The sequence below is a fragment of the Delphinapterus leucas genome, unplaced genomic scaffold, assembly GCF_059928025.1.
Source record: "Delphinapterus leucas isolate spDelLeu-1000000601 "Yukka" unplaced genomic scaffold, BTC_Dleu_Yukka2 spDelLeu_asBTCV2_sq25, whole genome shotgun sequence".
Taxonomy (NCBI): domain Eukaryota; kingdom Metazoa; phylum Chordata; class Mammalia; order Artiodactyla; family Monodontidae; genus Delphinapterus; species Delphinapterus leucas.
In genome coordinates, this window is record NW_028322234.1 from 18,070,629 (window position 1) to 18,290,918 (window position 220,290).

The following is a 220,290-nucleotide window of genomic DNA, read 5'->3' on the forward strand; positions in this document are numbered from 1 at the left end:
GGGTGTTTTGGCGTGCATTATGATTTAAACTATCACATTAAAAAAAATTTACCTCGGGAATTCCCTGGCGGTTCAGTGGTTAGGACTCTGTGCTTTCACTGCTGAGGGCCCAGGTTCAATCCCTGGTCAGGGAACTAAGATCCCACCAGCCACATGGCTCAGCCAAAAAAAGAAAAGGAAAAAATATATTTATCTCATTCTGGATTAGTGGTGATGATTGCACAAACTTGTGACTCTACAGAAACCCACTGAACTAGATCCTCTAAAAGAGTGGATTTGGGACTTCCCTGTTGGCACAGTGGTTGGGAGTCCGCCTGCCAATGCAGGGGACATGGGTTCAAGCCCTCGTCCAGGAGGATCCCGTGTGCCGCAGAGCAACTGGGCCTGTGTGCCACAACGACTGAGCCTGCGCTCTAGAGCCTGCAAGCCACAGCTACTGAGCCCGCATGCCACAACTACTGAGGCCTGCGCACCTGGAGCTGGTGCTCTGCAACGGGGGAGGCCATTGCAGTGAGAGGCCCGCGCACCGCGGCTAAGAGTGGCCCCTGCTCACCACAACTGGAGAGCATCTGCGCGCGGCGACAAGGGCCCAATGCGGCCATAAATAAATAAATATATATATTTTTAAAAAGGTGGATTTTATGGTATGTGATTTCTAGCTTGATAAAAAATGAGAGAAGGGCTTCCCTGGTGGCGCAGTGGTGGAGAGTCCACCTGCCGATGCAGGGGGCACGGGTTCGTGCCCCGGTCCGGGAAGATCCCACGTGCCGCGGAGCGGCTGGGCCCGTGAGCCATGGCCGCTGAGCCTGCGTGTCCAGAGCCTGTGCTCCGTGGCGGGAGAGGCCACAGCAGTGAGAGTCCCGCGTACCGCAAAACGAAAGAAAAAAAAAAAATGAGAGAAAAAGATTATCTTGATGAGCAAGGTTTTGGTGCCCCTTTAAATTTTGCAACCCCCAATTTCCCTCTCTTTCCCTCTAGACTCCAAACATCCCGTCCTAACCCCTGCCTTTTGGAATAGCTGGAGTATTTTGGAATATCCTTGGACAACTCTGAGCTCCATGCCTTTGGATGAACAGCACCATCTTCCTGAGTCTCTATTCCACCCCCTATAAACTTGCAACCATCACACAAGTGCTGCTTCATGGGCATCAAAGGAGAAACTGCTTACAAAAGGCTAAGCACATAGTAAATGCTCAAGAAAAGTTTGCTGTTATGCGTATCTTGAATGCAATGCAAAATTAAATTTTAAAGCGCTTAGGTTTATCAATTCTAAAGACAAGGGTGCAACGCGGGTGCAGATATGCCCGGTTTCCTGGCTGGGGAAGTTGCCAACTCACATGTTCTCCATGAGGGTGGTGAGGGTTCCCCGGTAAACAGGGTCACCTCTCTCTCCTAGGAGCAGACAGGGACATTCTCAGGGCTGCACTCACCTTAGGAGCAAAATTTAAGGGGGTGCCCAGAACTCAATCCTCAAGATAAATATTTTAATGCAATATTTTCAAAAGTCAAAATCAATACAAAAAAATCCATGATGAATAAAAGATCAAAACTGCAAATAAAGACAGGATCCGACCTTGCATGTGCACAACTCACCTCCCTGCCCTCCACGCCCGACGCTGTCAGATGGTGTCTGTATATAAAACCTTGATTTTTGCTCATCATGGGTGGGGCTATTTTGGCATAAATTTTTAAAATAAAAAATATCTTTTTATTTTTTTGGCCACACCATGCAGCTTGTGGTATCTTAGTTCCCCGACCAGGGATCAAACCCGTGCCCCCTGCAGTGGAAGCTCAGAGCCCTAACCATTGGACCACCAGGGAAGTCCCTATAATACTGTTTATCTTGATGACTGAGTTTTGTGGCATTCCCTTAAAATGTGTGTCAGAGGTGAATACCTCACTCCCCTCACCCTACACCCTGCCCTTCGCTCCAATAAAACTTTGTTGACAAAAACGGCGTCCACAACAGCCAAATGGTGGAAACAACCTATGTGTCCATCAACGGATGAATGGATAAACTAAATGTGGCCCCTCCCTACAGTCTAATATTATTCAGCCTCAGAAAGAAGGCAATGCAGAGACACACATGGATGAACAACATGGATGAACCTTGAGGACATTATGTTCAGTAAAATAACACGCCAAAGGATGAATACAGTATGATTTCATTTACAGGAGGTCTCTAAAGGATCAAATTTATAGAGACAGAAAGTAGAATGGTGGGTGTCAGGAGTTGGGGGCAATTCATGTCTAATTCCCAAGAGTTTACTCTGGGGATGCTAGAAAAGGTTTGGGTCAGGATCACGATGATTGTTACCCAGCATCGTGAATGTATTTAATTCCACTGACCGGTATACTTACAAGTGATCGAAATGATGAATATTTTACCATTAAAAAAAAAACCAGGGGACTTCCCTGGTGGCACAGTGGCTGGGTCTCCACGCTCTCAATGCAGGGGGCCCGGATTCAATCCCTGGTCAGGGAACTGGATCCCACGTGCATGCTGCAGCTAAGAGTTCGCATGCAGCAACTGGGGAGACCACGTGCGGCAACTAGGGAGCCCTGGAGCCGCAACTAAGTAGCCCTTGAGCTGCAACTAAGACCCAGCACAACCAAATTAAAAAAACAAAAGCAGGCGCCCCTGGGCAGTAGTTTAGTTGATTTTTAAAAAATATTGCAACTATAAAGTTATTAAATACATGTTTCACATATAAAATATTGCGTATTTAAAATATTGCAATTGCCACCCCAGTCCCAGTCCTCCTCCTCCTCACCCCGCCCCCGCCGGTCTGTCCCTTCCGGCGCTGCGGGCGCAGGGACCTCGCGCGGCCACCAGGTGGCGCCGCTGCGCCCCGCAGCCCCCGGGACATTTCGCGCCCCCACGGTGGGCGGCGCGGAGGCGGCGCGATGCGTCAGCGGGACAGCGAGCCCGGGAGCTGGAGGAACTGAGCCGCGGGGCGGAGGCCAGACCCCAGGCTGGCGGGGGAGGGGGCGCAGCTGTGAGTCATCGGGAGCCCCCGTTCGGCCGTGGTAGTCAGTCCCACGCGGGCCTGCCCGCCTGGCTCGTGAACTGCTTACCAGGGGAGATGGCGAGGCTGGCGGCCGTCCCAGCGTACGGCCGTGGCTGGCGCACACGTGTGGCTCCAGCACGAAATAACCGGGGGCTTGAGAGAGTGGAGGCCTCACCAAGCCTCAGTTTCCCCTTTTGCATCCTGCAGATGAGAGTAGCCCCTGCTTCCCGCATCCTTGGGGGTTAAATGAACCGTGATAACGGGGAGCCTGGTGCCCAGTGGGCGCTAGGTACGTTCGGCGCCCGCTCCGGAGGGAGGAAATAAAGGCGGCGACCACCATTACAAGCGCGCCCAGGTGGCAGCGCGCGACGCACGCAGGAACCGGTTCCCCTCGCTTCTCCCGGGCCTCGATTTCCCCCCACGGTCAGGTGCGAGGCGGACGTGCGGTCAGAACCTTGCAACGCGAGGCGCCTGCAGGGGGCGCGGAGCCCACGAGGCCGAGCCACCTGCGCCTCCCACGCGCGCCCCACCCTGAAACTCGCGGCGGGTGGGGAGGGGCGACCGGTCCCGGCCCTAGGCTTTGCAGCCCCCGTTTCTGGGTACCTCGAGGCGGCCTCCAGCGACCACCACCTCTTGTTAAACGCTTACCGTGCACCCCTCATTTTATTTAGGACTCACTGCAATCCAAAGAGGCCAGCGCTGCATTCCCATTGGACAGATAGGGACACAGAGGCCCAGAAAGTAAAGCCACCCAGGGTCTGGGGTCCCTGAAGCCTGGGGAGACTCCCGCCACCACCACCTAGAAAGGATCAGGCTGCAAACCGTACTCCCTATCCGTGCAAAACCCCAGCAGAACCTGGAAAGGCGCGGGCCGGGGACTCTCCGGGGTTTCCAGGCCCCCCCGAAAATCCGGGCCGCCTCGCGCGCTGGAAATCCCGCGCGCGCCCCGAAACGCGGTGCGGCTGCCGGGAAATCAGGAGAAAACTTCTGCTTTTTTTTTTCTTTTCTGGCACTCAAGCTCCCCCGGCTCCCTCCCCCCGCCCCGCGCCCTCCTCCCGGCTCTCGCCCCCACGTGGGGCGCCTCCTCGCGGCGCCCCGCCCCCTCCCCGCCGCCGGCCAACTGCAGCGCGGGTTTCTCTCGCCTTTGTTTTTTCTCCAATAGGAGGGGCGGATGAACCACCGGGGCCACGCCCCTGTTTGTACAAGTCTATAAATGGCGGCGCCGGCAGCCGCGCGCTAAGATCGCTGAAGCCGAGGACGTCAGACTTTTCTTTGCAGCTCCCTGGATTATCCTTGAAGAGGCACTTGCAATTTTTTTCCGCCTTATTTGGGGAGGATTTCGCTACCTTCCGAAGGTCTTGAGGAACGATTGGGTTCCGTAGGAAGGCTTTGGGCTCTCCGGCCTCGGACCTTGCATTTTCTTCCTTGGAACTGTTGTGGGGCTGTTTTCCACTGTGGATTATAACTGCAACATGACACTGGAAGAGCTCGTGGCGTGCGACAACGCGGCGCAGAAGTAAGTAGCGGGGCCCCCGCCGCCTGAGGTCGGCCGGGCCGGGCGGGGACCGGAGCGCCCCTTGGCCGGCCCAGCGTGACCCCCGTCTCTCTTGGCTCCAGGATGCAGACGGTGAGCGCCGCGGTGGAGGAGCTGCTGGTGGCTGCGCAGCGCCAGGACCGCCTCACCGTGGGGGTGTACGAGTCGGCCAAGCTGATGAATGTGTGAGTGAGACCCCGGCACCGGGCTGGGCGCGAGTGGGGATCTCCGCTCTGCACGCTCCTTGCTGCATCCCTCTCTTGCATGGGGCTGGGACACCCCCAAGTGTCCCTACTGTGGGTCGAGGGTCTTTCTGCCTTATTTTTTTTGAGGGGTGGAGGCTGCAGTATCCCGGTGCGGCGTCATTTGCAGGCAGTCACTGCGTCTATGCCCCTGCCTTACCCCGCCATCCTTTGAACCGAATGTCTTCTCCCCCACCATTTATCTGCATGCAGACGCGATCCCTTGCGCACCTGCGGTTTCTCTTTGCTTTTGCAAACTCCCCGCCGTAACGATGGCCCCTCCCCAGTCCCCAGCTGACCCACCATCACACTCTGGCTCCTCAGGGACCCTGACAGCGTGGTCCTGTGCCTCCTGGCTATTGACGAGGAGGAGGAGGACGACATCGCTCTGCAGATCCACTTCACGCTCATCCAGTCTTTTTGCTGTGACAACGACATTGACATCGTGCGGGTGTCAGGAATGCAGCGCCTGGCACAGCTGCTGGGCGAGCCGGCCGAGACCCAGGGCACCACCGAGGCCCGGGACCTGCACTGCCTCCTGGTCACGGTGAGCTGGGCCTCGGCCCCGCCCCGCCCCCTCCCTACCCCGGCACCTGGGCCCGTGTTTGTCAACAAAGTCGAGCTGGCCGGTCTGCACCAGCTCAGCGCTCAGCCATGCTCGGCATGTCCCCGTGGGCAGCCGGCCGGGTCTCGGGGCCTTAGTCACCCAGCGAGCTATTTTGAGCCAGCCTGCTTTCCCCAAAGGGGCCCTGGGAGAGGGGGGCTCCCCAGCCACTCCTGGGGCTCCCACTGAACCCCGTCTCCTCGCCTTCCCACAGAACCCTCACACAGACGCCTGGAAAAGCCACGGCCTGGTGGAGGTTGCCAGTTACTGCGAAGAGAGCAGGGAGAACAACCAGTGGGTCCCCTACATCCCCCTCCAGGAGCGCTGAGACCCTGCCCGGCGTCAGAACCTGTTGCTGCCAAAAAACACGATAAAATAAATATTTGATTCCCCCTCCCTCCCAGAACCCCCCCAAACAACCCAACCTATGAGACCGTCGGGGGCAGGATCGTTGGAGGCTGAAGACAGGAGAGGGAGTGCGCGGCCACCCCAGGGCGCCGGGGCTGGAGCAGCGCCAGCAGCGGCCACTGTGTGAGGAGAAGATGGGACCCAGGCCAGCAAGAGAGGGGACCCTGGAGCTCAGGCCTGGCAACAGAGCAGAAGCTGGAGTGGGGGAGCTGTGCCCCCCCCCACAGGAGGGCCAAGACTCCACACTTCAGGGGTGGGGTGGGACTGATAGTACCCGCCCCCCTCCTTGAGACCAGAGCTGACATGTGCAAACGGGCCTTGGTGGGCCGAGGGTCCGCACCCTGGCCAGGACAGTACTTTGGGACTTGGGAGCCAGGGCTATGTTGCTCTCTACCGGCGAACTCCCAGTCTGCAAACTAAATAGACAATCTATTTTGTTACTTGCACTTGTTACTTGAATCGGTGAAAGAAAGATGGGAAGCTTACAGATACATATATTTTTACTTCTACTATGATGGCCTTGTAATAAATTGTTAAAGCTTCTGGGTTCTTGTGTATTTACTGCCGGCCTCAGTGCGGGACCAGGACCTCCACCTCCCCTGCGCTCCAACAGCACTGGCGCCGCCCACGCCACCTCCTGCAGGCTCACCAGGAAGTGTTACTTAAGTCCGAGTTAGCTGCTCCAGGCTCCTTGCAAAAACAGTGCCTCTTCTCTCTGCAACCGGCGCCACCCAAGTCCAACAAATCTTTGCCTCTTTTTTTTTTCTTCTCCCCTCCTCCTGCCCCCGAGCAATTAAAAGACCGGTTTATTACGAAACCTGGCCGCCGTGCCGCCGCTGTTACTCGCTGAGCCAACCCCAAACTCTGGGCACATATAGACGCACCCCTGGGGGCTGGCTGCAGCCCCTGCCCGCCCGGCTGCCACCGCAGCCCAGGTCCAGAGAGGTCAAGGGGCCACCTCGACCACACAGCGAGGTGGGCTTGGAGCTCAGAGCTGCCCCTGGGCTTGGGTGTTGCAGGAAGAGCTTTGGGGATCCCCCAGAGAGCACCCCCCCCACCCAGGCCTTCTCCCTCCCAGGGTGGGCCTCTGCACTGTAAAGAAAAAAAGAATTTTTTTTTCTTTCCCCAAACTAAAATCAACAAGCAGAAAAATACCCCAGGAAGTCGTGCTCCCAGCCCAGCTGGGCTTGGCACGCTGCTGCATTTTGCCTCTAAACCGAAACTGTGAGGCCTGGCCGGCCACCTCCTTTTCCCCTGAACTCGCAGGCGCGGTGACTCCCCTGGCCCGGGGCAGGGAACTGGGAGCGCGGCCCAGCCCGAACTCCAGCCTCAGTCTTCCCGCGCCGAGTCTGCGGGGTGGGCTCGCGGAGCCGGTGCAACACCGCCTCACCTCTGCCCCGCACCCCGCGGCCTGGAAACCGGGTGGGGAGGTAACCCAGGGGCCAGACGTAGGCCGCGACCTTTCCACGGAACCCCACGTGGGCGAGTGAGGAAAACCCCGACGGCCCCGGGGAGTCACGGGGCTGGGGGGAGCCCCGCCGGGGGAGGATGGGGGAGGGAAGGAGAAAGGGGGAAATCCCAGAGGGAGACGGAGGGGAGGGCGGGAATCCCTTCAGAGGGGAGATCGGGAGTGGGGAGGGAGGAAAATGAGATGCAGCCCGGAGTAGGGACAACGCCCGCGCCAGCCCCGGGGAGCGGAATCCCTCTGGGGGTGGGGGAGGGGAGATGCTAAGAGGAGATACCCGAGCCCCGCGGGGTGGAGGGGGGAAAGGGGAGCTCAGCGGGTCTAAAGGGGGTTGGAAGGAATCTCTGCAGGGATTTGGGGGAAGGGAGATTCTAAGTGGAGAGACCCAAGCCCTGAGGGGTGGAGGTGGGAGTTTGAAGAGGAGGGGTTTAGGGATGGGGGTGGGGCGAGGGGGAATCCAGAGCAGGAGGGGGAGAAGGGCCGAAGGAATCCCTGTAGGGGTGGGGGGAAAGGGAGTGAGGAGACTTGAGCTCCAGGAGAGGAGGAAGGAGTCTGAGGGGAGAGAGGGGATCCTACTGGAGTTGGGAGGTGAGGGGCCTGAAGCCCCGAGGGGTGGAGAAGGGACTGCGAGGGGGTAGGGGGGAGATGGGGAGGATCCCTGAGATGGGGCCCAGAGAGGGGAAGGGGAGCAGAGGCTGAGGGACCTCAGTGGGGGGCATCAATGGGGAAGGACTGAGGTGGACAGGGCTGGGCTCATTGTTCCAACGGCGACCTGGACTTCCCCCTGTCGAGGCAGGCGGGGCACCCAGGAGAAGCTCCCGGCCGGCTCCGCCCGCGGGTGTGGGCTGCTCTGTCCCCATCCTGACCTTGGCCAGACAAAAGGGCCGCATGACCTCTGACTCTCTCCTCCCTAAGTCCCCGGTGCAGTGGGAGCAAGACCCCAGGCCCCTGGGGTCCAAGGAGATACAGGGCATGGGTGGGACCCCAGCTGTGTGACCCTGAGCTGGTACCTTAACCTTTCTGTGCCTTCAGTTGCTCCTTCTGAAAAATAGTGATAATAATGCTACCTACCTCCTAGATTGTTGAGGTCAAATGAAACATATATTCCTTAGGTTAGCTCCTCTGACTCAGAATGTATAAAAAGGATTAGCCATTATTACGACTACGACTATTATCAGCACACTTACTGTCCCCTGCATTTCCAGAAGCATCTCCTTTAATCCTCTCACAGCCACCCTGCGAATTAGCAGAGCCGAGACTAGGGTGAGGCGAGCGGCACACGCCTTCCGTGCAAAATTTAAGACAGCAGGAGACCAAAAACTCGGTGGGCAAGATAAAGAATATTTTCAAGCAATATATTTCTAACTCGAATGCAAACAAAAAAAAAAAAACGAGAGAGAGAGAGAGAGAGAGAGAGAGAGACAGAGAGAGAGAATACCCCTTGGGGACCAAAACTGTAAATCAAGATAGGATTAGCCGATTTGTCCCTTTGCCTCTCTGCGGGCACCGTTCCTGACCCTGTCTTGATTTCAACTTCGATATTTGGCTCATTTACTTTGCAGGTTAGGGTTAGGGGTTAACTGACGACGCAGAGAGGGCGTGGCTTCTCAGAGGGGGCGTGGCTTCCCAGGAGAGGTGAACCCCAGCTCTCTCCGCTGCCACCGCGCGAACGTGAGAACTTGCAGGGTCATGGCTCTTACGTTCTGATACCAGTTCTCCCATTATTCTCATTAATGTTATTACTACTCTTGCTGTTGTTCTTGCTGTTGTTAATAAAAGCATTGAGTCTTCCTGACCGAACCCAGAATCCAACGGCTGTTCGGAGGAGGTATTAACAGCAGCTCGGCTGATTCGGTCGTCTCTGGGTGCAGACACCCTTAACTTGACCACTGTCCACTGAGGACGATGCCGTTGTCCCATTTTCCAGAAGAGGAGCCTGAGGTCCAGACTGGAGGAGCCACGGCTTGGTCAGGAGTCTTGAAAACCCAGGGGGACAGGGAGAGGGGGCAGGCTGCACCCCAATACGCTCCCCCCCCCTGCCAGAGTTCAGGGAGGAGTGGCCACAGGTCACAAAGGCTCGGTCACTGTTGCAGGTGCCGCCTCCCCGGGGCTGCCACTGCTGCGGGCTGGGTGCCAGGAGCAGGACAGTGCAGGAAGACGCTATTCCCCAGCTGGGTGTGCATGGCTCTCCTCTCAGGGCACCCACGCTCACCTCCATCCACACCTGCACCCTCGGGCCTGAGACACACACACACACACGCAGGCACATCTGGAGACACACACACAGCTCCCCAGACCTTATACACACTGGTGCCCACATGGGTCCCCCCAGCACTTCTGGGTGGAGGGCTCAGACTCCAGCTTCACTCCATCCCCTTAGGCACGTGGCTTCTCTGAGCTCCATTTCCAAGTCTGTCCCCTAAACACGCCGGCTCCGTCAAGCGTCTGTCCCCACGTGCGCCTGTGCACACACACGCCACAGTGGACACGACCACAGAATCACACACGTGTCGACATGTGTAAATACAGATGTGCTCCCTGTCCCGAGGCCTCAATGGTGTGTACGCTTCCCGCTATTTCCGTGAACCCTCCCTGCCCGGGAAAGGGGACTGGCCTTGTGAGCACGTCATGAAGCCCATAATGTCCCCCTGGACTTGGGGACCGGGCTGGGGGGCCAGGAGTGAGACAGTCACATAGGGCAGCGATACTGGGAGAGGTGATATGATAGTAGCTGACGTTGCACTGGGCCAGCCCCTCAGCCCTGCCATCACTTATCCTTCTGAAAGCAACGCCACGATAGGTGCTGTTATTCTCTGCTTCTTACAGGTAGTAATTCACAGTTAGAACTTTATATATATATATGTGTGTATATATATATACATATGTGCATATATATGAGATATAATTCACATGTCATAAAATTCACCCCCTTTAAAGTATAATTCAGTGGTTTTTGGTATATTCACACAGTTGTGCAATCATCACCATGATCTAGTTCCAGAACATTCCATCACCCCAAAAAGAAGCCCCGTCCCCATGAGCCCATGAGAAGTCACCCCCATCCTCTCCCAGCCTCTGACGACCACGAATCCACTCTCTATCTCTGTGGATTTCCCTGGAAATAAAACTTTCTGGACGTTTCATACAGGTGGAAGCACACACTCTGTGGCCTTCTGTGTCTGGCTTTTCTCACCTGCATGACATCTGGGGGCTCATCCACTTTGCAGGGTGTGTCACTACCAAAGTTTGGACTCGTAGTGCCTGCCCTGCATCTGTGGGCCCCAGCACTAGCACTTCCCCGTAGCCCAGGATCTGGGAAGGCACCGCACCCTCATCCCACCCCACCCCTGGCATGCGGCGTGGCACACACACCCTGGGCCTAGACGCTGCTTGCACACCTGGCCCTCTAACCTCTGCCCAGAACCCTTCGTCCCTCCCTTTCCGCAAGCTAACACCCAGCACCCTCTTGTCCTCACCTGAGATGTCCTCCTCAGGGAACCCTCCAGATAAGACCCCTGAGAGCCTGCCTCCTGGCTCTGCCCACTTCCCCTGCCCCGCCGTGTTTGGAACGACAACTTCATCCTGTCATCCTTTGCTCCTTATCCGTCTCCTGTGTTAGGCTGCAGATTCAAGAGGGTTGGGAGAAATGTGTTTTTCTCAGCCTCCAGGCCCCTCGTGGCCAAGCCCCTCGTGGGATCCACTTGGCACTTCCTCAATGCTGTGGCCCGAAGATTCAAGCCCGGATCCGGAGTTACATATAACCAGAGATTGACCCATCAGTCACCTCTTTCCGTGGAACAGACTGTTTTGTCCCTAAGGGACACACTGACCAGCCAAGTGCTGGGTCCTGGCCAGACGCAGTGATACCACCTCTCCGGGGAAGCTGGAACCTGGCGTGGAGGCTGCCGGCCCTGCGCTCTTAGGCAGATTGCTTCACCTCTTTGGGCTCAGTTTCCTTATCTGTACAATGGGCATACTAATCGGAGTGCCCATCTCTCAGGCGTCCCGAGCATTAACTGAGTGAAGATATGTAAGGCACTTAGAGCAGAAGGGAGAGCCTTCCAGAAGGGTTGGTTGGTATGTGACTATTTGATTCCTTCTACCTGTGCATGGCGGCATTGGCCTCTCTGCCTGTGTCCCTGTGAGTAGGGCTTGGTCTCTGAAACTGTGTGGCTACGTGTTTGGGTGGTTGTATCTGTGTCTGGCCAGGACCCAGCACTTGGCTGGTCAGTGTGTCCCTTAGGGACAAAACAGTCTGTTCCACAGAAAGAGGTGACTGTTGGGGTCACCAACTGGGGTGCCATGATTATTGCATGATTTATTGGCTCCCAGTTCCTGAGGCCAGAAATCTGAGAAAAGGTGTCAGCCGGGCTGGTTCCTTCTGGGGCTGTGGGGCGGATCTCTCCAGGCTTCCCTTTCTTCTGGTGGCCTCAGGTGTTCCTTGCCTCTTAGATGTTTTTCTCCTGTATCTTCACATCTCTTCCTTCTATGTGTTTCTCTGTGTCCAGATGTCCCCTTCTTTTTAAATTTTATTTTTTTTAAATTTTTGGCCGTGCCACGTGGCTTGCGAGATCTTAGTTCCCTGACCAGGGATCGAACCCGCGCCCTCGGCAGTGAAAGCACAAAGTCCTAACCACTGGACTGCCAGGGAATTCCCCAAAAATGTCCCCTTCTTATAAGGAAACCAGTCACGATGGATGAGGGCCACGCTGAGGACTTCATCTTAACCTGATCATCTGTGACGATCCTATTTTCAGATTAGTTCCCATTCCCGGGTACCGGGGGTCGGGACTTGCGCATCTTTCGAGGGGACACAATTCAACCCATAACCCCCCAATATTACCCAAACCTGAATTCCCAGTCACACATCTGGACACGTGAGACCCCTAGGCTCACATGCAACTGACACCTCTCTGTGTCTTTTCTACTTTGGTTTCCCAACTTAGCCCCAGCGGCGGCCCAAGTAACCCTGAACGAACGAAAACACACACCTGGGCCACTGCCCTTAGACACACAGATAAAGAACCATGCAGCCTCCAGCGTGCACACACAGGCCAGAGAGGAAGTGGTGGGCGGGATTTATTTATCCACCAACCTCACCTTTCCTGTTCCAGGCTGTTCCTGCGGGCTTCGACTCCCTGGTACTTCCTGCCTGCCCACAGTGGGTCCAGGAAAGGCCCCAGGACAGCTGTGTGGTGTTGGGGCTTGTCCCCTCGGGTGGCTAAGGAGACGTGGGTAGCTAGCATCTCGGAAGAGTGGCTCTCAGACCTCAGGGTGCACGGGAGCCCCCGCCTCAGCTTCACACCTCTGGCTCCTCCCATTCAGTAGGTAAGATGGCGCCCCTGGGGGTATCCATGTCTGCCGGAGCGGGGGCTCCCCCTTTCTAGGAAGCTGCAGAAGGAAACCATGTGCTTTCTGGGAAGAGCGTTGGGCCGGGCTTCTACATAATGCTTCCCTGCTTACTCCCCGGGGTCGGGGTGGGACCTCTGGCCCTGTCCCTCTTGTCCTCAGCTCTCCCCTTCCCTCTGCAAACCAGCCCGTGGTCCCTTCGCCGGCGGTGCCCCACCGCCCCGTTCCCCCATTGCTTCACCTGCTCTTTTTTTTCTCTCCCTGACCACAGGGGCCGGGCAGAGGCCGTGGCCTCCCGGCTAGATCTTCAGGGTCGAAGTGGTGCCCTGGGCATAGGCGGCTGGGGAGTGCTGGAGGAGCATGTCTTTGCTGGAAGGGAAAAGTCTGCGAATGACGCCCCCTGGAGTTGTGCACGAAAGATTCTGGGAGGCCTGCCTGCCACCGCCCCCGAGCCCACACCCCAGTGTGGAGAGGGAGCACCAGATGGACAAGTTCGCCAGTCACCCACAGCCTTGCACACAGATACCCACGGGCCCACGGCGACCACCTCCAGAGACCCAGAGTGACACACAACCCGAGTGACACCCCCGCCGAGGATGCCCGGGGAGTAGCGGGCGCATGCAAACACACACACACACACACACACACACACAGCTGCATCTGTGTGTGGGGGGGGTCCCTTCGCAGCACCTCCCCATTCTTTCCTGCCCTGTTGTTCCTCCTGGTTCCCACCCACCCCCTGCTCCCGGGCGCCGGGTTCCCAAGGTCCGGGGCTGTGCTGGGCTGGGGTGGGTGAGGCGCATCGCAGGGCAGCCGAAGACCCTTTTGCACACGTGCGCGCGCCCGCCCCAGACGTGAACGCGCAATCGCCGGCGTGCAGGCGCGGAGCGGCGTTTGTGCCGCTGCGCCATAAATGCCTCCGGGATGGCTGGCAGGGTGGCGGAGGGGGCAGCCGCGGAGCTTTGGATTCGAATCTAGTTTCAACGGTTAACTGGCTACCGGCGCGTGCAAGCTTGACTCAGTTTCCCTCTCCGCAAAAGGGAAAATCTTACTGCCCTCCCACGTGGCGAGGCGAAAACATAATGCACCAAAGCACTTCGCAAAACGCTGGGCCTGGGTGACCCTTATTACCCCTTCCCTCCACCTCACCCTCCCACCAGCCACTCGGGGTGGGGTGGGGGGCGCCGACCCAGGCCCCAGACGCCCCTCCCTCCCCAGCAGGCAGGAGTCCCGGCTTCCTCGTTCCTTAAATTGGGTAACTGGAGACAGAGGCGGGTGTGTGAGAGACAGAAATCCCCGAGTGGGCGAAATGCAGGGGCCTATCCCCCTCGTTTCCCCACGTCCCGACCCCCACCGGCGCCCCCGAGGGTGCGCCCTGGGCGCGCAGCCCGTGCGCGATCGGAGCTCCCATCGCCGGCCGCCGAACCCCTCCCGTGCCCCGCGGTGCCAGCCTCCCTGCGGTGCCCGCCAGGCGCGCTGTCTGCGGCCGCCCCGGCATGGAGGGGTGGTGTCCAGGCCGGCGGCGGCCCCGGCGGCGTCTCCCTCCTCCCAGCCCCTGGCGGCGGGCGGCCGGGCCGAGGGCGGGGCGTCTGCACAGACCCTCCTTTTGTGAGAGGCGCCTTCCCCGGGCGGCCTGGCGCTCAGGGCCCGGGCGCCGCGCCAGCGCCCGGAATAGCCTCCCCGCCCCGCCGGCCGCCCCACGCCCCGCCGGAGCCGCCTGACCTGCCCGGCCAGGCGCGGGGGATGGGGGGAGCCGGCCGCAGCGGCGCGGGTCTGCGCGCACGAGGCCTACGGTGGGGAGCTCCTCTCCGGCTGCAGACGCCCACTGGGTCAGCCCGGGTCTGATCTGCGTGCAGGGCCGACCCCTCTCCTCCCTGCAAAGGCTACTGTGGGCCGACCCCTGTCTGCGCGCCAAGGCCTACTGTGTGCAGACACTCACCTGCCTACAAACACCTGCAGAGAGCGGATCCCTTCGTGCGTGCCAGCGCGCAGGGCACGCAGACGCTGACATTAAACACCCGTGTGTGGTACCTGAGCGTGTGCCCGCATCGTTCTGTACAGAGGTACATGCACGCTCACCGATGCCCGTTAGTGGAGACGTCTGTACCCTCAGATACCCGCGTCTGTGCAGGTACCACGAGCAGATAAAAACCCTCAGACCAGCACACCTGCATTGGCCAGCACCATGTGTGGTCACCAGGACTGCAAACTCTTTCCAAGTTCAAATGCTTGCTGTGCAGACCCCTGACGCCAGCAGATTTGGGGTGGGAGCAGCGTGGAGGGCACCCACTGAGAGCCGGGACCCTCTGCAAGGAGCCTTTGTGTGTGCCTCAGTTTCCCCTCCTGGAGAGGGACCCTCCTCTGCTTGAGTCTCTTCTGCTCGTCCCAGCTGTGAGGGGCTCTGGAGGTTCGAGAGAAAGCGGGTTGCACACCCCCTCCACCAGGTGGGTCTGGGCCGTGGACTCAGGCATGCAAGGCTGGGGGCAGGGCCTCCCCCCCCCCAGCCTTCCTGGAAGCCCAGGGGGCAGGTGCAAAGGCAGGTGGGCTCTGTGGGCAGCTCGCTGGCAGCGGGTGGCTTCCCTGAAACTGAGCACAGCAGCTGCGAGAGGTTTCCGGGCCTGCCGGGCCCCACCCGGCCCCGGGGCACTCTCGGCAGAGGGGTGAGGCCGGGGGGCAGTGCCAAGGAGGAGCCGGGCCCAGCCTGCACATGCCCACATGGGAGCCACTGGGGACGCGCACACACCCCGTGTGTCTGCGTGTGCGAACCCTGCAGCGCACACACCAGTGTGTGTGCCGTGCACACACACAGGCTTGCCCTTGTGGGCTGCGCGCTAACCATACAACACAGGCGATGGCCCCAGGGTCCATGTTCGCCCTTAGGCTCCTGGTGTGTCTCTAGCACCCAGGTGGGTGGTTCTTGCTAAGTATTTGTGGAGTGAACCAGTGAATAAGTGGACGCCTCAGTTTGCAACTACGTGCCCAGTGTTCACCACGTGTTGGGCACTTGCACATCCGGAAACAACAGATCCTTGGACAGACATTCTAGGCATGTGTGCAGGGGTGTGAACAAGCTCACACCAGCACACACCTGTGGGTACCATGCGCACTGACCAGGAAACACCTGAGGCCACCTCAATTCATTTACCTGCAGAAACCAGAGTAGGCATGTGTGCAGGGGCATGAACAAGCTCACACCTGCACACACCTGTGGGTACCATGAGCACTGCCCAGGAAACACCTGAGGCCACCTTAATTCATTTACCTGCAGAAACCAGAGTCAGGTGTGCACACACAGGCCTTGAGGATAAACACACATTCCTGTGCACACAATTTCCCCCCTTCTCTGCCTGGGCTCTCCACCCACCACCTGGCTCCTGGCCTCCCCTCCCAAGGCCACTGGGTGTCCACAGCTGGGTTTGGAGGGGCTCCTCAGGGTGCAATGAACTCCGCCCCCGACCCTCTGAACTTCTGTTACCAGGTGGCCCTGTGGCCTGGGATTTCCGTTTGAGCTTCTCCTCAGTCTTAGGCTATTTCTGCAGAAGCCTTCAGACTAACATGCAGCCAGAGTTGGCGGGGTCACAGCTGTGCAGGACGGGGGGCTTGGAGAGGCGGCTCCTAGATACCCCCAGAAACCATCGTTCCATTTTACAGCCTAGCAAACTGAGGCCCAGAAGGGAGAGGCACGGTGAGAAGCAGCCGCCCTGGCCGGGGCCCTCTTCTTTCTCATACTCTTGCAGCCCAAACAGTAGGTTCCCACGGCCTGCAGCCAGGGTGGGGACAGGAAGGTGGGGACCAGCCGGGAGGAGGAGGCCTGTGGGGGGAGGGGGCCTGTCTGTGTCCTGGAGACAGAGAGTGAGGCTGGCGGCCCAGAAACGCCCACCTCGGCAGACACACACACACAGCTCGCAGCGACCCAATCTGGAACACACAGACACACGTCCTGTTCCTGTCCTGTCCCAGAGGCTCCCAGCCCAGCTTCCAGATGGGGCTCCTGCCCTGCTGGAGTGTGTGTGTGTGTGTGTGTGTGTGTGTGCCTGTGTGTGTTTGGCCTGTGTGTATGTGTAGGTGACATGCATTTGTGTGGACGTTTTTGTGTGTATGAGTGTGCATGCGTGTTTGTTTTTTGTAATTGTGTGTACATGGGTATTTGTGTAGGTGTGTGTGAGTGTTTTTGTGGGTGCCTGTGTGTGCATGCACATGTATTTGTGTGTATGTAAACACGTGTGTATTTTATAAGTGTGTGTGCATGTGTTCGTGTGGATGTGTTTTGTGTGTGCTTCTATGCACATGCTTTCCCCCCCACCGCCCCCCAATGTGGAATCCTTGTTCCCTGACCAGGGATCGAACCTGTGCCCCCTGCAGCTGAAGCGCAGAGTCTTAACCACTGGACCGCCAGGGAAGTCCCTGTGCAATGTATTTTTGTATGTATGTGCTTTTGTGTTTGCGTGTTGTGTGTGTGCTCACAGATGTGTGTGTGTGTATGTGTTGGAGATGGGCTCCAGGTGTCCCCAGAATCCAAGTTTCATATTCGGGGATCTAGTTTCACGGGTTTGGGGCTACTTGCACGTGCGCACGCACACACACACACACACACACCACCACCACCACCAATGGCAATAATAGTAACAGGTAGCGTCTACTGTTGCTTTACTAAGTACTGGGCACTTTTCTAAACACCTTACTTTTTTTTTTGAAGCCAGATGTATAGTGGTCTAATTCGGTCTAATTCGCAAACAGCAAGTTCATACTTTCTAGGTGTACAATTTGGTGAGTCCTGACAAATGCATACCGTTGTGTAACCCTTAACAATCAAGACTGAGAGCAGGCCACCATCCAGGTGTCCCTTCCTGCCCCTTTGTGTAGTCAATCCCCTCCCCCGCTACCAGCCCCTGCCACCATGCATCTGCTCTGTCCCTACGGTTTGGCTTTTTTCAGGAAGTCGCATAAGTAGGATCACACAGTACCCGGCCTTCTGAGTCTGGTCCTTGATCTCAGCACAATGCAACTAAGACGCATAGACTTTATTGCATGTGTAAGCAGATTGTTCCTCAAAAAAACCAGATACAATTCACATACCATAAAATTCACTCCTTTGAAAGGTATAATTCAGTGGTTTTTAGTGTATTCAGACTTGTGCAATCAACATCTCTAATTCCAAAATATTTTTATCACCTCCCAAAACAAGCCCCGCCCTGTAAGCAGTCACTCCCCACCCCCTTCCCCAGCCCCTGACAACCAGCAACCCACTCTCTGTCTGTGGATCTGCCTGTTCTGGACGTTTCCCATCAATGGAATCACACCCTGTGTGGCCTTCTGTGTCTGGCTTCTCTCACCGAGTGTCAATATTTCAAAGTTAGTTGGTTCCTCTTTATTGCTGACTCCGTATTGCATGGTATGGCCTGACCTCAGTTTACCTGTTCACCTGGGGATGGATAGCTGGGTTGTTTGCAGTTTCTGGTGATTAGGAATAAAGCTGCTTCAAACATTCATGGCAGGGTCTGCGTGTGCACCTACGTTTTCATTTCTCTTGGGTAATACCTAGGAGTGGGGTTACTGGGCTCCACGGTGCATAAACACCTCACATCTATTAACTGATTTAGTCCTCATAATCAAGGAGGTGAGTACTATAATTAACGCATTTTATACATAAGGAGAGTAAACCCTTCCACAGATCTCTCTCTCTCACACACACACACACACACACAGCTCTTGCCTCTACCACCCACCCGAAGCCCGCCAGGACCCACGCACACGCCCAAGGCTCCCCACGGTGCACGCAGCAAGCAGCGCGGTTGTCACGCCCCACACCCCCGGAACAGACGCTGATGGGGCCTGCAGAACCAGACGTGCTGCAGACACACTGCGATTTGTTCATCTTTCCAGCCAAGCCGTCTCGACCTGACAGTAATTAGCTCCCAGACTGGCGGGGAGACGGTGAACAGGCCCAGAGTCATCGCCTCGGCCCCACGCCCACAGGCCACCGACACCCATTAGTGTGCGTGCGTGTGCGTGCATGCGCGCGCGTGTGTGTGTATATGCGTGTGTGTGTGTCCAGGCTGGGCATATCACAGACACGCACTCCCTAGAGCCAGCCGGGGCCCCGCACGCAGGCCCACGGTGCCTTCCCCGCGCGATCTCGTCCATGAACTTGTGCACGCCCGCACCCCCCAGGCGCGCAAGTGCGTGCCCCTGCGGGCGCCGGGGCACTCGGCGCTCGCGGAGCGTGCGCGCGCGCTCCCGGGGCCGGCGTTGGGCGTGGGGGGCCGCGGGAGCACGCCCCGCCCCGCCCTGCCGCCGCGGCCGGAAAACCGGCGACGGCGGGCGCTGGCGTCACGGGTTTCCACTGGGCCCCCCGCGCGGAGGCCGGGATTCCCTGGCGCAGGAACGCCTGTGACGGCGGCGCCGGCCTGAGTCGGCCGCGCGGGGAGGCAGGACCCGACTGGGATGACATCAGCCCCAGCGTTTCTGGAGCCGGCCTGGGCGGGGAGGGCCAGGGTGGGTGGGCGGGAGCGGGAAACCGGAGAAATGAAAGTGACTCAGGCTGCCGACACGTGCGCTGCGCTTTGTACCTGCTCGGCCCTGAGCCAGGCGCTGCCAGTGTCCCCAATTTCCAGATGCGGAAACTGAGGCCCGTGGGCCCTCATCTGTGAGGCTTGCATGCCTGGCGCATAGGCCGTTGCTCAGTCCTCATCTCGGGGTTCTCAGAGAGTCGTCACCGAGTCCCGAGTGAGGGGCCGGGGCCGGAAGCCCCCTTTGCCCAGCGCCTTCTGGGGTCCGGACCCCGCTACGTGATTGTCTCCCTCTCTCTTCCGCAGCAAGCGGGCTCAGAGAGGGCCTGGGTTGCCCTGGCGCCACCCAGCAAGTCGGGCACTCAAGCCAGATCTGTCTACCCTGTTGGTCTGTCTCCAGCCCTGGCCCCTGCGGTGGCCAGAGGCGGTGCCCGCGCCTGAGCCCGGGCTGCCCGGCGGGGTGTGCCCACCGGCTGGCTGCCTTAGTGCTGAGGCCAGGGCGAATGGACTTTAAAAATAGCCTGGGAGGAGGCGCTGGCTATTTTTAGCCCACGTGGCTCTGGCCCTCCCAGTTCCCGGGTCAGCAGCCCTCGGGCCAGGGCAGTTAGGAGAGGGAAGGGACTCCACTTTCCAAGGTCCCTTCCCCCTCCTGGTCGTCCCGACCCACCTGGGTGCCCGGATCACCCCGCTGCCCTTTTGCGCACAGCCAGCCCTGGGGTGGACGGTTGGGGAGAAAGGACCTGGGGGCGGAGAGGGGAGGGGTGGCCTGAGGCCACCTTTCCTGAAACCCCACCCCCTTCTCTAGCTGCCCGGGCCTTTTGTCGGGCGGGGAGGCTGGTTTCTATTTTGGGAAGGTGTTGGAATAAATTCCACCGCTATTTTTAGCCGGTTTGGGGATTCCTCCACCCAGGCTGGCCGTCCGCCTCTCCTCCTCCTGGCTGACCCAAGGCTTGCCTGGATCAAAAAGGGTAGACAAGGACACACAGCCCGCAGGAGTGGGGGTTTCCCTTGGGGCAGACCTGGAAGGGGGAGACCCCCATGTTTCCTGGTTGCGAGGGGAGGGGCCTCTCAAGGGCGTTCCCACGTCCCAGGTGAGCCAGACCTTCTGGCCTCTCGGAATCCTTGACCTACTACATCTGCATTCCACCTGCAGGACAGGGTGGGGCTCCCCAGACTCACCTTTCACCTCCTTTCAGGGTTGTGACACGTCTGCCCTGCGGAGAGTGGATCTTGAGTTCCACACTCTTTGGCTGGGGGCTCTCATGTCCCCAAGAGGAACATCTGCTTGGTGAGGGGAAACCGAGGCACACAGAACCCAGGGCAGGAGTGGGACCCATCTGAGGCTCATTCCCTGATGGTTTCATCTCCGTCCACACTTTACAGCTTAACAGCTGGGCTTAACCTTGGGGTAGTGACTCCACCTCTCCGTGCCTCAGCCACCTCCTTCAGGAAAATGGGGTAATAACCACAATAGAGTTGCTGTAAAAATGTGAGTGAGGGTCTTCCCTGGTGGCGCAGTGGTTGAGAGTCCGCCTGCCGATACAGGGGACGCGGGTTCGTGCCCCGGTCCGGGAGGATCCCACATGCCGCGGAGCGGCTGGGCCCGTGAGCCATGGCCGCCGAGCCTGCGCGTCCGGGGCCCGCGCTCCGCAACGGGAGAGGCCACAACAGTGAGAGGCCGGCGTACCGGAAAAAAAAAAAAGTGAGTGAAAGGATTAGAGATCTTAGAACAGGGTCCTGGGCAGGTGATGGAGCAGGTGGCCCCAGAAAGGCTGCTGTGATGGTTGCCTGGAGCCGAGGGGAACATTTTGGGTTCCCGCTCCACACTTCGCGACAATGCTCCAGCCACCTCCGTACTCCTTACAGTCCTTGGGGCTCACAGGAGTGACCCCGTGCTATAGATCAGGCCACCGAGGCCCTGGGATAACTTCACGGACCAAGGGTCTCATGACTGGTGACACACGGGAGGCCAGATGACTCCTCACGCTGCTGGCTCTGACCCGTGCCGTGTTCCAAAGCTGCCTTTTGCATTCTTTCCATCCGTTCCTTCACTCACTCAGCAAATATTTGTGGGGCATTGTATGAGTTTCCTATTGCTGCTGTAATAAGTCACCACAAAGAACACAGATTTATTATCTTACAGTTCTGGAGGTCAGGAGTTGGAAGTCCGTATTACTGGGCTAAAATCGAGGTTTCCGCAAGGCCATCCAAGCTCCTTCTGGAGGCTCTGAGGAAGAATCCATTTCCTTGCCTTTTCCAGTTTCTCAAGGCGCCCGCAGCCCTTGGTTCACGGCCCCACATCACGTGGCCTTTTCTATTGCTTCGGGCATCATATCATCTTCTCTTTCTGATGAGTCTCCAGTCTCTGTCTCTCTGTCTCTGTCTCTCTCTCAAGGACCTTGTGACGAATTGGGTTTGCCAGGGGGAATCCAGGATCATCCTCATCTCAAGATCTTTAATTTAGTCCCATCAGCAAAGTCTGGAAAATATTCACAGGTTCCAGGCATTAGGACGGACATCTTTGCGGGGCGGGGCGGGGCTTATTCAGCCTACCACAGGCACCTTCTCTGGCCAGACCGTGCTGAGCGCCCGACAAATGAGGCACAGAAGCTGACAGGTGCTTGCCCTCGTGGAGCACAGGGGTCCGTGGCCACGTCCACCAGGTGGTCACAATGATGAACACATGATTATAAATAAGGTTGCTAGATAAAATTCAAGACACCTGGTGAAATTTTTGAAAAACAACAAATACTTTTTTTAGTAGAATACTATTATATTTAATATACTTGGGACATATTTACAGTTAAAAAGAATTTTTAAAAATATTTTTTATTCACTTATTTATTTTATTGGCTGTGTTGGGTCTTCATTGCTGCGCCCGGGCTTTCTCTAGTTGCGGGGAGTGGGGGTTACTCTTCGTTGTAGTGCACGGGCTTCTCATTGCGGTGGCTTCTCTTGTTGCAGAGCACGGGCTCCAGGCGCACGGGATTCAGTAGTTGTGGCATGTGGAATCAGTAGTTGTGGCACATGGGCTTAGTTGCTCCGTGGCATGTGGGATCCTCCAGGACCAGGGCTCGAACCCGTGTCCCCTGCATTGGCAGGCAGATTCTTAACCATTGCGCCACCAGGGAAGTCCCTAAAAAATCCGTTTTTTTAAAACTATATAGGTATGTAATATTTGAGTCATACACTAAAAAAAAGGAGTAGATGTATAGTACTCCCATGCGTGACTAGACCACAAGTTATAATTTACCAGGGAAAGGTTTTTTTTTTTTAAACATCTTTATTGGAACAGGGAAGGGTTTTACTCAGAGGCAACAAATAAGCCAATACGTGTGTTAGGATGACACTGGCCTTGGTGTGGAGAACGGGCCCACGTACAAAGGCACGTTTTGCGCCTAGGAACCCACTTAGCGCTTTTCCAGAGGCTTCTCACCCTGTTTTACGCCTCGGAGTGGGCGGGCCCTGTGCTGAAGGCTCCGCCTCTCGTGCCTGCACAGGCGCATCCCTCCTTGGCTCGCTGAGACGGTCGACCAATCAGACGCCGAGCCTTAGGGTCAGGGTCTGAGGATGCGCGTTCCCCCGCTCTGGTGCCTTCTGCGCAGCCTCGCGGAGGCGGAGCCTGGTGGTGGGCGGGGCCTCGCGCTGGCTTCCCGGCGCGAAGGGCAAGGGCAGGGGCGGGGGCGGCGCAGAAGCGCTTGGAGCGGCGCAGGTGCTGCATGAGTTTGGGGTACAGCTTGTGGTAGCCCCCAGCGGCCCCTCTCAGGACTCGGGCCGGAGGCCTCGGCCCCGCAGGCCAGTCCCCGGTCCCCCAGGCCAGCACCAGGAAGCAGGGCGAAGGCGGGGCGCCCCTTCCGAGAAGCGGGCCGGCTCCTCCTCAGGGGCCTCCCATCTTCGGAGAAATGGGCAGGAAACGGAGAGGAAATGGCGGCCGGCCAAGGGGGAAGTCAGCCCGGCTGGCAGACCTCAGTGCCGGGATGGAAGGAGGAGCCGCCTAGGCTCGCCCTTCTGAGCATTGCCCTGGGTCACAGCAGCCATGACAGCGGGCGATGTCCTCTCTAAGTTTATTTTTTACCTTTCCCGTAGTGCAGGGTGATTTCTTGCAGGCCTCTTGAGTCTGTCCAAGAGAGGGCAGTTTGGCAGGGGAGATAAGGCCCAGGAACAGAGAGTAAACTCGGGCTCAACGTTTGGGTGGAAGCGCCCCGAGGGGAGTTGAAAGAGACAGTTGTCACTTATTTGTGATACCGACCTGGGATTCATTGATCAATAGAAATTGATAAGAGGCCAGAGGAGGCAAGGCTTTACTGGTACTTGTGCTGCAGCCTGAGGGAGGGAAAACAAGTAACAGCTTCCATTACTGGATCCCCGAAGAGGGGTGAGCTGGTCCCTGAAGTGGGGTGAGGATAGCAGTGGATACAGGGGTCAGGCCAGACAGGTGACTTAGATGGTCTGGCCACACCCTTGGTGGTGCTGTGTGCGGGGGTCATGCACAGGACCCTGCCTTTGCTCCGGCACCTCAGAAGTGGCAGTTGGGTTTTGCCCTTTTTGTATCTTATTGTTCCTAATTTGTCCCAACTGCGCATGCGTGCACTTATTTTTAGTCCCTTATAGTTTCTTCCTATTCTGTTGCTTGAGGAGATGTTTGTCCAGGTGCAAGCACTGCAGCAAAGCGTCCCAGGTCCCAGCCTGTCTGCTTTGTCCCTTAGGCCAGGGGAATGTCAAGGGCATTACAGCATCTTAAACCCTCAGCCAGTTTTACGTGTTGGATACTTCTTATGTACCTTACGCCCGTTAAATATCTTCGCAACAGCCTTGGTGCTACTAGTGAAACGAGGAAACTGAGACGCAGAGAGTTGAGTTGCTGAAGTCCCCCAGCTGAGCTGGTGGCGGAACCTGCCCTGCTCGTTCTTTTTTCATCTCACAGCGCTGCCTCTTGTTGGACTGCTCTCAGAGGCCGTGCAGACCCACTGTCCAGCCGTCCTCCTGTTCCCACCCTCCCGGACAGTCACAGGAAGACAGTGGGTTCCAGGATCCTGGGCCCTCCGGATCTGAGGTGCTTTCTGAAGTCAGAGGGCCTCCAGAGGGAATGTCTCAAAGTGTGCTGGCCAGGAAGGAGACCAGACGTGAAGGGCACTTCCTCTCTGCTCCAAAGGTGGTCAGGACGAGGCTGGCAGAGAGTCAAGAGCAGCAGGAATGTCGGCCGTAGGGCAGCTTCCACTACTTCCTCCCGGTGGGGGGACGTTGCTGGGAGAGCAGTTCCACGACCCAAGGGAACTGCTTTCTTTTACCCCTAAGCCTTTCACACGTGGGGGACCGTAGCTCTGACCCCATAGGTGTGCCCAGATTGTCCCATGAAACTTTGAGACCCTGGTGTGGAAATTCCTCCTCTCCACCTGGACAGCTCCACGTGGCTGTGAGGATGGGGACGTGAGTGTTTGCCAAACCCAAAATCATCTAGATTCTCCTGACACGTGGGGAGTGGGTTGGGGGCGATGCTAGCAGAGCTTTTCCTGAATGTTCTGTAGAGTAGAAACTCGCCTTTCTCCTGCTTAAAGCCGACCTCCTACCTAGGACTTGAGACTCTAGAAGGGGGTGTGTCACAAGTACATGTTCCAGAATCCTAATGCTGCCCTATCTGATTATTCATTTTCTCACTGATAGGAGGGGAGTTTGCAGACATTGCTGAGATTGACTGTGGAAACGGAAGGTATGAGAAGGATGTGACCCTGGCCACCTGCTGGCTGGTCCAGCCTCCAGCCCACCACTCTGCTTCGGGGCAGGACGCAGACTGGGCTCTGACTAGAGGGAAAATGCCTTTCTCAAGGCATTGGGCTTGGAGTTCTTCCCAGAGTGATAAATTCTGGTGAGAAAGAGCCCCGCGTTCTTAGCGCCGGCTCTCCAGTGAGGCCTTGCATCCCTCTTGCTACTGTAAACTCAGCGCTGGCTTCTCCAGATCAGCCGCACGTGGCCCGCAGAAAGGGCTGAGTCTCATGTGGCCACCCAGGGGGAACCCCCTCATCTAGGAGGCTTTGCCGCTGCCGCCAAAGCCTTCTCGTGTGGGATTCTTGTCCCTCATCTCTTTGGATCTTTGGGGGAGACTGAATCCTGAGCCCGCTTCATTGGCTGCCCGGGCTTCACAGCCCAGCCGCTGCTTGCGAAGGAATCTCACAGACCACTCAGCGGGTGGGAACCAGTGAGTGGGCGGGCTTCGGAGGAGGGACCATCGCAGGGGGCAGGGTTTGAGGCTGGCTGCGGGTCAAAGGCAGAAGTGCTGATAAACAGGATTCAAGTCATCGCTTAGATAAGCACTTTTGCTTCTGCACCACAGCCTCTTAAAAGTCTTGCTTACCCTTTCCTGAGTACAAAAACAAACTAATCGTAAATAAAATGTGTGCGACGTGAAGTTTGGCTGGTAGGACGCGTTATCCTTCTCTTGTTGATGTCAGCCAATTTCCAAAGGTTTCTCTTCATTAGAGTCTGTTGGTGCCAGACGTTTATGCATAGAAGGATGTTGGATATGAAAGCTCAGGATGGATGGGGCTGGTGGGCGTGGAGATACACCTGCCATGTCCCTTCACGGAGGGAGGGACGAGTTGCCCCGGCTTCTGGGGGTGTTGTCAGTGGACACCCTTCAGCTGTCAGCCCCTTCAGGAAATGCTTCGGCTGCAGACAGCTGCCCAGCCCCGGGTCCCAGCGTCCTGGAGGCAGCCCATCCAATGGCTGATCAACATGGAGGTAGAGAGTCCTGTCTCTGGGCCCAACAGGGGACAATTCTGCAAGGCTGGTCCAGCTCCAGAGCTCCCCTGGGGTAGCCTGAGGCCCCTTCCTCTCTCTTCCACATCTGGTGATCCCAGAAGTCCTTTCTAATAAGCAACCTGAACACAAGGCATTCTGCTTCCCCAAGAACCCAATGTGCCCGTCTAACACTGGGACGACTGTGCCTGTGTGTATGTGTGTGTGTGTGTATGTGTGTGCATGCGCTGCATCTCCTTCTGTAGGGCAACGAACCTGAAGTTACAGAAATGGTGAAAACAGACATTGAGAACGGACTTGGGGTTCCCAAGGGGCAGGGAGGTGGGGAGGGAAGGATCGGGAGTTTGGGATTAGCAGATGCAAACTGTTATGTATAGGATGGACAAACAACAAGGTCTTACTATACAGCACAGGGAACTATATTCAATATCCTGTGATAAACCAAGAATGGAAAAGAATATGAAAAAATATATATATGCATAACTGAATCCCTTTGCTGTACAGCAGAAATTAACACATTATAAATCAACTATACTTAAATCAAATTTTTAAAAAACTTACTTTCCTACTTGAAAAGACCAAAAAGAAAAAAATGGTGAAAGAATGCTAGGACTAGTCTTCCGGAACGATTGAAGTATCCTTACAGTTCTTACTTTTGATATTTTGACCTAGTGGTATCTGTGTGAATTTCATCTCGGTTGTGGGTTGTGTCTCTTATCAGCATGATGAACCCCTGAAGGTCTCATTTGGCGATTTGGCCTTGCTCTCAACTCTGAAACTAAGCGCCCGTGGGTTAGAGTGACTTGCCCAAGGTCCCAGGGAAGGCCGGTCAGGTTCCACTCGTTGAGGTCTTTAAATGTATTGAAAAGATGAAGAGGAAGAAATGTCAAAATAGGCTAAAGAAATTGCAGAAGAAAAAATATATAGATTGTGGTGGAGAAAATAGAATACAGGATTCGCAAAGCGACGACAGGATTTATAGACACGGGAATTCATTGCGCACTACGGGAGGTGTGGTCGGGTGACAGGCTGCAGATTTAAAATTGTGTGATGGGTCTGGTCTTTCAATACTGTCAGTCTATGCCTCTCAGCTCCTTTTGGAGACAGCATCAGAATCTAAAGAGGCTCTAAGGGCAGCTACGGAGGTGGATACAGATCTGGCGTGTTAATTCCCTGTTCTCGCCACCATATTCACGTCCCCATTCTGCACTGCTCAGCATTTTGTGTTGATAGATCAAAAGAGCGAATGAGCATGTCGTGCTTGAACGGCCCTTGTGCGACAGACCTGGCTACAGAGGCTGCTGTGATGTGATGGCTCTGTCTCTGAACATCCCAGTTAAAGATGAGCCTCTTCATTTCGTAAATAAGATGCTGTCATTTTGATTTGGAAGGGACATAGAGATTTTTTTTTTCTAATTTACGCCATCTCCTGAACAAAGTTTTTGTGAAGTAGAACTCGAGGTCAGTGAACACTTTGGCATCGAATTTCTTGAAAGGCTGGTTGCAGGGACTTCCCTGGCTTTCCAGTGGTTAAGACTCCGCGCTTTCCACTGCAGGGGGTGTGGGTTCAATCCCTGGTCCGGGAACTAAGATTCCGCATACCGCATGGCACGGGCAAAAAAAGAGAAATGTTGGCTGCAAATGCAAGAACGGTTACAGGTTCCTGTCTTCTGAACAAACCACCATGCAAGCTTCTCTGCTGAGAGGCAGGCGGGCTCTGTGGGCGTTGGCACCCAACCCCCTGCCCACGCACTCAGAAAATTAAATGCTCTGCTGTTACCATCTTGACATTTGTAATTTTTGAACAAGGGGCCCTCAAATTATGGAGCTGGTGCCACTGAGAAGCTTTGTGACTCAGAATTTGCCATTTCTCCCCTCTTGGTTTCAGTGAACTCCTGCGTGGAAGGGGCAGATTCTGAAAACGATACTGGTGTCTTGGGTTTGTGTAGTGACTGATGGTCATTCTCATTTCTTGTTTACCAGATGGCCCACTCCACTCAGGGGTCCCTGTGGCAGCCCTTTCTGGCTGGCTGTTGTCCTGTTTATTGGGTTCCCAGAGCTGCTTAGAAACATTCCAGACTCCTTAGCACAGCCCCTAAGGCCCTCCGTTTTCTGCCCTCTGCCGCTCCAGCCTCGGGTCCTGCCACTCCCCCTCCCCCGCTCCAGCACACCCAGCTCCTCCCAGTTTCCCGTGTCAGGTCCCCCTGCCTTGGCCAGGGCAGCTCTTTCCATCCGGAGCCTGAGCTGTCACTTCTTCCCATCTCCCAGCTCCAGGTAAACGCCCAGACGTTCCTGGCTATGTGACATTCCTAGTTTAAGATAGCAGGAAAAAAAAAAAAAAAAAAAAAGACAACAGAAATGTATTCTCTCTCAGTTCTGGAGGCCGGAAGTCTGAGATCAAGGTGTTGGGAGGGCTGATTTTTTCCTGGAGGCTCTGAGGGCAAAACCACGCCAGGCCTCTCCTCCAGCTTCTGGCGCTGCCAGCGATGCTTGGCTCGTGGCTGCATCACTGGATCCGTGCCTGACGCCACATGGTCTCCTTCCCGCTGTGTGTCTCCCTGTGTCTCTGTACCCAGATCTCCCTGTCCTTTCTCTTGTGCAGACACCAGTCATTGGATTTAGGGTCCACTCGTATCCAGTGTGACCTTGTTAACTTGATTTCAGCTGCACATCCCTTTTTGTACAAGGTCACACTCACAGGTACCGGGGTTAGGACTCAAACATAGATTTTGGGGAGGGACGCAACTCAACCCAATGCCTTAGGCCAGCTCTAAAGCCCTCTCCCCGTGTCTCAGAGGAGATCCTCTGGGAGTGATGACTGTAGAATCTGTTGATCTCACTCCGTGTCCCTGGACTGTATGCCACGGGATAGGCCCTTAGTAAATAAAAGCAGGAAGTGTGCTTGGTGAGAACACAGTGAGATGTTTCCTCAGCCAAACAAAAGAATTTGGAAGTATCTGTAGTACTGGGTTGATACATGTCTCCCCCAAATTCCTACCCACCTAGAAACTCACAATGTGACCTCACTTGGAAACAGGGTCTTGGGACTTCCCTGGCGGTCCAGTGGTTAGGACTCCGAGCTTCCACTGCAGGGGGCGTGGGTTCCATCCCTGGTTGGAGAATTAAGATCCCACATGCCTCATAGTGTGGCCCCCCAAAAAAGAAAAAAAATAGGAAACAGGGTCTTTGCAGATGTAATAGATCTGATGGGGTCATGCTGGAGTAGGGTGGGCCCTGAATCCAATGGTGGGTGTCCTTATAGGGACAGGAGTGACCACACAGACACAGAGAAGGCCTTGTGATGACAGAGGCAGAGACTGGGGAGATGCGGGACCAGCCGAGGACCAAGGATGGCCAGGAGCCACCAGAGCTGGAGAAGGCAGCAGGGACCCTGCCCTGAACCTCCAGAATGTCGGGAAGATATTTGCATGTAGGAGGGTAGGAAAGGAGTTCCACGACAATGGGGGGCCTTCCAGCCCTGGGGACAGTCTAGGGTGAAGGGTGAGCCGTGGTCTCCAGCCCTCCTTCCTCTTTGGTGGCACAATGCCCAATGGGCTTCTGTTGTTGTTGAATATTTATTTATTGGGCTGCACCGGATCTTTGCTGTGGCATGCATGAGGGATCTAGAGCCCCGACGAGGGATCGAACCCGGGCTCCCTGCATTGGGAGCGCAGAGTCTTACCCACTGGACCGCCAGGCAAGTCCCCAATGGGCCTCTTTGGATGCTGGAGGCCACAGGCGTCCCCCGGGCCTGGCCTCCCACCCAGCAGAGCCAGCTCCCCTCCTGCCATGGGGCCGGGGTCTGCATCTGCACTGTACCCTGCCCAGCCCAGGGGTGACCCTCAAGGTCACTCTTGGGGCACATTCTGTGGGTTTTGCCAAACGTATGTCATCCTGTGTCCAGCAGGACCTTGTCCTACAGAAGTGTCCCTGCCCTAAAAACCTCCCTTGACCCACCTGTTCATCCTGCTTTTCCCCGCTCCAACCCCTGCAGCCAGTGATCCTTTCACCAGCTCCATGGTCCTGCCTTTTTCAGAATGTCATCAAATTGGGATCATACAGCGTGTAGCCTTTGCAGACTGACTTCCTTCCCTTATTTCCCGCCTTTTCCAGCTTCTAGAGGCGCCGCCTCCCTGGCTCGCAGCCCCTCCTGCATCCTCACAGCCAGCAGCGCAGCATCTCCCGTCTCTCTCTGCCTCTGACCCTCCCGCCTCCCTCTCATAAGGACCTTGTGATGACACTGAGGCCCACGGGGAATCCAGGGGCCCTAACTTAATCCCACCTGCAAAGTCTCCTCTGCCCTGTGAGGGGACGTGAGCACAGGTTCTGGACGTTAGGATGTGGACATCCTTGGGGTCCTGTGCACAGGCTTGCCTGGTCCAGAGCCTCCTATAAACGCAATCATGCAGGCCATCCTTCTGTGTAAGGCTATTTGTTGACTGTGGACTTGTGAGCCACCCAGGCCGTCCCTGGTGGTGGGTGGTTTGTCCCTCACATGGCTGAGGGGCTTCCGGGGCAGGAGTGGCTTGATTCCCTGTTGCTGAATAGGGGACCAAGATGAGATGTTTTCGGTTTTGACTATGGGGAGAAGAGCTGCTCTGACATTCCTTCCAAGACTTTTTGTGGACATGTGTTTTGGTTTCTGTTAGGTAAACACTTAGGAGTGGAATCGCCGGTTCAGAGAGTAGGTGTGTGTTCAGTTTTATAGGGAAGTGCAGGACCTTTTCCCAAACTGGCTGTAGCCCTTCACACCCCACCAGTGAGCCCTGGGGGTTCTGGTTGCTTTGTGTCCTCGGCAACGCCCATCTGTTACATTTTAGCCATTCAGGTGGACGTTGGGTAAGGTTTTCTTTTTTCTTTTTGTGGTAAAATAGAACATGAAATGTACCATCTTAACCATTTTTAAGTGCACAGCTCGGTGGCATTGAGCACATTCACATTGTCGGGCAACCGTCCCCACCATCATCTCCAGAGCTTTCCCATCTCCCCAAACTGAAGCTCTGTCCCCATGAAACACTGATTCCCCACCCCCTCCCCCAGCCTCTGGCCCCCACCATCTGCTTCCTGTCTCTGTGGATGTGACTCCTCTGGGGACCTCATGTGAGTGGAATCAGACAGTATCTGTCCTTTTGTGTCTGGCTCCTCTACGTACAATGTCCTCAAGGTTCACCCATGTCATAGCATGTGTCAGAATTTACTTCTTTTTTATGGCTGAATAATATATTCCACTGTGTGGATGGACCATGTCTTGTTTATCCATCATCCATGGATGGACACGCTTCTCTTGTTGTGGACCACGGGCTCTAGGCATGCAGGCTTCAGCAGTTGTGGCTTGCGGGCTCTAGAACGCAGGCTCAGTAGTGTGGTGCACGGGCTTAGTTGCTCCGCGGCATGGGATCTTCCCGGACCAGGGCTCGAACCTGTGTCCCCTGCATTGGCAGGTGGATTCTTAATCACTGCGCCACCAGGGAAGCCCTAATCTTTTTTTTTTTTAAACTTTTTATTTTATATTGGAGTATAGTTGATTGGCAAAGTTGTGTTAGTTTCAGGGGTACAGCAGAACGGCTTTCTAATCTTATACTTATTTTTCCAGGAGAAAAAAAATTTTTTTCAGCTTCATATATATATATTTTCGGATTATTTTCCATTCTGATTTATTATAAGATATTGAATAGAGTTCCCTGTGCGATACAGTGAATCCTTGTTGCTTACCTATTTTATGTATAGTAGTTTGTATCTGTTAATCCCATACTCCTAATTTATCCCTCCCCCCTCCTTTCCCTAATCTTATACATTTGATACATAGGGGACAATTTTTAATGCAGCTGAATCTATAAACGTTTTATTATTAAAAAAAAAAATAAACAGTGATACATCCATGTCTCCCTCCCTCCCTCTCTTTCTTTCTGCGCAGCACGGCACGTAGGATCTTAGCTCATACAAAGAAAGTTCTCCGCTCAGGGGCCAGAATCCCCCACTTACAGATCCATTACTAAAGATTTAACTCTTCGTGGTGTGCTATGGGGCAGGGCCAAGATTCCCTCCACTTTTTCCTGGGAGTCTGGTCTCTGGGTGACGCAGAGCAGGAAGGGGCAAGATTAAGATCTTCACAGGCTCCAAGCTCTCGGAGGAGCGTGGCGCTTTCCCACGGCCCTCCAAACCGTGGGACCCGCGGCTTACACGCGTGGAGCTCCTCAGATAGCTTCCCCCGAAATTCTCCCACTGTAGATCAGAAGCTGAAGCTCCCTCGTCTGTGCTGCTGCCTGAAGCCCGGTTCTATCCACGCTGCCTCTTCCCGGGGCAGCTGGGTCAGTGGTGGGTGGAGGGGAAGCCGTCCCGCCGGAGCCAAGATCCTGCCCTGTCCCCCCCGAAAGCAGCGGCCAGGGAGCCAAGGAAGGGTCGGAGCCGGGAGGAAAGGAACAGTGAGACTTTTTATTGTGCATTAATTCACTTGGTATTAACAATTCCACACAATATTCAAACACTGCAGGAAAGTGGGTGTGGCACACCTGGAATTTTTTAAAAATCAGAAATAAAAAGCACTGGACATCCAAACACAGATGGGGTAGAACCCACTAGAACCACGGATTGCTTTCTGAGAACCGGGAACCGGTCTTTACAATGTTTGGCAATGGTCTCTGAGGACAGAGGAGGAAAGGGGGGGGGGGGGAAGGGGGGGAGGGGAGTGGGGGAGTGGTGTCGACATATGGCTTCTTTTCAAGGCGCCCCGCGGCAGGTTCTTGAAGGACGAGCGACCTGTGGTGGCCTCACCGTGGCCCGGAAACTGCCCCTGGTCACTCATGCTTGGGGCGGGGGTCCAATGGCCTTTTCCTGCCCGCCCCGGGCTCGAGATGGATGAGCTGCCTAGAGGCCCAGCGACGACAGGACAGGGTGGCCGGGACATCAAAGGAAGAAAGAGCACCTTCTGCATCCCCATCCGTCCAAGGGGGCTGGAGGTCACAACCGAGTCACTTAATTCTTGGCCTGGGGGGTGACCTTTAGGGAGGATGGGGGAGGGGCCGGGCCGGGCCAGGCCCACAGGAAACACTGCAGGCTGCAGACAGAAACCCCGAGTCGCCCAGGACTGCCTTTTTTGGGTGCCTGTGTCCTTAATTCCCCCGGGGATGTGGTTGAGAGGCGCCGGTTTCCCCGAGGCCCGCGCTGCCACTGCCGGCTCCCGGCCTCGCGGGGCACTTACAGTCCCCCAACGCCCTGAAAACCATGGTTTCACGCTGACACTTGCACCAGGAAAGCACAAGCTTGTGTGTGCCCTGATGCTTCAGGCCTATGCTGGGGATCCTGATGTCGAAGAAGAAAAAAAAAGGAAAAGAGCTCTTTTTCCTCCTCTGGAAAGAAACCCACGGTGGGGCTTTTGCCCACTGCCATCTCCCTGGGCTCCGAGGCTGCGGGCACCTGGGGAGGCAGCGGGGCAGGTGTGGCCATGGGGCGGGGCTGGGGAACGGTGGTCCTCCCCCTCTCTGGGCCTCAGTTTACCCAGACCGCTGGGTCCCTGGGGTCTTGACTCGGGGGCCTCTGGCCCGGTGCGATTTTGCTTCAGGGCTTGTGGGGGTGGGGTGGGGCGGCCATCGGCCGCCAGCGATGGGGCTGCCAAACTCGGGTCCCTCCACCCCATCGGCCAGGGGTCCTGGGCTTGGCTTCCCACTGGCTTCTCCGGGGTCAGTCGGCGGGGACACGCGGTGGGGATAGGCTTGGCACAGCTGGCAGGGCAGGGGCCCGAGAGAGAGGGCAGGCCTGGGCCCGGGGACCTGTGACCTCAGCACCAGGACCCCTTGTCCTCTTCGGGGCCTGGCAGCGGGAGGCCGGGACAGTAGGGGCGCAGGAGGACGGCTGGGTGTGCGCAGACCGAGCTCAGGCTGAAGGGATTAAGGCTTCTGTCCCGGACGGAGCAAAGGGTGACCAGTCGGCAGATGGCTGGTGGGCTGTCCTCGCCGGCAGACTCGCTCTACCAGCTGCCCCTCTGACCCTCGGGCCAACCCCGCTGTGCCCTGGCTTCCCCAACCCCCAGCCGTGGGGTGCGCCCGGGGTTTCTGGAACAGGCTTTGTTCTGTCCTGCTGTGCTGCCAGGCGTGGGCAGGCCAGGCGCCCCTGGGCCGCTGGCTGCCTGCGCAGTGTACGGGGGCAGCAGCGTGGGGTGGGGGCCTTTGTGGCTTCCCCCCTCCACCTGCATGGGTGGGGGAGCGGGCTCCCCGAAGCCCCAGGTGCTCCCGGACCGGCCGGAGAGAGCTGGGTGCTGGGGAGAAGCTTGGCCCTGGGTCTGCACCCCGCGGGAGCCGGCCATGGGGGTGCCGGGCATCCCGCCAGCCTTCGCAGCTGTGCACGGTCTGAGCCCCAGGGGCGCGAGGGGAGCAGAGGCGTCGGGAGAGGAGCTCAAGGCTCCGGGTTCCACCAGCCCGCATGCCTTGTGCCGGCTGCCCAGGGCCCTTCTGCTCGGGGGGGCCCTGGGATCCTGACTTGCCACCCCGCCCCCGCAGGGCCGCACGGGCAGGTGGGCCACCGGGGATCAGGCGGCCAAAAGCAGGTGTGCATCTGACCCGTCCTTCTGCCTCCACCTCTTTAAATGTTTTTGTTGTAACAGAGGAAACAGCAATTGTAAAAGAGCCCCCCAGCCCGCCCTCACCATCAACTACACGACACCTTACAAATGCTCCGGGCAGCTGGGTGTGAGCGCAGAGGGGAGTACTGCCGGTGCCTCTCCATTTCTGGGCAAAGGATCCCATCTCCAGGGCCTCTGCAGCTACTTCCAGACAATTTCACACCTATTTTTTTTTTTTTTTTTGGCCAGCCGCCCACCCGGCTTGTGGGATCTTAGTTCCCCGGGATCGAAACCGTGCCCCCTGCAGTGGAAGCGCGGAGTCCTAACTACTGGACCACCGGGGAATTCCCTCGCACCTTTTTATACCCCGAAGCACCAGGGGGCCCCAGGCTGGCCTCCCCAGGCTGCATTTCTGTCTGAAAAATGGCCATGGAGATGCAGAAAGTGGAAAAAAAACAGAACAAAACACGGAAGAGCCAAATATGACCATAGCCTCTAACTGCCCACGCTGATGTCTCGTGCTTAAAACTAAAGAAAACACAGCTGGCCGTTGCAGTGACCAGAGCCATGGGCTGAAAATCCGTTTCTGGGATGGGTGGGGTCCCCAGGAAAGGGAGGGGGCCTCAGCATGGCTGTCGGATGACACATGCCACACAAAAGCCACACAGTTGGGTGACCCTGGGTGACAGGGGTGCGTTTCACAGGCAAAGCCCCCCTCCCGGCCCCTGAAATCCAAGTCACACAACCCAGCTTAGCTACAAGTTCAGCCAATGACACCCGATTTTAGCGGTACGGAATTACAAGGTTTTAAATGAAAAGGAGAAAGATTTCTGAAAAAAGTTCGTTATGTCCCTCCTCCCAACTCCACCCAATTTTTGTCCACTTCACACACCCTGGCCAAAGGCATCACATCATCAACCTGGCTGAAGTCCTCACAAATGGCCAACTGTGTGAGACTCGCCACCCGGCCGGGTCAGCCACGCCAGCGGCTAATTCACTCACCTCCTTCCTGTCTCCCCGCCCAGCTCGGCTCTAGACCATGACTTAAATGGCAACGCCGTTTTCAAAAATCTTTACCGCGTTGCTTGGGCATTTCAGCTATTTCCCATGAGAAGTGGTGGTGGAGCCCGGCCCCCGACAGGGCTGCGATGTTGGGTCTGAAAATCCATCTGAACCCAGAGGATACATTTTACCCGACCTGGGTGACGGCAACTTTTTGCATTTCTTTTGGAATGAAGAGTTTTGCTTGACTGTGTACTGAATGATGCCTTGGCTGGGGTGGGGGGGGGGCGGGGGTCAGGGAGGAGCTGAGGGAAGATAGAGCTATAGGATAATACAAGGCTTCTTGTCCTTAAAGGGGTTCTCCGAGGCGGGGACTCCCACCAGCAGGGGGTCGTTCCGGGCGTGCTGCTCACAATAGCTCATGAGTTCGGAGGAGGCTTTGGAGACCTGTGTGTGGGCACAAGGACAAGAGAGGAAAGATAAGAAGGGGCCGAAGCGCCGTGTCCACAGCAGCACAAAGGTGGAGATAACCCCAGTGCCCGTCACCTGAAGACACACACCGTGTCCCTCCACACACGGGAGCATCACTCAGCCACAAAAAGGAGAGAAGCACGGACACTCGCTACCACGTGGATGGACCCCGAGAACACGATGCTCAGTGAGAGAAGCCAGATGCAGAAGGACCCACAGGATGTGATTCCACTGATGGGAAACGTCCAGAACAGGCAGATGCACAGACACCGAGGGCAGTTGTCAGGGGCTGGGGAGTGACTGCTCACGGGGATGAGCCTCCTTTTGGGGTGATGGAATATTCTGGAATTAGGTAGTGGTGCATTAGGTTGCACAACAATGTCAATGTACTAAGTATCACTAATGGTAAATTTTATGTTACGTATACGTATTTTACCGGAAATTTAAGATCAAGTAAGCAGAAGAACTGAACCTTCTCCAGAGGGGGCTGTGTGGAGTTTGAAGGGAAGGGTCAGGGGAGGAATCAGTCGAAGAAAGGACCTGACGGGGAGAGCCCTGCAGGTACATCGCCCGAGAGGCGGGACGAGGCCTTCGGCATTTGATTCTTGTGCTGTGTGAGCTGTTGCGGTGTCGGTGACCATGGTGAGGGGGCTGACACTTAGGACCCCCTGCGTCAGGGTCCCCAAAAGAGGAGGGAGGAGATGCAGGGAGGGCCCATCGCAGCCCTGGGGGAGCTGACGTGGGTAAAGTGGTGCCTAGTGTCGGGTGGCGGGGGGGGCCCACCCTGCTGGCAGCACCGCGGCTCCGCTGTGGGACCCGGGGGGGCCCCTCGAGTCCCGGGCGCATCTCCGCGGCCTTGACCCCTCAGCAGTCCCCTTCCCACCCGGAAGAGTGGCGGGCAGGGAAAGTTTGCGGAGGGTCTTCTGAGCCCCAGAGCTGCCGCCCCGGGCGCCAGGGCCCCGGGCTCAGATTCCACTGCTCTGCCTGGAAGACAAGCCCCCGGGGGCCCCTGGATGCTGTGCGCCCTCCGCCTCGCCTTGCCGGCCTCTCACTCAGGCCGGCCCTGCGCTCCCAGTCGCCGTCTTGGGGCCTCAAAACCTCAGGCGGGACGGGAGGGAGACCGGTCACGCCCGACTCTGCTCCTCCCCACGTTCAAAGGCCGCCCGCGGGGGGGCCCTCCCGACATCAAACGGGCGGGTGAGTCAGCGGCCTCCTGAGTCAGCGGCCTCCGCCAGGGCCGAGGCTGGCTCGGTGCTGAGAGGAAACCACTTCAACCGTGGCTGCTCTGCCTTCAGCCCCAAGGAATGCTTTGAATGCTCAGAGTCCTGGTACATTCAGACGCCTCGTGGGAGGCGCCCCCCACGACACCACCCGGGGGGTGCGGCAGCCTCCTTCCCACCTGGCTGGGCTGGAGGTGCAAGGCGACGACAGGGGTTGGCCCCATGGCCACATGGGGTCGCGTGTCCGCACTGCCGGACCATCCGTTCCTAACCCGCGACCAGCAGTGACTGGGGGATGACTGTGCTGAGGGAAGCAAGGCCTGAACAGATGCGTGGAGTAACGGCTGATTCTATGTGTCCGCTTAGCTAGGCCAGGTACCTGGCTGTGTGGCCAAATGCCAGCCTAGATGTCTCTACGAAGGTCTTTTTAAGGTGAGATTAACATTTAAATCGATGAGCTTTGAGGAAAACTGGTGACGCTCCATAATGTGGGTGGGCCGCATCTAATCAGTTGAAGGCCTTCAGAGAAAAGACTGAGGTCCCTCGAAGAGGAAGGAATTCTGCCTCCCGACGGCCTCCAGACTCAAGTTGCATCAGCTCTTCCCTGGGTCTCCAGCCTGTGGTTCAGCCCTGCCACCCTGAGACCTGCCAGCCCCACGACTGCGTGAGCCAATGCCTTAAACTACCTCTCATGCTCCCTCTCTGTCTCTAACATATAGTCATAGATCCCTGACTAATCCAGTGGGTAGCTAGAGCACGGCTAATGTGGAAGCATAAATGACCCGTGTCTTCCCTGGATGGAGACTCCCTGGTCCTCACCCAGCCACCCACCAGCTGGGGTCTGGGGCAGGAATCAGCTTCTCAGAGGTGGCTCACGGTCCTTTGCAAAGTGGACATGGGTTTGGTGAGAAGGTGATTTCGAAAAGTGTCAGACAGCTTTCTCGTGTAGGAGGCCATGACTGGCCCGTTGGTCTATATCCTTTGAAAGCCCTGGATGTCATTCTGATGTCCACTCGTGGACTTAAGATTCAGCTATATAAACAAATACGGTCCCTCCACACACGGGAGCATCAGTCAGCCATGCAAAGGAGTGAAGCCCTGACACTCACTACAACGTGGACGGACCTTGAGGATATGATGCTCAGTGAGAGAAGCCTGACACAGAAGGACCCACAGTGTGATTCCATTGATGGGAAACGTCCAGAACAGGCAAATCCACAGACAGACAGTCGGTTCCTGGTTGTCAGGGGCTGGGGAGGGGATGTGGGGTGATTGCTAATGGGGACGGGCTTCTTTTTGGGGGTGATGGAATGTGCTGGAATTAGTCATGATGGTTGCACATTTTGAGTTCACCAAATGCCACTGAATTGCGCACTTTAAAAACAGTTAACTTTATACAATTAAAAAAAAGAAAAAAAGCCCGCAGAGCTGGCTGCCCAATTACGCACTATCTTATTTTGCTTTGCATGTTCCTGGTCCCTGATGGGTTAAGCGCTTGCTAGGAGGCACTGCTTGTCCTTTGGGTTAAGCGCTTGCTAGGAGGCACTGCTTGTCCTTTTCCTTTTTTTAGCTAAAAATCAAACATGCTTATTTCAAAAAATGCAATCAACGCAGAAGTGGCGAAAGTAAACAGTGAAAGGCCCTGTGTCCTCTCTTCCCTGGGGCCGGGCCTCTGACTTCTCTTTGCATCTGTCACAACAGGGGAGCTGGACAGAGCTCTGAGGATGAGGGGACAGAAGAGAAAGTGACTGTCTCACGCTGACCCTTTTGGAGGGGCCTGATTTGGCCTTCTCTGGGGCCATCCAGGGACGGACCCCAAGGGCTGGGGCAGGCTCACAGCAGTACTCGAGGCCTGCCTCTGGTCCCACTCTGTTTATAAAGCATGCTGGCACGTCAATCGTCACAACAACCCATGAGGTAGGTTTACATCAGCTGTGTTTTTCTGCTAAGAAAACTGAGGCTCAGAGAGGTTGAGTGGCCCAAGGTCACACAGCGAGAGGCAGAGCCGAGTGCAAACCCCTACCGTCCTGCTAGCCTCCGTGCCCACCGTTTGCCGAGGGCGCGCCCGGGGGGTCTCTCTCCCCTGCTCACCTTGATGCGCTCAATCCCAGCTTCGATGCGGAGCTGTTCCACCAGCTTCCGAGCCTGGGCTATGTTGTTAGTGGCTGACATTGTCTGCCATCAGCTCTGGGCCCCTGTCGTCCAGAGAGCTGTGGGGAGAAGTAGACAGATGTGAGCTGGCTCATGACGCCCCAGGACTGCAGGTGGAGGACGTCGAGGAGGGATGCCCCATTTCCGGAAACCTCAGGGGGCCCTGAAGCCCCGCCACCCTGCAGCCATGACACCTGTGCCCCTGGGTCACAGTGAGAGGCCCGGCACATCTTCTCCTACAGTCATCTTCTCCTACAGTCCCCTCCTGTGGCTGGTCGGGGGTAAGTGCTCACTGGACATGACCACTGAGGGTCCAGGAGAGCTCACAAAACCATTGCATCGGCTCCTGGTTGGCTCAGAATGAGGGGAGTTTTCTCTGATTCCTGCTCCTGCATTGGGTCCCCTCCCCCCATACTGCTGGCACTGGGGCCGATCATTCTCTCTTGGGGGCTGTCCTGGGCCCTGTGGGGTGTCGAGCAGCCTCCCTGGCCCCCACCCACCTGAAACCAGGAGCACCCCCAGTGTGACAACCACAGATGTCCCCAGACATGACCCAGTACCCTCTGGGGGCAGAGTCGCCCAGGGGCGAGACCCCTGGCTCTGGACCAAGGCAGATCACGTGGGAAGCCTGTACCCGTGGGTCCTGGGTACCCCACCCCTTCTCTGCAGGGCCTGGGCCTGTTTCCTTCCTTCATCTGGTCAGTTGTCCAGCAAATTAAAATTTAATTAAATTTAAAATGTTGCGATGCCCATAGATTCACATGCATTTGTAGAAAACAGTAGAGACGGCCCGTGTACCCGCTGCCTGGTTTCCCCCAGCGGCAGCATCTTGCAAGGCTGTAGTGACGTCATAACCAGGATGCTGACCTTGACACAGGGGAGATGGGGGGCACTTCCACCCCTAGGGTCCTCATGCCTCCCTCCAGGGGCCACAGCCAGGTGGCCAGGCCATGGCTATTGTTCACCTTTTATACTTTAGTACCATGGCCTTGAGAATGCTGTTTATTTATTTATTTATTTAAGGTTGCAATAGGCTATAACTTAGTTTATTATGAATAAAACGTGTAGCGCATGATACGTTTCTACCCCACAAATTCAGTGTTAGAAGAATTCCAACACGACAGAGCTTAGACTTGGCAAGAACAATGCAATAGACAGAGTAAGGCCACTTAAACAGGAAATGGCTCGTGTAAGTAAAATTAACACAAACATCTTCTAGGTATGATTTGGTCTATAACTGGGCAGGATTAAGACAAATGCCATTCAACTTCGGTTAAAAAGTCAAAGTTTCACTGTCGTTCAAATAAAAAGTCAAAGCATGCAATGTAGGAAAAAAATGATAAAAAACCATCTTAACCTGACTTACATCCATATTCAATTAATGAGGAGAATGCTATTTATTTATTTATTTTTTCAATATTTATTTATTTGGCTGCGCCGGGTCTTAGTTGAGGCATGTGGGATCTAGTTCCCCGACCAGGGATCGAACCCGGGCCCTCTGCGTTGGGAGCGCAGAGTCTTAGCCACTGGACCACCAGGGAAGTCCGGAGAATGCTGTTTAAATGGAACCACTCGGTAAGGAGCCTTTCGGGATTGGCTGTTTTTTCCCACTCGACCTAATTATCTGGAGATCCACCCCTGTGGCTGTGCTTATCCACAGTTCATTCCTTTGCAGTAAAGGTCCACGGTGTGGAAGTGCCCCGTAACCCTCTGCCTGTCCGAGAACACCTGGGCCGGCTCCCGGTTCTGGCTGTGTCGGCAAGAAAGCTGCCACAGGCGTCCGTGTGCAGGCTTCTGCATGAATATAAGACTTTATTTCTCAGGGATAAATGCTGAGGAGTGCGACTGCTTAATTTTTTAAGAGAACACCGGCCTGTTTTCCAGAGTGGCTACACAATTTTACATTCCCACCAGCCATGTACGAGTGATGTAAATTTATTTTTTATAATTCAGTTATGCAAAATTTTTCTGTCCCTTAAGGTTGTGAAAATTCTTTTTCCATCCAATCTACATTTAGTGAGCCCTGGGACAGTGGTTCTCAACTGGGGCCATCCTGTCCTCAGGGGACACTGGGCGACACCTGTGGACGTCTGTGGTTGTCACGACAGGGAGAGGGGCTCCTGGCATTAGATGGGATCAGAGAACGACCTGGCCCCAGTGTGCGCGTGGCCCGGGTTGAAGACGCTCCCAGTGGGTCCATGCAGTGTTCGTTCGGGATGGTGGGGCGCAGAGCCCAAGTTCAGGAGTCCCGGGGAGCCGCCCGACTGGGCTGGCTTTTACGCAGGTCTTTCAGTAGCACCATGTGCTTCTGTCATCATACATTGTACCTCTGTCTGTTTCCCAGAGGGGCAGCTGCAGAAAAGTAAAGGCAGAGTTCAGGTTCTCAAAAAATTTCCCTTTCGGAAATAAACAGGAACGGACCGTGGACGTGCACGTCTCGGATGGCCCTCCAGGGGATCGCGTGGAGTGAGAAGGCCAGTCCTCAGAGCCACATGCTGTGCGGTTCCATGTAGAGAACATCCCTGAGACCACAGGGTCGTGGAGATGGACGAGAGGCTTGTGGTTGCAGGCGGGCGGTGGCCTGGGGAGGGGTCTGGGTGGACAGGTGGACACCGGGTCCTCGTGCTGTGTGAAGTGCTGGAGATCTAGACTGTGTGTGTGGGGTTCACGTGTCTGCACAGGGGATAAACTTGCAAAGATCCTAATATACACACACAAGTAAAACTGCAGGAATCTGTGTTCGGTAGGTGATGCAGGGACTTTCTCTCTGTGATCTGGTACGACTGCGTGTGAATCTACAGTGATCTCCATCCAAGTTCCATTAAAAAAAAAAAAATCCCTTCCACACTACTGGCTGCCTGCCTTCCCGCCAGACACCCAGGCCCCTTTCTGGGTCAGAAAAGGCCCGAATGTGTCTGCTCTGGGCATACAGGGCCCACGTGTGGGCTTCCAGAGGGCTCTGATTCAGCAGACAGCTTCAAAGTGGCCACAAAACATCCAATTCAGGGAAAACCGCCCTTGGTTCGACTTAAAAATACCTAAATTACTCAGCGCTAAATATAGATGCTGACAGAGAACAAATGGGGTGGCTTCACAGCATGTTTTCCTTGGAAGGCCGGGGAGTCCTGCTCAGCACCCACACTCAGAGTGTCCACCAGGACCCTAGGAGGCCCGGCTACCCCGTGGGACACCCCAAACCATGGCCTCCCTCGTCAGCTCTAAGCCCCTTGGTGCTGCTGGCTTTCTGTTCTGGGCACGATGCCCTGAGAGGCTCCCTCCAGGCTGGGTTATAACCTGGACCCCCCGGGACTGCCGGAGGGGGCTGCATTGGGGTGTGTGTGCTTGTGTGTGTGCATGCACGTGTGTGTGCATTTGTTTACATGTACGTGCATGTGTGAGCCTGCATGCGTGTGCATGCACGTGTGTCAGTTTATATCTATGTGTGTGCACGTGTGTGCATGAGCAGCTGAGACCAGACATAGGTGCATCACGGCAGCCCAGACAGCAGACCGACGTCCTGGTCCTGGCAGTGTCACAGCCAGTCACTGCCTCACCGCGTGCCCCCCGGGGTTAGGTCAACTCTCGCAGGACAGGCAGTGGCCGTGAGTCAGCCCGGGAACATTCCTCACCAGCTGCCTCCCTGCCAGAGACACGTGACGGCTCCAGGCACCTGACCTGGCCAGGCCTGCCTGGCCCATGGAGACTTGGAAGGCCCTGGAAGCCGGGCAGGGCCTTGGGAAGCAGGAGGGAGGGGTTAGGCGGTTGGGGCTGCAGGTAGCGGTCAGATTCCGCCTGGGGAGTGGCCGGTTCTAGCGTGGCAAGGCTGGGGGCATGACTTGGGGTGAGGTTTGCCTAAAAATAGAAACTTAACAGACGACAGCAGGCCCTGGCTGGCCTCCCAGTAAAGGGCTAGGAAGTCACCAGGGTCAGGCTGGATCCCACAGAAGCACCGCAGGTGCGTGGCTGCAAGGCAAGGACCATGAAGGCCCCGAGCGCGCCAGGATGCATTGTGAGGCTGCGCTGATTACAGAGGGAGGGTCGTCACCGGAGTGTTACAGACCTGAGCCCAGATGCCAGGCTCAAAGGCACAAGAGGATTAAACACAACTGGGGGAGGGTGGTGTTTCTCGATGGTGAGCTGGGGGATGGCAGGATGGGGGACACCGAGTTAGAACAGGGTCCCTCTCCCAAGGCCCTGCTGACACTGGGACCAGGTCACTCTCTGTGGGGGGCCGTCCTGGGCGCTGCGGGGTGCGGAGCATCCTCCCTGGACCCACCCACTCGATGCCAGGAGGCCCCCAGTCGTGACAGCCACAGACGTCCCCAGACATGGCTCCGTGTGGCCCAGGGGCAGAGCCACCCCCCCTCCCCGGCGTTGGAGGGGGGAAACCTCTGGATTATATTAGGCTTCATTTTCCCAACCAAAGAGATTCCATATAAAAAGTCATAGAGGGCTTCCCTGGTGGCACTGTGGTTGGGAGTCTGCCTGCCGATGAAGGGGACACGGGTTTGGGACACGGGTTTGTGCCCCGGTCCAGGAAGATCCCACACGCCGCGGAGCGGCTGGGCCCGTGAGCCATGGCCGCTGAGCCTGCGTGTCCGGAGCCTGTGCTCCACAACGGGAGAGGCCACAACAGTGAGAGGCCCCAGTACCGCAAAAAAAAAAAAAAAAAAAAAAAAAGTCATAGAATGGGTACTTCCCTGGTGGTCCAGCGGTTGAGACTCTGCGCTTCCACTGCAGGGGGCGCAGGTTCAATCCCTGGTTGGGGAACTAAGATCCCACATGCCGTGCGGCGTGGCCACAAAGTAAAAAACAAAACAAAACAAGTCATAGGATGAAAAAGAAGATATACACAGATTAGTGAAAATGTACAAAATGTTGATTTTCTGTTTCAGAGAAGTTACCCCCTAGCAACTGAAGCAACAGAACGAGTGGAGATCAACAGCTATAATTGTATACAACTATTCAGAACTTCTTCACGGCAAACCTATAAAACTAAAACCCAAGACCAGCGACCTAGGAAGAACCATGGCAACGATACACTGGAAAGCGACCTCTTTGTCATGTTAATAATACCTTAGCTGGGTATTTTATATCGGGACAGGACTCACTCAAGGAATTCATGTGAAAAGTAATTTAACCGGTAAAACACAAAGTGAACAAAGCGTGGCCTCATTAGCAATTGACGAAAGTAGGTTGGAGGGATCATGGGCTGCCAGCACTTCATTTACCCAGGACACCAGGAAGGCTGCAGGAAGAGCGACACCTGACGCAGGTAGGGATATGCTCGTCCCCGACTCTCTGGTATTGTTGGCCAATCTCAGCCTCGTAAACTGGACATCAGGAGCTTACAAGGCTGTCCTCTCAAATCCCTTGCTGGGGCATTTATCCCGAGGGAACAAAAATCAAGAGAAATAAAAAGCTATGTATAGAAATGTGTTTACAACGGTGTTATTTATAATAGTGAGAAATTGAATGAAACCATGTGTCCTGCAACGGGGGAATGGCTAATTCAGTGGGGTGTTTTCCTAGTGGAGCAACTGTTATAAATGGTACCCAAAGATGGGGAGCCCAGAGGAGGTGTTTCATGAAAAAACAGGGAGATGGATAAAGTGAGGATGTGTGGCTACTTAACACTGTATTAAAACATATGTGGATAAAGGCAGAAGGGGAACCTCAAATTGACAGTCTGGTTAATAATTGTTCTTATGATTTCCTTTAACGAAGTGGTTTCCATTAACGTACAACTTGCATCCAGTAAAATCCGTGCTTTGGGGCATGCAGTCGATGAGAACTTAGAAATGCATACAGCCCCGTAGCCAATACCAATTGTGAGTAAAGCCGTGGTGAACATTCATGTCCAGGTTTTTGTGGGAACCTAAGTTTCTGTTTCTCCTGGGGAAATACCTGGGCATGGGATTTCTGGCTCCTAGGACAGGTGTATGTTTAACTTTACAGGTTAAACATTTTCAAACAGTTTCCAAAGTCACTGCAGGGGATAAACTTGCAAAGATCCTAATATACACACACAAGTAAAAAAATGCGCTGTTTTGTATTTTGAAATAATCACAGACTGACAGGCAGTTGCAAAAATTGTACAAGGTGCGATGCACCCTTTTCCCCGATTCCCCCGATGGTGACATCTTATGTGACTGTGGGACAATATCAAACTGGGACACTGCTGCTGGCCCGATGCTCACCGGCCTCAGGTTCTACCAGCCCTCCCACGACTCATATGTGTGCAGACGGGACGTTTGTCACCACTCACCCCTCCAGGAAGGTCTGGTCTAAATGTCGCCTGTCCTGGCCGCTACCTCTGACTGAGATCCAAGTCCCTTTCTCCTGCATCCCTCACCCAGCCAGGACACCTGCCTGCAGACCTGCCCCCACGCCACCATGAGCACCCCCATTGACACTTGTGGCTGGATCATTCTCTGGGGCGCCGTCCTGAGCACTGTAGGGGTTTGAGCAGCATCCCTGGCCCCCACCCACTCAATGTCAGGAGCTCCCCCGGTTGTGACAGCCACAGATGTCCCCAGACATCGCCCAGTGTCCCCAGGGGGCAGAATCTAAGGCTTTTGTGGAACTCTCTTATCAGAAGAAACCCAGCAGCTAAAAGAGGTTCATTTAGGCAAAATGCAAAGTTTTTTGGAATTGAAATGGTCCAGTTTGAAGTGAAATGGTACTGAATGGAACAGAAGTTTGTTTCAAAGAGGGTTTAAATTTCTTAGCATCTGAGAATTCCCTGGCGGTCCAGTGGTTAGAACTCTGTGCTGTCACTACTGAGGGGGCGGGTTAAATCCCTGGTCAGGGAAACTAAGATCCCACAAGCTGCTTGGCCTGGCCAGAAGAAAAAAAAAAAAAATTTCTTAGCATCCAACAACCTCTGTGGCTGGAAGAAGTCACACGGGGCCAGAGTTTCCCTCAAACTCAACCAAGAACACATTTGAAGGAGGAAAGAGCACAGCCCTGGGGGGAGAGAGGGGGAGGCAGAGCCCCTGTGGAAAGTGGCAGACCTGCATTCTGTCCCAGGTCCCAAAGCTGTGTGGTTTGGGGAAAGTTACCTCCCCCCTCTGAGCTCCAGTGAGCTCTGCTCAATGCTCAGAGTGACACTCCCTCTCGGCGCAGGGCCTGGCCAACCTCCAGGTCCCCAAGTTCCTATGTTGGGGGACGGGGGCCCCAGAGGCTGGCAGCCACGGGGAGGGCCCTCCTTCAGGAACCTGTGGCAACTGCCACATATAAACACAGCTGCGGGGGAGGAGGGAGGAGAGACAAGGTGCCTGGACCTCCTCGGCACAGTGAGTGGGCACTGGCCGGTTTGCTGGAAGCTACTAGGAAATCTCCCTGCCCTCGGGCTTTGCTGGCCCCGCGGTGGCCACACCACTCATCTGCCCAGGGGCCGGGTGGGGCAGGGCGTCACAAAGCCCACCTGGCCTGGGGGAAAGCGGGGCAGAGTCTGAAGTGGACTGTATTAAAACTAGGAGTGGAGGGACTTCGCTAGTCGAGGGGTGGTTAAGAATCCGCCTGCCAATGCAGGGGACATGGGTTTGAGCCCTGGTCCGGGAAGATCCCACGTGCCAAGGAGCAACTAAGCCCGTGTGCCACAACTACTGAGCCTGTGCTCTAGAGCCCTCGAGCCACAACTACTGAGCCCACGTGCCACAACTACCGAGCCCGCAAGTCACAACTACTGAAGCCTGCACGCCTAGAGCCCATGCTCTTCAACAAGAGAAGCCACCGCAATGAGAAGCCCGCGCACCACAACGAAGAGTAGCCCCCGCTCACCACAACTAGAGAAAGCCCATGCACAGCAACAAAGACCCAACGCAGGCAAAAATACATAAATTAAAAAAAAAAAAAAAGCTAAGCATGGATTCCCTTCTGTCGTTCTGTGGCTTTAAGATCACGCTGATCTATTGATACATTCATGGCCTCCTCCTCAGCCACCTGGACTTTGGATTAAAACCTCTATCTGGGGCTTCCCAGGTGGCGCAGCGGTTGAGAATCCGCCTGCCAGTGCAGGGTACACGGGTTCGAGCCCTGGTCCGGAAGGATCCCACGTGCCACGGAGCAGCTGAGCCCGTGCGCCACGGCTGCTGAGCCCACGTGCCTGGAGCCTGTGCTCTGCAGCGGGAGGGGCCCCCGCAATGAGAAGTCCACGGACCCCAACGAGGAGTGGCCCCCGCTCGCCGCAGCTGGGGAGGGCCTGCACGCATCAACGAAGACCCAGCGCAGCCAAAAATAAATAAATAAATAAAAAACAAAACAACAACAAAAAAACCCTCTATCTGCAGATTTCACTCCAATGACGGTGGGCCAGCTCGTGTGGACGCTCTCCTGACGAGGGCAACTAGCACAGTTTCATGGAATAGAGAAGCTTGAAGGGACTGGCGAGCTATTAAGATAGTGAAGATTTCCATCCAGGATCTGGGGAGGATGGAAACCCAGGAGTCTGGCTTTGGGGCTGCTTTTTACTGGGGTGGAGGGTTTGCTAAGAGGCCAAGTGGCTATTGCCGTCACAAGGCTAGGGGCTCAGAGGTTGAGATCCAAGTCCTCCTAAGGGGAGAGAGATTGGGGAACTCCTCCTTGGTATGAGCTAGGACAAAAGAGTCCTGCCTTCTAAGAAAAGGGTCCACAGGAAGCAGACAGGCCCTCACAGTGACTGTAGCTGAGTTCTGAATAACCTCAGTCCCCGATACTGGATTGAGGTGAACTTAGATTGCTAGCAGCCCTAGATGCTGGACAGAAGTAAAAATGAATCCTTACTGGTGGAAAACAACATCATCTTAGGCTTCGAATTATTTCTACAAACAAGTCAGCAGTCACAATGTCTAGCACACAATCAGAAATGACCAGGCATAGAAGAAGACAGGACCACACGAACAAAAATTAGCAGAACAGACTATACAAACAGGCTCCCAGGGGTTCGATACACTGGAATTGACAGACTTTAAAATAACTATATTAATTATGTTAAATATGTGAGGTTGGAATTTTGGCAGCAAATTAGAAACTAAAGAAAAAGACTGAACGGATGTGTGGAAACTGACAATATCTGAAACGAACACAATGGAAGAAGCAGTATCATTAAAGATAATTAAAGAGAAAATTAGTGAACTAGAAGATAGAAAATATCCAGAATGAAGCATGGACCACATGAGACAAGGTATAAGACACAGAGGATGCAGTAAGTTCTGACACACATGTAATTGGAGCTCTGGAAGGAGGAGAGAGAGAAAGGGGCAGAAGCAGTCTTGGAAGAGATAGTGATGGATAATTTCCTAAAACTGATTAAAAAAAAAAAAAAAGGACTCTAAGCCACAGATTCAAGAAGCCCTAGAACCTCAGGCAGGAAAAACATTTTAGAAATTGACAGAGAAATGACCAATGAGCACCTGAAAAGGTGCTCAATGATTAGTCATCAGGGCAAGTATAAATGAAAACCATCGTGGGAGACTGCTTCACAGCCCTTAGAGTTGGCAAAAATCTAAAAGATCGACAATACCATGTATTGGGGAGGATGTACAAACATCAGAATTTTCACACGTTACTGATGGGAGCATAGGATAGTACAACCACCCTGGAAAGTGGGTTAGCAGACTCTTATAAGGCTAAACACATACTTAACCTATGACCCAGCAATTCCACTCTTAGGAATTTACCCAAGATACATAAAAAGATATTTCCACAAAAGGACTTGTACAAGATGTTCATACATCTGTATTTGTAACAGCAAAAATTGGAAGTAACCCAAATGCCTGTCAACAGGAGGATGGATAAACAAACTGCGGTAATTCATACCGTGGAATATTACTGCACAAGGGAAAGAAGAACCTACTGACAGATGAAGCCACATGTGGGACTCTCAAAGGGTGAAAGAAGACAGACATTAGAGGTGTTCTCTATCTCAACTGAGGTGCTAGTGTACACAGGTGTATAGACTTGTCAAAATTCATCAAACTACATATGTAAGCTCTGTTCATTTTATTGAAAAGGAATTATACCTTAATAAAATCACTTAATTACAAAACAAACAAACATAATCTGCCAGAGGAATAAGGACCAACAATTTCATGGATCCAGTGAAAATTCTAGACCTGGTGAAAATCAACTTCAAGAATTAGAGTAAAAATGAGACTTCCCTAGTGGCCCAGTGGTTGAGAATCCAATGCAGGGGATGCAGGTTTGATCCCTGGTCGTGGAGCTAAGATCCCACGTGCCGCGAGGCAACTAAGCCCAAGTGCCACAACTAAAGAGCCCGTGTGCCACAACTAAGACCTGATAGAGCCAAAAATAATTAATTAAAAAAAAAAAAGAATTAGGGTAAAATAAAGACATTTTCAGACAAACAGGAAGACTGTCTCCAGATGACCTGCCTTATTAAAGGTAAAATAAAAAGATATTAGAGAAAAATGACCCCAGATAGAAGGTGGGAAATGTAATAAGATGCAAAAAACAAAACAAAACCAAAATGTTGAAGAAGGGGAAGACCTTGATAAAATAATTCTAAAGTCCCCATGGAAAAATAAACAGGAAGTGAACAGCCCTGAAAACACACAAGAATCACAAGAGCCATTAATTCGATATTTACCTCCACCTAGTCCATCAACAGAAGATGCTCTAAGGTTCTGCCTTGAAAATTGTATGATGCTATTTTAAATTATGCTATTTTGGTTACTGGGTTTCAGGGATTGGAGTCCTCAGTACTAATTCAGGAGGTCACTCATTTGAATTGTGTGATTTTTACACACTGAAAAAACATGTGTACTTCTCCATCTGCTGCAACTGGTCCAAGGCCAGAGTGATGGGGGACCAGGCCAGCTGTCCCTGGAGACTTCTCCTTGGTCCAGCCCTCAGCAGCCCCAGGCAGACTCCCCATCCCCAGCCAGGGGCGTCCACCCACCTCCTCCATCCCTCCTCCTAAGAGCCAGAGTGACTTCTGAAAATGCACCTGAGTCTGTCCCTGCCCTACTCAGAAACCACCTGGGGCCCCTGCAGCCTCACAAACCAAGTACAAAGTCAAAGCTTGTCACTCACTTCCCTCTGCCAGGAATTCTTCCCCCACCCCCTATCCTGCCTGCTATGGATTGAATATTTTGTCCCCCACCCCCCAAAAATGCATGTTGAAGCCCTATTCGGTATCAAGAGGTGGGGCCTTTGGGAGGTGCCTAGGTCTTGAGGGTGGGGCCCCCGTGAATGGGATTGGTGCCCTCATAAGGGGCTGAAGGGACCAGAGTTCTCCTTTTCCACCATCTGACTCCATTCTCTGGGTGTGGGTGCTCCCAAGGTAATGCAACGTGCCATCCTGGGCCTCCCTGTGTGGGTTCACATCTTGTGTGGGGACCTGCGTTACATCCACGTGATTGGTACACCTGTCTGCCTGTCTCTCCCAAGGCCTGGCGGTTCCTTGGGGACTGGGTTGATGTCTTTCTCTCAGGATGTCTTTCTCAGAAATATCTTTTACCCTGGCCCCCTGGGTAAAAGTGTGACTTCTTTATCACAGTGTGACTTCTCTGCTTAAAACCATCCCAAGGTGAAATTTTAAAGAGAAACAAGACATTTCCCATCAATGGAATCACACCCTGTGTGTCCTTCTGTGTCTGGCTTCTCTCACTGAGCATCGTGTTCTCAAGGTCCATCCACGTTGTACTGAGTGTCAGTGCTTCGCTCCTTTTCACGAGTAATATTTCATCATGTGTATGGAATAACATTTTTAAGCAAACTATTTTTTTTTAAGCAAACATTTTTTAAAAGAAAAGCCCTCATCTTGCTGTTGTTGAAGGGTAGCCATATATTTTTCTAATCAGGAGGAAAGTGGAAAAATCAGTGGTTTGTTTGACTTGGACCAAGAAATATATAGGCTGTGTGTCTCTGGCTTGTGGACAAGAGCACTGGAGTGCCAAGCTTCATGTGTACTCTGCAGGTGACGGAGTGCATTCATAGTCTCTGTTACTGGGGAGGACCATGATGTCGGGCATCATGAAGAGACTTCTGTGCCCATTTTTTACAGATGAGGAGACTGAGGCTTGAAGACGTTCGTATGTTAATAACCTTCCCGAGACCACGCAGCAGGTGGAGGTCGGGCCAGGGTTTGAATCTAATTCCCAAACCAGGGCTTACTGGGAGACCAGATCTAGGGGCAGTTGGGTGGGTCCCAGCACATAGCTCTGTCCCCCCTGCACCCAGAGGCAAGCTTCAGAGGGTGAGGGGCACGGTCTCTGCATCCTCCATGGCCCAGTGCACTTGGCAAAGGGTTTAGATATACAGTGGTCCCAGGGCTGAGGGCCTCCACATACGAGGGATGGTGCCAGGACCCTCACACGGCTTCTTGCTTTGGAGAAGGACTGGGGCAGAACGCTGGGGACATCGACTACACTGGGGCAGGCCTGTGCGGCCACCAGGGTCAGAGAAAACCCCGAGTGAGATGAAACAGCAGACTCCCAGCGTTGCGCCTCCCGTCTGGTGGTTTGTGAGTGACTCTGGGGCTCTCGGAGTCCTGGACGCTTTTCCCCAAGGACTTGAGCAGACTGTCCTGCCAGCTTACGACAGGGCTGCACATGTGTGCCTGGGAGACCTTTGCATCATCACCTCTGCACCCCGCAGAGGACCCCCCGCCAGGCCTTCTCAAGACACGTTTCTGTCCCCTTGCTCCTGGTGACGTGGGCTTGGTGTTTCCTGGCGGCCAAGCCTGCTTCCTTCCGCCTGGGCGAGTCAGACGGAGTAACGGGCGCTCTCTAAGGCGGCAGGACGGGCCCGGATGCAGGACCTCTAAGATGTCTTTTGGCCTCTGTGTCTTGCCAAGATACCTGGCGTGACTGTGTGTCCAGATCGCTCACGGCTGCGGGGCGGGGGGGAATGTGTGGCAGATAGGTACCCGAGACCTCGTTGGGCGTGGGTGGGCTGAGCCTCGTGCCCTCATGGGCAAAGCCAAGAAGGAGACAGCAGGCCTGGGGGTGCCCAGCCCCTGCCGGAACCCTGGAGCTCCGAGCCCTGAGCAGCAGGGCTCAGGGGAAAGAGGATCAGGCACACACCCTGGGCGTCTAGGGAAGCCCCAACCTGCCAGGCGTGGCTCTGGCAGGCAGACTCAGAGGCCAGAGAGAGCAGACGTGCCCCCCTGCTCAGCCTGTGATGCCATCTCCACCCTCAGAGGTGTTTTCCAGCTGCACAGGAAGCAGTGACAGCAAGACACAAAAATGCCAGCGATCCCTGTGAATTCCACACATAGCTCTCATAGCTGGGAAGAGTGCCACTCCCAGCCCACTCGATAAACTGACACCCGAGCCGCCGAGGCTGCTTTCTTACCAGAAGAGAAAGAATGGGATGCCACAGAGGCTTCTGAGAAAGTTGGCTGGTTGGGCTGCGTAAAGGGAAAAGAATGTGAAAAATGCGGCTGGCGAGGTGAGCAGGGCTTTTGAGGAGCGGCTCCTGGTTCTGGTGGCCCAAGAGGCGGTGCAGCCAGGGGGCCACTGGGGACCCCTCCCTGGCTGAGGGGTCTGCCTGTGGCAGGCGGATACCCAGGCACAGTCCCGGCCCGGCTCTCAGTTCTGTGCAGTGAACGTGGACCCGCAGCCCTGGGGACTCAGTGTGAGACAACTGCTCCCCTGGGAGCTGCGGCCGCAACTTCCAGAAGCAGCACGAGCCCATAAGCCTGGGATGAGGCGGGTTGGGAGGCCCTGGCTCTCAGAGGCAGAGTGTCCCTCAAAGGCCACGTGATGTCCTGAGGAGGGCAGGCTAGTTCAGGGTCTGTCCCCCAGGCACTGCTGACACTGGCACCATCCTGAGCACTGAGGGGTTTGAGCAGCACTTCTGCCCCCACTCACTCGATGCCAGAAGCCCCCCAGTCATGACCACCACAGGTGTCCCCAGACATGGCCCCGTGTCCCCGGGGGGGGGGGCAGGACCGCCCCCTCAGTTGAGAAGTACTGGGTCAGAACCCCTCACAGCAATGCTTCTGCCCTGAATTTTACAGTTAAAGACAATAAGGAGAATCACAGGAAACAGGAATGAGGGTTTTCTTTTCGTTGTGTGGTGTTGGTTTCAGGGCCCATCCTGAGTCAGGGCTAACACGCTTGATCTCACCTGTGGCCTGGAGTGACCCCCTAGGCCATGCACAGGAGGGCCTACGTCCTCTGGGGGGCCCACTTGCAATGACAAGGCATTTGTCACACCCGACCTTCACCAGCAATCTAGCAAGGGATCCTTGGGGCTGTTCCCACATCTACGATGACCCCCAGTGACCTTGTACAATACCCTCCCCTAGAGTGTGGGCAGGACCCGAGGATAGGAAGGGATTTAGCTCTGGGCTGGGCCGTGTCGTGTGGCACAGGTGACAGAGAGGGGATACCCTTGGTGGGCCTGCTCTAATCAGGGGAGTGAGTGTGAAAGGGATTCCATGCAAGGGAGACCCTGTGTTGCTGGCTTTGAAGCTGGAGATGGCCGGGTGGCAAGAAATGGGGGTGGCTGCAAGAGTGGGGGGGACCCCGCTGCTATACCTGCAAGGAACCAAATTCTGGAACAATATGAATGAGCTCCAGATGAGGCATTTCGACTGCAGCCTGGTGAGACCCCGAGCAGAGAGGGCAGCCACACCATGGCCCGACTGCCGACCTCCAGAACTGAGAGCTGGAAGCTGCTGGGTCTGTGATAGCTTGTTACGCAGCACGGATAGCTGATACAATGGCCAGGGGAGGCCTGAGTGGGGTCTCCTGACTGTTGGGCTGGCTTCTTTCCAGCACTCTACATGCTAGACGCTGGCCATGGGGCCGGGGACAATTCCAGCTGGCACCCACTCCTTCCGCTGAGCGTGGTCAGGGCACTCATTCTCTTTGTTAACAGCCCTGAGACACAGGTAAAGCATTAAAGCCAGAGGAGTTTCTGGCAGCTTCTCCATTAGCGGCCAACCTGCTCCCCGTGGTTCCTGCTCCCTGGGACATGAGTGCCACATGCATTTCATCTCCTGACGGCACAGGAAGTTGGTCTCAGTGAATCTGAGCTCAGAGAAAGCCTGCTGCTTCCAGGCGGTTCTGAAACCCTCCTCTATAGCCTCCTCATCCAGGCGGATGGGGCTTGTGTGGCCGGCGAGCTGGGTGAGTCAGAGCCCCAAGAAGGTGGCCTTGCAGAGGGAGGGGGGCAGCTGGCAGTGGGAGCCTGCGTCCCTGGCCTCGTCCCCAGCCCACAGAGCTCTGCTCTCGGGAGGGGAGGGGAAGAGAGGGGAGGCAGGCGGAGGGCAGTAATTCCTTGTCCTCAGAGAGAACAGAAACAGCCTTCATTTTACTTTAAAACTTCCAGAACCGGTAGCTTTACAGCTCACCAAGCTTCTGAATTCTTTCCTCCCAGGGCCCGGCAGTCTGACCCCCATCCCCACCTGCCATTAAACATGAAGCTAACAAAACAACCCCCCGCCCCAAAACACAAACCTCCAGCCAGATTCGACAGGAGTACAAATGAGACGCAGGTGAGAAAGCAGGCTCTCCCCCACCCCGGGGATAACCGCCCCCCAGTACATGGTGTTCAGAAGAAAAGGAGGCGGGCTGCTGTGCTGAAAGAGGAAAAACAATCCCAAAGCAAAACAGAAAGGGATGAAGTTTGGGAGAACAGTCTCTGGGCTTCGCTGAACAAGCTGCCCTCCTGCAGGGCCCGGGGAGCTGGCTGACCGAGGGCTGTGCCCACGTGCATTTCTTACACACCTACTGTGTGCATGAGGCCTCGGACCTGCACGCCTCCAGGGGATACCCTTGCGTCACAGTCCATGGCATGGAAGCCCCTGGAACAGGGGGTCTCCATCAGGGGCGATGTCTAGGGCATCTGTGGTTGTCACGACTGGGGGACTCCTGGTATTGAGTGGGTGGGACCAGGGAGGCTGCTCCACACCCCACTGTGCCAGGGACGCCGCACCCCCCAGAGAATGACCCAGCTCCGACGTCAGCAGTGCCGAGGTGGAGAGACCTGCCCTAGACCCTACAGAAACGTGCACACGCCATTAGAAAGTCAGAGGGAGGGGCAGGTGCCTCGCGGTGTCCCCAGCATCCGGGATGCGGAGGCCTCCTGGCCTCGCCCCTGGCTCCAAGAGGGGTCACAGACAGAGGGGACCTGCGGAGGGCCACGGGTGCCACACTGGCATTTGGACTTTACTACGAGTGAGGAGACAAAACCTCTTTGAACCCCCCAACAACCAGGAGCCGAGCAGGCATCCCCGCCCCCCCCCCGCCCCAAGCCAGGGCTGGCTCTGGGCTCTGGGATCCGGGCCTCCCTGCTGGGCCCGAGATTCTCCAGGGTCGAGGTCACCCTGGCCTGGCGTGGGGAGGGCTGGCCACGTGATGGCTTCTGTGACCTTGGGCATCATGACCTTTGGTGGGACGTGGGGACCGCAAAAGACCAGCTGGGTCTTTGCCAGGCAGACGCTTCCCAGCAGGAGGCTTGCCCTGCACCCCACTCCAAGACCAGCGTCTTGTGACTCCCTGTCAGCCGGTCCTTTTATGCACAGGCTAAATCGGGTCCCTTGGCAGCTATATTTAGAAAAGGCTAGAAAAAGGGGAATGAATGAGGTGCCCACAAGCGAGGGAAAAACAGAGCTGCAGGGCAAACGGCCGCCCTCGGCCCGAGCCGGGAGGTGGGCGGACAATGACAGAGGGTGACGGTGTGGCTAATGCGGGAGCAGAAGAAAGGGCCCTCTCTGTGCACCCGGAGGATGACTGCAGTCATGTGAGGGTGTGCAAGCCAGGCACTGGGCTGGGCCAGCACGCCAAGCGCCCGTGGAGGGTGTCACCCCCATTCTCGGCTTCCCGGCACTGAGGAAATGCCATCACCCTGGCCCCGTGAGGGTGCAGCTTGGAGCCAAAGGGCAGGAGGCTGGGAGAGAGGGGAGGGCAGGTCCAGGCCTTCCCACCTGAGCCTGGACAAACTCCTACACATTCTGCAAAATCCCATGAAGTGTCACCCTCTCTGAGAAGCCCCTGGTCTGCTGTCCGCGCACAAGGCTGCACCAGAACCCCTTCTTGGGGTATACACAGCTCCCTGGACATTCCTTGGCATTGCATTTCCTGTGGCTGCTGTCACAAATTGCCACAAATTTGGTGGCTTAAAAACATACACATTGATTATCTCACGGTTCTGGAGGTCAGAAGTCTGACTAGGTCCTCTGGATCAAAATCTACACGTGGGCAGGGCTGGTTCCTACCAGAGGCTCCAGGGCAGCATCGGTTCCCGCCTTTTCCAGCTTCTAGAGGTGCCACATCCCTGGCTCGCGGACCCTCCTGCATCCTCACAGCCAGCAGTGCAGCATCTCCCGTCTCTCTCTGCCTCTGACCCTCCCGCCTCCCTCTTACAAGGACCCTGGGATGATGCTAGGCCCACCAGGGAATCCAGGGTCATCCCTGTCTCAGGGACCTTAACTTAACCCTGCCTGCAAAGTCCCCTCTGCCATGTGAAGTGACACATCCACAGGACAGGGACATCTTTGGGGTCCGTGGCTGAAGCTGGGCACCAAAGGGCCATCTGGATGGAAGGGACTGGTGGCTGCAGTGCAGGGCATTTACCAAGGAGGATCCTTCCAGGAACTCACTCTCTCCCCAGGGCCAATCTCTCTCCCAGGACAGGCCCCCAGGATCAGGCTGCCAGGGGCAGAGCACTGGCCGCACCTGAAGTCCGTAGTGGATGCCACTCGCGGGCATGTGCCCAGGACGGCCCACCCTGCAGAGTAGGGATGGCCTGCCCGGGGCACACGTGCTGCTGCGGACGGACCTTGGGCCTGGGTCATGGCCTCCAGCTCTTTGCTCTGGGTTCTGGGTTGACGGCCAACACCCAGGGCACTGAAGCCTCAACACCCCAGCATCAGAATGACCAGTGGTTACTGAGCAGGTTACTCCACCTCTGATGTGGTTAGAAAGTGCCGGAACCAAACAGACCCAGAGGCTCTCCCTAAGGGCTAGCTGTAGTTAGGGACATTTTTCATGTTTAAAAAAAAAAAAAAAAGGGCCAAGGGTGAGATTACTTGAACGGTTTCAGAGATGTGCCTGTGTGAGGCGCCAGACTCTAGAACAAGGGGTCTCACCGGGGTGCTCCTGCCCCCAGGGGACACTGGGGATGTCTAGAGACATCTCTGGTCTTCCCTCTGGGGGGTTCCTGGCATCGAGTGGGTGGGGTCAGGGATGCTGCTCCACACCCCGCAGCGGCCAGGACGGCCCCCCACGGAGAGCGGCTGGGCTATGGCAGCAGTGCTGGGTGGATTGGGGGTCAGGGGGAGACCCCTTTACGAATGGCCTAGGAGTGTGCCAGCCTGGGAGCCTCTTTCCTGTGAAATATATACATTATTTTGGTCCCACTGGGTTCACTTGAGAAGCCCAGGTGGGCTGAGGCCACCAACGTGGCTCCCGGGCACCTCCTCTGGGCCCGGCCATGCATCCTCAGTGTCCGAACTCCCGAGGGGACCCAGGTGCCCACGAGGTGCGGACACAGGGGCATGGGGTCAAAGCTCAGGCTGCCTGGCACTAAAACAAAGCATTAGGACATCTGGACGGAACCCCCTACTCGGGTGCTGACCCTTGTGTGTCTTGGCTGGAAGCTTGACCTTCAAACACAGCAGCGGGGGGGGGGGGCGGGCAGAGAAGCAGCAGTCTTGGTCTGGGATGCAAATTTCGACCCCAACGGAGGTGTTGCTGGGCTGTGTCCTCATCTGGGGACACGGCTGGGGAGCACCGCAGAACCTTCCAGAGAGGGCCAATCACAGCTACCCCACTGACAGCCCAGCGTCCAAGGAGCCCCAGTGAGCGGGAGGGAGGGAAGGAGGGATCTCGGGGCCCAGGTATCCACAGGAGGCAGCAGGGGTGCAGGGACCAGCACTGGGTCTGTAGAATGCGCCTGGCGGGAGGGAGTTAATCTCAGCTTCCCGGCGGTCTCTGCCCCAAGACGAGGTTTCGATGACCTGCGTGGAATTTCTAACAATGAGATGAAGTGTCTGGTTCTGTTCACATTGACATCCCGTTTCTCGCCTGTCCAAATTCCATGACGCCTTTTCTCGTTAGTGCAGAAATGCGGCCAAGTGCAGGGCTGCCCAGGAAGCACTGAGGTCTCCTGCGGCTCTCGCTGGAAAGGGGAACCGTGGCTGCCTTGGGGCTGGGTGCCCAGCTCTCAGGGTCTCTGCAGGACTTGGGAGAGGTGCCTCGGGCCGCACTGCACACAGGAAGTGGAGAAGGTGCACAGAAGGCATGGACGTAACCTCATGGGATCCTCAGGGACTGGTACAGGGCAGCCGGTGGGTGTGTTCTCAGAGAAGGCCAGGCAGAGCTGCTCGGACTTCTGCCCTCGCCCCTAGAGACCCTCCTTGCTGGCCTGATGAGGCAGGCGACTGTGTTTAAGAAGTGCACGTGGGGGGCTTCCCTGGTGGCTCAGTGGTTGGGAATCTGCCTGCCAAGGCAGGGGACACGGGTTCAAGCACTGGTCTGGGAAGATCCCACATGCTGTGGAGCAACTAGGCGCGAGCGCCACAACTACTGAGCCTGTGCTCTAGAGCCCGCAAGCCACAACTACTGAGACCGCGTGCCACAACTACTGAAGCCTGTGCCCCCAGAGCCTGTGTTCCGCAACAGGAGAAGGCACCGCAGTGAGAGGCCCACGCACCGCAGCGAAGTGTAGCCCCCACTCGCCGCAACTAGAGAAAGCCCGCGCGCAGCAATGAGGACCCAACGCAGCCAAAAATAAATAAATCTATTTAAAAAGAAAAAAGAAGTGCACGTGGGGACTTCCCTGGTGGTCCAGCGGGTAAGACTCTGCCCTCCCAAGGCCAGGGGCCCAGGTTCAATCCCTGGTCGGGGAACTAGATCCTGAATGCCGCAAGTGGGAGTCCACATGCTGCAACTAAAGGGTCCTGCATGCCGCAACGAGGATCCCACATGCTGCAACTAAGAGCTGGCACAGCCAAATAAATAAATAAAAATAAATCTTAAAAAAAAAAAAGTGCATGTGGCCAGGAGCGGTGGGTGACCCCTAGGAGCTGCCGACAGTCCTGCAGCTGCAGGCACCACAAATTCTGCCAACACCCCGAGGGACCCTGGAGCAGATTCTCCCCCAGTCAAGCCTCTGGGTAAGAAGTTGGCACCTGGATGGTGGCCTGGTGGGACCCTGAGCAGAGGACCCCGTTAGGCTGTGCCTGGACCCCTGACTCACCGTGAGTGATAAGTGGGTGGAGCTTGGGGGTATTTGTCATGCAGCATCGCTAACTAATACAGCAGAGAAGCACAACCTGCAGAGAGGACCCAGGTCCGGAGGAGATGGAAGGGGATGTGGCCTGATGTGGCCTGTCGACATTCCCTCATTTTTTCCTACGATGTCATGTCAGTTGGGCCTGCCACTCCTAAATTAATCTATGTGACTGTAAAAATGATACAAATAGAAAATACAAAACTAACATAAAAAAAATAATAACGTCTCCCTCCTGACCCCAAAGCCTTTGACTAAAATGACTGCCCTAGGAAGGTACCGCTGTGTGTCCTGCTTTGAGAAGCCAGCCCCAGGCCGTGGCCAACTGTGACTCCCAAGGTTGTGGCGGGGAAGGAACCACACCAGTGAAGAGAGAAGTTTGCTGATCCATCAATTCCAAGCCAAAGAGCCATGTTGAAAGAAAACCGTTCATCACTCCTTGCCGCCTTTTAAAACAAATCACCTGGAACCCTGCTGCAAAAGTCCAGGATTTCCCACCTGGGAAATCACAGCCCTGCCTCCTCCCTTGCTGTCTGTCCCGCCAGCACTCCCTGCAGATGTGCCCGGCGGGTCTCACTTGCACCCAGATGGGTACCGCACCAGGCACGGCAGGGATGGGGGCTCTGTCATGCCAAGCACCTGCAGGGACCGAGCCTGGCAGGACTAGAATTCTGTTCCTGTGTTTCACCGCTCACGCCTGCCCTGCGGAACATTTCCCAACGTCTGTCCCCATTACCCCGGCGTAGCCACGAGATGCTGGGAACACGGGAAAGAAAACAAATCACTGTGATTCAACAGCTCTCACAGTCCACCCCCGACCCCTCAGCATGCTCTGTGCTTCCTCCTCTTTTCCCTGTTGACAGCTTTGCTGAGACAGAAAGTCAGAAAACAAACAGTTCACCATTGAAAGTGTTCACTCACTCAATGGTTTTTTGGTATATTACATTATTAAAATTTAAAGACTGTAAAAATATATATATGTGACATAACATTTGCTATTTTAATCATTTTTAAGTGTACAATTCAGTGGCATTTAATGCATTCACATTACTGTGCAACCATCACCTCTTTCTGATTCCAGAACATTCCATGACCCCAAAAAGAAGCCCCATCCCCATCAGCAGTTACTCCCACCCCCTCCCCAGCCCCTGACAACCACTAACCACCAACTCTCTGTCTCTGCGGATCTGCCTGTTCTGGACATTTCCAATCAATGGAATCACACACTGTGTATCCTGTGTCTGGCTTCTCTCACTGAGCATCGTGTTCTCAGGGGCCGTCCACGTTGCAGTGAGTGCCAGGGCTGCACGCCCCCCCTTTTCGTGGCTGAGTGATGCTCCCGTGTGTGGAGGGACACGGTGGGTGTATCCATCATCTACTGACGGACAGTGTGTCCACCTTCGGCTGCTGTGAATCGTGCTGCTGTGCACATTTCTGTACAAATATCTGAGCTTGTAGCTTTTCACTGAACTCCCACCGCTGGCCCCATCCTGACTCTCAGGGAAAGTGGTGATGGCCCCCAAGGGCTCTGAGGGGTCCTATCCAGGTGGGCAAGGGGCCATGCAGCCTGGGACAGTATGTGACGGTTAATTTTACATGTCAGCTTGGCTGGGCCATAGGATGCCCAGGTATGTTTGGAGACTTCTTTACCATTTTTTCATTGCATTATACGACCAAGAAAATTCTGATAATTCTAGTCTCTGTTCAGCAGGAAACTGGTCAAATGACATCTTTTTTTTTTTTTTTTAAACTAAATTTGTTTATTTAATTATTTATTTTTTGGCTACACGCAGGCTTTCTCTACTTGCAGCGAGCGGGGGCTACTCTTCGTTGAGGTGTGAGGGCTTCTCATTGCGGTGGCTTCTCTTGTTGTGGAGCACGGGATCTAGGCACGCAGGCTTCAGTAGTTGAGGCACGTGGGCTCAGTAGTTGTAGCGCACGGGCTTAGTTGCTCTGCGGCATGTGGGATCTTCTGGGACCAGGGCTCGAACCCGCGTCCCCTGCATTGGCAGGCGGATTCTTAACCACTGCGCCACCAGGGAAGTCCCATCTTTTTGTTTCTAAGAGAAAAGTTGGCAAAATCACCACTGCTCAAATTCTCCCAAACCCAATAATTGGAAAAGAGATGAACTGTGCTGAGTTTATCTTTGAATTAAAGAATTCAAATAAGCAGAATTCCATTTCCTCAGAACACATCACCAATACAAACCTGGTGGGTGGATGGGTGGGAGGGAACTTGGGCTTGCGGTCAATAGACCTGGTGCCAAGTTGTGACTTTGTCATTAACAAATTTAAAAAAGAAAAAAGACTGGGACTTCCTTGGTGGTCCAGTGGTTAAGAATCCGTCTTCAGGGCTTCCCTGGTGGCGCAGTGGTTAAGAATCCGCCTGCCGATGCAGGGGACACGGGTTTGAGCCCTGGTCCGGGAAGATCCTACATGCCGCGGAGCAACTAAGCCCGTGCGCCACAACTACTGAGCCTGCGCGTTAGAGCCCGTGAGCCACGACTACTGAGCCTGTGAGCCACAGCTACTGAAGCCTGCATGCCTAGAGCCCATGCTCTGCAACAAGAGAAGCCCGCTGGCCGCAACTAGAGAAAAGCCCTCACGCTGCAATGAAGACCCAACGCAGCCAAAAATAAATAAATGAAATTAAAAAAAAAAAAGCGTCTTCCAATGCAGGGGACACTGGTTCAATCCCTGGTCAGGGAACTAAGATCCCACATGTCGCGGGGCAACTAAGCCTGCATGCCACAACTACCGAGCCCACTCGCCACAATTAGATTGAAGCCTGTGAGCCACAACGAAAGATCCTGAGTGCCGCAACTAAGACCCGATGCAGCCAATAAATAAATATTTAAGTAAATAAAATAAAAAATAGAACGTGGTCTATAAAAAAAAAGTAAAAAGGGGCTTCCCTGGTGGCGCAGTGGTTGAGAGTCTGCCTGTCAATGCAGGGGACACGGGTTCGTGCCCCGGTCCGGGAAGATCCCACATGCCGCGGAGCGGCTGGGCCCGTGAGCCATGGCCGCTGGGCCTGCGCATCCGGAGCCTGTGCTCCGCAACGGCAGAGGCCACAGCGGTGAGAGGCCCGCATACCGCAAAAAAAAAAAAAAAAAGTAAAAAGACTATGGGATGGTTAATTTTACGTGTCAATTTGGCTGGGCCACGAGATGCCCAGATATGTCTGTGGCCAGTTGTTCTTTTGGATACTTCTGTGCGGGTGTTTCTGGATGAGACTGCGGGGGATGTGGAGGTGGAGGGCCTCTCCTGAGCGGAAGGGAATTCTCCAGTGACTGCCTTTGGCGTCGGCTCTTGGGTCTCCACCCTGCAACCTCCATAATCAATTCCTTAAAATAACTCTCTGTGTACACACATCCTGTTGGTTCTGTTTCTCTGGAGAACCCTGACTAATACGGACTGCCAGGTGCCTTGTGGGTGGAGAGAAAGGAGCTGGAACCCTGGCCCCATGGTCCACCAGCCTGGGGCCTTGCTGAGTCTCTCTGCTGCTAAGCCTCAGTTTCCTCACCTATAAAATGGGGATGAGAAAACCCGCTCCCCAAGGCTTCTACCAGGACAAAATGAGACCAAGCAGCCGGGTCTGGCTCACAGGAGGCACCTGACAGACACCAGCCGGGCTGCCGAGTGGGGTCTGCAGCGGGGGATGAGGAAGTGGTAGGGGACGGTCAGCAGTGGGCCGGCCAGGTGCCTGGGAGTGGGCCGGGGCCCGGGTGGAGCCAGCCGAAGTCATGGGCTGGAGCTTTGTGTCCTCCCCGCTGGCAGGTGCTGTAGTGTGTGGGCCTAACCCTGCAGCACGAGGCCACGCGGCCGCTCTCCTGACACCTGAGCCTGGCGGGGGGTGGCTCTGCTGTGATCCCTGTACACGTGTGTGTGTCCCCGGGGACCAGAAGCAACTGAGCACTGGCCTCCCTATCAGGAAAAGGGGCTGCGGACCTGTGGTCCACTGATGGAGAGCGTGAAAAGACCAAGATGAGGGTATCTGGTGACCACTGGGGAGTACCTGCGTTTCAAGTCATCATCTTTGTCACCACCGTTCTCGCCAGCCGGGCTGGGGTGAGGATGGCAAGGCGCCCGCCCCAGGCACAGAATCTAAGGGGCACCGAAAAGTTGGTCACCGTGATCACATACTTTCATGCAATATGTTTTTTAAGAAGTCAAAATGAATGCAAAATATCCATGATGAATCACATGTCAAGGTTTTCATTAGGGACAGGATCTGATGGGGCTGGGGTTAGGGCAAAGCAATTCCCTCTTTATTATTATTATTTTTTTGATGGTACGCGGGCCTCTCACTGTTGTGGCCTCTCCCGTTGCGGAGCACAGGCTCCGGACGCGCAGGCTCAGCGGCCATGGCTCACGGGCCCAGCCGCTCTGCGGCATGTGGGATCTTCCCAGACCGGGGCACGTACCCATGTCCCCGGCATCGGCAGGCGGACTCTCAACCACTGCGCCACCAGGGAAGCCCAGCAATCCCCTCTTTAATTGAAATTCTAATCTTCGGAGTTCCCTGGCAGTCCAGTGGTTAGGACTCTGAGCTTCCACTGCAGGGGGCGAGGGTTCGATCCCTGGTCGGGGAGCCAAGATCCCACAAGCCGTGTGGCACAGCCAAAAAAATAAATTTTTAAAAATCTTGACCATGGATTTTTTGGGGGGCATTTATTTTGATTTTTAGGACATATTGCTATGTTAAGATACAGCATAGCGATGACTGCATTTTCAATGCCCCCTTAAGTTCTGCGCTCAGGGCGGGTGCCCGGCTTTCCTCACCCTGGGCCGGCTCTGCCTGGGCCGCTTGCAGGCCGCACAAAGCAGAGAGGTGTGGCATCCTCAGGGGCAAAATGGCCCGAGGAGTGCAGGCAGGAGGGAGGTGAGCCTCCACGTGTGAGCACTACAGTTAACGAGGAGCCCTGCGTGGGCCAGGCCTGCGTCAGCGTCTGCAGTCCTCCTTAGGCCCCCTGGGAGTTCTCATCCCCATCTCGCAGGTATGGGACGTGAAATGAGCGCTCCAAGCCACACCCTGGGCTGCAGCAGGGACCCGGGTCCCAGGGACTCAGCCGGGCCGCCACCCCGATCAGCGGCCACCGCTCAAAGCCCTTTGGGACTCAGGGAGTGAGCACCCCGTGCCTGGAAGCATGAAAGCCTGGGCTGAGGGTGCTGTCGGGGGTGGTTGCTGGAGACTCTGACCCTGCTCAGACGTGGCTGACACGGGGGCTCGGGGCTGAAGGGGGGGGCATTAGCTCTGCTCACGGAGCCATGTGGGGGCTCTAGATGAAAGCCTGTCTCCCCTCCCGGGGCCGCTGCCGGGGGTGGGGGGGCCCAGGGCGGCACTGGCCAAACCAGAGGCCTTGAGGGGAAGCCCCAAAGGAAGATCCTAGAGGGAGGGAGAGCACACAGTCCCTCAGAGATGGGGAGGGAGCCCCAGCACCCTCTGGCTTCTCTGTGGCCCAGAGCGCTGCCATCCCAGTGCCATGGGCACTGGGTACCCTCTGGGACCTCCTGGCTGCAAAGGGCACACAGTGCCAGGAGGGCTGTGGGCTAAAGTGTGTCCCCAAAGACACATTCAAGTCCTAAGTCCTGATACCTGGGGCCTCATTTGGAAATAGGGTCACTGCAGATGTAACTAGTTAAGATGAGATTGTACTGGGGTGGGGTGGGGCCCTAAACGCAGTGACTGGTGTCTACACGAGAATGGGACATGCGCACACGCGGGGGAGGCCATGTGAAGAGGAGGCAGCGGCTGGGAGGATGCAGCCACAAGCCAAGGCCTCCAGGGATGCTGGAAACCACCAGAGGCCAGAAGAGACAGGGTGGACCCTCCCCGGAGCCTGTAGTGGGGGGGGGGGGTCTGCCGCACCTGGATCTCGGACTTCCGGCCTCCGGAACCGCGTGAGGACGCGTTTCTGCGGTTGCAAGCCCCCCAGTCGGTGGTACTTTGTGATGGCGGCCCCAGCGAGCGACTTCAGGGGATTCTGTCTCAGCCTCTGCTCTAGCCACCTCCACCCCGGACCCCCAAACCTCACAGCCGATCAAGCCCCGTGTCCTCGGGCCTCACACCCCACCCCCCTCCAGCTGTATGAAGCAGGCGTTCAGAGAGGCTCAGGGACGAAGCAGTGAAGCCGGGGGTCCAGAGCGAAGTGCCCCCCGCCTCAAACCAGCCCTCCCTCCATGTTCTCAGCGAGCCCCACGAAGGGTCCCAAGAGAATCCCATTTCAGCCATACTCCCAACAACGTCCAGCCACCGAGAAAGGTGTCCCGATGCCCTTTCCTCCCCAGAGCGGTCACGGAACCCGTGGAAATTAAACCACACGCGCTCAGACGAGCAGTGGGGCTGAGGAGAAGGTGGAAAGCGCCTGGCCTGAGAACGCGACCTGCTGAAACCTGTGGGATGCGGGCGCTGGGGGCAGGGAGTGACAGCTGCAGAGGGCGCATCGGGGAAGGTCCCAGATCCACGACCCGACTTGACACCTGAAGGAACGAGGACAGGAAGGGCAAGCGAAACCCAAAGCCCACAGGAGGAAGGAAATGACAGAGCCGGAGATAAATGAAACAGACCAGAGAAACCAGAGGGCGGCCTGAGAAACTGAAACTGGTCCTTTGAGAAGAGGGGTGATCCTGGCCTTTAGCCAGGACCAGAGCCAAGCGTGACCACTGAGCTCCTGGAAGTGGGAAGGGCTGTAGGAGGGTGCTGGGGACCAAGGTTGCCAGCGGATTAGGTAATCTACACGAAATGGACCACTTCCTGGAAAGGCGCACATTTCCAACCTGCTGGACAGCCCCCTTCGCCAACGGCCGGCACCACGCTTGGGAAGTCACAGAGTGTTATTTCCTCTGCAGGGAGATGAAAGGAACCCGCCCAGACATGGCAGAGCCTCTCAGAGGTGGACCTGGGATTTGAACTCGGGTTTCCTGGCTGGGAGCCCGGAGCTCGTTTCACGGTGACACAATTCCCAGTGTGTCATGTGCGCACGAAACACTCTGGCTTGTTTGTTCCTTTGCTCAAAAACAAGGGATTCCAAGCTCGTGAAGTAAGAGAAAACGCTACATACCTTTTTCAGTTTTTCCAAGAAGCAGCACTGTTTGACCCTGTTTAGAGAGAGAGAGAGGAAAAAAAAAAAAAATCACGGTTAAATATTTTTAACCTAATTAGCTCCAGCTTTTCTCAGAGAGATACTTGGCTGTCACCGAAAATGTGGCATTTGGTTTGGAACCGGCCGTGTCCTCCAGAGAAGGAATGGGGGTGCCTCTGGAGATTTCACTTTATTCTTTACAACCGATCCATTCAGGAGAGACAACTGTGTTTCTCTGGGGAGGGGGGAGTTGAGTTTTTGTCTGGAACTTGTATTATTCCATTTCAGGACACGGGGACCCCAAGCCTTGAAATGGAACCGAGCCTTGATGTGTCACGCTTGGGGTTTTTCCACGTCTGGTTTTCGGTTTTGATGGAAGCCACTTGCCGGGGCCAAAAAGGGAGAGGTGGAAAAAGCGATCTCGGGGCAAAGCAATTAACCCCGGGTGGAAGAGGTGACAGGTATACGGGGCCAGGAAGGCGAGGGATCTGAGGCTGGCCGCCTGGGGCCAGGAGGTCACCGGGAAAGTATGGAAGTCCCCGTGATCGGACCCCGGGGGCGGGGTGGGCTCTGGTACTTTGGAGCCGCTGGCCTTCCAGGGGATGGGACCCACTGCTCCAAGCGGAACCCTGGACGGAGTCCAGTCTCTGTCTGATGATTGATGCACACAGCAATGAGGGGCCCTGGGGCCGCCACGTCCAGCTGTCAGGGTGACCCTGAGGCTGGACGCCAGCCTCCACCCCACTCTCCACACTGCGGCGCCCGGGGAGGCACCCACCAAGGCCAGGAGGGAGAGGTGAGCGGTAACCCCGTCCCCTCCAGGCGGCCAGCACCAGCCTCCCATTTGTGGCTACGGAGGCCTGTCCTCTGCTGCGGGGCTACACGTCCTGCTCGGCCATAAGGATGCCTCAGCCTGTGCTCTGGGGGCGGGGACCCCCGGCAGCTGCTGGGCCACTGACCACAGTTCACAAGCCAGCAGCTAGACCACCCTCGAGTTCTAGGCAGGCCCTTGCTTGGGGCCCATCCCACTGTGGGCTTGCTGTGGGGAGGTCAAGAGAAGCCCCTGCCCAGTGCAGGCCAGGCTTCCTGAGCTGCGGGGCCTGCCTCGGGCGAGGCTGTTTCCCTCCAGGTCCCCTTCGGTCTCGGAGAGCCGGCCCCTCTTCCTTCACAAACATTAGCTCCTTCCACAAACCTACAGGGTTTTTTTCCACCTACACAAAGGGACATGCTGCTGCTGCCACTCCAGGGCCAGCGCCGAGGGCCACCGAGCCTTTCTCACTGGCCCTGGGCCCCAGGGGGCTGGCATCAGATACCACGGGGCGGGGCGGGGGGGGGCAGTGGGGGAAGACCCAGCCGAGTCTCAGCCACAGGAAGGAGATGGCTGGGGCAGCTTTCACTATTTCTCTTGGCCACACCGCGTGGCACGCGGGATCTTAGTTCCCTGACGAGGGATCGAACCTTCACTCCCTGCAGTGGAAGCTCGGAGTCCTAACCACTGGACCTCCAGGGAAGTCCCTGGGGCAGCTTTCTCTAAAGCAGGGCTTCTGCCCCCCGGCACTGTTGACATCGGGGCGTCCTGGGCACCGTGGGGTGTGAAGCCGTGTCCCTGACCCCACCCCCTCGATGCCAGCAGCCCCCCAGTCCTGATAGCCACAGATGTCCCCAGACAGGGCTCAGTGTCCTCTGAAGGCAGAGTCACCCCCAGGTGAGGCCCCTGTCTTAAGGAAGTGCTGGGTGAGACACACAGACACAGAGTAAGGCATCTGGCAGGGGGCGCTCTTGCCCTGGTCCCTTGAGGCGGGGGAACCCCAGCTCCTGCTAAAGGTCAACACTGGGCTCCCGGGGGCTTGGAGGGGGAGACACACCTTTGCTGGGCTGAGTGTGCTGGGGCACCGGGGTGTCGGGGCGCAAAGGCGGCACCTCAGCACCAGCCCATGCTCCCGGCGAGGGCTGGGCCCGCCTGCTGTGTGGATGCCAACAGGCCTGCGTGGGAACGGGCCACGGAAAGTGTTCTATAGGGTCAAGCCTCGATACCTTCGGATTCTGTACTTGGGAATTCACCTACTGGCTAGATTGTATTTGTAACCCCCAGATTGATACTTGGGGGTGGGTGTGTGCAGTCATTAGAGGACATAGGCAGAGCAGTGAAACATTCGAGTCACCCACAACCATCTTCCCAACTGAAGTGGAACCGGGTGGTAACCAGGGTCCTTTTCACCATTTAGGGCTATGTTTTGGGCATTTTGGGGATTTTGGCGGTTGATTCTGCCTCTAAAATGGCCCCCCAGTGTAGAGTTGAAGTGCCGGCCAGCGTCCCAAGTGCAGGAGGGCGGTGTCGTACTCATGGGGACAGTACGTGTGTTAGATGAGCTTTGTTCAGGCCAGGGTTACAGCCCCGCCGTGAATGAATCAACAACTGCCATCAGACTAGGCGCCTTTAAACAGAAACGCACATCACACGAGTGTGAGTGGGAATCGGGCGTGACAATGGGGTGACGGAGGCTCATGAGATCCTGGCCCTGTGTGTCCCCAGGAGTGGTGGTGCGGTGTTCACTAATTCAGTGTTTGCGGCGACTTTATGGCCCAGAACCGCTGCCAATGACAAGAATCAACTCTATACATATTTTCTCTTCTTTATGACCATGAAAGGAACACAACTGCATTTTCCCAAATCTAGAAATCACATGAAATAACAAAAAATCATCCATAATCCCACCACCTGGATTTTTCACGGCACATACACATACCTGTCCATTTTTACAAATTCAGGTCCTACGTGCCATTTGATCACCTGCCTTTACAATTTTTCTTAATTTGCTTACTATCTATCACATTGTGAGGGGAACAACTATTTTCCCATGCCGTCACAAATTCTTCTAACTGATTTTGGAATGATTTTAGATGGACAGAAAAGTGACAAAAACAGCACAGAGGGTTTGCACGTGCCCTCAGCCAGCTCCTCTTAAGGTCGGCATCTCATCAAAATGAAGAAATGGACCCAGGCGCCTTACTCTGAATTCAACTCCAGGCTTTATGTGGGTTTCACCATTACTCCACCCCGCCAAACAATGTCTGTTCTGTTCCGGGGTCCCGTCCAGGATACTAATGCTGCATGGGCACCAAGCTATGGTTCTTGGATTCAGACACCTGTTATTGTCCCGCACTTTTTTTTTTTTTTTTTTGGCCACGCAGCACAGCTTGCAGGATCTTAGTTCCATGACCAGGGACTGAACCCGGGCCCTTGGCACTGAAAGCGCAGAGTCCTAACCACTGGACCACCAGGGAGTTCCTGCCACACTCTTTTATTAAAGTAGGACATGCCTACAGAAGAGTGTACAGTTTGCTCACATACAGACCATGCATTTAAAAAGTGTGTGCACCTGAGTCACCATGACCTGCATCAAGACGTAGAACATTTCCAAGACCCCCGAAGGCATCCCAGGGCCTCCTCCTGCAGTGAATCACTATTCCGATGGAATGATTTATTTTATTATCATCATTTTCATGATCATGGCCGTCCTGACTTTCACTCGTGAGGATGGGAAAGAGGGTACAGATTCCGATTGCAGGATGAGCTGTTTAGGTGAGAAGAACTTCCTAGAAGATTTTAGAACGTTCTAGAAGACAGCCAGCCAGCATCTGCTCAGAGGGGGTGAAGAGTTGGTCTTTCTGGCCCAGCTGAGGTGCAGGGAGGGGATTTTAAGCGAGCTCTGGCCCTGGCTCGGGGTGTTGATCTGGACGTCGGCCCACTGGCTCTCTGAACCCTGATGCCCTGTCTGTAACATGAGGACCCACGGCATCACTCTCGGGGTCACGGTGAGGATGAAACAAGACAAAGACGGTGCCTAGCACTGCAGGAGGTGCGAACTAAGGCAACGATGATAAAAATAACCCGACGGATATGACACGTGATACATGGGCACACCTCGTTTTATCGCGCTTCACGGATATTGCGTTCTTTACAAATTGCAGGTTTGGGGCAACACGTTCCCGCAAGGAATAAAGAGTGTGCTGAGTCCAAAGAAGCGGGTTTGGAGATGGAAGAATCTCCTCCTGGTGAGGATGCTGGGGAGACTGTTGAAATGACAACAAAGGACTGAGGATAGGACATAGACTTAGTTGACAAAGGGTTTTAGGGCATTGACTCCACCTGTGAAGGAAGTTCTGCGGATAAAATGCCATCAAACCGTATTGGACGCCATGGAGAAACCGTTCGTGAGAGGAAGAGGCCACCGATTCGGCAGACTTCATTCTTACCTTATTTTAAGAAATGGCCATGGCCGCCCCGTCCACAGCATGGGGACAGGACCTGCCACCAGCAAAAAGATTATGACTCGCTGAAGGCTCAGATGATGGTTAGCGGGGTTTTATTTAGCAATAAAATATTTCTTTAATGGTATTTTTTTATTTTTAAATTTTCTGGCCGCATCACACGGCAGGTGGGATCTTAGTTCCCCGACCAGGGATGGAACCTGGGCCCCCTGCACTGAAAGCACGGAGTCTTAACCACTGGACCGTCAGGGAAGTCCCCAAAGTATTTTTTAACTGAACGAAACCCGAATTATTAGATGTAGCAGCTGTGGCTCCAGGATCAAGGGCTGAGTGGCCTGGGTCAAGCGGAAAGGCCTTGGGTCCTGGGCTGACACGGGTACAGCTGAGGAGGCCTGGCTCACTAGGTCCCTTCTGATTTTATCCTCATTTCCTGGAGGGCGGAGCCTGGGTGGGGGGATGGGGCTGGGCTGGGGTCATCACACTCGCTGAGTGTTTATTACGGGTCAGAAGTTGAATTTCCCTTCTTTCTCCTGAGAAAGGTGTTAACGGCTGCTTTGCAGACCCGGCTGGCAGGGTCCCTGGTGCTTCTGGAGACACATGCAGCTCCATGGCTCACCCATGAGACAGAGGGAGGAAAATTCCGGAACCCCTGACTCTGTGCTTTTTCATTAGCAAGGCCCTGCTTTACATGCAGGACACGGGGGAGGTCTTCACGTGTGTGTGTGTGTGTGTGTGTGTGTGTGTGTGTGTGTGTAGCTGGGGGAGTGGGTCACTAGGGCAGGGGTCTCTCCTAGGGTAGTTCTGCCCCCAGGGGACACTGGGCGGTGCTTGGGGACATCTGTGGTTGGTACTCTGGGGAGCTCCTGGCATCAAGTGGATGGGGACAGGGATGCTGCTCCACACCCCGCAGCACCCAGGACGGCCCCCCCCCAGAGGATGCCCGGCTGATGTCAGCAGGGCTGGATGGGGGGGGGTCGGTGGGGGACCGGGTCCTGTTCTCTGCACAACCCTGTCCTTGCCCAGGACTCCCGGCTCCACCTCTGGGTGCCTTTGCCCAAGCTCTTGTCCTTGCTGGTCTCAGCTCAGCTGTTCAATTGCCAAGGGCTTCTCCGAGAAGGATTCAAAAATAGATCATCTACTTTTTTTTTTTTTTTTAAATCTCAGAGGTGCCTGAGAGCACAGCGCCCGGCAGAGGAAGCTGCCTAGGCAGTGAAAGAAACCAGAAGTGCTTCTTGTTGATTTTCACCAGCTCTTCTGGGGAGACTGTAGGGTAATCCCCTTCCTCAGGCACTTCTCTTAGAAGTTACTCTGCATTCTGCTTCTCAGAAGGAAACTGGGCTCCCGGGCGAGCACTCATGCCCTCCACCCACTCGGGGCTTTGAAGCAAAAATCCAACGGATTCGGAAGGTTCACATCAGACCAGGTACCCTGGGGGCCCACGATGCCCCAGAGCAGCTGCCATGGCCCCCTCGTGCCCTCAGCCTGTCCTCGGCTCAAAAGGGGGGGGCCCAACTTGTCACAGCTGCAGGGAGACACACCTACAGCTGATTTTTTAAAAATGACCAATAAACATTATATATATATTTTTTCAGTTGAAAGCTATCCTCACCTTCAGTATTTACGACAGGGATTCTCTCCATCGGCCCTGCTGACGTTGGGGCCCCGGGTCACTCTGTGGGGGGCCGTCCCGGGCACTGTGGGGGGCTCAGCAGCATCCCTGCTCCCACCCCCTCGATGCCAGGAGCCCCCCAGTCATGAAAACCACAGATGTCCCCAGACATGGCCCAGTGTCCCCTGGGGGGCAGAGCTCCACTGAGCAAAGTTCCTGCTCTAGGATTATTGAGTTAACGTCTTTAAATCCCTTCAGTGGATTCATTTCAAGTAAGAATTTTTATTTCATTTCATTTCATTTGCTGTGCCGCACAGCTTTTGGGATCTTAGCTCCCCGACCAGGGATCGAACCCGTGCCCCCTGCAGTGGAAGCTTGGAGTCCTAACCACTGGACCGCCAGGGAATTCCCTCAAGTAGGAATTTTTAATACAACTGTTTACTCTCAACTTACTTTTTTTTTTTTTGTGGTACGCGGGCCTCTTACTGTTGTGGCCTCTCCCGTTGCGGAGCACAGGCTCTGGACGCGCAGGCTCAGTGGCCATGGCCCACGGGCCCAGCCGCTCCACGGCATGTGGGATCTTCCTGGACCGGGGCACGAACCTGTGTCCCCTGCATCGGCAGGCGGACTCTCAACCACTGTGCCACCAGGGAAGCCCTCAACTTACTTTTTTTTTTTTTTTTTAACATCTTTATTGGGGTATAGTTGCTTTACAATGGTTCAACTTACTTTTTAAAAATGTATTTGTATTGAACGTAGGTGTACATATAGCTGATTCACTCTGTTATACAGCAGAAACTAACACAACATTGCAAAGCAATTATACTCCAATAAAGATGTTAAAAAAATGTATTTGTATTGAGACATAATTGACACACAACCCTGTGTGAGCTTCAGGTGTTCCTGTGTCAGTCTGATACATTTATTTATTGCAACATGATTACCACCTTAACTGTCCACTGAGTTAAACGTTTCTACCTACCCTCCCATCCTTCCCTGGACCAAGAAGGATTTGAGGCGCTTCCACAAGGGCAAACAACAAGTCATCAAGGCAATGACGGTGGTAGCTGGCGTGGGAGGGGAAATGGCAGGAAGAAATAAAAGGAAAGGTTGCAAAGTGGGGTGACCGTTCTCTGGAAAGATCGTCTGGTGTTCGTTTTTAGTTTGGGTACTTTTTGCCTAAACAAAAATAATGTTCACTGGTTATAGCGGGTCCGATACTGCCCCTCAAATATCCATGTCGTGCCCCCTGCGTCCCGTCCCCCCACCCCCCGCCAGAGCTTCCTGGATTCAGGGTGGGCCTTACACCCAATAGCTGGTGTCTTTATCGGAGAAAGTGGAGTGGGGGTGGGATTTGATACTCAGACACACAGGGAGAGGCCTCGTGAAGACGGACGCAGAGACTGGGGTGATGCGGCCACGAGCTGAGGACAATGCAGCCCCAGAAGCTGGAAGAGGCAGGAAGGGTCCCCCTCTGGAGCCTCTGGAGGGAGCACAGCCCTGTGACACCCTGAGCTTGGACTTCGGGCCTGCAGAATGTGTGAGAATAAATGTCTGGTTTGAGCCATGCAGTTTGCGGCCCTTTGTTACAGCAGTCTCAGGAAATTAAAAAAAAAAAAAAAAAGTCTCTAGATGCACGTCCCTGCAGCTGTGAGAGCTGGGACCTTGAGTGACAAGGGCTCCCCTCCCACCGCTGGACTGACTGGCTCTGGGCATTTGGGGGAGTACAGAGAAGGCACCCCAAACCCCCTTGAGATGCCTGCACCTTGCAGGGTTGATACATCCAGGGTATTTGCATGGGAGAAATGGTCTGTGGATTCCCTGCCTCTGGGACTATATCCATGGGAACACAGACATCTGGGATTAGGAACCAGTTACCCAGGGTTCCCAAGCTTTGGAACCCTCTGGAGGGGCCACTGCGGTCTGCCCGGGGCGGGGGGCGGGGAACTGTGGCAGCTGGCCTGGGTGTGGCCGGTTGCAGAGGCCCCTGGCGACTCCACCGGGCAGCCAGGGCGGGACCCCCGGGTGAGGCCGGCCCGCACCCACAGGAAAGGGAGGCCCAGGCTTTCCACGGGTTCAATGCTCCCGGAAGGCGAGGGTGGGGTAATGAGTCCACATGTTTAATGATGGTAGGAAACAGAAATAGAAGATCACATTCCCGCCAGTGGGGAACTTTCTGTTCCGCAGGAGGAAAGTAGAGGGAGGGGTTCTCAAGATGCATAAATAGACGATCACAGTGTGTCATTTAAGTGCTACATATCAACACACTTTTTTCTATAAAAGGCCAGATAGTAAATATTTCAGTCTCTGTGGCAAAGATTCAACTCAGTAGCCGCCGTAGACAACATGTCATGGGCGTGCTGTATGCCAGTAAAACTTTATTTGCAACAACAGGCAGAGGGCCAGATTCCACCCCCTTGGCTGTAGTTTGCAGAACCCTGAGCTGGAGGGATGAACAGCCTCTGAGGTTAAGGAATGGCAGCTCCTCCAAAGGTTAAAAGCATTACCCTCTGACCCTGCAGTTCCACTCCTACGTATGTACCCAAGGGACATGAAAACACACGTCCACACAGAAAAGTGTGCACTAATGTCCAAAGCAGCATCATCCATAATAGGCAAAAACTGGACATGACCCAAATGTCCATCACTGGGTGATGGATAAACAATGTGGTCCCACCACACGCGGGAGCATCACTCAGCCACGCAAGGGGGTGAAGCACTGACACTCGCTACAACATGGATGGACCCTGAGAACACAATGCTCAGTGAGAGAAGCCAGACACAGAAGGACCCACAGTGTGTGATTCCATTGATGGGAAACGTCCAGAACAGGCAGATTCGCAGACATAGAAAGTGAATTCATAGTTGCCTGGGGCTGGGGAAGACTGAATGGGGTATAGGGTTATTTGCGGGGGGGTGATGAAAATATTCTGGAATTAGGTAGTGGCCATAATTGTACAACCTTATGAATGTACCAAAAACACTGAATTGCATATTTTAAATAGGTGAATTTTATGGTATGTGAATTATAGCTCAATCTTTTTTTTTTTTTTTTAAAAATGGAGTTAAGTACAACAAGCTTCCTACAGTAGACAGTGTCCAGGCCCAGAGCTTAAGGTTGGGTAAACCCTGGTGGGAGGCCCCGGCTGGATGATACCCCGAGTTCAGGCCAGGATGTGGGAGGTCAGAGCAGAGTGGATGGGGGGCCAGTGGCCAGAGCCAGGCAGGTGTGGTCCAAAATGGACCCGCGTGCTGTGTGGAGAGTTTGGGCCTCTTCCTGGGGCCGAAGGAAGTTTCCACACAGGCAGTGATGGGTCCAGGGTGGAAGGAACAAAAGCAGGGCCTCACTATGACTTTCAAGGTCCCTCTCCATAAAAAAATATTGAACATACTTCACGACCACATTGGTGTAAAGATGGACACCATCCAGGCTGGATCAGTATATTCATGGTTTTCTTCTGATGTTAAACTAAAGCATTCTCGTGGGCTTCATGGATAAGCAGACCTGGAGACCAGGTGGAAACAGCCCGGATGAGAACCCTGAGGGGCGTGGACGGAGGATGTGATGGGGATGAAGAGGAATTTAAGTGGCTGGGAACGTGGGGGAGGAATCGAGGACGATCTGAGGTTCAGGGGGGCCCTCTGCACCCAAACTAAAGAGCGGGCTGTGGGGGAGGGAAGAGGCAGGCCTGAGACTGGGGAGATGGGGGTGCCTGCTCTCCAAGCAGCAGCAAGGCCAGCACCAGACACATCCATCTTTCCGAGAAGTCACTGAAGCCAGAGGAGCAGAGCCTGGCCTTCGAGCAGGACGCGTTCTCTGTGACCTGGCACTCGGCCCAGCCGGCCTCCGAGGCCCTCCGTCCAGCTTCTGAGAGCACGGGGGAGCCGCGGAGACAGGGGCTCCTGGTGAGGAGGAGATCGGCGCCAGCCCCTGCAGAATGTGTTTGGTTTGAGAGTGGGTGCTTTCCCGTGACCCTCTGCGGCCTTTCACTGTCCCCCTGCCCAGGCCCCACCGCCATCGCCCGACACTTGCTGAGCCCGGGCACTTCTCTCCAGATTCGGAGCAGACACTTGGAGGAAGCACACACCCTGGCATGGGGCACATCGTGTCTCCCCCAATTCAGATGTGGCAGCCCTAACCCCAGGCCTCAGAATGCGACCTGATTTGGAGAGAGGGTTGTTGCAGGGGTAATTAGTGAAGATGGGGTCACGCCAGAGCGGTGGCGCCTAATCCAACATGACTGGTGTCCTTATGAGAGGGGACGCTTAGACACAAATACGCACACAAGGCGAAGGCCACGTGAAGACAGAGGCAGAGAGTGGCTGAGGCGTGTACAGGCCGAGGGCGGCCGGCCACACCAGAAGCTGGGAGAGAGCCTAGGAGAGAGCCTGGGACAGACCCTCCCTCGCGTCCTGAGACGTAACCAGCCCTCCCGACACCTTGATCCTGGACTTTGGTCTCCAGGGCTGGGAGAGGATACACTTCTGTTGTGTGGAACTTTGTTACAGCCACCCTGGGAACTCACACACACCCCCGGCTGTTGGCTTCGTCTGACTCGGTGGGGAAGGGCCGGCGACAAGAGACCAGAATTTGGGGCTCGGCAACCCCTGCCCCTGCGGCGACCTCTCCCGAACCCTCGCCCGCCCACTGCTAAAGGTCTAAATGGAGGTTGTAAAGCAGAGCTGGCAACCCTTTCCTGTAAAGCCCCTGGAGTCAGTCCTGTCCCAGCTGCTCACTGCGCCCTGCAGCAGGAAAGCGGTCGGACAACGTGTAGATGGATGGACCTGCCCGCGTGCCAACACAATTTTATTTACAAAACACGCCATCACCCTGGGCTGTGGTTTGCGACCCCTGGTCTGGAAGCTCCATCTGTTCAAGTTACATGTTGATGGTGATCCTGTCTGTGGAGATTTTCCCTGAGACACAATTCGCCTTTTCCATCAGCTGATCCGTGTCTCCTCTGGGGTCTTCTGTTTCGCCTTGTTTACATGTCTTCGGTGGCTTCTGAGCTACAGTGGCCGCCGGTCCAGGGGGAGACCTTCCAAGCTCCAGGCAGAGGAGCAAGGGGCCCAGAGGGGAGACCACCAGGCAGCGCCGTGCGAGTGGAGCCCAGCATTGGCCCTGGGTGACGGGAGAGTCCCGCATCCTTTCCGGGACGCCGCTCAGATGCGCAGAGTGAAGGGAAGGACCTGGGGACCAGCATCCACAGAGCTGGTCTGGGAACCACCCTCATGACGCAGGGCAGGCGCGGATGGTGGGTTTACCCACGCAGACACCCACCCACATACACACACACATACACACAAACCCCGCATGCACATATACACACGCACACACACACAACCCCCACATACACACATGCACACACGCACATATGCACACATACAAATACACAGACACATACGCACAAACACATGCATACACATACAAATACACACCCACGCACATACACAACCCTCAAACACAGAAACACATACGCACATACACACACATACAAATACACACAAACACACATACAAATATACATATACACATACAAATACACATAAAAACACACAATAAAACACATATACACAAATACACAGAGATACACATACACAAAACACTCATATGTATATACAAATACACACACACAAACACAACTCATCAGTGGGAGAAACTGAAAAGCCTGGTAGAATCCAGTAAACACAGAATTAAGTCTAACTGTCTGACTAACTGGGGGATAATAATGGCTACAAAACAGATCGTAATTGTCCAAATTCTTGAAGAACAAGCACGTACGATGATGCATAGTTTTTTTGTGTGTGTTTTTTTAAAAAATATTTATTTATTTATTTTTGGCTGCGTTGGGTCTTCGTTGCTGCGCGTGGGCTTTCTCTAGTTGCGGCGAGCGGGGGCTACTCTTCGTTGCAGTGCACGGGTTTCTCATGGCGGTGGCTTCTCTTGTTGCAGAGCACAGGCTCTAGGCGCACGGGCTTCAGTAGCTGTGGCGCGTGGGCTCAGTAGTTGTGGCTCACAGGCTTTGTTGCTCCGCAGCACGTGGGATCTTCCCGGACCAGGGCTGGAACCCATGTCCCTTGCATTGGCAGGCGGATTCTTAACCACTGCACGACCAGGGAAGTCCCATAGTTTGTTGATATGATACTAGATCAGGGTCACCCCCTTGGCCCTGTTGACACTGGGCCGGGTCCTCTTCTCTGGGGGGCTGTCCTGGGCTCCGTGGGGTGTGGAGCAGCCTCCCCGGCCCCACCCCCTTGATGCCAGGGGCACCCTAGGCACGAATCCGTTTTCCGTCCGTGTGGATTTGCCAGTTGTGGTCATTTCTGCTGGAGATTTAAACCGGTACAGCTCCTGCCAATGACCCAATTTGGCAGTTAAATACAGAAAGCCTGTTCTTCTTGAGCCAGCATCATTCTGCAAAGCCTAAAACATGTGCTCCCTGCCTTTGCCAAGCAGCAGAATACTACATGGCTGTGAAAAAGAATGAGGCAGGTCTCCAGGTACTGATGTGGAGAGTTCCTGTAGAGGATTAAGTTGGGTCAAAAGGAGTGGACTTCCTCGATTGAATGGACACTGTGTGGGTCACAGCTCTGGGTGCCCCTCCGCCACGAGTTATGTGCTGATGGAGGCCAGGTGGGTCAGAGGGACATGACCCGAAGACACACACACCTTGTCTGGGCCCCGTGTCCTTGGTCACGCTGCTTCTCTGCTCTCTGCAGAGAAACATCTAAACACGGAATTGATCCTCACCTCCCATGGTGTTGTGTCTCGAAGAAGCTGGAAAAACACTGCATGAATGTGACAGACCTCGAGAGACAGAGACCAGAGACCGGCTGTTGAAAGAGGCTGAGGCCCCGAGTTCAGCCCCGAGGAGCCGGGACAGCCCGAGATTGAAGATGCCTCATCTCACCGCCACGCCTGGGTCTTCCGGGAGCCGTCACACCTATGTTGGGCAGAGTCCAGGTAAACCTACCTGGCTTCTCCCCACCCTGCCCCCACTGTGGTCTGCCCACCACCTGTCTTGGATGCTCAATGTACCTGCACCTGGTCATCCCACCCTAAGCTCAACAGCATGGTCCACCATGGACATATGTTGGTGTCTGCCAAGCCGGAGCCTGAGCGTTCCCTCCAGGAAAGCCTGCTTTCTGTTTAAATTTTAAAAATTAATTCTGCGAGGCCAGGGGCTCAAGCAAAGGCTCAGGGTTAGGAGTGTGCAGAGAGACGTGGGTGCTGGGGAGGAGAGCAGCCTCCCAGCGAGCGGGGGCTACAGCGAGCGGGGGCTACTTCTCGTGCGGTGCGCAGGCTTCTCATTGCGGTGGCTTCTCTTGCTGTGGGGCACGGGCTCTAGGCACGCAGGCCTCAGTAGTTGTGGCTTGTAGGCTCAGTAGTTGTGATGCACGGGCTCAGTAGTTGTGGCTCACGGGCTTAGTTGCTCCGTGGTATGTGGGATCTTCCCGGACCAGGGCTTGAACCCATGTCCCCTGAAGTGGCAGGCAGATTCTTAACCACTGCGCCAGCAGGGAAGTCCTATGCTTAATTCCTTTAAAAAATTTGTATTTACTTTATTTACTTTATTATTATTATTATTATTATTAATTTTGGCCACACTGTGAAGCATGCAGGATCTTAGTTCCTTGACCGGGGATGGAATCCGTGCCCCCTGCAGTGGCGGCGCGGAGTCTTAACCCCTGGACCACCGGGAAGTCCCTGTATGCTTAATTCTTTAAGGAACCACCAGACTGTTCTCCATAGCGGCTGCCCTATTCTCATTCCCATCAACAGTGAACGTTTCACTTTCTCCACATCAATACCTGTTCTAAGCCCCATTCTTATCTGAACCTCACTATCCCCATCTATTAAATGGGCTCATGGCTCCTCCCACAGGCCTGCTGGGTGACCCCATGAAAGACGCTATTTAGGGGACTTCCCTGGTGGTCCAGTGGTTAGGACTCTGTGTTTCCAATGCAGGGGGCTGGGGTTCGATCCCTGGTCAGGGAACTAGATCCTGCATGCTGCAAGTAAGATCTCGCATGCTGCAACTAAGAGCCTGTGTGCTGCAACTAAGAGCCTGCGTGCTGCAACCAAGACCCAGCACGGCCAAATAAATAAATATTTAAAAGAAAGAAAGAAAGAAAGAAAGACAGTGTTTGGATGTCATGCTTTGTTTTGCTTTGGGGGGGACAACGTTTGTCCCTGGGCTGTCGGGGAACCAGTGAAGAAACACTGGTTGGGTTGTTGTGCGTGTGTGCGCGCACACGCGCGTGTTTGCCACCCCTGGGAATTCGTCTGGAGAGCTGCTGGGAGATGAACAGCCCAGGAGAAGGGACGCCGCCCTCATGCACGCACGCACACGCAGACACTCAGATCCACGTCGCATGCACGCATGTTCCCAGAGCAGGGGTCGCGGGGCTGATGGCCACCAAGACTGAGTTTCCCAACCCACGGTGGGGCCGCCTCAGATGACGTGCAGATGTGCGGCCTGGGAGGGCCTGGGAGCCCGGCAATAAAAACAAACACACCGGGGCCGCGTCCAGCAGCGAGCTCCGTCCCGGCCTGCACGTGGGGTGCTGGGAGTCTGCACGGGGTGGGGTTGGCCCCTTCCTGCTAGGCCACCGTGGCTCCCAGACACGTGCAGAGCCCGGGGTGGGGGGGACAGGGTCAGCAGCATGGGAGGGGCAGGGGCTAAAAGCAGCTGCCAGCCAGCCTCAGACATCTGGAAATCAGGCAGCCTGGGCACTCCTTTTGTTCTGAGCTCACTGACTCTGCATACAGTCACCCGGGCCCCCCGTCACATGTGCAAAGCTCTGTAGGCTCTGTGTTTCCTCTGCAGGCTCGCAGGCTGGGGCACCAGGGCAGCAGATTTGTTTTCTATGCTGAGCAACAAATCACCACCATCTAGTATCTCAGGGTTTGGGGGGTCAGGACTCAGGGCACAGCTAAGCTGGGACTGGGCCCCTGAGGCTGTAATCCAGGTAGGGCTGGGGCTGCCATCTCATCAGAACCTCGACTGGGGAAGGGCCCACCTCCGAGCTCCCTCAGGCTGTTGCTACACTGGCCTCCCCATAGCTGCAGGACTGGGGTCCCTGCTTTCGGCGCTCGGCTCCCACAGGCTGCCCTTTGGTCCTGGCCACGTGGGCCCCCTCCACACACCCTCTCATATGTGGCAACTGACCTCTTCGAGGCTGGCCAGGGAGGGTATCGAGGAGAGCCTGCTGAATGGGAGTCTTACAGGACATAACCCACCCATGTCCGTGACGTCTGTCACCTCTGCCACCTTCTCCTGGTTAGAAGCAGTCACAGGTCTCACGCACACTCAGGGAGAGGGGATTATGCAAGACCTGGTACCAGAAGGAGAGGGTGGAGATCACTGAATAAAGTCAGCACGTGCCTGAGACCATCCCCCTGGGCCCCGGAGCTGAGAAAAGACAGAGAACGTTCAAGGTTGCCTGAGGCAGCTGTGCTGGGGCTCCGAGACGGAGATGCCTGCCGGGTGCGCCCTAAAGCGGGGAGGGGCCTTCCAGCAGCGGATCTGGCTGTTACACGTATTATATGTAACACACGTATACACACACACGCATACACATATACACGTATGTAATATACTGTCTGCATGTGTTATATATTTATATGTATATATTATATACTTATGCATGCATATTATATATATATATATATATATATATATTTTTTTTTTTTTTTTTTTGCGGTACGCCGGCCTCTCACTGCTGTGGCCTCTCCCGTTGTGGAGCACACGCTCCGGACGCGCAGGCTCAGCGGCCATGGCTCACGGGCCCAGCCGCTCCGCGGCACGTGGGATCTTCCCGGACTGGGGCACGAACCCGTGTCCCCAGCATCAGCAGGCGGACTCTCAACCACTGCACCACCAGGGAAGCCCTATATACTTATATTTATCAACAAATCAAAAAGGAGAAGTAGAGCGTTCTCACACAAAGTGTATGGTGTTCATAAGCAGCACTACCACAGCACAGAGAAGATTTTTAGAGATGAGGCTCTGAGACTAACTGAGATTCAGCTGGGCCCAAGCCCCTCCGTAGCCCGGGACCCTCGGAGAAGCCGGTGCCAGAACTGGAGCGCCGAGGGCGGCCCCGTGGGGACTCGCCCCCTACTCGATTTCATAAAGAGGTTTGTGTTTTTCTATTGGATTGGACGGTCACCTCAATTCTTTGTGGAACGAGGCAGAATATGAATAACTCAAGAAACTGTGCTCCGGGCGCGGGTAACAGACGCCCATCCTGCAGGCTGAGGACTGCTCACTTGGTGAAGGGCAGCCTTGGCTACCGTGCTCCAGGATCCGGGGGACCTGGATGCAGAAGCACCTGCTTGCTGTGCCTTCGGACCCCTTGGCGCTGCTGAGCCGGGCCGGGTCCTTCTCTGTTGGGGACCCGTCCTGGGTTAGGGTGCCACGGGTAAGGGTCAGCATCCCTGTCCCCACCCCACCCCCCCAGGAATCATCCGGCCCCCGTGTCCACGGTGTTAGGTGTAGAAAGGGGTACAGCAAGGCCTGGAACCCCTGTCTGCTGCCTCCCGGGTCAGGGGTGTGGACCCAGCCTGACCTGACCCCTCTGCATGGAAAACCACCAGCCCTGGCCGGCCGCCAGCACTGCTTGTCTGCGAAGGGCCAGGAAATGGCTGGGAGGGACGGTGAAATGGACAAACATCCCGAGGTTGCAAACTGCTCCTCTTCCCCAACCCTGGCCCGCACAGCCTGCCTACTCTGGAGGGACCCCTACTCCTGGGGTCCTGCCCCTTCCTGGACAGGTCCAGAGGCAGGGGCCCGGGAGGTGGCTGCCCGGATGCACCTGACACGTGTCACGTTAACCAGAGCAAAAGAGGCAGCTCCCAGGCCTCCCGCCCTCCCGGGCCTTGGGTCACGATCCTGCAGAGGGGTGGCCAGGTGGGCACCCAGAGCTCTGGCTGGTGACTCACCCGGGACACCGCGGGGGCTGGTTCTGGGAGCCGGGCGCCCAGGGAGAAGGGAAAGTGGGAAAGTCACAGCGTGGACATGGGGCAGGAACCGGACAGTGGGGCTCAGGGCTGGGACCTGAGCACACAAGTGGTTCCACTGGGGGTGTTGGAAGCGTTTGCCCGCAGGTCTGGAAGTGTCTGTGGTGACAAGAGGGGAGACGGGCATCTGGTCACCTCCTCAGTGACACGCAAGGACAGGCCACCCATCTGAGGGGCCTCGCAGAACCAAGGAGAGAGGGCAAAGCATGCTTTTCTAGTCACCAAACAAGCAAAGGACAGTCATAAGTCCCAACTCCTCAGTAACCGTGTGTGTGAGTTTCCTGGGGCGGCCATAACAAATACCACCTGTTAGTGGCTTAAAGCCGCACATGCTGATTTTCTCATGGTTCTGGAGGTCAGAAGTCCTAAAATCCAGACATGGGCAGGGCTGGTCCTTCCGGAGGCTCCAGGGGAGCATCGGTTCCCGCCTTTTCCAGCTTCCAGAGGCGCCGCATCCCTGGCTCGCGGCCCCTCCTGCATCCTCACAGCCAGCAGCGCAGCATCTCCCATCTCTCTGCCTCTGACCCTCCCGCCTCCCTCTTATAAGGACCCTGCGATGACGCTGGGCCCACCGGGAATCCAGGGTCATCCCCATCTCAGGGGCCTTAACCACACCTGCAAAGTCCCCTCTGCCCTGTGAGGTGATACGTCCACAGGTTCTGGTGATAAGGACATGGATGTCTCTGGGGACCATTATTCTGCTGGCCACACACACTGTTCTAAAAGAATTCTTAAAAAACGATCACCCATGATTAAATCAAGCTGTTTTAATAACTGGTGTGGTTTGCAGGGAGGCTGGGTGGTGGTGGTGTGCTCCTCAGACCTCCGGGCAGCCTGGGGTCCCAGGATGTGCTAACACCGACTGGCCCTGTGGGCTCAGGCCCTGGAGTCCATCACTACCTGTCCTGGCTTGCTGAGCTGTAATGCTCCTGCTCCTTATATGCTCTCATGGGTGAGGATGGGGTTACGGGTTGAACTGAGTCCCCCCACAAATTCCTATGTTGAATCCTAACCCCCAATGTGATGGTATCAGGAGGTGGGGCCTTTGGGAGGTGCCTAGGTCATGAGGGTGGGGTCCTCATGAATGAGATTAGTGCCCTTATAAAGGGACTCTGGAGAGTGCCCTGCCCTTCTGCTACATGAGGACACAGCGAGAAGCCGGATGACTGTGAACCAGGAATCAGCTCTCAAGAGATGTGGAATCTGCCGGTACTTTGATCTTGGACTTTCTAGCCTCCAGTACCGTGAGGAATAAACGCTGCTGTGCATAAGCCCCCAGTCTCTGGCGCTCGGTTACAGCAGCCTGATTGGACTAAGACACTTGGAAGTAGGGTCACTGCAGGTGTAATTATTCAGGGTGAAGTCACACTGGAGTAGGGTGGGCCTAATCCAATACGAATGGTGTCCTATAAAAGGGGACACCTGGGCACAAACTCGCACACAGGGAGAGGCCATGTGACAACGGTGGCAGAGATGGGGTGACGCTTCTATAAACCAACAGACGCCATGGACTGCCAGCACCCCCAGAAGCTGGGAGAGCACAGAACAGTCCCTCCCTCAGAAGGAGCCACCCTGCCGACACCCTGACCTTGGACGCTCAGCCTCCAGCACTGCGGGGGACAAATTCCTGCAGTTTAAGCCCCCAGGTTTCTGGTGCAGCGCTAGGTGGCCCCAGGAAGCTCAGCAAGTATTGTCCTCAGAGCTGGCGAGGACCATGAGGCAGGAGAGAGAACACGATTTTGATTCTATAAACGAGGAATCTCAAACAGAGAGAACTTTCCAAGTTGCTCATCCCCACGGCACTTGGAGGGTGGGGGGCATGCTCCCGGCTTAGGTGACTTCACCTTCTCTTGAACTCCCCTTCCCCGTCCCACCCGCAGGCCAGCTGATGGCCTCTAGGCTGCCCTTCTTTCAAACTCAGTTCAGCTGCCTCCTCCGGGAAGCCTTCCTGGCCTTGCTCTCCCCTGGGCACTCTGCCTGAGGGCCATTTCCTCTTCAGCCACGCTGCTAGGCTACATCAGGACTTTAAGCGATCTTTGCATCCCCAGCACCTGGTCCCAAGCAGACACCCAATAAATGTCTGACAAGCTATGTAGGGAGCCGTGGGAGGGACATGTCGGGGTGATCAGGGCCCAAGCACCGAAGCTGATGTTACCCACCCCGCCCCGCCCTGCCCCGCCCCCAGCCCAGGTCCTCATGACCTCTGCCCCGTCTGCACAGCAGAGCCCTCGCTGGCCCACATGTCCCTCCCCAGTTCTTTTTTTTTTATTGGCTGCACCGCGCGGAGCACATGGGATCCTAGTTCCCCGACCAGGAATCGAACCCGTGCCCCCTGCAGTGGAAGCACGGAGTCCTAACCACTGGACCACCAGGGAAGTCCCCTCCCCAGTTCTTGAGGGCCCATCTTTCTTCTCCCCTCTTTAGCCCCATATCAGGCCGTGAGGAAGATTTGACATGAAACTTGCAGAACACTCTCTGCGGTCCCGCGTCAGAAGTACTTTCTTGAGCAATCCCAGCCTGACAAGTCATTAATCTGTGGTTTGGCCCCTCCCTGCCCCCAGAGGAGTTTGTCCTAAGGACAGAAAGTCCCCAATAATGAGACTAGAGGAAAAACAACAACAAAAAAAAGGATGGTGTAGGTGACAGAATGATGGGGATGGGGCGGCCTGGATGCCAGGTGTCAATTTCCTCACTTGCAAATTGCCCAGGAGGGCTCCCAGGAGGGATCAGCAGAGTTCCCAAACAGCAGGAGGGTGAGAACTGGCCCTGTGCTCATCTTTCTCTGGCGTGTTCATCCCTGGCATCCTGAATAGGCAGCAGTGTCACACCTGCAGTCAAATCCCTGAGCAGTTTGACTGCAGCCTGGATGCCGGCTGCACCGAGGGCTTTGTGCCCTGCCTTGCAGGGATGGAGTTTCCTGCTCCGCATTTTCCGGGGAACCGTCCTTTCTCCTTCAGGGGGGAGACCAGAAGACACCCCACCCCCACCCCCAAGTGCCTGGTGAGGTCCCACTCATTCCTCCTCACTCAACAGATGTTGGCTCAGATGGATGACGTTGGCTCACGGCCAGCACAACTTTGTGGGGTAAAATCCTGAGGTTTTTCACACGATCATGTGTGGCTGTTTGTTCAACACATGCTAGGGGAACAGCGAATGTTTAGGGGGGATGGGAAGGTGTGGGAACAGTTTGTGGAGGGCCTGGCGTGTGGCCTGTGCCCTGCTGGGTGTCTGATGTTTGTTCCCATAACGCTCTCCTTAACGCAGGACGTGGCATGTTCCTATGAGACCTGCCCCCCGTCTCTGGCTGGAATTAGGACTTTGGTCTATGGGATTCCTAATTCCCCACAACAAAATGAAAAGGCAAAATGGGATATATTTTGTCACAGGTATGATGTCCTTAATATATAAAGATTTCCAACAAATCAATGAGAGATGAACAAAGCAACTTAATGAATGTGGGATAGTGGATAGGATGGACAATGGGAAAAGTTCATTCATGGAAAAACCGCTGAAATTCGAATCAGTTCCATGCTTTAGTCAGTAGGACTGCAGCAAGACTGATTTCTCAGCTTTGATCAATGTTCTGTGATTATGAAAGAGACACGGACCAAGGGAAGCTGGGTGAAGGGTATTAGGGAATTCTGTACTGTTTCTGCACCTCTTCTCTAAGTTGCAAATGACCTTAAAACCTTCCAAATGAACTGTTAACAATGCACACAGACAATCCGCAAAAAGCATTACTATTACGATGACCATCATGAAACAGTTAAAACCGTCATCATCAAAAAATTATAGGTAATACAATGAACTGTTATTTTTGGCCTTTGATCCAAGGAGGCGGACAAGCCGGGGCACCTGGATGCAATGAGGGGTCTGCAATGGGATGGCTGTGAAAGATGACGTGGGGACAGTGACAGAATTTGACCGTGGCTTAGCCCATGTCAATGTGAAATTTCCAGATTTTGATAACAGTCCTGTAGTTCCATAAGAGAATATCCTTGTTTTTAGTACAGATACCCTGAGGGATTTAAGGGTTAAGGGGCATGATGTCTCCAACTTAGCCCCAAATGGCTCAGAAAAATTGATTTGCATACATGTACAACTAAATATATATACCATTGTATGTGTATGGATAACCATATAACTATACGTACTACAGTTTACATCCTATAACTGTGTATGTACATATATGCACACACACACTTATCTACGTATGATGTATACATACACACGTCTACGTACACGTACACACACAGGGAGAGAAGGAGAATTATAAATAGAATAATAAAGCAAACGTACGCAGTCAGCAAACGTGGATATCAAGGGTACAAGGAGTTCCTTGTCCTATTCTTACAATTTCTTGGTAAATTTGAAACTATATTGAAAACAAACTGTTAGAAAAAGACAGCCTGGAGGGTATTTTAACAGTGGTGAACTTCTGCTAATTTTAAATTAGCAAATTTCAAATTCAATTGGAGTATGTTCACGCACATACCCTCTTAAAGTGTACAGTTCAGTGACTCTCAGTATCTCTCTTTTTCTGTAAACCTTTGTGTGTTTTCTGAAGAAATTTTAAACAATGAACAAGTATCATTTTCATAGATAGTGGGGGAAAAGCTACTTAAAAATACCCGACCTTTCACCACTTTACAAACTGTGGACCACGTGTTGGTTGGGCCTGGTGTCCTGGGACACGGTGACGGCATGAGAAGGAGCTGGGGGGCGCAGCCTGCACCCTGTGCCACCCCCGTTGGTGCAGAAGCCATGGCTTCACGCTTCCCACAGTCCAGAGCACCTTGCCAGCTCCCTGCCGAGCCTCCCATCTGCTCAGCAGGCCCCTAAATTCAGAGCAAGGGCCTCACGGGGAGGTGGCTGGGGTGACGTGTGTGGCCGGGAAGCTGTGAGCTGGGGCGCTAGGTCCGTGAGCCAAGACAGAGGACGGGGCAGGCGGGAAGGACACACAGACCCTGGAGCCGGGTTTTTGCTGAGCCAAGATTCCCTCAAGTGAAAAAAGAGAGAACGGATGCACAACCACCATCCCCCCAGTGGGAAAGCAGAATAAATATTACAAGTGGGTCCAAACAAACATGACCTCAAGTCCTCACCACGGCGGAGAAGGCGGACACGGCCTGGCCGGGGTCACCAACAGCGCTAAGTCACACGGCAGCGCAAGCCTGGATGTGCTGGTGAGAGGGCCCTTCACCTCCGCAGTCTCTCTGCCCAAAGCCATTGCCCCAGCCTGAGCATGAGAAAGACACCAGACAGACCCTAAGAGAGGGACTTTCTACAAAACTCCCAGCCAGTCCTCAAAACTGTCCCAATCATCAAAAACAAGGGAAGTCCGAGAAGGTCACAGCCCCAAGGAGCCTGTCATCACGTGGGTCCTGGGGCAGACAGGGGACACTAATGGAAGGTGACAACCGAATAAACACTGGGGTCCCATTAAGGCTGATGCACACGGATGGCCGGGAGGAGTCAGGTGCCAACACGGGGGTGGGTGGGTGACGGGCACACTCTGTCCTGTCTGTGGCTCGTCTGTGAATCTAAAACTATCCAAGAAGGAGAAGGTTTATTTAAAAGGTGATCAGAGCCGGCAAAGTGCTTCCTGGTGGGTCGATAACCCCGCCCCAGTTTCCTGCAACAAGGTCTGATAGCCAGAGCGCGTTTGTTCGATAACACGGTCCTGGGCGGCTGTGTGGCAGCTCCAGCCACGTGCGGCGGGACGCGGGGGGAGGCTGGGTCTTTGCCGAGGGTCCTTCCCCGCTGTAGTCGATAGATCGTCTTTTGGTAACCCTCCTGTGCCCCTACACATTCCCCCAGTGGTGTCAGCACCTGTGCGGGTTGAACTGTGTCCCCCCAAAAAGGCATGTTCATGCCTGGACCCCCCAGATCTGTGAGCGAGACCTTATTCGGAAATAAGGTCATTGAGGACGTGATCAAGTTACCAAGAGGTCGTACTGGAGTGGGGTGGCCCTGGTGTCCTGAGAAGATGAGGGAACTTGGGACACGGAGACACACGGGGAGACGGCCATGTGATGATGGGGGCAGAGTCTGGAGTGATACGGCCACAAGCCCAGGGATGTGAGGATTGTCAGGGACCCCAGAGCTGGGAGAGGTAGCAAGAACCCTGCCCTGGAGCCTCCGCAGGGAGTGCGACTGTGCCACACCTTGATTTCTGACTTCTGGCCTCCAGAACTGAGAGAACATAAATCTCTGGTGTAAGGTGCCCGTGTGTGGTGACTGTCACGCGGTCACGGAGCTCACACAGCGTGTGATGATGCCGAGCTTTGCCATCACAGTTCTCTGTCGGGGCTGGGAAAGGTGTTTTCTGAGCCCTTCCTTCCTTCTGCCTTTGTTACAGAGGGGCAGCTTCCGCCCTCTCCTTTTTTTTTTTTTTTTTTTGCGGTACGCGGGCCTCTCACTGTTGTGGCCTCTCCCGTTGCGGAGCACAGGCTCCGGAGGCGCAGGCTCAGCGGCCATGGCTCACGGGTCCAGCCGCTCCGTGGCATGTGGGATCTTCCCGGACCGGGGCACGAACCTGTGTCCCCTACCTCGGCAGGCGGACTCTCAACCACTGCGCCACCAGGGAAGCCCCGCCTTCTCCTTCTTTTACGGGAGGAATAGGAGATCCAGAAGGTGGGACGTTCCATAAGATTCTCGGGCTCTAGAAAAGGGGTCACTTTCATGGGAAAGAAAGACTCCATTCCCTGATGGACGGAGGCCAGGGTGGTCACCAGAGGCAGCGTGGGATCGCGGCAGGGCTCTGGAGCCCAGAGAACAGCAGCCACCAGCCCCAAAAACACGCTCGAGGGGCGATGTGGAAAATTCTGTTGGTCTGGATAGCAGGTGCTATAAGGTTCTGGTTTTGTGCTGATGTGTGAGGGTGTCACAGCAGGTGCTCGCTGAGACATGCAGGGTCACGGACATGGTGCCTGCAAATCACTGCCCAGTGGTCCCCTGAGAAACGTGTTGTGCAGAGAGATGACAGGTAGTTTACGCATCAACAGATGACAGATCAATAGACAGATTTTATACAGACGAGAAAGAGATGATAGACATGTGACATCAATCAATACGTGGATGATCTATAGATAGATGACAAATAAATACATGATAAATACATGATAGATAAGATACATAGATGGGGACACGGGGAGGGGGAAGGGTAAGCTGGGACGAAGTGAGAGAGTGGCATGGACATATATACACTACCAGACGTAAAATAGATAGCTAGTGGGAAGCAGCCGCATAGCACAGGGAGATCAGCTCGGTGCTTTGTGACCACCTAGAGGGGTGGGATAGGGAGGGTGGGAGGGAGGGAGACGCAAGAGGGAGGGGATATGGGGATATATGTATATGTATAGCTGATTCACTCTGTTATAAAGCAGAAACTAACACACCATTGTAAAGCAATTATACTCCAATAAAGATGTTAACAAAAATAGATTAAAAAAAAGATACAGAGATGATAGGTAAAGGATAGATAAGATAGATAAACAGATAAGACGGATTGTGATAGATATTTACAGATTTCCCGCCACACCTTTATGCACGTACACACATATATTCCACACAAATGCACAGGTCTCCTCCGTGTATTTGTTTCCAAGAACTTTCCCTCCTTTCTGCGTGCCCCCCACCCCTGGCCGCTGGTCTCTGTCCACAGCAGACCAGTTGCCGTGTCCTGCCAGCCCCCACCGGCTGCTGTCCTGCAACACCCGTAGGCTCTCCAGGGCCGTTCCCCACCTCTGGTCTGGCCGCTCTGCGTCCTCCCCACATGCTGCCATCCTTCTGAGACCAAAGCCTGACCCCATAAATCTCTGTTGTGTTCTTGTCTGTCTCCCCCTCGGCCCTGCGGACATTCGGGGCGGGTCCTTCTCTGTGGGGCGCTGTGGGCTGTGGAGCAGCATGCCTGGCCCCCACCTACTGGATGCCAGGAGCCCCCCAGTCGTGATAAGCAAAGCTGTCTCAGCCACCTCGGGATCACCAGGTGAGGCCCGCATGGGGCTGGGGGCTTCACCACGGCTGACTCACAGACCTAGGAAGAAATCGGGGAGGTGCTGCAGTCAGACCCTTCCTGGGCTTCTGGATGTGGACCAAACCCCTTCTTGATGGGATCCAGGGTCTCTCCTGCCCCCTAGATCTCATCTGCACCCCCCTGTGCTACATTGTCTACCTGGGGAGGGTTCTGACGGCCGACATGCTGCCCAGGTCCTCGGCAGACAGATGGATGGACGCTCCTTGGTCGGTGATTTCTGTGATGAGAATCCCAGCTGCAGCGGAGCCAAGGCTGAGGTCTGGGAGAGTCCCGGGGACGTGGGGGAGCTGTTGGATCTAGCACCTGGGCCTGGGAACGCCAGGGGCTTTGGTCGTTATGACAACAGGGCGCCAGGCCTGTGGGGAATGGGTTGCGCAGGCTATGATCACTGACCAGCCAGGGGCTGGAGGGGAGCACAGCTGGGCTGCTGAGTCATTTGGGGGCTTGTACATTTCAAAAGAAGGTTATTAACTTGAGGAGCATCGTGCCAACCACTGTAGCATGAAAGGAATATGATGCTGTCTCAGCCTCCAGGAGCTCTCAGGAGGAGCACCTGCCAACACTCATGAAACAGAATTCAGAGATACTAGGAAAGCCCCATGACTGGTCTCCCGGGGGAAGGGGATTCATCTTAGCCAGGGTCCCCCCCACCCCCAGCCCTGCTGACCAGCGGGCTCCTTCTCTGTGGGGGCCCATCCTGGGTGCTGTGGGGTGTGCAGCAGCATCCCTGGCCCCCACCCCTTCAATGCCGGGAGCCCCCCAGTTGTGATGACCACAGATGTCCCCAGACATGGCCCAGTGTCCCCTGCGGGGCGCAGAGTCACCTGGAGCAAGACCCCTGCTAGGTGATGGCCAGCCTCCCCCTACCCTTCCCCACCCCACCAGGGTCAGAGGGAGGAAGGAGGAGGCCTGATGCTGGGCTCTGGGCTCAGAAGGAAACAAGGTCATGAAGACACAATGAGTCAGAGAGAGTGGCTGGCAGGGGCGGTGCACTCTGCCCACAGGCTCCGGTTGGCTTCTCTCTGCAGGAAGCTGGCTGCTGAGTTTTCCTTCCCAGAAAACTCAGAGGTGCAGATCCACCCCCAGCTAAGGACGGGGTCCCTCACTGCAGGATTTCGTGGAAGGGAAGCTTGGTTAGATCTGCGTCTTCTCCTTCTCGGTGCCCGCGCCACACGGCTCTCAGCATCAAGCCCTGTGGCAGCACCCCACTCGGCAGACACTTATCAACGCCCACACTCCCCCACTCTCCTCTGCAACTTCACTCTGTTTCCTGAGCGTATGTTTAGGAAGCACAAACAGTCTAGGCCATGCCCTGCATCTTTGCTTCCTGGCTTGGCGGGACAGGTGGCGGGGTCCCCCATCTAGCAGAGAAGGGGGTGGGGAGCCACGCTGGCACCCAGGGCACCGAGCTGGCAGGGTGCTTCCTGGGACCACGGGGCAGGGCAGGGGTGCTGGGCAGTGGGGGCCGACAAGGGGGGCAGAGACTGGTGAGATCCTGAAGGTGGTGTCCTTGAGCAAAAAAGGAAACACACTGGGGATGCTCAGAGACTTGTTTCTTGTGCTTCGAGAAAGCATGTGCAAACATGCAAAGGGGCAGGCGACAAGGAACGTGGAGGGATGGGCTTGGAATTGGGATCTCAGTGTGAACCCATGGCTTCTCTAGTAGGTAGGTAGGTAGCTAGCTAGCTAGATGATAGATGATAGAAAAAATATACATACACAGATTCTTAGATAGATGACACATGGATGAATAGACAGATAGACAGACAGGTAGATAGATAGCTAGATAGAGATGACAGAAACATACATACAATCATAGATTCTTAGATGACAGATGGGTAGATAGATAGGAAAGTAGACAGGTAGGTAGATACAACCAGCAACGTAGAAGCCATGACACCCCAAAGGCACACGAGGAAGCTGGGCCCGTCCCCAAACGGGTTGATGGTCCCTGTGAGACGTATTTCACTTCACAGCACAGGTCCTAAGGCAATCTCTGCGGCCGTGGAGCAGCAGGCCTCTGCCATTCTCTGCATCCAGTTAACGGTCCCTGGACACGTGCCCGCGATCTTGAACTTAAGGAAGCAGAAGCTCTTGCTGCTTATTCACCAACTTCTGGCAAAAGGGGAGTCTACGGTGACTCTCATCAAGGTGCTCATGCCCAGATTCAGCCGGGGGGTGGGCAAAGCATGGCCCAGGCCCCATCTGGTCCACTGCTTGCTTTTGTCAATAAAGTTTTATTGGAACACAGCCGCCCACATTCCTTTACGAGTAGCTTCTGGAGGCTGCGTGGCAGAGTTGGATAGCTGCAACATAGACCTACTCATCTCCAAAGCTAAAATCAGTTGCTACCTGGCCTTTTATGGGAAAAGTCTGTTGACCTCAGGGTGGCTGGCAATTCTTGGTGGCGTTAAAAGCATCACCAGTCCTCTTCTGCTCGAAGGCTTCCGGCACTTCTACTGCTCCATTTTCACAAGGGGACTGCCAAGCTTGTGCTGCCTCTCTGAGCTCAGAGAGAGGACGTGCTGGAGGCCCTGCCCTGCACTGTCCTGGGTGGAAGCTTCCACACACACGGTCCCTTTCTGGGCCCAGGGCCACCCTCGGGGGCTGCTTGGCCTGTGTGGGTTTAGCCACCCTCTTCCACTCAGTGTCTTTTTTGTTTTTAATTTCTGCTTTAAAAAGTAAATTTTAAAGCTTTTTTAGTCATTGCAGATTCACAGGAAGTTGCAAAAACCATGTGCAGGAAATACTGTGGACCCTTCCCCCGGCCTCCCCCAGTTGTAACATCTTGCATAGCTATAGTTAGTATCATAACCAGTGTCTTCGTCCTCTTGGACTGTAGGAACAATAGCACCGGTTGGGGGGCTTAAAGCACAGACATTCATTTCTCTGGTTCTGGAGGCTGGAGTCTGAGATCAGGGTGCCGGCGTGGCAGGTTCCTGGTGAGGGTACACGTCCTGACCTGCAGTCGGCTGCCTTCCTGCTGTGACCTCACATGGCAGAGAGAGCTCTGGTCCCTCTTCCTTTCCTTACAAGGACACGAACCCTACCATGGGGGCCCCACCCTCATGACCTCACCTAACCCTAATCCTCTCCCAAAGGCCCCGCCTCCAAGTACCATCCCATGGGGGTTAGGGCTTCAGCATATGGATTTTGGGGACACAGACATTCAGTCCATTACAACCAGGAAACTGATACTGACACAACCCACAGAGCTTAGTCAGATGTCCCCGGTGTCCTGTGCATGCATGTGTGTGCGTCATTCTATGTAACTTCAGTGCATGTGTAGATTCATGCCCCCCACCACAGTCAAGACACAGGACAGTTCCAAGAGCAACCCCCCCTCATGCTACACCTTTCAGCCACACCTCCTCTTCCTCCTCCGTAATCCCTTCTTCAGTGCATCGATCAAATGTCCATGGTCCTCCACAAAATACTAGCAAACCGAATCCAGCGACATATGAAGAGGATTCTACCCCACGGCCACGTGGCGGAATACACAGTCGGTTTAACATCTGACAGTCCACATAATACAGCCCATCGACAGAATAAAGGACAGAACCCACAAGACCATCTCAATATGATGCAGATGAAGACGTGACATCTTTCTACACTCCTCTGTCATAAAAACACTCACCAAACCAGGAATAGAAGGGAACTTCCATGCAAGCCACAACGAAGGAGCCCGCCGGCTGCAACTAAGACCCGGCACAACCAAATAAATAAAGAAATAAAGAAGGGAATTTCCTCAACCTGATCCAGGGTATCCCAGAAACCCCACAGCCACCAGGATGCTCCCAGTAAAAGACTGCACGCCTTTCCACCGTCACCAGGGGGTACACAAGGATGTGCACTCTTGCTGCTTCTACTCAATGTGTACTGGAAGTTCCAGTCAGGGCAGTTGGGCAAGAAAATGAAATAAAAGGCATCCAGATTGGAGAGGAAGAAGGAAGACCGTGTCTCTGCGTGCAGATGACAGATCTGGGTATAAACTGCACGGCAGCAGTGCAGCGCACAACAGGCCACTGAGAGACCAAGCTAGTCTTGGAGCCACGAGTCTCTCCTGAGCTTGGTGGGGACGGGGCAAGGGCTCGGAGGGGCGGGGCACGGGGGTCCTGCTGAACTACGACTGGCCTTTACGGTCTCATTGACTCCCTTGGGACAACTAGAAGGGCATCAGATTAGAAAGTCCCACTGAGATAAGCCCATGACGGGCTCTCTGCAGAGGGACAGGTAGTAAACAGACCTCTTAAAACACGTCATGAGGTTTTCAGTTTTTGTTTTGAAAGTCAACAGCTGCCCAGAGCTCGGCAGGGCAGGTCAAAGGGCCGATTCCTTGGCCGGGAACAGGGTGGGGACAGAGGGCAGCTGGAGCCGGACGCCAGCCCCGTGGGAACGTTGTCCCGTCGGGGCCGTATTTCTTCTCCATCCTCCTCCCACCTTCGCTCCCAACTGTCTGCTGACGCATCTGTCCTTGGCTGCTTCGTGGGAACCCCAAACTCAGGGGGACCAACTTGTCTGGTTGAGTGTTCTAAGTCCTGCACCCTGGGAACCCCTCAGCCCCGGAAAACCAGGGTGGCCCAGATGGCTGGTCACCCCACGAACTCCTCCAGCTGGTCCCCTTTTCCTCCAGGCTCCCCTGCTGGGCCGCGTGGCACCATCGTTCTCCCTGGTGACTTAGGTGTGACACTGGGGCCCCCGTGCTGTCCCCCAGGCAGGCCTCTTCTCACACGGCTCCTCAAATCTCCCGCCTGCCTCTCGGCCTTCCTGCATCTTTCCCACCTCTACTGCCTTAATCTGGTCCCCTCCTCCCGTATCCAGGCCATGGGAGCAGGAAGGGTAATAAAACATTGATCTGGTGCCCCTGGGTCCTGAGCATGGAGGCCTGTACGATGTTTATGACCATTTAGCACAGGGAACTAGATTCAACATCTTGTGATAATGGGGACGGGGTCTCCTTTGGGGGTGATGAGAATGTTCTGGAAGTAGATGGTGGTGATGGTTGTAAATATACTAAAAACTGTTGAATTGTACACTTAAAATGGTAAAGTTTATAGTATATAAAAATTTTTCAATGTCCATTTTATTTTTTTTCAATTTCTTTCTTTTTGTTTTTTTTTTTTTTTTGGCCATGCGCCTTGTGGGATCTTAGTTCTGTGACCAGGGATTGAACCCATGCCCCCTGCAGTAGAGGCAAGGAGACCTAACCACTGGACCACCAGGGAATTCCCTATAGTATATAAATTTTAACTCCATAAAGCTGTTAGAAAATAAATGATAAGTAACAACATTATCAAGAGGTCGGGCCCTTTATCCAAGTGAATTCTTCGGACTCATTGGTTTTTAAGAGTATCATTTAAAAAAAAAGATTAGGGCTTCCCTGGTGGCGCAGTGGTTGAGTGTCCACCTGCCGATGCAGGGAACACGGGTTCGTGCCCCGGTCCGGGAAGATCCCACATGCCGCGGGGCAGCTGGGCCTGTGAGCCATGGCTGCTGGGTCTGCGCGTCTGGAGCCTGTGCTCCGCAATGGGAGAGGCCACAGCAGTGAGAGGCCCGCGTACCGAAAAAAAAAAAAAAAATTAGAGGTGCTATGGGAGAAACAGAACAGGTGAGGGAGAACAGGAGGGTGGTTTTCAATTTTACTCTATTGAGTGCATAATCATTTTCACATATTTTATAGATGAGAAAACTGAGGCTTAGAAATGGTAGAATTATGTGAACTAGTCAATAAAACTGTCACTCTCTCTCTCTCCATCCATCTATCCGTCCATCCATCCATCTGTTCATCCATCCATTTATTCATGCATTCATCTATTCATCCATGCATCCAACCATGCATCCATCCATCTATCCATCCATCTATCCATCCATCTATTCATCCATCCATCTATCCATCATCCATCCATCTATTCATCCATCCATCCATCTATCCATCCATCCATCTGTCCATCCCTCCATACACACACACACACACACTTGAAACAGTAGAACTGCAACTAGAATTCAGGAGCTGCAAACCATGATCCAATACTATTCTTATCCTTTAAAAATGTCAATACCTATTTTATTTTTCAAAGTTAAACATGATTCTTTTTTTTTTTTGTGGTACGCGGGCCTCTCACTGTTGTGGCCCCTCCCGCTGCGGAGCACAGGCTCCGGACGTGCAGGCTCAGCGGCCATGGCTCACGGGCCCAGCCGCTCCGCAGCACGTGGGATCTTCCCGTGTCCCCTGCATCGGCAGGCGGACTCTCAACCACTGTGCCACCAGGGAAACCCCTAAACATGATTCTTATTAGTACACGGTTCCCTGGATTCCTGATGTTCTTGATAACCTAGCAACACAACATCTCTCAGAGGACAAGGCAGAAAATTCTCCCGCAGCATGTTCTACTCACAAACAAGTGCTCCTCGCTCAGAAGGCTCTGTGAACCGATGATGTGGAGGGTAAAAATAATCAGCCCTCCTTGCCACCTCTTACAAGATTTGTAAGGAATACTCCTATGTGCCCATGCTATTTGCCAAAATTCTACGCTGTCTCCACTCTGCCCCGCTCTCTCTCGTAAGATGCCAGAGATGCACGTGGGATCCAACCTTGGCGTTCCACAGATCCCACAGACCGCCCTGGAATAAGGGGCTGCTGCCCATCACCTGTGTCTCCAAGGACTGACCAGGCCTGCAGAGCTTCAGGGCAAACCCTGCTTTTCTGAAGCCACACTGAAAAGCAGTGATGGCATTTAAGAGGAAAAATATAATATCATTTGTGCTTCTTCTTTATGCCTTTTTGTTATTTCCTGGATTTTTCAGTGTGTTGTCATTTGAAAAAAAAAAAAGTTAATTGATTTTTTTTTTAAGGGAGAGATTATGGGGGACTGAGCATGAGACCCGGAGTTCCTCTCACTCCCAACTCCTGGACAAGGCTATTCACCTAAAGAACCAACGTAGAGGAAAAGTTTTTCCCAGGGCTAATGACTAAAGGAAACTCTCTTCTACACTTAGGAGCTTCAGGATGGGTGAGAGCCATAAAGCCAATAAAAAGACAGATAACAAACTGGAAAAATCACTCACAGCATATGCAATAGACAAAGTGTTAGTGCCCATCACATGTAAAGAGCACCTACAAATCAATAAGAAGAAAATCTCAGGAAAAATAAAGGTACTGGAAGAGATACAAACAGCTGAAAGAAAGAAAGAACGAAAGAAAGAACGAAAGAAAGAAAGAGAAAGAAAGAAAGAAAGAAAGAAAGAGAAAGAAAGAAAGGAAGGAGGGAAGGAAGAAAGAAAGAAAGAAAAAAGAGAAAGAAAGAAAGAGGGAAAAGGTGATCAATCTCTCTAATGATCAAATAAATGAAGATTAATACATCAAAGAGACATCATTTTTCACACAACTGACTGGCAAAACTTTTACATTTAATTACTAACCATTATGGTAAGGCTGTGGGGGCAATGGTGCCGTTGAAGGGAGTTTAAATTGGTATAAGTTTTGTGGAAGGTCATTTGTCAATGACTAAATTTTAAATGTGTCGGGGGGTGGCATATGCGGAATCTCTGCACCTTCCCCTCAATTTTGCTATGAACCTACAGGTGTTGTAAAACTAAAATTTAGGGACGTTAAATACAGCATACTTATTGTACTGACAAAAAGTGATAGCCAAAATACACTGTTCAGTTTTTGCTAAAGGCAGAAAAGTATAGTTGTTATGTTTTTGTTTTGTTTTGAAAAAGATCTCCTTCTGTCACAGGACTTGTTTCTAGCAACAAGGCAGACTGTAAAGCCCAAGCAATACCAGATTAAAGAAAACTAACACTGGGCTCACAAAAAGGAAGAAAACTAGCAGAGAATCAAGACGCCAGAGGGCTGCACACCCGCATGGTGGGAGGGGCGCATCGGCTGCCAGGCTGAGAGACTGGCTGCTGGGCTCAGCCACCTTGGTGTTGCTATTGTGTTTATAATGTCTTTCTCTTTCTAATTTATAGTTTTCGGTTTACAGAAAAACTGTGAAGATAGTACAGAGTTTCCATGCACCCCACACCGAGTTTCCTCTATTGTTAATTTCTGGCATTATATGGCAATTTGTCTTAATTAATGAACCGATATCGATACATTATTACTAACTAAAGTCCACATTTATTCAGATTTCCTTAGCATTTCCCCAGTGTTCTTTCTCTGTCATAGGATCCCACCCAGGACCAGATGCTACATTTAGGCGTTGTATGGTTAATTTTATGTGTCAGCCTGAGCAGGCCACAGGTGCCCAGATACTTGGTGAAATAGTCCCGCTGCAAGGGATTGTCTGATGTTTTCCTCCTAGTTAGACTGGGGTGATGGATTCTGGGGAGAGAGGCTGCAGGGATAAGTGTCCTTTCCACCCCAGTATATGAAGGGTACATACTTGTTACATATGACACCAAAAGCACAGGTAACGACAACAAAAAATGGACCTCATCAAAATTAAAACCTTTGTGCATCAGAGGAGATTACCAATAGAGTAAAAGGCAAACCACAGAATGGAGGGAAATATCTGCAAATCATATATCCAATAAGGGGTTAATATCCAGAATACATAAAGAATTCCTCCTACTAAACCGACAACAACCTGGTTAAAAAATGGGCACCCAGGGCTTCCCTGGTGGCGCAGTGGTTGAGAGTCCGCCTGCCGATGCAGGGGACGCGGGTTCGTGCCCCGGTCTGGGAGGATCCCACATGCCGCAGAGCGGCTGGGCCAGTGAGCCATGGCTGCTGAGCCTATGTGTCCGGAGCCTGTGCTCCGCAACGGGAGAGGCCACAGCAGCGAGAGGACCGCGTACCGCATAAAAAAAAAAAAAAAAAAGAGCACCTGAATGGCCATCTCTCCCAAGAAGACACACAAATGGCCAATAAGCACGTGACAAGATGCTCAACAGCATTAACCATTAGAGAACTGCCAGTCAAAACCACAGGAAATACCCCTTTGCACCCATTAGGATGGCTGTTATAAAAATTAAAAAGCAATAATAGAAAAGAACAAGATTGGTGAGGACGTGGAGATACTGGAACCCTTGTGCATGGCTGGTGGGGAGATGTAGAATGGTGCAGCAACTATGGAAAACAGTATGAAGCTTCCTCGAAAAATTAAACATAGAATTACCTATGATCTAGCAATTCCACTTCTGGGTGTAGGCCTGAAAGTACTGACAGCAGGGACCCAAACATAGATTTGCACACCCATATTCATAGCAGCATTATTCACAATAGCCAAAAGGTGGAAACAACCCAAGTGTCCATCAACAGACGAATAGAAAAACAAAACGTGGTCCATCCAAACACTGGAATATTATTCAGCCTTAAAAAGGGAGGAAGGGCTTCCCTGGTGGGGCAGTGGTTAGGAATCTGCTTGCCAATGCAGGAGACACAGGTTCGAGCCCTGGTCCGGGAAGATCCCACATGCCCTGGAGCAACTAAGCCTGGGCGCCACAACTACTGAGCCCACGTGCCACAACTACTGAAGCCCATGTGCCTAGAGCCCATGCTCCACAACAAGAGAAGCCACCGGAATGAGAAGCCTGCACTCCACAACGAAGAGTAGCCCCTGCTCACCGCAACTAGAGAAAAGCCCGTGTGCAGCAACGAAGACCCAATGCAGCCAAAAATAAATAAATAAATTTTTTTTAAAAAAAGGGAGGAAATTCTGACACACACTACAATGTGGATGAAACTTGAGGACATGATGCTGAGTGAAATAAGCCAGACACAGAAGGACAAATACTGTCTGATTCTACTCACAAGAGGTCCCTAGAGGAGTCAAATCCATAGAGACAGGAAGTAGATGGTGGCGGCCAGGGGCTGGGGGAAGGGATGGAGAATCAGTGTTTAAAGGGGACAGAAAACCCACAGCCAATATAATACTCAACGGTGAAAAGCTGAAAGCCTTCCCACTAAAATCTGGAACAAGCAAAGGATGCCCTCTCTCACCACCTCTATTCAATATAGTATTGGAAGCCCTCCCTAGCAATCAGACACGAAAAATAAACAAGGTATCCACGCTGGAAGGGAAGAGGTAAAATTGTCATTATATGAGGATGACATGATACTATGTATAGAAAACCCTAAAGACTCCATACAAAAACTACTAGAGCTGATAAACGAATTCAGCAAGGTAGCAGGCAGGATACAAGATTAACATACAGCAACTGGTTGTATCAAAATTTCTTTACTCTAAAAATGAAATATCAGAAAGGGAACGTAAAAGGGACAGAGTTTCGGTTTGGGAACATGAGAAAGTTCTGGAGATGGATGGTGTGGATGGTTGCCCAACAGTGTAAATGAATTTGTTTTAAATTTTTATTTTATTTATTTTTGGCTGCACTGGGTCTTCGTTATTGTGCGTGGGCTTCAGTAGTTGTAGTGCGCAGGCTCAGTAGTTGTGGCTCGTGGGCTCTAGAGCGCAGGCTCAGTAGCTGTGGCTCGCGGGCTTAGTTGCTCTGCGGCATGTGGGATCTTCCTGGACCAGGGCTTGAACCCGTGTCCTCTGCATTGCAGGCGGATTCTTAACCACTGTGCCACCAGGGAAGCCCAGTGTGAATGAACTTAATGCCACTGAACTTTATACTTAAAATGGTTAAGATGATGTTATGTTATGTGTATTTTACCACAATATAAAATTTATTTATATTTATATATATATATTTAAAAGGCCAGGACCCCCATAGGGCTGCATCCTTAGGGGAAGAGAGACTAGACAGAAAGTCCACCTGGCAGTGCAGAAGTGCAGTAAGATGCCCACCTCCGTCTGAGCCTATGGGCTTCCCTGGGGATTGGCAGCCATAGTCCTGTTCTCACCCCACGTGGCTTAGAACCTGGAGTTAAGAAATCAACCTAAAATGTGGTCCCAAACATCTGAGGAACCTACCAGAACCCAGTCACTACAAAGGGACGTGCTCTCAGCCCAGGCCACCTGGGATCCTCCCAGCTAAGGCTTGGGCTGGCAAAAGTGCAATGCACTCAGCATCGTCACACATCCCCATTTCCATGGGTGCGTGCACAGGAAAAATCTAGAAAGAAAGGTCAGAGGTGAAACGGGAGCATTTAGTTAGCACATTACTCTCATCTGGCCTTGCACTTGGCTTTTTCTATAAATTATCCAATTTCATGCTCACAACGTTCCTGTGATGGTTTTTATTCCACCAAACAAATAAGGAAGCTGAAATGTAGGAAAACAAAGAAACTTGCCCACGACTCACAATTAAAATTTGTGGGCAAATCTAGACTGGACACTCGGCCTCCTGTCCCTGTGTCAATGACCATCCATTCCCATCTATCCCACACTCTCGACGGGGGGCTAATTCCAGGGAGCAGGGCTTGTGATTGGAGATTTCCACTTTCTCATGCCTGTGTTATTTATAAATACATTCTCGACAGGGGGTGAAGCTCGATTCCCCAGGAGGCGAGAAAAATCTAACTCTTTCTGTGCATGAAGCACAGCTGTACAGACAACACATAAACAGATACACAGTGTACCTGCGCTGTTAGTATTTTTTTTTAACTGTGGTGATCTTTATTACACCCCCAACATCTTTTTTAAAATTTTTTATTTATTTATTTATTTATTTATTTATTTATTTATGGCTGTGTTGGGTCTTCATTGCTGCATGCGGGCTTTCCCTAGTTTCGGGGAGCAGGGGCTACTCTTCATTGCGGTGCTTCTAATTGCAGTGGCTTCTCTTGTTGTGGATCATGGGCTCTAGGCAGGCAGGCTTCAGTAGTTGTGGCACGTGGGCTCAGTAGTTGTGGCCCGCGGGCTCTAGAGCACAGGCTCAGTAGTTGTGGCGCACGGGCTTAGTTGCTCCGCGGCATATGGGATCTTCCCAGACCAGAGCTCGAACCCGTGTTCCCTGCGTTGGCAGGTGGATTCTTAACCACTGTGCCACCAGGGAAGCCCCCATGCTGTTAGTATTTTATGGGTCTTCCATAGGAGAATTTTTTCTCATCAACTCTTTGATTACCAGAACTTGAATTTTTCCCAAAAATGAGCAACCTCCAAAGGTGGACAATTAAGGGTTATTTTAATTGAACTATAATTGATTTACAATATTGTGTTAGTTTCAGGCGTACAGCAAAGTGATTCAGCTATATATATGTATATATATTCTTTTTCAGATTCTCTTCCATTATAGGTTATTACCAGATATTGAATATAGTTCCCTGTGCTGTATAGTAAATCCTTGTTGTTTATCTATTTTATATTTATTGGTGTGTATCTATTAATCCCATACTCCTAATTTATCCCTCCCACCACTTCCCCTTTGGTAACCGTAAGTTTGTTTTCCATGTCTATGAGTCTGTTTCTGTTTTGTAAATAAGTTCACTTGTACTATTCTTTAGATTCCACATATAAGTGAAAGCATATGACATTTGTCTTTGTCTGACTTACTTCACTCAGTATGATAACCTCTAGGTCCATCCATGTTGCTGCAAATGGCGTTATTTCATTTCTTTTTATGGCTGAGTAACATTCATTGTATACAGGTACCACATCTTCTTTGTCCATTCATTTGTCAACGGACATTTAGGTTGCTTCCATGTCTTGGCTATTGTAAACAGTGCTGCAATGAACACTGGGGTGCATGTATCTTTTCAAATTAGAGTTTTCACCAGATATATGCCCAGGAGTGGGATTGCTGGATCATACGATAGCTGTATTTTTAGTTTTTTAAGGAACCTCCATACTGTTCTCCATAATGGCTGCACAACTTACATTCCCACACAGTGTAGGAGGGTTCAACAATTAAGAGGTTTTTAAAAGTATCATTATGAACTCATGGCGTTTAGATATATGGTATGTCTTCATCCACTGCCAGCATTATTCTTTTTGATAAGCAATTAGGACAAGAAAGTCTAAAAAGGATCATGAAAAAAAGAAAAAAGAAGATTGAGAGAATGCTGATTTCTACTGAGCCAGTATCACTTCTGTATTAATTTATTTTTACATGAAGGAAAAAAAAGATTGAAGCTGAGCTAAAAGGTCACTTCACTACAAGCTGGAAAGAAGTCTAGTTTCTAAGAAACATCTCCAAAAATGGGAAGTTGAGTTTCTAAGGAACAGTTCCACTGAGTTTTGGTGAGGAATTGGGGCTGAGAGCTGGGGAGCAGGACAAGGCAGGAAGCGGGGTGCCCCAAGTGTGGCTGGAAAAGCCAAATGCCACTGGGTCCTGCTCGCAGGAAGGGCGCCCTGCTCTTCGCTCCGCAAGCATAAATACCACATGGTGCTTTGCTGGCTGGCCTGCTGTCCTGGGCTCACCCCCGGGAGCACTGCACTTCTCCTCGCTGACTCGGGGATTATCTGCCTTTTTGAAAATCTACGCTGGGATCTGAGGTTTCAGTTTCACCAAAATAAATCCTGCACTGGCCCAGCCCTTCCTCAGCTCATCCAAACAAACCAGTCTGGTTTCTGAGAGCGTTTCAAGGGGTGCTGGCGGAGACAGCCCCGCCCTGCCGGCCTCCGGAAGGCAGGATGCAGAGCTTGAGGACGATCCCTCATCCCTTGGCAGCCCTGCATGCCAGGGGGTACCAAAATCCCCAAATTCGGGGAAGTCTGGGCATTTCTCTAAGGTTGTGAAGTAGGTTGTCAACCCAGGTTTGGTCTGGAACATCAAAGTTCAGAGGCAACACGGAAGCACTTGAATGAAGGGACGTGGTGGTCTCCCCTCTCCCTGCTCCCACCCCCCGGGGATCCTTGCCTCTTGCATTTTATTTATTTATTTATTTATTTTGCAGAAGGATTCACATTTATTGGTTCAAATACAGTACCTAACATTTGATCAACATGCATTTCACACTAATTGGTCACATTTCCGCAGGTAGTCAATTCACAGAAAAGGGCCCATCCCTTGCCAAATGAACTTCATTTGTTCACAGAGCCCATGGGGTAGGAACAGGGTTCTCCCCCTCAGCACCGTGGACATTCAGGGCCAGGTCATCCTCTGAGGGGCGTCCTGGGCACTGTGGGGTGTGGAGCAGCACCCCTGGCCCTGCCCACTCAGTGCCAGGAGCCCCCCCCAGTCATGAAAACCACAGATGCCCCAGACATCGCCCAGGGTCCCCTGGGGGCCAGTTCACCCAGATGAGAGCCCTGATCTAGAAGAACTCATGACACATGAACAAGCAACTGGCCTTTGTTGATTCAGCAAAAGGAATGTCCGTGGCGCATCTGCTAAAGGTTGGTCTGGGGACTCCTACTCCCCGGCTGCATGGCTCTGGGCAGGTCAGTCAACCCCTCCCACATCTCCTGGGGCTGTGCGGTCAGTGCCCCCACGGGGTGCTTGCTACTTGGAGCCGTGGGTGGGTGAAGGCACAGAGGAACAGAGCAGGAAGAAAGGCATGGCAATGCAGGGAAGTCCAGCTGACACCCACGGAAGTCATAAACTACATGCTTTTTCTCGATCTGTGTCTCCCTTGAAAAAGTTCCATCTGCAGCCTCCAAATGACTTGCAAAAACTTAAGCAAGAAGTTTAGAAAAACGAGTGATAAGTTAACCGAAATGTGGCCTCCAAAACCACAATAAGGTTGAAAACAGCGTTTTCTCCTTGGAATTCCAGGCCTTCCAAGGTCTCATCCAGCATTTTCATGGACTTCAGGTTGGGCTGACCCCTTAATGAATGTTCCTAATGCACTTATAACAGAGTGCAATTTGCAAAAATTCACATTATTGCAGTTGGGAGCGGCTTGTTGTGTTTGGCGGGGGGTGTTAAGGTAAGTCTCATTATCTGAGCATTTGGCATCATGAATTCAATGATTGTGAGCTGGACTGAAAATACAACATGAGGAAAGTTTTGTAAACCAAGCAGAAAGGAAGTCCACCCACCATTCTGCAAAGGCACCCACAGAGGACACACCCGGAGTGAGATGGGTGATGCCGAATTAAGCTCTCCCGTTCAGTCCCTGTTCCAGATGCTCTCAGGGTGAAAAGACTTGCGGTGTGTGATTACCGCTTCTCTTCCTATTATTTTTAATATCACGACCCCTAAGTGCAAGCCATCTGCTTCTGTATATAGGTGAAGGTACCCCAGATTTTTCTGACACTGGAGGGAAAACGGCCGTGTTGGACTCACTGAGTGATAGCCCCCCGGGATGTTCTGCCTTATCTCAACTTTAACCTTTTAAAAGATAATAATTAGAGGAACACTCATGGCAGCTAAAAACACCAACTCTGGAGGCGGAAGGGTTGGTTCCCACATCCAAGTTCTCCTGTCCAGAGGCTACGGGAGACACGGAAACTGAACTGGACGAGATGCGCCATAGCATCTGCCTTAAAGGCAAATGAGGTGGGCTTCCCTGGTGGTGCAGTGGTTGGGAATCCGCCTGCCAATGTAGGGGACATGGGTTCAAGCCCTGGTCCGGGAAGATCCCACATGCTGCAGAGCAACTAAGCCTGTGTGCCACAACTACTGAGCCTGCACTCTAGAGCCCGTGAGCCACAACTACTGAGCCCTCGTGTCACAACTACTGAGCCTGCAAGCCACAACTACTGAACCCGTGCAACACAACTGCTGAGCCCGTGAGCCACAGCTACTGAGCCTGCGTGCCACAACTACTGAGCTTGCATGCCACAACTACTGAACCCGTGAGACACAACTACTGAGCCCATGCACAATTACTGAACCCGCAAGCCACAACTACTGAGCCTGCACACCACAACTACTGAGCCCGTGTGCCACAACTACTGAGCCCGTGTGCCACAACTGTTGAAGCCTGTGCGCCTAGAGCCTGTGCTCCACAACAAGAGAAGCCACTGCAATGAGAAGCCTGCGCACCACAACAAAGGGTAGCCCCTGCTCGCCGCCACTAAGGAAAGCCCGTGCACAGCAACGAAGACCCAACGTAGCCAAAAACATTTTTTAATAAATAAATAAAATAAAATTACTTAAAAAAAGAGTACGCTTAGTTTAAACACAAATAAAAAGTACAAAAAAAGAAGTACGTACAGGTAAAACCTTCTTAGCTATGACACCAAAAACACAAGTGACACAAGAAAAAAATAGATAAATGGGGAAACGTCATCAAAGTTAAAAGCATTTGTGCTTCAAAGGACACCAGCAAGAAAGTGAACAGACAACCCACAGAATGGGAGAAAATATTTGCAAATCCTATCTCTGGATGAGGAACTCGTCCAAAAAACCACATATATGTACATCATTATGATGATAAAAAGGTATTGGGGAGAGTGTGCATGAGTGGTGGTGCAGGGGGTATTTGGGAACTCTGTACTTCCTCTCAATTTTGCTGTGAACCTAAAAATACTCTAAAAAATAGTCTATTAAAAAAATATTGAGGATCCCAAACAGCTTGTGTTAAAAAAAACCCAAAAAACCTATTTCTAAAATTTTAGCAGGACTACATTTTCAAATGACAAGTAGCAGCTTTTCAAAAAAGTTTTTTTTTTTAGGGAGAACAGTGCTGTTTGCTGCATTTTGCAAATCTGTTCCGTGTGTGTCTGAACAGAAGACGGCCGGATTCTCATGCCAGCTTCTGCGTTCAATCTGCTGTGACATGAGACCCACGTAACTGCTGGAAAACTGCACACATGTGTGAGAAAATGCGAGTGACAGAGGCCAGGAGTGCTTAGTCTTGGGACGCTACCAGGGAGAACCTGCTGCAGGGTCTCCTCTCCATTTCACAGCTGGGAAAACGAGCTCAAAGTCGGCACCAGACCTGCCCAAGTCCACCACATGCAGCTCAAGTCCCGGGATATACCTGGGACGCTGTGTCTCCAAAGACTCTGGCTGTGGGTAGGTAGCCCCAGACCCACCGTGCCTCAGTTCAATCCGACCAACCGCTGACTGCCCAGTGTTTCCAAGGTGATGAGATGGAGGGGTCCCGCTGAGGCCCATGCCGTTTTGCAGGTTCACGGCCGTCCATGCGGTATACGCCTCTGTCACCCCTGCCCTCCCGCCAGTGTCCCCACTGCTGGTCAGCAGGAAAAGAGAGGCACCTGCAGAAAGGGAGCGGATGTCACCTGCCCCCACAAGATGCCAGCCAGGAAAAGAAAAGGCGGTGGGAATCCCAGAGGGTCCTTCCCGCTCCTTCCAGAAGCTGTGAGGAGCGTGTTGGAGGCGTCCCCCGGAAGGAAGCCTGCTGGGCCCCAGACGTGATTCTCACCGAGGCTGAACCACCCACAGGCTCTGGCTTCGCTCTACTCCCTCTGGGCCTCGGGTAGAAGCAATCAGCAGAAAAGAACAGACTGTGTGAGGGCCCCAGGTCACACCAGCCCCCAACTCGGCGAGCAGATGAAGGGAGATTGTGGTTGGCGGGCGGACTGTGGGGACACCTGGGGCCAGGGCCCTGGAGCATCTGAGCACGAGACACTAACAGCATGAGCCACCACCGACGGTATTCTGGGAATCAAATGAGTCCCAGACACCAGGCTCGAAGCAGAAGCCGGTCTCAGCCCGGGCAGCAGGCCACGCCTCTCCTCTTTTCCACTTTTTCTTCCATCAGAATTGCCTTTTATAGCCAGGTTGATATTTAACAACCAGAAAAGGTCAGAGGGTGAGAGTAGCAACCACTGAAGTGTAAGGCCGGGGAGGACAGGCCAGATCAAGGCTGGAACCCAGACCCTGGGCTCTGGGGCAGGCGCTGGGCACAGAAGCGTCGAGAGGTCATAGGTCGGGGGCTGGCGAGGGTGAAAGGGTGGGGCAGGGCGGGCATCCTGCTACCAAGAGCCGACCTGCTGTGTTCTTTCCACCCCTCCAGGCTGCAGACGGGACGGTGGAAGCTCTCTGGAGAAGCCCAAGGAATCTAATCATCCCAGGCTGGGAAATGCAAACTCAGGCCTGTGTTAGCGGAGCCTGGACCCAAAACTGCCCAAAACTATGCAGGGCTCATGCTGACTGGGTGGCGGCTAAATATAGGAAACCCAACTATCTGGAGAATGCAGCTTCTGCATTTGGGAGGATAACGTTAAGCTTGTTTTTATTCATTGTTCACAGATTGTTTTTGTTTTTGTTTTTTTGTAGGGCATTAGAGCTGGGAGGAATTTCAGAGTTTGCCTCACGGAGATTCATTTCACGGACAGAGGACCTGAACACCTGAACTCAAGAGGGAGGGGCGTTTCTTTTTTTTTTTTTTTTTTTCTTTTTGGCCGCACTGCTCGGCTTGTGGGATCTTAGTTCCCCGACCAGGGACCGAACCTGCACCCTCGGCAGTGAAAGCACTGAGCTCTAACCACTGGACCGCCAAAAGATCACTGGAATTCCCAGGAGGGATGTTTCTTTTTTGAGGAACTGGACGTTTTCTGCTCCATGCCTCTGAACCACGGCAAGAAGACCTCTCCCCATGCTCTCCACTTCTCACCTCGAGAGTCTGCATCTCCCCCTCCCCACATTCAGGGATGGAGTGTGGTCTGTTGCAATGCTTTTCCCAGAGACAGATGTTGTGGAAAGGGCAAAATCCAGCTGGGGCTTCCCCCCACCTTAGAAATAGTCAGCCCAGGGGCTTCCCTGGTGGTGCACTGGTTAAGAATCCGCCTGCCAATGCAGGGGACACGGGTTCGAGCCCTGGTCCGGGAAGATCCCACATGCCATGGAGCAGCTAAGTCCGTGCGCCGCAACTACTGAACCTGTGCTCTAGGGACTGCGAGCCACAACTACTGAGCCCGCGTGTTGTAACTACTGAAGCCCGGGTGCCTAGAGCCTGTGCTTCGCAACAAGAGAAGCCACTGCAATGAGAAGCCCGCGCACCGCAACAAAGAGTAGCCCCCACTTGCCGCAACTAGAGAAAGCCCGCACGCAGCAACGAAGACCCAACGCAGCCAAAAATAAATAAATAAATAAAATTATTCTTTAAAAAAAGAAATAGTCGGCCCGGAGGGCCCAGGAAAGCAACTGAATTCGGGGGGTAGATTGGGTACCTTTGTGCGGTCTGTGTTAGTTTCCTGGGCCTGCTGCAACAAACCACACTGATTTGGTGGCTTAAGGCAGCAGAAATTTATTCTCTGCAGTTCTGGAGGCTGGAAGTCTGAAATTAGCATCACTGGGCTGTAATCCAGGTGCGGCAGGGATGTGCTCCCTCGCCTCCCCAGGAGGCTCCAGGGGAGGGTCCTTCCCACCTCCTGCAGCTCTGGAGGCCGCGGTGTCCTAAGCTTGTGGTCGTGGCCTTCCAGTCTCTGCCTCTGTCTTTCTGTGGCCTCTCCTCTGTGTCTGTGCAGAATCTCCTCCTGCCTCCTCCTTTTTTTTTTTTTTTTTACTTTTAAAATTCTTTGGCCGCACCGCGTGGCATGCAGGATCTTAGTTCCTGGACCAGGGATTAAACTCGCGACCCCTGCAGTGGAAGCTCAGAGTCCTAACCACTGGATCGCCAGGGAAGTCCCTCTGTCTCCTTCTTATGACTGCATTAAGGGCCCACCAGGATAATCTCCCCATCTCAAAAGGCTTCATTAAATCACACCTGCAAAATCTTCGCCTGCTCAGGTAACAGGTTCCTGGGACTTAGGACCTGATATCTTTGGTGGGGAGTCATTCTTCAGCCAACCCCAAAGTCTCTCTCCAGGGCCGACGTGCATGCTGACAGGAATGCCCCCATGCCCAGCACCAGGCGGCCTGCCCAGGAGAGAAGGCAGCTGAAGCAACGGGCGAGGCGGTGGTGTCTTCCTGGAGGATGCCTCCACACGGAGCTGGTAAGGCTCCCATGTGGGCCGACAAGAGAGTTCCAGGACCAGGCAGTGGTGCTGGTTGCACAACATTGTGGATGTGCTAAATGCCAATGAATTATCTGCTTCAAAAAGATTAAAATGGTGGAATTTTTTTTGAAAAATGAAGATGGGAGGGGACTTCTCTGGCGGTCCAGTGGTTAAGACTCCGCGCTTCCACTGTAGGGGGCGTAGGTTCCAACCCTGGTCGGGGAACTAAGATCCCACATGCTGCAGGGTATGGCCCAAAATATTTTTTTAAAAAAAGGGAAAAGAAAAATGAAGGGACTTCCCTGGTGGCGCAGTGGTTAAGAATCCACCTACCAATGCAGGGGACACAGGTTAGAGCCCTGGTCCAGGAAGATCCCACATGCCACGGAGCAACTAAGCCCGTGCGCCCCAACTACTGCAGCCTGCCTGCCTAGAGCCCGTGCTCCACAACAAGAGAAGCCATCACAATGAGAAGCCCGTGCATCGCAACAAAGAGTAGCCCCCGCTCGTCGCAACTAGAGAAAGCATGCACGTGGCAATGAAGACCCAACGCAGCCAAAAATGAATAAATAAGAAAAAACAAGAAAAATGAGGTTGGAAAATAAAATCCACCCCGGGGTCAGCTTTGCAGCCGGGGCTCAGCCTGGCACTGGGACCCACCCCGGCGGCATGCCCCGTCCATCCCCACTTAAGCTGCAGGGCTGCCGCCACCTGCTGCGGGAAACGGCGTGGTGGGTGTCAGGATTAACCCGTGGTCACCACTAAAAACAAGTGAGAGGCTTTCTAGGGAGCAGCCTGAGAGAGCCTGGCCTGCAGCTGCAGCCAACGGCAGCAAACAGGTTCCTGCCTGGCCAGCTGTCAGAAAGCACGCACGCGGGCCACAGCGGAGGAGATGCCGGGAAGGTCACGGGAGCTCACAGGCAGTCCCTTGAGGGGCTCCTGAGGTCAGATGGCATTTGAGAGAAAGGTGAGACAGAGCCTGCTGGCTGCTGGGCCACCGTGCAGCGCAAAACACGTTAGTTTCGACACCTCAAAGTCAGAACGGTTTGCAGGTGGCGAGTAGGTGGAGGGGAGGTGGGGCGGGGAAGGGACAGAGGAGGAGCGAAGCCTAAACGAGAGAGTAAGACCTGATTCAGCAAAGGTTCTGCCTACACAGGATCCGCCCGGTGAAAAATAGAAACCCGATGCCATGCAAGGGCAGACTTGCGAACAGAGATGACACACGAGACCTGGGAGGTTTTCTGTGCGCACGCACGCACGCACACACACACACACACACACACACCCGGCCGGGGGCGGGGCACATGGATATTCTGACAGAGGTGGCCGGCGCAGCCAGCACCGTGGGAGCCGAGGGTACAGCACACGAGCTCCCCGAGGGACGCAGGTTCGCGATGGGACACAGGCAGCTGGCTCACGTGGGCCCGATGCAGGCACATGTGTGCTGTCTGGGACTCAGCCCAGAGTCACGAGGCGGGGACTCTGGCAGAGCTTCCCTCGCTTCCGCCGGACATCCCGGGCCAAGGTGCTCAGGGCCCCCTCCTCCCCCTGCAAAGAGCTCGGAGGGAGGGTCCCCAAGTTCCCCCGTGCGGTGGACAGAAGCGCAGGACACCGTGGCCCCGGGGGCCTCCCAGGTCTGTGGTTTGCTGGCACCCTCTCGGCCAGCACCACGGCCTCCGTCAGATGCCTGCAGGCCTGTGAACGCAGCCCGGACCTGCTCTAAAGCCACACTTCCTTCTGCAAACTTTTTTAAGAATTGACATGAGGTTTTCATAAAATCAAAGTAAAGCATTTGAAAGTGAACATTCCACCAGCATCATGTGCAGTCACAGTGCTGTGCAGCCTCGACCTCTATCTGGTTCCAAAACATTCTCGAAGGAAGCCCCGTCCCCATCAGCAGTCACCCCATCCCATCCCCAGCCCCTGACAACCAGGAACCCACTCTCTGTGTCTGTGGATCTGCCTGTTCTGGACGTTTCCCATCAGTGGAATCACACCCTGTGTGTCCTTCTGTGTCGGGCTTCTCTCACAGAGCATCGTGTTCTCAGGGTCCATCTACGTTGCAGTGGCTGTCAGGGCTTCACCCTTTTTCATGGCTGAGTGATGCCCCCGTGTGTGGAGGGGCCACCTTGTGTTTGTCTATCATCTGCTGATGGACACTTGGGTTCCACATACACTTGGGTGTGTATGCTTGAGTATCTCTTTGATTCTCTTGGAGTGGACTCACTGGGTCACCTGACTCCCTTTTCACCTTTGCCATCCCTGAAATACCCCAGACCAGACCTCCCCATTCTGCAGCCTGCAGCTGGCTTTTGGGAAGTGTAACTCTTTACAACGGTAGGTGCACATCTATCCGATAGGCATCTACAAGCCCTGGGATGATGGGGAGTGAGGATCTTCAGAAGGGGACCCTCCAAAAACCCAACGATCAAGATAAATATCTTAATGCGCTGTTGTAAAAAGTCAAAACGGGGCTTCCCTGGTGGCGCAGTGGTTGAGAGTCCGCCTGCCGATGCAGGGGACACGGGTTCGTGCCCCGGTCTGGGAAGATCCCACATGCCGCGGAGCGGCTGGGCCCGTGAGCCATGGCCGCCGAGCCTGCGCGTCCAGAGCCTGTGCTCCGCAACGGGAGAGGCCACAGCAGTGAGAGGCCCGCGTACCGCAAAAAAAAAAAAAAAAAAAAAAAAAAGTCAAAACAAATGCACAAAATCCACCATAACCCGGATAGTGACATTTTAAAATCAAGACAGGATTGTGAACGGTGCCGTGAGGCCCATCTTGGAGTCCCAGTCAAGAGGAAAAATCAGAATGACTGGTCCTGTCTTGATTTAAAATTTTGAAACTCAGTTCATCATGGATTTTTGCTTTGCTTTTAGATTTTCAACAGAAATACTAATGTCACATCAAAACATTTTACTTTTAAATGAAATCTAATTAGATTAAATAAATAAGTTAAAATGAAGTTGAACTAGTTAATTTTCACTTTACATTCAATATTCTTTATCTTGATCACTGAGGTTTTTGGTGCCCCCTTAGATTTTTCTCCAATGCCTGGCTCTCTGCACCCTGGTCTCAGCCCTTTGATTTGGGACTGATGGATCCGAGTGAGTAACCCAGCGCAGCTGACTACTTGCTAGTGGTCCTCAGGTTCCCTTCTCTGAGCCGCATTTTGGACATTTCTAGAAGCCCAGTTGTGCAAAAAGAGCTGGAGGGTGGGAGTGACGCTTGCCCAGCATGTCCTGGTACCTGTCCAGGTACCCAGAGGGTCCTGCCTGTTAAAGGGTCCATCAGCCCGGCTGCCAGAACCTGGAAGGGGCCAGCACAACGCAGAATGACCTACCGGAAACGGGGTACAAGCTAGGGTTCATTTTTTGTTTTCTGTTGGTCTGGAGTGGCAGCTGGCGTTGTCTTCTAAGTCCCAGTTTCCTTGTCGACAGAATAAAGCCCCTATCACTGGCGTCGCTGGGGGATGAGAGTGCCAGCACTTGGCAGGTTCTCCATGAATGCCAGGCCCCTCTCCCTCTTGATTCCCCAGGACCCTTAGGACAAACTTCCCAAAGAAGGAGAAGAGGGCTCAGGGCAGGCGGCAAGGTGCGGGTCTGTGCCACCCCAAAGCACCTGCCGCGGATGTGCCACGCTGGTGAGGCCCTTCTGAAGGGCCTGAAGACGATCCTGGTGTGTGTGTGTGCTGGGGAGGGGGCGAGGAGGCCGCTGGCCTCTCCGCATGTCAGCAGAGCTTCCCTCGGGAAACTTTCCACCGCACTGCCACCTTATCAGGCTTCAAGGAAGCACGTCAGCACTTTCTTAGAAAAGTATTTGTTCTGTAGGTGGCACCAGCGGGCACTTCCCTCAGCCCTGCCTGGCCTGGAGCGTTGCTCAGTCTCCACCCCCAAACCTTCAGAGGCACATATTGTTGGATGAAGACATTTCAAGGGTCTCAGCCGCAGAGGGTGAGCTTGGGCAGCCCAAGGAGGGGTGACAAAGACCAGCTGTAACTTCTGCAAGATGCCGCCCCATTTCAAAAGGGGCTTGGAGCCGGGCCGGGTATGCTTCTCCCTGGCTGGCTGGGTTTCAGTGTGGCCTAGGGTGCGCACATCTGTCTTCTGATCACTTAGTTTGAGACTCTCAGTTCCCAAAAGGCAGCAAAGGGAAGAAACTCAAAGACAGACCCAGGGCAGGCTGAGGGCCAGGTGGGAGAAAGGCCATAGTCGTACACAGAAACTGTCACCCCCACCACCCCCAGCTCAGCCGGTCGCGCTGGCCCTGATGGCGGTCTGCAGTGAATCTGCTGTGGGGCCGGTTCCCTTCCCCACCCGCTTTCCGAGAAGTGGGGGGGCCCCTGGTGCTGTGCCGGGGCTGCCCCTGCCCAGATCATCATGAAGCCGCTCAGCCCAGTGATCTGGCCCCTGGCGAGACAGCCTGGAAATGCACCGTGGGAGATGATGACCGAACATCAGGATCGCGAAGGTCTCCGCAGGCTGACTTCAGGGGAGAGGAATCCCGCCAGCGGGCGTCTAGACTGCGGTGTTTCTGGGATGCTGGAACCGGGAGCCAGAAATGCCAGCCAGCGGGAGGGCTGTGCTGCCACCTGGTGGCCACTGCTGCACGGGAAGCACGACGTCCGCCCAGCAGTGTGGCAGGCGGACCCCAGGTGTTGGGTATCAGCGGTGAACAAGGAGGGGTTCCAGCCCTCGAGGAGCCTGAGAATGAAGGTGCAGGGCCTGCAAAACCTGCATTGATTTAGGGCAGGTGAGACCCCCGCTGGGTTAGGGATTCCACGGACCCTCAGGAGACTTCGTTCCATGACCATGTGACCTCTGAGGTCCTGGGATGCTGCACACACTTAAATACACACCTGAGGGGTAGGGAGAGGAGGTGACTCACAGACACTGGGGGTCGCCCTGGTTTATACCGTCTGACCGTTGGGGGTTTATTCTGGAGTCTAAGCTGTGCTATGGATCAAATTCAGTATTTTTCCAAATAATAAATGCAGGGGTCCCCCCCCTCGGCACTGCTGACATTGAGGCGGGGTCATTCTCTGTGGCGGCCCTCCCAGGCACTATGGGGTGTGCCTGTGGGGCGCGAGCCCGAGACAGGTTTGCCTTGGTAGGCCCCTGCCTCCAAACAGCAACCCGGAAAGTTATAGTTTATTAACTGCACAGCTGTGAAGATGAATACAAACCAGGCTGGGTTGTTATTATATATTCCTTAAGACATTCACTCTTGGTTGACTGATTTTAACGTAAGTGAAAGCACTTTGGTGGGCCCTGGGCACGGGCCTCCTGTGATGGACTGGGGCGAGCATGCTGCCCGGACCACCTTGGTTGAAACGTTGCTTCTCACGGGGGCCTCCCCTCCCCTCGCCCAGGCTGGGTCAGCCCCCTCTGCACAGGCCCAGCTCCTGGATGTTCACTTCGGATCCTGGGGCACTGCCCTAGACCCGTTCTCCATCCAGGCAGACCTGCCCCCTGGGCACTGCCATGTCTGGAGACTTCTGTGGTTGTCACACTGGGGGTGACCTACCCCACAAGCACAAAGGACGGGCACATACAACACAAAAGGTCCCCACGGAGCCATGCTCCCTGGGCCTGCCCCAGGGCTCCGAGGGACGTCGGGGAGCCTGACCCGTTCCTGCCAGAACCACGGGTCCCACAGCCCGAGAAGGCCACAGCGTCCTGAGGGGCCATGTCTGGGGCCCAAATCAGCTGGAGAGACAGATGGAGGGAGGGCGGGAGGACGGCTCCTACCTGGTGGCCTGAGCAGGTTCACGCAGTGAGGAGCTTCGTGAACACCATCCACTCCCTGCCTACCAGGTCTGTGCAGGGCCTCTGCACATCTGGGCCTGGGGGGCGGGGGTGAAAATGCACGTAACATAAAAGCTACCATTTAAATCACGTTACACTGTTCAGCTCATTGGCATTTGTACAGCCATCACCTCTATCTAATTCCAGGACATTCTCATCTCCCCCATATGAAACGCCGTCCCCATCAGCAGTCACTTCTCCTCCCCCAGGCCGTGACAACCAGGAACCCACTCTCTGTCTCTGTGGATCTGCCTGTTCTGAACGTTTCTGGAATTCGCAGCAGTGATTTCTGCAGTGACTCGAGGGTCTGCTGGGATCAAGGACACGGGGCGCCCTGCAATGTGCCTTGAGGGGTGGCCCTGAAGCAATGGGCACTTCTGTCCCCTCATGTCCTGACAGCCACCCCAGAATGTCGTTACAGGCTGGGCAGCAGCAAACCCCGCGTGCCTTCCAGGCGGCTGCTGCAGGGCGATCATGTCGCATCGTCTGTGGGTCGTTGTCTCCCTGCACCAGCAGGGGCAAGGGCCGGGCAGAAAGAGAACCCCATGGGGGGCTGCTGACGTTACTGCTGCAAGACCCACGGCACCAGCTCCCGGGCCGACCGGAGCGGACTCAGCGAAGCAGGAGTGCTCACAGGCCAAGCCCGGCGACCAGCGCCCCGTGAGGAAGACGAGAGCGCTGGACCAGCACGGGATGAGCCTCAGGACAAGCCCAGCCTGCCTCGCCGGTCACAAGTGTGACCGTAAGAAGGACGTGTGGTCACTTGGAAGGCTGCGGCAAGAGTGAGGCTCAGGGGTGGGCCACCCAATGTTTGTGCACCGTGGAAACTTCCAGAGGTCACAACCCAACGCGTGTGGGGTAGAGGCAGGGTCTCCCGGCGGCACTGCTGACACCCGGACCGGGTCATCCTCGGTGGGACGTTCCCCAAGACACGTTCCGTTCCGTGATCATCTGACACAAATTCTCCTAAACAAAGTTTTACTGGCACGCGGCACAACCGGTAATTTACAAGAGCAGAACTGAGTCGTCTTGACGGAGAGTGTCAGCCTGCAAAGCCGACAATATTCCCTCTCTGGCCCTTTCTGGAAAAAGTGTGCTGACCGCTGACCTCTGGGCAAGCCCGGTGAACCTAACATTCTAGATGGGGGAGAGAAACATGCATACAAATAACTACATGAAACAGAGACAGTTTTACTCGGAGGCGTCATGGAGAAAAGCGAGGCAGTTCAGAAGGACCGTGGGTGTCGGTGAGATTCAAGGACGGGCTGGAGAGGAGAGCCCTCGCTGGAAGGGGACACTGGAGCACACACCCTAAAGAGATGAGGGGCGGCCGTGTGGGTATTTGGAGGGAAGGTGGCGGCAGTGGGGGTGCAGCTCGTGCAAATGTCCTGGGGCGAGACGATGCCTTTTGGGGCAGCGGGCGGCGAGGTCAAAAGCTGACAGGCCCTGTGGCCACTAAGAGGTGAGCTGTAGCCCTTGGGAGATTGGGGAGGGGGTACTCCGAGCAGGGAGGTCACATGACCTGACAAAGCTTCTAAGGCTGCCTCTGCGGCTGCTGAGCTGGCGTTTCTTTCCTCCACGTGACGCAGCCCTGACTCAGCCTGGAGACGGTAGCCTGGCAGTGGGACCTGCAGCTCCATCTGGGTTGGGAGGGGGTTTGCAGGAGCTGCCTGGGCTGGGGCCTGACTCCCCGTCCACCTCCCTCGGCTCCCCGACACAGAGTTTGCTGGAAACAGGCGGGTCCCCGCAGCTCCTTCCCGGGAGCGGGTGTGAGCTTCTTGGAAGCCGCAGGCCAGCGGCCACGGAGCTGTCTGCTGACATCACTGTGCAAGGCTGCGGCCGTCAAGACCCTGGGCTGCTCTGAAAGGGCTTTGAGGAATCGGAGACAGGGCGTCAGGACGACGTCCCACCTCCCCGATTCCCGCGTCCCACAGAGGACAGCGCGCCGTGCGTGCGAGGGGTGCAGGAGCTTCAGACGGGGCGCGTTTCCTGCAGACCCATGACCCCCACCCATGACAGCGAGGGGGCTGCACCAGCGTCCTGGCATCATCCCGTGGACCCAAGACCAGAATCACGAGCTCCCAGGACTAGAAGGAGTCCGGAGACAACACTGGGCGGGTCATCCTCTGGGGGGCCGTCCCGGGCGCTGCAGGGTGTGCAGCAGCACCCCTGGCCCCCACCCCCTCGATGCCAGGAGCACCCCAGTCAAGATGACCACAGACGTCCCCAGACATGGCCCAGTGTCCCCTGGGGCAGGATCAGCCCCAATGAGACCCCCCCCCCGTCTGGGTCCAATAATAGAAATGACTTTGGAAGCAGCTGGTCAGCCCCTCTGCCCAGGGCCCCGTGTGGACACCGGACTTATTTGAGGAGCAGAGTGAGAAACCTATGGAGCTGCTGGTTGCTGGGCTGCTGTGTGTTGAAACGGAGAACACAGATGCTGAGATTTCTGGTTGCCCAATCCCTGGAAAGCACAGCTCCCAGCCCTTCTGCATCACAGCCAAGAAATCCAGCAGAGGCCGGGCTGTGTTCCTGGCATTGCGGCCGCGGCGGCTCTGCGTGACCCCAGGCTTGTTCCCGGCAGGTGCTGCGAAAGGGACCCAGCTGCCCCAGGAGGGCGGGACTCCTCGGCTTCTGCACCCTGCCTGCCCCTCAGAGGGCCTGGACTGGAGGTGGCTCTCACCCTGGGAACAGTCTGGGGACACCTGTGGTCGTCACGACGGGGGGTGCCCCTGGCATCCAGTGCGTGGGGACCAGGGAGGACGCTCCATATGCCGCGGTGCCCGGGACGGCCCCCCGCAGAGGAGGACCCGGCCCCACACCCACAGTGCTGAGGGGAAAGGCCCTGGGTTAATTACTTGGGAGAAAACTGAGCCTGCTCCCTGCTCACACTGGACACCAGCATAAACTGCTGACGGTCAGACAGCACAACCCGGGTGAGCCCAGTGTCTCTGAATGGCCTCCTCTCCTTCCCACACCACTCAGGTGGCGTGTCCCGTCTGCACATCAGCAACACGCGGGGGGAGAGAAGCCACAGCCCCCACGGCTGGGGTGGCAGGGGGGGGCGGCCTGGGCCCCATGCTGTCCCCGGGTCGGCAGCCATGGCCCTGGAGGCCGCCCCGTGAGCAGGACCGTCTTTCCCAGCCCCTTCCTGGTTAGCCCGGCCCAGCACACTGGGGCGGGTGAAGTAAACACAGCCCGGCGCCAAGGACAGACGCTCGGCCTCGCCCGTAGGCGGGGCACCCGGAGGGGATGAGGCAGGGGAAGGGGGAGGGACCTGGGGCCCAGAGCCTCCCCTCTCCCGGCCTGGACCTCAGAGCTGAGCCAGTGCCGGCCGGCCCAGGGCCCACCCTTGCTTTAATGCTCTGCTCTCACGGTCTGGAATCTCCTGGAAACTTCTGAGCAAGGGGCTCAGGTTTTCATCTCGTACCTGGCCCTGAAGATCCTCTCGCTGATCCCACAGCTGCAAGACAAAGGAGTTTCTGAGGCCTCGTCCCTCTGAGCGCCATGTGGGCCACCAGCGCCTGGGGGGACGCTCAGGATGGGGGTGCGGGAGGGTAGGGAAGCCCAGGGTCACAGGCATTTGAGTTTCCAAGCAGAGAGCGATTTGGAGTCCACCTGCGTGCAAGCCTGGCTCTAAACCCAAGTGCCCAGCGTGAGCAGGGATCGAACTCAATGCTTTTTCCAAATAGTTAACACAGGGTCCCCGCCCCCCCCGCCCCCCCCCGCGGTGCTGCTGACATCAGGGTGGGGTCGTCCTCTGTGGGGCAGCCGTCCTGGCCTCCCACCCACTTGATGCCAGACCCCGTCCCCCATCGTGACAACCACAGATCCCCCAGACATGGTGCAGTGTCCCTGGGGGCAGAATCGCCCCTGGTTGAGACCCACTGGCCTAGACGAGGGACTGGTCTCTTCTGGGGAGGCTGGGCTAAGCCACGTCGGGGCTGAGCCCGACTTGCCACTGCAGCTCTGACCCTGCCTCGGGGGCTGCGAGCCTTGGGCCCCCATCGGTTTGATCAAAAGCACGAGACCAGCCTGGACAGAGGGCCATTCTCCAGGACGCCTGGCCGTCACGCCTCATGACTGTCCATGCCCTGCCCACCACCTCCCACCTCCCATCCTGCAAGCCCCCGCCTCCAGGGAGCCCTTGGAGCTCCCTCACCCTCAGCGCCTGCCTTCTGCGTCAGATGCCCTCCCTAGCCCCCTAGCCAGCGTGGACGTAGACAAGACCTCCTCCGAGACCTCCCTGGACCCCGGGGCTCTCATCTCTCTGCTCGGCTCCCCCAGGCACATTTCCTGATTTCTTCCTCTTGCCCTTTTTTTTTCTTTGGTCGCACCGCGCGGCATGCAGGATCTTAGCTCCCCGATCAGGGATCGAACCCGCGTCTCCTGCATTGGAAGTGTGGAGTCTTAACCATTGGACTGGACCGCCAGGGAAGTCCTGTTTTGTCCTTCTTGTTTACTTGGGTGTCTGTGCCAGCGCTGTCCTTGGAGGGCAGGGCTTCATTCACCACCATGGCCAGCACCTACGACCACCCTCGGCCTGTGCTGCGCGCCGGGTCGGTATTCTGACTGACGGTCTGACCTGCCACTCACTCTCCAGCCACCATCACCCCCTCCCCGGCTTCTCCAGCCACTTTCCCCGACGCTATCCTCACCCTCCACTGACTGCGGTGGAGTGCTCACTCGACCACACAGTTGTTTTGTTCTGTCCTGTTTTTTTTCAACAAACGTGTACTTTGAAATAATCTGGGGTTTACAGAAAAGTTACAAAGACAGTAGAGAGAGTGCCGTCTGCCCTCACCCAACTACCCTTCCCCGGGGCGCGTTTGTCACAGCTGGGAAAGTGACATGGGGACACTTTATTCAGATTTCCCTAGTTTTCCCCCCAGTGTCCTGCCCCAGGATCCTGACACTCTGTTCTGTCGCCACTCACGTGTCCTCAGTCACCTCTGGGCAGTGAAAGCCTCTGGCTTTTCCTGGCCATCTTCTCACTAATTCTTTGTTTGTTTTGGAAAAAAAAAAAGTTACTTTCCATTTAAAAATGCCATTTAGGGCTTATTCTTGTTATTTGTAAATGAATTAATAAATACTTAAGATTTTTCTCAGTTTTAATTTTGAATCTAGTAACTTTTCATAAATATAACCCAAATTAAAAAAAAGCTCTTTGGAGCCTTCAAGACCAAAACGCTGGAGAACCTCTGTCCTAAAGAGTGGTTGGTGACCTCTGGCCCGAGGGCCACATCCGGCCCTCTGCACATTTTTTGTAAAGTTTTACTGGCACGTAGCCACACCCCCTCCCTCAGGTATTGTCTCTGGTGGCTTTCAAGATACAAGAGTTGAGTCGTTTCAGCAGAGACAGCCTGACCTGCAAATGAAAATATTTAAGGTCTGGCCCTTTACCAAAAAGTCTGCTACTGTCGATCTCCATTATAGCAAGTTTGTAGCAAGTGCTTGTTTAAAATCAGGCCAGGGACTTTCTTGGTGGTCCAGTAGTTAAGACTCCGCACTTCCACCGCAGGGGGCGAGGGTTCCATCCCTGGTCGGGGAACTAAGATTCTGTATGCCGTGAGCAGCCAAAAAAACTTTTTTAATAAAAAATAAAATAAATAAATAAAATCAGGCCAAAACCTACAGGGTGTGGGGTCCCAACAGACATCAGAATACCAGTACCATTGAAATGTCCATCGCATAACATCTTTCAAAAGCAAACACCACCGTGGACCATTACACAGCCATGAAGAGGGGGGAAGCCCCGACACTCGCTACCACGTGGCTGGACCCTGAGAACACGATGCTCAGTGAGAGAAGCCAGACACAGAAGGACACACAGTGTGTGATTCCACTGATGGGAAACGTCCAGAACAGGCAGATCCACAGACACAGAGAGTGGGTTCATGGTTGTCAGGGGCTGGGGAGGGGGATAGGGGGAGCGACTGCTGGTGGGGACGGGGCTTCTTTTGGGGTGATGGAATGTTCTAGAATTAGCTAGTGGTGGCTGTTGCACAACTAGGTGCTAAAATGCACTGAATTGAACACTTTAAAGGATGAACTGTGTGCTGTGTGAACTATATCTCAGTAAAAGAAAAAGAGCCCACAGCCCTGTGCTTTGGCTACAGGACACTGTCCTGTTCCATGTCCTACATGCGAGGTGTCCCAATCACTGCCCCACCTTGCAATCACCCCTCAGACATAGTAGCAGCCCTCACCCCGTCCCCCGACTGCACCCCAGGGCAGGGCCCATGGCACCCCCAGGGGGCACTCGTGCTGCAAGATCAGCATGTTATAAAGAAGGAAAAAGTCAAAGTGGTTTTCCCTCAAAGCAAACTGGAAAGATCTCGGGTAAGAATTCAACATGTTTAAGCAATTACAGGCAAAAGAGATTTCAAGGAAATGTCCCAGCGATTGGTGGGATTCTAGGGTCACGGTGCCAGCCTCACTGGGGGACCCTTGGGTGTCTCCACAGCATCGTTACCCCCGGCTGGACAGCTGGTAGTGTGCACAGAACGGACTTGCGGGGTGGAGATGCTGTCCAGTCAAGGCTGTGCTGTGACCTTGGGTGACCTCCTCCAGCCCTGGTTTCCACTCTCATTTACAAAGGCACGAAGGCTCCCTTCCTGGCATCGCGCTCTGGGTAGAGGTTACATTTTGGCTAAATGACTTGCTCTGGCCAGAGTGAGCCTGGTCCACTAGGCTTTTATCTGCTGCAGGCTCCCCTCCCCCTGTGACCCGCCCTCCTACCCTCCCTCCCCGCCCCCCCCCCGCCACAGTCCCTTACTGAGTTCCACCCAGCTCCCAAACGGTGGGTTGAGCAGTGTGCCCCCAAAATTCATGTCCACCCCAAACCTCAGATGGTGACTGATATGAACTGAATTCTGGTCCCCCAAATTCCTGTGTGGAAGCCCTGACCCCCAGGACCTCAGACTGTGACTGTATTTGGAGATGGGGTCTTTAAAGAGGAGATTAAGGTAAAATGAGGCCCTAAGGGTGGGCCCTGAGCCAATGGGACTGGGGTCCTTATAAGAAGACAGGTTAGAACACAGACATGCACAGAGGGGAGACCATGTGAGGACATGGGGAGAAGGCGGCCGTCCTCACACCAAGCAAAGAGGCCTCAGAGGGGACCAGCCCTGCCGACACCGCGATCTGGGACGTCCAGCCTCCAGCACGGCGAGAGAATAAGCGTCTGTTGTTTAAGGCCCCGGCCTGTGGTATTTGGTTGTGGCAGCTTGAGCAGACTAGTTTGGTGACCTTATTTGGAAATAGGGTCTTCGCAGATGTAATTAGTTGAAGTAAGATGAGGTCATGCTGGAATAGGATGGGCCCTAACCCAATGCTGGTGTCCTTATAAGAAGAGGAGAGACACACAGAGACAGAGGGAAGGTCACATGACAATGGGGGCAGAGACTGGGCTGATGTGTCCATAAGCCCAGAACTGCCTGGAGCCCCAGAGGCTGGAAGAGGCAGGAAGGACCCTCCCCTGAGCCTCTGTGACATCTTGACCTCGGACTTCTGGCCTCCAGGACTGTGGGAGAATAAGTCTCTGTTGTTCTAAGCTGCCCAGTCTGGGGTCATCTGCTACGGTGGTCTCAGGACGCTATCACCCCTCTGCAGTTTCCCTTCCCCACATTCTGACAGCCTATGGAAGAGTCCGTCCTCCAAACACCCCTCTGGTTAGCAGAGGGTCTCCTTCACCCACTCTTGTCCTCAAAAGCGTTCACAGTGCCTTGGGGGGACTGCTTCTACTTAAAATTTTATTTTTGACTGGATATATTAGGCCATTCAGGCTGTTATCACAGAACCCTGCAGACTGGGGGGCTTAAACCACAGACATGATTCCTTATTGTCCCAGAGGCTGGAGGCCCATGATCAGGCTGCTGGCATGGCGGGTTCCTGGTGAGGGCCTACTTCCTGGCCTGCAGACAGCCGTCTTCCTGCTGTGACTTCACATGGCCAGAGCTCTCTCCATCCCCTTATAAGAGACCAGAGCCCTCTCCATCCCCGTATAAGGACACTAATCTCATCCTAGAGGCTCCACCTGCATGACCTCACCGAACCCAATCAACTCCCAAGGGCCTCACCTCCAAACACCATCCCACTGAGGGTTAGGGCTTCAGCATATGAATGTGGGGGACATAAACATTCAGTCCATAACATGGGGGTAGGTTATGATTATTAAATATCCACTGTGGGACTTCCCTGGCGGTCCAGTGGTTACGACTCCCTGCCTCCACTGCAGGGGGTGCGGGTTTGATCCCCAGTTGGGGAACTAAGATCCCACATGCCGTACGGCATGGCCAAAAAAAAAAAAATCCACTGTGTACAGGCAGGGGGCCAGGCGAGGGATGGGTGGGGCCGCCGTGGCTCCATAGCGCCTTGCAGGGGAGCTCATCCAGAGCTGACACGCCCCACAGGCCTGCTGACCTAACAGCTCCCTCTGGCCCCCAGCCCCAGCCTCCCTCTGAACCACTCCTGTCAGTGGAGGCTTTTGAGGAACACACAGCTTTGCCCTGCAAAAGTTAATGGGCACAAAGGGTGCCTGGGATGCAGAGCATGTCTGGGGAAAGACCCGGAAACCAGTAATTCACTTGTTTACAGGAAGGGAGGCTGAGAGCTGGGAGCACAGGTGGGAGGGGAGACACCACTTTCACAGGACACAATTTGCACCTTTTGAATTCTTGTACCGTGGCATATTTATTTACGCAAAAACTTAATTTTTCTTCCTAGGGGTGTCTGGGCCCGAGTGAGGGTAGGTGAGGGAAAAGCCAAGTATTGGCCCAGCTCCCTGATTCTGCAGTTCAGACTGGGCTCCCCCTGTCCTGGGGGAGTGGACAGGTGACCTGCACGCTGGGGCCAAGGTGTCAAACCAGAACAAAAAAATGTTTCATACTCCAAAGAATTGAAAGCGGGGTCTCAAACAGATAACTGTACACCTGTGCTCACAGCAGCATGACTCCCAACAGCCAAAAGGTAGAAAGAACCCAAGTATCCATGGACGGATGATGGACAAACAAACGTGGTCCATCCACACAATGGAAAATGATTCAGCCCCGAAAAGGAAGGAGATTCTGACACTTGCTGTACTGTGGATGGACCCCAAGGACATGATGCTCAGTGAGAGAAGCCAAACACAGAAGGACAAGTACTGTCTGATTCCACTCACAGGAGGTCCCTAGAGGAGTCTCATCCACAGAGACAGGAAGTAGATGGTGGGGGCCAGGGGCTGGGGGAGGGGCTGGGGAGTCAGGGTTTCATGGGGACAGCTTCTATTTGGGAAGATGAGAAAGTTCTAGAGACGGATGGTGGGGATGGTTCCACGACAATGTGAATGTGTTTAATGCCACTTAACTGTGCACTTAAAAATGGTGAATTTAATGCCATTTGTATTTCAACACACACACACACACACACACACACACACACGAAGATGCTCCAAATGTTCACAAGAGCCTGGGTCTGTCCTGGGTGTGCGTGTGTGCAGCAACGCAGCCCATGCGTAAACAGGGCAACCCTGGTGGCCTCACAACACAGGTGACCGTCACCAGGCGGCATATCCACCACCCCACCCCACCCTCCAGGAGGTGGCTGAGCACATTAGAGTGCTAAGGGAAGGGTTCAGGGACCTGCTCCACTGAGCTTTCCTGATAATTCCCAAGGACGGAGGGGAGGGCAGGTGGGCAGGCATGGGGACCCGGCACCTCAGCTCCCACCCCCGGCTCCCTGGCTGTTTACTGAGCTTAGACGTGTCCACTCTGCTGGCCAAGCTGTTCCTGCCCCGAGATCAGGAAAACAAGGTCAGCTCAGGACATGGAAGCACTGCCCTGGCTGTTGTCCTTCCTGGTGGCTGCGGGGCCGGGACCCGCAGAGGGTGGACCCCTGCTGCTCACCTCCCAGGGGCGTGGGCTCTGGGCCAGGGGCATGTTCTGTCCCCATGGTTCCCCGACTTCTTTCTCCCCCTCAGTCAAGGGGAGGGGCCCTGGGATGGGGAGCAGGGGTCCAGGGCTCTCCAGCAACCTGCTGAAGGGCCTGGGGGTCCCTCACTCAGGCCCAGGTTTCCATGGATACCAGAGAAGCTGGAAGACCCCTGAAACCTTCAGGAAGAAGGAAGGTAGAGCCCAGAAAGGGGAAGGGCGTGGGGCTCGGGTGAGAGAACTCCAGTGACGGTGGGGTGACAGGACACGCTTCCCATCCGTCCAGAGCCCTCGCTGTGTCGCCCAGGGACACGGACTGCAGAGCTGATGACCTCATCTCCTCAGGCAGCAGCCCGGGGCGGCCGGGGCAGCTACCACCCCAGTTTTACCGAAGGGAAACTGAGGGCGGGAGCAGATGCCTGCCTGACCAGGGGTCTCGGAGCTGGGAGGTGCTGCTTCTTGGGCCTGGCTCCAGCGTGCCCAGCCCCACCCCCAAGCATTGTAGAAACGGCCCTGAAACCCCCTGGGCCTCTGCCCACCACTGTTGGGGGCGACTGGGGCACCCTCACCTTCTCTGTGCCTCAGTTTCCTAATCTGGAAAACAAGGTCAATTGATTGTTGCCATGGGTGGGGCTGGAACCCTCTATGGCTCCTCACTGCCCTGAGGATAAGGTGGTCTCTGCCCGAGGCCACCTCGCTCCCTCTGCCTCACCTTGCACCCCTGCCTGCCATCCTGGAACCAGCCTCTACTCCTAGGCACACACTGCTCCCGCCACCTGGAGGGTCCCTCCCACCCCAATCGGCTCCAGGGCATTGGCATGCTCAACTCAAGATGTCACTTCCTCCAAGAAGGCCTCCCTGAAGCCCCAGAGGGAGCACCTCAAGCAGTGCTGTCACCATCAACTCACTCAACCAGGGTTTCAACTGGGGTGATTCTACCCCCCAGGGGATGTTGGGTAATGTCTGGGGACATCTGTGATTGTCACGACTAGGGGGCTCCTGGTATCGAGTGGGTGGGGGCCAGGGATGCTGCTCCACACCCCACAGAGCCCAGGACGACCCCTCACAGAGAACAACCTGGCCTCAGTGTTCACAGTGTCGAGGAGGCCAGCGGGCCCTGCCCCTCGGCCCTGGGACGCGGGAGACCTGGTTGCTGGTTTGCCAGGGGCACGTGCGTGTGCGGCTGCCTCTCCTCCCACCTACTCTGCATGCCTGTCCTCACTCCGCAGCCCCGGCTCGAGCCAAGGACGCCCACAGCTGGCAGCCTGGCTCTCTGTGGCTCTGGGCTGCCTGGCTTTGTGAGTCCTGCAGTCAGAGGGCCCTGACTCCGAGCTCGCCCCTCATCCGCGCAGAGCTGTGAATCGGCTGGGATGTTAGTCAGGGACCCAGGGACGGCGCGTCCCATTCCAGGAGGCTCACGAGCTCAGACCTTGGCCCCGGCCGCTGACTCAGCCAGGGAGTCAGAGTGCGGTCATCACTCCTTCCGGTGCACGATGAGTACATTCTCCGCTGGCCCTACCATGCCACCGGTCCTGGTCACAGGCTCATCTCTCTGCTCAGGAGGTCAGGTGAGGATTCCTCCCTGAGCCTCATTCTTTCTTTCACTCGCTAAACATCCGGCCCGCAGTTGGGGAGAGATCCCTGACCCGAAGGAGCTTACGATCCGGCCTGGGTGACAGATGCAGCTAATTTGAATGTCACAGAACAGTTATCGTGTTAACACTCGGCTTCTCTCTGCTCCTAGTTTCTCTTCTGTGACATGGAGATGATTATCTCTAATTGGCAGAGCTGAGGTGAGTTTCAGAACGAGCGTGGGAAGTCAACAGGGTAGGTGTATCGATCAGCTACTGCCGCATGACAAATCACCACCAACGTAGGGTCTAAGACAACACCCTTTGTCATCCCCTGGTTTCTGTGTCAGGAAACGGGGGTGTGGCTTAACTGGGCCCTCAACTCGGGTTCTCAAAAGGCTGAAATCAAGGGATTGGCCGGGCTGAGCTCTCATCTAGGAACTTAGGGTCCCCTTCCAAGCTCATCTGACTGGTTGGCAGAGTCTACTTCCCTGCAGTTGTAGGACTGAGGCCCCATTTTCCTGCTGGCTGTTGGGAGGCGGCTGCTCTCAGCTCCCATGGCCTCCTCCACGGGCAGCGTGCGGCTGTTTGCTTTTTCCAAAGCCAGTAGGAGAGTGTCTGCTGTTGCTCTGGTCTCTCTCTCTCTCTCTCTCTCTTTCTTGTGGTAAAAAGCATATAACCATCCTAACCATTTTTAAGCACACAGCTCAGTGGCATTAAGCACACTCACACTGTTGGACAACCATCCCCAACATCATCTCCAGAACTTTCTCATCTTCCCAAACTGAAGCTCTGTCCCCATGAAACACTGACTCCCCAGCCCCTCCCCCAGCCCCTGGCCCCCACCATCTACTTCCTGTCTCTGTGGATGTGACCCCTCTAGATAGGCTTCTGGTCTCTTGTAAGGCCTCGTCTGATTAGGTCAGGCCCACCCAGACAATCGTTGTGATGAACGAACTCAAAAGTCCACTGATCAGGGGTCTTTGTTATAAAGTCCCTTGGGCCATATCACATCAGCCTAACCACAGAGTGGCATCCCGTCCATTCCAGGTTCTGCCCACACTGAGGAGCAGGGATAGGACAGTGTGTGGACACCAGGGGGGCGGGGGTCTTTGGTGCCATCTTGGAATTCCCCCTCCCACGGGAGGTGCAGTGACATGGGGTGCTGCCACTGTATGGGCTCCCGTGAGGAAGAAGCACACAACAAGCCCCCACCGCCTGGGGAGCGCCTACCATTCAGGGCGCAGAGAAGATGGCAGAGAACTCTGGGGAAGTTGAGGAAGCCTTGATTCCAACAACGGGATGTCTCAGCAGTCCTCGGAGCCTGGGCAGAATGGCCAGGGGAGGATGAGGGACGGTTCTCGCCCCCTAGAGAGAACTGGGGTACCTCACTATAACTCCCAGCCCTCCCCGTCACTCCTCCCTCTGGCGGCCCTCCTGTGGATGCCAGGACCGCGGTGGTGACAGTGGGCCCGCCCCCTGTGCTCAGAAAGGGCAAGTGAGTCGCCTGGGGTGCCCGTGTGAGTGAGGGGTGCATCTGGATTTGAACCTGAGCCTTCTGGTGCTGGGAGCCTCCACAGAATTGCAGACCCCCCCCCCCAAGAGAATAAACCCACTGGAAGGGCTGGCTGCCTAATAAGGCGGCAGACGAGATGCCCAGAATTGTGGGAAAAGAGAGGCACAGCCCTGCACGACGAGCATGGGGCACTGCGCCGCCCAAGGTTAGATGTTCGTATCTGTTTTTCCCAGCCCCCACAAACACAGCAGGAAGAGCTCTCTCCACTCTGCAGACATGTGACGGTCCTACACACCCACAAATTAAACAGAGCCGAATCCGTGCAAATGACAGAGGGCCCAGAACTCCGCACACACGCAGTCCCTACGCCAACTTCCTATTTTTGTGCAAAAGTTACACGAGATGCCGCCACTGAGGGGAGCTGGGGGAAGGGTGCATGAGATCGCTCTGCACGGTTTTTGCAACTTCCTATGAATCTGGAATTATTTCAAATTAAAGGTTTTTTTTTAAAAAACCAGGTGAGGGGACTTCCCTGGCGGTCCAATGGTTAAGACTCTGAGTTTCCACTGCAGGGGGCACGGGTTTGATCCCTGGTCGGGGAACTAAGATTCCACATGCCCCACACTGCGGCAAAAATAAATAAATAAATAAATAAATAAATAAAACCAGGTGAAGCTATGGGTTTGTTTAGCTGTGACGAGGACAAAGCATGCTTTCTCCAAGCACCGCCTTTCTACCCCAACCCTGACCCACCCGCGGTGCCTCCAGCAAGGAAGGCGAGGGTAAAGAGACCCCCTGCATGGTCCTGGTGGAGGCTCAGCGTGGCTGGGTCTGGAATGACCATGCCCCCTTCTCCCCCTTTGTGGCCATAAGGATTCTAAGTCCCCAAACCCCTGCCCCCTGTGGACCAACCCCAAAGTGTGGGCAGGACTGTGAACATGATACCATTTCCCATATTAGGTGATTTCGTACAGAAGAAGGGATTTGGAGGGTGTACTTAAAGCACCGAGTCAGTTGACTTTGAGTTGATCAAAAGGACAAATCACGTGGGTGGCCCTGACCCAGTCCAAGGGCAGGGCCCTTCCTGCAGTGAGAGACTGAGGGAAGAGGGAGCCCACAGAGGAGACCATGAGGCTGGGCCAGGACCCAGTGTCCTCCAAGAGCTAAGAGTCGTCCCTAGCATGCTGTTAGCAAGGCAATGGGCACTTGGGCCTGACGACTGAAAGGAACCAAATCCTGCCGACAGCCTGAGAGAACTTGAAAGTGGATCCTTCCCCAGTCAAGCCTCAGGTAAGAACTCAGCCCTGGCCAGGCCAAGTGAGACCCTGAGCAGAGGCCCCAGCCACACTATGTCCACACTTCTGCCCCGATAGACAGGGGAGGAGTAAGCTGCTGAGCCTGTGGTGGCTTGTTACACGGCAATGGCTAGCTAGTACACTCCTCATGGGATGGCAGAGCAGACTGCCTGGGGTTTTGCAATCACTGTCACATTTAGTCACACGCAGGGGATGCTCCTACAGCTCGGGAAATTCCAAGGGCTTTGGGAGCTGGGAGCCAGGACCCATGGCTGAAGTCCAAAATATGTATTTATGATAAGTCACAAGATCACACCCACCAAAGGCTCCATCTCCAACTATCACCACACTGGAGGGTAGGTTTTAACATCTGAATTTGGGGGGACACCAATGGCAATTAGAAACAAGCTCCCAACACCCCAGTTCCCTGTGACCCTGCATTTTGCAGCACCTGCTCAGGTCCCCAACCCACCCTCAGCCTCCTGGCCCCGCCCCCCGCCCCAACTCCCAGGCCCTCCCCAGGCCATGCCTCAGTCCTCTGTCACACACACCCACTGTATACACTGTACTGGGAGCTTCTGCACAGAGACACACGTGTTTTAGCCTGGTGGGGCCTGGCACGCGGGTATTGGCTGACTCAATGAATGAAGCAGGAAGGGAGGGAATAAGGAGAAAGAGGCACGTCCTCGGAGCCTACCGGCTCAGATGGAGTCAGGCCAGTGCATTGCAGGGTGGAGAACTGGCCCTGGGGTGTGGGGAGCTCCTTCTGCCCACCCCAAATGGGCCACTCTTCAGCCTCCTGCAGCTCCCTCTCCTCCCCTGCCCCCCACCTTCTTATTATATGTGACTGTCACCCTGTGCATGTTTGGAGTCAAACGAGGCCTTGAATCTGTGACTCCACCTACGACCCCATGTGTGTATCATCCCTGCCCTGAGGGAGGCTGACTGTTCAAGTGGTTGCCTAGCAACACGCCCGTGACTGGGGATACAGGGGTCTCTGTGCCTTGGCTGCCGCCTGGGCTGAGCCAGTTCTCGCTGCCCCACGGGAGGAAGCCCAGCTCTGCTGTTTCAGACATGAGCCTCTCTGGGCCTCGATGCTCAGACTGGTAGAATCAGGTGGCAGCACTAATCAGTCCATAAGGGGATTAGCCCACAGGGTCGGAAGAGTGGGGCCTGGGTGGGAACCACGGTAATAACTCAGAGTAGAGCATAAAGAGAGTGACCTCGATTGATCCTGGGAGCAAGAATCTTGTGGAGAAGGGGTCTCTCCTCCCACTCGCTGGCTGCTGCTGACATGGGGCTGGGATATCCTCTGGGGGGCCATCCTGGACACTGTGGGGTGTGGAACAGCCTCCCTGGCCCCCACACACTCACGCCAGGAACTCCCCAGTCATGACGACCACAGACGTCGCCAGACACGGCCAGGTGTCCCCTGGGGGCAGGATCACCAGGATGAGACCCTGCTGCTGTAGGGGGTCAAACTCATGTCTGAACTGCCCCCGCTGCCATGGGAAGCACCACGTGGCCTGCTCTCCAGAATCAGAGCTGCAGCCTGCAGGGAGAGGGTTCTGAGCCCTGTGGGCTGCAGCAGGGGCCCCCTTGGCCGGTTTCTGCGCGGGACCCCATAATTACATAGGTATCATATATGCTCTCTGTCAGGAAGGCAGGGACAGCAGAAGCCGTGACCTTCCGTGAGCAGAACGTTTTAAGGTTTTTAACTGTCTATCTTGGCAGTTCTTTCAGGAGAACAGCTTGTCCGTGGAGAGAACTGATAATAATGTGCATTTCAACACACCCGGGACAGATCAGAAGTGGGTAACCAACCAGGAGAAAGAAACACGCTCTGGCTCGCGCGTTGGGTTGGAGTTTGCTCCCCATACCAGGGCCACTCTCTCAAGATAAAGGGCTCCAATAGGCGCTTTCAGCAGAAATGTTCGCAAACTCCCGGGAGAACAGGGGCTATCAGAAAAACACCCCGCTGTTGGGAGGTCACGGAGTTCTGCATTCTCACCATCGGCGGGAGGGCTGGAGAAGTGCCTGAGAAATCGTTCTCAACCAAGAATCACCCCAGTCCGTGCAAAATCTTCTCATTTCCACCTTGGCCCCCTTTCAGGCAGGCGCTCAGTTGCCACCTGGGGCTCACAGCTACCATATTGGAAAGACCAGCTCTTGCTCAAAGAACGATGGCACCTCCATAAGGAAAGCCAGCACCACGATGGCCCACACCAGAGCCCTGGGACAGCTGCCACGCTGTAGGGACACTTGCTAAGCCTTTCCATGAGGCAGGAACCAACCGGCTGTGGTCGCGGCCACTCAGAGCTTCCAAACCAACAGGAAAATCCACCCAGTGGAGCCCTAAACACATCCAAAGACAGAGTGAGAGAGGGATCAGTGAGGCAGGGGTCTCACCCGGGTGACCCTGCCCCAATGGGACACTGGGTGATGCCTGGGGACATCTGTGGTTGTCACAACCGGGGGCTCAGGGAGGCTGCTCCACACCCCACAGCGTCCAGGCCCTGATGTCAGCACTCCTGAGAGGGAGAGACCCCAAATGGGTCCACGATTCTCACTGACACATCAGTCCTGTGAGAGCTGGGGATTTTGCCCGCCCTGCTCACTGGCGTCCCCCAGAGCCTGGCCTGGGCAGACAATGGGAAATCCTTGCTGAGGGGATGGAGGAAATCTTTGGGAGGGTCACCCCATGCCTGGCCAGGCCGGGCAGCCACTGCCCAGGTGACTGTACTGGGAGGTGACACACGCCCGAGGGTGCCGCAGGGGACACTGGGCAGATTCCAAACAAGGAGGCTTTGAGGGTGGCTGCCTGGGGAAGCCCCCCAGGGGCCAGAGCCGCTGGCCCGGCTCCAGGCACCAGGGGAGAGAGTCACAGAAGCAAGACCCAGTTGCCCACCCTCACCCTTTGGCCTTCATTCCCTGGTCCAGGCTCTGCTCCGGCCACTGGAGGGTGCTGGGGCCAGGGCGGGTTCGGGGGTGCAGGTGCCGTGAGCCCGCCAAGGTGACAGAGCCCGTGTCTTGTGCCTCCCTCTTACACCCAATGGACCCACAGAGGTCTGCAAGCAGGGGCAGGGGGGTGTGGTGTGTGTGCCCAGAACAGGGTGACCATGGGACCCTGGGGGCTGAACCAGAATGTCTCGGAGAACGTGGACGGGTGGTCACGGGTCTCCAGGGGGGCCGAGGGGTTGACTGAAGACAGCTGGGCGCCCCCTTGCACCCCCTGCACCCCCTCCATCAACATCCCTGCCTGGCTCAAGGCCGGCCCCGCCAGAGACCCCGTGGACTTTCACTGCCCCCTAGTGGCCGCCAGTGGGAACTGCAGCACTCTGGGGAATGTCTCCAGCCCTAGACCCCAAACTCCGGGTCCTCTTTTAGCCCTGGTGTCTGCAGAAATTGAGTGCAGCGGCTCAGCGTGCTGTCATCAGGATGGGTGGGTTGCTTGGTGACACCCTGGCCTCCCTGGAAAGGCGGCGGACCGCCCTGCCCGCCCCCAGTGCTGCGGGGAGCTGGAGGTGAGGACGCCTGCCGATGCTGAGCACAAGGCCTGGCAAACAGGATGTGCTCATAGTGACTATGAGACTAAAAAGCAATCAGGAGAAGCCCAGGTTCCCCCCTCCCAGGAGCACGTACAGGAGAGTAGGCTTCCTTGGAACAGAAAACCCCTGCAAGGCCGGCGATGGGCACCAGCTCAGGGTACAATTCTGTCTCCCCCAGCGGTCTGTCACTGGGCACTGTTGAAAGGGAGGCTGGCCCTCCTCTGTGGGGGGCGTCCTGGGCACTGCAGGGTGTGGACCAGCATCCCTGCCCCCACCCCCTCGATGCCAGGAGCCCCCCAGTCATGACAACCATAGATGTCCCCTGACATGGCCCAGTGTCCCCTGAGTGGGGAGCAGGGGGTCAGAATCATGCCTGCGTGAGACCCACTAGCACAGCTGAATTTCAAATGGTGCAAGGATTTAAGGGTAAAATACACGAGAAACAAAACGCAGGTGAATTGTTTTTATAATCTTGACATGTGGAGGAAGGCCACACAAAACACAAAGGAGAACGTGGGTGCGCAAGAGACGTTTCAGATGCCCGATGACAAAACCCACAAGGAGCAAAGTGCAAAGACACGCCCAGAAAAAAATTCGCAATGGACGGCATACAGACAGAGAAATAGAATTTAAACGCATCACTGGGACTTCCCTGGTGGTCCAGTGGTTAAGACTCTGCACTTCCAATGCAGGGGGGCAAGGGTTCGGTCCCTGGTCAGGGAACTGAGATCCCACATGCCGTGTGGCGGGGCCAAAAAAAAAAAAAAAAATCGCTGGGAGAGAAACCCCAACAGAAAGGACGCAGCTGGGCCATTCGCCTTAGAGAAACGGCTGCGCTCACGAAAAGGACGCCGGGACCCAAGAGCTGAAATCACCTGGGCTTGTCAGGTTGGCCAGGACCTAAAACTGAACTTGGGAGGATAGGGAGACGCACCCTGGGATGGGAAATGCTGTGTTTCTGGAGGTCTTTGCGGCTGAAGGTCAAAATGTAAATGAGGGCTTCCCTGGTGGCATAGTGGTTAAGAATCCACCTGCCAATGCAGGGGACACGGGTTCAAGCCCTGGCCCAGGAAGATCCTACATGCCGCAGAGCAGCTAGGCCCATGCGCCACAACTACTGAGCCTGCGCTCTAGAGACCGTGAGCCACAACTACTGAAGCCCGCGCGCCTAGAGCCTGTGCTCCACAACAAGAGAAGCCACCGCAATGAGAAGCCCGCGCACCACAATGAAGAGTAGCCCCCTTTCACAGCAACTAAAGAAAGCCCGTGTACAGCAACCAGGACCCAATGCAGCCAAAAATAAATAAATAAATAAATTTTTTAAAAAAAGAGAGTGAATTTCAAGTTGCATAGGAAATGTATAAAATATGATTTTAAAAAAATGTAGGGGGTTTCCCTGGTGGCGCAGTGGTTGAGAGTCTGCCTGCCGATGCAGGGGACACGGGTTCGTGCCCCGGTCCGGGAAGATCCCACATGCCGCGGAGCAGCTGGGCGCGTGAGCCACGGCTGCTGAACCTGTGTGTCCGGAGCCTGTGCTCTGCAACAGGAGAGGCTGCAACAGTGAGAGGCCCGCGTACCGCAAAAAAAAAATGTAAATGAGAACACTCAGACTTAAATTCACAGACAAGGCAAACCTACTTCCAGGAATTTACCCCAAAGGGCAACCAAGGATGTAGGAAGTCTGCACAAGGACATCCACCCCAGAACGTAGCAAAATTTAAAAAGAGAGAGAAAAAAAGAAAAACAGAAAAAGAAAATGAACACCCTCAAAAAAGCCTACTAATAAGACCAGTTAAATCAATTATAAATTTATTTTAAAAGAAATAAATTATAATTCAAACGACAATGTCCTACTGTATAGCACAGGGACTATCTTGTGATAAACCATAATGGAAAAAAATATGAAAAGAGAATATATATATACGTATAACTGAATCACTTTGCTGTACAGCAGAAATTAACACAACACTGTAAATCAACTACGCTTCAATAAATAAATTTTTTTAATGAAATAAATTATAATTCATCTGTAACATCCGGCTTCAGGAAAGAAGATGGAAATCTAGGTTTTATGGATGAGGGAAGATGCCCATCAAGGGAATGCGTACATCAAACAGAAAATCCTACTTCTCCAAAACCCCATGCGTGCGGGAGAAGTAATTCACAGAGAGATTCGGGAGGACACTCACTGAAGTGTCAGCAGTGGTCCTCGATGGGTGGGGGGTTTGGGGTGACTTACCTCTCCTTTGTCGTTGTCTAAATTCAGATGTTAACACTACAGAGAAGGGTTGAGCGGGGCTAGCTCGTCCCGCACGCTGCGCAGACACATCCCCCTGCGCGACCTCGCCTGGCTCCGGGCTATTCTCCAAATTCCCCTCCCACTTGGCGACTTTGTGAAACAGAGTTAACACTGTGAATCTGTTTGGGGCCTTGGCGGAGCATAACCCGGCCAGACGGACCCCAGGGTTCCAATCTCAGCTTCTGGTCTTTGTCTGCAGGCACAGCCTCCCTCCCAAGCTGAGCTAAAATATATACGTTTTAACTTTACTGAGGTTCACTTTACACAGCATAGAATTGGCCAGTTTGAAGGACACAACTCAAAGATTCTGTAGTCAGTTCACCAAGTCAGGAGACCACCCCGACCCCTACCCCGCGCAGTTCTGGACCCTCCCCTTCGCCCTGTAAGATGCCTGGTGCCCAAGCACAGTTCTTCCCCATTCCCGCCCCAGCCCCTGGCAACCCCGAGTCACCTTTCTGTCCTACAGATTTGCCTTTTCTGGAAATATCATCTGAATGGAATCATTTAGTGTCTGCCTTCTTGTCTAACATGTTTTCTTTTATACAAACACACACACACACACACACACACTGAATGAGAATATACGTTATAAAGATGTCAGATCTCCCTCAAATTTCTTGCTACATTGAACACAACCTGAATCAAAGATCCATCTGTATTTTTGTTAGAAACCGGAAGTTTATTCCAAAGACGGCCTGAAAGAGGAAACTCCACGGAAGTAGCAAAGACATTTGTGACAGAATCAGAGGAGCACGGAGTGTGGTCCCTGACAATTACAGTCAATGAACCAGGCAGGCCATGGGGCAACCTCATTCATTCTCAGGCTATTTCCTCTTCAAACGTCACAAAAGCTACTCAAAGTCCTCTTGGGAATAAGACCAGAAACAAACAAGCGAGCAAGAGTTAAAGGACCAGGACTGAGCTTTATTTTGCTCCTGACTTAATCTTCCGGAGGCCTTCGCCACATTTCCCAACCTGCTGTCCCACTGCAGTGGGTAACGGGGTTCAGATATCTGTCGCAGCCCACGACTTTGCTCTGGCCAATGGCCATCGATGGGTCACCCTCCACGCCAACGGGAAATGGAGTGAAGCACCGTAGACCCCAATTAAGCCTCTTGAGGAGGAAGCTAAGAGCTGGGAAGCAGGTGGCACTGACGGGCCCGCGCCGCTCTGCGCCCATCCTGGGTGCGCTAGGACCCACCCTGCCGGACCACCCTGCCAGTCTCCCTGCTCTGTGCCCCTGCTCCCAGAGCCAAGGGCAGAAGACGTTCCCTGTGGCTGCCGTGCCCTCTTGATGGATAAGACGAGCCCTCAGAAACAAGCAGAGCTGGGAAGATGCAGGCGTGCACGGCGAGGACGCCGCCTGGACAGCAAACCCCAACCTCTTAACTCATCCTGGCTCCGAACCGCCAATCAAAGGCCTGTGCAAACACTGAACGTGGAGAAAAGAAAAACCTCAGGACACTGACCTGTGCTGGAGGCCTGGCTGTCTTCAGCACCGAGGTTCAGGAACCCAATGTCCGCTCCCTGGAAGAAAAACGTACCACGTTAGCTGAGCACGATTGGCCCTGAAATGCTGGGTGGGTGTTAGCAGTGTCCGCATGGAAGAGTCGTGCGCTTGTGAATAGACATAAAAATTGCTCTGGGGGCTTCCCTGGTGGCGCAGCGGTTGAGAGTCCGCCTGCCGATGCAGGGGACACGGGTTCGTGCCCCGGTCCGGGAAGATCCCACATGCCGCGGAGCGGCTGGGCCCGTGAGCCATGGCCGCTGAGCCTGCGCGTCCGGAGCCTGTGCTCCGCAACGGGAGTAGGCCACAACAGTGAGAGGCCCACGTACCGCAAGAAACAAAAAAACAAAAACAAACAAAAAAATTGCTCTGGGAGCCTGGCCTTCTGGTTACTCTGCCAGACGTTGAGGACGGCACAGATAGGATGCTTCAAAATGCAGAGAGGGTAAATGTAACAAAGGCAATTTGCCAGAAAGATTTGCTAGTGATTTACAATGTTATCCCTGATGAGGTTTCCACATGTTCCAAAACTGAATTGGATGAAAGGGTTGGATGTTCACATGACCTTTGATAGTTTATAAAAGATGTTCACCTGTATCATTTGACCCCCAAGGTCCCCTGGGAGGAAGGGGAGGGGGCTGAGCCAACCCCCTGACCGAGGGTGCCCCAGAGTGCCCAGCTCACCGGGGGTTTGCCTAAGGCATATGACCAACTAAATGCAAGGTGGGATCCTGGAGGGGGTCCTGGGACAGAAAAAAGACATTAGGGAAAACTAGTGAAATCTGAATAAAGAGTAGATTGAGGTCGCAGAAATGTACCCACGTCCACCTCTTGGTTGTCACAAACGCACTGCTTATGAATGACGTGACCACTGGGAGAAACTAGGTGATGGGTAGACAGGAACTCTCATTGAAACACCTCTAAAATTCTAAAATTATTCTAAAACGCTTATTTAAAAAAAAACTCAGTTAAAAAATTTAGGGAGAGAGGGGCTTCCCTGGTAGTGCAGTGGTTGAGAGTCCGCCTGCCGATGCAGGGGACACGGGTTCGTGCCCCGGTCCGGGAAGATCCCACATGCCGCGGAGTGGCTGGGCCCGTGAGCCATGGCCGCTGAGCCTGCGCGTCCGGAGCCTGCGCTCCGCAAACGGGAGAGGCCACAACAGTGAGAGGCCCGCGTACCGCAAAAAAAAAAAAAAAAATTTAGGGAGAGAATTCCCTGGCAGTCTGGTGGTTAGGGCTCCACACTTCCAATGCAGGGGGCACGGGTTCAATCTCTGGTCGGGGAACTAAGATCCCACATTCTTCGTGGCATGGCCAAAAAATAAATAAATTTTTAAAAATATATAAAAATTTAGGGAACCCTCTTGCACTGTTGGTGGGAATGTAAATTGGTACAACCACTATGGAGAACAGTGTGGAGGTTCCTCAAACAATTAAAAATAGGGTTGTCATATGATCCAGGAATCCCACTCCTGGGCATTTATCCGAAGAAAACTCTAATTTGAAAAGATACGTGCACCCCAACATTCATAGCAGCACTATTTACATTAGCCAAGACATGGAAACAACCTACATGTCCATCGACAGATAAATGGATAAAGAAGATGTGGTACATATATGCAATGGAATACTACTCAGCCATAAAAAAGAACAAAATAATACCATCTGCAGCAACATGCATGGATCTAGAGATTATACTAAGTGAAGTAAGTCAGAAAGAGAAATATACCATATGATGTCACTTATATGTGGAATCTAAAATATGGCACAAATGAACTTATTTACAAAACAGAAAGAGACTCAGATTTCAAAAACAAACTTTTGGTTTGTTTAACAAAGGGGAAAGGTGGGGAGGAGGGATAAATTAGGAGGTTGGGATTAACATACACACACTACTATATATAAAATAGATAACCAACAAGGACTTACTGTATAGCACAAGGAACTCTACTTAATACTCTGTAATAACCTACATGGGAAAAGAATCTGAAAAAGAAGAGATATATGTGTATGTATAACTGAACCACTTTGCTGTACACCTGAAACTAACACAACATTGTAAATCAACTATACCCCAATATGAAAATTTAAAGTTAAAAATGATAAAAAAAAAAAAAAAGGGCTTCCCTGGTGGCACAGTGGATAAGAATCTGCCTGCCAATGCAAGGACACAGGTTCGATCCCTGGTCCAGAAGATCCCACATGCCGCAGAGCAGCTAAGCCCATGCACCACAAGTACTGAGCCTGCGCTCTAGAGACTGCGAGCCACAATTACTGAGCCCACATGCCACAACTACTGAAGCCTGCATGCCTAGAGCCTATGCTCCACAAGAGATGCCACCGCAATGAAGAGTAGCCCCCGCTCGCTGCAACTAGAGAAAGCCCGCGTGCAGCAACGAAGACCCAACACAGCCAAAATTAAATAAAATTTTAAAAATGATTTAAAAATAAAAATTTAAATGCTGGTTCTCTTTCTCTGAGTTGAGGCTAATTTGTTGCCAATCAAAGGCCAGGATGGAGAACCGACATCCCCACCGTCACCTGAAGGTGGCGGTGTGGCCTCAGGAACGCCCTCTGGGCTCTTGGAGCGGCTAGAATCTCCTCCAGCAGCAGGATCTGCTCTACCGGGCCCGCCGCCTAGGATTGGAACTGCTCTGGCCACTGAGGCCAGAGGGGCGCCCTGGAGAGCGCGGAGGGCCGGGCAGCAGTGGACCGCAGGGATGAGAGATGTGAGGGCCAGAGCAACATGCCCACAGACCTAGAGGCCGAGACTCGCCTCAACGTTGCAGGGACTGACTATGCCTCCGATCCTTCAACTTTTTGTTTTTTGAATCAATGAAAGACTCACGACAAGTTGGAAACTAGTACAGAGGGGTCCCGGGCACCCTTCACCCAGTCCCCCAATGGCAGCTCCTTATGCAACTAGGGGACATTAGCCAAACCTGGAGATGGTGACTGATAAACCAGGCACCTTTTTTTTTGGTCTTACTGAGATATAATTCTCATGCCACACAATTTGCATAAAGTGGACAATTCACTGGTCTTTCTGTACATTCACAAAGTTGTGTGACCATCACCGCAATCAATCTTTGAACATTCTCATCACCGCAAGAGGAGACCCCGTCCCCATGAGCAGTCACCACCCTCCCCCTCCCCAGCCCCTGACAAGTATGAATCCACTGTCTGTGTCTGTGGATTAGCCTGTTCTGGACGTTTCCCATCAGTGGAGTCACACCCTGTGTGTCCTTCTGTGTCTGGCTTCTCTCACTGAGCATCGTGTTCTCGGGGTCCATCCACGCGGTAGCGAGTGTCAGGGCTTCACCCCTTTTCACGGCTGAGTGATGCTCCCGTGTGTGGAGGGGCACAGTGGGTGTATCCATCATCCACTGATGGACGTTCGGGCTGTTTCCTCTTCTGGCTACTGTGAATCACACTGCTGTGAACATGGGCAGCTTATGAATCATTGTTGAGATGGTGTCTCTCTCTCTGCCCTCACATCTACCATCTGCAAATCTCCCCACGCCCCAGCCCTCTAACGCCCGCTGCCGGCTGTCCTCTAGTCCTTGGAGCTGGACTTGGGCAGTGAGGTGACCACCACAGAGCCTCCACGCCGGCTGTGCTCAGTCCAGACTGGCTTAGACCGGAGCAGAGAAGGGCGAGGATGAAACTTGTGCCCACAGGAACATGTCCCCGGGGCTCACAGACAGCAGGCTGCGAGGCGCACCAGCTGGCGCCAGGCTGTCCCTGTGATATTCATTGACAAAGATGCTAGGATTTCACTTTCCCATCAGGGTGAACCCCGAGCCCCCCGTGAGGGGCCAGCAGTGGATCGAGGCCATCAGGAGGACCTGCTATAGAATCCGCAGAGCTGGCGGCAAAATGAGAATGTGGGACCCCTTGTTCAAAAACTATCACAAATTTCAGGACGGTGACAGCAGAGCCCTGGGGTGCAGACAGAGTTGCATGAAGCCGGGGCCTGCTGACCCCCCACACACCCTGCCCTCAGAACTGCCGACGAGGCAGGGTTGGTGAATCTCAGACACAGACAACGAAAACGCCAGGTGCAAGGTGCCCAGCGCTGTGAGGGAGAAATAAATCACTGGAGGAAAGCAGACAGAACTTAGAAGGGTGGTGATCAGAGGCCTGCATGGATAGGACATTCGCCCACTCTTGTCATGGGCAGGACTATTTTTCTTTTTTTCTTTTGGCTGTGCTGCTCGGTTTGCAAAATCTTAGTTCCCCAACCATGGATCGAACCTGCGCCCCGGCAGTGGAAGTACAGAGTCCTAACCCCTGGACCGCCAGGGAAGCCCCTGGGCAGCACTTCTTATGACCTGTGAGCCCCACCTCATCCACACTCTTTCCTTTTCTTTTCCTTTTTTAAAAATTGAGACAGAATTCACCTACTATAAAATTCACCCTTTTAAAGTGCCCAGTTCGGGCTTCCGTGGTGGCGCAGTGGTTAAGAATCCGCCTGCCAATGCAGGGGACACGGGTTCGAGCCCTGGTCCGGGAAGATCCCACATGCTGCGGAGCAACTAAGCCCGTGCGCCACAGCTACTGAGCCTGCGCTCTAGAGCCTGCGAGTCACACTACCTAGAGCCCGTGCTCTGCAACGAGAAGCCACCGCAATGACAAGCCCGCCCACCGCAACGAAGGGTAGCCCCCGCTCGCCCCAACTAGAGAAAGCCTGTGCGCAGCAACGAAGACCCAATGCAGCCAAAAATAAATAAATAAATAAACTTATAAATAAAGTGTCCAGTTCAGTGTCCTTTAGGAGATTCACAGGGCTGTGCCATCATCACACTAATCCCGGGACACTGTCATGCCCCCTGAAGACACCTGGTGCCCACCAGCATCACATGGTTCAAAGCTGAGTCTCCCCCGAGAGAGGCGAGATCCCAGACTGCAGGAATAGCGTGTGCTCTGCTCACCACGGCAGCTCACACTGCTGTCACCGCCGGCCCACAGGAGGTGCTCGCTAGTTCTCAGGATTCTGCACAATCCAGTCGGTGCCAAGGGCATAGACCGGAGAGCCCTATGGATCTGGGGTGAGCGGGCCAGCCCCACGCAGCTGGGTGGTGTTAGGCGAGGCCCACTCCTGTCATCAAGTTCCATGAGGCTGTGACCTGCATTTTTTTGTAATTCTTTTTGCTTTAATTGAAGTATACTTGATTTACAATATCATGTTAGTTTCAGGTACACAGCGTAGTACATACATACTGTGATTCAGTTATACATACACACAGACATATATATATTCTTTTTCAGATTCTCTCCCCTTATAGGTTATTACAAAATATTGAGTTCCCTGTGCTATACAGTAGGTCCCTGTTGGTTATTTATTTTATGCATAGTAAGTAGTGTATGTATATGTCAATCCCAACCTCCTAATTTATCCTTTCCCCCACCCACCTTTCCTCTTTGGTAACCATAAGTTTTGGAAATAAGTTCATCTGCATCCTTTTTTTTTAGATTCCACACATAAGTGATATCACATGGTATTTGTCTTTGTCTGGCTTATTTCACTTAGTGTGATAATCTCTAGGTTCATCCATGTTGTTACATGTTGCATTATTTCACTGTTTTTCATGACGGAGTAATACTCCATTGTGTATATGTACCACATCCTCTTTCTCAATTCCTCTGTTCACGGATACTTAGGTTGCTTCCATGTCTTGGCTACTGTAAATAGTGCCGCTGTGAACACTGGGGTGCATCTGTCTTTTTGAATAATGGTTTTCTCTGGATATATGCCCAGAAGTGGGATTGCTGGATTGCTGGATCATATGGCAACTCTATTTTTAGTTGTTAAAGGAACTTCCATACTGTTCTCCATAGTGGCTGCACCAACTTACATTCCCACCAACAGTGTAGGAGGGTTCCCTTTTCTCCACGTCCCCTCCAGTATTTATTGTTTGCAGATTTTTTGATGATGGCCATTCTGACTGGTGTGAGGTGATTCCTCATTGTAGCCTTGATTTGCATTTCTCTAATAGTTAGCAACTCTGAGCATCTTTTCACGTGCCTTTTGGCCATCAACCTCCATCTTGCTAGCAGATTGTCATCTTCTCAGTGTGCATGCTCTGGTGAAGCCATCGGCTGTGTCGGAGAGGCCCACGTGGCAGGGGGCTGAGGGTGGCCTCCAGAACCAAGGCCCCACAGGAGCTGAACCCTGCCTACAATCGTATGAACTTGGAAGCAGCAACTTCTCCAGTTGAGCCTTTGTATGAGACCCCAGCCCCGGCTGACACCTTGACTGTAACCAGTGAGAGAGAGGCCCTGAACAGAGGACCCAGCTAAACCAAACCCAGATTCCTGACCCAAAGAAACTGTGAGATAATAGAAGTGTGTTGTCACTAAGTTTGTACTGATTTATTACACAGCACTAACTAATACAATAGGAGACTATTTAAATAAATCATACAGTAGAATAATAGTTTTTGAACACATACGTGCCAGTCTCTGTGCTGTTTTATATATATACACACACACATATATATATACCCACTCTCTCTCTCTCTCTCTATATATATATATATATATGCTCAGTTAATTATCCTAACAAATATTATAATTCACTTCTTATGAAGGAAGAAATGGAGTCACAGAGGAAGAAAGTAAGTTGCTCAAGGTCACGTGTGAGCACAGCCAGGCCTTAAAGGCAGGTCGGACAGACCCCAGGCATGAATCCCTAATCATTTCCCAATACTGGACAGGCAGATGAGAAATATTAGATAAAGGTGAAACGATAAACAAGAGCAGGGGTTGCCAAGCTCTGGCCCATGGGCCAAATCCAGCCCACTGCTTGCTTCTGTAAATAAAGTTTTATTGGCACACAGCCACTCCTCTTCATTTCTGGATCATCTGAGCCTGTTTCTACGCTACAACCGCAGAATTGGGTAGTTGCCACAGAGAGTACGAGGCCTGCAAAGCCAAATATACACACTCTGGACTTTACAGAATTAGTGTGACAATCCCTGAACCAGAGTTAGATTCCAGAGGGCTCTGCAGGCCAGGAACAGAGAAATCCTAAAGTTTCTGAGCAGAGAGAAACACTGCCAAAACCACGGTGGTGCATCTCATGTCCTGGAATCCTCCAGCGGGGAGGTCCCAAACGTGAAGCAGTGTCACACTACCTGATTAATCATCATCTCAAAGTTACAAAATAATAACGCTCGTAATAAAAAGAGAAACGAGGAGAAGGCACACGCAGCTTCAAGGCAAAGTCCTAGGTGGTTTTGAGTCACGACTCCGGCGTTTCACATCTTGCTCCAGAAGGACTTCCCTGCAACGAAGGAGCCTGCCTGCCGCAATTAAGACCTGGTGCAACCAAATAAATAAAAATATTTTTTTAAAAAAAGGACCTCCCTCATTCCCCAAATTTTCCTTTAAAAATCTTTCATTTTGGAATAATTGTGGATTTAGAGAAAAGTTGCGAAGCTAGTACAGAGCGTTCCCAAACACCCCCACTCGGCTTCCCTCATGTTAACACCTTAGAGCAGAGGTCGGCCAACCTTTCCACAAAGGACCAGATGTTCACTATTCAGGATCTGTCAGCTCCAGGCTCTCTGCTGCATATTCCTGTTTGTTCGTTTCAACCCTTTAAAAATGGAAAAGGGACTTAGCTCCTAAGCTGTATAAAAATAGGCCAAGGATAAACAGTATGCTGCATCCATACAGTGGAATATTATTCAGCCTTGTAAAGGAAGGAGATTCTGACACCTGCTACAACACGGATGAACCTTGACGACATGATGCTCAAGGAGAGAAGCCAGACACAGAAGGACAAATGCTGTCTGATTCCACTCACCTGAGGTCCCTAGAGTCACATCCATAGAGAAAGGAAGTAGATGGTGGGGACCAGGGGCTGGGGAGTCAGTGTTCCATGGGGACAGAGCTTCAGTCTGGGAAGATGAGAAAGTTCTGGAGATGATGGTGGGGATGGCTGCATGACAGTGTGAATGTGCTTAGTGCCGCTGAGCTGCACACTTAAAAACGGTGAAGATGGTAAATTTTATATTATGTATATTTTACAGAATAAAAATTAATTAATTATAATTTAAATAGCTAATTAATACAATTTTAAAAACAGGCCAATGTAGGCTGGATTTGACCCCCAGGCTCATTTGCCAACCTCTGATGTCCATCACCACGGTATGCGTCTGTCACCACCAAGAAGCCAACATTGGTACACTACTACCAACTCCACACTTTATCCAGATGTCACTGGTTTCTCCACAGAAGTCCTTCTCCGGTCCCAGAATCCCATCCAGATCCCACAGTGCATTTAGGCACCTCCCTTTTCTTGAACTGAGTTCTCTCTGGAGCCTCATTTTAGGAAAATCTAGAGCCTCCGGGCCACTCTGCAAGAAAGGTCAGGGGCTTCCCTGGTGGCGCAGTGGTTGAGAGTCTGCCTGCCGATGCAGGGGACGTGGGTTCGTGCCCCAGTCCGGGAAGATCCCACATGCCGTGGAGTGGCTGGGCCCGTGAGCCATGGCCGCTGAGCCTGCACGTCCGGAGCCTGTGCTCCGCAACAGGAGAGGCCACAACAGTGAGAGGCCCGCGTACCGCAAAAAAACAAAACAAAAACAAACAACAAAAAAAAGAAAGGTCAGGTGAAGGAGGGATGGCAATGAGGAAAGCTGGCGGTCGCCGCCCGGGGCCTGGTGTGCGCACACCGCCCTAGCGCTGTCGCGTTGGGTCACGGGAGCAGCACATCAGGTGCCAGGCGGGACCACCACCACCACCGGCCATGTGGCCGCCCCGGAGCTCGGGAGACCTCACAGCCAGGAAAGGGCCACTGCAGCACGTCTCTCCCGCTAATCTCTGTGCGGATGGACGCGAGCTTCCCGTTCTCCGGGCACAATCCCAGCAGTGGAACCTCGGCGTCATTTGGCAAGTCCACACTGGACTTTCTGAGGAACTGCTGGACTGTTCTCCAAAGTGGCTGCTCCATTTTTCCTTCTCGCCCCTTCTCGGCCAGGTACTCAGTACTCCAGGTACTCAGTATTGCTTTTATTTAATTATTACTTTGTGTAAAATCTTTATTATTTTATGTTTATGACTTATTTTTAATTCTTATCTCATTATTTTATTATTTAAAAATTATTTTTACCTTCTTTCATTATGTATTATTTTTATTATTTAAAAATGTTCATAGCAGCACTATACACAGTAGCCAAAACATGGAAACAACCTGAATGTCCATCAACAGATGAATGGATAAAGAAGATGTGGTGTATATATACAATGGAATACTATTCAGCCACAAAAAAGAATGAGGGACTTCCCTGGTGGTCCAGTGGTTAAGAATCTGCCTTCCAATGCAGGGGACGCAGGTTCGATCCCTTGTCTGGGAACTAAGATCCCACAGGCCATGGGGCAATTAAGCCCGTGTGCCGCAACTACAGAGCCCATGCGCTCTGGAGCCCGCACAGCACAACTAGAAAGAAGCCTGCACGCCACGACTAAGACCCGATGCAGGCAAAAATAAATACATAAATATTTAAAAAATAAGAAAGAAATAATGCCATTTGCAGCAACATGGATGCAACTAGAGATTATCATACTGAGTGAAGTAAGTCAGACAAAGACAAATATTATATGATATCACTTACATAAAATATGATACAAATGAACATATTTACAAAACAGAAACATACTCACAGACAGAAACAAACTTACGGTTACCAAAGGGGATGGGGGGTGGTGGAGGGATAACTTAGCAGTATGGAATTAGCAGATACTACTACATATAAAATAGATACACAAGGACCGACTGTATAGCACAGGGAACTATATTCAGTATCTTGTAATAAAGTACAGTGGAAAAGAATCTGAAGCTGTACACCTGAAACTAACACAATATTGTAAATCAACTATAGTTTAATAAGTAAAATTTAAAAAAAAAGAACAACAGTAGTATTTGGTATGTGTGAAGAACATATTTACAAAAGTGTGTGATTTCTGTTCACTGCACAGATTCCATGGTATAGCCTGGTGATTTTCTGTCTTTACAAACTGTTCACTGATCTGGCAAAGAAAATTGCCTCGACATGAATAAATAAGTATTCGTTCATTAGCTGTGCTTAATTAACACAAATAAAACTGATGAACCCCCCAAAATTATTTTTATCTTCTTTCATAATTATTCATTATTTTATTTTTTTCCTTATTCTATTCGTTTTACCGGAATAATCCATTATTATTTTATTATTACTACTTCATTTTCTAATTATTATTGTGTATATGGGTCTGGCCTGTCTAGTCTTGGAAGGTCAGGTAATGACCCATCGGGCAATTTTGACTGAGTGGAGGGTAGGAACCAGGAACCCTCTCTGTTTTCGTAGCAGACGGAGCTCTCTGATTTGAAGAGGTTTGCACCCGATGCGGGGTGGGTTCCTGCTTGAACACCCAGGAGGCCAACACTGACAGGGACCTCCACCCATCCAAGGTCATATGGGTGTGGCAGCCCCACCTCTCGTGTGGGGTGTTCCAGGAAAATGCTTTTTCTTTCCTTTTTTTAATTGTTGTTTTTCACTTCGCACCTAATGCAATAGGAGCTGGAGACCAACCACCTGCGGTTCTTAATTCCCGATTCGCTGAGCCCGGGGTGGGGTGGGGGGGAGCCCTCAAGCATCTCAGCAGGACCCGGATGGAAAAGCACAGGACCTTTTGCAATGCGGCCGCAGGGAGGTGCACTGGTGTGACCGCCTCAGAGGCCGGACATTCATCCCCATCTCAGGGGCCTTAACTTATCCCCATCTGCAGAGTCGCTTTCACCACATAAGGTGACACATTCACAGGTTCTGGGGATCGGGACACGGATGTCTTTGGGGGTCCATTATTCTGCCTACTGCACACTGTAACACCCGACAATGTGAGTGAATCTAGCCCTAGAACATTGCATTTAAAAAGCAGGTCCCCAGGACTTCCCTGGTGGCACGGTAGTTAAGAATCCATCTGCCAATGCAGTGGACAAGGGTTCGATCCCTGGCCCAGAAAGATCCCACATGCCGCGGAGCAACTAAGCCCGCGAGCCACAACTACTGAAGCGCGCCCGCCTAGAGCCCATGTTCCACAACAAGAGAAGCCACTCCATCAAGAAGCCCGTGCACTGCAACGAAGAGTAGCCCTGCTCACCGCAACTAGAGGAAGCCCACGTGCAGCAACGAAGACCCAACGCAGCCAAAAATTTTGAAAATAAATAAATTTATAAACAAAAAAATTTTTAAAAAAATAAAAGTACTCTAAAAAGCGGCCTATTAGAAGAGGGACGAATTAGGAGGGTTATACCGAGAACCAGGAACTCTGATGAGAGAAAGAAAGAAAAGGAGGGAGGGAGGAGGGAGCCCATCATAGCCCAGATGACGGCTCTGCGCTCCCACTTGACCAGCCCATTCATCAGGCTGTTGTGAACAGGACCCAGACACAAGCTGGGTCAATCCTGGCCAAATGGATTTTCTACGTTGCCCCCAAAGCCCCTGCCAGTATCATAACAAGATCATACCATCAGGATCAAGATTTTCTGGCCACTCCAGCCTGGATTAACCTACTCCACAGCCATCCCCAGGCCCGGGGACCATGGAGGCCCCACAAGCGGATCAGACAAGAGCCCTAATAGAATCACGTCCTGGGATTACTCCCAAATCTCACTCGGCCGATGGAAAGCATATTCTGGCCAGTGCTGAGCTGATTTCTACAAGATCGCGCCGGGCAGCAGGCAACCTCTTTCCTTCTCTCGTTGCGTGGGCCAGACTCCGCACATCAGCCTGACTCTCACCCGTTCCCATCACCACTCCCCGCCTGGGAGATTCAGTCCCTTCCACCTCCTGGCGTGACGCTTTCGGCGAGGCCCCTCTGCTCCACACTGCATGGAACGCAGAGATGGGACCATAGAAACTTGTCCTCCACCCACCCTGTTGCTGTCGTCAAAGCTTTGCGGGGAGGAGGGTGAAAGTGGCTAAAATAAGTGGACAAAAGGCATCCCAAGTAGGGTTCCAGGAATTGCAACTCCACCCAGATTGCCCTGGGAATGGACTGTGCCCCTAATTCCTGATAAAATCACAATCTCAGTCACTCCATAGAGCATCTCTCTGTGGTGGCAGGTGGTGTGCCCTTTCATTTCTTTTAGTTTTTTAGGGACATTGGACAACTAATGTTCCCATCCTGACTGATTTCCAGAGCTACGTTCACCTGCTGTGGCAGCGTCTCCAATGCTTCCAGCCTCCTGAGATTCACGGCCTTCCTACAGTCTCCTCCCGCTTGGTATCAGGGTCTTCGTGACCAATTCCACATGACAACCGTGATAGCAGGTCACTTCTGAGATCAGTCATAAAAGACGTGTGCTGGGGTAAGACGTGAATAAAGACACAGACCTACTAGAGGATGGATTTGAGGATACGGGGAGGGGGAAGGGTGACCTGTGACAAAGCGAGAGAGTGGCATGGACATATATACACTACCGAACGTAAAATAGATAGCTAGTGGGAAGCAGCCGCACAGCACAGGGAGATCAGCTCGGTGCTTTGTGACCACCTAGAGGGGTGGGATAGGGAGGGTGGGAGGCAGGGAGACGCAAGAGGGAAGAGATATGGGAACATATGTATATGTATAACTGATTCACTTTGTTATAAAGCAGAAACTAACACACCACTGTAAAGCAATTATACTCCAATAAAGATGTAAAAAAAAAAAAAAAAAGACGTGTGGCTTCTGTCTGCTCTCAGGGAGCCGGCCACCATGTAGTGAGGAGGCTCAAGCAGCACCATGGGGGCCCATGTGGACAGGAGCCATGTAAGGGGCCATCCTGGAAGCAGCTCCTCTGGCCCCATCGAGCCTTCAGATAAGGCAGCCCTGGCTGACGTGTGCTTTACAGACTCCCGAGGGACCCCGAGCCGCAACGACCAAGTTAAGCTGTTTCCAAGTTCCGGACCCATAAAAACTGTGAGAGAGTAAATGTTGGTTGTCTAAACTAAGTTTTTAGGGTAATTTGTTACACAGCAAGAGATGACTGATACACCTGCCATCTGGGCTGATTCACCAGACAGCTCCATGTATATTTTTTTCAACCAGTATGATTTTCTAACGGCAAGAAACTAACAGCATTGGATTTTTCATTTTCTTGTTTTCCCATCTATAGACCTAATCATCTGGGGGGGATACAAGAGACTAACGGGACACAGTAAATTCAACGAGGGGAGAGCAGTAGAACAACTGGGACAAGAAAAGGAAGCATTTGGGGTCTCACAGATCATCAAGAAATACCAGCAGCTGGTTCTGAGACTGAACAAATCCACTGCCTTGATCTGCTTCTCTCTAAAGCAGGGTCTTGCCCTCGGCCCTTCTGACATGGGGGCCTGTCATTCTGTGGGGGGCCGTCCTGGGCACTGTGGGGTGTGGAGGAGCAGCATCCCTGGTCCCCACGCACTCATGCCAGGAGCCCCTCCACCAGTTGTGATGAGCACAGACGTCCCCAGGCGTGACCCAGTGTCCCTTGGGAGGCAAGACTGCCCCCTGTGGAGATCCTCTGCTCTGGCATGCCCCTCACGGGCAGGAATGGCAGGGACCCAGTACCTGGCAATAGGCAGATCCCCCCCGGCCCAGGCCCCTTCTGGGAACCGAGTGGGTGGGCCCGGGAGGTCTGAGCCCCCTTCCCTTCCCACAGCGACATCCCACCAGCGTGTGGCAGGCGCACCTTGCCTCACTGGAGGCTCAATATAGACACGCACTGCAGTTATCACCCCAGCCTTCACTCATCACCACAGCAACCATCTAAATGTGTCACCCTGAGGAGCTCTGATTGCATGAAGTGGGAGGAGAAGCCTGGGGGGTGGGGGATGGCAGCCTGAGCCTCGCCACCTGAGCTCTGAGCCCCGGCAGAGACTCGTGGGGAGGCACCCGGGGCAGACACGCTGCTCCAAAGCCACGGGACTGAACAGATCAGGGGCCAGCACACCCCAATCAGACGGGACAAAAGGTCCTGGCATGCTTGACCCAGGGGCTAAAGGTCTCTGGGGGCTCAGCAGAAAGGGGAGAAGGAGGCTGCTGCCCTCAGCTCTGTGTCCTGGTGCCTTAGAGACTCCCAACCCTCCTCCATGTAACACAAGGTGGGGTCTCCTTGCTTTTTACCGTCTGACCCCTGGGGGTTGATTCTGCTTCTTGATGTGAGCAGGGAACAGACTCAATATTTTCCCAAATAATTAATACAGGGTCTCCCCCGTCAGCCCTGCTGACACTGGGCGGGTTCTCCTCTGTGGGGGGCCGTCCTGGGTGCTGTGGAGGTACAGCAGCATCCCTGCCCCCATCCACTCGAGGCCCGGGGCACCCCCAGTGTGACAACACAGACGTCCCCAGACCTCTGCCACTGTCCCCCTGGGGACGATCACCCCACTGTGCTAGGCAGCAATCATCAGACCCCCCCGCCACCTGGCGCTGTACCGTATGGGGGAACGGGCGACTGCTTTGGGAAGAGGACCAATTTCCGACAGAAAAAAAAAACAAAACCATGTACACACAGATTTCATTTTCCACTCAAAATTAAAATAGCTTCACTCAGTCCCCCGGAAGGGGGTGGGTGGGGACAGATATTCCTGCATCTGAGAGGCAGCATGGGTGGCGTTCAGACCCACCTTCATGACTGACTAAGGCCCGCCTGTGCCTCAATTTCCAAATCTGTGACATGGCAATGACATCAGCACCCCACACCTGAGCAGGTTGGTTTTTTCAGATTAAATAAGTGAACATCTATAAAATGCAGAAATCAGTGCCTGGCATATTGTTAATAGCGTATAACTTCTTTATTAGTAGGACTTCTTCATAACATTAGAACATCTATTAACTGCTTTGCTGACAAGGCCAGGGCTCAGCAAAGTGTTTCTGTGAAGGGCCAGTGGCAAATACTTTTGGCCACTGTCGCTACTACCGGACTTGGCCAGTCATCGACCAGTGGGTGAGGCTCTGTGCCGACAAACGTTTACAAACCCAGGTGGCTTGGATCCGGCCCAAAGGCTGTAGCTTGCGACCCCCAGACTGGACGATGGTCTATGAGGAGATGGCACCAGTGCTCACACGGAGGCACCGCTGCAGAGGGAAACTAGATCCCAGGTCCTAACCAGAAGGACCCCGCCTGCCCCTCACCATCACCCAGCAAGATCATCCCAGGCCATCTGCAACACGAAACCTCACCGCCACAGAGGCATCATTTCTCTTAGATTCAGAGAAGGGGCTGTTGCTTCCCCAACACCTTGAAAAACATTCATGGGCCGACTTCTGTTAGCAAATACCTCCTCTCTATCAACCTTGGCTGCAAAAGGCAACCAAAATAGCTCGACTTGGTGAGCAAAATATTTTCTTATCATTCTAGACAGGGCAGTTTACCGTCTGCAAAATCGCCACCGGTAACGGCCCCAAGTAATCCTTCCCTAGAGGGAGAAATGGTTCCTGGGGACAGAGAGTCTGAGAAAACCTCTAGAGGATGTGACAACTCAGTGTCCTGTGGATCCTGCATGTGTCCTGGGGCAGAAAAGGGGCATCAAGGGAAAATTAAAGAAATCCAAATGAAGTATGGACTTTAGTTAATAATGACATATCAGTATTGGTTTCTTAATTGGGACAAATGTACCAGGTTTGATGTAAGATGTTAAGAACCGGGTGGGGGGGGGACTGGTTGCGGGGGGGGGCGGGTACGTGGGAACTCTCTGTACTGTCTTCCCAGTTCTCCTGTGAATCTAGAACTAGTCTGAAATGAAAAGTTCATTTAAGAAGAAAAAGGAAAGAAGGGAGTGATGACAATTAGCTACTTATGTTCAAGAAGGCTTTGAAATGTGATTGAAGGAACATTAAGTCCCCGTGACAGCATGCAATAATGACACGGTTATATAAAGCCCAGAAAAGAAAAGACGCTAAGAACAGGATATGCCAATCAGCAGGGGAAGTTTGCTCCCAGGAAAGGAGTGAGGAGGGGGAGAAAAGACAGGTGACTGAGTGGCTCCTGCGACAGCCATGGTGGACCCTGGCACAGGGGCTGCTTCACATGAGGAATCTTCTGGAACATCCCAGGCAGATCCGGGCCACGTGGCGCCTCCACTCGGAAGGCCATGGCGCCCAGGCGGTGCTGGAGCGAGGCCTGCTGAGTATGCAGCCAGCGCCTGGGCCTGGGGGAGGGCAGCGGTTTTATGGATGGAGAGTTCTGGAACATGAGGGTGAAGCTGTAGTCCAAAGAAAGCCAGACAGACAGCTAATACGACTCGGCATCCTGGTCTTTGCAAGTTGACTTACTGGACACTTTTATCTACATCAGGGTTTCTTCCTCTTGGCCTTGCAGACATTCAAGGCCGGGTCATTCCCTGTCAGGGGTGTCCTGGGTGCTGCGGGGTGCGGAGCAGCCTCCCTGGCCCCCACCCCCTTGATGCCAGGATCACCCCGAGTCGTGACAACCACAGATGTCCCCAGACAGTGTCACTTGTGGCAGGACATCCCAGATGAGAACCACTGACCTACAACAGCTAACGATCTACACACGGGTCCATAGGAGCGTAATTATCCTCACTCTCCAGATGGGGAAACTGAGGCTCCGAGAGGCAATAAAGCCAGTCTTCGGCCACCAAGTTGGGAGGAAGCCTCGGAAGGAGATGGGCAGTGCTGATCTATCGGCGCGTGGGCCAAATCCTGCCCGCCCCTTGTGTTTGTAAATACAGTTTTGTTGAAACACGGCCACAACCATTCACTTTACACATCAGCTATGACATTCGCTCCTACAAAGGACCAGCTGGCCCGTAAAGCTGAAAATATTTACCCCCTGGCCCTTCATAGTGTTTACTGGCTCTGCACAAAGATCCTCTCTCACCGCCTCAAAGCCCCGCAGGGTTCTCTTCTCAGACTAAGTGTTCACTGAAGGCTCTGTTGGAGGCATGAAGACAGCAGAGGCAGCCTCCCTGGAAGTGAAAGGAGTTCGGGCTGGTTCTGCCTGGCTCTGGCCAAGGAGGCCTGCCCCACGATCTATCCCCTCCTCGGCCAGAAGGGGGTCTGCCCAATCCCCGACTGCCAACCCCGTCCCAGCCCGGCCCCAGGGAGCGCGTGTCATAGTAGGTGTGCGGGACTGTCGAGGTGATTAGCGGCTGGCAGCCCCCCAGCCTGTCTGCCTTTGAGGCTGTGGTCCGTGGGCTGCGCTGTCATCTCAACCTCGCTCTCACATGGGATGGAGCCAGGCTTCTGCTCTGTGCTCTGGTGTTGGCGGGAACCGCGTCTCCCTGACCCTGCAAGGTCAGCCCTGTAGCCTCTGGAGGGTAGAACGTGCTGAGCGAGGACGGGCACAGCTGCCCCAGCTCATCTTCCCGGAGCCCCAGCTGCCTCGGTGCAGCTCTGGTCCCGGTGCTGAGACCCACAGAACACGCTTTCATCTGAAGGTCACCTCTGGCCAGGCTTTCTCCTCATCAGCACTGCGGTCACTTTCTGGGGTGGGGCAGCATCTCTGACCCCACCCCGTCGGTGCCAGGAGCACCCCCAGTCGTGACCACCACAGACGTCCCCAGATGTCATCCAGTGTCCCCCGGGGGCAGAATCACCCTCAGTGAGACCCCCTGGGTTAGGGATCCCACGGACCCCCAGGAAGCTGTGCGTCCCGTGACCATCTGACGTCTGAGGTCTGGGATGCTGCACACATTTAAATACACACCTGAGTGGGAGGGAGAGGAGGTGACTCAAAGACAGTGGGGGTGACCCTGGCTTACACCATCTGACCATCGGGGATTTATTCTGGTGTCTAGTAAGAGCTAGGGACCTAACTCAATTGTTTTTCCAAATAACTAACACAGGATTTCTCCCCTTTGGCACTGTGGACATTTGGGGCCAGATCATTCTCTGTGGAGCCGTCCTGGGCACTGTGGGGTGTGGAGCAGTATTCCCGCCCCACCCACTCAATGCCAGGAGCCCCTGGTCGTGACAACCACCGATGTCCTCAGACATGGCCCAGTGGCAAATATGGAAACCACTTGCTCCGTGGAAAGTAACTCCTTGGCAGTAAGCGCTGGACTCTACCCGTCACTCAGAGGCCAAACTAGGGAGGCAGAGATGAGGTGAAACCAAAAGTCAGGCCGCAGCAATCCGGGCACCTCCGGATGTTCCATACCTGACAAGTTCCAAATATGTGGTTTGCTGAGGGGTTCTGTTTTGGTTTTCCAAACCTTGTTTACTTCATGACCTGACCCTCACCAACTGTATTCATCTCCTGGGGTTGGCCGCAACAAATGACCACAGGCGGGGCTGCTTCAAACCACAGAAATGTATCCTCTCCCAGTGCCAGAGGCCAGAAGCCCGAGATCAAGGTGTCCGCAGGGCTGGTTCCCTCGGAGGCTGTGAGGGAGGAAGTGCTTCCTGCTCTCTCCCGGCTTTCGGGGCCGCTGGTGATTCTTAAAGAATTCTTAAAGTTCTTGACCTGTAGATACATCAGCCCCATCTCTGCCTCTGTCATACACAGCCTTCTTCTCTGTGTGTCTGAGTCTTCACGTGGCCTTCTTGTAGGGACACCATCCTTTGGATGTAGGGCCCACTGAAATCTGTATAACTCTTTTTTTTTAGTACACTTTTTTTTCCTTTTTTTGGCTGCACCAGCCTATGGGGTCTTAGTTCCCCAACCAGGAATCAAACCCGTGCCCCCTGCATTGGAAGGCGAAGTCTTAACCACTGGACCACCAGGGAAGTCCCCCAGCATGACTCATTTTAACTAGTTACATCTGCAGAGACCCTAATTCCAAATAAGGCCTGATGCCCAGGTACCAGGGGTTAGGACTGGAACATATCTTTTTGGGGGGAACACAGTTCAACCCACAACACCACCTCTTTGGCCTTCCCTCCTGCTCTCCCAGCCTCACCCCATGCCCCAGCTCTCCTGACCCCCACGTATGCCGGCCCCCGAGCCGCATCCTTCGCGCCGATCAGAAAGTGCTCCCGGGTAACCGGTTCGGCATCCGCCACGCTTCCCTGACTCCCCAACGTCTCCTGGAGGGCTGTGTGCTGGGAAGCAGCTCGTCCGGGAACACCCCCCCTCGAGGCCCGAGGAGGCAGCGCGCTGAGCTCTGTGCCCGACCCACGGTCACGAGTTTGAGGCAGGCGGGCGGGTGATGGCGATGTGGGTACCTGGAGACACGACACCTGGCTTGTTGGCAGGGGGCGCTGCTCCCGGCCCAGCTGCCACCACGTGGGAAGTGGCCCGATGACCTCAGCTCCTCCAAGTGTCCTGAGAAGCTGGGAGGGCTGTTGTTGTTTTTAATCGTAAAAGTTCCCAATTTGGGCCGCGGCGCGCCCAGTATGCGGGATCTTAGTTCCCCAACCGGGGATCGAAGCGTGGAGTCTTCACCACTGGTCCGTCGGGGAAGCCCCCCAACTTGTACTTTAAAGACTGCTCTGTGGAGATGAAGTCCGTGTGGATTTCGGCTCCGGAAATCTAACTCCGAGAGGCGGCAGTGTTGTCATAGGCAGTCAATGCACGGGTAACCCCATCTACTGTCATTCACATTAGGAGCCTATGCGCCCCAAGACACAGGCACCATACAGAACATCTCCGCATATAATTTACTGGGCATTGGCCATGGCTTTCTAAAAAAGCAAACTTGAAACTTTCAGCTGAGCTTCTGGGCCCAGGAATTAGCTTTTAATTATAAGGAAAGCAACTAGGCACTTTTTCCTCTGCCATTTTTATTTAACATTCTATCACTGCATTTTCTCACATCACTAAGTATTCTTTGAAGACATAGTTTTTCATGGCCCATGATATATTAACATTGAGTTAATATATCATAATTGATGAACTAATTTCCTTACTATTGGCCACTTAGGCTGTTCCCACTTTTTGCTTTATAAATAATGCTGCTGCATTATTTATTTACTCTAATTACTTTAGAGTAATTATCTCTAATTACTGATGTATTTCTTAATATATATTTTTAGAGATGGCATTGAGGGATCAGAGACCGTTACATATTTTTAAGGTTCCCGGAAACACACTACTAAATTATTGTTGAGAAAGATTATGCCACCTTATACTATCCTTCTGTCCACACCCTCATCAACACGGGTATTACTTTTATTAATAGCCACCATTTTAGGGGAATTCCCTGGTGGTCCAGTGGTTAGGACCCCTGCTTCCATTGCAGGTGACATGGGTTCGATTCCCTGGTTGGGGAACTAAAATCCCGCATGCCGCCGGGTGCGACCAAAAAAAAAATAAAGAAAAAAAAATAGTCACCATTTTAAAGGTGAAAAGTAGAGTCTTCTTTTTTTTTTAATAAATTTTGTACTTTGGAATGATTTTAGATTTGCGGAACAGTTACAAAGATAATACAGATATCTCCTGTTTATCCTTCATCCAGCTTCCCCTAATGTTAACTCACATAACCAGGGTGCATTTGTCATACAACAACGTTGCTATGTTACTATTAACCAAGCTCCACGGTTTATTCAGATTTCACTAGTTTTCCCACTAATGGCTCTCTTCTATGTGTCACCCTTACATCTCCATTTTGCTGATGGGAAGATGGAGGTTCACAGAAGTTAAGTGACTTACCAAAGTCACAGAGCTGCTGAGTGGCACAGCCTGGATGCAACCCACACCTGAAGGACTCCAAATCCAGGAGTACTCCAAGCATGCCTCCCTCCCTCTCATCCCATCCTAAGTCACCCTTGAAACAAGCAAAGGCTGGTCTCTAATTCTCCATTAACACATGAGGTGATCCAAGGCAAGTAGCCGGGTGATTAACCACCATGAAAGAACTAAGTAGGCATCCTTCTCTTCAAACAGCCACTTTGAGAAACTATTTCCAAGCAATATGCCATCTCATGACATTTCTGGATGCATCCTCAGAAATCATTTTCAGAGACAAAGCAAAAACCTTATACCGAAGAAATACACTCCTGTGACTTGGCAATGATAGTATCTCCCATTCAAGCAAAATCAACCCTGTTCCTGTTGGGCCGTCCACCTTACTCACCACTGAGTGACCTTTGGCTGGGTGGAAGGCACCCTAAGATGGTCCCCCAGCGACCCCCAACTCCTGGTCCCCGTGCCTGTACCACTGACCCCCCCCCCCCCCGCTGAGTGTGAGCGGGGCCTGTGACTTGCTTCTAACCGCTAGAATACGGCATTGGCTGGGGACGTCATTTCCATGACTATGGTGTGTGAGAATGTAACTTCCACCCTGCTAGCAGACTCTCTCCTTTGCTGCCGTGATGAACAGGTTTCCATGCTGGGGAGGCCCACTGGCCAACAGCCAAAAAACCGAGAACAGCCTCCAGCCAACAGCCAACAAGAAACTAAGCCATGCCAACAGCCACAGGAGTGAGCTTGGAAGCAATCCTTCTCCAGTTGAGGTAAGACAGCAGCCCAGGCCGACAATCCGACTGCAGCCTGAGAGACCCTGAGCAGAAGACCCAGCTAAGCTGCACCTGGATTCCTGACCCATGGAAACGGAAACTGTGAGACAATAAACGTGTGCTGTTTCAAGCCGCTAAGTGTGTGGTGACTTGTTATGCAGCATTAGCAGGCTAATATGGACTGTTTCCAAATTCAAATCTACTCTCTGAAGATGAAAATCCGAAATGTATTTGAAACATACAAACTTGCATATTTGAAATGTACAAAAGCAGTGCAGCCTGCTCTTGAAGGCAATCACATCTATGCAATGTTCCAAGGACAAGGTCTCCCAAGGTGACTGTTTGAAGATGGAGAGGACAACCTGCTTCGATGTGAAATCTGGGGGTGCTGAATTATCCTTAGCTGATGATCATAACCAGATTTTCACACTCGATAGCAAATACTACATCGGGCAGTTTTTCTGCATTACCAGGTTTGAAAGCTGTGCTGTTGTGTGTCACCAAAAATAAAAACTGATTCAGAAAACAATGCTTTATGTTATATATATGTATATATATCGTACTACTTTTCTTAAAACAGAACTGCCAGAACGCCTCCCCCTCTGGCTGAGACCAGAATAGATAAAAGTCCAGATTTTTACACACTTGGGACTGCCAATGTTTTAACACATGGAACATTCTATGGGGTTGCAAACTGCTTTATATTCTTCAAATATGTCCTGACTGTGCCAACCACCCTGACAGTTGGTCATATTCATAAATGAATTGAAACAGATCACATTCTTGGAGACAGGTGCACGGTGGAACTAAAGGGTCTCTCCGCCACAGAGGGGGCCTCATTAAACCCCCGGACCATCACAGGAAACAGGAGTCTGGCTTTTATGAGACATCCAGGCTCAGGGAATAGTGGAAGGGAGAATGCCATGGCCAAGTTCAGTGTTATCCATTGAAAACCCATGACTGCAAAGACCAGGAAATGCTGGCCAGCAAGGAGAGAAGGAGGTCGCTCGCTCGGAGGTAAAAAGGCAGGGAACATTATTTACCAAACCAGGCTGGTGAGAGACTGCAAATCTCAGCTTGCGTGGCCCCTCTCCTGAGGACAGCTCTGAAGGACAGCCATGACCTGAATTGGTTCATATGTGGGCTTTGCCCCACAGAGAACAGCTGGGAAACAGTTCCCCAAGATCCTGTAGGATACCAAGAAAAACTTACATTCACATATATTGCATAGAGGTTCTCAATGAAGAAGAGAAACAATTTTGCCCCCAGGGGACACTGGGCCATGTCTGGGGACATCTATGGTCATCACAACTGGGGTGCTCCTGGCATCGAGTAAGTGGGGGCCAGGGATGCTGCTCCATCACCCACAGAGCCCAGGACGGGCCCACAGAGGACAACCCGGCTCCACCGCAGCGGCTGTGGGGAAGCTGAGAAAGCCTACCCAGCCTGGCCCTCAGGGCTAGAGGGACTCATTCATCTTTATTACAGACCCAAATCTGTGTCATCCCCGCAGAGGAAAAACGGCCGCTTAATTACATTTCCATACGTGCTACCAAGAATTTTTCTAGGGAAGACGGTTTGGGAACATCATCTGGAGACAGAACATTCCAGGCAGTGCTGAGTCAGTGTGGGGCTTCAAGCTTCGCTCTGATGTCAACAGGCATCACAGAGCAGCCGACAATTCCAAACACGTTACCTTTGGCTTTGATCCCATTACATACCAGTTCTTCTCCCACCCCACCCCAGGGGACACTGGACAATGTCCGGGAACATCCGTGGTCATTATGACTTGGATGGGGGTGCTCCTGGCATTGAGTGGGCGGGGCCAGAGATGCTGTTCCACACCCCACAGTGCCCAGGACGGCCCCCCAGAGGATGACCCAGCCCCACTGTCAGCAGGGCCGAGGGGGGGACCCTGCTTTGGAGGCAATGAGCCTGGAGAACATCCGGCGTGGAGGGCGAGGAATGCAGACGGCGGGGATTGCACCTGCGAGACAATAACGCAGATGTCTACGGCGCACAGATATTCCCCCGGCGCACCAGCCACTCCCGGGTAACTGGACGCTGCCCTAGCAGTGACCGAGCGTGGCCTGTGCGTTGCCAACCTTCCACAGATGTCAGTGCAAGTGTCCCTTTGGCTCAAAGGACAAGTCCATCCTTGTGACACCCTAAGGCCCTCTTGCCCCATCCAAAAATCTCTCATCCTCTGGCCCAAAATCACGCAGGGAGGAAGTCATCCAGTGGTTAAGCAATCACTCCAACCCCAAAGTCTCACTATGCCACAAGGCCACCTGCATTCCACCAGGTTCCAGAAGGTTCCAGAAAGTTCCATAATTCTTGACCTCTCACCTCCCCCACACCTTACCCCCTCTCCGAGTCCCCCTTCCTGAAAGGAGGGCAGGACTTCCAACAATCCCACAGCCTTGCCTCACTCACTGCTTTCTCCCAGGGACCCCAGAGCATCTGCCGTCCTTCTAAGTCCCATGCATGGCCGGTTAGGGCCCAGGGTTGGCAGGACCTACGTCCAAGGTGTGACTGCTCAGCAGCCCCAGACGCAGAGGAATTCATGCCCCTGTGCCAGACTCTCAAGGATGGGGCTTAAAACGAGAACGTGTCAGAGATCATGGCTCCACGGGCTTGACCTCAGCCGGAAACGGGAGTCCCCCACAGCCCGTCAAGGACTGCCAGTGGGCTCACGCCCTGAAATGTCACCACTTAGACCAATAGGTGGGGGGCTTTTCTGGTAACATAAACATAATATAAAATTTACAATTTTAACCATTTTAAAGTGTACAATTCAATTGCACTTAATATAGTCACAGAGCTGTGAAATCATCACCATCGTCTAGTTCCAGAACTTTCCATCACCCCAAAGAGAAGCCCCGTCCCCATCAGGAGTCACCCCCCTCCCCCTCCCCGGCCCCTGACAACCACGAACCCACTCTCTGTGTCTGTGGATCTGCCTGTTCCGGACGCTTCCCATCAATGGAATCACACCCTGTGTGTCCTTCTGTGTCTGGCTTCTCTCACTGAGCATCATGTTCTCAGGGTCCATCCACATGGTAGGGAGTGTCAGAGCTTCACCCCTTTTCACAGCTGAGTGATGCTCCCGTGTGCAGATGGACCACAGTTTCATATATCTGCTTGTTTGTTGATGAAATGACATTTGGGTGGCTTCCACCTTTTTGGCCACTGTGAATCACGCTGTGTGAACATTAACGTTCAGGTTTTTGTGTGGACATATATTGTCATCTCTCTTAAGCAGACACCCAGGAGTAGAATTGCTGGGTCATATGGAAACTCTAGGTTTGACCTTTTGAGGAGCTGCCAGACTGTTTTCCGGTCAGCTGCCCCGTTTTCTATTCCCGCCAGCAGGGCACAAGGTTCTACCCTCTCCACGTCCTCACCAACACTTGTTATTGTCTGTCTTTTGATTCTAGCCATCCTGATGGATGTGAAGGGGTGTTTCACTGTGGTTTTCATTTCCATTTCCCTGAGGGCTACTGACGTGGAGCATCTTTTCACATGAGACCACAGTTTTCAATGCTAGGAGATAGGTACACCAATGCCAGCTTCACACACCCAATTCCACAGCCAGAAGGAAGCATGGCTGGTTCCCTCAACAAGACAAAAAAGCCTGTGCAAAACGTAGGCAGCGTGATTGGCTTTGTCTCACCAAAGAGCTACAGGGTGGTACAGCCTGGGGTTGGGGTCCCGCCTGACTCAGCTCCCCAGTTCTTTTTTTTTTTCTAATTTAAGTATAGTTGATTTACAATATTGTGTTAGTTTCAGGTATACAGCAGTGATTCAGTTATACACGATGTGAATATATCTGTATTCTTATTTTTAATTCTTTTCCATTATAGTTTATTATAAAATATTGAATATAAGTTCCCTCTGCGATACAGTAAATCCTTGTTGTTTACCTGTTTTATATATAATAGTGTGTATCTGTTAACCCCACACTCCTAATTTATCCCACCCCACTCCTTTCCCCTTTGGTAACCAGAAGTTTTTTTTCTAAGTCTGTGAGTCTGTTTCTGTTTTGTAAATAAATTCACTTGTACTATTTTTTAGATTCCACATATAAGTGATATCACATAATATGTCTTTGTCTGACTTACTTCACTTAGTATGATAATCTCTAGGTCCATTCATGTTGCTGCAAATGGCATTATTTCATTTTTTTATGGCTGAGTAATATTCCATTGTATATATGCGCCACACCTTCTTTATCCATTCCTCTGTCGATGGACATTTACATTGCTTCCACATCTTGGCTATTGTAAATAGTGCCGCTATGAACATTGGGGTGTTGGCTCCCCTGTTCTGAGCTTCAGTTTCCATATCTGAAGACAGACCCTCAGAGGGGCACCGCAGGAAGTTGCTCGTGGGACCAACGCAGCCCTGGGTGAAAACCACCATGCACAAAGTTAAATGCAAGACAACAGTGACCAGTACATCACTGGAAACTTGACCTGGGGCAGAAGGAGGGGGAAAGAGACGAAACTGCAGCTCTGTGGGCAGGAAGGCAGCACATTAGCCCCAGAACACACATTCTAGCACATTCTGAAAGATTCAACCTGGGTTGAGTGAATAAAAACCCCTCTAAAGACACGCAGCTGTCGTTAACTATAATGCGAAACACGTCTCCAAGAGGCGCCAGGAGAGAATCCTGCATTGCAGGCTCAGCCACAGACACGGTGGAAAGTGTGCTGTTGGAAATTCCACACTCCCTTTGGGGTGCAGTGCAGCCCATGACAGGGAGGAACTGTGATCCGCGTCATGGACCAGAAACAGACCAGAAGCTCACGGACCAGAAGCTGTGAGGACACAGAGCTTCATCCGTGCTGTAGTTCCCTAAACCACATTAGTTTCCTGCAGTTGCTGTAACAAACTGCCACAAATTCAGGGTCTAAAACCACACACATTGGACTCCGTGGAACCAGTGTTGGCACCACATGCAACACCTTTGGTATTTATGCCTTGTGTCTTTTTCGCACCTTAATTCACTGGCAAGCATCCCTCGTACCAAGTCGAGCCGTGTAGCTGACAGGGTCTTGGTGCTCTGGTTGGGTGTCAGGCCTAAGCCTCCGAGATGGGAGAGCCAAGTTCAGGACATTGGACCACCAGAGACCTCCTGGCCCCCATGTAATAGCAATCGGTGAGAGCTCTCCCAGAGATCTCCGTCTCAACGCTGAGACCCAGCACCACTCAACGACCAGCAAGCTCTAGTGCTGGATGCCCCATGCCAAACAACTAGCAAGGCGGGAATACAACCCCACCCATTAGCAGAGAGGGTGCCTAAAATCATACTAAGTTCACAGACAGCCCAAAACACACCACCAGACGCAGTCCTGCCCACCAGAAAGACAAGATCCAGCCTCATCCACCAGAACACAGCCACCAGTCCCCTCCACCGGGAAGCCTACACAACCCACTGAACCAACCTTACCCACTGGGGGCAGACACCAAAAACAACGGGAACTACGAACCTGCAGCCTGCGAAAAGGAGGCCCCAAACACAGTAAGTTAAGCAAAATGAGAAGACAGAGAAATATGCATCAGATGAAGGAGCTAGGTAAAAACTCACTAGACCAAACAAATGAAGAGGAATTAGGCAGTCTACCTGAAAAAGAATTCAGAGTAATGATAGTAAAGATGATCCAAAATCTTGGAAATCGAATGGAGAAGATACAAGAAACGTTTAACAAGGACCTAGAAGAACTAAAGAGCAAACAAACAATGATGAACAGCACAATAAATGAAATTTAAAATTCTCTAGAAGGAATCAATAACAAAATAATTGAGGCAGAAGAACGGATACGTGACCTGGAAGATAAAATAGTGGAAATAACTACAGCAGAGCAGAATAAAGAAAAAGAATGAAAAGAATTGAGGACAGTCTCACAGACCTCTGGGACAACATTAACGCACCAACATTCAAATTATAGGGGTCCCAGAGGAAGAAGAGAAAAAGAAAGGGACTCAGAAAATATTTGAAGGGATTATAGTTGAAAACTTCCCTAATATGGGAAAGAAAATAGTCAATCAAGTCCAGGAAGCACAGAGAGTCCCATACAGGATAAATACAAGGAGAAACACGCCAAGACACATATTAATCAAACTGTCAAAGATTAAATACAAAGAAAACATACTAAAAGCAGCAAGGGAAAAGCAACAAATAACATAGAAGGGAATCCCCATAAGGGGATTGCAGAAACTCTGCAAGCCAGAAGGGAGTGGCAAGACATAATTAAAGTGATGAAAGGCAAAAACCCACAACCAAGATTACTCTACCCAGCAAGGATCTCATTCAGATTCAACAGAGAAATTAAAACCTTTACAGACAAGCAAAAGCTAAGCGGATTCAGCACCACCAAACCAGCTTTACAACAAATGCTAAAGGAACTTCTCTAGGCAGGAAACACAAGAGAAGGAAAAAAAGACCTACAATAACAAACCTAAAACAATTAAGAAAATGGTAATAGGAACATACATATCAATAATTACCTTAAATGTAAATGGATGAAATGCTCCAACCAAAAGACACAGACTGGCTGAATGGATATAAAAACAAGACCCGTATATATGCTGTCTACAAGAGACCCACTTCAGACCTAGGGACACATACAGACTGAAAGTGAGGGGATGGAAAAAGATATTCCATGCAAATGGAAATCAAAAGAAAGCTGGAGTAGCAATTCTCATATCAGACAAAATAGACTGTAAAATAAAGACTATTACAAGAGACAAAGGACATACATAATGATCAAGAGATCAATCCAAGAAGAAGGTATAACAATCGTAAATATTTATGCACCCAACATAGGAGCACCCCAATACATAAGGCAAATGCTAACAGCCATAAAAGGGGAAATCAACAGTAACACAATAATAGTAGGGGACTTTAACACCCCACTTTCACCAATGGAAAGGTCAACCAAAATGAAAATAAGGAAACACAAGCTTTAAATGATACATTAAACAAGATGGACTTAACTGATATTTATAGGACATTCCATCCAAAAACAACAGAATACACTTTCTTCTCAAGTGCTCATAGAACATTCTCCAGGATAGAACATATCTTGGGCCACAAATCAAGCCTTGGTAAATTTAAGAAAATTGAAATCGTATCAAGTATCTTTTCCTACCACAACGCTATGAGATTAGATATCAATCACAGGAAAAAAAACTGTGAAGAATACAAATACATGGAGGCTAAACAATGCGCTACTAAATAACCAAGAGATCACTGAAGAAATCAAAGAGGAAATCAAAAAATACCTAGAAACAAATGACAATGAAAACATGACGGCCCAAAACCTATGGGATGCAGCAAAAAGCAGTTCTAAAAGGGAAGTTTATAGCAATACAATCCTACCTCAAGAAACAAGAAAAATCTCAAATAAACCTAACCTTACACCTAAAGCAATTAGAGGAAGAGGAACAAAAAAACCCCAAAGTTAGCAGAAGGAAAGAAATCATAAAGATCAGATCAGAAATCAATGAAAAAGAAATGAAGGAAACGATAGCAAAGATCAATAAAACTAAAAGCTGGTTCTTAGAGAAGATAAACAAAATTGATAAACCATTAGCCAGACTCACCAAGAAAAAAAGGGAGAAGACTCAAATCAACAGAATTAGAAATGAAAAAGGAGAAGTAACAACTGACACTGCAGAAATACAAAGGATCATGAGAGATTACTACAAGCAACTCTATGCCGACAAAATGGACAACCTGGAAGAAATGGACAAATTCTTAGAAAAGCACAACCTTCTGAGACTGAAGCAGGAAGAAATAGAAAATATAAACAGACCAATCACAAGCAGTGAAATTGAAACTGTGATTAAAAATCTTCCAACAAACAAAAGCCCAGGACCAGATGGCTTCACAGGCGAATTCTATCAAACATTTAGAGAAGAGCTAACACCTATCCTTCTCAAACTCTTCCAAAATATAGCAGAGGGAGGAACACTCCCAAACACATTCTACGAAGCCACCATCACCCTGATACCAAAACCAGACAAAGATGTTACAAAAAAAGAAAACTACGGGCCAATATCACTGATGAACATAGATGCAAAAATCCTCAACAAAATAGTAGCAAACAGAATACAGCAGCACATTAAAAGGACCATACACCATGAGCAAGTGGGGTTTATGCCAGGAATGCAAGGATTCTTCAATATACGCAAGTCAATCACTGTGAGACACCACATTAACAAATTTAAGGATAAAAACCATATGATCATCTCAATAGATGCAGAAAAAGCTTTTGACAAAATTCAACACCCATTTATGATAAAAACCTTCCAGAAAGTAGGCATAGAGGGAACTTACCTCAACATAATAAAGGTCATATATGACAAACCCACAGCCAACATCGTTCTCAATGGTGAAAAACTGAAACCATTTCCACTAAGATCAGGAATAAGACAAGGTTGCCCACTCTCACCATTATTATTCAACATAATTTTGGAAGTTTTAACCACAGCAATCAGAGAAGAAAAAGAAATAAAAGGAATCCAAATCAGTAAAGAATAAGTAAAACTGTCACTGTTTGCAGATGACATGACACTATACCTACAGAATCCTAAAGATGCTACCAGAAAACTACTAGAGCTAATCAATGAATTTGGTAGAGTAGCAGGATACAAAATTAATGCACAGAAATCTCTGGCATTCCTATACACTACTGATGAAAAATCTAAAAGAGAAATTAAGGAAACACTCCCATTTACCACTGCAACAAAAAGAATAAAATACCTAGGAATAAACCTACCTAAGGAGACAAAAGACCTGTATGCAGAAAACTGTAAGACACTGATGAAAGAAATTAAAGATGATACAAACAGATAGAGACATATACCATGTTCTTGGATTGCAAGAATCAACATTGTGAAAATGACTATAGTACCTAAAGCAATCTACAGATTCAATGCAATCCCTATCAAACTACCAATGGCATTTTTCACACAACTAGAACAAAAAATTTCACAATTTTTATGGAAACACGAAAGACCCCAAATAGCCAAAGCAATCTTGAGAAAGAAAAACAGGGCTGGAGGATCAGGTGCCCTGACTTCAGACTATACTACAAAGCTACAGTAATCAAGACAGTATGGTACTGGCACAAAAACAGAAGTACAGATCAATGGAACAGGATAGAAAGCCCAGAGATAAACCCACGCACATATGGTCACCTTATCTTCGATAAAGGAGGCAAGAATATACAATGGAGAAAAGACAGCCTCTTCAATAAGTGGTGCTGGGCAAACAGGACAGCTACACGTAAAAGAATGAAATTAGAACACTCCCTAATACCATACACAAAAATAAACTCAAAATGGATTAAAGACCTAAATGTAAGGCCAGACACTATAAAACTCTTAGAGTAAAACACAGGCAGGACACTCTATGACATAAATCACAGTAAGATCCTTTTTCACCCACCTCCTAAAGAAATGGAAATATAAACAAAAATAAACAAATGGGACCTAATGAAACTTAAAAGCTTTTGCATAGCAAAGGAAATCATAAACAAGACGAAAAGACAACCCTCAGAATGGGAGAAAATATTTGCAAATGAAGCAACTGACAAAGGATTAATCTCCAAAATATACAAGCAGCTCATGCAGCTCAATATCAAAAAAACAAACAACCCAATCCAAAAATGGGCAGAGGACCTATATAGACATTTCTCCAAAGAAGATATACAGATTGCCAACAAACACATGAAAGAATGCCCAACATCACTATTCATTAGAGAAATGCAAATCAAAACTACAATGAGGTATCACCTCACACCAGTCAGAATGGCCATCATCAAAAAATCTACAAACAATAAATGCTGGAGAGGGTGTGGGGAAAAGGGAACCCTCTTGCACTGTTGGTGGGAATGTAAATTGATACAGCCACTATGGAGAACAGTATGGAGGTTCCTTAAGAAACTAAAAATAGAACTACCATATGACCCAGCAATCCCACTACTGGGCGTATACCCTGAGAAAACCATAATTCCAAAAGAGTCATGTACCACAATGTTCATTGCAGCTCTATTTACAATAGCCAGGACATGGAAGCAACCTAAGTGTCCATCAACAGATGAATGGATAAAGAAGATGTGGCACATATATACAATGGAATATTACTCAGCCATAAAAAGAAACGAAATTGAGTTATTTGTAGTGAGGTGATGGACCTAGAGACTGTCATACAGAGTGAAGTAAGTCAGAAAGAGAAATGCCGTAATTCTAACACATGTATATGGAATCTAAAAAAAAAAAAAGGTTCTGGAGAACCTAGGGGCAGGTCAGCAATAAAGATGCAGACGTAGAGAATGGACTTGAGGACACGGGAAGGGGGAAGGGTAAGCTGGGACGAAGTGAGAGAGTGGCATGGACATATATACACTACCAGATGTAAAATAGATAGCTAGTGGGAAGCAGCTGCATAGCACAGGGAGACCCACTCATGCTTTGTGACCAACTAGAGGGGTGGGATAAGGAGGGTGGGAGGGAGACGCAAGAGGGAGGGGATATGGGGTTATACGTATACATATAGCTGATTCACTTTGTTATACAGCAGCAACTAACACAACAATGTAAGGCAATTATACTCCAATAAAGATGGTAAAAAAATAACCACACACACACACATTGATTCCCTCATGGTTCTGGGGGTCAGGAGTGTGACCTGGGCCTCACGGGGCTAAATCCAGGTGTGGGCAGGGCTGGTCCTGCCGGAGCCTCCAGGGCAGCATCGGTTCCCACCTTTTTTCCAGCTTCTAGAGGCGCTGCATCCCTGGCTCGCAGCTCCTCCTGCATCCTCACAGCCAGCAGCGCAGCATCTCCCGTCTCTCTCTGCCTCTGACCCTCCCGTCTCCCTCTTATAAGGACCCTGGGATGACGCTGGGCCCACCGGGAATCCAGGGTCATCCCCGTCTCAGGGGCCTTAACTTAATCCCACCCGCAAAGTCCCCTCTGCCCCGTGAGGTGACATGTCCACAGGCCCCAGGACCAGAACCGGGACGTCCTTGGGGCCATCACTCTATCACAGCTTGCTTCTGCTTTTTTCACTCTTCCATGCTTTTGTCTGAATAAAAAACCCATTTTTTTCTGCACATTTAATCCTTGCTGGCTACTAGACATAACATTCTGTGTGGTCTGCTTGACCGCCCTTGAGGCAGGAGCCTCCTTTATAGAGAAAACCAACCAACCACTGAAGCTCAGGCTAAAGAAAACTGGGTGAGGTTCCCCGGCGACTGCTGAGCAGAGGTGGCTGGGAGTCCGGTGGGTTCAGGGTGGCATCACTGGACACAGGAGTAAGTTGAAGCCAGGCACGGGGAACAGGGGGCCGTAGGAGGGTCAGGCTGGCAGCAAGGAGGTGGCGTTTGTCAGAACAGAGAGCAGAGGGCATTCCAGGCCAGGGGAAGGAAGCAGGAGTGCAACCCCAGAGGCAGGAGGGAGACAAATCAACAGTGCAGAGAAAGCTGCCCCAGGCCGGCTGTACAGAAACAAGAATGAAGGCGGGAGCCGGTGAATGGAATCAGCCAGAAGAACTCAAATCCTGCCAGAGTCCCCCAGGGCTGAGCTGCGAGAAAAGCAGCAAATGGATGAAAATCCCACCAGGCAGAGAAGCACAAACAATCTAGAGGTTTAAAAACAGATGATGGGGGCTTCCCTGGTGGCGCGGTGGTTGAGAGTCCGCCTGCCGATGCAGGGGACGCGGGTTCGTGCCCCGGTCCGGGAGGATCCCACATGCCGCGGAGCGGCTGGGCACGTGAGCCATGGCCGCTGGGCCTGCGCGTCCGGAGCCTGTGCTCCGCAGCGGGAGAGGCCACAGCAGTGAGAGGCCCGCGTACCGCAAAAAAAAAAAAAAAAAACAGATGATGGGCCCCGCGATGCCACTCCTGGTTATCCACCCAAGAGGACTGAAAACAGCCAGGCAAACGTTCACTGCAGCCCAAGTCACAGCAATCGAGAAGTGGAAACACCTCAACGCCCATCGATAGATGAATGCCTCAAAACAACGTGACAGATGCGTACAAAGGAATACTATTCTGCTGTAAAATATGAACGTGGACGGACCCTGAGAACACGATGCTCAGTGAGAGAAGCCAGACGCAGAAGGACACACAGGGTGTGATTCCACTGATGGGAAACGTCCAGGACAGGCAGATCCACAGAGTCAGAGTGGGTTCCTGGTTGTCAGGGGCTGGGGAGGGGGACAGGGGAGTGTTTAATGGGGACAGCTGCAAATTCACAAGATGAAAAGGTGCAGGATGGATGCGGGGGCGGGAGGGGGGCAGTGGTCGCACAACAGCGTGAATGTACTTAATGCTGCCGAGCTGTACACTAGAAACGGTTAAAGTGGTGAATTTAAAGCGACGTGTAACTCACCACGATGAGAAAACAAATCAGAATGGGCGGAAGTGGATGCAGGAAGGTGAGTTAGGGTGCTCACGCGGTGCTGAGCAGAGAGGGGCGGGGGTAGGGGAGAAGGAAGGGGGATGGTGTCTGGCATGTGATAAACTGATTTATTGATTCCCAGAAACTACCATGACTGGCAGGGCCCTCCCATGGGGCGGCGGGAAACATGCATGGGATGGTCCCTACACCCGCCCCTGGCACCATCCGACGTTGATGGCTGAGTAAAGAGGCCACTGAAAAAAAGGCTTCGGAGCAACAAAGGGTCCCATTCACCATCCCAGGGCCCAGAGCGGGGGCAACTCCTGCCCACTTTCTCCCAGACATCTCCCCGGGGTGCCCAGTTTCACTTTTAAAGGACACACCAAACACCTCCCCACAAAGCAGGCTGCTTTCCAGCAACCCTCTGCTTTGGCCAGATGCTCCTCCAATGTGTGAGCCAGCACCCAGGGCGCTGCTCGGAGGCAGGGACCCAGGCGGGAGGGCAGGGGCAGCAGCGCCCTCAGGAGGCCTCCCAGCCTCGGGCCGTCTGTGCCAAAACTCTCCCCCGGGGTTTCGGGAGCGTCCCTGGGGGTCCAGGGGGTGGGACTCCACGCTCCCAACGCAGGGGACCCCGGTTTGATCCCTGGTCGGGGAGCTAGATCCCGCATGCCACAACTAAGAAGTCCACACGCAGCAACTAAAGATACACATGCCACAACTAAGAACCAGCGCAGCCAAAATGAATAAATAAATAAATACATATTTTAAAAAAAAAACTCCCTGGGGTTTCAAAACTCCCCCTCCTTTGATCAGAACATGGCACCTATGCAAAGCTGGGCCAGAACACTCAGGAAGGGCTGGCTTCCGCTGGGATTTCAGTCACCAGCAGCGGGACCCGTCCAAGTCCGCCCCCCACCAGTGCATGGATTCGGGATGGGTGGGACCCATGTGTCTCACAGTAGGATGAAGACGTTTCTCCCCAACACCCAGCAGTGTCTGCGGCCACAATATGCAAGACAATGAGTTTTCAACTCCCCGAAGTCACTTCCAGGAGCACAGCCTTCGCTGGGTATGATCGAACCAGGAGAAAGCTGACATTACATTGCAAAGATGCAAGGCAAAGTTCACAGCACAGAGGATGGAGAATCTGGCGTCCGCCCGGGAACAGCTCTGGTGGCGGGGGAGGGACGGGGGGCAGGGAGGAGACTAATCTGGGCCTCTGCATACCTGAGGGGGCAAATACTACCTGGGGCAGGTGTTCAAGGTTAACATCTGGGTGATGCCACGTGGGTGTCGGGGACCCATGGGACGGGACGAGAAGGCACTCAGCTGTGGGTTCTTCCCCAAATCTGTAACCTCGATCCAATCACAAGAAAAGCATTAAACTAACCCACACCAAAGGGCATCTTGCAAAACTCCTGACCCATCCTCCTCACAGCTGTCCAGGCATGAAAGACAAGGAAAGTTAGAGAAACTGTCATCGCTCAGAGGGGCTAAGAAGACGTGACGACTAAATGTCATGTGGGATCCTGGAGGGGGCCCTGGGGCAGAAAAGGACATCAGGGGAAGCTAGTGGAATCCAAACTCAGTACGGGCTTGAGTCAATGGTGATGCACCCATGCTGATTTCCTAGGGTGGCAAAGGCACCCCTGGAAAGCAGGATGCTGGTGGTTGTAGAGGTTGGGTGAGGGGTACACGGGACTCTCTGTACTACCTCTGTGACTTTTCTGGACACTTGAAATTAGTCCAAAATAAAAAAAGTTAATTAAAAAGAAACAGGTAGTTTGGGATTACCAGATGAAACTATTATATATAGGATGGATAAACAATAAGGTCCTACTATAGAGCACAGGGAACTATATTCAATATCTTGTAATAATCTATAATAGAAAAGAATATGAAAAAGAGTATATATGTATAACTGAATCACTTTGCTATACAGCAGAAATTAACACAACATTGTAAATCAGCTATACTTCAATAAAATTTTTTAAAAAAAGCAGATCTCGGAATGCAGCCCACTATCCTTCTTAGAGACGACATGTGGGGTGCTGGCTGTGGCACCCAGAGCGACAGGCATGAGTATCAGCTTATCCTATGCCCCATTTCACAGTGAGGGAAGCGGAGGCCCAGAGGACGGGGGACTTTGACAATTTGGAAATAAGAAATGGAGCTGAGGGACTTCTCTGGTGGTGCAGTGGCTAAGACTCTGTGCTCCCAATGCAGGGGGTCCGGATTCGATCCCTGGCCAGGGAACTAGATTCCACATGCATGCCGCAACTAACAGTTCTCATGCCACAACTAAGTAGCCCACATGCAGCAACTAAGACCCGGCACAACAAATAAATAAATAAATATTAAAAAAAAAAAAGAAAGAAAGAAATGGAGCTGAGACTGGAACCTGAGGTTCCAGAACACTGGTCCCCTGTCCTTCATGGCCCCAAACTGCACACACATGTGAGGTTTGTGAACATCACTGGACATGCTTTGTTTTCTTTACACAGTCCCTGAGAAGCTCCTGGAACCGTCTGATGAGAGAGAGAAAGAGAGACAGAGAGAGAGAGACAGAGAAAAAGAGACAGAGAGAGAGAGAGAGATAGAAAGAGACAGAGACAAAGACAGAGAGACAGAGACAGAGGGAGAGACAGAGAGAAAGAGAGAAAGAGAGACAGAAAGACAGAGACAGAAGGAGAGAGACACAGAGAGAGGCAGAGACAGAAAGACAGAGACAGAGAGACAGAACGAAGCCAATCTATTTTTTTAAACAATAAAAACCGCCCAGCTCCTCCCCAAAGCCCCACCAGCCCAGCTTCCTCCCACCACCTCCTGCTGTCAATCATTCAAGTCAAAAACAACTCTGAAAAAAAAAAAAAAAAAGAACAGCTCTGCATTTCATTAAGTAGCAATTTGAAGGGGAAAAAAAATTCCATTTCTGGCTCCTGCCTCAAATATTTACAAGTCAGCCTGGAAGAACTAATCTGGCAGTTTCTCAACCTAAAGAGAAAGGCAGTGCTAAGTTCAGCAGGTGCTGAGCAAGGAGCCCCAGCCCAGGGAAGGGAGCCTAGTTTTCACCGCAACCTGGCCTTTTCCAAGCTCGCTCTGGGACGCTCTGGGATGCTTTGCGTGGCAAACTGTGGCTCTTGGAACATCTTTCTAAAAAACACCCATCGCCTGACATTACAAGCGTTCATCTGAATATGCATTTGGATGTCCATTACTTCACTGTGTTACTATTTTGTTTTCATTTACTTTACATGCTTTTTTTCTGTTCATTATGTAAAAGCTACGAGCACAGGCATTTATATACAAAGTTTGATGTTTGTACAATTTTAAGTAACGTTATAATAAACATAATTGATGTCTTAAAATGAGACCTATTTTTGAGCTATCAGAGGCCACGGTTCTTTAAATCTAAGAGCCTGTTATTTCTAAGACGCGTGTCCCTCACGTCTCATGACACTACAGAAAATCAATGATCCATCTCAGTAGGGCACAATGCTATGGGAAATATAATCATTCCATACAGTTGTTCCCAAATCATTAACCCCCGCTCACCCAGAAGGCTATGGGAATCCAAGCTCCTAACTAGGCAGCATCAGAGGCAACATCTCAGAAGTCAAGTATTATTTGCTCTCCCGATACTAGAGCTTAAATGAAACCATAAAAGCTATGAAACCCCAAGCTCAAGTCCCAGCATTGCCATGAACCCGGGAAACTGCTGGGCCTCAGTCTCGCCATCTGTAAATCACACAAGTTGGACTAGAGGGGTGGCCAGACTTTTCCTGGAAGGGGCCAAAGAATCAATATTTTCTGCTTTGAGAGCCTTAGCGTCTCGTGTGTGGTGGGAAAGCCGCCATGAGCAACACGTGAACGGATGCATGTGGATCTGTGCCAATAAGACTTTGCTTCTGGACACTGAAACGTGAACTCTGTAATTTTCATGCGTCATGACATATCAGACTTCGTTTGATTTTTTTCAACCATTTAAAAACGGTACAGATGAACCTGCTTGAAGGGCAGGAATAGAGGCGCAGACATAGAAAACTGACGTGTGGACACAGCAGGGGGCCGGGGGAGGGAGATGAATTGGGAGACTGGGATTGACGTATGTGCACTGCCCTGTGTAAAAGGATAGCTAGTTGGAACCTGCTGTATAGCACAGGAAGCTCAGCTCTGTGCTCTGTGCTGACCTAGATGGGTGGGATGGGGGGTGAGAGGAGGTCCAAGAGGGAGGGGATATATGTATACATATAGCTGATTCACTTTGTTATACAGCAGAAACTAATACAACATTGTAAAGCAACTATATCCCAATTAAAAAGAAAAATGTAAAAACCATTCTGGGAATTCCCTGGTGGCCCATTCCCTGGGGGGACCAGCGGTTAGAGCTCAGTGCTTTCACTGCCGAGGGCCTGGGTTCAATCCCTGGTCGGGGAACCAAGATCCCGCAAGCCTCGAGGCAGGGCCAAAACAACAAACAAACAAACAGAAAAACCATTCTTAGCTCAGGGGCCTTACAAAAATAGATGGCGATGGAGGATCTGGCCCATAAGCCACGCTGCCCCCTGGACTGGTCAATCTCGGGACCCTTCCACAACTGACTTTCCAAGATGCTCTGACTCTCAATCCACATTTTCAACCTGCAGATATTTCAGTAGCTCTAAAAACGACCCACCAAATGGGCATATATCTGGAGAAAACTCTAATTCAAAAAGACACATGCACCCCTATGTTCAAAGCAGCACTATTCACAATAGCTGAGACATGGAAGCAACCTAAATGTCCACAGACAGATGAATGCATAAAGAAGATGTGGTACATATATACAATGGAATACTACTCAGCCATAAAAAAGGACAAAATAATGCCATTTGCAGCAACATTGATACTAGAGATTATCATACTAAGTGAAGTAAGTTAGAAAAAGAAACACAAATACCATATGATGGCACTTATACGTGGAATCTAAAATACGGCACAAATGAACCTATCCATGAAACAGAAACAGATTCACAGACATAGAGGACAGACTTGTGGTTGCCAAGGGGGGAGCAGGGGAGAGAAAGGGATGGAATGGAAGTTTGGGGTTAGTACATGCAAACTATTACATTTAGAATGGATAAACAACAAGGTCCTACTGTAGAGCACAGGGAACTATATCCAAACTCCTGGGATAAACCGTAACAGAAAACAAAATTAAAAAAAAAAAAAAGAATGTATATATGTGTATAACTGTCACTTTGCTGTACAGCAGAAATTAACACAACATTGTAAATCAACTATACTTCAATAAAATAAAATTTTAAAATATTAAAAAATAGGGACTTCCCTGGTGGCGCAGTGGTTAAGAATCTACCCGCCAATGGAGGGGACACGGGTTCGAGCCCTGGTCCGGGAAGATCCCACATGCCGAGGAGCAACTAAGCCCGTGCGCCACAACTACCAAAGCCCATGCGCTCTAGGGCCTGCGAGCCACAACTACTGAGCCCACGTGCTACAACTACTGAAGCCCGCTTACAGCCCATGCTCTGCAACAAGAGAAGCCACAGCAATGAGAAGCTCACACACCACAATGAAGAGCAGCCCCCGCTCACCACCAACTAGAGAAAGCCCACGTGGAGCAACAAAGACCCAACGCAGCCAAAAAAATTTAAAAATACAATTACATCTGAGGCTCAAATCCTGTTTCTGTTTGGACAGCATGGCTTTTTGGAGTGGAGACCGTGGAGGAATAATTCATATAAAACTCTGTACACTACAGAGTTAAACCTGTCCCTACGGGCACTCAAGGTTACTAAGCTGTTCTTAGCTCCTTGCCCATAAAAACAAAATAATGGGGAGGGAGGATGAACTGGCAGAGCACAGAGGATTTTTAGGGCAGTGAAACTATTCCGCATGGTACTGTCAAGGTGGATACATGTCCGTATATATCTGTCTCAACCCGTAGAACATACAAGACTAAGCGGGAGCCCTCAGGTCAACTACAGACACTGGGTGATAGTGACATGTCCACATAGGTTTCCTGATTATAACGAATGTCTCACTGGTGGGGGATGGTGATGATGGGGGAGGCTGTGTCCACATGGGGGGCAGGGGCGTATGGGAAACCTCTGTACTTTCTGCTCAGTTTTGCTGTGAACCTAAAACTGCTCTAAAAAAAAAATAAAGTCTATTAAAGGACTTCCCTGGCGGTCCAGTGGTTACAACTCCGCACTTTCAGTGCAGGGGGTGCTGGTTCGATCCCTGATCTGGAAACTAAGATCCCACATGCTGTGCGGCACAGCCAAAAAATAAAAACAGAAAACAAAAAGAAATAAGCAAAAAAAAGTCTATTAAAAAAAGTATCTTTGGGGACTTCCCTGGTGGCGCAGTGATTAAGAATCCACCTGCCAATGCAGGGGACACGAGTTCAAGCCCTGCTTCGGGAAGATCCCACATGCCGTGGAGCAGCTAACTACTGAAGCCCATGCTCAGCAGCGAAGACCCAATGCGACCAAAGATAAATAAATAAAATTAAAATTAAAAAATTTTTTAAAAGTATCTTTTTACTTTAGTGCAATCATAGAATTGTAAAATCTTATTAGACATAGTTCAGCCCAATGGTTCCCATCTGCGGGTAACTCTGCCCCCTCAGGGGACACTGGGCCATGTCTCGGGCATCTATGGCTATCAGGAGTGGGGGCTCCTGGCATCGAGTGTGTGTGGTCCTGGGAGGCTGCTCCACACCCCACAGTGCCCAGGACAGCCCCCCAGAGAGGATGACCGGACGGACCCCCAGTGTCCACACTGCCGAGGAGGAGAAACCCTGCCTTAATCAAACCCATCATGTTAATAACAAGAACGCCTCATATTTACAGAAAATTCCCACCAGCTCCTCCAGAGGTGCCTCACTGGATCTGCACAACCTGGAAGTGGCCAAGGAGGGTGTTCCTGCCTCGTCCTACAGATGACAAATAACCAAGAGCTTCCCCGGGGCTGCGAGGTAACCTGTGACCTCCTCCACGCTCCTGTCCCCAAGAACTTGAAAACTCCCGCTTCCTCCCAGGGGCCCAGTCAGGCCCCGAGTTCTCCATTTTCTGTCAGATGGTGCCAATGTTGACTTTTCTGGTGTTCAGAGAGAGGGAACGGGGGGAGAGGGGAAAAGCGCATTTAGAAACTAGGACCACAGTGCCCCACAAAAGCTGACTCCCACCTCATGAGGGTGACCCCTTTCTAGGTGGCGTGGGGTGCAGTGTCCCCCCCCGCAAAGATACGTGCGCTTCCTAGGCCTGGTAGCTGGGAATGGGACCTGGCTTGGAAATGGCATCTTTGTGGGTGTCATCGAGCTAAAGTGAGGTCACACAGAGTAGGGTGGCCCTAAGCCAACGACTGGTGTCCTCAGAAGGGGGAAATGTGGACACGCGTGAGCCTTGATAAAGATGCTCTCCTTGACCCGATTCTACTCAGGCCACCTTGAACTTTTCAATGGGACCTCGACGTTTGGGTTCCCGTGTTCATCTCTGCATCGTCCAGTTTTAACAAGGATCCTGCTAAGTTGGTTGACTGAGACCCCCCCCAGCCTCCACATCGGATAACTCCCAATACCTGCTACGGCTCCTCAGCCCCTGCCCCAGGTGATGTCTGATCCGGCCACCTGCAGCCGGAATCTTCAGAGGTCCCTTTAACCAGAATCTTCCCTTATGCTTCCTCTTGGCCATTTTCCATCCACGGACCCCCACCGGCTCCCTGGCTATGCGTCCCCGCTTGTCCATGCTGTATTCAGAGTGGAGCCTAGTTCTACACTGAGGTTTCTTTTCCCCGTTGCAATCGTTTCAGGGTAAAGTCTGTTTTTGCTGTCCTAACTACTGCCCAGCCCTGGGTTTTCTTTGACAGACACACGGGGTGATGGCCACGTGATGACCGAGGCTGAGACCAGAGTGACGCATCTACAAGCCACGGAGCACCAAGAGTTGCTGGAAACTACCACCTTCCAGAAGCCAGAAGAGGCAGGAAGGACCCTGCCCTGGAGCCCCCAGGGGAAGCGTGGCTCGACCCACACTGATTTCAGACTTCTGGCCTCCAGGACTGGGAAAAGACAGATTTCTGTTGCTTCAGGCCACCTGGTCTGTGGCGCTTTGTTACGGGGGCCCCAGGGAAGTCACACAAGTAGGCAAAGACAGGGCTGGTAGGGCCGGGGCCTTATTCTGACCCTCCCAGCCACAGCCTGTCTGCTCCAGCACGGGAGCTGCACGGACTTGGCTGGATTCATCTCCTGTTTTTGATTTCTCTTGACTTTTTTGTCCAACAAATTAAGGAGCTTCTTAAGAAGGCAGGGGCAGGGGTCATGGTCTTGACAACCAAGGACAAAAGATATGATCATTAGTAACTGTCACAAAGCAAAGCTGGCAGGCAGGTTTCAAATTAATGTGCACCCCAGATTCACCTGGCCCCTTGCCCGGCACCTCATCATGTTAGCAAAGAGCTGCGGAAACTCACATGCACACTCCCATGCACACCCACAGTCATGAAAAGCAAACTAATTGACATACTGCAAAGATGGGTCATCTTTTTGTCTTTTATCATCTCCAAACAGTTAATTTTCAGAAAATCCCAAAAGGGGAGCAACTTCTACAAATCAGTTTCTCCCCCTCGGCACTGCATCCCGGCATCGACAGGGTGGAGGCCAGGGAGCTGCTCCACAGCCACGGTGTCCAGGAGGGCCCCGGATAGAGGATGACCAGCCCCAGGGTCTAGCGTGCCCAGGGAGGGGGGAGACCCTGGCCCTGGCAAACTTCTCGGTGCAAACCTTCTCTCTGGCCTCTGCCCCTGACGTCCTATGCACAGGTGTCATCCCCACCTCTCCGCCCCCCAACAGACTTCTTCCTGTCGCCGTGTACCTGGGGAGCTCATGGAACACACAGGCCTGGGCCCCCATCTCCGCCACCCCCAGGGACCCCAACTCAGAGAGCCGGGCCAGGGACAGAAAGGCCCCGGGGCCCCGTCTCTACGCTGCGCCCCACACGCACACAAGCGTCCCATTCACGTGGTGCTCCCGGAGCCTGGCACCCGGTCTGAAGCTTAAAATAGGCACACAACCAGCCTTTGTTGGGGAGAGGAAGGAAGGAAGGAAGGAAGATTTCAGACAAAGGAGACAGCACACTGCACCATCCAGGAAAGCCGGGGGGCCTGAGCTGGGCGGGAGGCCAGGAGGACTGGGAGCGGTGGTAACTGGAGGCCAAGTGAAGGTCACTCCGAAGGTGGGGTGGGCCCAACTCCCCGTTGCCACCAAGGGCCAAGGGAGCAATCTCGATTTTGTCGAGTGGGTGATGAGCTGGTGAAGGTGGCGGGAAAATGACGAACCAATCTCAGCTTTAGAGAGAAGATTCTGGTCATGGTGGGGGGGGGGTCAACCCATCGGAGCGGGAGAGACCAGAGGCTGATCTGCCAGCTGGGATGTTCTGATTGAGAGACGGGGAAACACTTAACTCAAGGGAGGAAGAAACACAGACGGGAGAGAGAAAGGCAGATCCGGGGGTGCTGATGCCCGCATGACCACCCCCAACCTCTGAGCTTCAGTTTAGTGGGCTGTCAAATGCCCAGGAAAAAAGCCATTTACATAGCAGCACGATTCTTTACTGCCAAAATGTGGGAGCAGCCGAGATGTCCACCGACAGGTGAACGGATAAACACGTGTCCCTCCACACACGGGAACGTCACTCAGCCACGAAAGGAGAGAAGCCCTGACACTTGCTACCACATGGATGGACCCTGAGAACACGAAGCTCAGAGAGAGAAGCCAGACACAGAAGGACACACAGTGTGTGATTCCATTGATGGGAAACATCCAGAACAGGCCGATCCACAGACACAGAGAGTGGATTCGTGGTTGTCAACTGGGGAGGGGGGATCAGGGTGATTGCTCATGGGGATGGAGATCTTACTGAGGTGATGGAAGATTCTAAGACGGGTTTCTAGAGATGGTTGCACAGCTCGATAAACGTACGAAAAAACTGAACTGTGTGCTAAAGTGGCTGAGTTTTATGAAATGGCAATTGTACCTCAATTTAAAAAATAAAAAAGTAAGACTTTTGCCCTTTGCAAGGTTCTCAGGGAGAACTGGTACTCTTTCTGTTAGAGTCTCAGAGCTGCCCACAAGCCCCCCTATCCACCAGCTTGCAGGACAAGATGCAACATCACAGCGTGGACGAGGAGGGGGCGGGATGTGAGTGCCTGGGACAAGTCACCCACCTTTTCAGTGACCCAGTCAGGTCTCTGAGGTCTCCTGGGTGACATACGGAATGAACACTTTTCTCTAGACCCTGAAGAGAGAGAGGGAGACGCCATGCCCAAGGGCAGCACAAGAGAGAAGCGGTGAAAAGCGAGGTCCAGAGCTGTTGAAATGAGCATTGAACATGGCAAACCTTGACATCGTCAAGGACGGGGCCTGCAGGAGACAAACCTTCCCAGAACAAAGACGTGGCTCGGCCCATCTCCCTTGGGCTGTGAAGACACAGCAGCCTGCAGGGAGCAATGGAAGGGGTTGAAGTTTGGGTCAACACCCAGCATTCACGCAACTGTCCTGGGTACCGTCCTCTCTAGAAAGCTCCAGAAAGTTCCAAAGTCATGGAAGCCTGGCCCAACCACGCTTCCCTAAGAAATTACACAGGAGCTTCAAGAACACAAATGCCTGGGACTTCCCTGGCGGTCCAGTGGTTAAGACTGCGCTTCCACTGCAGGGGACACGGGTTCAATCCCTGGCTGGGGACCTAAGATCCTGCATGCCCCTCGGCACAGCCAAAGGAAAACAACACAAATGCCATAGGAAATACAATTTTAAAGACGACTATTTGTTTCCAGATGCAAATGAGAAAACCTGTAATAACACTTTGGTGAGAAGAAGGCACTTTTTACACCACAACAGGGTGTACCCAGAAAAATGCTTCCACTCAGTAAGCAGGAAGCTGAACTGTCTGTGTGTCAGGGTAATTCATATTCAGTTGTCTTTCCCTTCAAACTATAGGGCCCCAGGCTTTATGAAACATGGAGCAGAGAACAATGGCCTCTGTCACAATTATTTGCAGGTGGCGACCAAGAACCACTGGAAGAACTCAAGCTCCTGTAGAAGCCTCCTGCACTAGGTTACAGCCAAGGAAACAAATCGCAAATGTAGGCATCTTCCAGTGACAGCAGCCAATCAATTAATCCTATATTCAAAATCAGTATAGGTGTTCAAAAGCCACACAAAAGGCCCACCTAGAAAGAAGTCAGCATTTCTAAAATTCTCTAAAAGCGGTGTGATTTTTTTTTTTTTCCTCTCAAAACCAGAACACGAGATGATATAAAAACTAACCCAAATCTGAATGGCCATACTTCCTAAGGATCAAAGGTGAGGTGTGACCTTTAAAGGAGAAAATAACTTAGTTTTGTTTCCGAAAGGTGTCTCCACCAGGGGTGATTCTGCTCCCTGGGGGCAGGGGGTGACGTCTGGGGACATCTGTCATTGTCACACTGGCGGGGGAGGAGTCCTGGCATTGAGTGGATGGGGCCAGGGATGCTACTCCACGCCCCCCAGTGCCCAGGACGGCCCCCCACAGACCCAGCCCCAATGCCAGCAGTGCGATGTTTGTCAGCACTGCCAAGGGGAAAGACCCTGGTCCATCACGTGAACCCAAGCTGTAAAGCTCATATAATCGTGGCCCAGTGGTCCCCTTCAGGGCACACATCCGAATGGCTCCTGTGGGGTACACTTAATCAAAACCACCCGAGAAGCTTTCTCTTAAGTAGATGTGCTTGTTCCTCGATAAAGTTTCAGAATCCAGGCAGGTGCACGTAGACCTGGCTTTTGTTGTTGTTGTTTTCCCCTCATTTTTAATAACATGAAGAAACAATTGTTTTTGCAGATTCTTTTTTAAAGCTCCAGAGGGGATTCTTATGTGCACCCCAAGATTGAGGGACTGGTGTCAAGCTTCAAGTGATTCCTTCTCTCCCCTCCCTGACAACCCAGTAATTCTACCCACCCACCTTCCTCCCCCCCAAAAAACCTTAATTTAGAACATTATTATCAACGCACATGTACCCCCGCCATGTGCCAGGAGCGTGCGAGGTACACGCATCCCCTCATTTGACCCTCGCAGCCATCCTGTGAGGTACCTGCTCCTATTTTATTATTCCAGCTTTACAGAGGAGTAAACTAAATCCCCAGAGGCGACACAGCCAAGCAAGCAGCCCGAGTGGACATGGGAACACAGGCCCACCTTCCAGAGCCCGCTACACTCTCAACCCGTGCAAGACCACAGCACGCGACTGAACAAGTCTGTGAACTTGGCGTTTGCCTCGCTGACACCTAGCAATGGTGAAGGCTCTTTGCTGCTCATCACGCCTGTCTTCTACCGCCCACCTTCCAGCCCTGAGCAACCCCCGCTCCCCAGGAAAAATAAAAGCGCCACCCACTTCCCTCAATATCATTGTCCCCAAAACTCCCACTTTGATTCCGGGCTCCTGAGCCCCCAAATTCCTGAAAAATTCGGTCACCAACACGAGCCTTTCTGCTTCCCCTTTGCACCCTGCCTCCTAGAAACAGAACTTGCAAAGTGTGTCCAAAGCCCATCTCCTGCAGCTCACTGCCTTGCCAAGGGGTTTCTGCCCCATGCCCCCTTCTACACCAGGTGATTAGCCAAAGTGGGGGGGATTCCCCTCCACAATCCTCATAACTGACTTCTAACCGAGATCCCCCCATTTCCTCCGGAATAATCAACCTCCCGCAAAACCGGGGGGGGGGGATTGTCTCTCAGCTTCTATCCCACCTCCCTCCCCCACCCCTCCTTTCTCATCACTCACAGACTCCTAACTCTCCATTTCTCCTGATAGCCCTCGGAAGCTTTCTGAAAGGAGCCTGATGCCTCCTCTTCCCTCGGCTCCCCCCAACTCAGCTCTCTGGCCCTGTGCCAGCTCACCCTGACCCCGAGTTCCTCTATCACCCTCCTCGGCCACTGGGACCCCCAACTCCATCGCAGTCCCCTCCCCAGCTAACCTCGAACCCCAGCTCCAGCCTCCAACTCCACCCCAAACCCCCAGCCCAGCACCCCCTTCAGGAACCCCGACCCCAGCCCCTAAGCCGGATCCCCGGCCCCTCCTCACAGACCCCGACCCCCGAGTCCGTCCGCAGCCGTTCCAGAACTCGCCACCCGCGGCCGCCCGGGCCTCCCATCCGCCCCGGCCGCGCCCTGCCCCCGGCACTCGAGGCGGTGGCGGCAGACCCTGGCCCAAATCGCGGCCGCACGCGCCCTTACCTGCGCTCGCGCCACCACGACCGCCTCAGCCCCTCACGCAGCGCAGCCGAACCCACCACGGGCCCGCGAGCGCTCGCTCCCCTCCGCGGGGGCGGGGGCGGCTCGCACGGGGCGGGCATTGGCGCCCAACGCGGCCAATCGCGGGCGCCGGCGGCGGGAGCCAGGGCTCGGGGCGGGGCGCAGGGCAGGCAGCGGGGTAGGCTGCGCCAGGGAGAGGGGGTGGGGCGTGGGGCGTGGGCGGGGCCGGGAGGCGGAGCGTTGAGTGGCACTGCTGCTGGCCACCCGCAAGGGGAAAACGCGCAAGGGGGAGGAGCTATGCTAATACGCAAATAGGTACAGTGTGGGGCACCCCGCAGCGGGGCGGCGAGCCGAGTTTCAGAGGTGACTTAGTGACGTCGAGGAGGCGCGAGGCGTTTCGCGAGTTCGAATCCCGGGTGGGGCCGCGGCTTCAAATCCGAATCCTACCTCACGTGCGGGGGGAGAATATCCCCTCCTAATAAGTCGCTTGACCTGCAAGACAATAATAATAACTGCTTCCTCTCGTTGAACGCTCTGCATAAGGCTAGGAGGCGAGACGATATTACCCCCCGTTTCACAGGGGTGGAAACTGAGTCTCAGAGAGGTTAAACTCAAGGTCATTTGCCCAACCCTGTCCAGGGTTTCTTAATATCCTAACTCCTGGGCCTTGATTGTAAAATGCAGATTCCTGGGCCCCCACCCAAATCGAATGAACCAGAATCCTGAAAGGAACTGAACGCCTGGAATGTGCAGTTTTAACATGCTCCCTCGTTGATGTTGGGAAACATTTGGTATGTCTCCAAAAGTACCCAGCGGTCATGGAGGGAAGACTTTCTTATACAGGAGGATGGAGCCACCGTATTCTGGGACTTCCAGAACTTTGTGCAACACTGTTACTCTGTGATCTGAGCTGCTGGCCTCCCAGCTGGGCCCCCCCCCCACGGCTGCTGTCATCCCTGCAGGAACCTCCCTGCTCACCCCCTGCAGTGCACAGACAGAACCAGGTGCCTGGGGACAGCATCTCACTCCCCAGCTCCATCCCACAGGAGGAATTACTGTCTGCACAAGGGTTGCAAACTGGTGGCCCGCAAATGCTGTAAAATTCTGAATTCGTTGCCAACATTTAAAAATCAGGTTGTTTCACAAAGAGAAATCCAGATTTCCAGGCACTCTTGAAAAATCAGGTCTGGCGATTCTTGCAGCCCCAAAGATAGATTAGGGCAGGGCTGGGGTGAGGCAAGTGAGGCACTTTTCTCAAATCCTGAACCTAAAGGGGCACCCCAAAACACTCACCATCCAGATAAATACTATATAAATGCCATATTTTAAAATAAATGCAGAAATAATCCATGATGAACAAAATAACTAAAATTTTAAAGAAAGACAAGATTTGATTCTGCGCTGGTGCAAACCACCTCCTTTGCTACTCTCTAGCTCCAGCCCTGTCAGATCCTGTTTTTATTTCAAAAATAGTGATGTTCTGTTCATCATGGCTTCCTTTACATTAAGTATTGCAGTAAAATATGTATCTAGATGGCTGAGTTTTTTGTCACACGTGGTGAGTGCCTCGCTCTCTCACTCTAGTCCTGGCCGTGTTTATAAATTCATGAAATCTGCCCTGAGCCATTTAGTGGATGGGAAAACTGAGGCCCTGCAGGTTTGTTTGTTGTTGTTGTTCTTTTAATTAATTTTTATTGGAGTAGAGTTGCTTTACATCCTGCAGGTTGTTCTCCAGGTAATATGAGGATCATAGTGCCTGCCCGATCACCTCAATGGCTGCAGGAAGTACAGGGTCCAGCAGGGCTGGTGTGATCTCTTGTGGGGGTCACAGGGGTGAAGCACTGAAATGTTCCCATGATGCCCCAGAGTCCTCGTCACAAAAGTCTGAACTCTTCCCACAGACCCATCCCTCACCCTCATCTTTCTGGTCTCTTTCATCCTTTACAGGTGGCGAGCTGACCTCCCCAACCCAAAAAAGGCGCACTTTTGGGGAATGCGGAATCCACTTCTTTATTGCAGGAAGACTATTTGTAGAGCGAATGCTACACAGACCCCACAGCGGGGGGCGGGGGGCACCCACATGCGGGAGGCGAGGGGGCAGGGGCGGGGACAGCAAGCGTGGCCTGGCACGGTCCCCAGACCCAGCGGTGCCGAGGCAGGACGGGCCAGCAGCTGGGGCAGGCTCTGGGCCCCCTCCTGCTGGAGAACCCCAGGGTCGGGGCAGGGCCTGGGGCAGGAGAGGCCTGGAGGCAGACAGAGCCCCAGGGAGATTGTGCTATCAGGGTGTGTCCCTGAGAAAGGGCTGCAGACCCCTGCACAGCCCCACTTTCTCCGGCACCTTCAAGTGGGAGGGGTCAACACCAGCTGCTGGTGGGCCCTGGACCCGCCACAGGACAGGGGTGTTCCGCAGTGCTCAGACAGGATGCTACCTGTTCTTCCGTGGGCCTGTCCACACGCCGGGCGGTGACACAAACGTGCACACACACACACTCCCTCCTTCTCACGGTGGGCCCAGTAAATATTTGCGGAGTGAACAGCCATACAGATGCAGAAGGAAAAAAACACACTGCTACCAAGATGGACACAAACAGTCCCTCTTACCCACGTACAGTCCATGTGGTCACATGACCTCTCTTTTGCGGGTGCACACGCGCACGTACACACACACGTGCCGCTTCCTTGCACCTAATGACACCAGCGCTGTGAGTGGCCCCAGGGAGAGGCCCAGGAGGCAGGGAGCTGAGGGCAGCTCCAGCCACGGCCAGCAGGCAGCTGAGGCCCTCAGTCCTGAGACCACAGGCAACTGAAGGCTGCCCAGGAGCACATGAGCTGGATGTGGATCTGCCCCGGTCATGCCTTTGGGTGAGACCGCAGCCCAGCTGGCCTCATGCTGAGACCGCAAGTGTGTGCTGTTGCAAGTTGCTGAGTTTGCGCTCCTCTGTTCCCCAGCAACAGCTGATGGATACAGACGTTGGGCTGAGAGCCCCCTTACGACAGAGTGCAGCAGGCGTGGTGCTCCTCAGACAGTCAGCACAAACAGGTCCACAGATGCTCTCTGCTAAATCCCGTAACCCACTCCCAAAAACGCAGCTGCACACAGTCACACTCTTGCAGGTGCCAAGGCTCACACATCACAGGTGTCTGGTCCTCCTGGCAACCACACAACCCACCCCTGCCTACACCCTACACTGGGATCACACGACAGACCATCACACACACAGGAGCCCCACACACACGCTTAGACACAAGCCATCCGCCCAGCGCACCAAGGGGCCCAATGCATCATCCCATGGGTGCCCCCCACCCCACCCCAGGCCTACAGGTCACCTTCATACTGTCCGACACGGCCTCACTGGGTCCCGTGAGTGTGGTGTCATCTAGACACTCACAGAAACAGAATCTCACAGTGGTGGCAGGGACCCACGCCTTCCTGGGTGCGCCCCCCCCCGGGGGGCCCCGTAGGTGGGAGGAATCGGGCTGGGCAGAGCTCTGCGTCCAGCCCCTCAGATCCTGCCGGTGCTGGGTCCAGATGCCTGCCTCTGGACAGGGCCCGGCAACCCCTCACCAGCACCCCGGGTCCCCTACCCTGGGCTCGGCGGCGACAAACTGTCTCGATCTCTGTCTGCGGGCTATGTCCGGGAAGTCCCTCCATATTCATTCCAGACAGTCCCCTGGAGTTGTGCTGTGGCCATCGGCCGGTCCCGGGCCTCCCCTGCCTGCACCCCAAGCCCAGGCGGGGCGAGGAGTGAGATTCCGGGCTGGCGGGGCACTGCTGTGAGCCCTGTGGTTATTGCCTGGCGGCCTGAGACCCAGCCCGCAAGGCCCCCCACCAACCCGTGGGGACGGGGGCAAGAGGGGTGGTCTGGGACCTGGGGAGGGGGGCACAGGCCAGAGGTCATGAGGGATGGAAGGGGGAGGGGAGTGTATGTCAAACACCAAGTTGGAGAAAAGAAAATCTGAGGTCCATGTGCATTTCAACTCCCTCCTCCCCGGCAAGGTCACAGTGATCTAATGTAGGGGCAGGGTGCAGGTCTGGCTGGGGGCACCCAGGGGGCAGAGTCAGAGGTGGGAGTCCTGGGAGACACGGAGATGGAGGAAAAACCGGCTTCCTGAGTCCCTGTGGGGACAGGCAGCTTCCCCCGTTTTCCCATGTGCAGATCAAGGGGGCCACCTCCAGCGCTTGGCTTTGGCGGGGCTACAGACAGGACGGGGGGCGGGGCAAAGAGGGAGGGGAAGGCAGAGTGGCGCGACAGAGCTGGGCTGGAGCCCCAGGTCTGCCACAGGCTCGGCAGGGCCTCATCGCTGGAGACATTGGAGGGAAAGAAGTGGAAGAGATGGTGGGGGGAGGGGAAAGAAGGAAGAGGAGAGGGAAGAGGGGGCGGAGGGGGGCAGCGGGGGCACAGGACGTGGGGAGAGGCCTGGGGCCAGGACAGCAGGGCGCCGGCGGCGGGCGCTCTGGGCTCACATGAGGACGCATTTGCCCTTGATGCGGTCTGTCCTCTTCTGTTTGCTGGAGCGCTTGCCGTCGATGTTCAGGCTCATGTTCCGGCGTGTCTCCAGTGTGAGCAGCTCCTGGAAGAGCTCCTTGACGTTGTAGTTCATCTTGGCCGATGTCTCCATGAAGGCGCACTTCCACTCCTGGGCCACGGCCTGGGCCTCGCGGGTGTCCACCTCCCGCTGGGTCTCGTCGCACTTGTTGCCCACCAGCATGACGGGGATGTCCTCCACGCTGCCCTTGATCTGCACGATGAGCTTGTAGATGGGGCCCAGCTCCTCCAGCGACTGCTTGCTGGTGACCGAGAAGACCAGGATGAAGGCGTGGCCCTTGGAGATGGACAGCCGCTGCATGGCCGGGAACTGGTGGCTGCCCGTGGTGTCGGTGATCTGCAGCGTGCACACGCTCTTGTCGCAGCTGATGACCTGCCGGTAGGTGTCCTCAATGGTGGGGATGTAGGTGTCTCGGAACGTGCCCTTGACGAAGCGCAGCACTAGGGAACTCTTGCCCACGCCGCCCGCCCCGAACACCACCACCCGGTAGTCATTGCTCTGTTCAGGCATCTTCCACGCGGCGGTGCGGGGTGGGGCCGGGAGGGCTCGCTTCGGCTGCTAGAACCCCAGACCGACCCTGCACAGAGAGGAGTGTCAGACAAGAGCGACCACCCACTAGGAGGGGGTGGGAAGGTCGGCCTCTCAGAGGAGCGGCATTTCTCCTGCATCCCGGTTGATTTGGTCGACTCTGCCATTCTGCCCTGCACACAGGCTCAGAGCCAGACCCTCTGCCTGTCTGCTTCCCCTCAACGAAATCTGGGGCCTAAACTCCTTCCCCGGGCGGGGGGGGAGTGGTCCCTGGGCTGGAAGAGGCATGGAGATGCCAGCGTGGGGTGCACACCAACTGCTTTCTCCACCTGCATGCTCCCCCAGCCCCCAGGTGGCACTGGCTTTTCCCTGGCTTTGTGACCTGGGCAAGCTGCTTTGCCACCCTGAGCCTCAGGTTTCTCCTCCGCAAAATAAGTAAAGGAGTGCCTCTCTCCGGCCATCACAGGCTCCCTGCTCTCACCCCAGCCCAGAGGCTCGTCAACCTCGTGGGAGCTGTGTGGTAGGGCATCTTTAAAATGCAGATTGCAGGGCCTCAGCCCTGGAAGTGGTGAATCCTTTGGTTCAGGGCCACAGCCCTGGGAACTTGCATTTTAAAGCTCTTCTCCTCCCCTCATCCCATAACTGTGATCCTGGTGCTGGAGGTCCAAGAATTTGCAAATCATGAAGCGGGTTTCCCACAGCAGCCCAGGCTGTAGATGAGAAAAGTAAAACTTAGCCTAAAGAGAGAAAGCCTCGCTCCCTGAACTCCAAACCCAGTCTATGGTCTGGCCTGCCCTGGCCTCCCGCTCAGGTCTGATGTGTCCGTAGGAACAGAACTCCCTGCGAGGGGGTCCTCTTCTCCCCTCTCCCCTACCCTGTGCTCAGAGAGGTCCAGTGACCTCGGGAGGTCACACAGCACAGCAATTCCTGAAATGATGGAGGTGGGAGAAGAACTGTGACCTGGGGTTGGGAAGGCAGGAAGCCTGTCTCCAAGCATCTGTGTCCTTACTTATAGAAACAGCAGAGACCCCTTCCCTGCCTCCTTCTCGGCCATCTCTGAGGGTCCCATAACACGGGGTGGGGTCTACAATGGGATAGAGAAGATATGGCAAGATTGCACCCAGGCCATGCTACTTCCCTCAGGTGTGTGTGTGGTGGGCGGGAGCAGGGTGGGGGTGGGGGGGGCGGGGAGCAAGACCCAATGGTGTGAAAGACCCTGGCGGTGAAAACCCGGGCAAGTAAATTGATGTTCCCGAGCCTCTATGTTCTCATCTGTGAAATGGGAGCAGTCTCAGTGCCCACTCCACAGAGCCGCTGGCACAAGCAGTGCCATAAGCTGGAAAAAGCCCTTGGCCAGGTGCCTGGCACACAGAGCCCTCAGTAAAGATGGACGGACATGGTTATCAATCACAAAGGCCCAAGGTGTAAAGCACTCGGCTGGTCGTGGGTTGGGAAGGCACATTCTCAGTGATCAAAAGTACCAGGTTTGTCAGAAAAAGACATACGGAGAAGGTAACAGCCGACACGTACCTCACAAATTACGTGCCAGGCAAACTTGTAGGAGCTTTAGCGGTTCTAACTCGTGGGGGACTGTTTTTAGGCATCTTGGTGACATGCATAGCACTTGGGGGTGGGGGGCTGGCAGGGCTGCCAGCCTGCTCTGCAGTCGCTACCCTTTCCTGGGTGGGCACCCCGAGAATTGAGCTCATCAGCATGCAGCCAGGGGTCACCACCACAACTGGCCGAGGGACTTGGGGTGGCTGGTGACCGTCCGTTCTTCCACCCCAGACCCAGCCCTTGCCTCGCTCTGGGGGCAGACCCCCTGGCAGTGCTCCAGGCCTGTCAGCAGGGGTGTCCTCCGGGAGGGGCCCACCGGGGCCTGGGATCCCTGACTCGGAGCCCCATTCAACAACCCGCAAACCCACGCCAGGAATCCACCTGGTGCCATTTGAAAGCCACCTGCACCTCCCATGGGCTGGGGTTGGGGGAAGGGGCCTGTGGGCACCAAGGCGCAAAAGGGGGTGGCATGGGCTCAAGGTCACAGCAGAGAGGTGGCAGAGCAGAGCAGGATTTGAACCCGGCCCCGGCTGGCTACACAGCCTGGGGTCCTTCCCCTGTGCAAGGCAGCCCACCCTGAGGCTCCCGGGCCAGGGGAAGCTGCCAGGTCCTGGGTCCCCGGAGCCCACTGCTACTGGGAGGTTGGAGCGACCTCAGGTGCAGAAAGCAGGCCCCAACCCAGGCGAGGGCCTGGGGGCTCGGGCTGCCTGCCCCAAGGGGGTCTGACATAGGGACTACGTGACCAGTGAGGGGTTTGAGGAGAGGGGGCTCCCCTGGGCCCGAGGAGGATCTAAGTGGTGGGGGAGGGCCGTCCACCAGAGGAGGGGCTCCTGGATGAGGGCCTCGGCTGGGAGAGGGAGCAGGAGAGCTGAACGGGGCGGCGATGCGGGGAGGCGGGCTCGGGGCCCACTCGATTCCTCCTGGAGGCGCCCTGACAGCGGGACCCAGGGGGGCTCCTGTGGGCCGGAGGAGGGGCTGGCTCGGCCGAAAGGCTGCCCGTCAGTACCGCGGGGGAGGGGTGATGCCGGGAAGGAGCTGTCCAAGGTGGGCACGAGGAGGGCGGCCCGGCCGGGGCCCAGCCGGACCGGGGAAGGGGGTCCGGTGGAGGGCCCGGCCCCGCGGCCGGGGAGGGTGGGGCTCGGACAAAGGAGGGCGCGCGAGGAGAGGACCTGCGGGCCTCGCGGGGGGACGCAGCGGGCCCCGGCGCCCCGGTCCCCCGCCCCGGCCTCCTACCTGGGCGCTCGTCCCTGCGGCGCCGCCGCGGCTGCTGCTGGCCGTCTCCGTGTCCGCTCGGGCGCCACCGCCCCCCGCACGCCGGAGCTGCTGCCGCCGCCGCGCCCGCGCCCGTCCCCGCCCGTCCCCGCCCGCCGCCGGGCGCCGCGCTCCGCCCCTCCCCCCGGCCCCGCGCCCCCGGGCAAGGTCACCGCCGCCCCATCTGGACCCCCGCCCGGTGAACACCGGCTCCTGCCAGGGACGCCATAGGGGTGGGGTCTTCTTCCCCAGGAGGAAGCTGGCGCACCCCAGGGCCACCCAGCAGCCGACCGCTGGGCAAGATGGGGGCAGAGCCGAGGTCACCCAGGAGCAAAGAGAAGGGGCCAGTTGGCAGAACTGCAGACAAGGGGCCTGGGGGAACAGAACGGGACACCCTTGGGCTGGTGGGGGTGAGGGTCCAGGGCAGGGCCCCCCAGCGGAGAGGTCATTGATGGAATGAATAATCGATCAATCAATCAATAGGTGTATGAGAAGGTAGAGGTGGCCCAAGAGGGCTCGGGGCAGTGGGGACGTACCTGGAGACTAGTCTCCATCCCGGGGGGGGGGGGGGGGGATTTGTCCTGGCAGGGTGGGACTTGGTTTGGGTGGGTGCCCCTAAGGGCAGGCCACCAAGGCAGAGATGGCATTTGGGCCCTTGAGCTGGGGGCGGGGGTGGGGTGGGAGGGCAGTTGCTTTTGAAGCTGGGGGTGAACAAAGGGAGACAAGGGAAATGGATTTGCAGTTTTCTGGTAGGAAAATGTTATCTTCATCAAATAGGAGTTGTCTCTGAGAATAAACGTTTGCCTTTGGGAAGCGTCTGTGCGGTTGACTTCTGTGTGTCCACGTTTAAGCCAACAGGGTACCATCACCCCTCCCTCCTGAAGACTGGGAGGGTGGAGACTCATCTCAGAGAAGACTAGGCTTTGGGAAACAGCAACTGAACCAGGCAGGGGTGGGTGTGAGAACAGGGCCCAAGCCTGTTAGAAGCAGGCACCCCTCGATGGATAGGCTGACACTAAGGGTCCCACAAGGAGGGAGCTTCTGGGGTCAGAGCAGTCGGAGGGTGAAAGAGGCTCTTTGTAGGGTGATGAGCTCCCCATCATGAGGTGTGTGAGCAGATGGTCGGCTGGAGCCCAAGGGCTCCTCTGGCTCTTGGCTCCTTGATTTTTGCTGACCCAACATGTCTGTGGCTCTGGCTGAGCCAGACCCTTCCTGCTCCCTTGGAGAGGTGGGCACTGCCCCCAAGACCATCTGGCTCCCCCAGAGGCCGGGCCTCTGAGGTTCGTCCTGCTTTGGGGGCTTGAAGGGCCCCATTTCTCCCTGATTCAGCCCCTCCACTGCACCTCCCGGCCTCTAGCACCTGGACCATCCCACCCGCCTCCTTCCTGGCCTCCCAGGACAGCCCACTCCAGCCCTCCTTCTACCTTGGCCTTCACCGCACAGACTCCTCTGCTCTCATGCCACCCCTGGCTTCCTTCACTTCCGGGTCAAGGTCCAGCTTCTCAGCCTGGCGTTCAAGCTGCTCCCGACCTGACCCAAGCTCCCCTCCGGTTCCCCATCCAACCCCGGCTGCCTGGAGCTGTCCCCCGGACACACCCCACTCCTGCCCTGTCCTAGGCCATGTGGGGCACCACAGAGGGTGGCCTGGCCCCAGCCCCACATCTCCAAGTGCTCTCAGCCAGCGATGGAGACAGCCCTGTGGATCTCCACGTCCCGGCCAAGCGCTCCTCTGAGCCTCAGTCTCCCCATCTGTGAATGAGGATCACCATGGTCTTGCCTCCCAGCGTTGCTGGGAGTGATCTATCTGGCACGACGTCCACCCTCCTGGGGTTGCTGAGCACACAGGAGCTCAGAGATGACAGCCCTGCTCCCTCCCGCTCCGACTGCCTGCCTGCTTCCGTCTCTGAGTGACCAGGGGCCCTCTGCTCCTCCAGGCACCAGCCCAGGCCGGGGCAGGCTGACTCACGCCTAGGAGTGTGGGCACGCTGCACTCTGCAGCTGCTATTTATGGCTCCCAGGCCAGGCTCCGGGCCGGATGAGCCAGGAGAGGACAGGCCCCAGAGTCTCCCCCTCGCTCTCCCAGGCACGGGGCTCAACGCCCACCCGAGCACCCCAAACTAGGACGGCAGTGCCCCCTTTCCCGCGGCCGGCCGGGAGAGCCCTGGCCTTCGTGCACCAGGGCAAGAGAGGGTTGGGTTTTATCAGCTCAGAGAACAGGATCGGCTCCCCTGGGGTGGCCCAGCTGGAAAGAGACCGGGCTGGGGCTGGAGCTCGGGTCCATCAGGTTCTGAAGCCGCAGCCAGCCTTTCTGCTGTCCCAGGCTGTCTGGGGGCCTGGCCCAGGGACGCACACCTGGCCTTTGGCTGTCCTTGATCTGCAGAAGTCCTCTCAAATGTAAAGGGACAGCCACTCACCTGAGAGGTCCCTGCTCCTCGCCTGGCCTTGCAGCCTATGGGCCTCCTGCCAGCTGCTCCGGGTGGGGGCCGCTCTCCAGACCCACTGTTCAGGGAGGAAGGTGGCTGGGTCTCATGCTCTGTTCTTTCTGTGCTCCAGGGATTAATGCAATTATGTGGGCGAAGCTGAGGCTGGGTGCCACAGCCTCTCACCGATGCTGTTTGGCCCACAGAGGTTTTTATTTGTTTTTAACTTTGGTGTCAACATTTAAAAATAAGAAGGTCATTTGTCAAAACACAGTTTGCCTTAAAAAATGAATGGGCTGGTGTCTCGAGCCCAAATTCTGCCCACCAGCTCCTGTGGGAGCTGGACCCCAGCCCCTGGTGGAAGATGCTGGTCCTTCACTGAAGCCACCTGCCTAGGCCCTGGGAGTGGCCTGAGGGGCTATTGCACATACGGGGCTGTGTTGTCATCAACACCTCCAAGGAGCGGGGTCACTGGAGCCTAAGCCATCAGCAGGATGAACCCCTGCCACACTTGCATCCTTTAACAGAGAGCCGGACAGCTTTGATCAGTCAGAGAAAAGGACCATGACATGCAGGGAGACCTCAGGGCCTTTACACAGGCCACTTCCTCCGCCAGAAAAGCTCTTCACCCATCTTCTGACTCCAGTGAGGCCCTCAGAGACTCCCCGCTGACCACACTGCTAAATTAGTCTTTGTCTCCCTTCGTGGCTCTCCCTCCACCTTGCTTATCTTCAGGGCACTTATCACATTTTGTGTCCATCTATCATCTGTCTCCCTTGCTAGAATGTGAGCTGCCTTAGGTTCTAGGACAGTGGGTCTCCCCTGGGGGTGATTCTGCCCCCAGGGGACCCTGGGCGATGTCTGGGGACATTTGTGGTTGCCGTGACCAGGCTGGGCTCTTGGCATTGAGTGGGTGGGGCCAGGGAGGCTGCTCCACACCCCAGGGCATCCAGGACGGCCCCCCAGAGGATGACCCAGCCCCACGTCAGCAGTGCTGGGGGGACCCTGGGGTAGGGCAATGGACCTCAAACGTGTCCCCAGACCAGCATCCCCTGGGAGCTTGGTAGAAATGCAAAATCTGGGAATTCCCTGGCGGTCCAGTGGTTAGGACGCCGGCTTTCACTGCTATGGACCCAGGTTCGATCCCTGGTGGAGGAACTAAGATCCCACAAGCCGTGCGGCGCAGCCAAAAGAAAAAGAAAAGAGAAAGAAATGAAAAATCTCTGGCCCTGCCCCAGCCAAGACTAGCTCAGCAGGAGGCCCAGCCGGTCCCTCAAAGGAGAGGGCATGTGAACCGTGGCGGCCTTTTCCTTTGCTTTAAACGCAGCACCTCAGCTGTGCCTCCCAGGCACTGAGACGGGGGGCTCTAAACGGCCCACCTGCCCATCCCGGCTCTCTCCCGCCAGGCTGGGCACACAGCAATCACTTGGGCCCTTGGCGAGAACACTGCGGTCTGCCAGGTCAGCTTTTCTTGCCCCAGGAGCTGCAGAGGCCTGGAGGGTGTCAGGGTCGGGGAGGGACGGGGTCTCCCTTCTGCAGCCCAATCTGGCCTCAGCCAACTGACAGCCAGGAGAAGAATTCTAGGGTCTTCCCAGAACCACCCCAAGCCCTGCAGCAGCCCCCTTCTGCCCTCAGGAGTCCCAGCCCAGTCCCAGCCTCTAGGAGGCTCTCAAAAGGTCAGGTGGGTCGGTCACTGGCTCTGTACCAAAGCTGACAGACAGCTCAGGGTGGACACGGGCTGGGACATGTGGGCTGCATGACCCTCTCTTCCTGGCAAGGCTGAGGGTCCAGAGCTGGTGGTCAGGGCAGGCCTGGAGGCGCCGTGTGCAGGGACACAGCATCCCGTCCGATGCCTGTGTTTCGGGGCCTGGAAGATGTAGGCTGGCTGGGAACCGGCGACCCCCTCCCCGGCTCCACACTAATAACTTCTCCACCAGAAACGCAAACAGCAGACAACAGAAGCCGCGACACTGTTATTACGCTTGATTCAATCCGCAAGTCCTGGGTGCCACCTCCTAACTTTCTACTCCTTTGTCTCCAGATCAAGGAGGGGGACCCGGCTGACTGCATCCAGCTGTGGCTGGCACTGGAAGCCCCGACTCCACTCGGCTTGGGGGTGGCAGGGCCGGTGAGGGTGACGCTGTACCAAGGACCAGAGCTGAGTCCTGGCTCAACCCTCCTGCTTGCTGAGCCCCCGTATTGGGCGCCCATAATCGTGCTGCCAGGAGCCTGCCTGGTCGCAGCCAAGCGGCTAGGGGTGGCCTTGACCCAGCCAGGCACATCCGGATAAATGTGGTGTTTTGTGCTGGGAGTTTTGTTTCTTTAAACAGAAAGGCGTTTGTGCTACTTGGGAACGCTCGTGTCCAAGTGAAGGTGGCTGTGCCTGGTTGACACCAAGCAATACACACGTCATTAGCAGGCGTGTGCCCCCTCTCCTCCGTGAGACACGCACACAGATCTCAAAGCGACACGTCCTAGATGGCGCAAAGTTGCACAGAGATGAAGGCTTTCGTGGCCAACGTCCAGTTCCATGTCAGGGCTGGTCCAGGGCCCCAGGCGGTGGGTGACGAACCCGCAGGCTTCTTCAGCCAGAGCTGTCACCACACGGCACCTGTCGTGTCAGAGCGGGTGTGGGGGAGATGGAGCCACTGAGCTGGCCTAGACGAGAAGACCCTGGTCTAGGCTGGACACGGCCACCATGAGCCGGGGGACCTCAGGAGTGAGGTCGGCCTCTCCGGGGTCCCCATCAGATGGGATGACCATTTTTCTTCTTACCTCAGCTTTCAACTTTGATCCTTGGCCAAAGCAGGGAAAGCTGACCAGAAATGACCAAGTGACACCATCATCCCTGTGGCCCCAGGAGGCAGACCCCAGGGCTGACCCTGGCCCCTCCAACCACAGCAGACGGGAGGGGTGGCGTTGGGGGTGCTGGCGGGGCAGCCTGTGTCCTCTCCTACGACACACAGCTCCCCCCAAACTTCTTGGGGTCCCACCATCCCTGGGGGACCTGGAAGCAGTTTTGCTGGGTCTGGCAGGACCATAGAGAGAGGCCAGAGCCTGGCAGACAGAGGCTGGGCAGGCTGGGGATCCGAGGATGCCGGGGACTGGGGTGGCGGTGTCTGAGGGATGGGTGGGGCGCCCCGGGGCTTCCCCCCCTCACTGGTGTGGCAGCGCCCTTCGTGGTCTGGAAGCTGGCTTAGAGTGAGGGGGGATGATATGACCCTGAAGCCTCCAGTGCAGGGAAGGGAAGGGGAAATGCAACTGCTGGGCGGAGAGGCTTGTGGTGTCCCCAGGCATCCCAGGAAGCTGATGGCTGGTGGGAGGGCAGGGCCCCTGCTGTGCGTGTGCTTTAGCTAACGGAGGGGAAGGAGTATGGAGTGGGGGAAGCCTGGAGCAGGCTGCTCTGCACCCACGGCGGGGGCTTCCTACTGGATTCAGGGGGACGGGGCCCCTGGGGGACCCTGCCCAGCCCCGTCCCATGGGCCCCACCCTTCTAAAGGCAGGCTCTGGAATCTGGCAATTCCATGACATCCCACCCACCCGCGGCAAAGGTGGAGTGAAGTAGGGGCAGGGGTCACCAGCAAGGGTGGGTTTAGGACAAGGTGAAGGTGATGGTCCCATGCCCACAGGGGTCACTTTCCCAGCATGGGGACAGGGTCAGGCCATGCGGGGTTCAGACGTGGGTCCTGGCAAAAGCCAGACAGAAGTTCCTGGAAACGGGCCCAATACTTCCAGCAGCGGTGGGGTGGGCGCCCAATAGAGTGGAAGTGGGGGGCCTTGGACACACGGCCCTGCCCCCTGAGACCCATATCGACACCGAATGAGGCTGGGGCCGTGGCGGAGGTTGTGTGCTCTCCTGCCCGCGGAGCCGGGCAGGTGGCAGCAGGCCAGCGCCTGGGACGCCCCTTGGGACAAGCAAGTAGCTGCTCCTGGAACCCCACCGGGCTGGAGTGACGGGCTGGAGGCCCCGCCGCGCCCAGGGCCACAGGGTAGAGGGGCCCGTCCTCGCTGGGAAGCTTTGACAGCCCCACTGCCACGGCCAGTCTCCCCAGTGTGGGTCTGGGCAGCAACCGCGAGTGAGAGGAAGGCAATCAGAGGTGCTAGGAAGGAGCCTGGGCCCCATGGCCGAGTGGACAAGTGCGAAGACAGGAAGGGTGTAAGTAATGGGATGGGCTGCGGAAGCCGAGGCTGCGCCTCCAGGCTTGGGGGCAGACGCAGTTGAGTCCCCCCCGGAAGGGCCCTCAGCCCTGGCTCAGCCCCAGCAGGAGACGGTTGCCATGACTACACTAACAGAGCTTGTTGCCACGGAGGGGAGGGTTCGCGCCAGCCCCACGGGGCTGTTAGGCTCCTGCGCCCCCCGAGGGGGTCCTAGCTTCGTGTCTGGCCTGGGGGACCTGAGTCGCGTGGCCCCTGGCCCTGGCCTGCGGGGCCCTCACTCTCTGCAGCCCTGGGGCTCTGTCGCCTCGGGGAGCCGAGCGGCTCAGCCCGGCCTGGACCCCAGCCCCCGGGGAGCGACCGCTCCGGGCAGGGCGGCCGCACCAGAAAGCAGGGAAGAAGAGGGCGGCTCCGAGTCTCCCCAGAAGCACAGCCTCAGGTGGCAGGAATCCCAGCCCCGTCACCCCCACTAATCGCGAACGAGGCTCCTGGCCGGCGGGCTCCTTTCGGAAATCCCTCAGGGCATCACGTGACAGCGACTGGACCCTCTGCTCACCCTGGGGACAGGCCCGCCACGTCCTGCAGGACTCCAGGGAAGGCGTGGGGGGTGGCTACGGCGATGGCACTGTAGCCAGGGCTGCGGAGGACAGAGGCTGGCCTCTCCCGCACTCGTCTACAGCCGGCGGTGTTTAGGGGTGGGGAGGGTCTGCGTCTGACCCCACCTGGATGCCCGGGGCCGCCGCCCCTGTGAGTCACCAGACCCCCACGCCCACGGATGACATGGCCACACAGCTTTGGTGAATACTTTTAAGAGAAGAATTTGTAAAAGTAGTAGCGGTGCCCCAAGGCTCGGGGTGTAGGATCTGGGGCTCAGTGCAGTCCCGGGCGGCCCCTCTGTGCACAGGCGCAGCCCGGGGGCTGAGCTCGGACCCTCGGGGGAGGCGAGGATCCAGCTGGGTGGGGGCGGGGCAGGCACCCGGCGCGGGATGGTCACCACTTGAGGAAGACCATGCCCGCCAGGACGGCGTAGCCCAGCACCAGGAAGAGGACCTTGAGCAGTCGGTCACTCTTCTCCTCCAGCTCCTTGGCCAGGATCTCAAAGAAAGTGACGAAGAGGAACGTACCGCCTGCCAGGCCCTGCAGCACCACGGAGGCCACGCTGCTGGGCACGCCCTGGGCACTCTCAATGCCCAGGCCGAGGCTGATGCCCAGGGGAATCATGGCACTCACAGTGACGGCCAGCTTGGCAGCGTCCCTCAGGGTCATGGCGCTCCTGGCCATGCTGATGCCCAGGGCCACGGCCACCAGCGTCTCGTGGATGGCCACCCCCACAAACAGGCTCACCACCTTCTCCCCCTCCTCCTGCAGGCCCAGGGCCAGGCCCTCGAAGACCGAGTGGGCCGACAGGGCGAACACCAGGCTGAGGAGCCGCAACGGGCTGGAGCGCGACAGCTCCTGGACACTCAGCCCGTGGCTGTGCATGTGGGGCTCCCCGTAGAGCGCATGGCCCCGCGAGCCACCCATGAAGGGGCTCTCGTACTCTGAGTCGCTGCCCACGTCCGAGCTGGCGTTGAACGTCTCCAGGTCGATAAAGGCCGGCCTCTCCTTGCGGAAGGTCAGGACAAGCTGCTCCAGGAAGACGGTCATGAAGAAGCCCAGCAGCATGATGGTCTCGGCCAGCGGGTAGTCGGTGCTGATGTGCCCAAGACTCAGGACTTTCTGGAGCTGGAGCAGAGGGCACGAGAGGGGGAAAAGACAGGCAGAGGTTCAGAGGCGCGACCGCCGAGACCCCCGCTTCCCATGCAACAGGTTCTTCAGACGTCACCTTTCAAGTAGCAGAAATACCCAAATCATACAGGTCTTAAAGAGGGGTGGTGGCTCATCCTTGACGGATTTAAAAATAAAGGGACTTCCCTGGTGGTCCAGTGGGTAAGACTGTGCTCCCAATGCAGGGGGCCTGGGTTCAATCCCTAGTCAGGGAACTAGATCCCACATGCACGCCACAACTAAGAAGTCTGCATGCCGCAACTAAGACCCAGCACAGTCAATAAATAAATAAATATTTAAAAATAAAAACTCTATTAGAAAGGGACTAGGCCTCACGTCATGTCCACTATGTCAACCAATTTAAAAAGAGTGCAGTGGGCTGCATCATGACCCCTAAAAGGTATGTCCACCAGGAATCTCAGAATGTGACCTTATTTGTCAGAAGGGTCTTTGCAGATATAACTGAGGTGTGATGGGCTGAATTGTGTCTCCCCAACAAAAGGAAATTTCTATATAAAAGTCTCCCAACCCCTAGTGCCTCAAAACTAACCATACTTGGAGATAGGGTTTTTAAACAGGTGATTCAGTTAAAAGGAGGCTGTGAGGGTGGACTTAATCCACTAGGACTGCTGTCCTTACAGGAAGAGGAAGAGCCATCATCTGAAGAGACAGCAAGAGGTGACCATCTACAAAGCAAGGAGAGAGGCCTCAGGAGGACCAAACCCTGCCAGCACCTTGGTCTCAGACTTGCAGCCTCCAGCCCTGGGAGAGAATAAGTGTCTGCTGTTTAAGCCCCCCGTCTCTGGTCTTCTGTTATGGCCACCCCAGGAAACTCATTCATAAGATAAGGATCTTGAGATGACATCATCCTGGATGAGGATGATGTCCTTAATCCAATGACAGGTGTCCCTCCGAGACAGAAGAAGAGAGACACACAGAGAGAGGCCATGTGACAACAGAGGCAGAGCTGGGGTGATGGAGCCACAAGGTAAGGGACCAAGGACCGCAGACGATCCGCACAAGCTGGGAGGGACACGGGATAGACCTCTCTCACGGCCGGAGGACCCAGCCCACCGACACCTTGGTCTCGGACTTCTGGCCTCCAGACTGGGATGTCAGCCAGGGCTTCTGGCCCTGATGCCTGCACGGGGCTGGCTTCCACACAACCCGGAGGCTGTTTCCAGAGCCCCCCACCACTCCACCCCACTGGGTGAACATGCTGAGAACGAGCATGAGGCTCGCCGGCACATCCAGCCATCCTCGTCAGATCCTTGAGTCAGCGCTGTCCCACAGAACGTTCCAGATGGTGGAAATGTCCTCTATCTGTGCTGTCTGATATGGAAGCCGCTAGCCTCGCGTGGCCCACGAGGACTTGAAATGTGGCTGGTGCGGCTGAGGACTGGCACGTTGAAGTGTGTCTGACTTCAATTCACTGAAACCTGACCAGCCAGAATGGTGAGTGGCAGCCACGCCAGACTGTGAGGCAGACACTCTGGCTGAGGCTGGCAGGTGGCCAGGAGGAGGGGCCTGGCTCACTGAGGCGTGGGGAGTCTGGGGCAGGGGCGCGGCCCAGGAGTGGTTTGGGAAGGACTGTTAGAGGGCCCCGAGCACTGAAGGGGGATGGGGAAGGGCAAGGTCGTTGCAGCAGTCCAGGCCTGAGGGGTGGCGCTGCGGGAATGTGGGAAACGGCGGGGGGTGGGGGTGGGGGGAGGGTGCAGAGGGTGCCAGAGAGGACTCCGATCTCATCCTCACTGATGCCAAGTGCACAAGTTTCCCACGCTGTGTAACAGAGGAATGCAAGCTCAGCAGCATAAAACACCTCCCAGCCCTCAACATCAGGGGTCCAGGCACAGGATGGGGCTTGCGGATAAAGCAAACGGCACAGTGTGGCCAGGGACTGAGGGTGGCTCCCAGCCGACAGCCAGGGAGACACTGGGCCCTCAGTCTGACATCCAGGAAGGAACTGAACCCGCCTTACAACGACACGGGCTCAGAGGCCAATCCATCCCCAGTCAAACCTTGAGATGAGACCACAGCCCACCGGATACCTTGATTGCAGCCTCATGAGAGCCGGCAGCAGAGGACCCAGTCAAGTGGTGCCCAGACTGCTGACCCACAGAAACTGTGTAGGAATAAACACGTGTTGTTTTAAGATGCTAAGTCTGTTATAATTTGTTACACAGGAGTAGCTAACTGATACAGGAGTTGAAGAGAGGCCACAGTTGCCAGCTTCAGGACAAAGTGCACGTGTCTGGGGCAGGTGGTCTGGTCAGGTAATGGCTAATGAGCCCACCAGCCGGGAACCCTAGGTCGAGTTCAGACCCCTTGTTTACCAGATAAGACCCAGAGAAGAGACGCAACCAACTCATGGTCACACAGCAAATTCCTTTTCTACTTCCCGTCACCCTTATAGTGTCAAGGCCCCGACCTTGGTATCAGGGTTGAAAAGCACCAGAGATGGGGAGGGGCAAGATAGGGGTAGGGGATTAAGAAGTACCAACTATTATGTGCAAAATAAATAAGCTACAATGATATACTGTACAGCACAGGAAATATAGCCAATAGTTTATAATAACTATAAATGGAGTATAACCTTTAAAAATTGTGAATCACTATGTTGCACACCTGTAACTTATACAATATTGTACATCAACCATATCTCAATTAGGGAATTCCTTGGCTGTCCAGTGGTTAGGACTCTGTGCTTTCACTGCTGAGGGCCCAGGTTCAGTCCGTGGTCAGAGAACTAAGATCCTCCAAGCCACGCAGCACAGCCAAAAAAAACAAAAACACAACAACTATATCTCAATTATAAAAAAAAATAAAAGGAAAGAAAAAACAAAAGGCACCAGAGACGACTGGCCATAAGGTGCCAAGGGCTGCTGCTGCCACCCCAGGGAGCCTTACCTTTTCCCTCACGGCCGGCAGTAAAGCATTGAAGCACGTGGCCAGAAAGACCCCGCCTCCAAAGGTGTTGCAGAGTGAGAGGATCTTTTTCGAACGATGGGCCTTCTCAAAATCTGTCTCGATGATCTTCACGGGGAGCAGGGAGCCCAGCAGCATGAAGAAGAACACGCCCACCATGCAAAGGATTTTGGCTACCAACAACTTCACCATGGCGGCGGCCCGGGCTGCTCCGGTCACCGGTCACTGCAGGGCCAAACCATGTGTGGGCGCACACTCCCCTCCCACGACGCGCTACGGGGCCCAGCCACGCAGCCGGGGGCTCATGCCTCAGTCCAGCCACTGTGAATGTCAGGGGCAACCGTGTCAGCTATTGGATTGGTTATCTGACCAGCTAAAGCAACCAAGCCCATCACCCCCAGTACTTCACCCCATTCCAGGCCTAGCACACGTCCCTGTCTCCTGCAGAAAATTCTCCACGGCTGCACTGTCCAACACAGCAGTCGCTAGCCGAGTGTGTCTGTGTAAGTTAATTAAAATTAAATAAAATGTAGGCAATTCCCTGGCGGTCCAGTGGTTAGGACTCCGCGCTTCCACTGTGGGGGGCACAGGTTCGATCCCTGGTTGGGGAACTAAGATCCTGTTATGTGGCACGGCCAAAAAAATTTATTTTAATTAAAAAAAATTATAGAAAATGTAGAATTCATTTCCTCGGTTGCGCTACCCACATTTCAAGTGTTCCATAGCCACTTGAGTCTAGCAGCTGCCGTACTGGACAGCACAGACAGAGAACATTTCCATTGTTGCAGAATGTTCTGGGTCCCACTGCCCTTACATAAAATCCAAAGGCTTTACCCTGAGGCAAAGGCTCTGCACCATCAGCTCGGGCTCCACCTCACCTCATTGGCCTTTGTGGTCCCTGAAGGTGGCAAGCCCGTTCCCGCCTCAGGGCCTTTGCACCGGTTGTTCTCTTGGCCTGGACCACTTCTCTCCCCTGACCTTCCAATGATGCTTGTCTTTCAGGCCCTCAGGAGGGCCTCCCCCTGCCCTAAATGGCATCCCTTGTACCCACCGCAAGGCCTGGCGCAGAACAGATGCTCAGTAACCGCTGGCTGAACAAACGGATGAGCTGAAGCATGTGGACCTCTTTACGGGGACTCAATGAGCCAAAGGAAAGCAGATCTCGCCCTAGATAGACCCGAAAATGTTACCATTAGAATGAGGGACTGCGGTTGCTCCCCTGTCCTTAGGCTTTCTCCCCAACCTCCCAGTTCTCACTGCCCGCGTCCCCATGTCAGCTCAGATGCCACCAGTGGAGAGGGGTCTCCTACCCCGTCCCCTGGCATCATTGGTGCTACAGGGAACTACATAATTTAAAGTCTCTGAATGTCATCACTCGCCCTGGGCTGAGACTTCCACGGGAGCAGGGAGTGTGTCTTCCTCAGCCCAGAGCCAGGTACAGTAGGCGCCCAATAAATACCTGCCGAGCGTCGGGATGCCCCAGTCTGTGGCGTGGGGGTGAGGGTGGCCTGGACGCCCTCAAACCGGGGGCTGATGGGGCTGGGCAGCGGGGACGCGTTCATTCATTCATCCTTTCACTCAGCACTTATTGAGCGCCTTCTGTGTGTCCCGCGCTGCACTGGGCGCCCCGCTCGAGAGGGGACAAGTCGCGCTCCACCGGGGGAGCCGGACGCAAATCACACAGATCGACAGTAAAGGCGGGGCCTCGGCTAACGGGCGGCAGAGCCCGCCAGGCCCCTGGCCGCCCCGGCCCCCAGTCCCGCCCCGGCCCACACGTACCTCCGCCGGGTCCTCGCCCGCCCGCCGGAGCCGCCCACCGCAGCCGCCCACCGCTCAACCGCCGCGCCGTGTCGACCCCACTGCAGCTTTCCCGGTCTAGCCCCGGCTCGGCGCGCAGCTGCCCACGCCCCACCCACGCCCCTGCCCATTGGCCGCCCCAAGCTCAGCGGGCCAAGATCTCCATTCCATTGGCTGTTACGGCTGCCACTCACTCCGAGACTCCACCTCTCCTACCGGCAAGGGAAAGTAGTTTCCTCCCACTGAGCGGCGGGTACAGCCACCGGGCGGCTCCGGTGGGAAACTCCGACCCTAGGGGAATGGTTCCGCCAGCGTCTGGCTTCCAGAGCTGTCCAGGGGTTCCTGGTGCTGAATCCCGTTCGGATCGAGGTTTGGCCATTGTCAGAAAACGATTTGCTACAGGTGACTGCCTCTCTCGGAGCGTCCTCGCTGCTGATGCCCTTCCCGTCGGTTTAAGATGCAGATTTATCCGTTCAACATCTCTGCCTCCTATGTACCAGGACCTTTTCTAGGAGAACATCTGTCAACAAAACAAGGATCTCTCCTCTTTTGGAGCTTACGTGCTAGGAGAAGACAGAAAATAATTGACAAACATAATAAGTAATAAAATTATGTCAGAAGGTGACAAGCGCTCTGGAATAATAGAGCCCAGTAAGGGTTATCAGAGTGCTGGGAAGTGGCTTGGGATGAACACACACACACTACTATACATAAGACAGATAACCAATAAGGACCTACTGTATAGCACAGGGAACTCTACTCAATATTCTGTGATAACCTATATGAGAAAAGAATCTTAAAAAGAATGGGGCTTCCCTGGTGGCGCAGTTGTTGAGAGTCCGCCTGCCGATGCAGGGGAAACGGGTTCGTGCCCCGGTCTGGGAAGATCCCACATGCCGCGGAGCGGCTGGGCCCGTGAGCCGTGGCCGCTGAGCCTGCGCGTCCGGAGCCTGTGCTCCACAACGGGAGAGGCCACAACAGTGAGAGGCCCGCGTACCACAAAAAAAAAAAAAAAAAAGAATGAATATATGTATATGTATAACTGAATCACTTTGCTGTACACCTGAAATTAACACAACATTGTAAATCAACTATACTCCAATAAAATTAAAATATATTTTTTTTAAAAAAGAGTGCTGGGTGGTGGATTGCTATTTTAGGTTTTTTAAGGATGTGTATCCAGGAGTGGAATTGCTGGGTCAAATGGATATTTTTTAGGTGAGGAGAAGGAGACTTTTTTTTTTTAATGGGTTGATCCACTGCCCCATAAAAGCAACCAGACTGGGCTTCCCTGGTGGCGCAGTGGTTGAGAGTCCGCCTGCCGATGCAGGGGACACGGGTTCGTGCCCCGGTCCGGGAAGATCCCACATGCCACGGAGCGGCTGGGTCCGCTAGCCATGGCTGCTGAGCCTGCGCGTCCGGAGCCTGTGCTCCGCAACGGGAGAGGCTACAACAGTGAGGGGCCAGCGTACCGCAAAAACAAACAAACAAAAAAAGCAACCAGACTTATGAAAGAGAGGACTGTATTCATCTGTTAACCAAAATCTTATTGTCAGCCTACCATGAGCCAGGCATAGGGAAAGTTGCTAAGAATAAAGTGGAGAATGCTACAATATGGATGAACCTGGAAGACATCAGGCTAAGTGAAACAAGACAGTCACAAAAGGATAAATACTGTGTAATCGCACTCATAAGAGGTCCCTAGATTAGTCAAATCCATAGAGACAGAAAGTAGATGGTGGGGGCCAGGGGCCGGGGGAGGGGCTGGGGAGTCAGTGTTTCCTGGGGACAGAGTTTCCGTTTGGGATGATGAGAAAGTTCTGGAGATGGGTGATGGGGATGGTTGCACAACAATGTGAATGTACTTAATGCCACTGAACTGTACACTTAAAAATGGTTAAAATGGTAAATTTAATGTTATGTGTATCTCATCACAATTTTTGAAAATTTTAATAAAATGGAGTGAAAAAGCCCATGCCCTCACAGTTCACAGTCTAGTGGGAGAGACAAGTATTAATGAAATAATAGCATATTATTAGGCAGGCTTCTAAGATGGTTCCAAATGATCCCAACATCTTAGGATTCATGTCCTCGTATAATCCCCTCTGCTTGAGCCTGGGCTGCACCCAGCGACTTGATTCCAACAAATAGGATATTGTCAAGTGATAGGATATCATTTCCATGATTAGGTTTCAGAAGACTGACTTCTGTCTTCCTAGACAACTCTCTGTATCGCCTTTTTGCTTTCGTGCTTTGATAAAGCAAGCTGAGATGCTGAAGATGACCACACTGCAAGAAAGTGAGGGTGACCTCCAGCCAACAGCTGAGACCTTGGCACAAGAGCCTACAAGGAAGTAAATCCTGCCAATGACCACGAGTGATCTTGGAGGGGGGTCCTGCTCCCATTGGGCATTCAGAGGACTGATGCCCAGTGGACACTTTGATTGAAGCCTCTGAGGGACCCTGAAGCTGAGGACTCAGCTAAGTGAACCTGGATTCCTGACCCACAGACACTATGAGACAATAAACATTGTTATCATAAGCCACTAAGTTTTGGGGAAATTTGTTATGCAGCAAAAGATAACCAATACAGGGACTTCCCTGTTGGTCCAAGGGTTAAGACTTTGTCTTCCAGTGTGGGGGGTACGGGTTCGATCCCTGGTTGGGGAGCTAAGATCCCACATGCCAGAAGCAATATTGTAACAAATTCAATAAAGACTTTAAAAATGGTCCATATCAAAAAAAAGATAACCAATACATATATATAAAGGGAAAACTGTAGGTTGTATTAAGTGTTATGAAGGAAAAAAAAGAGAGAGAGAGAGACAGTTCTGTGTTAATCAAATAAAGAACAGTGAGAAGTAAGGGGTGAAGAGAGGATGTTTGATGCAAAAGTAGAAAGGAGCTTGTGATATTGGAGGAACTGGAAAGCCAGGCTGTCTGAATATTGGTGAGTGACAAGGACATTCCCAGAGACCATTTTAAGGCATCTGAATTTCCCCATCGATGCAATGTGAGTCAATGATGAAAACTCATTGAAGAGTTTTAAGAAGGTGAAGGTTGTGATTCAACTGATGTTTCAAGGTTATTCTGAGTCCTGTGTAAAGAAAGGATTGTAAGGGAGCGAGAATGAAGGCAGGGAGACCAGTTGGGTCATTTGAAAAAGAACTGATGCACTAAAAAAAATTAAAAAAATAAAAAATAAATAAAGAAAAAGAACTGATGCTAGTTTAGGTGTAGGTGGGAGGAGGAAGGGAGTGGATGAATCTGAAAGATATCTTGGGTGAATTGACAGGACTTGGTCCTGGTTTGTCTGTGGGCCGTAGGAGTAGGAGGTGTCGGGAATGACTTCTAGCTTTCTAGTTTGAGCCACTAGATGGATCCTGGTGTTATTCACTAAAATAGGAAAGACTGGAGGAGGCAAAGACATCGGAGGAGTCAAGAGTCTAAGTCTGGCTTTGCAGAGGTTAAGTATGAGATGTCTATGAGTTCTTAACATTTAATGTCACTTTCTGTCTTCACAGAGCTTGCTTCATTATAAGCATGCAATATATGGTAGCTATTTTTTAAATTGAAGTATAGTTGATTTACAATGTTTTTCAAATTAATTTTTATTGACGTATAGTTGATTTACAATGTTGTGTTAGTTTCTGCTGTACAGCAAAGTGAATCAGTTATACATATACATATATCCACTCTTTTTTAGATTCTACTCCCATATAGGTCATTACAGAGTATTGAGTAGAGTTCCCTGTGCTATACAGTAGGTTCTTATTAGTTACAGTGTTAATTTCTGCTGTACAGCAAAGTGACGCAGTTATACATATATATATATATATATTCTTCTTCATATTCTTTTCCATTATGGTTTATCAGAGGATACTGAATATAGTTCCCTGTACTATACGGTAGGACATCGTCGTTTATCCATCCTATTTATAATGGTTTGTATCTGCTAATCCCAAACTCCCAATCCAACCCTCCCCTGCCTCTCCCCATCTTGGCAACCACAAATCTGTTTTCTATGTCTGTAAGTCTGTTTCTGCTTTGTAGATAAGCTCAATGGACTCACATTTTAGATTCCACATATAAGTGACATCATATGGTATTTGTCTTTCTCTGTCCGACTTACTTCACTTAGTATGATAATCTCTAGGTCCATCCATGTTGCTGCAAATGGCATTATTTCATTCTTTTTTACAGCTGAGTAGTGTTCCATTGTATTTTGTGTGGTAGCTATTTTTATTAGACACAAAGTGACTTGACTCTTTTTCTGTTTTCCGTAATTCACAACAATAATGAAAAGGATCGTTCATAGTAACAGCACACCAGGTAAGTGCCCACAGGGTGACTCCCTCCTATAGGAGAATTCATAATGTGCAATATTTATTCGTAATTCTTTAGAGCATGAGACTACTCAGAGAAGAAGCTGCAAAGCTTCGGGCTTTTATTCATTCAGACACATTTTTGAAAGCTTCCTAGACGCCAGGACCTACATAAGAGCAGGTACTGTCAGAGTACAATAAAAAATATATATACAAGCGGCTTCCCTGGTGGCGCAGTGGTTGAGAGTCCGCCTGCCGATGCAGGGGACGCGGGTTCGTGCCCCGGTCCTGGAAGATCCCACATGCCGCGGAGCGGCTGGGCCCGTGAGCCATGGCCGCTGAGCCTGCGCGTCTGGAGCCTGTGCTCCGCAACGGGAGAGGCCACAACAATGAGAGGCCCGCGTACCGCAAAAAAAAAAGACTCTATGCAGCCAAAAGTAAAAAATAAAATTAAAAAAAAAAAATATATATATATATATATATACTGACAAATCTGACTACATTGAATAATTCAAAAATCTCCCATAGTGAAAGACTCTATGAATGGGATAAAAAGACAAGTGATAGGCCAGGAGGAAATGTTGATAATAGATGAGACCGAGCTTTTGATAGCAAGCAAACATCCTAAAATGAAAATAGGAAGGGAGGGACTTCCCTGATGGCGCGGTGGTTAAGAATCCGTGTGCCAATGCAGGAGACACAGGTTCGATCCCTGGTCCGGGAAGATCCCACATGCCGCGGAGCAACTAAACCCGTGTGCCGCAACTACTGAGCTCACGTGCCACAACTACGGAAGTCGGCACGCCTAGAGCCTGTGCTCCGCAACAAGAGAAGCCACCGCAGTGAGAAGACGGCGCACCGCAACGAAGAGTAGCCCCCGCTCGCCGCAACTAGAGAAAGCCCGCGCGCAGCAACGAAGACCCAACACAGCCAAAAATAAATAAATTTTTTTAATAAATAAAAAATTAAAATGGGAAGGGAAGGGAAGGAACAGACAGTTCTCAGGAGAACAAGCACAAGAGGTGAATACATATAGGAAAATATGCTCAAGCCATACAGATAATCACAGAAATAGGAAATAAAATCATCTGAACAGGGACTTCCCTGGCGGTCCAGTGGTTAAGACTCCGTACTTCCACTGCAGGGGGAACGGGTTCCATCCCTAGTCAGGGAACTAAGATCTCGCATGCCACGTGACTCGGCCAAAAAAACCCACAAAAACCCACCATCTGAACAGTTTTATTGAGGTGTAACTGACGTACAATAAACTATAGATATTTCAAGTATACAATTTGATAAGTGTTGTTGTATGTACGCACCTGTGAAACCATCCTCACAATCAAGATAGTGAACATAAACTACACCCCCTGAAAAAAATGTCCTCCTGCCCCTCCCCAACCCCGTCTCCCAAGCAACCGCCATTCTGCCATGGTTGCTCAACAGGGTAGTTTCCAGTGTTGGCTTTCTGATGGCACTGCTCCCAACATCCCTCTGCCTGCCGCTGGGTGGCCATTCATACACATTGCTGCTGGGCATACAACCACGGGGCGGGAAATTGTACATCCAGGGTTTCTAGGGTATCTAAATGCTCAGCTTTAGAACTTCATATACAGCTGGCTTGTCCCTTTTGGTGCAGAAAAGAGTTAACATAGCAGGCTTAAGATTTTTGTCTTTGCAAAGGCCCTCAGCAGGGTCTGCAACTGGACTCTGGAGGCACCTGCTACCCTCAGTCATCGCGGAGGGGGCTCCCTGTCCCTACACTGTCTGTGCAAACACGTGGTTTACGCTGAACACCTGCTGTCCTCCTAGAGTCTGGGGCCTCGGCTGTGCTGGGCAGAGGTGCCTGAGTGCACAGACCCCCCAGAGAGAACCCCGGGCACCAGGTCTCCGTGAGCCTCCTTGGGAACCACACCCCACTCGTGCTGTCACGTCTCGTTTTGCAGGAATTAAGTGCATCCTGTGGGACTCCATTGGGAAAGAGCTCTGAAGGCTTGTGCCTGGTCCCCCAGACCCCACCCCAAGCCTTTTTCCTCTGCTGATTTTCCTTCATATCCTCTCGTAAACCATGGCCATGAGGACGATCATTGCTGAGTCTTGGAGACCCCCAATGCAGTTTTGTGATGAATAACACTTGCTTTTGTCTTTTCATTTTAGCTATTCGGGTGCAATCATCTCACATTATGGTTTTTGTTTTGTTTTGTTTTTTAATTTTGGCTGTGCTGGGTCTCTGTGGTGGTGCACGGGCTCTTCTGTGTGGTGCTCGGGCTTCTCTAGTTGCGGCCGTGCACGCTTAGTTGCGGCATGTGGGATCTTAGTTCCCGGGCCAAGGATCGAACCCGGGCCCCCTGCATTGGGAGCACGGAGTCTTAACCACTGGACTGCCAGGGAAGTCCCTCACATTATGGTTTTAATTAGTGTTCCCTCATGGCTAATGAAATTGAGTCCCTTTTCATGTATTTATTGGTCAGTTGCATATCCTGGTTTTTGAAATGTCTTTCTGTTTTGCCCATCTAAAAAACTGGGTTATTTCTCTTTTTCTTATTGATTCGTAGGAGTACTTTATATTTTTGTCAAGTATATATTGCAAATGCCTTCACCCATTCAATGGCTCACCTTTCCTCTCTCTTTTAAGGCAGTCCAATTTGTTGATTTTTTTTTTTAATGTATGGTTAGAGCTTAATGTATGGTTAGAGCTTGTATTAGTCAGCGTTCTCCAAAGAAATAGAACCAATATAAGATGCCTATCTATCTATCTATCTACATATATATATATAGAGAGAGAGAGAGACAGAGACAGAGACAGAGAGAGAGAGGAATTTACTTTGTGGAATTGGGTCATGCAATCATGTGGGCTGGCATGTCTGAAATCTGCAGGGCAGGCTGACAGGCTGGAGACCCAGGGAAGAGTTGACATTGCAGCTTGAGTCCCAAGGGTGTCTGGAGGCCGAATTCCCTCTTCTCTGGGGAGACCTCAGTCTTTTCTCATAAGGCCTTCAACTGATTAGATGTGGCCCACCCGCCTTCTAGAGGGTTATCTCTCTACCCAAAGTTTTTTTCTTTACATCTTTATTGGAGCATAATTGTTTTACAATGTTATGTTAATTTCTGCTGTACAACAAAGTGAATCAGCTATATGTATACATACATCCCCATATCCCCTCCCTCTTGAGCCTCCCTCCCACCCTCCCTATCCCACCCCTCTAGGTCATCACAAATCATCGAGCTGATCTCTCTGCGCTATGCAGCAGCTTCCCACTAGCCATCCATCTTATATTTTCTACCCAAAGTTGACCGACTTAAATGTTAATCTCATCTAAAAATACTTCCCCAGCAACATGTAGGCTGGTATTTGACCAAATGTCTGGATGCTGTGGTCTAGCCAAGTGCACACATAAAATTAACTACCACAGTGCTTTTTTGTGTTCTCTTCAAGAAAATTTTGCCTGCCTCAAATCATATATATATATATTGGTTTTGCCATGCAGCATGTGGGATATTAGTTCCCTGATCAGGGATCGAACCCATGCCCCCTACAATGGAAGCGTGGAGTCAACCACTGGACCACCAGGGAAGTCCATATTCTATATTTTCTTTTGCCATCTTTCTGGCTTTACCTTTCATAGATTCCATCTGTTTACATTTCAAAAACAAGCAAAACTAACCCCTGGCATAGACAGTGGGGCAGCGTTATCCCTTGGGGGTCATGAGTGGAGATCTTATCCTTTGGCGGTCGTGGGGTCTGTTCTTGATCTGGGTGCCAATGACAAGGGGGGGTTGCTCCCTTTGTGAAAATTCATTGAGCTCTTTGCTTATAATGTGTGCACTTTCGTGCCTGTATGTTACACTTTGAGAAAAAAAATTTAGGAAGCACAGTCATGAGAGCGAGAGAGAAGGATGACACCCTAAGTCCGCAGGAGCTTACAAAGACCTGGGAAGAGCCGTGAGCTGAGCAGAATTTGTGGTTGGTACCCTCAACCTCACCCCCGAAGGGATTCACATTCTCTGAGCCCACCTCTGACCCCATATCCCATCATGCAATGCAGGATGGCAGCCCTACCACAGCACAAAGCCTCACAAAACATCCCTGGTGAGGAGAACTTAAAATTCTGAAAGGGGAATCAGCTCTAAACGCGCAACCCCAGTCTCTAGGACGCGGGCCGTTTCTAGGCTCAAGCCCGGGTGGTTTCAGGGTTAAACTCAGCCTTGTTCTTTCTGGTCCTGATGCTGCGCGCGGCCCGCAGGGATGGAGGCGGCACCGTCGGGGAGGCAGCGGCGCCGGCGCGCCCCCTGGTGGCCTCAGCTCCTCATCTACGGGGGCCGCGTCCGGAGGGCTCGGTGTGTGTTCTGACTTTGAAATAACTGATTTTGCAGGGCTGGCGTCGATTTGGGGGAGGGGTCGGGTCGGGTGGGGAAGCCAACTCAGTTTGGGGTTTCCAAGTTACCTAGGTTGCGATGAAATCTTTGCTGAAAAGATACAGGGGCACTCTGGAGCCAGTGAACAAATAATTATAATTATAATTATTATTAGCCACTCTGCCCAGCTTGCGGGATCTTGGTTCCCCAACCAGGGATTGAACCCGGTCCTCCTCAGTGTAAGCAGGGAGTCCTAACCATTGGACCTCCAGAGAGTTCCCCTGAATAAATTATACGGTTTTGCTGGTGACAAAATTGTTTGGGATATTTGTTTCTTTGACACATTTATCTAGGGCCTACTGTGTGTTGGTAATACTGCAGGACAGGGCTTCTCAGCCTTGGCACTGCTGATTTTCAAGGCCCGGTCATTCTCTGGGGCGGGGGTGCTGTCCTGGACCCTGTGGGGAGTGGAGCAGTACCCCTGGTCCCCACTGTGACAGCCACAGAGGTCCCCCCAGACATCACCTGGTGTCTTTTTTTTTTTAATATTTATTTATCTATTTATTTTATTCTTGGCTGCATCAGGTCTTAGTTGTGGCACTCGGGATCTTTCACTGTGGCACACGGGCTCCAGAGTGAATGGGCTCTCTAGTTGTGGCAGGCTCTCTAGCTGTGGCTCCAGCGCTCAGTAGTTGCAGTGCGTGGGTTTAGTTGCCCCGCAGCATGTGGGATCTTAGTTCCCTGACCAGGGATCGAACCCATGTCCCCTGCACTGGAAGGTGGATTCTTAACCACTGGACCACCAGGAGAGTCCCTCACCTGGTGTCTTTAGGGGGCAGAATTGCCCCCGGGTGATACCCCCTGCTTCTGTGACAGAGAGAGACAAACTTTGTTTCCATCTTGTTGCTTCACGGGACTTAATCTGGGTGAGATTTGCAGTCTTGCTCCCAGGAATTATGCACCAAGGCTGTGGAAATGCAGAGAACGGAGCCTTTCTAACCCCAGCAACAGTAGCAGCAGCTGCCTTACATCTCAAGACTCAACCTATTCCTGGAAGCTTTCTCCAAGGCACGACTTATGCTAAATCTATGTTTAATTGCCTTTTTTTTTTTTTTTTTTACTCAATGCACTTCTGACAGCAATATTCAGAAATATCCTATTTCTAGCTCGTGTGGGATCAAGCAGTGATTCTCCGTGATACACAACTCATCAAGTTACATAGAGAAGCTGCTGGCTTCTGGGCTTCTGGGATGAGTTGTTGACAATTACTCCTTTTTTTGTTGTTCTTTTTTCCTTTCCCTCTTCCCCACACTTCCAGCAGTTCCAAAACAGAAAATTTCTGGATCTTTCCTGAACACTTAGACTGGGTGTGGGGTCAATTTGGAAGAGGCTCTGTAGGGCCTCCCAGCGATGGACACACAGGATGGGAGAGAAGGAACAGAGATCGTTTGGGGAGACCTAAGGGGCATAGGTAGATGCTCCTGGAAGATACGGCTCCTATTCCTGTGCTCACCAGTGCCTCTCAACGTGGGCTTCTCCAAACAGGTGTGTCCCAATCCCCTGAGATGCTTGTTTAAAATGCAGAACCAGGGCTTCCCTGGTGGCGCAGTGGTTGGGAGTCCGCCTGCCGATGCAGGGGACACGGGTTCGTGCCCCGGTCCGGGAGGCTCCCGCATGCCGCAGAGCAGCTGGGCCCGTGAGCCGTGGCCGCTGGGCCTGCGCGCCCGGAGCCTGTGCTCTGCAACGGGAGAGGCCACAGCGGTAAGAGGCTCACGTACCGCAAAAAAAAAAAAAAAAAAAAAAAAAGCAGAACCAGTAAGGGGCTGGCTTAATAAATTCAGGAGACTACATAGACTGGACCAGTAGTTCTCAAACTCTGTGGGGTGTTCAGCAGCATCCCTGGTCCCTACCCACTTGATGCCAGGAGCATCCCTCAGTCCTGACATCCAAAAATATCTCCAGATATCGCCCAGTTTCCCCTGGGAAGGCAGGGTTACCCCTGCGGACAATCCACCCTAGGTGAATTGTCAGTTTATGGGGGCGGGATGCAGGTACCAGTGATAAGGATTCTCAGATGATTTTGGCCCAGGTGGGGACCACTTAATCCTCCCCTCTGATCTGGGGGCCACCAGCCAATCCTTGCTAATCACAGACAAGGAGGAAACAGGCTTAACTGGCACCATGAAACTTTAAGATTTTGCTAAAAGCACGTTCTAGGAGGTTTGTAAAGCCTTAGAAGGATGCTGGGATTTTTCTCTCTCCTTTCTGAAGAATTCTTGCTCAGATGGATTGATGTAAATTGGGACCCATGTGGAGGTGAGCCAGGCTGGGGGAGGGGGGAGGGTCAGTGAAGACCCAAGATGCCGGGACTCCTGCCAGACCTGGGACCTGCTGATTCACTTTTGAATGTGACAGACCTTTATGGAGGCTGCGAGGCTAGGCAATCAGGTCCCTCTGGTTGGCTGGAAGACTTGGCCAAGCTCAAGCCTGTGGTGGAAGGCTATAAGGCACCCCAATAACCCCCACCTCCTGGTGGTCATGCCCTGCATAATCCCCTCCCGTCAGGTGTGGACAAGACCTGCGACTCACTTCTAACCAACAGTATAGGCGATGACTGCCATTTCCAAGGTTCCATCATGGTACCTAAGATTCTGTCCTGCTAGCTGACTCCCTCTAGATTCTCTCTCCCCTGCTGGCTTTGAGGAAGCAAGTGGCCATGGGGGGGAGGGGGGTGGTTGTGGAAGACTATCGGTCCCCAGAGATGTCCATGTCTTAATCTCTGGAACCTGTGAGTATGGTACCTTATATGGCAAAAGGGACTTTGCAGGTGGGCTTAAATTAAGGACCTTGAGATGGGGATGATCCTGGCTCACCCGAGGCGGGGGGGTCCAGTGTCATCACAGGGGCTGTTATACGAAGGAGGGAGAGGGAGATTCAACACAGACAAAAGGGGAGAGGCCACGTGAAGACAGAGGCAGAGACTGGGGTGATGCGGCCACAAGCCCAGGACACCGCAGCCCCCATAAGCTGGGGGAGACAGGAAGGCTCCCCCTCTGGAGCCTCTGGTGGGAGCTCTGCCCTGTGACACCTTGCTTTGGGACTGGACAAACTGATTTCATGCTTCTGGCTTCTAGAGCTACAAGAGAGTCAATGTGTGCTCGTTTAGGCCACCGAGTCTGTAGTAATTTGTTATGGCAGCCCCAGGAAATGAACACAGGAGGCCTTGGTGGTGCAGAGCTGAGGGAGGCCAGGCCTCAACCCACAACATAAGGACTGAAGTCTGCCAGCGACCTGTGGGCAGATGAGAACGTGGCCTTGGCTGAGACCCTGAGCAGAGGCCCTGCTGGTTTCTGACCCATAGAAACTAGGAAGTAACCAGTGTACTGTTTTAAGCCTCTAAGTTCGTGGGTCGCTTTGTTATGCGGAAATAGATAACGATACCAAGCCTTTGATGGGGTTTGGCAGGATGAAGAAGGCCCATGTAATCAGAAAGCAAACAGGCTTTCTGGAGCCAGGCAGGTAACACGCTCTGCACCTGGGCCTGTGGGTTCAGGATAAAAACCCCTCCTCTGAAGAATGGGAGAAGAGGTGCTACACACCTGACACACAGCAGGGGCTTGACGACTGGTGACTCCTGTGAGGGAGATGTGGCTTGTCAATGTCCTCCCCGCCAGATGCAACATTATATAAACACTTAACTTTTATGGGTACTTTTTCTAAAGCTCCATCAAGGATTAAAATGTTGCGTCAGGATTAAGAACCAGTTCCTATGTTATTAGGCCATGAAAAGGAATGAAGTTTTGATACATGACGCAATGTGAATGGACCTTGAGAACACGATGCTCAGTGAGAGAAGCCAGACACAGGACACACAGGGTGTGATTCCACTGATGGGAAACGTCCAGAACAGGCAGATCCACAGACACAGAGAGTGGGTTCCTGGCTGTCAGGGGCTGGGGTGGGGATGGGGGGGACTGCTGATGGGGACGGGGCTTCTTTTGGGGGTTTAGACAGTGGTGACGGTGGCAGAACATGGTGAATGTACTAAAAACTACTGAATTGTACAATTTTATTTTTAGCTATTTATTTTAATATTTATTTATTTGGCTGCACCGGGTCTTAGTTGTAGCACGTGGGATCTTCATTGCCACGTGCAGGATCTTTTAGTTGTGGCATGGAAACTCTTAGTTGCCACGTGTGGGATCTAGTTCCCCACCCAGGGATCAAACCCCGGGCCCCTGCATTAGGAGCGTGGAGTCTTAACCAATGGACCACCAGGGAAGTCCCCGTACGTTTTTAAATTGCAAATGTTATGTCATGTGAATTATATCTCAATTTTTTTTAAAGGAACCATTTCCCCAGACAGGTAGCTGGAGCCACGTAAATGCTGGTTTACTGCATTAACTTCTGTGGAAACGCAGATCGGGAACTCGGGGCGGCCAGGACCCCGCCTTCCTCGCCGGCTCCGCTGGTGACCACGCTGCCCGGTGGCACTGGGTAGCTGGAACAGGAGGGCTGGACGGCAGGGAGCTTCCACACCCCGCCAGCGGCACCCACCGGGGACAGACCCCTCCTCCTCCTTGAACTTCCTTCGTCCCCTATTGGCCACCGTCCAAGAGGCAGGGAACACGGGGAAGTCATCTCTGCAGGACAAGGCAGCTCAAGGTCACCGGAAGCTGGGAAGTACAATCCCCCAGAAGCCACAGCTGAAGGAGGCGAGCGTGGCCCAAAGGTGTTTCCACAGCCCAGAGTCCAGTGGGGAGCCGAGTGCAGGTGCTGACGCCCCCCTTTGCCTACACCATCTGTGGCGGCCTCCAGACGCTGGGAAAGGCAGGAGGCACTTCTCCCCTTGAGCCCTGGCAGGGAGGCAGACCCGCCCACACCTGGATTTAGCCTCTGGGGGCAGGGGCCATGTCCAACTTCTGACCTCCAGGACTGAGATTTCTGTGTGGTTAAAAGCCATTGAATCTGTGGGACTGTCTCAGCGGTGACAGGA

The 220,290-nt window shown here is 53.5% G+C and overlaps 4 protein-coding genes across 7 annotated transcripts; 1 reads left to right on the forward strand and 3 right to left on the reverse strand.

The window, feature by feature from the left end:
• The first annotated feature begins 4,244 nt into the window (after nucleotides 1-4,244).
• Nucleotides 4,245-6,342, forward strand: GADD45B (growth arrest and DNA damage inducible beta). Of its 2 annotated transcripts, none has more exons than XM_089905766.1 (4): nucleotides 4,245-4,527; nucleotides 4,629-4,730; nucleotides 5,112-5,334; nucleotides 5,796-6,342. In XM_089905766.1, the coding sequence occupies exons 1-4, from the start codon at nucleotides 4,484-4,486 to the stop codon at nucleotides 5,820-5,822; spliced, it is 396 nt and encodes a 131-aa protein (XP_089761892.1). In that variant the 5' UTR covers nucleotides 4,245-4,483; the 3' UTR covers nucleotides 5,823-6,342. The 2 variants fall into 2 exon arrangements, with proteins under 2 accessions (XP_089761892.1, XP_022422249.1); XM_022566541.2 differs by having other exon boundaries at nucleotides 4,246-4,527; nucleotides 5,606-6,342.
• Nucleotides 6,343-32,258: 25,916 nt separating this feature from the next.
• GNG7 (G protein subunit gamma 7) lies at nucleotides 32,259-185,753 on the reverse strand. Its single transcript, XM_030760679.2, has 5 exons — nucleotides 185,651-185,753; nucleotides 138,559-138,616; nucleotides 66,531-66,567; nucleotides 39,214-39,332; nucleotides 32,259-35,878 (listed from the first exon to the last, which is right to left on the reverse strand). Exons 4-5 carry the CDS (start codon nucleotides 39,292-39,294, stop codon nucleotides 35,753-35,755), a joined length of 207 nt encoding a protein of 68 aa, XP_030616539.1. The 5' UTR covers nucleotides 39,295-39,332; nucleotides 66,531-66,567; nucleotides 138,559-138,616; nucleotides 185,651-185,753; the 3' UTR covers nucleotides 32,259-35,752.
• A 4,371-nt stretch (nucleotides 185,754-190,124) lies between these two features.
• DIRAS1 (DIRAS family GTPase 1) lies at nucleotides 190,125-190,744 on the reverse strand. The gene has a single exon (XM_022565646.2). The coding sequence runs from the start codon at nucleotides 190,724-190,726 to the stop codon at nucleotides 190,130-190,132; it is 597 nt and encodes a 198-aa protein (XP_022421354.1). The 5' UTR covers nucleotides 190,727-190,744; the 3' UTR covers nucleotides 190,125-190,129.
• A 10,176-nt stretch (nucleotides 190,745-200,920) lies between these two features.
• SLC39A3 (solute carrier family 39 member 3) lies at nucleotides 200,921-206,718 on the reverse strand. Of its 3 annotated transcripts, none has more exons than XM_089905767.1 (4): nucleotides 206,599-206,718; nucleotides 205,871-205,986; nucleotides 204,802-205,044; nucleotides 200,921-201,852 (listed from the first exon to the last, which is right to left on the reverse strand). In XM_089905767.1, exons 3-4 carry the CDS (start codon nucleotides 205,009-205,011, stop codon nucleotides 201,118-201,120), a joined length of 945 nt encoding a protein of 314 aa, XP_089761893.1. In that variant the 5' UTR covers nucleotides 205,012-205,044; nucleotides 205,871-205,986; nucleotides 206,599-206,718; the 3' UTR covers nucleotides 200,921-201,117. The 3 variants fall into 3 exon arrangements, with proteins under 3 accessions (XP_089761893.1, XP_022421407.1, XP_022421408.1); XM_022565699.3 differs by having other exon boundaries at nucleotides 204,802-205,140; XM_022565700.3 differs by lacking the exon at nucleotides 206,599-206,718 and adding an exon at nucleotides 206,279-206,567 and having other exon boundaries at nucleotides 204,802-205,140.
• Nucleotides 206,719-220,290: the final 13,572 nt, after the last annotated feature.

Excerpts from the sequence above, each read along its gene's own strand:
- GADD45B (XM_022566541.2), top strand. The coding sequence starts at position 4,484 with ATGACACTGGAAGAGCTCGTGGCGTGCGACAACGCGGCGCAGAA. Across the intron at positions 4,731-5,111 it reads TCGGCCAAGCTGATGAATGT|GGACCCTGACAGCGTGGTCC; the intron begins GTGAGTGAGACC and ends CTGGCTCCTCAG. Across the intron at positions 5,335-5,605 it reads TGCACTGCCTCCTGGTCACG|AACCCTCACACAGACGCCTG; the intron begins GTGAGCTGGGCC and ends GCCTTCCCACAG.
- GNG7 (XM_030760679.2), bottom strand. The coding sequence starts at position 39,294 with ATGTCAGCCACTAACAACATAGCCCAGGCTCGGAAGCTGGTGGAACAG. Across the intron at positions 35,879-39,213 it reads CTGGGATTGAGCGCATCAAG|GTCTCCAAAGCCTCCTCCGA; the intron begins GTGAGCAGGGGA and ends GCCCACACACAG.
- DIRAS1 (XM_022565646.2), bottom strand. The coding sequence starts at position 190,726 with ATGCCTGAACAGAGCAATGACTACCGGGTGGTGGTGTTCGGGGCGGGC.
- SLC39A3 (XM_089905767.1), bottom strand. The coding sequence starts at position 205,011 with ATGGTGAAGTTGTTGGTAGCCAAAATCCTTTGCATGGTGGGCGTGTTC. Across the intron at positions 201,853-204,801 it reads TGCCGGCCGTGAGGGAAAAG|CTCCAGAAAGTCCTGAGTCT; the intron begins GTAAGGCTCCCT and ends CCTCTGCTCCAG.